This window comes from Rhinatrema bivittatum, chromosome 11 (assembly GCF_901001135.1).
Source record: "Rhinatrema bivittatum chromosome 11, aRhiBiv1.1, whole genome shotgun sequence".
In the NCBI taxonomy this organism is placed as follows: Eukaryota; Metazoa; Chordata; class Amphibia; order Gymnophiona; family Rhinatrematidae; genus Rhinatrema; species Rhinatrema bivittatum.
The window spans coordinates 62,257,261-62,545,618 of NC_042625.1; the positions used below are offsets into that span (position 1 = coordinate 62,257,261).

Consider the following 288,358-nt stretch of genomic DNA (forward strand, 5'->3'; position numbering starts at 1 on the left):
TTAAATAATAATCACAAATTTAAAAATTTCCTTCTCTTCATACCTAGGAACTTTCGATATCCAGTCACCCTGAGATTATCTTGAAATAGTGAGGCAGGAGGGGGGGGTCACAAACTTTTTCCTCTCTCATAAACACACTCTCTAACAAACATGTACATTCATGAATTCACATACTCTTTCTCTCTCATACACTCTCATGCTCAGAGACACACTCCCTCCCTCTCACTCACACACACTCTCTTCCTCTCTCATGCTCTTTCCCTCTCACTCATATGCACACTCCCTCATACATGTTCCCTCCATTTTAATAAAATTTGATATATCTCCCTTCTCAACAAATTTCACATACGCCTTCTTCCTCTGTCTCACATGCACACTCACTCACTCATCTGACCCACCTAATGTGTGGCTCCTGTGCTCCTGGAAATAAATCCCAGTGAGCACTGCAGAATTCATATACACTATAAAAAAAAAAAATCAAACCAGGAACACCAGTAACACCAAGCAGCAAGATTTTATTGCAGGACACAGCCCCTCCCTCTTACCTTGCTGCAGGTCACTGACACTGCCCAAGGCTACTCTCAGCCTCGCTATTGGCTGTGCAGGGGCCGCGCATTGGCGGCAGCAGCAGCAGCAATGCAGAACCAGGAAAAACTCTGTTTCCGAGGTCCAAGTTTGTTCTGAATGTGGGAGCAGCTTATATTTATCGGCTCTCCACTTCAAAAGATGGCATCAGTCCTGCCTCCTTGAGCTGTAGCCCAGTATTCTCTCAATATTCCTATTGCCCACTACTATGATTGGACCGAAGTTGATGCCACTGCCCCCATAGCTGTGCCGCCCTGTGCATTTGCACAGTATGCAGAGCCTGGTAATTGTTTAGGGGAAGGGAGAAGTACTGAAATAAAAGTGAACATAAGAGCACACACTCATGCACATGCATGCATGCACACACATACATACACACACAAGTACATATACACACATGCACAAACATGCATACATACACAGGCACACACACTCATGTACATATATATACATACATGCACACACACAAAGACAAGCACATACATACACACACACACATATACACACAAACAAACATACACACATACACACATAAGCGTGCACATATATACACCCACACTTGCACACACAGAAACACACAAACATGCATACATATACACACATGCTCACACACATACATATACACACATGCTCATACACATACACATATTCACATGCACACACACATACACATGCACACACACACATGTACATATACACTCGCAAACACATGCACACACATGCATACACATACAAACGCATGCACACATGAGATAGGAAGCAAGTGAGGCAAATATAGGCACATACTCACTCTGTCACCCAGTTTTTACCACCCCTTACCTTTTCTATTTGTTTCACCTTCACTCTTTTCTTTTCTCATTCCTTCTTTTTTCTTTTTCCCTTTCTCTTCCCTCCTGTATCTCTCCTTCCCTTCTTCCCTCTTTCTCCTTCCTTCCTTCTTCTCTCTCTCTTTCTCTCTTCTTCCTTCTGTCCCCTTTACGCCTTCTTTTCTTCTCCCTCCCGCCCTCTCTTTCATGCATCGCTGCTGTGACCTAAACGCACCTCCAAAGCCCTGGCTAACTCTGCTGCTTCAGTCAGAAGGAGAGAACAATCAAGTCTTTCTTGAAGCAGACATCAGTTAATCAGGGGAGGGAGGAAGTGCTTGAGTGTGTGTGGCAGGTCTGCTTCCAGCAACAACAGTAACAAAGACAAAAAAACCCCTACAGCCACATAAAACCAATCTGGGGGACTATACTCTGTTTTCCTTCTATGTTTCTAGCGCCAACGCAGTTGTATGGAAAGTGGAAATCTGTAAAGAATGTAGCCTATTACGCAGCTTCCGGGCTTGAGTGGGCCACTTCCAAAAGAATGGAGGTCATCCTAGACAGTCACTTCAGCAAGACCTCAGCGGGCTTAGGAAATTAATTAGGGGAGAAAAAAACCTAAGGATGGAGGACAGAGGGGAGGGGAAAGCGTTTAATAGTGAGCTCAGCCCTTCTTTATGTAAAGAACTCAAATCCTTTTTTATGTCCTTAGAGGAAGCCCCCAATGTTTCGTCTTATATCCCACTCTGCTTGCCCCCTCCCCTTTCACCTGAAAGACTTGTTTTTCTATTTCTCTTTGTTTTCTTTCATTCGAAGACTCTCTCTTCTTCACTCATTCCGCTTTTGCTGATCTTAGCTTCACATATATTCCTATCAGAAGGGTTATGATACCCACGCGGAAATGCATGGAGGAGGCATACAGCACAAACAGGAAGGGACATTTTATACCTACCCACAGACGGTTGAAGTCTGTGGGCACTTTAGCCTGAATTTAAAAATGAGCATATGGACATGCATGCACAAAGTTATACCTGCACCCCAGTAGCTGCAACTTTGTGAATGCAGATTTATACACATACTTTCAGAAATCGAAAGTATGCAAATCCTTTCTCCCCTCCTCAACCCCCCTCCCCCCCGAATGCCTCTTGTGAGTGCAGGCAAAATAAATTGTTTCACATGTACTTTTGCTTGCAGAATCCCCCAGTTATTTTTAAAAGTGCAATGTAACTGCATAAAACGGGATTTTATATGCATTAAGAACGTGCATTAGGGGCGTATATTGTCTGAAATGGCACCAAGCAAAGAGTTCGTTTTTCTCCTTTTCCTCCACAGTTTTCCTGAAAAGCATAGGCAGTGTAACACTGGGACAGACGTGAGAGGGGTTAGATCCCCATAAAGCTTCATCCAGTGCTACTATAAGTCAAAACTCAGCCAACAAGCATTGGCAGAAGATCAGGGTGTAGCTCCATGGTTCTACTAAGGCATCACAGAAGAACTCAATAACTGGACATCCTAAGGCACATGCAGCTGCCTCCCATTTGAAATGCAACATGTAAATAATGGGCCACCAAATTTGATGCCCCTATTTGTGCAGCAATCAAGGAGCCATAATGGTCCTGGATAGAGGTCATTGGTTCTGACAACTTTTATTGGCTCAACATAAGCATTATTCCATGATGGAATTGCACACAAGCTTTCAAGATCACTTGGGGCCCTTCCTCAGATATGGTCTCTTGAAAGCCCATGTAAAACATTCCTCTTTCACTGTTCACAAGAATTATGGAAACTGTCATGAAGAGCTGGAGTTCTAAGCCTAATGCATCCACCTCAGAGTGCTGGGAGAGTGACCTAGGGTCCTGGTTGGGTAGAGAGGCCACTCGTAAGTATAAACAACTACTGTAAGTACACAAAAACAATTTATTAGGTCTTGTAAAGTCTGTAATGGCATCTGATGCATTCCTATAGGACAATGTGGGTTGGCCCCTTGAATTTTACCTCAGTGCTTTCAGTTGGGACAAAAAGCACAATACAATAAGTTCTTTCAAAGGCTGCAAGTGGGAACTCATTGCTGCTCAATGGCACATATTACAGTGACATTCTGCACATTGATAAGCCAGAGCCGTTCCACAGCAGACATATTTAATAACTGTTAGAGCTGCATGAAAAGCACATTTTTCTTTTTGTAAACAGTTTTGTGGAAATCACTTAAGGAAGTAGCTGTAAATCTTTTGTTTAAGCATAAAATTGGCAATTGTTTTTTAACCAAAATACAGAAATTTGAATGTTTCTATGAAATCAGTACAAGATTGATATAGTCTTGTTGATTTTTGCAAAACTAATGCAAAATGAATGTGTTTTTGATAACATGCATTGATGAGTTTGAGGCAAAACAGTTCAGTTGAAAATTGGGGGTCTTTTTTGTTCTATTCTGGGATTTTCTTGCAAATAATTTACAAAAGGGAAAACCCTCAACCCCACTTTTCTCTTTTGAGGCAAAACTGTTTTCATATCTCTACCAAGCATCCCATCTGAGTAAAACTGAAATAAAACATATCCTAGATTTTTAGGGATCTATGCAATAAAGATTCACTAATTGAAGATTTATGAAGGGGGTATTACTCATCATCCCTTAAGATCACTTGTGCCAAAATGGAATCTTCAATTCATTTTAAACCAACTTACTTCCACTCCTTTTGAGCTCTTAAGTGAAATAGCTCTACAACTGTTAACATCGTGAGTGTTTTTTCTCATAGCCGTAACCATGGCAAGAAGAGCTAGTGAGCTCCAAGCACTTGTCACTTACAAGCCATTCCCAACATTTTATGATGACAGGGTGATATTAAGAATCCATCCAAGGTTTATTCCAAAGAGAGTATCTGAGTTCCACCTAAATCAGGCAATTCAGTTACTACTATTTTACCCAAGGCCACATAAAACCAAAAATAAACGGGTATATTATATCCTGGATTGCAGAGAGCTCTTTTCTTCTACCTAAGCATGAACTTGAGTTTCAGGAATTAAATATTTTTTTTTTATCTTATTCCGAATATAGAAAAGGACTCAATGTAATGAAGCAAGCCTTATCTAAATGGCTGAAATAATGCATAAGCCATTGTTATACCATAAGAGGTCTTATGCTTCCACAATCGATAAAACCACATCAAATCCAAGCAATAGCCACAACCTATGATTTCTAGATTCATATACCAATTATGGAGATCCTACAAGCAGCAACTTGGTTAGATAAGAGCATGTTTATCAAGCATTATTGTCTGGAGCAAGAAATGTCATCTGGAACAGACTTTGGAAAATCCATCCTTAACACAATAATGAAATTTAAAAAACCCCAAAAAAACATTAAATAGAAAAATCAATGAGCTTTTCACCATGAACCAAGGCGTGCAAAACGTTATAAAAGAAGTAGCAACCCTAGCTAGGGTGTCCCATTTGTGTGACTGCATTGCATGCTTGTGCATGGAGAGAAGACTAGTATCTTACCGGTAACGGGTGTTCTTCGTGGACAGCAATGCAAACAGAGACACATCTCCTCCCGCTTTGTAAACCGCACTGAACACATTTTTTTGTAAAGATGCTGTATATAAGAATTTTAAATAAGTGCATTTTTAAATAAATAAAATAGTTAACCCAAAGCAAATGGACTGAAACTGAGGAGATGGTGGCCGTGGACATTTGAGTGGAAATATCCATGCATGCTCAAAGAGATTTCCAGAGTCTTCAGAGCATATGAGGAGAGCCTGCCCAAATTCGGTGCTGATGGATAACGCCACCCACTTGCGTGACTGTTTTCATTTCTACCCACGGAGAACACCCGTTACAGGTAAGGAACCAGTCTTTTTCTGTTGCTGGGCCATTGTTTTTAAATTCTCATCTAGACCAAAAAGGATGATTGAATGCAATGGTGCTTTTAAATCGGCTCTAAAATCTTTTTAATGTACTCAGGCATTTAGATAAAATCAGGAATGAGCAGTATCATAAACTTTCAATACATTGAGTATTGTGCTAGTTCTTTATGGCAGCTTTTTTGCAGGTTTTGTCAGTCTGTGTCTATATTATTTTCATTGATTATGTAAGTTATGTTCATATTGTAATCCACCTCAAGTTGTTTTATAATTGCAATGGAACAGACAACAAATTTTAAAAAATTCAAATTCAAACCAGGCCGAGTTCTGTTGATGAAGTTCAAGCCCAGGTTTGACGCCAGGGCCCAGACTGAGGCCAAGTAACATCACCAAGGTCCAGGCCTAGTCCTAGGCCTAGACCCAATGCCGGGTCCTGTTGCCGAGGTCCAGGCCAATGTTTCTACTAAGAAGGTATCATTATATTTTACAGAATTTCACATGCACATTTAAAATGATGTTAGTTGGGTATTTTCTGTCTTGAGTACTCTGGAAATACTGATAAGTTCACAAAGGATACATTTTTCAAATGACATTTAAATCTTAGCATTCAAATAATGTATTGTTGACACATGTTCCGAGAATATTGAAGAAACAACATATTTTGATTTGCCCCTAGATGTCTCCTTCATTCCATTGCAAGATACTCTTAAAATGATGTGTATAGGAGAAACTCTCACCTACATGTGCACAGTAAGAAAAACATGGCTGAAAGTTCCTAGTGTTCAGAATGTCAAAATATCTATGTTCACTGGGATACGATACATCATGGAGTGTGATATTAGGGATCTGCATAGAAAACATGTTTGGGTCAGTTTGTTTCGTTTCATTGAGTGGAGTTGTCTGGGCCAAATTTCTTTTTATTGTGCTGGGGTTTGTTTTTTTTTTTCATTATTTTTTGGGTTTTATTTTAGCTTGGGAAATAATGTACCCTATTTGGAAATCTTGACACTATTTAGAAATAGTGTGTGCTATTTCCTGAAATGAATAACCCAATATTTTGAGGTATTTTTGATGCCCCTAGGGACACAATGGATTCTTGTTGTCCAGATTCCCTATTTGTTTAAAACGAATGCACCTCCCTATGTGATATTACCACTAATGCCGATCCATTAATCAAGGAGTGACAGGGCATGTGTTAGGAGCTAGTGCTTCAATTCCTTCAGCCAGGGCAGGAAGTGTTTGCCAATGCCTAGTTGCTGCCAATGGCACATGTTAAAACCATGGCTCTGTAAATCAAACCCTTAGCCAAAAAGCAACAATTCTTGAAAAAAATGTTTAAAGCAGTGACACAATAATTGTACGAGTATTATTGTCTAGATAGAATCTATCAGTTCTTAAATGAGCATTGCTTTAGGATTTTCAACTTTCTGCAGGGGCATGCCTCTATTACAGGACATTTTTGTGTATTTGGAGTGCTGTGATAAATCTATTGATTGTAATGAAACACATTTTTCAGCTCAAGGATGTTAAAATTCTTAATTCATCTCATGCTGCCATCCTGGGTCCAATTACCATGGTAGGATAATTAACTGAACATGAAATTGCTGAAACAATTTCTCCACTGCACAGACATAGGGACAATATGTTCTATGTCCTAAGCAAACCTGTCTTTTTCAAGTTTCCTGTTGCATAACTGAAGAAAGAAAGTAGCTGCCATACTTTCACTTCAAATCTTAAACCCTTGCCAAGGCCCTGAATACAAATGAATAGCGCTCTCCAAGAGAGCTACTTATCCAGATATATAAGATTGAAGGAAACGTCTGCTACTTATCCAGTTATGAAGCTCTATTTGAGACTTATCTGTTTATCTGATTTATCCAGATAAGTAGGCTGTATTTGAAACTTATCTGTCTATCTTACTTATCTGGATAAGTAGCACTTTTCAGACTTAACTGGCTATTTAACAGGCAGATAAGTAGCATTTATAAGACTTATCCAGCTAAGCAGCAGTTTCACTGGCAAACTTCCAACAGCACAAAAATATCCAAAACTCCAACAGAATTCTTTCCTATAAGGGACAAGAAGCACTAAGGATAAAGACTATCATCCAGATTTTAGGACACTTGATGCTAAATTCAAAAGTTGTAGTACCTTACTCCTCAGAGTTGTGGTCAGAAAAACCATAATCAAGAGAACAAACTCCCTGACTCTTTTCCTTTGGATCAGTAACCAGTTCCTTTAGAGAAAATCCACAGATTCAGCACTGTAGAAATCCCTCCTTCAAATGTATGTAAAGAAGAAGGCAAGAACCGCCTTCTCTCCTTACCCATGTACTCCTCTCTCTCTCCCATTCTGTTGTAGAAAACTCTAGGGGGTCACTATATTATACTGCTGGAATGAACCATGCTTACAGCCTCCCGTGGGCGTTCAGTCCACTCATCAATTTTCTCCAATCACAACATGTGCCCTCTACCAAGGACACACTGCTCTGGTCAGGATCCAATGATTCCTTACATAAGGATCCTTACTTTATTTATTTATTTTATTTTATTTATTTAAGGTTTTTATATACCGGCATTCATGAAGTGATCACATCATGCTGGTTTACAAATAAACAGGGGTGCAATAAATACATCAAAAACAGAAATAACGTGTCGAAGAAAGCAGTTACAATTAACAAGGACTATTGAACTGGGATCAGAGGAAATAAAGATAGTTTAGCAGAGACTAAATTATATACAAGGAGAAGAGGTACAGCTGCTGTGTTGGATATGTTCATGTCCTCGTTACTGAGCTCTTGGCTAACATCTCCTCAGTTTCAGACTTACTGAAACAACTTCACCAAGCAAAAACATTCTTTTATACTGTTATAGAAACATTTTTGTATTTTTGGTTAACAGCTCCTTTGCATCTTATGCTAAATATACTATAATTAGAAATGGAGGGCTCCATATTCAGTGGCATTTAACTGGCTGACTTGAGAGTTATCTACCTAAATGCCGACTTCTTGAATATTTTTGCAACTTCTCTGGCTAAAGTTTAGCCAAATAACGTAGGGGTGTTCTGGGGCAGAGCTAAGTTATCAAGATATCTGGCTAACTCTGATCTTGCTGTGGAGTAGGCTCAACATTAGCTAAAGTTATCTGGCCACCCTTAAGATAGACAGGTATATTCAGGTGCAGCTGTGCTGCTAATTATCCCAAAGTTAGTCACTTTCATGAAGTAAAACAACCAGCAAGTCTAATATCTAACTCAGGAGGGTCTGAGAACCTATCCCTAAATATTTCACATTGAACACGCCATGTAAATAAAGGCACCTTTACTATCTAAAATGCTTTTTTTTCATCAGTGTTCCTTTCCTGTATAGCCTGCTGTTAAGTCTGGCTAAGTATCTCCTGCAATTCCTCCTGTCTTAGGTCATGTCCCTCCTCCGCCTCTTCATCCAGATGATTTTCCTGTCCCTCTGGAGGAGAGACAGGCCTCTGGTTTTGGCCAGGATAGGAAGCATGTGGCAGGTTAGAAAGATCTCACAGACTGTCCAGGCATCAGGAATGCATTTTGAGTAGACCGAAGGCTCTCAATTTCTGCCCTAGTCTGCGGGTGGGCAAGCCTGTGCAGTGGTCTATGGGTTAGCCAGCAGGATCATAAGCCAGGTTTGAGTGGAAATCCTCGATTACCTGTAGGGGAGAAGACAGAAAAGAGCCCAGTTAGATATCCTTTAGTGCTGGACAGTGAGTTAGTTCCCTGGTCAAGGATGGAGCAGTCTTCCTTTGGCAATGCTGTAGGTTCACCTAGATATGAGGGAGACCAAAAGAAGAGGTTAGCTGTTGTGAGGTGGTAATGGTAAGTGAATTCATAACTAGATGCCAGCCTCCCGGTCATGTGCCCTTCCTGGAAGCAGTCATGAATTTCAGACTGCGAGAGAATGTAGGCATCATAGGTCCTGGAAACCAGGGCACAACGTCCGAGATGATTCCCATGGTATCAAAGATCACGTTGAGGGAGTGAAAGCCTTTGCAGTTGTGTCAGGTGGCCTCATCATCCCCTGGTGTCCTTATAGGGACGTGAGTGCAAGTGATAGTCCCCCAAATGGAGGGAAAGCGTGTAATGTGGTAGAAATCAGTCATTATTTGTTGTTGTTGCTGTCTGCTCCGAGAGAATGGTATATATTGGTATGTAATGTATTCCTAAGAAACACAGCCAGGAACCTCTCTAGACAAGTGGAAGTGGCAGAATGGTGTAACCCTTTCTCAGCGGCCCATAAATGAAATTATAACTGGGGCGATCCTCACACTTATCATTCTCCTTTCCTGAATCCCCAGGGTGGGGGTCCTTTCTGTGGGAGTGAAGGCTAACTTTCTTGGCACCTGCAGTAGTATTCTCCCATGTGTGTGTATTACCACAGCTCTTTGGGGCAGGCACACTTACAAACCAGGCAGGACTCACTGGATGGGTGTTCAAATTATAATTTACTGTACTTCCTTGGAAGAGAATCAATAGATGCAAAACATAAAAGGTCCAATTTTAAAAGGCCCGTGCACGTAAAATAACAGGGTTTACGCGTGTGGCTGGGCCTTGCACGTGCCGTGCACATTTTAGAATGGGCCTGATCACGCACGAAACCCCCGTCATGTGCAGAAGTGCCGGGCCAACAAAAAGGGACAGGCCGGAAAGCGGGGTCTGGGTGGGGAGGGGAGGTGGGGGCTGGCCAGGACATCTGCTCTGGAAAAGCAGTAAGTATTAAAATTTAAAAAATGGGGAAAGCTAGGGTAGGTTTATGAGTCAGGGAGGAGAGGGGAAGAGGGAGGAAGGATAGGGTTAGGGTTAGGAAAGTTCCCTCCCAGTCCGCTCCTTAGCTGGAGCTGACTCCAATGCCGCACATGCACACGTGGATGTTAAAATCCAGTGCACATGTGCGTGTGATATCACATTTTAGAACATGCGCACGCCGACACGCACAGTTTTAAAATGATTGTGTCCATGGGCACGCACCGAGAACCGCACGCACGCTCGTTTTAAAATCTACCTTTAAATGTCCAGATGCTTCCAGTGTTCCCAGATTTACATGAGACAGGGATTAACTGCTCTCTAAGTCTGTGGAAATGTCCCTCTAGGCAGGGGTTTGGAACAGGGGTATCCTCCATGGTAAGAAAAGAAGATTATCCCAAGGTGGTTGGGGAATTCTAACAGTGACTGGATCTCTTCCCACAGAACCTGAAGTCCACGTTGAATCCTGAGCTTCACCCGCAGTGTCCTGCGTCCCAGGGTGAAAACTCTGGTTGGGGGTCTCCTGATGTTTGTCCCCTGAATGACTCCTTTTCAAAAGACAGAAGCTGGCTCTCCAGGAGTAAAGGCCTGTGCGGGAAACAGCTATCAAAAGTCTCCAGTGCGAGGGAAAAGGAGGGAGCAGAAAAATGTTCCCGTTCCCCAAAGAAGTAAAAATACAAATTTGCAACAGGATCTCTTCTCCCTCTGGGGACTACAACCTCCTCTTATGCTGGTTGAAAAGGGGTACAGTCCCTCCTGACCACCCTGAGGAGGGGATTAAAAAATGCAGAGAACCTGGAAAGACTAAAACTCACTTAATGTCCTTCTTCCTTCCATCCCTATTACAGGAACTGGCAAGACATGTGCCTCTCTCCTCCTTTGTCAGACTGGGGGGCCTAACTCAGCGAGCACACATAAAGCACAGCCTTCCCTTTCAAAAGCAAACTACACCTGCCCTGCTCTTACCTAATCCAGCCCCCCCTTATGCCTAAGGGACGTCCAGTTCCAGACAGACTCTGGGGGAGATGCTTCATGAACGGTTTGTCCCTCTGCAGCTGACTACCCAAGGGCTGGGGCTAGGGACATCTAGTGGAGACCTCCAAGGGGTGTCTGCACTTGCTGATTGTAGCTCTAATTCCTAGAGGTGTCTGGAAGGTCCTGGTGTCTACAAATGCCAGGGTGGTAGTGTCCTTGATGTGGTACTACCAAGGTGTGGGCCCTGTGTGGGGAAGGTTGGAAACCCTGCTCTAACTACTAGCAAAGGTATAGTTTCCTTGTTGAAGCTAAATCTGTGCATGACTTGCTCCTCTGACAGATCCAAAAGCTGTGCTCTAGTCTGTTATACTACTATATTAAGTGGTACCTCCTCCTCCTCCTCCTCTGTCCCCTCTCCCTCCTCAGCTGTTGTGACACGAGTACCCAGAAGCTCATTTGAGTCATTTTGAAAATGGAATCCCCATCACTGGCTTCCACCCCCCAGTATAACCCAATATGTCTCAGTTACATTCCAGTATAGCCCAGTTTGTCTCAGGAACACTCCCTGTCATCCCCTAGCCTGCTAAAATGTCCACTCACCTGGCAAAGCCAACCCCCACCCCACCCCAAACACCAAGTGGCAAAACAGCATGGCAGTTTGAAAATCCTATGTGTAAATGAGCAGTGGCAAATGTACTTGTATAGTTTTGATGACACTTTTAAAATCGCTCATTTTATGCATACATGGAAACCATGCCCCAACGAGCCCCTAACTCATCCACTTTTTTCACGTACATTTACTCACGAAGGTGCATAACTGCATATACACACATATATGTGACCTTTTCATATAATTTGTACTGTGACCAGATGCTTCACATACATGCCAATAGGTGCATTTTCTTGCATTCATCTTTTGAAAATTCACTCCTTAATTTTTTTCTTTTGTAGATTTTTTTTTTCAGTCACAACTATGGAGTATGTTACCAATTACAGTGTGATTGGAACTGAACTATCAAACATTTCGAAAACATGCTAAGGCTTTCCTCTTCCCTAGTGCTTAAGTGGTGGAGTTGCAGGTTTAAAGGGTTTAGCAATAAAGTGAGTAATTGGTTTTTTGTTTGTGTTTATATTTTTTATGGATGTTTTTATTGTAAACCACTCTGATAGTTTTGCATATGGTGCAGTTTATACATTTTTAAATAATCAATACAGTAAATAAAAATATAGTTAAAAAAATTATTAAAAAAGCATCTGTGGAGAAACTAATGTCCAGACAGTGAAATGAGATAAATGTATCTAAGGATAAACATTTAGAAATCCAAAAATAAGGAGGACCAATTAGTTTACTGGTTGAATAACTTTAGGTTATTGTGTAAAATCTGAGTCTGTCCTGGTTTTTACCTGAGTGTATGCAAGAGCTTGCAATCCTGCTCTTCTTGGAGAACTCAGAATTACAAGCCCTTGCCTGCCGTGGTAAGAATCCAAGTGTGGTTCAGCTTGTCTTGATGACATAAAAGAGAATTTTCTGACCCTCAAGGTCCCCAAGGACCATTCAGCCGGGTTTTTCTTTTTTTTTTTTTTTAGATAGCCACAATGAATATGCATGAGATACTTTTGCATATAATGGAGGTAGTTTGTGCAAATATATCTCATGCATATTCATTATGAATATCCTGAAAACACAACTATCTGGATGGTCTTCAAGGACATTTGTTGAGCAACACACACCTGTGGTCCTCAGGGGCTGTAAACAGGTCTGGTTCTCAAGATATCTGCAATGAATATTCATGAGATATTTTTGCAGGCATTTGATCTAAAAACCATATTTGTTTGCATAGCTTAGTTACCCAGAACAAAGGTCTGTTTATGGCCCTCAGGAGCTGGCCTTATTGCCCTCCCAGCCTTAACCTTTAGCTTGTCTTGGTTGCCATGTGTAATTGTTGGGTTAAACTTCCCATTTCAGGAAGAGTAGCAAGATGGCCACGAGATAGTAGATATGTTCCTGCTGTGCTCTGTACATTATTTTTCCTGTTATTTTTTTCCCCTTGTGAATGGCTCCAAAGAGGAAAGGGAAAGTGAGGGTTTACCCTACTGAACCCTCTCACTCACCCGGTCAGCAGTCGATTATGCCTTTCATGTCTACTCTTCCTGCCTCTCTCGGTGGAGATGACCCCTTGCTGTTTTCGATGAAGGAATGTCGGCTCTGCCAGGGGACAAGATTTCCCTCAGCTTCCGAGATCAGGACTGCCCACTGATAGAGAGATGTGATTCCTCCCGAGACGCTGCAGAAGCGCTGATAGACTCAGTGGCATCAGCGCCTATGCAGGTGGGAGCTGAGGAGGCAGCATTGTCTCCTGAGTCATCCTTGATGGTGTCCAAGGGATCTACCGCTGCCGTTGGAGCCTTGCGAGATTCTGAGCAACCTTCGACATCAGACTCTAGGCTGGTAAGAGGCCAAGAGAGCCGTGTTGTTTCCTCTTCTACTTTTGGTCTGGCTTCTCCCACAGGATCAGTGTTTGGGGAGTTTCCTCATTTACCTGATAAACCAGCAGTGATTACTCTTGAAGCATTATGGGGTTTTATGGAGAATTTTGGTCAGAATGTGACTGCTTCATTTTCTAAGGTGAACTTTATTGTTTCAAGGTTAGACCCTTTGCTTGCTTGTCATGAAAATTTACTTCAAGAACATGCAAGTCAAAGAACTGTTTTCAAACAAGATATTGTTAAGATACAAGGGCTTCAATCGACTTTGGTTCAGGATAGAGGGCATCTATCCCTCAGGCTTTAACTATTGGAAAATGCCTCTCATAGGCTCATCTTAGGGTCTTAAATTTTACTAAAATTCTGGGAGAACTTCCCTTGTTTACTCTTAAAAGATACTTTTCTGAAGTTCTATGTATTCCATCTGAGGATTTTTCTTCTATCAACAAAATATCTTTTCTTCCTTCATCATCTCAAGTATCCTTAAGCGGAGCTGTTTCAGATCCTGGAGTAAATAATTTGCTTATGTTAAATCACACTGAATTCTTGGAGACTTCAGGGCCAGAAATTATTGAAAGGGCAACCTTATAAAGGATCAAAATGGCCGATCTGACTAGCCGACCGTGAGATGCTCGTTGGACCCCCTGCCGTTTCTTTCCTCAAAATGTCCCACTCTGGCAGGAAGAAGAGAGCCAGGGAGAGGGGTTTACCTGCACAGTTGCCATCGGAAGAGGTGCAGGGACCCATGGACCTCCACGTTCACCACAAAGAGCAAAGACCGGGAGTGTGCTCGCTGGAGCAGAACCAGCAAGCAGAGGAAACCGGTTCGCTCCAAGAGCTATCGATCTCGCTTTCCCCGGAGGACCAGCATCCTCCCACCAACCCTGCGATTGCACACACCCTGAGCCGGCCTGAGGGAGAGATGGCGGAGAAAACATCAGGTGATGTGGGTATGCTGCCGGATTTGGCCTCTTTTTCTTTAACGCCAGACCATGGTCCAGGGAAAGAGGTAGCTTCATCTGTTGACTGTGGAAAGAAGCAAGTGGAAAAGTCTCCATTTTCTTATGCCATTTGTCAGCTAGAAGAAATGTTAAGACCTGTCTCCATTACTTTGGATTCCTTATGGGACGCCATGCAGGTCTTAAACGCGAATTTGACTATGCAATTTAAATCTGTTTCAAATTCTCTTTCCTCATTGGACACTCGTATAAATGTAGTAGAAGTCACAGAAGTAAAAAAATCTTGTGAAATAAAATTGAGTCAAGAAAATTATCGAGTTTGCAACACAATTTAATGAAAGAAGATCAAATGCTTGCTTATAGACTGGAAAATCTGGAAAATCAATATAGGGGGAAAAATCTCCATTTTATTAATTTCCCTAAGGACCCAACTGTAACACCAGTAGAAATGTGGAGAAAATATCTGATGGAAAATCTAAAGATTCCGGAGAAAGCAATACCACCCATTTCTTATATATATTATATTCCCTTTTGTAAGAAAAAGAGTATGGAAGGTATGAATGAAACAGATGAAACAGAGGTGATATCACCTATTGCCAGCTCTCCTAGAAATTACCCAAAAAGATCTACAAAAACCTGCTACTCTACTGGTATTATTCTTATTGGAGTCAGATAAAGACTGGGTCCTCAAAATGTTTTTTCGGCATAGAACTGAAGTTTTCATGAATTTGAAAGTTTCTGTGTTTCCAGATTTCTCAAAGCAAACCTAGAAGAGGAGGAAACAATTCCTACTTTTGAAACCTAAAATGTTGGAATTAGGCGCTTTTTTCATACTTAAGTTTCCTTGCAAAATTCCAGAATGTCTTTTTTTCAGTCTTGTCAATTATCTTCTTTTCTAATGAGTAAATCTGTAGCTATCCCTTTGCTAGAGAACCGTTAAAAGCAGAATGAAGGTCCGCTTATTATATAATGCTCTTTATATAGTCAGTATTTCCTAGTATTGTAATTAATTTACTTTTTTCCTGAAAGTTTGATCATGATCCTCTCAAATTGTGGACTTCGAAGTGGTAATTTACCTGTATATTATTATTATTATTATTATTTTAGATGATTATTCTCATTTACCACAAAATTTCAATCCAAGTGTTGGATTGAGATGTAATTGAAAATGCAATAAATAATAAAGAAAAAAAAAAAGAAAAGAAAGGGCAACCTTATTAGTTATGTCCTTGTATTTCTGGAATTGAAATGCTTCTTTCTATAGTCAAAAGGTGAGAGTTTTTGCAGACTTTTCTAGGCTTACTCAGGAGAAAAGAAGGGGTTTTTGGCCCTCAGAAAAGACACCGTAGAGCTGGGCGCTTCATTTACTTTGTGTTATCCTTATACGAGCTTATTCTGATTGCTTTGGGGGATTTTTCTCCTGAGCAGCTTCAATCTTTTTTAAACGCAAAAAGGTTCTGACCTCTTCTCCTGCTCCAAATGTTTTTATAATTGTCTTGCTTAGATAATGGCAGGTATTTTCTCACTCAAGTCTTTCCTTTTCTTTCTTATTTCCTTTTTCTTCATGTATTTCTCTCCTCTCCCTCTTAATGTTTCTCTTCTTTTTTTTTTCAGAGGATTTGTATCCTGATAGATGAATATTGTCTGTTCATCTTATTACCTGATGATTATGTATTGTTATCCTCTGTATTACAAAGACAAAGTTATGTTTTTCGCTTTGTTAAGATATGAAATTCATAAATAAAAAGCTAACTCCCTACCCCCCCCCCCCCCCCCCAGAACTTCCCATGTCAGGATAGCCAGGTTAGATTTTGGTCAGCAGTGTTTTATTCTATAAATATCCATAATAGTAAGGATTATTAACTGTCATATATTAGATTTCTTTTCAGGGTACCAAAGCACAAAGCACATCTGTCTCTGTTCTATGGGAGATGAAGATCAGTTTTTTCCAGTTTGATTCCTTTTCAATTTTTGAATAGATCTATTTTAATTTTCATCCTGAGTTTTTGTTTTCTTTTGTGGATCGATCCAATTCTTTTATATTTTTAAAGTACTTTTTTTGGCAATATGTTTAGGAAATCTGATTTTAACCTGCCAAATATCACCAAATAAATTGACATTTTCCAGCAATGAAATTCAGAGATTGCATTGGTAATAATCAGAAATGGAGCAATTTTCAAACGTCGCACATTGCAGAAAAGTCTGTGGGGACTTTTTTTTACTCACAGGCTTTGCATCAATTTTTAAATTGTCAGCACGCTCGTGCTTTCATTCTGAAAACTGCTGTGGCTGCAAGCTGCTTGTGACCATTTATAACTGCTTTTTCTATAGGTACATTTTCCATGAAGAATAATGTGTGTAGGTTTTGGAAATGCACTCTGTGCATGTTATTGGCTTCTCCTGACTTAAACATGCCGCAGGAAACTGCTTCTTCTCCTGATGGGGGCTCAACTCTATGCAAGCTTTGGAACCCTGAATGCACTTTTAGCTGGGTTTATTTATTTATTTAAAAGAATTTATATACCACTTTATAAAATTTGTTTTTGTCAAAGTGGTTTTGGGTGGTCAATTAAGTATCAGACAACACTTTTACCCAGGTAAGTTAGTGTTTAGTAGTTTAAATGGCTTTAAAATTGCCCTTTCAGTGCTGGGATGATACAGTCACATAGGCATTGCTCCTTGGTTCTGTTTCCCATAGACAATGGGATGATGCTGTAAGATATGTGAGTTTTTCTCACCAATTGCTGAGAATTGCTGGAAGCAAACCAGAGAAATTGGAAACTCTGACTTGGATCCGATAGGTTCCCAGCAATGGTGAGTAGGACATGTCTCTCTTGTGGCCAGTGTGCTGCCTTGGGGACTCTGGAAAATTTACTGTAGGATGGCAAAGCAAAGATAACCTGAATATTTTAACTGCCTTAATATGCACAGCTGCAATAGTTGTTTTTCACATAAAAAATTGAAAGCATGAGAATTAAAGAAGGCCAGTTAATTAGCAGGTTTCATTCACTTTTTATTTTTATTCATTTTGCAATCTTGGAACCATTCTTGCTTATTTCTGTAACTTAACATTTTCAGCACTTCTTACACATGGGCCAGAAGTTTTTTGTTTCCCATAGATACAAAATTGAAAAAAACCCTTTAGTGTATGGGCGCCTGCCCACTTGTTTTAAAGCTATCGCACCTAGCACTAACACACTAAGGGGCGGATTTTCAAAGGGTTACACGTGTATAATATGCGTATAATAAGCGTATAATGGGGGTCATTTTCAAAGGAGTTACGCATGTAAATGTGACATACTATCGTAGCAATTTTCAAAAGCTATTTACTCGAGTAAAGTGCACTTACTTGAGTAAATCCTATGGACAATTCAATGGCATATATTGTAGCAATTTTGAAAAGCCCACTTACTTGAGTAAAGTGTATTTACTCGAGCAAAAACCAGTTTTGCTCGAGTAAATGCTTTTTAAAATCTACCCCAATACGCGTGTAACCCTGAAAACCCACTCCTGCATGCGCCGAGCCTATTTTGCATAGGCTCGGCGATGCGCGCAAGCCCTGGGACGCGCGTATGTCCTGGGGCTTTGAAAAAGGGGCAGGAAGGGGGTGGGGTGCTCTGGGGGTGGGGTGGGGGCAGGGTCGGAGCCTCCAAGCACAGCGGCCATTTGCTGCTGTGCCCGGGATTGCGGGCTGGACGTTGGCTGGCACGTGCAATCTACACTTGCCAGGAGGCAGGCACAACTTATAGGACAAAAGTAAGGGATGGTTTTAGGTAGGACTGAAGGGCGGGTTAGGTAGGGGAAGGGAGGGGAAGGTGGGGGGGGGGGGGGGCGGAAGGAAAGTTCCCTCCGAGGCCGCTCCAAAATCGGAGTAGCCTTGGAGGGAACAGAGGAAGTTGCACAATTGTGCATCCCCTTGTGCACGACGACCCTGGATTTTATAACATGCGCGCGGCTGTGCACGCATGTTATAAAATTGGGCGTAGATTTGTGTGCGCCGGGTTGCACGCACAAATCTATGCCCGCGCATAGTTTTTAAAATCTGGCCCTAAGAGTCTCATTTGCTAAGCATTTTCCCAATAGACACAGAATGGGAGAAAAGCCTTAGTAAATCAGTTCCTAAAACTGATAAAAATAAATGTATAAATTATAATTTTTATGTTGCAAAATATGACACATTGGGCCAGATTTTAAAAACTGCGCCCGATTTTATAACATGCGCACGCAGGAGTCACACAGTTAATAAAATACCACATCTATGTCTCGGTACATATGTAAGTGTGGACAGGATAAGAAAAACATTTTAAAAAACTATTCCATCTTGGTTGACGGTGGGGTACCAATGCCCCTGGCAGTGCCCACAGGCAGGCTGCCTGGAGAAGATCCCAAATTCCCATGTCACAAGAGCAGAACTGCCACGAGGGACGCCTTGCTCCTACCTCCCACGGTCCTCATTGCCTTGGGGAAGCCGGCTGCAATATGTGCTGGAGCTGCCATGGCTCATCCCAGCCACAGCAGATGAGAGAGACCCCTGCTGTTTCTGCAGCAGTACGGGGCCTGTATAGGTAGATGCAGGAAGGCAGCAGGAAGCAGCAGGACTGGCAAGGAGAGAGGCAGCACAAGTGGCTGGGAACCCTGGGAAGTTCCCACCATGGAGATAAGGCTTTGACTAGCCTGCAGACCGAGTCATGATGTCATCATTCTGCAACCTCCTTAAAGGGGCCGGGTCATGCCAGCACTGCAGGGATGGAACACAGGAAAAACAAAAGAAAAAAAGAAAAACTAACGTTAAAAAAATAAGGACTTGGGGGGAGCAGAAAGCTACAGGGGAATTGTGCAAGCCAACCCTCCGACAGTGACACAATCCTCAGTCCCTGGGAGTGATAGCATGCATCGGGGCATAGGAGGATGGGGTTAGTTCCAAGGGGCTCTGGGATAGCCCCTGCTGCTGCTACTACTGTGGATGGAGGATGAAAGGAAAATCCAGGAGGTGAACCAGAGCAGCTCCTGGAGAAAACAATTTAAAAATTATTGTTGAGCCAGGATGCTTGATGGGGTGGCCAGTGCTAACCCCCATCACCTGTGCATGAGTGATTTGGCACATTAGTGTGGCCAAAAAAAGCCCCTGGCCAGGGACTCCAGATCTTGAAGGAATCCAGTCTAGGGTTTTCCTGCAAATCACTGTGGGTTAGATTTTCAAAGGGTTACGCGCGTAGGTTTGTACATTTCGAAAACCTACCCCAAATCCCCTCTGCGCGTGCCGAGCCTATCTTGCATAGGCTCGGCAGCGCGCACAAGCCCCGGGACGCGCGTAAGTCCTGGGGCTTTCCTGGGGGGCGTGTTGGGGGCTTGCCGGGGGTTGTGTCGCGGTGGCGTGTAATTTGGGGGCGGGGCTGTGGGCGTGGTTCTGGCCCGGGGCATTTCGGGGGCATGGCCGAGGCCTCCGAAACAGCTCCTGGGCCGGGGAATCGCTACCCCTGTATGTTTACTGTTTGTAGACCCCAAAGCATGAGGGCTAGCCTTGTGACTTTTGCAAGTGAGTTGCCGAGTGTAGGGCACTAAAGAGTGAAGTGACCAGCCCCTGAGTGCCTTGTTTGGAACATTGCAGCTACTTAAAAAAATTATATAGAGATGGCTGGCACCTGTGCCCTGTTACCAAGAAGGTTGAGAGTGGAAATGCCAGGGGAATTGAGAGGTTTTAAAAGTAGTACTACTTTGGGTATCATTAGAAGACGAGGATCTGCTCTCTGAATCAAAGGGGGTTGGCAAGTGGAAACTTAACTACTCCATCACAATTTCAGCTGAAATTGTGATGGAGTCAGCCTGCATCTGAGGGGAACAGCTGCAGAAACCCATAATACTTCTGTTACTGGGTGACTAAGGAGTTTGGAAGAAGGAAGAAGAGAAAATTGTAAGTTGGATTCCTGGTAAAAATGGGACAGGGTAGTTAACAGTAAAGAGCTGAACAGGAATGTGGTTTTATTGAATCTGTTCTAGTTAGAGGGGAGTAGAAAGATTGGAAAAAAGAATGCTGTTCCCATGAAAAATTAGACTGGGATTTTTTGATTATCTGTTGACTTCTATAGCTAGGTAACCAGTTTTCACCAAACTATTGGACACCCTCACTAGGGAACTCTTAGCTTCAGGAAAATAGTCGATACTAGGGAGGTAGTTTGATGTTGTTGATTTCTTATAGCCAGATAGTAGGTACCCCATGGTGGCCTACTATCTCCATTGAATCCAGCATAAAGTCCTTCAAGAAACAAAATAGAATTGTTAATATTGTTTAGTATTGCTATATGAAAAAAAGTTGAAAGCATTTAACTTTCAGATTGTATGTATAAAAAAGAGAGGTAAAGGGTTTTTTTTAGTATAGTTTCAAAGATAGCCGTTGAAAGAACTTGAATATTTGTTATATTTATTGCCAGCAAATTCCAAATTCTTTTCTTTTTAGTAAAATACAATTTGTTAAAGTTGTTACTTCAAGAATTATTCTTTTCAGAGGTTCTCAGGACATTGTTTCTAAATATATCCATTTCCCCTCCCTATCCCCAGAAGACTTTGCTGGGTGGTTTTCTGCACAGGAGACCCAGTTGGGAAGAGGCATCAAACACAACAGTATACCCTGTGAGGTTCCAACTGTAATAGGGGGTTGGTACCAGGTACCCCAGCCAATTAAATAAAGAAATAAGGGCTAATAACAAAATTAATTAATTAATTACCTGGACTTCAGAGCTGGACTGGAGACAGGATTGAGAGGCCAGTGCAGAAGAGGACCCGGGGCTGGAAGAAAGAGGCTTCTACGATTGCCCTCAATGCCTGTTTCTGCTGCAATGGAGACAAGGGCCATTCTGGAGGAGAGCTGTGGTGAGTTAGCCTGAGAGTGCTACAATTAAAAAAAACCCAAAAAACCAGTGAGGTAGGAGGGGCCCGATGTGGAGGAGTGGCAGCGCCGCATTGCTAACAACCGGGCCTGCTTCTGACTTCCTGTCGCTGGAGCTGCAAACTGGAGATGAGGAGGAGAGCATGGGCGGAATTGGCTAGCCAGCAGCGGTGTAGTGTCAGCGATCACCGTTGCTGCCAACAGTGTCTTCCTCCTACGCCAGGCTACATTGCTGGTTTCTGATGGGCCCGATCTTGATCCTCTCGATGCTTTGACTGGCCTGACTTGCCGTCACCGATGCTGCCTGCGCTACTCCCTCCTCTTCGCTGCAATCGGGTAAGTCCCCTATCCACCACCGCTGCAATAATTAAATTAAAATAATAAAAAGAATGGGAAATCAGTGTTGGAGCCTTAGGGAAGTCCTGACACTGTGGAGAAGATGGCTAGGCCTGCTGTGCTGATGTCAGCGATGACATCAATAGGACACCTATTGCTCCAGGAGAGAAGGCCTGAATTTTATTAAAAAAATAAGGGAAGTTAATGGAAATTTGGGAAAAATGACAGTGGTGACCAGGAAAGGAGACCCTGGCCACCTGAAGGATCCTACATACTGATCTCAGGGATAACTTTTAAAAATGCTGCCAGACCTATTTGGAGCAACTCACTAATTAGAGGATAAAATACCTTAAAATCTCCTAGAAGCCAGGGAATTTTGATTATGTATGTATGTATGTATTTATTTATTTATTTATTTAAAGGTTTTACTATACCGACATTCGTTAGATACATCACATCGGTTTACAATAAAACATAACAATATCAAAATATGCTTTACAGAGAAAACAATGGAATTAAACTGAGAATTGTAGCTACAGGGGGGAGAAACAAGGGGTGAACTATATACACGACACATAGATAATAACAAAAGTTTACAAATATTAGAGGCTTGCAGGGTTTGGATTGGCTATATATGTAACGGGAGTTGGGGTAAGCTATATATAAACAAACATAGCTAATTGGCAACTGGTGGGGGGAGGGGGGTTAAAGAGCGGGTTAAGTGTATGCTAATAAGAAAAGCCATGGATATTGGCAACTGGTGGGGGGAGGGGGGTTAAAGAGCGGGTTAAGTGTATGCTAATAAGAAAAGCCAGGTTTTTAGTTTTTGTTTGAATTTTTGTGGGCTTGTTTCTTGTCGAAGGTCAGGGGGTAGAGTATTCCAAAATATGGGGCCTGCAATGGAGAGGGTTCGCTCTTTGGTGGAGTTATAGTGGGTAAGTCTGGGTGAGGGTGTATTTAAGGTTGCTGAGTATTGGGGATGGGTTGGCCTATTGTTGTTGCGGAAGACTAAGGAGTTATTTAGCCATTTCATATTTTGGTTATGTAGGGTTTTGTGTATGATGTTGAGGGTTTTGTATTGGATGTGTTGTTGTATGGGCAGCCAGTGTAGATGTTTGAGGATCGGGGTGATGTGCTCGTTCCTTCTGGTGTTGGTGAGAATACGAGCGACTGCGTTCTGGAGCATTTGGAGAGGGGCAATGTGGGTTTTGGGGAGGCCAAGTAGGAGTGAGTTACAGTAGTCAACTTTTGAAAATATGGTTGCTTGGAGCACTGTTCTGAAACCATTGAAGTGGAGGAGGGGCTTTAGTTTTTTCAGGGTTTGTAGCTTAAAGTAACAGTCTTTCATGGTAGTGGTGATGAATTTTTTAAGGCTGAGTTGGTCATCAATGATGACACTAAGGTTTCTTACGTGATGTGTGATTGGGATTAATATGGGGGGGAGTGGATTTGGGTGGAGGAGTTGGGATTGTGTTGGGGTGAGATTATCATGAATTCCATTTTTGAGGAGTTGAGTGCAAGATTGAGGCTGGTGAGGAGGTTGTTTATAGTGGTGAGTGCAGTTTCCCGGGTTTTGATTGCATTGGGTATGGAGTCTGTTATAGGGATGACGATTTGTACGTCATCTGCATAGATGAAGTGGGTAAGGCTGAGTTCGGAAAGGAGATGGCAGAGGGGCAGGAGGTATATATTAAACAGAGTCAAGGAAAGTGAAGAGCCTTGGGGGACTCCTTGGGCAAGGTTTATTGCACTGGAGTCATGATTCCTTATTCTGACTTTGAATTGGCGGCCTTTTAGGTATGAGGTGAACCATTGAAGTGGGGTACCTGATATGCCAATTTCAGAGAGGCGGTCTAGTAGGATTTTGTGACTTATGGTATCAAATGCTGCGGATATGTCTAGTAATGCAAGGATGTATGATTGGCCTTTGTCTAGTCCTTTGAGTAGGTGGTCGGTGAGGGAGAGGAGGAGGTTTCTGTGTTGAAATATTTGCGGAAGCCAAATTGAGATTGTTGGAGGATGTTATTATTTTCTAGGTATTCGGTAAGTTGTATGTTGACAACTTTTTCCAGGACTTTTGATATGAAGGGTAGGTTGGAGATAGGACGGTAGTTGGTCAGTTCAGTGGGGTTGAGCTTTGGTTTCTTTAAGATGGGTTTAACTATTGCTTGTTTTAGTGAGGAGGGGACATGTCCCGGGGTGATGGATAAGTTTATGATGTGTGTTAATGGTTGGGCTATGGCGTTGGGAACAGAGAGGATTATGATTATGTGCAGCAGAAGAGATTCTGGAGACCCCAATCCAGGTATTGGATTTCAAATGGAAATGACAAATTTTAAATAATAAAATCAAATCTCTATGCACAACTGAAAAGTGACATTTGAGACTGAAAATGACCTGTGAAATTTTTATTAAGCAGGATGATTTATCTCCGATTGAGAAACGTGCTTTTAAACATACACAGTAAAAATAAAATTAATATTTTACCACCACTGGTAGCGGCTGACCACCCCTAACACCCATGGAATGACCGAAGCATCCCACGAAAAACACAGAAACTCAGAAAATTCCAAAGCTGTATCCTGGGGATAGTTACAGCTTCATTGGCAACAAGCGAAGAGGTCAGCGAAATGCCACCGGAATTGGGAAAAGCACAAAAGTATTTAGAAATATTTAGACATTCTTGAATTAAAATAAAATAGGAAAATTTTAAAAGTGACATCTAAATGACTCAATATTTGATTGGGCTAATCAGTGCAGAATAAGGGAACATCTAATATAAATAAAGAAAAATAGAGCCCAATGACATCACGGCACAAAGATTCAGGAAGTCAGAAAAGAAAAAGTCTGTTGGGAATCTTAGCAGTTGAGAGGCTGAGCTTAATGAGGGCAGAAGCTCTGTTGAAGTGCTCTGCTAAAAAGGACTCTAAACTCTTTAAACAAGGAAAAGAACTGAACATAGATATAATATAAGAGCGCATGAGCTGTATGAATGCTTGATAAAATGCACTGTATCCTGTAAAAGGTAAGGTGATGTCAGGGAACATTAATGATAATACTATGCTGCAATGCGGAGGCTTTTTGGCAGCTTAATGAAGCTAGTGGAGTGACTGAAAGTGCATGCAGGAGAGAAAAGTGAAACTTGTTCAGGAGAACAAACTAGCAGCTAGTATACTGCCACAGTTGGTAGCACACTGCCTTACATTAATACTTCACAGCGTCTCCCATCAGGCTGTCCATTTTAGTTTATTTGTTACAAAAAGGTAACAAATAAAGAAAAAATATACAGTGTTAAAGAAGTGTGAATGAGCAACATAGTTTGGTTGTTTTTTTTTCAGTCCCTCCCTTTATCTGGGGCTATTTAATTATCTTTTTTTTTTTTAAATAAGTTAAACACAGTTTACAACAAGCTGTCAGAGAAACACATTGAGGGGACTCACACACTTTATAGACTGCAGAAGATTTGCTGGTGTAGAGAGACTGAATCTTTCTTTTAGTTATTTAAAGAATAGGTAGTAGGAAGAAGAATCAAGGAAGAAGAAAGAAGAGCAAGCAGGAAAAGGTCATCAAGACAAAAATAAGTATGTGCACTCACCAACACTAGTGGTACCATCAACACAAGTTATAGAGACAGAAAATAAAGAGAGAGAATCTAGCAACAGATATAAAGAAAAGAGAGACATATATATATATATAAACCAAAAAACAGTCCCTATAGAGTGGAGTAAAAGCATAGACTATCAATTTCAAATTACTTTTACATTTTTTATTTATATAAAATTGTATCAAAAATCCAATTTTCTCAATACATTATCCATTCAAAATGTTGTTTATTCACAATTTAAAAAAAACCAAACAACATATCCACTCATTCTCATACATACCCAATCACACAAATTACATTCATAACTCACTTCCAAAATTGTGCAATTCCTAGCAATGTTTTTACCATAACAACTCTCCTTTACCGGGAGCAATAAATACTCAATCTTGTTTTACATGATATTTTCCAAAAAAATTTTTAAACACAAATTCCTTGATGTTTACATTCAGAGCAAAAATCACACACTACGAACATCAATAATTTTTATCAATACTTCAATTTTCTTAAACTTTAACATATGGGGCTTCATTTTCTAAAGTATCGCAGGCCTGCGATACTTTAGGTAATGAGGGGCTGGGGGTCAACCCGGGGGGGCGGTCATGCACTAGCCGGCAGTGATCGCACCGCCGTGGTGCGATCACTGCCGGATTTGCACCCAATAGCACCACCATAGAAGGTGTAGCTATTGTGCGTGAACTCGGACACGAAAAGGCCCTTACCTTTTCGTCGTCCGCGGTGTCTTCGCGGAGTCGGCCCCAGTGACGCCCCGACTCCTCCTCTTCCAGGGCCGACTCCGCCCCCATCCTGGTATTGCACGCGATAAGGGACTTTTCGCATGCGAAACGTCCCTTATCGCGTGCGAGCCACTTGGAAAATGACCCCCATGGTCATACTGTTGATTTCTCGGTCTTCTTATTTATCCCAATCAGGCCCATGTTTCACCTTGCGGCTTCATCAGGGGAATTTATAACCAATGAATTACTAATGTTCCTGTAGAAACACTATATGTGCGATATTCTACCACTATTGAAACACTATTTATATGATATTCTCCCTGCTTACAGATACACCACTGGTTTTCCTTGCTCCAAAAGATGTTTATTGACGCTCAATTCACTCATCTATATTTACAATGTAAACACAAATCAATATCAATTGAATTTGCAATATTTCTTTGAAAAAATATTTTTTTCTTTAACTACTTTGTCCTTCTACAAGACTTATCCAATCTTATAAGAAAACTAACAAGTACCTGCATTCGTGCTTGCAACTCGCTGTCTTGAATCTTTTCATTAAATGTCACCAAGCATAACCCGTCTCTGCTCAATGCTACTAAATACAAATGCATAAATATTATCTTTTCATACACACACCCAAAGAAAGAAAAAATAATACATACCCAGCTGGAGTACTCTGAACATCAACTTTCTGGATACAAAGATCCTAAAAGACATAAAGTAGTCACAAAGGATCCGTCCTTTGAAATATACATCAGAGATAATTTGCTGCATGAGACAAGGATTTCAGTAAACAATTTATACATATCTGACAGTAGTTTTTAGACAGAAGCTAGATCCTTGTCTGTATTCTATCTAAAGTTCTTGAAGTTAAAGTACATAAAAAAAGAAAAAATATATAATTAGTATAAATACATATGGGTGTTGTATTGAGTAAAACAAAGAATAAGTTGTCATTGAGTGTATAGAATAAGAGCTTTATGTTATATATAGATAGATATACAGATAGATATAGATATATAGGCAAAAAAAAAAAACCTATTCTGAGGGATTGAAAGAAAAGAGCACTGGGTATGATGTCAATTCCCCAGGAGGAACACCACATTGTTTCAGCTCCAAATCTAGTTTTCAGATCAATAAAAAGGTTTTTGTGAAAATATATTAGGTATCTGCTCTTGCAAAACTTTTTGTGTACTGTTCTTTGGGGTCAGCTTTAGCAAATACATAAAGGTTTTGTATGTTGTGTACCTTTTTTTTTTATCATAAACAATTTTATAATGCCATGGATAATGCCATAATGCTTAGCAAACCTAATTCAGAGAGATTGTGTTTGTAGACTATTGATGTTCTCTCAGTATGTAAAAATGTATTCTACTTTACAATATTGAGTAGGTAGATTTTGGCAAATAATGTCAATCAATGCAAATTAATGCTGTTTCAGCAAATAAACACTTTTACTACTTTACAATATTGTGTAGGTATGTATTGAACGAGATTTGTATAGGAGGTACTAGTTCATATTTGATTATCCTATGGATTTATGATTATATGCACATATGTAAGGTGTACTTTCTGTGTCACACTTCAGTAACTTAAAGGTGCTCATTTATTTTAATTGTTTCAAAACGTAAGCCAATAAAGATTTGTTTTTAATTAATTAATACCTTGCCTTTTATACTAGTGCTCTTTTCTTTTATTCCCTCGGAATGTTTTTTGGGGGTTTTTTTGCCTATTTGTTGAGCACTTCATATAACTCACAAATTGCCTGAATTTTTGTAGTCTATATATATTGTTGGACAACTTTGATAAAATAAATCTTAAGAAATTGTATTCAGGTGATTCCTTATAATTACTTTCATCTACTAAAAACTTTAGTCCTGGTAAGGTGCCCCGACTGAAAGGAGAGTATTCCTCTTAGCTGCCCCCTTTGGGATAACATCTAGTGACACCCAATTGAAACAAATGAAAACCTTTTATTATTATTACGCCTCAGCCATTGATAGCGGGAGGGTTGATAAGATTACTCCTGAATCTGCCCTCTTTCAACCTCATCTCATGAGCCCTCATTCTAGAGCCTCCTTTCCATTGAAAGGTTCACCTCCTGTGCATGGAAACCATAGAGATATGTGAATGTCTCTATCATATCTCCCCTATCTCACCTTTCCTCTAGGTATAAATGTTTAGATCTTTATATCTGTCCCCATATGCTTTAGAACGAAGACCACTGACCATTTTATTAGCCGCCCCCTGGACCAACTCCATCCTGTTTATATCCTTTTGAAGGTGTAATTTCCAGAATTGTTCTCAGTATTCTAAGTGAGGTCTCACCAGGGACCTATACAGGGGCAATATCACCTCCCTTTTTCTGCTGACCATTCCTTTCCCTATGCAGCCAAGTATCTTTCTGGCTTTTGCTGTCACTTTATCCACCTACTTGGCCACCTTAAGATCATCAGATACAATTACCCCCAGATCCCGCTCGTCCTTTGTGCTTAGAAGAAGTTCACCTCCAATACTGTAGTTTTCCCTTGGGTTTTGCACCCTAAATGCATTACTCTGCATTGTTTAGTATTAAATCTTAGCTGTCAGACCTTAGAGCATTCCTCAAGCTTTGCTAGAGCCCTCCTCGTGTTTTCCACTCCTTCCTGGCTGTGTCCACCCTGTTACAGATTTTGGTATCATCAGCAGAAAGACAAACCTTTCCTGACAAGCCTTCTGTTATTTTGCTCATAAATATTTTGAAAAGAACCGGTCCAAGGACCAATCCCTGAGGCACATCGCTAGTAACAACCTCCTCCTCAGAGAAAACTCCATTTACCACTACCCTTTGTCGTCTCCCAGTCAGCCAGTTTCTAACCCAGTCAGTCACTTTCAAACATACCAAGGACGCACAATTTATTTATGTCTTCTGTGTGGAACCATGTCAAAGGCTTTGCTGAAATCCAAGTACACTACGTCTAGCGCTCTCCCTTGATCCAACTCTGGTCACCCAATCAAAAACATTGATCACATTAGTCTGACAACATATACCTCTGGTAAAACCATGCTGCCTTAGATCTTGCATGTATTTTAAACATAGCCATATAAATTTCGACTTATCCGGCTACATGGCAACAAATATCTGGCTAAATAGCACTGTGGTGACTTATCCGGCTAAGTAGAGCTGCTTAAGCCTTATCTGGCTAAGTAAGTGTAACGCCCCTTACCTCGAGCACTTCTGGCAGAGCTTCCCGCAGCAAGCTGCATCCTAGGGCCTGGTTGAAACCACATGGACTTCATGTAATCCTTTTATAGACCATGCGGCCAGCATTTCCTGTGGGTGCTGATGATGTCATTCCAGCTCTGGTATATAAAGAAGCTCAGTTCCACTAGCTAGTGTCTCAGCAACAGGTCCCCTGCCATGCTTTGCCTGCAGTTTGTGGTGCTTTGTTCCTGCTCCAGCTGTGCTTCATCCTGCTCCTTGCTCTGCCTTGCTCCACTCCTGCTCTTCACTTTGCCTTGTTCCAGTCCTTGTCTTGCCTGTCTGTGCCTTGTCTCTTCCAGCTCTTGCCCCTGCCTCTCGGACTTCCTCTGATTACCCGTCCCCGGTCTAGTTTCTAATTGCCTGATCTCTGCCTGCCCTGACCTCTACCCAGATACTGACGTGCTTGCTCTCCACCTGCCCTGACCTTGGCCTGATTACTGACTCTGCCAAAGGGGGAAAAGGCAGGTATGGGTGAAGCCTAGTCCTTGTCCTTGCATGAGCGTGACTACCTGCTGTCGGTGGTAGGGTTGCCAACTGGCTCCAGATTTTCAGGACAGGTTACTCCAGTCCTGGTTTTATCCTTGAGACATAGAGGAACTTGTAGTTCTGACTTCCTTATCGCATGCTCTAAGAAAAGCAAGACCAAAAGTCCCTGCTTGCAGTGTGGTAAAATCCAGGACTGGCTCAACCTGTCCTGAAAATCTGGAGCCAGTTGATAATCCTAGTTGGAGGGGGCCTAGCTGATCACCAGCCAGACAGTACCAATTTCACCACAGCCCAAAGGATTCACACTAGACTCACACAATAAGATAGCAGAATAAGTAAAAGAAAAGTGATATATAGGCAGCTAAGTAAGGAAATTTCCATTTAAACCAACTAGTCCACCAGTTTTCCCAGTCTATTTCTAGGTCATCAAGACCCCACTGGTTCTTCAGCCTGCATTCCACCCTAGTTTACCCAGACCCCTCACCCAATCAGTATTTGCCTATAAAGAATTATATTCTGACTTACACCTGATAATTAGCAGGTGAAAATATGCACAGGTAAGAGCCATACGTATGTTGCATTCTCAGGTATTAAAATAGCACCTTATACGCATAAATGGTGACCTGCCCTGGAATTCCCCTGGCCTGCCCCTAGCTTATTATTTTATATATGAGCAAATCTATTTATGCACCATTAATTGCACGTGCATATTTGAAGTTTATAAAATAGCAGTTGCGTGTATATGTGCTATTTGTGTATGCATGGGTTCATTTTTATGTGTGCAGCTCTTTTAAATTTAAGCCTTTATATATGTAGAAGAAATATTTTTTTCTCCAATTATGTACTATTAGGGAAAAAAGGAGATGAGAAATAAATCCAGAAGAGGAAGAAACTGAATAGAGAGACAGGAAAGTTGATAGTTAGATTACATCTTTGTAGGTTGTAATGCCTTTCATTGGACCTGCATAAGAATTACGAGTCATTACAGTACATGCATTCTCAAGGTCACGGAGATTGTGACAATATCTTTCTTGTGTTGGTCCACTGAAAGGTTTTCCAGGTGGCCCAGAATCTAGTTTCCTCCAGAAATCAACATTGCAATCTGGATAGAAATGGTGTCCCAGGGAGAAAGTACCATGAAATAGAATTTCAAGACAAGACGGTGTGTACAAAGTGTAAATGGAATTATGTCTACATGCTGCGTGGTTCAAAGTCTTTTTTTTTTCTTTTTCCTGAGGCATCAGTTGCTCTTTGTAGAGAAAAACAAATAGGGTACTATAACAGCCGCTGGAAAGAATTCCAACAGGAGCACTCAGCTTTCTATAAAATCCATTCTACTTCATAGCGGATGTACTGGATTAGCTAATTATCCTTATAAAAATGATTGTACTTCAAAGGCCAGGTTCCACTGTAAATCTTTTCACACAGTGATTGTGCTAAGGGCCTGGTGTGTATTTTGTCTCTATGGGAAAATCCTTCGTAGTGAGCACCTGACCCTTCATTATTCAGTTCAAGCCAGTGAAGCTCAAAATATTTGCTGTGACTTCACATAAAACATTGCTGAATTGTCAAGGGTTCTCAGAGTTTGCCTCTTAACAAATTTTTTTCATATAAATATTTTGCCTTCTTTTGAAGTTTTAGATTTATTAAAATTAAGGGAAAGAAATGGCTATTGGACACATTTTATTAATATGCAACAAAAAATGACCAGATCCATTGAGTTAATATTATTTGAATCTTTCATGTAATTTTATGTTTTGATAATTTTGTAGTTCATCCACAATGAGTGCAGAAATTGTTACATAGTCCATATAGGTGTTCATAAATCAGTTTTTTATTTGTACAAAGATGGCAACTCCACTGTTTTAATCAATATTTTTCAAGTGGGTCCCCCGACACGGACCCGTGTTTCGCCGAGGCTGCGATGGGAGGGACAGATAACTTTTAACAACAAATCTGAAAATTGAACATATAAAAAAGGACTATGTAAATAAACAGACTACGGACCGGCAGAGACTATTACTTCAAACATCATGAAATTTAACATACCGTAATCATATCCTGATAGCATTTGACAGGGAGCGCATACAAGACTAGTACATTGAGGTTTTAAACAATGTCCACGGATCCATGTCGGGGGACCCCTTGAAAAATATTGATTAAAACAGTGGAGTTGACATCTTTGTACAAATAAAAAATTGATTTATGAGCACCTGCATGGACTATGTAACAATTTCTGCACTCATTGTGGATGAACTATCATTTTTGAGTGCAGTCTCTGCTCTTATGTTCTTTTGATAATTTTGTAGGCCATGTTTGGATATATTTGTTAGAAGTTATTATTCTTATTTTAGAGATGTTTATTATACTCTGCACCGAGCAATGCATTGGAGGTAGTTGAATATAAAAACCCTTAAATAAATAAATAAAAACTCCTTTTTACATGTGTCTTCTTCAATATGAATGTATTCTATACTGAGATTTCTATGACACGAGGTATACAACCCATTATTGTAGAGTATATTGAAAGCATTAATTCATTTTTTAAGTTTCATTGAAGAAACCAAAAATACATGATAATTTTCTGGTATTTTTAGACAAATTTGTTTTTGGTTTGTTCCATTCAGAAACAGATTTTTTTTCATTTCAAAAACCAAAAAAAAAAAAGACAAAAGTGCTTCCCTAGTTCTTACAGCCTTCTCTGCAATTGCTGTTTTTGGGTTTTGATGCCAGGGTTCCTGCTGCTTTGTGCCTCTTTGCTGCCTTTGGGTGTTTTTGCCCTTTCTCCTGTTGTCATCAAAGTTCTTTTCATATTCTTTTATGGTAGCTACCAATTACTTCTCTTGTCCATTATTTAGTTTTTCATGGAGCATACCTCCCATTTCAAGTTTGCATTTCCAAAAACCTTCCAGCGTCCGGCATGGAATAAAACCATATTTTCATGTTATGTTCTCTTCCCATGTTTTCAGGCTTGAGATAAAAGCTATAATTAATGTTATTTTTTTAAACAAGAATGTGTTTGTTGAGCAGTAATATCTTTTTAGTGAATTAAATTAAATTAAGAAGAATTTTGGGACTCTATTATTCCTGAAGAATCAGAGTCTTTGGAGGTAGTGTTACTTTTTAAAGTACCAAGCAATGTTGCAGTTTGTGCTACTGCTCCTGATGTCCTGAACCTCTTACAGTGCCTTGGAGGTCACCAAAATTCATTTGGTTCATTCAAATGAAAACAATTTTTTTTTCATTTATTTATTCCATTCATTTATTTTCTATTACAGTCAATGGGGGAAGCAACACAGCCTACTTTGGGGTCCAAAATTGGAGCTTTCTAATGAATTCTAATAAGATACAGGCAGACATCATCAGAAGGTGAAAGAGCACTCCAAGGCACCAAGGACTAACCTGTTTGATATTGCTTCTCCTATCTATTTGACTTTCCTAGTCCTAAAAGTATGAGTGCCTTGTACACCATTTCGTTTTATTTGGGGGGCCCTGAAATGAATCGGGAGCCCATGAATGAAAAGAAACCTTATTTGTTGCATTTGTTTTAAATGAATGCATCGGGCCTAGGCCCGAGGCCAGGAACTCGCCTCGGGGATAGGCTTACACCGAAAGCAGAGACTGAGGTGTAGGCCTGAGAGCAATGCCGGGTTCTCAGCCTAGGCTCGGGCCAATGCTGGGGCCTCAGGAATGAACCCAAAAAAATAAAAATGAACTTATCTGATGTGTTGCATTTGTTTTAAATGAATGGAGCATGCCTAGGCCCAGGCTGAAGACTTGGTATCCTGGGGTCATGTGGCGCATTCACCCCAGTGGATGGCATCAGTTGGCAATAGAAGAGCTGAAGAGAGAAGACACAGGACCTCCGATGCCTGAGCTCTGGACCTGGACCTGACGTGGACTAACGCCCAGGCATCAGGACCTGACTTCCGGGCCGCAGTGTCGGGACTGGGCCCGGGCTCCAGCCTAGGTTGACACCAGGCATCGGGACCTGGCCTCCAGGCCGGGCTGTGGTGTTAGGCCTGAGCCCAGGCTCCAGCCTAGGCTGAAGCCAAAGCCTAGGCCAAAGCCGAGGTCACTGAAACCTATCACAGCCTCGGCCAATGCCTGACCAAAGCTTTGGTCTGGGCCTAAGCCTCAGCTGTGGTGTTGGCTTCAGCCTAGGCTTGTCCTTTCATAGGCTGAGGCTGAAATGGTGATGATCTGCCATGGCATCATCCTATGCAAGGCCTAGGCTTCAGCCTGGGCCTAGGCCTCGCCTGTAGATTCCCACAGGATCAGGTAAGTGCCAGCCAGGGCAGATCCTGGCCCTGGCATTTTTCCGGGTAGGTGGAAGGGAACTGAACTTTGGAACTGAAACAAAATAAGAGAAAATGACAACCTAACTGAAGAATCAACTGAACCAACATATTTTTTTTCTGTACATTTCCCTAGTTATATAAGTGCATAATAGGAAATGTCTCCAGCATTAGAAGCTATTAGTTACTCAATAATCGCTCATGTCTGTATTTTCTGGGTATCAGCCAAAATTTCTTGTGAACCTCACCAGTGATAAGGAAAACAGTTTTTCTCTCACAGTTTCAGAGGTTGACTATAATGTAGTGTTCCATGTTAAACTGCTTACATGTGAGAAGAGCTAGTAAGTAAGTCTCTCGTATGAATGAACTGAGATGTTAAAAGAGAAAATCAGCGATGTGAAGACTTGCCCCCCCCCCCCCACGTCATGACGACCAGCCAGCGGCGACCCGATTAACGGCACAATTACACCAGGCGTCGCGTGCCGGGTGTGCTCCCCTTCATGCTAACCTTTGTGCTCCTTCTAATATAATTATGTTTATGTTAATAATTTAACTTTTATTAATGTTATTTAGCTTTTTGCTTTGTTTAAAATTATTTCATTATTGATGTTTAAATGTATTAGACTAAGGAATTTTACTTCCTGCTCATTCTGTTTCATTGTAAACCGGTTTGATATGCATTTTATGCAGGAAAATCGGTATAAAAAAACTTAAAATAAATAAATAAATAAATAAATGATTAAATGCATTGAATTGACAGGCATTCTGAGCCATCTATTGCTCTTAACACTGAATGCAATAGCTTTTCCTCATGTTTATTTATATTTTTTAAATAAAAACGAAGAGGTCAATATTCAAAAGAAACTATCTATGTAAGTTAGCTTCAGAAGACTTATCCAGCTAACTTACATGGGATATTTAGCAGCTCGGCTATACTGCTGAATATCCCTGGGGTTGGCGCTACTTAGCTGGATAAGTTATATCCAGATAAATTAAACCTGTTCTATGGCAGGTCTAACTTATCCGATTAACTTAACCAGATAAGTCAGAATATCGACACTTAATCCGGTTAAGTTTGCACCATCCTGATCCACCCATTGCCCTTCTACTGGGTAACTTCTTGGCTGGATAAATGGCTTATCCAGCTAAGAGGAACCTGCTGAATGTAGCTAGATATTCAGCAGCTGCCTCTTAGCTGGATAAGTCATTACAAAGTAGTGCTGAATATTGGTCTCTAAGAGTCCAACATAGCAAATCTCTTTTGCTCCACTAGTGGAAAAATATGCTCCAGATTTCCCAATTCAAATCTCCTGGTATGTTTTCAATGAACAAGTCACTGAGGCAAATGCAATATGCATTTTATTTTGTACTGAAGCAATACTGAGGCTAAGGATTAATGCATCTGACACCAAAAGTGATACATTCCTAGGAAGTTGGAGGATTTTCATCATCCCTGTTTTTGGGAGATGAAAGGCAAGTACAGGAGAAGGGAACCCTGGGTGCAGAAGGATTCCAGAAACTGCAAGTTAATACATTAACTCAGACTCATTGCTTTAATTAGTCTGCAGAGTGTTAGTCTGCTTTGTTAAATACTTTTCTTTTGATGTCACTTGATTTATAGATGATCATTAGCTAGGCTGTTTAAAAGGTGCCTTTTGGTAATTAGAATAATTTTAATGTGTAATGCATGAAATATATGCTTATTTGAATGAAGGCGCTGGAAACTGGCACAACCCATGTGGAAAAATAAATCAGAAGTATTTCTCATGCATTGGTTCACATATCTTAATGCACATGAAAAGACATGAGATGTGACAAGCAGACTTGGCCTGGCTTTCTGTGAAATTACATGAGCTTGTTTGGTTGGTCACGGAAGTATTGAAATCCATGGTTTTCTATGCTTACAATACATTTTCCTTAGACAAATTCATAGCATATAATTCTACACATGGCAAAACATGGAAATAAGTTTTTTAAGAAAATCAATTTCATTGATAATATAAATCTTGCAAAATATAATTTTTATGCATTGTAAATAATGAAAAGGGCAATTCAAATACATTGCAATAATTATGCATATCATCAGATCAATTAAAGAACTGTTTTAATTGGTGGTTTACATAAGGAATTGATACTGAACTTAAAATTTAGTTATTAGCGTTCAATGTAAAGGTATGTAGGGAAGGTAATTTTCAGTAACCTTCATAGGGCTAAAGTTTGCATGTACAAAGTACATACAGGTTTTAGGAAGAATTTTCAAAGCAGATTTATGTGCATATGTCCATTTTGAAAATTGCTATGTGTGCTGACATACCTGCCAAGCAGGTGTAAACATGTGCATGTAGATTTAGACAAAAAAAAATCAAAAGTATGCAGATATATGGTTTCCCCGCCAAACTCTGCCAGGAACTTGTCCAAACCCTTTTTTAAACTCAGCTATGCCAGATACCATAACCACATCCTCCTGTAACAAATTCCATAGCTTAATTGTACATTTAGTGAAAATGATTTTCTCCAATTTGTTTTATATCTGCTATCCATTAGTTTTATGGTATGTCCTCTAAGAACATAATAATATAAGAAGTTGCCATACTGGGTCAGACCGAGAGTCCATCAAGCACAGCATCCTGTTTCCAATAATGGCCAATCCAGGTTACTGGTACCTGGCAGGTACTCAAACATTAAATAGATGCCAGTAATAAGCAGTGGCTAGTTTCTAAGTCAACTTGACTAATAGCAGTTTATGAACTTCTCCAGGAAATTGTCAAAACCTTATTAAACCCTAATAAGCTAACTGCCTTAACCACATCCTCTGGCAATGAATTCCAGAGCTTAATTATTGTTGCGTTCGTGCCTGCTTTCGCCCTCGCTCCACCTTCTCTACCTGTGTGGCGACTCCCTCCATGCCTGATGGACGGCTTGATGCCGCGGCGTCTCCATGCCGCTTCTCCCCATGCCGGCTCGACGCTGCGGATCCGCCATATTCCTGATGACGTAGGGCACGCGCGCTCCGAAGTATGTACCAGCAAGGGCTTCCAACATAAAAGGTCTTTACTTTTGCTAACAGATCGAGTTAGCAAGGACTCCGATTGGAAGTCCAAAGACTACTCTGCACCCAAAGGATTGTTTGCAGGATTTCCTTCGGACCCACTTCACGCTTGCAGCATTGCCTCTCCGGACCTACCAGGGGTACCCGCTCCTCGGGGGCCTCATTCTCTTTCTCTATTTCAGATTACAGAAGGGAACCGGTACTTGCTCCTCGAGGGCCCATGTTCCTAAACTCTCTGAAGACTCTCCATTGCCTGGAAGCGATCACAAGAGACGGACATTGTGAGTTATTATTTCAGACTACAGATAGGAACCAGTACTCGCTCCTCACGGACCTATGTTCCTGAACACTCTGAAGATTCTCCTTGTCCAGAAGCTATTGCATGTACAGACATTAGTGAGTTACTATTTCAGATGGTATATAGGAACCGGCACTCGCTCCTCGAGGGCCTATGTTCCTGAACACTCTGAAGATTCTCTATTGACTAGAAGAAGCTATTCCAGATATAGATTATTGTGAATGACAACCACGCTCTCAGAGCTTTCCCTGGAACCAGGTATTCGTTCCTCGAGGGCCTAACCCTTTCCAGCTACTGAGCTATCTCAAGACCTTATAAGAGTTATCATCTAGTACTGACTATGTATATCTGCATACCCTGTCTATTCACTATCTACAGTCTCTTTGCAGCTCAGCAACCTGGGAATTGCAGTTCCAGTATCTGAGGGACTTCAGCCCTGCCGGGCATACCAGCTCACTACTGCCACCTCTGGTGGTTATACTACTTATCTAATAAAAAAACTATCTGTGTCTGTCTCCATACTCCAGCCTAGCTGGTGGTCCCTCTCGGGACTTCCTCCTGGGGGTGCTGTCATCTGCCATCAGCCCAAGGATTCACCTATTTACTTTCTGTCCAGCTGTGCACCATCTCCAGTACTCTGCTGGTACAGATTGTCAACTCTGCAGTCTACATCATAACATATTGCCGTTCCTTGGCAGACCCGTAGGAGGCAGCTCACTACAGATTGCTACTCCTCCCCTTTGGGGAGGGGATTCTATCAGACTGCTATTCTCTCTGCTAGCTCCTCCCATCCGCAACAGATCCTACAACAGATTGCTAACTCCGCCTATGGAGTGCAACAGATTGCTAACTCCTTCCTTTACAGGAGTAACCCGCTAGCAGAATTATAACAATTATGTGTTGAGTGAAAAAGAATTTTCTTAGATTTGTTTTATATGTACTACTTGCTAACTTCATGGCATGCCCCTTGTATTATCTGAAAGAGTAAACAACCGATTTACTTTAACCTGTTCTAGTCCTCTCATGATTTTATAGACCTCATCATATCCCCCTTCAGCTGTTTCTTCTCCAAGCTGTACACAATACTCGTGCAATACACGGACACATTTGTAAAATAAAAGAAATTTGTGTACTTTGAATAAAAAATTGTTGTTGGCATTGAATATTGCCTAGTTTCCTCTTCTCCAAGCTGAACAGCCCTAACCTCTTTAGCTTTTCCTCGTAGGGGAACCATCCCATCCTCTTTATCATTTTGGTCACCCTTCTCTGTACCTTCTCCAGTGCATCAATATCTTTTTTGAGATGCGGTGACCAGAATTGAACATAGTGCTCAAGGGGTGGTCTAACCATGGAGCGATACAGAATTAATAACGGTTCCCTATTTATGTTTTACATACTCATGATTTATAAATATCATATACTGTCTCACTTCCTCTTCTCCAAGTTGAAGAGCCTAACCTGTTTAACCTTTCTTCATAAGGGAGTCAGTCCATTCCTTTTATCACTGAAATAGAAAAAAAACCTAAGAATGCTGCATGACTGAGCAAGGCCCACCCTATAAGAACCTCCCTCATAATTTCTTCAGCTCCTCCTCATTAAGTCTCCTCGGCTCCTTGCTTTGGCCACCCTTGCGCTTATTCTTGTTACTGTGTGACCTTCTTGGCCTTGCCTTGTTTCCTTGTGGCCTTAGTGGGTTTCTTGTCTTGCTCTGTTTCCAGTGTGGCCTTTGCAGCCTTTGTGCTTTGCCTTGCCCTGTTTCCAGTGTGGCCTGCTTAGGCTGGCTCTCTGTTAAAGGTTCTTTCTTGTCCCTGGTTGGTTGTTGCCCTTGTTCTTATTCTTGGACCCTTATCTGTGTATCCTTGCCCTTGCTCCTTGTTCCTGAATCCTTGCTTGTTTAATCTTACCTTCCCTCTGTGTATAGTTCTTCCTTTGTTTAGGCTACTAGCCTACCTGCCCATCTTGTCTAGTCTCTTGTCACTGTTCCTTGTCTTGTCCTTGCCTTGTTTGGGTCTATCCTGTCTGCATGCATTCCATGTCTTGTCCTACCCTATCTAGGCCCACCTGTAACCTCCCTTGTCAGTGTATTCCTTGCTGTGTTCCTGCCCTGTTCCCTGTGGTTCTCCCAGTGACGCTTCTGTTCCCTGTGGGTCTCCAATTGACCCTTCTGTTCCATTTGGGTCTCACAGTGGCCCTTCTGGTCCCTGTGGGCCTCTCTGGCATTTTGTCCCCTGTAGGTCTCTCCATGCCCTTGCCTTATGTCTTGTGTAGGCCTTCCAGTGGCCTAGCTCTCTTGTGTGTTCCTTGCCCTGCACCCTATTCTGGTCTTGCCTGTCTTGTGTCTACTTATCTCCCTGTCTTTTCAGTGTACTTCCTGTTCCAGTGAATACCCTGTTCCTGACTCAGTGCACCACCTCAAAAGGTTCTGCCAGTCACCAGAACCCAGGGATCCAAGGCAAGGGAGAGGTGGCTGGACAGGTGAAGACTGCTACTTACCTGACCAAGTCCTGCAATGCATTATTCCAGGAAAATCTTGCCAGCCACTAGAATCTGCAGGCCCAACCCATGGGAGAAGTGGCTGGTTAGGCGGAAGATCCTGCCCTGCTTTGGCAGATAGCCCTGTATTGTCCTGTAGGGGAAATCCCTTTATCCTGCCAACCAGACCATGACAGATTCGGTCACAAACCTCATCTTCCAACATAATTTCTGAAACTCATCTAACCTTTAAATTGTACAGTTATATTTTACAGCTATTTCAGATAACTTACAGCTCAGTAATGGGATGCACCTAAAGGAATGTATAGAAAATGCCTCCGTTATAAATATACACAATCAGGCTGATATGGTAAAGTATGCTCAGCTGAGCGAGCTGTTTAACCTGCGGTTGGACGCGTGCTTTGGATGCATGTCCACTACCCCTTATACAATAAGGGGTTTAGCATGTCTAAAAGGTGATTCCAAACCCCTCCGAAACTAACAGGCTCATCACATGCAAATGCATGTTGATGAGGCTATTAGCTATTCGCCCCATCCACACATTTTATGCTTAGAAATTAACGCCTGCCTAAGAGCAGGCATTCATTTCTGAGCAGCCCAAAAAAGTGTACAGAAAAGCAGAAAATACTGCTTTTCTGTGCATCCTACGACTTAATATTGTAGCAATATTAAGTGAGAGGAACCAAAAAGTAAAAAAAAAAAGTGTGCCGAAGGTCAGGTTAGGAAAATTGACACTCAAATTTACGAGCATCCATTTTCCAAACCCGCTGACAGCCACCTCTCCTGGGCTTCCACTGCTAAGGAGGCGCTAGGGGTGCGCTATTGCTCCTAGCACCTGCTTTTTAGCGCACCCCTCATTTACATACAGTATCGCTTGCCCAGGAGAGGTGGCTGGGCGCGCGTTAGGAAAGCAGGCACTCAACACCGAGTGCCTGTTTGCCACGCGACCTGAATGTGTGATATTGTTACTTCAGTCTTCTTAAATGCTCCTGAAAATCTTCTTTTTAAATACTACATCAAAAGAACTTTAAAGCTAACTTTGAATAAACAATTTCCCTTGTGAAAGCAGTTGAGTAAGGGTAAAATTCCACCAGAGGGAAAACTTGCTCTCTCTCTCTCTCTTTCAAAATTGCACACAAAGATTGTAGTCTTTTTGCTTCATTTTGTAGGCAGTTTTTGATACAGAGTAATTTTAAGGTGGATCGTTGTTAATCAGTATGATAATTAAAACAGAGGATATTTCTGGCAAGAGTTTGCAGGAGAAGACTTTTAAGCCTTGAGCAAAGAGGCACAGTCTGCTATGTGTTTGGCTTGCCCTATGGGAGAATAATACATTTTTCACTGTGTAGTTATGTTTTCAACATGAAAACATCATTCGAGCAGGAAAGATGATTTATTGCCTATAAATGAGCCATTTTAAAATCCAGATTCTGATATCTTACAGTAGGTGGGTCTGCCTCTGCAGGGGACAGGCCTAGGATCCTGGAGGTTTCAAATCTTACTTCTTCCACTTGCTGTGGCCTTGGCTAAGCTGCTCTTCTTAAGGAATGCATAGGTAAGTGAGAACTAGGGATGTGAATAGTTTTTCTAACGAATTGAAATATCGTACGATATTTCTAAATTCGTTTGAAATCGGTTAAAAGAAAGAAATGATCAATTTTACCCCCAATTTTTCATAAAAATCATTTTTCGGGTTAGTACGCGCTAACTCATGTTAGCGCGCACTAACAAAAAAACATTTATTTTTGTTACTTTTTGTTATTTTTTGCTATTTTTGCTATTTTTGTTATTTTGTTATTTTGTTATTTTTTGCTATTTTTGCTATTTTTGTTAGTGCGCACTAACATGAGTTAGCGCCACTAACCCGAAAAACGATTTTTCATTTAAAAAAAAGCGGGGAAATGCAGGAAAATGATTTTTTCCCGTGGCCAGACGATCCCAAAAGTGGGAATGATTGGACACCCAATTCACATCCCTAGTCAGAACTACAAGTCCCTGCGTGCCATAGGTTAAAACCAGGACTGGATCAACCTGTCCTGAAAATCTGAAGTCCATTGGTAACCCCAAGTCTTTTTCATCTGTGCCACTAGGGATATACACACACAAAAAAAAATTAGTTTTAGTTCATTAGTTAATTTTAGGGAGTTAATTCATTTTTCAGTTCATTTAATATTTTATTTTGGTTTGGTTTGTTTGGTGGACCAAAATAAATATTGAAAAGCCCAAATGAAAACAATAAAATGAACTGAGGCCTCTCCTCTGCCTTAGGTCCCAGGGCCCCCTCCCTCCTTCCCAATAAGCCAGGGCCTCCTCAGGCTCCCCCAACCCCATGCCAATAAGCTGGGACTGGGGTCAGGTCCAAGCAGAACTGGTGCAATTTTGGGCCCCTCCAACTCTTTCCACCCCCTGCAAATAAGCCAGAGCTGGGGACCTCCTTGGGGGACCCTCCTTTCCTGGGGGTCTTTAGCAAAGAATGGAGCAAGAGCAAACCCTAGTCACTTTTGCCTTACCCTGGTCCCTTTAAAAATAGCAGTGACAGCCCTGAGACTAGCGCCAATGTTTGACGTGTACAAAACGGTGCTGCTCTCAGGGCCAGCTGATACCATTTTGTTATATGTGCAGCCCAGTCCCCCGTTTGAGTGATTTAGCCACTTCTAGGGGGTGCTATGGGTCTGGGTCCAAGTCCATATGGGAGAGAAGCTATCTTCCTGGACCCCTATCACGGTCAACCACTACTACAGTCAAGAACTTACACTCAAGCTCCATAATCACAACCAAGTGCAAGAGAGTCCAATATAGGAGCAAGGAAGCCAAAAGTATCAAAATAGGAAAGATTAAAAACTCACAACACTGTTCATCCATTAAACCAGACCACTAGGTATATAAATAAAGAAAAACGAATAAAAACCAAGCAGAGTTCAAAATGGTGTTCCAAATAAAGTCTCTTCTGCAACTGAAAGAAAAGTATCCAGGTCAAATTCACAAAAATCAAAACCAGCATCAAACAATCACCACAATGAAAAATATAGTCTCCTTGTCCATTTTAGATCTTCTCAATACTCTCCTTTCCCTTGCACCGTCATCCGTAGCCAAAATACCCTCTCTATGTAAGGTGGGATAACTCGAGAACAGTTTCAGCCTTAACGTATAATCAGTGACTTCTAGGGAGCAAAAAGGTTTGCCACCTTTTCCTCATATAGCATATGATACAGTAAAAAGACAAAAAAAAAAATCCACTCAGGAATGCCAGTCAAATAACAAAAGTGTAAATGAAAGACTAGACCATCATAACTTCACAAGACGTCAACCCAACACAATATCAACAGGGGTGATACTTGGGTTGTATGCAAACGTATAAAAGGCTGAAACTGTTCTCGAGTTATCCCACCTTACATAGAGAGGGTATTTTGGCTACGGATGACGGTGCAAGGGAAAGGAGAGTATTGAGAAGATCTAAAATGGACAAGGAGACTATATTTTTCATTGTGGTGATTGTAAACTGTTCCATGTAAACTGCCACCCGGCAGTAATTATTACTGTTCTCTGTGAACCGGAGCGATATGTATTGTATACAGGAGCTCCGGTATATAAAAACCATAAATAAATAAATAAATAAATAAATAAATAAATAAATAATCATAGGTCTGCCTAGTATACATATTTTTTCTTTATGCAAGTATATGCATTTTTTTTTTTTATGCAAGTAAAAACTTAAAGGTGAATTATCAAAGCTGAATGCACGTTGAAATTGGGAGATGGGCACGCATCTAATATATCGCATATCCAACCAATTTTATAAAGTGGGCAGAGGTGCACACAGGTGCCAATGAGCGAATATCTCACATCATAGAAAAAAGGGGTGTGACATGGGCGGGACATGGGCATTCCAGGGTGGGAACAAGGGATGTGCATGCAAGTACCTATGCTCCTGTGCATGCACCCAGGTCCAGTGCCGTGTAATTTTGTTTCTGCTATGGAGGAGGTGAAAGTTAAAAAAAAAAAAATGTACAGGCATCCATGAGGAGTTTGAAGGGTCTGGGGTAACTGGAGGGGGGGGGGGGGGATGCAGGCTAAACAACCAGTTTGCCCAGTGTTAGGAGAACACTGGGCAAACTGGTGGATGAACTGGTCAAATCAGTCCTCAGCTGGATGCGCACCTGTTTTAAAATACAGGCAGTTGTATGTCCATTAGCTGACTTGTGCTGCTGAGTGCACACAAGCTTAAAATTAGGCACAGAGATACGCGCACATAGGCTAATTTCTTTCATGCACGCATATGTGCGCGCATGCTATAAAAATGCTGTCTCTGGGTGTACGCCGATGCACACGTGTATATGTGTGCCCACATGCCTGTTTGAAAGTTACTGTCCCTTCTTTTAAGAGATCCCAAATGACTTCTTTAGTGATGGTGAAATTCATTCGTAGGCATCAGCACAGTGTAAATCGGCACTGAGACAAATAGAAAAGCCCAAAACTACATGCAGTGTTTCAAACAACTGCATCTCAAATGAAGCAATGTTTAAGCAAAGTAGTCAATGTCCCTGTGTCAAGCTTACATAAAGAAAAAATGGGAGGTCCATATTCAAAAGCATTTAGCCGGCTAACTCAGAAGTTAGCCGGCTAAATTAGCATTTGGCTACATATTCGGCTAAGGCCGGGATTTTCCATTCTTGCAGAGAATGGTGAATCCCGGCGGAAACGGGAAACTGTGGTGTCATTGCTGCCGGCTTTCGCACCCAATAGCACCACTGTGAAAGGTGGTGCTATTGGGCGTGATACTGGCAGCGAGAATGTGTCTTACCTTATTGCCGCCAGCGAAGATAGCGCCGCGTCCACCTCCTCGCCGCCCCGACTCCTCTTGACTCCGCCCCGACTCTGCCCCAACTCCGCCCCTGGCAAGCTATCCCTTTTCGTGTGCGATAGCCTTAGAAAATAACCCCCTAAGTTAGGAGCATTCCAAAGGTGTAACTGAGAGGAGTTGAGTTAGACAGCGATGTTAAGCTGCTATTTCTAATATTCAGAGTTATCCGGATGACTTAGCTGGCTATGGTCAGGCCAAAGCTGTCCTAAAGTTAGGTGGCTATAGTTAGTCGACTAACTTTAAGATAGCCAGCTATATTCAGTAATGCAGTTTCACTATTGAATATACCTCCAAAGTTAGGAAGATAAGTTTATCTGGCTAAATTTGCTAGCCGGACTGTGTCTAAATATGGACCTCTATTCTATATACTAGACAGACCTATACTTTGGATACAACCCAAGTATCACCCCCCTGTTGATATGATGTTTTGTTAATGTCTTGTGAAGTTATGAAGGTCTAGCCTTTCAATTACGTTTTTTGTTATTTGACTGGCATACCTGAGTGGATTTTTTTGCCTTTTTGCTATATATTGTTCCACTCGCGAGGTTCTTCATTATTTAGCAATGTGATACAGTTAAACATGATGACTTGTTGGAACTAGTTTTGCTGATTTTTGCCATGAAAAGGAAAAACAAATGTGAAGAAATTATTCCTTTGGATTGTAGTGGTGAACATGACAGTAGTTTGTTTTAAATTTCAGAGAAATGTAAGCTAGCTTAGAAATGTAGATCTGTCTGACTTAGCATTCTGGCCCAAGTCCATTGCACCATCTGCTTGACCATTTTTGTGAGTTGAACCCACAGAGAGATGGGTGTCAGGCTCCAAATCAGCTTCTCTTTTATTTTATGTACCCCAACAGAGGGCTACGTAAAAAAACATAAAATCAGTGCTAATTTTCTGAAAAAAAAAAAAGTACCATATTGGGTCCAATGACAACTTTCACATTTTACTTTTTTCCCAATGGGGATAAGAAAGCAAGTTCAGTAAAACTCCAGGTTGGCAACCTTGGTTGACCTAGCAGAAAATCATGACTGCATAAATCCATAAGTCAAATTGTCTTATATTGTAAACGAAGGCGAACAGGAGAAAAGATACTTAAAGAGAGATACAAAGCCAAGATGCAGGGAAATGTGTATTTTGGAAGTCAATAGTTATCCTGAATCAGTAGATATGCAGAGCTGAGAAAGTATAGAAAGATGATCAAATGGACAGAGATTTGTAGACAGAGGCTGAGAAGTAGTGGCATAAATTCTAATTAAGGTTCCTCAAGCAACAATTTTGGAAAGGGCACCCAGAGTGGGAGGATCCGCCTCACAAGAACCAGGAGCAGCTGCAGGTAGGCCCCCCCCTTCTTTTGCGGCTCCCCCACGCTGCATGGAAGGGATTGCTTGGGAGCAATTTATGCTACTGTCAAGAAGGTCAAAGAAAAAGTAAAGAGAAAGAAAATTGTGAGGGAACATTGAGAAAAAGAAAGACCCCCCCCCCATAGGCTATTTATTTAACTTGATTGAAATGAAAGATTGTTGCTTGAAGGGGCAATTCAATGGGGCATCCCACCCGGATTCAGCTTTGCGTCTGCTGAAAGCCGATAACATTGCCATTCATAATAATGGATAGACTTTATTCTGTGGATGCTTCATGAATGTGTTGATAACTTCTTAATAAGACGGATACTGCAAGCAGCAGTTCATGGTGACAAATCTCATTTAAATGACAGAAACGATTACCATTAGAATAAATGATGAATTAGTACTGATTTGACTCAGGTAGGGTGGTAAACAGATACACGGATTATAGTGTAAAATGACACAATATGAATTTGGCAAGTTTCCAAAACATACATTCAGTAGCCCAGTCTGTCACTTGAGTTGCTACCACTTAACAAATGAAAACATAATATTCCCAGAGCTTAGTTGCATTTATAAATCACATTAATGTTTCACAATCAATCATACTGAAGATTTCATTTAGCAGAAGGCAATGGTGTTGAAACAAGTCCATGATATTACAGGAATACTTTTTTGTACCACAGCTCAGTTTACTAGGTTGTTATTGGGTTCAGATACTGTACAGCTAAACTGAGCTAAGATTTCTTTTTCATCCTTGTCCTACAGAGGAAGAAAGATTCCAAGTCATAAATGTTTATTGCTGGCAATGATACATGAAGGACAGAGAAGGCCATCTACCCTTTTATTGGCTAAAGTGGTCAGACAGTAACTGAGCCTGGCAGAAACACAGGGTAAGGAAAGTGTAGATGGGATCTGGATAATGTGCAAAAGGACACAAAGACTCTGATTTCTTGCTTCTTTAATAGGAAATTAAAAAGAACATTTTAATTCTCATGAAATACACACCTGCAATCTGCACAGTGGCTCTGGAATCAGGGCTGGTGCATCCCAATAGGCCAAGAGGAGAAACTTGACGGTCCACGAGCAGAGCCTATCCCACTCGTGGCCGAGAGGAGGAGAGACTCAGCAGGCCGCCAGCAGCACCCATCCTGCTCACAGCCGAGAAATGCAGACACTTGGCGGGCCGTGAGCAGCGCCCATCCTCGCGGCCGTGAGAAGCAGGGTCTTGGGGGGGGGGGGGGGCGGCTATGAGCAGCAACTCTGTGTGTGTGTGTGTGTGTGTGTGTGTGTGTGAGTGAGAGGGTTTGTCTGTGTACAAGAGAGCAATAGTGTTAGTGAGAGAGAGGGAAGGAGCCTGTGTGAATGAGACAAGGAATCTAAATGTGTGCAAGAGAAGGGGGCCTGTCTGAGTGAATGAGGTTGGGGCCGGAACCAGTGCCTGGACCGGGGGCGGTGGGACGGACACAAGGTAGAAGGTTCGCCTAGGGCGCTTAATACCCTTGAACAGGACCTGTCTGGAATTTTGCTAATCCTGTACAAACAGGTTTGAGTTAGTGTAGCCTGACTGATAGACAAGGGGGGCTGTATCTGAGGGCTGCACTTTGCCCCTCCTCCCCCCCCCCCCCGTGGCATCCAATCCCAGCACAGGAAAGGAGGTAGGGGTGGGTGAGGTGCTGGCTCTGTCTTCCTGCCCTCTAACCAGGAACCTGCTGGAGAGAGGATGAATCACTTGTATTAACTGGATTTTCAGTGTCCGGTGAGTTCTTCTGATTGGACACTGCACAGCATGATTAAACACCAGGCTAGCTGGTCCAAAACCAGGCTGTTGGCAAATCTATTACCCCTTGCCTCTCTCACCCTTCATTGCATACCCTCCCTCCTCCTCTCCTGTGCCCTCCCTCTCCTTTCTCTCTCTCTTCTTTCCCTACCTCCGCCTCTCTTTCCTTTCTCCCTCATCATTACATCAAGCGCAACACGTTTCCTCTGCCACCTCAGCCTCTGGTTGTCTGTCCATGTCCGTGCTGTCTTTGTGATCTTCTGTATTACAGCCCACTGCGAGTACAGCCCATGCTACCGCTGGAACCCAGGGATGCAGTACAAGCCAGCTACACATGTCCTAGGCCCCTCAGCTTTCACCACTAGCTGACAACATCATCTCTGTGCTCCGAACCACTGCCTGTACACGTGTGGTCCGACTTCACTGAAAATATTCATCTAGTATTGCCAGCAGCAGTGATCGGAACATAGCAAAATCTACATTTTTGGGGGTGGGGGGGGTCCAAGATTAACATGGGTAAGTAGGCACTGTGGTTATCCCTTTTATTTATTTATTTATATTTAAAATAAATATACTGCATATCAGAATATCTATGTGACTATCTATTGGGACAATAAAAACATAAATAGCTAAAATCATTAAACAAAGACATACATAAAACAATGCCCTGCCCCCACCCCCTCCCCTATGTGGGTCTTCACAGCAGTGGCTACAAAACCTTTTTAATTTCTGGCAACACTCTGTACCTGCTGTCTCTTTATCCTTTCCCTGCCGTCTCTGCTATTTCTCTCTCCCTCTGCAATTAATGCAAGTATGTTATACAAGGGTTAATCTCTCAGCCTGCTGTAAAGCAATTATGTAAATAGTGTGGGGAGACCTCCCAAACTGTGTCCTTTTTCATTCTAGTAGTACAAGGTATTGTGGGTGGGGGGAGGCCCAAACGTTGTTATTGCTTGAAGTATTGTGCAAGAAATTGTACCTGCATTTCTACCAGCTGACCACTGGGTGGCGTTTGGTGTAATGTAGAGGAACAGTTTCTCTTGTGGGGTATGGGGATGTGTTAAGTTGAAGTTACCAAGAGTTTTGTTCTTGCTTTTCTTCTTTAGAGGTTGGGAAGATTTGATTAGAGGCCTAGAAGGGTATAAATTCTGGGTCCCTTGGGTGGGAGTTGCCCTTTCTAGGATGGAGCAGAAGACATAGTGGTGCTGAAGTAGCCAGCCTGTGGGCTGCTGGGTATGGGGACCCCTCCAGTATGAAGTGGGCTTGTAGGGCTTTTCTCTCAAATATGAGTTCACAGAAAGGTTGGCCTGTGGCCTTCAAGCTAGGCTCAGTAAACTTCCACTACAATCCACCTCTGGACACAGACAACCAACTGGGAACTCATATTTACTGTTTTGCACTGTGAAATGCTAAAAAAAAAAAAATTGCTTACGAACAGGTAAGAATCTGAGAACTTTCGTTATTGCCAGCAGTTCCAAAATGGGAAACTAAACCGAACACCAAAGCTATACTTGGAAATGATAAGAATACCCAAAGGGAAGGAGAATCTCTCCCAAGCTTTTGCCAGTTTTTAGTGCAAAAAAATATGAGACTAGCAAGAGGGGGGAACAGATCATTTCCTGGATGTGGCAGCACAGACTGATCCCTTGGAAATGTAAGATTTATATACATGTAAATGGCTATAGATATATATATATATATATATATATATATATATATATATATATATTTAGGTATTTTCTTTAGTAATTGTTATTATTTGCAATTAACTCTTCTGTATTATCTGATTTTATTTATTCTCTGTTCTGTCCTTTTATTGCTCAAATAAACCTACTTTCATAAAGACCTAGAACCGTGATGTACTAAGTCAGAGCGTGCGTGTGAATATTTGCGTAGGGAATAAGTTCCCAGGTATAATCCCAGTAATTGTATGCATGTGTTTGCAGCGGGTAAGCCCCCAAGGCAGCACTGTATGTGTGCTGTTGATAAGCCCCTCAGGTAACTCCCAGTGTAGACCCCAGTGAGAGTAGACTCTGGGTTGAAGCCACCTGGCAGAATGCCAGAGGACACAGCCCGAACCCAGAACAGGGGCCTATCTGCACTGTGTGGGCATCTGTACCAGGCCAGCTTGTTCTGTTTTCTCAGCAGGAGGTGTTTTAGGGCCCCTTGTTATATTTGCGGTTCTGCCTTTTCATAGGAAAGGTTGGTGTTGTGTGAGTTCTGGTTAATAGTGTTGTTATGGTATTGCAGCTTTGCTACAAATGTTCTGAATGTGTTTTGGTAGGATTTTCTGGTGCATCACAATGCGCCTGGTAGTGGAGGGAGTTTGCTGTTGATGAGATCTATAACCTAATTAGTTTAACATAATTTAAAAAATCCTCTATTTCAATAAGTGAGAATAATGCATGCTCGCTAAAGCTAATTCATCCACTGATAAAGGCTATTAGGAACATTTGGTTTGCAATTTAAACGTAAGTTGCCAAAAAAAAAAAAGCAAACAAGTGACTTTTGAAATGGCTAACACTTTACAATGTTCTTATATTTCTACTCATATACTCTAAAATGATAAGTTTTTGTCACATTAAAAAATTCTATAAAATAGTTAATGATAATTTTGATAATTGTGAACTTCACACGACCCATCTTAGGACTCATGCCCTGCGCCCCCCTTCAAACAATTCCTAAGGATAGGCATCCATTTCCCAAAGCTTAACAGTTTCCAAGACGCCAGGGAATTCCCTCTAAATCCACTTTTATTGGCTGTTGAAAGTTATCAGCTTTTTTTTAAATGCGTGTAATTGGTTTGTTTGCCTCTGCTTCTCAGACTTAGTGCCACAAATTTATTTAAGGAACAATATGGTGTTTAGAGACTCAGGAGGACTCCAGTCATTTCCCTGCCCTGAGGCAGCACTTTGAAACATGAATTCATGTCAGGAACTATTTTGTGTGAAGATAAGTATTGCTCATCTATCTCACGTGAAGAAATTTTGAGAGTTTGTTTGGCCATTTAAATAGTTTAATTTAGAGTTAGTGAGCCACTGAAGCACTTTAAAGGAAGATTTTTTTTTTTAACTGGACCAATGATTAAATGGGAAAGACTAAATGAATCCTTTGCTTTGGACTTTAAAGAGGAAGACCTAAGGTAGATACCCATGCCAGAAATGATATTTAAAGGTGAATATTCAGAGGAACTGAAATAAACCTCAGTGAACTTGGAAGATGTAATAAAGCAAATTGACAAACTAAAGAGTAGCAAATTACCTGGATCAGTTGGTATATATCCCAGAATGTTGAAAGTACTGAAAATGAAATTGCAGACCTACTATTATTAATTAGTAAACTATCATTAAAATAATCTATGGTACTTGAAGATTGGAGGGTGGACAACTTAACTCCAGTTTTTAAAAAGGGTTCCAAGGGTGATCCAGGAAACTACAGATTGATGTCAGTGCCAGGCAAATGGGTAGAAACTATAATAAAGAACACTATTACTGAATATACAGATGGTCATAGCCAACATGGATTTATCCAAGGGTGCCTCATCAATCTGCTATATTTTTTTGAAGGCGTAAATAAATGTGGTGAGACAGTGGATATAGTGCATATGATTTTCAGAAAGTATTTGACAAAGTCCCTCATGACAGACATCTGAAGAAATTAAAAAATCATGGGATAGGAGGCAGTTTCCTATTGCAGATTGGGAAGTGGTTAAAGGATAGAAAATAGAATAGGGCTAAATGATCAATTTTCTTAATGCAGAAAGGTGAATAGTGGAATACCTCAGGGATCTCTACTGGGACCACTGCTTTTTAACATATTTACAAATGACCTGGAAATGAAAAGAATGCGTGCAGATGACACAAAATTATTCAAAATTGTTAAATCACAAAAGGATTTTAGAAATTGCAAGAGGACCTAGCACGTTTTGTTCAAATGTAAACCGGCATGATGTCCATACTAATGCCGGTATAAAAAAGTTATTAAATAAATAAATAAATAAATAAATAAATGACTGGGAGACTGAGCATATAGTAGTCCCTTCCAAAGATTATATTGCTGTGACCAGCTATTATATAATTAAACAGGAGCTACTCTATCTTCTTTGATATGCTGGGGATGGATTACTGGAAGCTGGATTTTTTTTTTTCTCATTCTATGCTGAGCCTGAATCAATTTCTTACAGCTCTCATGGTTACCCAAAGCCAGATTCAATGACCCCCTTCTGTCCTTGGGTTGATGGGATTCATTGCAGACAGGTTCTTAGATAAAGTAATTGTCATTTCCTGTTACCAAAATGGGCCCTTTTTAAAATAAAAGGCCCTGGTACCAGTTCCTCTAGGAAAACAGCTAATGGTTAAGGGCTATATCCAAATTAAAGAAATTTAAAAGAAAAATGTCACATCAGACCACAACTTCCCTTTTTCTTATTTTATTGTGAAATATATCAAAAGAGAACCAGCGGCAATCCATAAAGCTGTTTTGAATCTCCAAGCTCTTGCAATCAGTTATATAAATCATATATTTCATTGAATACATATCAAAACTTTTTAACATGTTCCAATGTCCTTATGTATTTCCTTGCATAATATTCTAATGTTCACTTGCTATGCCCTTAACCAAACATAGAAACATACATAGTAACATAGATATGATGGCAAAAAAAGACCAATCGGCCCATCCAGTCTGCCCAGCAAGCTTCCACACTTATTTTCCCATACTTATCTGTATCATCAACCACCAAGTTCAGGGCCCTTGTTAGTAACTGTTTGACTCAAATTTCCTGCCATCCCGTCATTGATGCAGAGAGCAATGTTGGCGTTGCATCAAAGGTGAGCATAAGGCTTAATGGTTAAGGATAGCAACCGCCACATCAAGCAAGTTACCCCGATGCTTGTTTACCCAGACTGCACAGATCAATGCCTTGTTGGATGTTGTCTGAATGTAAATCCTGTTTTTCACATTTCCCCCTGCCGTTGAAGAAGAGAGCAACGCTGTATATGCATTCAAAGTGATGTATCAGGGTTAATTGGTTTAAGGTAATAACCACCGTAATAAGCCCCACGCTAATTTGTTTACCCAGATTGTGAAGTTCTGTCCTTGTTGGTTGTCTGAATGCAAATCCTCTTTTCCACATTTCCCCCTGCTGTTGAAGCAGAGAGCAATGCTGTATATGCATTCAAAGTGATGTATCAGGCTTAATTGGTTTAAGGTAGTAACTGCCGTGATAAGCAAGCTACTCCCACGCTTGTTTACCCAGATTGTGAAGTTCTGTCCTTGTTGATTGTTGTCTGAATGCAAATCCTCTTTTTCACATTTCCCCCTACTGTTGAAGCAGAGAGCAATGTTGGAGTTGCATTAACTGTGCAAAGGCTTATTGAGTAAGGGTAGTATCACCAGGCACAGTAATCCACCCCCATGGCTCTTCTCTTCATTCCCATCCACTAGCCTTTATGGATCCATAGTGTTTATCCCATGACCCTTTGAAATCCTTCACAGTTTTAGTCTTCACCACTTCCTCCAGAAGGGCATTCCAGGCATCCACCACCCTTTCCATGAAGACATACTTCCTTACATTGGTTCTGAGTCTTCCTCCCTGGAGCTTCAAATTGTGGCCCCTAGTTCTACTGATTCTTTTCCAACGTAAAAGGTTTATTGTGGACCATGGAACATTAAAACCTTTCATGTATCTGAAAGTCTGTATCATATCACCCCTGCTCCTCTTCTCCTCCAGGGTGTACATATTTAGGTTCTTCAAGCTCTCCTCATAAGTCATTTTATGTAGACCATCCACCTTTTTGGTCGCCCTTCTCTGGACCGCCTCCATCCTGTCTCTGTCCTTTTGGAGATACGATCTCCAGAACTGAACACAGTACTCCAGGTGAGGCCTCACCAAGGCCCTGTACAAGGGGATCATCATTTCCTTTCGCTTACTAGATATTCCTCTCTCTATGCAGCCCATCATTCTTCTGGCTTTAACTATCGCCTTGTCACATTGTTTCGCCGACTTCAGATCGTTAGACACTATCACCCCAAGGTCTCCCTCCTGCTCTGTGCACATCAACCCTTCACCCCCCCATCAAATACAGTTCTTTCGGATTTCTACACCCTGTATGCATGACTCTGCATGTTTTGGTATTGAATCTCAGCTGCCATATCTTCGACCACTCTTCCAGCTTCCTTAAATCCTGTCTCATTCTCTCCACGCCTTCCTGGGTCTGGCCTACCATTCCCAACTCAATCAATTATTACCCCATATACTTATGCCCTAATACTAAAGCAACACCCTTTTTCCTCCATCTTAGATCTTGTCAGCCATTTCATGATTTAAGGCGACATGTCTTTGGCCCTCCATTTTGAGAGCCATCTCTTACTGGGTGTCTGTAGCAATACTAATGCAATACCTTGTGATGTTTTTCTTTATAGCACACAGCAAGCAGTGCAATATTCACTGTGACTAAGGGTCCAGGTGCAGATACAAAATAAACTTATTTCTTTGATTTCAACACAATTTCACCATCATATCATAAGTCTTTAGCAACTTATAGTAAACAACTGAATTGCTAAGCTTTGCAAAATATATATTCCATAGTATCATTCTCTGTATAACTGACCTAAAACTGGAGACCTCAAAATAAGGGTCTTTCTACTCTAATTCTACATAATGTGGTTGCCAATGCTTGAATGACAGCAATAAATATTAACAAACAAGAAAAATGACACAATTATTGGAGTGATTTAGCACATTTCTTGACTAGTTTTTGAGATCTGCCAATCCTTCCCTCAGGTCTGAATAGAATGAGCAAAGGACGATATTTCTGTGAGTCATAGAATGTGTACAAGGTTCTTGTTAGCCATATTCTATACCTTGTGGTTTAAACAAAACAGACCTTCCCAAGCCAAAGACAAATGTCATGTGTCCCCTGTCATTACTTGTTCAAGCATACTATATTGAGGACTGTTCATATTGGCCTCTTCACAGTCTGTCTCCAAACCAAACAGACGAGGAGAGGTTCCAGCATATATAACAATTTTAATATCTTCTTCAGGTAAACACTCCTGATTAAATATACACAGGCAATAAAAGGAACATTTGAAGTGAAACTGAGCCATGTGTCATTAATATTCCTCTTCTGCACATTATGCTTGCTTCCTTAGGTTTTTCCTTATGATTAGTTGGCGGCAGTACTTGTTACATCTTGACTCTCAGTTTTCAAATGAGTCCAAGTATTTTTCCCTACAGCTAGTTCTGCACTAAAGCAGAATGTCTGCTCTTTGCCTCTTTTTTTTTTTAAGAAAAAAATTACTTATTCTGGGAAGGGTTGGGAAGAGGACAATTACACAATCAGGTCAGATTTAAAAATTGAAGAAAAGTGAGGCCCGGGATCTGATTAACCCTTGATTTCTAGGCAGTGTTCAGTTAAAGGCTAAGCAGCAGGAAGTCATACAGCAGAAAATGCCGAATCAGCCAATCAGATTAGTTGTTTCTGATGTTGATTCATAAATCCATAGGATTATAGTACTATTGCCTTTGTAATATTTTCTTAATATGATTATGTATGTTTTAATTTTGTAAATCGCCACGTTCATTAGAGTGGTGGTTAAAAAATAATTTTAAATAAATAACATAACTATTGCACTATAGGGCGGATTTTCAAAAGGCCACACCCATAAAATCTGGCCTTTACACGCATGGCCGAGCCAGCGCGCACGTTATAAAATGCGTGTCCATTTTGGAAATCTACCCCTATGTCTTTTGGCAGTGGCTGAGCCAGACTTGATGTTCCACTGATTGCATGTATGGATGTATTATTCCTGTTCTTAGCAAATAGGAACTACAAATCCCAGCATGCACCTGGAGGAAAGCCAGGACACAGCTATCTGGTAGCCCTGTCAATAAACTCCCACTATATATTTGCATAAAATTGACCCCTTTTGTCTTTTGTGTCTTTTTGGGTTTCTAGCTCAATAACAACTAGTCTCTGTTGGACTTGATTTGCAAGTACCCAGGGATTTTTCCTGTTTGATATCTCATGCCTGAATCAGCCCAGCCATTGCAGCATGAGTTGGGGGCCGGGAGCCATAGACAGTGATCCTCTCAGGAACCTGGTTAGCACGGACTTTGAGAGGCGCTACTGAGAAATGACCGAGTCTACGAGCCCTGCCTCTGCAGCATCCCTAAGAGGTGTGCAGAGAAAGGATTTTTGTTTCAGGTATTATTCAAATTCATATTTCAGTTTGTTTACTGAACCAAAATAAACATGAAAGAAAAGAAGACCAAAAAGAAACTACCCCAACCTCTAGCACCAAAATCCCAGACCTTATCCATAAGCCTTCTATTACTCAATGTATTTTATTTTTGGTCTATCAGTTTCCTTCTCCTTCTTTTTTGGAACCAGCAAGAACACCATGAGCCTTCAATTGCAGCTATCTGGTGGTCATTTTTTCTCCCCTATTTTATGTCCTTTCCCAACTCGCCTAGCTCAGTCATGGCAGTGAAGATCCTCTAGAATGCAATAATATAGAACCTGATTCTGGCTGCTAAGGGGTTGTTATTGAAAGGCTAGCTGGCCAGCTAAGGGGGTCATTTTCAAAAGGAGTTACACGCGTAAAGTAACTACTATTGTACAATTTTCAAAAGCCATTTACTTCAGTAAAGTGCACTTATGTGAGTAAATCCTATCGACAATTCAATGGCATATATTGTAGCAATTTTCAAAAGCCCACTTACCCAGGTAAGGTGCATTTACTCGAGTAAGTGCTTTTTAAAATCGGGCCCTAAGTTAGCCAGATAAAATTATGTCTGAGTAACTTTAGACCTACTCAATAGCAGGTCTAAAGTTAACATGGGTTGCCAGTGAACCCTTCTTGTACTACCAATAAATAATGCCTTACACTGCACCCGACAATGGATTTCTCAGTAGTCTGCAACAGCTGTCGTGCATTATGAGTGACACGTTAAAATATTTTCTCTCAAATATTTCAAGCACTAACATTAAAAATGCCTTTTATATTTATCACATTTTATAAATACACAAGAAGAATATCATGTAAAAAAGCAAAGAACACACAACAGAAACATCAGATCCAATCGTTTATGTAATAAAACAAATATCAATGTATTTTTTATAAATCCTTTTTCCAGATAGGCAGAGAACATGATAACTACAAAAAAAATAGCATTTCCTAGCACTCAGCCAGATAAATTCAGGACCAGTGGATTATGCACCTCTACCAGCAGATAGAGACGGAGAAAACTGACGTCATAGTACATATACTCCTGCAGTGTCATCAGCCTGTCAGTATTCTTCATTTCCACCAGATGGTGGACGTGCATCTCCCTACTGGGTATTGCTTCACATTTTAGAAGGAGAAGTGAAAGGAAAATTAATTTGTCCCGCTTTTCTGCGGTGATACCAAATGATCCCTCCTCCAGTTGAGAATTCCTGAGGTGATTTCCATTGTCCCTCAGATGAGTGCCTTGGTCCGGTAGCTGATTTTTCATCTGGCGTGGACTTAGCTGTCTGAACAGCTGAAAGGCAATGAGTGCAGGAAGCCGAGCTCGGCAGTGACGGCATATGCCTGCTCCCCTTGCAGCTGGAGACCGTCTCTGTACTTAGCGAGGAAGGGCTGAGCTCAGGTAAGGTCACAAAAACAAATAAATAAATAAATACAGAGACAGATAAGGAGGGTTTTGCTTCCTCCTTCCACGGTCTCCATGCTCGGTGTGCCGTTCCGACGTTCATCCCAACCCGTGGGAGATTAAGGGATGCGGGCAGCCTGGCGGGTTGAGCAGCCTCTTTTTGCTAGGCCCCGCTCTGAGGCTTTTTCCTTGTGTGCCACGTGGTAGGCCGTCACAGTGTTTTCACACAGTTTTTACCTGCGCGTTAGGCTGCCCTCTTCAGGACCGTCAGTATAGTCAGTGAGTCTGACTGTGCATCCAGATTGTGCACCCAGTCTTTGGATGCTTAGGAGGGCATCGGCTTGGGTGCCATGTTATAGCGGCGTCTGGGTTAGACACACGCTTACATGTGTGCATAAATTGGGAACTTTACTTGTGTGTTTAATTTGGGATGTCTAGTCTTGGGATGGCTAAATTTTGGATGGCTAAATTTTGGATCCATAAATTAAAAAAAATAGTGCCTATAGTTAAGAAACCTAAGCGCCTTTCCCTATGCACCGCCTGTCATATTCGGGCATCTCAGCCTGGTATGCCTTCTAACGTGCCAGCGCTGTTTGAAGGCTCAGGGAGAATTATCTTTCTCTGATTTTACTAAGCCTGATTCTTCCCAGCCTGATGAGGGTCTGGGTAAAGATATGTCAGGAGGGGAACCTGATCTTGGAACTTCCTTAACTGGTTCGTCAGCAAGGGAAGGTAGCTCAGTGGGCACTGTACAAGTGACTCCTGGTTTTGGCATGGATACATCTGCCTTTTCTTGGGTAGAATTTTTTTCAAGGATTGCAATCCTTTCTTCAGGCACAGTCCTCAGCCCAGTCCAATCCTGCTAGGGCAGAGTCACAGCCCGGTATTGCTATTAAGCGCCGAAATACGCCTAGATCAACAGTAGGCCTTCCCAATAAGGATCTGGATGGCACGGATGACGAGGCTGATACTAACTGCCTGGAGGATGGGGAAATTCCTCTGGGACTAGAACCATCTAGGACTATGTTTTGGTGCTTTCATACAGGCTGATACAGTACAGTGTGCTCTGGCAAAGCGCACTGTTAACCCACGATTGGACGCACGTTTTCAACGTGCTAGCTTTGCATCAAAAACGTGCGTCCAATCCTCCCGAACCTGATAGCGCCCGCAACATGCAAATGCATGTTGATGGCCCTATTAGTTATTCCCGCGCGATACAGTAAGTAAAATGTGCGGCCAAGCCGCACATTTTACTTTAAGAAATTAGCACCTACCCAAAGGTAGGCGTTAATTTCTGCCAGCGCCGGGGAAGTGTGTGCCAGCGCCGGGGAAGTGTAGCGGCCGGGGAAGGTGTGCGCTACCTTTGTAGCGCCGGGGAAGGTAGCGCCGGCGCCATTTTCTATCAACGCGCCCGACGCCCGAGAGTGGAAGATCACAACGGGACACCCCCCCACTGGACCCCAGGTAATTTAAGACATTTTGGGGGGGTTCGGGAGGGTGGGGGATTTATTTTAAAGGGTCGGGGTGGGTTTTAGGGATGTTTTAGTGTGCCGGTTTTCCCACCCTCCCCCTTCCCCCGATTTACGATTTTTGCCGATAAATCGGGGGAATTCCTATTAAATATCGCCTCTAACGATTTTTGACGATTTAAAATATATCGGACGATATTTTAAATCGTCAAAAAACGATTCACATCCCTAGTAGCAATGACTTTGCAGATAGCTGCTTGTTGTTCCCTGGTGGCCCACTCTTATTTACTTCTCTCTTAGGAGGTTGATAACGCTGGGGTGAATTCCAGGCCAGTTATGGAACCAGTAGCTGCCTTTTTGGTGGATGCAGGCTACGATTTGGTCTGCACTTCAGCCAGAGGGGTGGCTTCGGTAATAGCGACCAGGTGTCAGTTATGGCTGAGAAATTGGTTGGCTGATGTGATCTGTAAGGCTAACCTTACAAAATTGCCCTTTGAAGGCTCGCTCTTGTTTCGAAGTGAGTTGGAGAAACTGGCCAGTAAGTGGGGCGAATTCCCAGTTCCTCAGTTATTGGAGGATAAGATACAGATGCCGCGCTCCTTTAACATAAGAAGTTGTGCTAGGGGATTCAAGCATTTTCGATCCTCTGGAGGAGTGACCTTTCAGAGGACTCAGCTCTTCGGTAGGTCTCAGTCCTTTTGTCTCAGATGGGGCATGGGCTTGGGTAGTGGAACCTCCCAAGTCTCCTGATAGAGGTTTGCTGACCCACCTCCAGGAACAGGAGATCAGGGAATGCCTCTCTCTTTTTTTATCAGAGGTGGGTTAAAATCACAGCAGATCAGTGGGTCCTGGAGGTGATATGAGAATGATGTGCACTGGAGTTTCTTAGTGCTCCTCCGGAAGTGTTCATGGTGTCTCCCTGCCACTCCCCACAGAAAAAGCAGGCAGTGGAGTGTACATTAACAGTGGGTGTGGTTCCAGTGCCCATGTCTCAAGAAAATATGGGTCGATATTCCATCTATTTCATTGTGCCCGAGAAGGAGGGCTCCTTTCATCCCATTCTGGCCATCAAAGGGGTCAACCATCATTTGCGGATGACTCGTGATAATGGCCATGCAGTCAGGAGAATTTCTGACCTCCTGGACCCGTCTGAGGCATATTTACATATTCCCATCAAATTAGAGCACCAACGTTTCTGTGATTTGCGGTTTTGGGATGCCATTATCAATTTTACCGCTGCTTTTTGGTCTGGCCACCACTCCCAGAACTTTCTCCAAGATTATGGTGGTGGTGGCAGCAGAGTTGAGAAAAGATGGGATCCTGGTAAACTCATATTTGGATGACTGGCTGATTTGGAACATGTTTCTGGAAGGGAGCTGCCTGGTGACCCGCAAGGTGATTTCTCTGTTACAGGAGCTAGGCTGGGTGGTGTACCTCGCTAAGAGCAGTCTTCAGCCATCTCAGTCGTTGGAGTATCTTGGTGTTCAGGTCGACACAACAGGACAGGGTTTTCCTGCTGAAAGCTCATACTCAGAAGTTGATGGTGCAAGTACGTCTGTCGATGAACACTATATGCCTGACAGTGTGGTCCTATCTTCAGGTACTTGGTTTGATGGCGGTGACCCTGGAAGTGGTGCTGTGGGCGAGGGAGCATATGTGTCCTCTTCAGTGCTCCCTGCTGTCTCGTTGGAGCCCACAGTCTTAGGACTATTTGATTTGGCTCCATCTGCTGATGGAGGTCTGCTGATGGAGACCTCCATCTGCTGATGGAGGTCTGCTTTAGACTACAGTGGTGGGTACAAGTAGATCATCTAAGAAATGGAGTTTCCCTAAAATCTCTGGACTGGTTAGCACTCATAACAAATGCCTCCAGGAACTGACAGCACAAGGGTGCTGGAGTGCAGAAGAGTCTCTCTGGAACATCAATTGGCTGGAAGCCCGGGCAGACCGGTTGGCATGCTTATTATTCAGCGGCAGGTTTTAGGGTTGAGTGGTCCAGATAATATCGGACAATGCTCACATTTATCGACAGGGAGGAACCAAGAGCCAGCAAATGTCTTTTCCTTGCACATTGTAGGAAAAAACAATCTAAGAGCAGAATTTCTCAGCAGGGAGAGTCTGAACCCAAGAGAATGGGTATTGTCAGATGAAGCATTTCAGCTGATAGTGGATCACTGGGGCCTTCTCTTTCTAGACCTGCTGGTGACTTCTTGCAATGCAAAGGTTCTTCGATTCTTCAGTTGCAAGAGACATCTGAAGTCCTTGGGTATTGATGCTCTCGTGCAGGAACAGCTGGAGGAAAAGCTGCTGTATGCCTTTCCCCTGTGGCCCATGTTGGGCAGAATGGTTCGGAGGATCAAGGGTCACAGAGGGATGGTGCTTTTGGTGGCATCAGATTGGCCCAGGAGACCATGGTATGCAGATATGCATCAGCTCCTGGTAGATTTCTTCCTCCGGTTTCCGGTGCATAGGAATCTGTTGCAGCAGGGACCTGTGATTCACGAAGATCTGACTCAATTTTGTCTTACAGTATGGCCCTTGAGAGGGCTCGCTTGCTGAAGCATGAATATTCCACTGCAGTGATTGCCACCTTGCTTGAGCAAGGAAGTTCTCCACTTCCTTAGCTTATGTGTGGGCTTGTCGAGTGTTTGAGGCTTGGTGTGAGGATCAAGATGTTGTTCAGTTAAGATCCCGCTCATTTTAGAATTTTTGCAGGATGGATTGAATGAAGGGTTGGCCCTTATTTCCTTGAAGGTACAGGTAGCAGCTCTTGCCTGTTTCAGGGGTCAGGTGAATGGTGAACCTTATTGACTCATCCAGATGTGGCCCGTTTCTTGAGAGGAGTGAAACATCTTTGTTCTCCCTTGAGGTTACCGGTACCCCTGTGGAGCCCTAATCTAGTTTTGGATTTTTTGGCAGGCCCTACATTTCATCTAATGCCTAGCCTTTCATTGTGGTTACTGTCCTTGAAATTGGTGTTTCTGGTGGCGATATGTTCTGTGCATCAAATTTCTGAGTTGCTGGCCTTGTCTTGCCAGGAGCCATTCCTTCGGGAGACTTCAGGGGCAATACAACTGCGTACTGTTCCTTCCTTTTTTCCAAAAGTGGTCTCAGATTTTTACTTGAATCAGTCTATTTCCCTGCCATCTCTGGATAAGGAAAGAGATATGGAGGAATGTCGCCTATTGCATCCCTTGGATGTCAAGAGACATGTTATGAGGTATCTGGAGGTTTCTAAACCTTTCCAAAAGATGGATCGCCTGTTTGTCTATCATGGTGAAAGTAAAGAGGGCAAGCCAGCTTCTCTCGCTGGATTAAGGAGGTAGTCATAGCTGCATATGTGGATGCTGAAAAGCCATTGCCTACTCAGGTTAGGGCTCATTCCTTTAAGCCTCAAGCAGTGTCATGGGTGGAGGTTAGATTGTTGTCTCCTGTCGACATTTGCCAAGCTGCGACATGGTCCTCCTCCTTACACACCTTTTCCAGGTATTATCATCTGGATGTGCAGGCCCGGGAGAATGCAGCCTTTGCATGTGCGGTTTTGACTGGACCACGGGCAGCCTCCCACCCTATTTGGGAGTAGCTTGGGTACATTCCACTGGTCCTAATTCCATTTGTCTGGGTGTTAGGAAATAGAGACATAGAAACATAATGGCAGAAAAGGGCCAAATGATCCACCCGGTCTGTCCAGCAAGCTTATGCCAGTATCTGCTGCACTGTGCAGGTTACCCCCATGCTTATCAGTTTCTCAGTGTAAAAGTCAGGGCCCCCAGATGCTGTTTAAAACCAATTTATCTTAACTGTTGCCATAGAAGCAGAGAGCAATGTTGGAGTTGCATAAAAAGTATCAGGCTTAGTGATTAAGGGTAGTAAGTGCCACATCAGCAAGTTACCCCCATGTTTATTTGTTCCCCAAACTGTAAAAGTCAAGGCCCTTATTGGTTGTTGTCTGAATCCAATTCCCCTTTTCCCACTGCCGCTGAAGCAGAGAGCAATGATGGAGTTGTATTAACAGTATCAAGGCTTATTTGTTAAGGGTAGCAACTGTCACACCAGCAAGTTATCTCCAGTTACCCCCATGCACTCTTTTCTTTAATTCCATCCTCTATCATTTAGGGATCCACAGTATTTATCCCTTGCCCCTTTGAATTCCTTCACTGTTTTCATCTTCAGCACCTCTTCTGGAAGGGCATTCCAGGCATTCACCAACCTCTCCATGAAGAAATATTTCCTGACATTGGTTCTGAGTCGTCCTCTCTGGAGTTTCATTTCATGACCCCTAGCTCTATTGATTTCTTTCCAACTCAAAAGGTTTGTCAATTGTGCATTATTAAAACCTTTAGGTATCTGAAGGTCTGTATCATATCTCCCCTGCACCTCCTCTCCTGCAGAGTATACATATTAGGTCCTTCAACTTCTCCTCATACGTCATTGGATGGAGACCCACAACCATTTTGGTTGCTCTTCTCTGGACCGCCTCCATCCTGTCTCTGTCCCTTTTGAGATACGGTCTCCAGAACTGAACACAGTACTCCAGGTGCGGCCTCACCAAGGATCTGTACAAGGAGATCATCTTCACCTCCTTTTTCTTACTAGTTATTCCTCTCTCTATGAAGCCCAGCATTCTTCTGGCTTTAGCTATTGCCTTGTCATATTGCTTCAGCATCTTCAGATCACTAGACACTATCACCCCAATGACCCTCTATTGCTCCATGCACAACAGCCCTTCATCACACCCATCTCTTTTGGTTTGCCACACCCCAGATGCATGACTTTACACTTCTTGGCATTGAATCCCAGCTGCCATACCTTCAACAACTGTTCAAGCTTCCTTAAATCACATCTCATTCTCTCTACTCCTTCCAGCGTGTCCACTCTATTGCAGATCTTAATATCATCACAAATAGACAAACTTTACCTTCTATCCATTCCGCAATGTCACTCACAAAGATAATGAACAGAACCGGTCCCAACACCGATCCTTTTGGCATTCTGCTTAACACTCTTTCTCTCTTCAGAGTAGGCTCCATTTACCATTACACGCTGTCTTCTATCTATCAACCAGTTTGTAATCCATGCCACCACCTTGGTGCTCACTCCCAAGCTTCTCATTTTATTCACAAGGCTCCTATATGGGACCATTTCAAAAGCTTTGCTGAAATCCAAGTAGATCACATTGAGCACTCTTCCTTGATCCAATTCTTTAGACCCCAATCAAAAAAAATCAATAAGATTTGTCTGACAGGACCTTTCCCTGGTGAATCCATACTGCCTCAGGTCCGGCAATCCTCCTGACCGTAGATAGTTCACAATTCTTTCTTTCAGCAAATTCTCCATTAATTTTCCCACCACCAAGGTGAGACTAACCGGCCTGTAGTTTCAAGCCTCCTCTCTGCTCCCACTCTTGTGAAGCGGGACCACCATTGCTCTTCTCCAATCACTTGAATGAGAACCAGTGGGATAGTGCTATACCAGACTACAAATTATATCACAGTGATAGGGATCTATTTAATGTTTGGGTACTTGCCAGGTACTTGTGACTTGGATTGGCTACTGTTGGAGACAGGATACTGGGCTTGATGGACCCTTGGTCTGACCCAGTATGGATATCTTATCATCATAGTTCTCCCCTTGACTGCCCAGGACACTGTTTATTCAGGGAACAATTATGCAGGGGAGCTGGGGTCAATTCCTGTATCAGGTCTTCCATTCCCTATGTCAGCCGGGACTGGGGATGCCACAGAGGCTGCATTAACAGCCTGTGTGTGGAGGAAGTCACAGTTCGGCAACTGTGACACGTAGGATATAAGGACCATGATCATAGGACTCTGAAGAGAGCCCTGATGCATGGACCCTTTGCAAAAACTTTCACAACAAAGACTGGGCTAAATAAGTTGAGAGGGGATATGAAATAGGGGACAAACCCCCAGCTAATGAAAATAAAGAGTCATGATGCTTTTAGCCCAACAATCGGTTGGTTCTAATTGAGTTGGAAGCCCAAAGAAGTAAGAGCAAGTACTCAAATTAAAACAAAAATGGTTTTAATTGGGCTTGCTGTAATTATTAATATTGACCACTAGAGGACACTATAAGCATATGCATTTGTTTGCTGATGATCTTATCAAAGGAACTTTTAAAGCTATCCATTAAATGTTTCCCTTTCCTATTTTTGTGTGTGTGTATTCTAGTATTTTACTGAACTACATTTTAGACAACAAGGGGGAAAGTGCATGAAGGTTTTGACTTTCAGAAAGATTCACACTGAAAAATTCCTATAAGCTGCCCAAATAAAAATGAATCATGAAACTTAACACAGGTAAAAAGCTGAATTTAAAAGAAAACAACATCCTCCCTATACAATACAGTGCTTTAGAAGTCAAAACAGTATACAGTAATACTTTCACTGGGCCAATTTAAAATGTTACCAACTGGATGCTGATTTTGCTTTATTTATTTTGCAAATAATTATTTCCCATCAAATGAATGAATAGCAAGATTTATCATACCACAAAATAAAAAATACACACATCATATAATTCTAGGGTTTTCAATAAGGGGTACATGAAAGGGGTAAAGGGGGCATGAGTGGAATGGCCTTCCCAGCAATTAATTCCCTCTCTCCCTTTTCCAGTGTTGAAACGGGCCTTTCTTCATGCAGCAGGAGCTGGTCCTGGGCTGCACTGTGGCTGTGGCACCAGTGATTGATCCTGAAGAACGTCAGGTGGTAACTGAGTGGGCGCTTGCACTCTGCTCCCAGGTCCTGCTTGCCCATGGAAGCTAGGACAAGGCGGGCCTTGTCCTAGCTTCCATGGGCGGAGGGTGTACGGAGGGTGTACAGAGGGTGTACATGGCGATATTAAGTCGGAGGTCCCAAAAGTAAAAAATAGTTAAAATTTAAAAATTTAAAATCAGCCTGCGGCTCACGGGTTGAAAACCGGACGCTCAATTTTACTGGTGTCCAGTTTCCGAACCCGTGGCTGTCAGCGGGTCTGAGAACCGACGCCGGCAAAATTGAGTGTCGGCTGTCAAACCCGCTGACAGCCGCCACTCCTGTCAAAAAGAAGGCGCTAGGGACGCCTGATTGTTGTGTGCTGCTCAGGACTAAATGAATTTTTATCTTTTGTGGTTTCCAGAACTAGCAGTCTCCTACACTCATGTACGTATGCACAGTCACGGTGCTTACGTGTTGAGCCAGTGGGACTTTTAAAGCCTACCCAAAGAAATATATTTTTCAGTGCAAGATTTAAAAAACAAAACAAAGCATAGTATGTCAAGGGATACTGTTGTTATTATTTGTGATAATTGTGGGTGGATCCTTGGGCCGGTGGCAGATGACCATGCCCACGGGGGAAGATCCCAAGAGGGGCCACCGGTCAGGCTCAGAGTTGGGAGACACTGTATAGTGAACCACCAGAGGTGGCAGTAGTGAGCTGGAAGAGCCCAGCTGGGCTGTAATCTCTCAGGCACTGGAACAGCGATCCCAGGATGGCTGAGCTGTAGAATATAGTGAGGAGGCAGGGTATGCAGAGTTCAGGAACAGAACCTTGATGGTAACACTCACCCAATAGTCTCTTGAAGCAGTCCAGAGGCTGGAATGAAGTAGGCCCTCGAGGGACGAGTAACTGGTTCCAGGGAAAGTTCTGAGAGAGAGATGGCAACTCATTGGTGTTGTAGGCAGCGGTGACTTCCTGGCAGAAGTAGTATTTGGTAGCAGGTCTGGGAACGTGGGCCCTCGAGGAGCGAGTACCGGTTCCAGACTGCGACCTGAAAAGCAAGAGAGAGAGCGAGGCCCCCGAGGAGCGGGTACCCCTGGTAAAGTCCGAGGAGGCAGAGTAGCAAGGTATGCAGACAGCAAACCCCATCCGCAGCGATACCTGGAGGAAGCTCCTTGCTAATTCGAATAGCTAGCAAAATGAAAGACCTTAAGTATCCGGTGAGGATGACGTCATCTCAGGGGGGACGCCCCTGAGGTTCGCGCCACAGCTGGTACTTGAGTTGGGGCTGCGTCGCGCGCGCGCCCTTAGGCTTCAGGAGAACATGGCAGAAGGCAGTGTCTAGCCGGTCCGGGGACTCCAGAGGAGAACGGCAAAATGACGCTGCGGCAGCCAAACTTCCATCAACCAAAGAGGGAGTCGCAAAAGAGGTAAGGTGGGCTGAGTGGAGACGTCGGGCAGCGACGGTCGCAACAATTGTAATGCTACCTATAAATAACAGAGGGCATCTTTGCATGAGTAATTTCCCATCACAGGTTGCATTATTTTATAGTCACATTTGGTTAAATGATTTATACTTGTGAGGTTTTCAACTTTTCATTTATGGTGATGGTTGTATTATGTTATTAGTGATTTCACATGTGCACACATACACGTTATTCTACATTTGTATACACACACATTGGCCATATGCACTTATCACTCAAATTATGTACAGTGGAGATACAAAGCATTCCTGGTGAAGTTGTGTCTGTCCTGCACACACTGCCTCACCTTACATGTATGTTAATCGAAGTAGATTTCCTAAGCAAAGGTCATGTACTACCCATTTAGACTCTAAGCTGCTTAACACTAAAATATTTCCTGTTTCCAACTCCTCTCTCCCCTGGATCCATGTCTTTCTAGTAGCCATAAGTGGCTTTACAAGTGTGTTTATCAGAAATTCTTTACATTTTTACTGACTTGGTGTGCATGAAACCCTTGCTACTGTATGATGTTCTGGAACCATGGCTGAATGTATATCTGGTTGCCAGGAAGTACAGTAGTTATCAATAAGAGACAATGCTGTGAGTGGAAGACAACAAGCATCAGGCCGTCTGGTGATAAACTTCTCAGATAAAGGTTATGATACAGTAATTACATTCTTCCTATGCATATAGACTTCACTAGTTAATCTCTTGGTGTGATTAGTAAAGGTCAGAATGGGTAAAACAATTTTGTATCCCAATTGGCAAATATGTTTTAAACAAGGTATATTATAAGACACCACATAAAGCGGTTATAGCAATTTCATGTGATTCCTTATATCTCTGCTAAGGTATGGCAGCACCCAACACATGGGGCTGCAGTCATATAGGTCCCTGAAGCTGAGCAAAATAGCTGCAAAAAGTTTTTAAAAAGTGACTGGAGATCTGTCTTGACCCTCCAGCCCCATCTCGAGGTCACTAATTGAAGCAGCCCTCTTAACATGGCGAACAAGAGAGAACAATGGGCAGCGCGGTTTGCGAGTCTTTTAAAAGATCGAAGAAAAGTATGAGTGGAGTGTTGTAACGGCTAAGTGGCTTCCCCCTGACGAAGAAGCAATTCGAAACTGGGCCTTGTTGGGGCATTCGTCGCCAATAGTCTTGTGAAATTCCTTGGGATTGAAACATCAAAGTTAAGTTACAATCTGAACATTGTGGTGAACTGAGATCCTCTGGAATGCTTTTCATACATCTATACAATGAGTTTTAAGTAAAAACAAACAATAAAAAGGAAGAAAATAAATTTTTGTTGAAGAAAATAGAAAGGACTATAGGGTGGATGGTGGTGCTCATGATTAAAAAAAATGTTTTAAGGTACACCTGGATGGTGCCCTATAAATTTTATGAAGCATCACTTACACTCTTTAAAATTTATTTAAAAATGTAATTAAAAAAATGTTTCAACATTGCTTAGGTGTGAAAAGCATTTTTTCCTAAAACAAAGTTTTGAAGGAATACGGTTGGGAAAATAATGAATTGAGAAATATCAGTAATATTTAGATTTAATGAGTTTAGTGGTATGGGTTTATGTGATGTGACATTTCTGTGATTACCCCCACAGTGATTGGATTGGTAGTGTTATATGGTTCCAAGCAACAGCAGGCTTCATCACTGTCTGCTCTTGGGCAGTGGGGAATCTCTATCCTCCACAGCTCTGTGACTCATCCACAGCTGGCACACAGCAGCCTCTCTCAGCTTTTCATACAGGCCATTTTCTGGGATGACACGGTCTTCTAGCAGGCTGCAAGTAGACACAGGTGCATAATCATTAGGCTGAGTAGTGGACAAGTGATGTGGCTCCAGTTAACAGCAGAACCTCTCCCTATAATCAGCAGGATAAAAGTGCCACCTAATCTATGCACCCAAAATGTATGCAGCTATGTAAGGTAGATTATCTGTAGGCCTAACCTGTCAGTGTGGACATATGGCAGAATAAGCCTCAACTGATGCGGCCTTGTGTGGCAGGCTCACTGTCTAGTTACCAAGATATCTTCTACAGATAAGTGGGTAAGTAGGGCCTCTGTCTAGAGAAAGAGAACATCAAAAACGGGTCCTGGCAGGCCTCCTACCACCCCCCCACCCCCAGGTATTATCAATCCACTGGCCCAGACCCCTTCCCCAACCCATTAATCTGTTGAACATGAAAGTAACTGGCATGACGGCACCATTTGCCCTCCCCCTTCCTTCCATCCCTTCATCCCTAAAATAAGTTTACATCATCTAACTACCCCCTTCAAACACCACAGCCTCCCCGGCAGCGGAAGTTCTTCCAACCAGGCACATTCCCCAATACCAATACATATAGGCCCATTTCAGGTACTGGGAGGGAGAACCTCAGGTGCTGGGAGGGGGGGGCAGCAGAGGCGGGGGGGGGGGGGGGGGTGAAGCTGTACACTACTACTCATCCGGCAAAGTGGCACAGCATTTCTGAGCTCTGATGCTGAAATTTTCACACTTCTCTCTTGACCGAATGAATAAACAGTGTCGGGCCAAGCTGGAATGTTTGGTTACAGTGCATGAGGCCATTTTCTTCCCACCTACACATTAGCATAGCTGTAGCATCCATCATACAAATTATATCAAAATGATAGGATGGATCAAATTGGTGGAGACGTGGCACTATATGTTAAAAGGAACATTGAGTCAAACAGGATAAAAGTTGTTCAGGAAACAAAATGCAATGTTGAATCTTTATGGATAGAAATTCCAGGTGAAAAAGGGAATAAAATAGTAATGGGGTGTATTACCATCCACCTGGCCAGAATGAACTAACAAACAATGAAATACTGAAAGAAATTAGGGAAGCTAACAAAATCAGCAGCACAGTAATAATGGGTGATTTCAGTTACCCCAGTATTGACTGGGTGAATGATACATCAGGACATTCTAGAGAGGTAAAGTTCCTAGATGAAATAAATGACTGCTTCATGGAGCAGCTGGTACAAAAACCAACAAGAGATGAAACTATTTTAGACCTAGTCCTTAGTGGAAAACAGGATTTGGTGTGAGCGGTAAAAACATTGGAGCCACTTGGCAACAGTGATCACAACATTATCAAATTTGACTTAATAACTGGAGAGAGCGCAAAAAATAAATCTACTACAACAGTATTTAACATTCAAAAAGATGACTATGATAAAATGAGGAAAATGGTTAAGAAAAAACTGAAAGGAACAACTGCAAAGCTAAAGAACTTAGCTCAGGCATGGATGTTGTTTAAAAATACCATCTTGGAAGCCCAGATAAGATGTATTCTAATCATTAGAAAAAGTGAAAAGAAGGCTAAATGACTACTGACCTAGTTGAAAGGTGAGGTAAGAGAGGCTATAATATCTAAAAGAACATATTTCAAGAAATGGAAAGAGGTCCAAATGAAAACAGGAAACAACATAAGCACTGGCAAGTCAGATGCAAAGCATTGATAAGGAAGGCAAAGTGAGAAAGTGAAAAGAAGCTTGCTGTGGAAGCAAAAATTAATAATAAAAACTTTTTCAGGTACATTTGAGGTAAAAAGCCTATAAGGGAGTCAGTTGGACCATTAGATGATCAAGACATAAAAGGAGCACTTAGGGATGACAAAGCCGTAGCAGAGAGACTAAATGAATTCTTTGCTTCAGTATTCACTGAGGAAGATCTAAGAGATATAGCCATGCCAGAAATGTTATTCAAAGGTAATGATTCAGAGGAACTGAAATAAATCTCAGTGAACTTGGAAGATGTACTAGAGCAAATTGACAAACTAAAGAATAGCAAATCACCTGGACCAGATGGTATACATCCCAGAGTGCTAAAAGAACTGAGAAATGAAATTGCGGACCTGCTATTGGAAATTTGTAAACTATCAATAACATCAACTATGGTTCCTGAAGACTGAAGGGTTGCCAATGTAATGCTAATTTTTAAAAAGGGATCAAGGGGTGATCCAGCAAATTACAGACCAGTGAGTCTGATGTCTGTGTCAGGCAAAATGGTAGAAACTATCATAAAGAGCAAAATTGCTGAACATATAGATAAGCATAGTTTAATGGGACAAAGCCAATATGGATTTAGCAAAGGGAAGTCTTGCCTCACAATTTTGCTACATATTTTGAGGGCATAAATAAATATGTGGATAAAGGTGAGCCAGTTGATATAATGTATCTGGATTTCCAAAAAGCATTTGACAAAGTCCCTCATGAGAGACTTCTTAGAAAATTAGAAAGTCATGGAATAGGGGAAAGTGTCCTATTGTGGATTGGGAACTGGTTTAAAGATAGAAACCAGAAAGTAGGGCTAAACAGTAAATTTTCCCAATGGAAAATTTTGTATGGCGGAGTGCCCCAGGGATCTGTTCTGGGACCACTGCTTTTTAATATATTAAATGGAAATGGGAACAACAGGTGAGATGATCAATTTTGCCAATGACACAAAATTATTCAAAGTTCCCAAACACAAGAGGACTCTGAGAAATTGCAAGAGGACATTGCAAAACTGGGAGACTGGGCCTGCAAATGGCAAATGAAATTTAATGTAGACAAGTGCAAAGTGATGCACTTAGGGACGAGTAACCCAAATTATAGCTACACAATGCAAGGTTCCACATTGGGAGTTACCACCCAGGAAAAGGATCTAGATGTCTTCGTTGAAAATACGTTGAAATCTTCTGCTCACGTGCTCAGTGTGCAGCAGTAGCCAAGAAAACAAATAGTATGCTAGGGATTATTAGGAAAGGAATGGATAATAAACAGAGAATATCATGCTTCTGTATTGCTCTATGGTGCAACGGCAACTTGAGTACTGTATTCATTTCTGGTCACCACATCTCAAGAAAGATATAGCAGATTTAGAAAAGGTACAGAGAAGGGCGACCAAGATGATGAAGGGGATGGAACAATTCCCTTATGAATTTATTTTATTTATTTATTTCTTTTGTATACCGACATTCGATCGAGATATCACATCGGTTTCCAGGTAACAGGTTGAATAGGGCGAGATCTGCCCTATTTTACATTTAACAAGATAACAATTGATTAAACTATTGAAGTAAAAAACATTGTAACATATGAATACAAATGAATGGGAGTATAATTTGTAGCATCTAACCTATATACAATATATACAGTTTGAATTGGTTAGAAAGGCTAAAGAGGTTAGGATTCTTCAGTTTGGAGAAGAAACGGCTGAATGGAGATATGCTAGATGTCTATAAAATAATGAGTGGAATGGAATGAATAAATGTTAATCAGTTATTTACTCTTTCGAAAAATACAAAGACCAGGGGACACACAATGAAGTTCCTGGGTAATACATTTAAAACTAATAAGGAAAAATATGTTTTTACTCAATGCATAATTAAGCTCTGAAATTCATTGCCAGAGCAGGAGGTGAAAGCAATTAATATAGCTGAGTTTATTTTTATTTTATTTTTTTTTAATTCTTTATTTATCAACTTTTCAAAACAAAATACAAAGTAATTTGCATAGAATCCAAGAGATTGAGAAATTGTTCTTTACATGAAATTCTTATTTGAAATTTAAAAATTAAATATTGAAACATGACAAAATTTCACAATCTCTACCTTTCGTAGGTAACTGAGGAGGAAAAGAATAAAAGGAGAACATAAGAAACAATTTAGAAGTAAGGCTGGGTTTAAACATCAGATTCATTTACTGGATCCAGCTCTATGGGCTGCGGGGTCTGCTCTCGTGCCTCTAGAAAGGCTTGAAGTTGTTCCGGACTAAAGAACACATAAGTATTCCCCAAAAGTTTGACTATGCACCTACAGGGGTACCTTAAAATATAGGTACCTCCTAGTGCAAGCACTTTTGGGCGCAATGAAATAAACTTTTTCCTTCGCATTTGCGTTGGTTTTGCCAAATCTGGAAAGATACGAACTTGACCGCCCATAAAAGAAACATTTAAATTTTTGAAATAATTCTTCATAATTATTCCAACATCAATTTCTGAATAAAGAGTCACAAACAAGGCAGACCTTTCTGTAATTTCTTCCGTTGTTGTTTCCAGAAAATTGGTTAGATTTTCCATATCTATCCCCATACCAGGCGATATAGCTGAGTTTAAAAAAGGTTCGGACAAGTTACAGGAGGAAAAGCCCATTAACAATTATTAAGGTAGAGTTGTAGAAATGCACTGCTTATTCTTGGGATCAGCAGCTTGGAATCTATCTACCCCTTGGAATCCTGCCATGTATTTGTGACCTGGCTTGGCCACTGTTGGAAACAGGATACGGGGCTTGATGGACCCTTGGTCTGACCCAATATGGCAAGCCTTGTGTTCTTATGTTATAAGTGGAAGCACAGGATTGCTTCTGTCAAAAGCAAGGTTGTGCTCTTGGGTGCACACACAGTACATGCTCTGATGAATGCATTGGTGTGGTATGGAAGATAACTACAAGCCCCACATCAGCCCCAGACACAGATGTACAGAGAGGCTAACACAGCATGTCACTCACCCAGACACTCACAGACACATACCGATTAGGACATTGTTGATTACAGACTATTTCCAGCACTTTGCTTACCTACTGAGGCCCAAATTTGCTGTTCCTGCCCTGTTCATGTTATGGTTAATGGTGTTTGGGTGGATCCTTGGACACTGTGGCAGCTGATCACACCCACGGGGGGCTGTCCCGTGAGGGACCACAGTGTCAGGCTAAACTCCGGACAGACAAACACAGATTTGAATCTATTATTAAACAGTTTATGGAACCACCAGAGGTGGCAGTAGTGAGTAGTGGTTGTAGAGCCCGGCTGGGCGCGTCTCTCACAGAACGCTGGAACAGCGGATCCTCTGTAGAACAGTGCTGTAGTGGAAAGAGACTGAGAGTTATGAGTACACAATAAGATTAGCATTTAGAGTCCCAAATAGAATAGGAGAGCTCCGAGACAGGGAGAGCAGGCCCTCGAGGAGCGAGTACCTGATCCCTTAGAGCAGAGAGACTCAGTGGTGTTGTACTCACTAGCAGTAGCAGAGATTCCACTAGACGAGAAGTCTGGTACCGGAGCAGAGAGCAGGCCCTCGAGGAGTGAGTACCTGATTCCGACGAAGCAGTATTGTGGAGAAAGATGTTTTCTGTACTCACTAATAGTGACTGTAAGTTAGCTCTTCCAAGTAGAAGAGCAGAGGTTGCAAGCAGTGACACAGGGAACATGGGCCCTTGAGGAGCGAGTACCAGTTTCCTGATAGCACCTGAAAGAAGCAGAGAGGGCCCCGAGGAGCGGGTACCCCGTTAGGATAGTAAGAATTCAAGATAGAGCTGGAGTGGCAGAGTAGCTTAGGAACGGAGAGCGAATCCCATCCATACGAATCTTGTTGCTAACTCAACGACCTAGCAAATACTGTAGGCAGATATACCCTGGAGTCGTGACATCAGAACACGGGGACGCCCCTGAGGTTCGCGCCAACGTGAAGTTAAAGATGAGGGTTGCGTGCACGTGCGCACCCTAGAGGTACCTTGAAGGAGAATGGCGGGAGGCAGCACCAAAGCCGGTCCGGGGACGCTGGAGAAAACGGCAAGCAGACGCCGTGGTGGCCATCAGTCCAAGGTGAGCAGGAGGAGCCGCAAGTAGAGAGAGGTAGGCGGGGCGAAGCCGTCGAAGACCAACAGACGCAACAGTTCATCATCAGCCATCAAAGATGTCTGTACCAAGCTTGTCCCTACCTGCTAGTGAGGTAGTCAGAGTCATTACTCCTCACAGAAGTTTATCTACACTTGGAAGCCTGACATACATCTGTCAGAAGCATATATACTGATTTGCCTTTGTTACAGATATGGGCCCCTACAGGCCTCAGGTGCCCCAAAATGCTTGTCTTTCTACATAATAACACCGAAAGTACAGAAGACATCATGCTTACCACATGATACCTCTGGGAGCAGTTGGCCTATACATTTTGCACAGTGGCAGGCTTCAGAAAGAGGCTTGTTGTTGGCTGACAACAGCTTCTCTAGCTTTAATACAGAGCTGATGACTGAGAGTCAGCACATCTGCCTTGGTCTCTGTATCCACAAAGTCTAAAATGCTCTAACACCACAGGTCACCCATCTTATAGGACATGAACTCTGCTATCTTGGCCACAAGATATAACAGCCATGTGGACAAGCAAGAGCCTCAAACAGGAAAAGACCTGAAAAGTCATGATTCTTCTTGGAGAATCACCACTCTGTTAGCTTGTCTCCTCAGAGTCCTCAGCCTATGTGCTTTAAGGGTGGCCACAGACAGGATAAGGCCTGATACTAGCAATCAGTACAAGCAAACTACTCTTCAGATTTTCTATGTACCTACATAGGACAATATGACTAGCCCTGAGCTAGACAGATAAAGGGCTTTGCTGCACTATGACATCTCAATATTTCCCAATGGCTACCTGTGACATGTCAGGCTAGGTTAATAGCTTCTAACACAGATTTATCTTGGGTTCAATAAGGTGAACCTTTTGTTGTGTGACACATGGGTGCTGTTATTTTCATCACTAAATACATTCTCACCTATACATTTCAGAGGTGACTTTCAACAACATGTGAAGGCATGACACCACCCTATTTTCAATCTAACCTTCAGATAGTCAGACCAGCATCCTTGTAAGGCCTCCCCAAGCAGCTAACAGAACCACCATGATAGCCCAAGGGTCAAGGCCCTCACCATCTGTACTTGAGAGTTGATTGCTTATCTAGGTGTAGCAGGGCCCACTGTGCATGGTCATGTGCAACCCCTATGAGATATGCTAACTTGCAATGACCTTTTGAGAAGTTTGGGATTGCCACGATATTTGACATGTGCTTCCCAAAATGCAGTTAGTGAAGGCCTGCTATGTGAGCACGCCGATGTCAGCACTGCCTCAAAAACAGTGTCTTTCAGGCCCATGTGACACTATGCATCCAATGTATATGAGATATATTCAGATGCACACTGTAACATGTTGAGTCTGTGATTGATGATTGTAACTGTCAACTTATAGCTTCATAAGAACATAAGAACATAAGAAATTGCCATGCTGGGACAGACCAAGGGTCCATCAAGCCCAGCATCCTGTTTCCAACAGAGGCCAAAAACCAGGCCACAAGAACCTGGCAATTACCCAAACACTAAGAAGAACCCATGCTACAGATGCAATTAATAGCAGTGGCTATTCCCTAAGTATAATTGATTAATAGCCATTAATGGACTTCTCCTCCAAGAACTTATCCAAACCTTTTTTGAACCCAGCTACACTAACTGCACTAACTACCTTCTCTGGCAACAAATTCCAGAGCTTTATTGTGCGTTGAGTGAAAAAGAATTTTCTCCAATTAGTCTTAAATGTGTTACTTGCTAACTTCATGGAATGCCCCCTAGTCCTTCTAGTATTCGAAAGTGTAAATAACCGAGTCACATCTACTCGTTCAAGACCTGTCATGATCTTAAAGACCTCTATCATATCCCCCCTCAGCCGTCTCTTCTCCAAGCTGAACAGCCCTAACCTCTTCAGCCTTTAAGCAGCTGAGCTTCTTGTGATTTCTATGAATAACAGAGCACTTGGCTCCATGTCCTAAGCCCTGCTGGAGCTTCATCATACCTATTTATTTATTTAAAAACTTTTATATATCGGTATTAGTATGCATACATCATACCGGTTTACAATGTAACTTTAAAGGTAGAAATTACAATGAACAGGGAGGGCGAACAAGGAGGAGTATACAAAGAGCAGGAGGTGGAGGAATTAAAGCAATAAATAAAAACTGCAACGGACTATTTACAGGAATATACAAGGCGTAGGCAAGATACTTGCAGAAGTCGGTGTACTTAATCAGGGTAGGCTTGTCGGAAGAGCCATGTTTTAAGTTTTTTTCTGAACTTGGCGTAACATGGCTCTAGTCTGAGAGTGGTAGGGAGGGCGTTCCATTGTTTAGGGCCTGCAATGGATAGTGCACGGTCCCTAGTAGAGGAGAGGTGGGCTTTTTTCAAAGGGGGAATGGAGAGGGTGCCTTTGTTGACAGTGCGAGTGGGTCGTTCAGTGCGTATAGGACGAAAGGGTTCATCCAACCAATTGGAATTGTGCGAGTGGATGGACTTGTGCACTATGGTTAGAATTTTGAAGAGAATTCGGGATGCGATGGGGAGCCAGTGGAGTTCTTTGAGTATTGGGGTAATGTGATCAGCTTTCCTTGAGTTGGTGATGACCCTGGCGATGGCATTCTGGAGCATTTGTAAGGGCTTGGTGGTGGAGGAGGGTAGGCCAAGGAAGAGGGCATTACAGTAGTCCAGCTTTGAGGAAAGGGTGGCTTGGACAACGGTGCGGAAGTCATGATAGTGGAGGAGGGGTTTGAGTTTCTTCAGGATGTGAAGCTTGAAGAAACCTTCTTTGAGGATGGAGTTGATCTGTTTTTTGAGATTGAGTTGTTGATCTATGATAACCCCAAGGTCTCTTACTGTGGGTTGGGGTGTTATGACGTTGAAAGCTGGATCGTTGGAGATCGGTGGTTTGGGAGGGAGGTGAGGAGAGATAAGGAGCAGCTCTGTTTTGGAGGAGTTTAGAGCGAGGTGGATGTTGGTGAGGAAGTCATTGATGTTGGCAAGACATGTGTTCCAGAAGGCAAGGGCATCTGAGAGAGAGTTGTGAATGGGAATGACGATTTGAACGTCATCTGCATAGAGGTAGAATTTGAGGCCGAGGTCTGTGAGGAGCTGACATAGAGGTGTGAGATAAATGTTGAAAAGGGTGGAGGAGAGGGAGGAGCCTTGTGGGACACCTTGAGACAAGGGATAGAGTGTGGAGTTGGCGTTTCCTATCTTGACGGAGAACTTTCTGTTAGATAAGTAGGATTTAAACCATAGTAGGGCTAGGCCTGAGATGCCTATTTCGGATAGCCGGTTGATGAGGAGGTTGTGGTTGATGGTATCAAAGGCAGCTGAGATGTCGAGTAGGGCGAGGAGGTAACAGTTGCCTCGGTCCATGCCTATGAGTAAGTGGTCCGTGAGGGAGAGCAGGAGGGTTTCTGTATTGAGGTATTTACGGAAGCCGTATTGGGCTGGATGCAGAATGTTGTTGCTTTCTAGATATTCTGTAAGTTGGATGTTTACAATCTTTTCCATAATTTTGGATAGGAAGGGCAGGTTAGAGATAGGGCGGAAGTTAGCGGGGTCTTTAGGGTCTAGTGTTGTTTTTTTTAGGAGGGGCTTGACAATAGCTTGTTTAAGAGCATCTGGGACAGAGCCTGAAGAGAGGGAGGAGTTTATGATGTCTGCGATGGGTTTGGATATAGTGTTCGGGATGGAGAGGAGGGATTTTGTGGGAATGGTGTCTGAAGGGTGGGAAGCTGGTTTGAGTTTTCTGAGAATAGATTCCACTTCTTTAGCGGAAGTCAGGTCAAGGGTTTGGAGGGTGGGTGAAGTGGGGGAAGGTTGGAGGGAGGGGGAAGGGGAGGTGGATGGAGAAGGGTGTTGAAATCTGCGGAGGATGTTGGTGATTTTTGTGAGGAAATACTGGGCGATTTCTTCGCTCTTAGTGGAGGCATCATTCTCAGGGATAGTGGGCTGAGAGGATTTGGTGAGGTTGGCAACATAATTGAAAAGGGCTTTCGGGTTGTACATGTATTGGTGGATCTTAGCTGAAAAGTAGTCTCTTTTTGTTTTGAGGGTGGTTATTCTATATTGGTGAAGGGTAGTTTTGAAACTTGAGGCGAGTTGGGGTGAGGGGGCTTTACGCCAGTTTCTCTCACGCTGCCTGAGGGTATTTTTTAGGGATCTTAGTTCAGTCGTGTACCAGGGTTGATGATTTTTTGTGGGTTGGGTAATGTTACGTCTGGAGATGGGGCATAGTTTGTCAGCAATTTCAAGAGTCATGCTGAGCCAGGATTTGATGGCAGTCTCTGGACTGGAGCAGTCAAGGCTAGTGGATGTGTTGGAAATGGCAAGAGCCAGTTCATCTCCAGAGCAGGGTTTCCTGAAGGTGAAGGTGGTGTTGTTTGAGGGAGTGGGGGTAGTAGGGAAGTTAAGGGGGAGGAGGGCTTTTATGAGGAAGTGGTCGGACCAAGGTACAGGGGAGCAGGTGGGGGGGGGGGGATGGTAGGAAGCAGTGGTTGATGAATATAAGGTCAAGGGAGTGACCAGCTTGGTGCGTGGGGGAGGCAACAATTTGTCTAAGGCCTAGAGCTTGGAGTGCAGTAAGGAATGCCTCACAAGAAGGGGTAAGGGGGGTGGCATCGACATGGAGGTTGAAGTCTCCTAGTATGATGGAAGGGATTTCAATGTTTATGTTGGCAGATAAGAATTCAATTAAGGGGGAGGGGTCCCGTTCGATGGATCCAGGAGGGGCATAAATGAGACAGATTTGCAGTGAGGGGGCTTTGAAGAGGCCAATTTCTAGCTTGGAGGGTGATGTGGTGTGGGAGAGTTTGAGATTAAGGTGTTTCTTGAAGGCTAGGAGGATGCCACCTCCTCTTTTCTTGGGTCTTGGAATGGATAGGAATTCGTAGGATTGTGTAGGTAGCTGGTTCAGGAGGACAATGTCTGTTTCTTTGAGCCAGGTTTCCGTGATGGCACAGATGTCTGGCTTGGTGTCAGTGAGGAGGTCATTTAGGATGGGGCCATCTCTCGAGCATGTGAGGGCTAGGACAGGGTCAAAGGCGTAGCTGAGGCAAGCAAGAATGTGCAAGCTATGGTAAGCTATGTACACTGTGTTGGCAGTCCTACATGAATGCTATGGCGAGATGTGACTCTTTTGGACTGACAACATATATGAATTAATTAGGACAGCCACAGCTCTTTGGTGTTAGGTTTATTTGGTGCCTACTTTGTCCACTATTGTTTATTGCACCTATTGCTGCATTATCACAGTGTTGCTTAACTAGGCCTAAGTAGTTTCTGTTACACACTGACCCAGACAGAGAACCTGTGAATAAAAGAAAGATAGAGATGAGACCAGCTCAAACCACTCTGCTGGGCTCTTTCCCATGGAATGGGAAGGACTAGATGATGACTAAGAGGCAAAGTAGTGTTGTAAGACGCTTTGCTGAAGTTGGCTGCCAATCCATGTGGTCTCTCTGGCTTCTGCAGAGGGACATGGGAAAACCTCAGCTAGATCTGGAATGATGCCTACTGGGATACCATACCATAAAGCCAGATTATGGAATACACAGCAGAAAAGCATTATCTCAGCGACTCTAGGTGGGGCATATATTAATGCTTTCCCCGTTTTGTCCAAACAGTAAAATCTACTTTTGAGAACTCCGAAGGTGCATTCTATGACACAGCAGGTAGAATATAAGGCCTTGTTGCATCTCGTTTCTGCTGGCATGTTCGAAAGAGAGAGAATGGTTGCAACACTCACACCATCATGACTTTGTGATATCGCTGTCAACACACAGCATACTATTAGCGGTAGGAGTCTCTCATTTGCATATTTTTCCTGGTTTTGCATATCATAATTTCATGCTAGCATGCGACGTGATAAATATTGCATGTTTATCATGTATTAGACCCCCTTTTATCGTGCATTAGGACTCTAATGCAATTTGATGAATGATCCTATAAGTTAACTAGATAACTTGCTACATATCCAGATATCTTCAAAGATTTCTGGATAGACAGCAGTGCTATGAACAGCCCAAAATAGTTAAGATATAAAAGGGCCTGAGGCCCGAACTACAATATCCGTAATGAAATATCTTCTGGCCCCTTCGTGCTGTTTCTCTACCACTCCCTAACTGCATCAGAATATTAAAAAAAAGGTGCCAGTCTTGCCAATCCCATTCCCACCTCTTTTTCCCTGTTCATTCATAAAATAACTATTTGCACCCCCCCCCCCCAAATCCACCCACCTGCAGGCTACTTATACAAAACTGCCTGCTCTCCCTGGATGCCACCAGAACCCCTCCCTCCCAAAACCTCATCCAAAAGTGAGATATCCACACTACTGTGCAATTCTTAGCTTGCACCTCACGATCTGTGTCCAGCTCGTCTTGCTTGCCCTTGAACCCATCAGGACTCATAGCTGCTCCTCCTTCAGGGTGATTGGGCAGGGAGCTAGTCCTCCATTCTAATTCTGATATTTCTTTATTTTTGTTATCTTGTCCTTTAGCTGCTTTTTTTTTAGTCCCAGTATTTGTGGCGAAACTAGTTTGATGGTCCATGGATTGCCACTGTATCTGTTGATCTGGTCCCGGATCCTCTAACAGATGACACTTTTAGTGGACTTGGGTGTCTTGGCTGCCAAAATAAGATGCAGAAATTAGCCAACACTCCCTCTATGAGCACTTCATTCTCTCATGCGAGAACTTGCAGGCATGTATCTGCTGCTTGCCCTCAGGTTGGCCTCCTTCTGCTGGGGTTGCCACTTACGGTGTGATTAAGGGGGCTGTCCATCCCTTCCAGGTACTCTCTCCCCTCCCTTCCTGCCTCTCCCCCTGCACCTGCAACTTCTCTGTCCTCTGCCCCTCCCTCTCGCTATGCTCTCTCTGCCTTACCAGCCTTTAACCTCCCTCCTGTCTCTCCTGCCTTCTCCCCTGTACCTCTCTCCTCCCACTACCTCCCCCACCTCTCTCACTCTACTGCCCTGCTTTTCCTATCTGCGAACTCTCTCCTCTCTAGTACTCCAGCACTCCTCATTCCTCCTCTGTTCCTGCCTTCCCTACTTGTCTATCCCACATCTCCTCTCTCCTCCCTATCGTCACTCATCTCACTCACAGGCCTCTTATGCCCACTCACAGCCCTGCCACTCACCATCCTCACTCCTTGCGTGTACACTTTTTCACTTCTTGGACAATCTGAATAAAAACAACAGACCAACAAGACAAACACAACAAACACACTCACACTTCTTTCACACACAGCAAGAGACACCAGAGAATGGGAAGGATAAACACAGGAAAACAGATAAAAAGAAGACAATCCACATGGTTACATTTCTTAATAATAGTTATATTTTCTTTGAACCTAACCATTTGAAAGCTTTTTTGGATAATAAGTTGGAGACTCTTCCATCATCGACTCCTACTCCTAGATGATTACAATATTAGAATACTCTAAGATCAGAGTGCTAGTGATGTCATTTGTATTTTTTATTCTTTACGTAAAGTCTCTTATCTCTTCTTCCTCTTTTTGTGGACTTGATTGAGGTTTGTTGATAACTTAATTTTTCTTGTTTTCTTTTCCTTTTCTGATTTGATTGTTAAGACCTTAATATCTGTCAAGCAAATATTGATTAATTGTTTATATGAAATTTATAAGTAAAAAGTAAAAAAAAAAAAAGACAGTCCACTAAAGTAATCTATTAACAGCTATCTTCTCTCCTTTCTTCTCTGTCACTTCTCTCTCTCTCCTCCTTCTTCTCCAACACCTGATTAACCCTCAAAGAAGCAGCAGCTGCAGGAGACTGGTTTTATTTTCCAAGAAATTAATGCATAACACAATAAAATAATGCACAAAGCAATATTTACTTCATTTGCTTAATCACACCCTCGTTTTTATTGAGCGATATTTAAGGGAAAAAACACACGATATTTAATTTATTGTATCGCAGTTAAGTAAATAAACCTCTTAATTATGTAACCCCCTCTTCACAGGGTGCAACGAATGTAGATGGGTAGAGAGTGCATCAAGCTAGGTCGAGATTACATTGTACAAATCTCATCTTTTTGTACCTTTCATCACTCCAAATCACATAAAATTTTCACTGTCTACTGTGCTGTTCATATGTCTGACTGTGCATGTAAAACTGCCCCCCAAAACCTAGCCCACCACCAAATCCTCACCTTGAGCTCAGAATGACCCTCTTAGTGTGGTATAAAATGTTACCTAATAGGTGTGCTTGCCTAGAGGCTCTCTCTCTCTCCCTCTCGCCCTGCTCACAATAGCATTTGTGATATTTATTGCAAATCCTGTTTCTGCATAACGCACAGCATAACAACAGCACAAAAGGTGTAGTTGTTTTCAACGTTAAATCCCGCGAAAGCACCAGTTTGCAGAAGAGACTTATTTAAAAAAATAGGTTTGGAGTATGCTTTTTTCTGTATGTGAAAGGTGTGCAGAAGAGTCCCACAGTGAGAGTAAAATCTTGAAAAGACTCTCTTCCCACCCCCCCATGCAGGAACTGTGACTCTTCCCATGTGCCCCCATGCCCAAGAGCTTACTGGGATGGGGCTATGTACTACTGTGGAAAATGCACTTGAAGTCATGCTGATCCTACAAGCATTTAGATTTTTTTTTTCCAGAGGTTACATTACTTACTTTATCTTCAGAAAAATGATACTGCTTAATATTATCAGGGTTGGAGTTAAGTATGAGCACAGTAATGGCTATGGATCTCATATCTTGTTAGTTGGTGGTATTAAAAACACTGAAGTCAATCTTCAAAAGATTTGTTTGGACAAAGCCCACATTTGAATATTTCACCAAGTGGATACTCTTTGTGCACACAAAATGTAGCCAGATAAAAAGAAGCAGTACTGGAGGTCTTCTAGGGCAGGGTTAAACCTCACCCTGTGCAGACTTAGCTGTACTGCACGTGAACAACTGAATCAAAGGAAGGAAGAGCAAGGAGATCCCATCCAGATTCCGCTGCCCCCCCCCCCCCCCAGGGAATCAGGACAGGCTGGGTGTCCAATTGCATCCCAGCATGCAATGGGATAAAACCAGGAGTGGATCAACCTGTCCTGAAAATCTGGAGCCGGTTGGCAACCCTACCTGAGCCCCCATCTTTCCTCATCAATAACCTTTAGAACCAAAAGTTGCCCTCAGCCTCATTCAGGTATAATTCCCAGTCCTCCTATAGCAGTCAATAAATCCCTCTGCCAAGGAACTATTAGATAATTTAAAAACAGCCTTTGAAATGGGAGCAGTTTAAGTAAAATATATTTAATAATGGATCTTCTGTTTATTTGCCAGTAGTTTTGTCATGGGCATATCAAACAATTATGTTATACCTGGCAGAATGAACTGGACAAGCAGAGAATAAACACAGAGAGAGGTTAGCAAGTTTGTGACAGTCTTCAAACGATTTAGTTGAGCAAGTGTTCGATAATACAGTTCTTTTTCCTCTTCCCTCATAATCCTTCATCCCTTGTATAAACAGGTTGTAAAGTCAAAGCTTTGCCTTTTGTTTGAAGTGACTACTGTCTCTGAAGCAAAGTGAGATTCATGAGGTGTAAAAGTGAGGGAAAGAAAAGAAAAGGAAAAAAACCACACTAATGGATTTTGAATATGGTGAATCTGGATTATTTGCAGGTTGGGATACTGCTCTCACTAGATAAGCATAAGAAAGCTCCAAAGATGGAGAACAAAACTTCTTGAGACTTTTTTTCAGTTGGGATCAAGTGGCAAATATGAAGAAAGAAAATGTAATGCTGTTGAATATTTATTGTAAGTTAGCATACTGCAGTTTCTTCCTTAGAACATCACTTGTAAACCTGAAAATACTCCTACATGAATTTTAATTACAGTCCATGGTATACAAATGGAAATAATAATAACAAACTATGGGGGTCATTTATCAAAATGCAAAAAGCCCCGTTAATGCATGCGATTGCACCATATTGTATGGTGTGATGCAAATTCAGAAAATAGGAGGAGTTAGGGGTGGAGAGAGAGAGAGAGGGAGAGAGAGAGAGAGAGAGAGCTTGGCCATAATGTCATGGCCCATAGGTAGGTATTTGTATCCCTATGGTAGGCCCACCTAGTAACTCGAGGTGGGGTTTAGGTAAGAGTGTAGGGGGTTAGGGGCCACTTTGACATTCTACGTGACACCTATGAACAGAACAGTGGTCTCTTGTGAAGATTTTCTGGCCTTCGGAGTGAGGAAACTCACTCCAAGATGAGATTTGGGCAATGTTCTCTCAACCTAGCTTGATGTCCTCATGATGTCCTTTTTAGGCATTCTTGCTGCAAGAAAACGCGGTATGTCCTAGTCATGTCTGTCCATCTGTCTGTCTGGCCTCCCTATCTGTGAATCCCCTTTGGTGCAGTATTCTGAGCCAGTGAAGGAGTTTGGGGCAATCGTTCAGACACAGTCATCTGTAAGATTAGAGAAAGCAAGTGCTGTGACAGGGGAGAAATCAGTGCTGGTAGTTGAAAGCATGGAACCACGGAACGCTTGCGAGAACAGAGGCATCGGCATGATCCTATTGAGCAATCACTAGAGGGTGCTGTGGCTGGAGGGAATGCAATGCCAGCAGCGGGAGCCATGGAACTGCTGGTTGACCACAAGTGTCAAACATATGGGGAGAGCTACTGCTAGAGGGTGATGTGATGGGGAAGTGTGGATAGCCAGAGTGGAAGCCGTGGAATCTGGGATTGGCCACATCGAGCTTGGAATGTACAATTGGGAGTCAGGAGAGGGCGAGGACGCTACCAACCTTTCCTGTAAGGTCACAGGAGGAAAAGAATGCAGGTTTAATCTGTACACCCCTTGACTTTTCCAATTTATGCAACTTCATATGTAACTCTCAAATTTGCAAACTAACCTTCAAGTTACACGCTTAACTCTGAAAGTTACGTATGCAAATTCCCACACATGAACAGGTGAAAAATTATATAGATGGACACATCATCAGCATATTCCTACAGTACTTTAGCATAAGGAACACCTACAAAAATCAGTTTTCCCACTGATCTCTAATCAGCACAGCTAAGGCCAATACCACCAGATTATAAATACTTCCAGCAGTAAGGGTTTTACTCTAAAAGGTGAATTTTAAGAGCCGCACTCAGGCACACATGTGCACACGTTTGCCGGCTCACGCGCATGGACACAGTGATTTTATAACATACATGTGTATATTAGGGATGTGCATTCGTCTAAGATGAATTAGACAAATTTCGTTTTTCGGGGTTAGTGCACACTAACGGGGTTGAAATTCAGGGTGGCCGAAAAAAAAAAAAAGGCCTGAACCACGGGAAACCGAAATTTCCCACGGCAGGCTGATAATGAAGGCCGAACCAAAAGGTTCAGCCGAAGCACATCTCTAGTGTATATACTCGTACGTGCATTAGGGATGTGAATCGTTTTTCAACGATTAAAATTATCGTCCGATAATGTTTATATCGTCTTAAATCGTTATAGAACACGATACAATAGAAATTCTAACGATTTATCGTTAAAAATCGTTAAATCGTGTTAGTGCGCACTAACTCCCCGTTAGTGCGCACTAACTCGATTTAGTGCGCACTAACTGAAAATGATACAAATAAACACTTTCCAGGTCACTGAAGGTCAGTTAGGAATGAATATGTGTTCCTATTGGCTGGCTGCCCTCTTATCTATTGATATTACCAAGGTTACCACTGAGGTGATGGTTGGGGGGATGGGAAATGGAACTGGAAACTAACGAACACCAACAGAAAATGAAACAAAGTGTTCACACTTCCCAGGTCAGTAAAGGTCACTTAGGAATGAATATGTATGTATGTATTCCTATTGGCTGGCTGTGCTCTTATCTATTGATGTTACCAATATGGTTGGGGGGATGTGAAATGGAAACAGTTGGAAGCTTGACAAAAAAAGTAATGTAATGATCAGCACTCACGTGACTAGAACTTGTTTGTTTATTATTTTTGTTAGCAGGCACCTGAAATGCTAGTGCATGTTGAATTTGCCAATCACTGTGCATTTTAGAAAGGTGGTCCTGGCTGGAACTGTACACAGTTCAAATATATGTAATTGATTGTTGGTAAGTGTATTTTTTAAGTAGCCACACTGGCACCAGTATGTTTACTTTTCCTCCTACTTAACTCACTAGCTCAGCTTTGAAAGAAGGGCTTCTCTGCTTGTGTGTTGTTTTTGTTTGGTGTGAGGAGAGCAGAAACATCAGATCTTTATTCAATCTACTACAGTCATCTCTTACAGTGCCCTATCCCTATTAATACCAGGAGTGTTGTGATCTTCCTGCACACAGTGCCCTAACCCTGATACCAGTCTGAGACAGCTCCCTCCCTGCATTACTAGTGAGAGGCTGGCTTCACAGACAGGGGGGAGCTGCCTGACCCTCACTCCTGACTTCCCCCATGTCCCAGCTAGTGAATGGTGTGTGGGTGAGGGGGGGGGGGGAGGATGGTGAAGTCTGAGACAGCTCCCTCCCTGCATTACTAGTGAGAGGCTGGCTTCACAGACAGGGGGGAGCTGCCTGACCCTCACTCCTGACTTCCCCCATGTCCCAGCTAGTGAATGGTGTGTGGGTGAGGGGGGGGGGGGAGGATGGTGAAGTCTGAGACAGCTCCCTCCCTGCATTACTAGTGAGAGGCTGGCTTCGCAGACAGGGGGGAGCTGCCTGACCCTCACTCCTGACTTCCCCCATGTCCCAGCTAGTGAATGGTGTGTGGGTGAGGGGGGGGGGGGGAGGATGGTGAAGTCTGAGACAGCTCCCTCCCTGCATTACTAGTGAGAGGCTGGCTTCACAGACAGGGGGGAGCTGCCTGACCCTCACTCCTGACTTCCCCCATGTCCCAGCTAGTGAATGGTGTGTGGGTGAGGGGGGGGGGGGAGGATGGTGAAGTCTGAGACAGCTCCCTCCCTGCATTACTAGTGAGAGGCTGGCTTCACAGACAGGGGGGAGCTGCCTGTCCCTCACTCCTGACTTCCCCCATGTCCCAGCTAGTGAATGGTGTGTGGGTGAGGGGGGGGGGGGGGATGGTGAAGTCTGAGACAGTTCCCTCCCTGCATTACTAGTGAGAGGCTGGCTTCGCAGACAGGGGGGAGCTGCCTGACCCTCACTCCTGACTTCCCCCATGTCCCAGCTAGTGAATGGTGTGTGGGTGAGGGGGGGGGGGGAGGATGGTGAAGTCTGAGACAGCTCCCTCCCTGCATTACTAGTGAGAGGCTGGCTTCACAGACAGGGGGGAGCTGCCTGACCCTCACTCCTGACTTCCCCCATGTCCCAGCTAGTGAATGGTGTGTGGGTGAGGGTGGGGGGGAGGATGGTGAAGTCTGAGACAGCTCCCTCCCTGCATTACTAGTGAGAGGCTGGCTTCACAGACAGGGGGGAGCTGCCTGACCCTCACTCCTGACTTCCCCCATGTCCCAGCTAGTGAATGGTGTGTGGGTGAGGGGGGGGGGTGGATGGTGAAGTCTGAGACAGCTCCCTCCCTGCATTACTAGTGAGAGGCTGGCTTCACAGACAGGGGGGAGCTGCCTGACCCTCACTCCTGACTTCCCCCATGTCCCAGCTAGTGAATGGTGTGTGGGTAAGGGGGGGGGGGGAGGATGGTGAAGTCTGAGACAGCTCCCTCCCTGCATTACTAGTGAGAGGCTGGCTTCACAGACAGGGGGGAGCTGCCTGACCCTCACTCCTCCGGGGTATTGTGATCTTCCTGCACACAGTGCCCTATCCCTGATACCAGGGGTGTTGTGATCTTCCTGCATGCAGTGCCCTATCCCTATTAATACCAGGAGTGTTGTGATCTTCCTGCATGCAGTGCCCTATCCCTATTAATACCAGGAGTGTTGTGATCTTCCTGCACGCAGTGCCCTATCCCTGATATCGGGATGTGTGCAAGAAGATCACAACACCCCCGGTATCAGGAATAGGGCACTGTGTGCAGGAAGATCACAACACCCCCAGTATCAGGAATAGGGCACTGTGTGCAGGAAGATCACAACACCCCTGGTATTAGGGATAGGGCACTGTGTGCAGGAAGATCACAACACTCCTGGTATTAATAGGGATAGGGCACTGTGTGCAGGAAGATCACAATACCCCTGGTATCAGGGTTAGGGCACAAGTTCTAGTCACATTGACTGATCACATTACTTGTTTTGTCAAGCTACCAACTGTTTCCATTTCCCATCCCCCATATACTGTCAGTAGGAAACTTGGTAACATGAATAAATAAGAGGGCAGCCAATAGGAATACATATTCATTCCTAAACTGACCTTAACTGACCTGAAAAGTGTCAAATTGTATCATTTTCAGTTAGTGCGCACTAACTCCCGTTAGTGCGCACTAACTCGAGTTAGTGCGCACTAATCGGAAAAAACGATTTTTAACGATTTTTTAACTAAAAAATCGTGCCTAAGACGATTTTCTTGCCCTGCCACACGATTTCTATCGTTAAGACGATATGGAAAACGATTCACATCCCTAACGTGCATATGTGCACTTATTATAAAATCATATATACGCACGTACATGTGCGCACGATTTTATATTGATGTGCGCATGTGTCCGATGCAATTACCTGTTTCCCCAGTTTGTTCCCAATTTGCCCCAGTAAAGGAAAGGACTTCCTAAACCCCCTAGCTAACTTATTTATTTATTTATTTATTTATTTAACAACTTTTAATATACCGACGTTCGTGAGGCACATCACGCCGGTTTACAAGTAACTCAGTTAAAGGAGGAAATTACAATGAACAGGGGGCCGGGGGATGGGAGCAGGCAAGAAAAAGGGGGGGGGGGGGGTAAGGGAGACAGGAAGGAGAGAGGGAAAGATAGGTAGCATGAGTGAGAGTATAAAAAACAACCGTTAACATAAGAAATAAAAGGAACTTATTTACAGAAAAAGGAATATTTACATTAGTGACAATTAGCATAGGATTGATTATATCGGACTAAAATGAACAATTTTGTAAAATTGTAGGAAGATAAAAGGGGAAGGGCGGGCAAGGAGAGGCGAAAGGGAAAGCCTTGGGAGGGGGGGGAAAAGCCTAAGGAGGGGGGAGAAAAAGGCCTAAGGAGGGGGAAGAAAGGGAAAAAAAGGGAAAGCCTTAGGAGGGGGGGGGGAAAGGGCGGGTGGGGTGGGGGGGATGGAGGCTGGGAATCTGGGTGGGGGGGGGGATTATGTGGGAATGTATAGGTTTGGTTGGTTTCGGGGTAGATTATGTGGAAATGTTTAGGTTTGGTTGGTTATAACTTGCCTCCCTTTTACCCTATTAGCTCCGACCCCTAAAACTCTGCTGACTAGCCTAGTTTATTTTATTTTAATACTTACATGCCGCCATAGCAGAAGCAAAGTTACGCAGTAGGGGACCCGGCGTGTGCTTGTCTGCGTAAATACTTACGTGCACACTTCATATTACAGACTCGGCCTGCCCATGCCCTGCCCCTTTTTTGAACTTTACGATTTGTGCACCTACTGGGAGATATGCACGTACTTGGGCGCTTTTTATAATCCATGCAGTGCACGCTGGGCCGAGTCATGAGCATAACTCCTGGCTTTGACGCACTTAGGGCATTTAAAGTCGACCAGTAAAGCTGTCCATTCTGCATTCTGTAAATGAAGTGTCTTGTCAGTCTCAATCTCCCTCCTCCCTCCCCCCTCCCACCAACTCCTCTGTAGCAATCGCTTTATCTGCAAAAGTTCCAATTTCTCTTACCAGGTAGATCTCACTGAACATTAAATAACCATTGAATGCAAGGTTATCCTTGGGTGGAGAGGGTGAGGGAGAATAGAGTTGCTTGCCATAAGACCTGTACTTTGGGGGAACACCATGCAGCTATGGAAGACCCTCCTCATTTGCTTTCAGCGAGGGAGGTGGAGCCACTAACGTCAACGATCCTGGGTCCCTCTTCAGCTGATTCTTCTAAGCTCAGCCCTAGTTGAACTGGTCATTGTTTCCTGCCTCTCACTGAGACTATAAGAAATATTTTCAGCGACCTCTTCACCGGTTTGAACAAAACAAAATCATTAAAATACCCCTTCATGGTTCTATTTCATTCCAGATGTGAAGCAAGTATTTACAATTTTTTAAAGCATCTTTTATTAAAAAAAAAAAAAAAAAGTGGTAGAATCAGAGCTGGTTTGGCGACTTTTAAAGAAGTTCTCTTTCTAATTAATACTGATCCTGAGTGCTTCCATCACTGCTCTGCTTTCTTCAGCAAAGGGCACCACATAAAACAGATACTTAAAGAGTCTTATTCAACAATAAGCATCTGGTTGCTTAAAGCAACAGTGCGAGAAAATCTTATTTAGATAATGCAATTGGTAGTTGAAACAAATAAATCTATGTATTTATTTATAAGCATTTGATATTCAGCCTTTTCATAAAGATCCACCCTTTTAATTCAAACTTTTTAGTTGTGAAGGAAATATTAGTGTTTAAATACTTTCTGTCCTATCCAATACTGTATGCTGGCTGCAGCACATGGCTCAACATGCGATTGGATGTGCATTTTGGATGCACATCCATAACCCCCATGCAAAATGCAGCTTAACACGTCCAAAATGCACATCCAGTAGAGCGCACAGATAATAGCGCTCATCACGTAAATTCATGTTGATTAGGCTATTAGCTGTTTCCCCACAATGCAAAAAAAATGTGCGCCCAAATGCACACATTTTTAATCTCCAAAATTAACGCCTGCTCCGCAGCAGGCGTTAATTTTGGAGGAGCCCAAAAAAGTGTACAGAAAAGCAGAAAATACTGCTTTTCTGTATTTCCTCCGACTTAATATTGTGGCGATACTAAGTTGGAAGGAATGAAAAAGTAGAACTGTCCAAAATAAAATTAAAAAAAAAAAAAGTGTGCCAGCGGACAGGTTAGAAAAAGGGACACAATTAATGAGTATCCATTTTCCTAACCCTCCAACAGCTACTTCTCCTGGGTGCCTGCTGTCGAGGAGGTGCTAGGGGCGTACAATTCCTCCCCCCCCAGCACCTCCTTTTTACCATGGCAGCCCATTTGCATATTGCATTGGTCGCCCCGGAGAGGTCGATCAGCCTGCCTGTTTTCCGTGCGCCGATATTGCATCGGCCTGTTTGAATGTATTAGCTCTGTGGATGCTTACCAATTCCCTACAAAAAAATTAATTAAACAAATCCAACACCAGGCAACAGCTGGAAAGTGAAATTAGAGGGGGAGATTTTTAAAATCAGATGTGCACCTTTTATTCCAAATAATGCAAAACCATACAAAATGAAACATAACCGATTAAACTAGGAGGCTTGGGGATAAGACACAAAGAGGCAATAATGGAACCTAAAACGATAGGTGAGATCAAGCTAGTTCTGCCCCAAAATATTGAGTTAACTGATCAATATGCCCTGAGATTATGGGATCTATTTATAGAGCTTAGGAAATGTTTGCCAATAATGTTAAATTTCACTGCTGTACTCTTTTGGTTCATCTGTTGCAGTTTAAGTGCTTCATGATATCAATGGCCACTGTGAACATTGCAAGTCACCTCTGACTAGTGAAACTGTGTGGAGTGGCCCAGAGACAATTATTCTATCTACCCTCTGGGGCCATGCTTGAGTTTGAAAACCCTCTACTGTGAGCCATATTATTCTTTTCTCTCTTAAATCTTTCTCTTACAAAGCTCTGAAATGCTGGTGTGCATGTAGTGTGTGCTCAGCCAGTAGCTCTCCCACTAGCAGCAGACAATGATCTCTGACCCTGCTAATAAAGATCCAGACTGCACCACTAAGGCACTATGAGTCATGTTTGTCCCAGATGTATCCAGGTCAAGTTGGACGGCATCCAAAAGCTATCCTGATCCGTCAATCAGATCCTAGTGAGTGTCTGTAGATTCCAGCCCTGCCAGTTAAGGGAAGTAAATAACAGCAAGGGGTTTGATACCATTTTTTTGGTTTTGTCATACAAATACATCAACCTGGAAAAAAATATTATTAGGTCTGATTTCCTGTTTTATGAATTATAGTATTTGAGAAGCTTTCTGATGATCTAAATCTCCTACAAGAGAGTTCACTCTATATCTTTGTAAACTTTGAAAATAATCTCCATGTGTGTGTGCAGTAACCTGATGTTCTCATATGTGAATACCACAAATATATTAACATCATGTTCCACTGACATTTTAGTCTAAATGGCTGAGCATTACAGTAAAAGTGTGTTAAAGTTAACTTTCAGTCTACAGTCTCTCTTGGAAATAATTTTTTTTATTAATATTTTGATATGCATCCAAGACATTTATAAATGCACAAGGGAAGGTCTCAGGAGAAATCCTTTGATAGAATCCTTCAGTGGCCATCCTATTATTTCTCATGTAAAACATTAAGGTATATTACATTTCTATACATGCCCAGGTTTTTTTTTCCTTGTCTAGTACCCCAGTATGCTGAGGTTGACCCTGTCTCTCTGGATGATTTAAGTCTTAGGGTAGAAATGGCTAAGGATTTGCTTTGACATTTAAAGGCAATCCAAGTAATTAATAGCACTGGCAGCGTCCTTCTCTTCCCCCATATATCTGCAAAACAGTATCTATTTTTGATGTAGCTGACACGCCATTTCCTTTGGCAATCCAAGCGCGGTTCATCTTTAAATTAAACCCGTCTCCGACCCCTCCAACCTGTGAGGCGCACAGAGGCAGAATCTGGTGGGGCACATGACCTGGAGACTGTGCAGGCGTACTGGAGCTGGGTGATGTATTATCACTAAGATCCTGCCTTACAGCTGGCTGGAACCTAAGCAAGCTCATCAAGCATTAACTAATGACATGGGAAGGCCTTTAAATATCTAATCACCTTTAATGTTGAGGTTTAAAAGACAATTACAAAAAAAAAAAAAAAAAGCGGGAGGTAAGTAGTTCAGGTCATAGCACCAAAAGGAAAAAATAACCAGTTGGATGAAGTTTTGTTAGTGTATTTAGGACTAGGCTTTCAGAAGTCCTTTCAAAATATTTTTTATCATTTTTGAGAATTAAAAGTGAGATTGAAAGTCTAGGGAAAAATCCCCATAGTGATTTTTACATATCTAAAGGCTTATTTAAGCAGGCATTTGACAACTAGTCACTGTCCAGTTTTTGACATGCTAATAGTTTATAAGTTTTCAAAGATGCCTTAGGAATATCCTGTTTTGAAGCTATTTTGATTTTATGTAAAGTAAGCAGTTTTCCACCTTTTCTAAAGATGTTATGTTAGACATTTTTAAATTTTTTTTATTCTTTTAATTTATTTTAATTTAATATATTTTTAGTTTTTGTTCTTTTTATATTGACTTTTTTAGTTTGGATTGATTTTGTTTTAACTATTTTGTCTTAGATTATTATTTTTTGTATTATTTATGATATTCATGATGTATACTTTTATGACTGTTTTGTTGTAACCCACCTAGTATTTTAAAAAAGGGAGATATACAGTTTATAAATAAATAAATAAATATGTTACCATGTGCAATTAGAGGGTAATTTTAAAAGCAATTTCTGCAGGTAAAACTGTGTTTTACCCAGGAAATGAGTTTCTTAAAAATTGCTCAACCTATATGTGGGTAAATGTACAAGTGTAGGGCACATGCTTTTACCTGGAGTGACAAGAGAAGTTCCCAAGGGCAGGACTGGGGAAGAATTTGAAACTATGGGTATGCTTTTGGATTTTCAAAAGTATACATGTAGTTTTTCTTCAGAAAACTATGCACACAGGTTACCAGGTGTAAATGGGCATGAGTAGTTTTTCTGGGATAATTTTCAAAGTGAAATTATGGGGCAGATTTTAAAAAAGTACGCCCACGCATACTTTAGTTTGTGCGACCGGCGCAAAAAACAGTATGCCAGATTTTAATAGATATGCGCGTAGCCGCACGTATCTTTTAAAATCTGGGGTCAGCACGCACAAGGCTGCGCAAAAACGGCAGCCTTCGTGCGCCGAGCCGCACAGCCTGCCTCCGCTCCCTCCGAGGCCGCTCCGAAATCAGAGCGGCCTCGGAAGGAATGTTCCTTCCACCCCCCCCCCCCTGCACCTTCCCCTCCCTTTCCCTACCTAACCCACCCCCAAGCCCTATCTAAACCCCCCCACCTTTGTTTGAAAAGTTATGCCTGCTGAGCCGCACAGCCTACCTCCACTCCCTCCGAGGCCACTCTGAAATCGGAGTGGCCTCGGAGGGAACTTTCCTTCCACCCCCGCACCTTCACCTCCCTTCCCCTACCTAACCCACCCCCAGCCCTATCTAAACCCCCGCCCCCCCCACCTTTGTTTGAAAAGTTATACCTGCCCAAGGCAGGAGTAACTCGTGTGCACCGACCCAGCCGCTGGCACGTGATTCCCCTGCCCAGGAGCAGTTTCGGAGGCCTCGGCCACGCCCCCGAAATGCCCCCAGGCCAGAACCATGCCTGCAGCCCCGCCCCCCGGATGACACGCTGCCACGACACGCCCCCGACACGCCCCCCAGGAAAGCCCTGGGACTTACGTGCGACCCGGGGCTTGCACGCGCCGCCGAGCCTATTCAACATAGGCTCGGTGCGCGCAGGGGGAGCTTGGGGCAGGATTTCGGGGGGTACGCGCGTATCTTACGCACGTACGTCTTTGAAAATCTGTCCCTATGTGTATTCTTTCATTTTGAAAATTGGTGCAAACATTTGTGGGTAAAATTTACCCAAGAATGTTTCCCCGTTTAAGGTGAATTTGAAAAGACCAGCGCACACCAAAATTGGGGGATGTGCACACAAGTTGGGCTCACGCGCCCACTGAATTTTATCATGTTCTTGTTGCAGTACACAGTCAAGCTAAAGCTTACGTATAAAGGATCTCAACGTATCATTGAAAACATCCTGAAGGCAAAAGAATTGGATAAAGACTGACATACACCTTGTCTGGGAAAGGAAATGTTCCTCTGAAAGGGAGACGACACCTGAGTTTGTACAATTAAGCTGTGTTCTCTATATCTCTTTTTTCTTTTGTAGTTATCTAATGGCCACCACGACTGTTATGAGATAGATGCTGCAAGAGGCTGGGCCAGAGGGGCACTTACTTGTGACTAGAATGATCTTTATTATTCTCTGTATAAAGTTGGGAGAGGTTGTTTTTGGAAGGGTGGGAAGGGAGGGGGTGGAGAGGGAGGGAAGATCTGGGGGAAGAACACTATACTCTTGTTACTGTGCAAATGGCAGTTCTGCAGCAACATGTCCACAGGGATGAGAGGAGCTGAAAGCCTAGGCTGGAGGGCTGTTATCTCTCCTCTTTGATTACAAGGGCCAAGATATGTTGGATTAAATCTGGGTGATAACACACATTTTGTTTCATGGAACACAGATGGTCTGGGTTGTTGCAGAGATGCAGATTTCTCATTATGGTGGGTAAATTGTTTGAGAAGGAAATAACATTATGCAATATATATGCAACCAATAATTATAGCACTGGGTTTTTTGTTAAATTAGTGCACACACTATTGATAAATCTTAAAGGCCCCCCTGATACTGGTTGGGGACTTTATTTGTGTCAGGGATCCCACATATGATAGGTCCTCAGGAATTTCACATCCAGCAATGGGGAAAAGTAAAGGTTTACCTTATTTATGTAAGTCCCTGAAGCCGATAGATTCTTGGCGTGTGAAAAAAGGGCTATACGCACATTTCCCGTGCACACTAGACTATGGCCTGGATTTTCTAAGGTCACAGACCTTAGAAAATCCGGTGATAATGGGGGGAGGGGTGGCGAAGCAGGAGGCGGGCCTGCGAAAGCTGGCAGCGATCACACCTCCGCGGTGCGATCGCTGCCGGCTTTCGCACCCAATAGCACCATCGTAAAAGGTGGTGATATTAGGCGCGAAACTGGCGGCAAAAAGGGCCCTTACCTTTTTGCAGTCAGTGACGTCTTCGTGGCATCCACCCCGGTGCCGCCCCAACTCCTCCCTTTCCAGTGCTGATGCTGCCCAGAACCCACCCTGATCTAGGTATCGCACGCAAAAAGTCCCTTTTCGCATGCAAACCCTTTTGAAAATGACCCCCATGTCATTTATATGCTACTAACTGAAGGACTATTTTCAAAAGTTACTAAGGCAGAGTTTTGTTCAGAGAAAATCTCAGATCATTCATTTATTTTGACAGACATTACAGTTCAGGGAGAAGTCTAAGGGAAAAGGCTATGGAAATTTCCAGAGCATCTAGTTGAAGACAAGGATTTTGCACAATACATATAAAACAAATGATGGGACAAACAATGAGTAGCATAAAGGGGATTCAGTATTGGGAGACCAGCTAAGCTGTAATATGGGGTGAAATGGCATCTTTTTTAATCAGGAAAGGGAAGCAGTTTAATAGGGATATCTTGAGGTTGGAGGAGGACTTGATAAAGGCTAAATTAAAACTCTTTAAAAAGCCTTCAGTTAAAATAAGGAATGACAGTAGAGTTATTCTTTGTGCCCTCAATACTTGTCTACACCAAAGAGCACAAAATATGATAAAGGCTTCAAGCCATAGGTTTTTCCAATTCGGCAATATGGCCGAATTGGAAATGCTAATTTAGTACATTTTAAGAGACAGAGAATTTACATGGAGTTGCTCTTAAATAAGGAAGGTCATAAATGTTCTTTGGTAATGACATTTGCAAACTATTCAAAGAATTTTATGAAACTCTATATGCAGAAGATCATGAGAGGGGTGAACACCAATAAACTGAATTTTGGTTTTATCCAAACTAACAGAAGAGCAGCTGGAATATTTAAATAGGCGGCTGCAGATTCAGGAAATTTTGGATGGGATTAAAATTAGTCTTAATACTGACTTGTGATCTCTCCTTTTTTTTTTTATGTCAAAACGATTTTATTGAGCATGAAAGAAACACAGGTAACAACAATGATGCCGCGATTAAAGCGAGATATCCTATACCAAAAGATAAACAACAGCAATGGAGGCACTACATCATATGATCATCACAAGCACTCATATTTGTACACATTATCCCTCCCAGTCCCCCCTCCCCCCCCTTTTGTCCCCCCCCCTTCCCCCCTCACCCCCCCCCCCCCAAACCTCCTACAGCTTAGTGCTAGACTTCCACACAACAATTGGCATGATAATGGATATAGGGTACTATTAACTGTCCCATCAGCCATTAATTATTTAGTATCAGACTCCGGGCCCTGTGCGGCAAAGTTTGGATGTAAGGTTCCCAATTTAGCAAAAATTTCCAACGCTGTTGACAGGAGGTCTTGACCAATTCCTTGCCCATGGTAACCACGCCGTGCAATTGGTTACGCCATGTCCAAAATGAAGGAGCCGCTGCTTGCTGCCAATGCAAGAGAATGACCTTCTTCCCCACACATAAGGCCTTCCGAAGGAACACTCGGGGTCCCCAGACACGCACCAGCGCAGCTAGGATATCCCGAAGAGGACCAGCTGCGGAGTAGGCAACAGAGTAAGTTCCAAATTTTGAGACAAAAATTTGAGAATGTGAATTTAAAATGGTTTAACCAGGAGGCAACTCCAAAACACATGCATCAAAGTCCCCACTTCCCTTTGAAACTTCCCACAAAGAGCCGACACCACCAGTTGGTAGTGGACCGCTACCTTGGGTGGTACATAGGCTCTCCATAAAAATTTAAATTGTAGTTCATGATAATAGACATTAGTTGATATTCCCCGAAACGAACGGAAACAGAGCTTCAGCTGCTCCTCAGTAATGAGATTAGCAACTTCCCCATTCCATCGGGAAGCCAATAAGGTAAACACCTCATTCCCCCGAACACCAGCCAATGTTTTATAATAGTAAGACAGGGAGGGGCTTCGCTTTAAGGATCCACCATATGGGTATATGTGTCACTTGTGCATATCTAAAAGTGAGCAGCTTAGAACAGTCAGAGTAGCAAAGAGAAGTCTTTGCTAACTCAAGGTGGTAGCGGAGGCAGAGGTTAGATATACCCAGAGGTACTGACGTCATGCGGTAGGGCGCCCCCAACGTTCCCGCCATGATGTGTATTTGAGCGTAGGAGATGTGCGCACTCGCGCCCTAGGAGACCATGGGAGTGAGCATGGCGGATGGGGATGCCCATACTAGTTTGAGAACGCTGAGGCCCTTGGCATCAGAGGCAGCCATCTTGCCCAAAGAGAGAGAAAGGGGAGAAAAAGAGGTAAGGCAGAGTGGTCGCAGCCATCTGCGACCAACAGATGCAACACCTGTGAGTGGCTGCTCGCACCCCCAAAGCCAGCAGACCTCACCGGGCAGGAAGCTGCTGAACAATACAATGTGGCAGAACACTGCCAGGATCGCCACCTTTGGACCTCCCTCATAGGCATGTGCACGCCCGAAGTCAGCTCTCTTGAAGGGCCCGCGGAGGGAAAAGCCTGCAGTACCCTTAAATTATGTCACGACTCTTCACCCTATAAAAGGGCGTCCCTGATGTCCTCTCTCTGCCTCAGCAAAAAGGTCATCTTGTCTTGTCCTCATTCTCAGTTTTGCCTTGCCTTCATCCACAGGCTTCAGCCTCAGTCTTGCTTCAGCCTTATCCTTGCTTTGTCTTCAGCTCCAGCCTTGCCTCATCTTCAGCCTCAGCCTTTAGCTTCATCCTTGCCTTGTCTGCAGCTTCGTTCTTGGCTTCAGCTTCAGTCTGGTCTTCAACCTTAGCCTGCTCTTCAAATCTGACCTTAGTTATAGACTCCTGGACCTTATCTTAGACTGGCAATTCAGACTCATTCTCCCACTGTCAGCACAGACCTTGGAGGCTCATACTCATGCTGTTCACAAAGCAGGAAAAACAATTAAGTTTCTCAGGCGAATGTACATGCCACAGACTTGGGCATGTAAAGCACGACTTCTCTCTTCCGATCAATGTATCAAATGTGCAGAGTCCAGAGGGGCATATTCTCATAACTTCTGGAGCTGCTCTCGAGTGCAAGAATATTGCAATACTTAGCAAAAAAATTCTCTCTGTATTGCTTCCACATTCTTTGAAAGTATGTCTTTTTGAGAATTTAGATGAGATAACACCTATCATAACAAAGCAGAAACAATTATTTTTTAGAAAAGCATTTCTGGTAGCAAAGACGTCAATATTAACCTACTGGTTGCAAGGAGAAGCACTAACAGTTTTTCATTGGATGGTGATAATATTTGAACATAAGCCTGTCAAGCAATTATCTGATAAGAGATATTACTTTTTGAATGTATGGCATTATTATATATACTGGTGAATCTATAACAGAGAAAAACAAAAAGAAGTTTTCATACATCAAAGAATAAAATAGAAATATGTATGGTACAAAAATTATGCTCACATTAATTAATATCAATTTTTATTATTTTACAATCATTTATATTATTTACAAAATATCAAAAAAATTGCAAAATGTAAACATATCGTTTACCATAAATTTTAGCTAGCCAAATTCTTATATTCATAAATCATAGAATATAAACATATCCCTAAATATCTGGTACACTACACAGGGCCCACCATCATACCAACACATTCAATCATACATACATCCATACCAATTATCCATACACATTTGATGAGAAAACAAAAAAAAGTATTATATACAGTTGGATTTAGTCAATGGTGAAAATATTTTTTTATTATCAATAATATCAAAAGGAATGTTATATATCCATAACACCAAAGCATACCAGGGTGATTATTTTATCGAGTTTTATATATACCGTCATTCGGTTTCGCCATCATAATGGTTTGCTCCCAAAGCATCACTGTTGGTATGGTAACTTCCATCGGCAGTCACATAAAGATCTTTAGATGCCAAATAATTGTACAGATGCAGTTATTTATGAGACAGTTTAAAAAGTCTCATAATCGGGTGCAGATCATCACATGCAAAATATGTTTAATAAACACCACTAGCCCAATAGGTTTCACTGGTACAGCTTCTTCAGGGGCTCCTTCATCTAACCAAAACGCCCTGCAGTATTATCACTAAAAAATAAAACATAATTAAAAACAATCAAATTAACAAAATATAATCATGTGAAACAATCACATAAAATACCCCATGGTACATATTCAAAAACTATGCAAGCCATTAAAATAAGGATTTCAGAGCACTGTAACTCTAGTTGCTGTAGTCGTTATGAGATGCCATTAAGTTCCCATTGGACAGAATATGGACATACAATCAGTGATTTGAGATTTCTAGTTTTACATTAGGTGATATTTGGACATGGAGGTAATGTGGTTCATTTTTTGTTACAAGAATGAAGATGGATTTTTGAATTAGAGGTTTGATTGTTACTTGCTGTTCTTCAACTTAGTATGTTTTTGCATGGGCCAGCTTTAGCTTATCTAAGGCCTGGATTTTCTAAGGTCGCAGACCTTAGAGAATCCGGCGGAAACGGGGGGTGAAGCGGGGGGTGGGCCTGCGAAAGCCAGCAGCGATCGCACCACCGCGGTGCGATCGCTGCCAGCTTTCGCAAACCAATAGCGCCACCGTGAAAGGTGGTGCTATTGGGTGCATTACTGATGGCGATAAGGGTCCTTACCTTTTCACCGTCAGCGATGTCTTCGCGGCATCCGCCCCGGTGCCGCCCCAACTCCTCCCCTTCCGGTGCGGATGCCGCCCAGAACCCACCCCGATCTAGGTATCGCACGCGAAAAGTCCCTTTTCGCATGCAATCCCTTTAGAAAATGACCCCCTAAGTGCCCTCAGTATTACAGAGGTCTCACTAGACCTTGCCAGTCTGCTATCAGAATAGTGTCAAGATGCAATGGAGATGCAGCAGGCCTCCATTGGGCAAGGTTTCTTTGCTGAGCAGCAGCATGGGACCGATATCTCCACAGAAGCGGCTAGGAGGAGAGTTGAGGAGAAGGATTCTAGGTAAGGATTTCTGAGAGACCTTCCAGAAGATGAAAGAGAGAAAGAGGGCCCAACAGGCTGACGACTAGGCTACAGGGAGGTGCTAGAGGTAAGGCATCACTACAGTTGGCATCAGATTCCACTGCAAGCAGCCCAAGAATGTAAGGAGAGTAAACATATTCTAGGAGGTAAAGATTTGAGCTAACATCTATCTATTTCTAGGTCATCAAGACCCTCCCAATTCTTCAGCCTGAACTCCCCCTCCCCAGTTTACCCAGACCCTTCATCCAGTCATTGATTGGCTATAAAGAATTTTATTCTGACTTAATACCAGATAATTAACAGAGGTAAATATATGCAGGTAACAGCCTCATGCAGCGGCGGATTCCCGAGGAAGACCGGCCCGGGGATTCGCCGCCCAGGCCGGCCCAGGACACATCACGTGGTCTGCCGAGCGCGGCTCCATCACGGCCTCGCATGGCAGACCATGTGACTGGAGCGACCGGCCCACCGGGGGATGCCCGATCCCCCGATAGGCCAATCCACCCCGGCCGCATGTGCATCACATTGGCAGGTTTTAAAATAATACGTTATGGGGCGGATTTTAAAACCCCTGCGCGCGTAAATCCAGCAGGATTTACGCACGCAGGGCCCTCGCGCGTAACAAAAGTACCTGTGGCGCGAACAAAAGTACCGGCGCGCGTATTGTTTTAAAATCCGCCCATATATGCGTAAATGTTGACGCCCCCCTCACCCTGGAATTCCCCTGGCCCACCCCTTTTTTTTAAGAGCAAATGTATTTATGCACCATTACTTGTGCATGTATGTTTGAGATTTATAAAATCGTGAATATGCACTATTTGTGCATGCATGTGCTCATTTTTTTGCAGGCATCTCTTTTAAAGTTCACCTTTAAATGTTTCATTGCCTTTGCTAACTTCTACTGGAGATTCATATGAGACTGTTCCACTTAAGAAACCTGCTACCTTCAGATGAACCCTGAATGAATACTAAGCCTTTGATCAGTTAAAATGGGCATTTACAACCATCTTCTTTCATGGTTAATCCTGACCTTTTGCAGCCATTTATCATAGAAATGGATGCTTCAGATGTGGCCATAAATGCAATGTTGTCCCAACAACACGGGCCTAACCGGGAGCTGCACCCCTGCTTCTGCTTTTCAAAAAAGCTGTCACTCACAGTGCCATTATGTGACCATAGACTGAGAACTACTAGCAAAACCACTTACAATGAATGAAGACATTCCTTCAAGGGGAGCAACCCATCCACTACAGTAATTTATGGATCACAGAAACCTAAATTATCTCCATTCAACTAAGACCCTCAACACTTGAAAGTTATGCTGAACATAACTCGCCACTCGTTTCAACTTTCAGTTTACATATCACCTTGGATGACAAAATGGAACTGCCAATGCTCTGTCAGGGAAAGGAGAACACTACTCCAGCACTCCAGAACAGAAAATCCCACCGCCTTGCATCTTTGACCCCCATAAGGTGGTGGGGGTCACCCATCCATCAAACTTGTTATCTCTGATCTTAGTCACAGGATCATAGGAACAATTAATACAGGTGGAGTTGGGAGAACTTATGTTCCCCAACACTGCTTGGTCATTGTAAATATGTCAACAATTGCTCTTCATCTGGAAACAATTGTGCATACCACCTGGACCGACCAGAAACTTGGAAGCACTATGGACATTTCTAGCCTGACACTTTTGATGGTCCAATATGATGGCCAAAGTTATTAAATATTGCTGGTCAATTGAAAAACAGACAATTAACTTTTTTTTTTTCTGTACCATTCTACAGCTAGCTACATTAAAAATCTAAATGCAGGCTTTGGGGAACAACCTGGTTTCTGGAGTGCATTGGTATTACAACTCCTTGTTCCCCACCATCAAGATATGTACCTTGGGGCAGATTTTCAAAGGGTTACACGCGTAACATATGCGCGTAAACCCAGAAAAGCTGCCCCAAGCTGCCCCTGCGCACGCTGAGCCTATCTTGCATAGGCTCGGCGGCGCGCACAAGCCCCGGGACGCGCGTATGTCCCGGGGCTTCGAAGAAGAGGCATTCCGGGGGCGGCTGTGGGCGGGGCGCAGGCCTGGGGGCATTCCAGGGGTGGGAGCAAGGCCTCCGGAACAGCCGCCGTGCCGGGGGATGGCGCGCCGACAGCCAGGTGGCACACGCAAGTTACGCCTGACCGGAGGCAGGTGTAACTTTCCCGATAAAGGTAAGGAGGGGGTTTTAGATAGGGCTGGGGGGCGGGTTAGATAGAGGAAGGGAGGGGAAGGTGCAGGGGGGTGGAAGAAAAATTCCCTCCGAGGCGGCTCTGATTTCGGAGCAGCCTCGGAGGGAATGGAGGAAGGCTGCGCAGCTCGGTGCACGCAAGTTGTACAATTGTGCACCCCCTTGCGCGCGCCAACCCTGGATTTTATAACATGCACGCTGCAGCGCGCGCATGTTATAAAATCGGGCATAAATTTGTTCGCACCATGTTGTGCGAACAAATCTACGCCCGCGCGCAAGTTTAAAGATCTGCCCCCAAGTGTTTAATGAGAATGTTATATGTTTGGTCTTGTAATCTGCCTAGAATGTCTTGTATCAGCTGAGGTGGGATATAAACATTTTTAAATACATAAATGAATCTCACCATCTGTAAGATTTCCTGAGCAAGATTTTTCCCTCTTCACCCCTGTATCCAGGACAGAGTCAATTTACACCTCTCTGGGTCCACTTTTTTTTTTTCCAAAACTGGGCCACTAGTATGGCAGGAGTTGAGTTGCCAGATCTGATATATCCATGCAGCAGAATTCAGGCCACAGGAGCAATGTAAGATCAAGACTACTAGTGCAGCATTGCTGAAGTGGCAGGAATAAGATCATGGAGCAGAGCCATGGGACCTTAGAGGGAGATCACCAGAGGAGGGAATGAGATTTGAGAAGTGATTCGCCTTGTCCTAATTTCTAAAATCCTCTCTTTCCATAACTGTTTAAGTTGCTGCCACTCTTTATATTGGTCCCAACCTCCAAGATCCTAAAAAATACAGTGCCCCAGAGCACAGCAGAATCTGTGTAGTATCAAACAAAGAAAGCCACAATGAGCCACAGACATTATAAACCGCAAATAAGAATGTAAACTGACCACTGGTGTACCTAACGTATTTGGCACCTGGGGCAGATGCTTCCTTTTTCACCCCTCTGCCCCCCCAGCGAACCCTGGGTCACTGCCTCCCTGCCCCCCTGGATCCCTTCAGTCACTAGCTCCTGTCACTTTGAAACACGAGGAAGAGGACAGCAGCCTTGTAGCTCCTCTGGCAAGTCCTCCCTCCTCCCTTGCTGGTCTAATATATCAGATATACCAGGGTTCAACCATTCAGGCCCCAGGCAGGAGAGAAGTGAAGAGGGAAGATGCACCGGAGGAGCTGCAAGGCTGAGCTGTCCTCTTCTTGTATCGAAGTGAGAAGAGCCAGTAGGTTAGTGGATATGAGTGGGGTGCAGGGAAGGTAGATTGTACCGCCCATTGCCACCAATGCTGCTCTTCCTGGGAGGGTGGGAGGGAGAAGGGGAATGCACCTTCCACTACCACCAATGCTTGCTGTCGAGAATTTGGAGGGGGGGGGGGGGGGGCGGCCCTGCACCTGCCCCTATTCTGACACCTATATGTCCACAAAGTACAACCATTAAATCTTTGTAAAGTTGGTCAAACCTATCAGCCTGAGATAATTATGGGGCATCGGGATTTTCCGGGTCCTGGCCGTCACATATTTCATCCAAAGGCAGCTTAAGGCAATTTGTTGTCTGAGGCGAGGGATGAGATGGTACTCCCCCTGCCAGGCATGGCATAGGTCAAATAATCTAGAGAGCCAAGGGGGAGATTCCCTTTACAGCTTTGTGCTCCCATCTTCCCAGCCCTAACCACAATTAAAACAATGTATTCATAACAACAGGTTTTACAAGAAGAAAAAGATATTCATAGCCTTCTGAGGCGAAAATATCACAGCATGTATTATTATTTTTACACTGCTGTGGTGCCAACCTCAGCGCCCGATATTGCATTGGCCTGATTGTAAGCTCTCTGAGGCATGGAAAAACGTGCAGTACCCTGAACTGTAACTTGCCTTAGAAAGACAAGTAATTAAATCCAAATTCTGAGCAGCAACCCCTGCTGGCTGAGAAGCAGACGTCTAGACATGGGAATCAAATCCAGGTTCTCTACAAACCAGTACACAGTACACCACTTGTCTTGAGCTACCAGTATGGCCTAACTTTGCTCATATTATAACTAAAGAATGGACATACCATTTTAAATATTGCCCATTGCTCCAAATACATTGGTTTGTCGTTTACATAGGTGTAATTTGCAGTTGAGGTTAGGCTCTTGTTCTCTTTTAGCACATGTAAGTCTTGTAACTGGAAATGAATACCACCAAGCCTCATTAAGTCAATGTCAAGAGATACATTCTTCAGGCACTAACTTATTCATGAAGTCACTGCCCTAGGATAAGGATTCCTTTACTTATCCATCAGTTAGGGGTGGATTTTGGCATAGGACATGCATAGGATGCCAAATTCTGAAGGTGCCCAAAAACTGAGACCCCCACAGTTTTCTTATTTCTGGGGGCAAAATCATGCCATCCCAGGTCCTTGCCAAGTGAAGCAAAAATGTTAAATAAGGCCCTGGCATTAGGGCCCTAAATTATCTAAATATTTCATACTAGTTCTGCTGTTTATGGTGGACTTGAAAGTGATCCATAAATACATCATTTCTGTTTTATGCAATCATCTTTTCTTAATTCTGTCTTTATGGCATGGACTAATTAAAAAGGAAACAATTAAAGGTAGCAAGTTCATTCTGTGTGTGAAATCTGTTCCCCTTATTGCTTGAGGACTGTTAGGTGGGAAAGTGACAACACCCTTACCATATACACCAGCCATACATATAATTACTTATACACAAAAATGTAAGCCTGAATCTCTTCCCTCCGGATGCACATAAAGCCTTCTGTAAAAATACTGCTAATAATTAGCTTGAAAAATGTTTGCAGATTACCTTTAACATCGCTTAAACCTGAGGCGTTCAGTCCCCTTGACTGTTTGGGACCTTAGTGCTTAAGCAAGCAATGAAAGATAATCTGCACAGTGTCCTGGTAAAGGAGAGACAACAGAGTACAAGGGCAACTCTAAAAATAACAGCAAGATGGCAAACTGCGCGGACCATTTATCTGGCATTCCTTAAAAGGTTTTCTCAATTATTGTCTTTGGGGGCGTGGATCTCTCTCTTTTTTTTTTTTTTTTTCCAAACGGCAAGTCTTAATGACTTGTTCAAATGTTATTGGAAAATCAGTTTCCATGATATCAAAACGAAATGGAGTCCAAACGTTTTATTTGAAAAGAGATTCCCTTCTAATCTACATCTGGAAAAGCAGGAACAGTGCATAACTTCATTTGATTTGGGGAAAGGGGCCGAGTGAACATTTGAACCATCTGCATTTTCCAAACTCCACAAATTCTGAGGCAAATCTAATTTTAATGGATTGGACTTTTTTTGTAAATCCTGGGGAAAGAGGTGGTGTCTGCGTTGTTATCAGAGCGCTAAAGATTCTGGCTCTCACAGGCATTCACCATCCTTGGCTACAAACTCCACACTCATTCATTTAATAATAAGGGTTCAATACATACTGTCATATTCTGCTGTACTTGTGCTCAGAGCTGGGTTTAGGTACTCATATTGCTAGATTCAGCATTTATTATGGACTAAAACGTTTAGCTTGTAGGCATTTTAAAATGATATATTGTCAATAAACCCACTATAGGAAGACCTCCTGTAGTGCAGTCAAACGCTAGATTATTCGAGAAAGTGGATGTAAAGGAAGAGAAAACATTAGAGGTGTATACAGAGATAATATTCTCTAAATACTATTAACAAATTACTTTACATTTCCAAGGCGCCGGTTCCCTACCTCTCATTTCCTGGAATTTGGAAATTCTCACATTAGAGCTTTTCCCCTTCTTTAAGGCTTATAGTTTGGAAAAAGATTTGGAGTCCAGTTGAAAGCGTACGATCTGTCATCCAAAACGTACCTCGTTTATCTGCTGGCGTCATGGCAAAATAAATGAAGCCCCCCTTACCCTTTCGCCGGCCTCACTAGCACTCCCATCCCCCAAAAAAGAAAACCTGTGGAAAGTTCAGGAATGCAGATAGATCATAGGAGCCAGAGCTTTTGCTTAAAATAAACTAAATGAGGGCTAAATCAGGGGAGAGTAAAGATTCCCGGAATTATCTCTTATTAGCACAGTTTTCTCCGATAAGGCCGAGTCTGTGCTATCCGCAGATACAGTTTAGCACCTGATAGGGTGGCCGAGCTGCCCTGGGAGGCACCTTACCCGCTTTCCAGCTCTGCTTTCCTGCTCCCGTCTTTCCCAGCGCGGGGGAAACCCCAGAGATAAGGCCCTCCCCCAGCAAAGCAAACAAATCCGGCAAGTAAAACTCGTTTTTTTCCCCCATTTATTGGGTAGCATTTGGGACAAATGACTTGTAGTCCTTCAGATTTTCAACAGAGAAAGAAGCCTCGGTCACTATAAAAGAGAACTATGCAAATCAGCGATTTCCTAAAAGGCCTTTGTTCAATTAAATGTCCAGATTGTAAGCGTCAGGAAATGGCTAAGAACCCTGGCCCGGTTGTTTCTCTCCAGGTTTCATGCCTCTTGTCTGTTTGAAAAATAATAATGATAATTCTGAATGTAAAAGAGTCGGTGATATACTCTCCGCATCGCTTCCCGTCTGCCGAAGCCTATGGGGAACCCCCAAAGCTTCGATAAATAGCCCTTGCGTCTTGTCGTGTGTAAGGCGGGGAAAGCATCCGGGTGAGAAGCTGCCCAATCCATGTATTTAAGAACATTTCTCTCCCGCATGGTCCCCACCACCACGTCTTTTCCTAGGGTTGCGATGAGGTCTGCACCAGGCAGGCAGTCATTGAAGCCAGTATGGCAAAAGGCCTTGGAAATGAAACGCTCCCCTGCGCTGTCCCCCCCTTGTGGGTTGCACACTTTTGGAGCTCTAGAAATTCATGTCTGCTGCAATTAGTTCTTAAATGATGAGACACATTATCCTAAAGCATGCTTCTTCTTTAGCTTGTCATAGCTGAGGAAAACTGACCGATTCCACCCAACAAGCTTGAGGATTTCAATCTGTATCTAAAAATACAAATAAATGAAATCTAACAGTTATAGAGACTCCATCTTCAGAAATGCACGTGCAAATCGAGTTTTCTGCAATATGTTCAATTTTGTTCTAATGGAACCTCTGTCTCGATCGTTATGAAACTTGATATTCAGAAGTGTACAGTTTTCCACCACAGGTTTTTTATTCAAACTCAACGTTCTTGGTGAGGTTCCTTCTTGCCAAATTTATATTTCATCTATAACACACACAAAAAAATGACAGAAAGAAAGGACTTGGTATCCGCTTTCATAAATCCAAGTGAAAACCTGATTTCAGATCTTTACTGCCTGTGTAGAGCAGGCAGAGGCTCTTCAAACTCAAATGTACTTCATTTCTTCCTTGATAGTTCTCAGGAAAGAAAAGACATTAGCTAGATTTTATTCCAATATAGCATTCTCTGATTAAATTAAAGCAAGCAAGAGATTTACAAATCTCTTCTTGATAACTCTATATACAGTTAAACTGATGAGTTATTTTAAAAATACATAGATATAAACGCCATAAAATAATACACGAAATTCATGATCACCACACAACTGATTAGATCAAGGAAAAAAAAATAGAATTCTTGTCAAGTAGATTTGTGGCACTAATTTTTCTCTTTCAGGAGATGAATAAACTATTGCAGTTATTAGAAATTCAATCTGTAGGCAGCGGCAGCGGCAGTGCTCCAATAATAAAATGTTACTATGATTTAGCTATAATCTGAACTATGCAGTTTCGGATATAACTCGCTGTATAGCATGCATGCATATATTTCACATTAACATACATTGATATATATATATATATATATATATATATATACACACACACAGAGACATAGATATATAGATATAACTCTGTTCTGTAATAGTATAAACATCTTAATGCTTAAATGCACAGAAACTACACTTTTACATTTATATGTATCATGTTAATGTATTTAATTGTATACAAGTATAGTATACAAGTATAGTAATACTCCAGTTTAATATGTATATTTATAATATTTATATTTGCATGCATCATATATATTGTATATAAGACACGGGTTTTAGATAAATATAGATGACACGTGTAGACATTTTGTCATTATGCTGTACAAGTGTACAAATTTCCAAGTGTATTAGCTATTATTATTGCATTATAGTTTATTATTGCATTATAGTTTAAAATATAAATAATATAAGTGCAGTACTTTTTAAATTCAGCAGGAAAATGTGTAGCACCAAGAGAATGTAAGATATTCCTGGGGGTTGGCTCTGTATAGATTTTTCCCATAAACACAATAAGGCAGTTGTTTCCTGCGGCTCTATTCAGCAGTTCTTGGAAAGACTTGAAGGAACTTAAGCTCTGAATCACCAATCAGATTGACTGATTCAGGTTTTAAGTTTTGTTTAGTCTACTTAACCAGTCAGATGTTTATTGCTGAAGAAAGTCCTTATAAAGCCCTAAATGTTTAGAACTCTATTGCACATGTATAAATGTACATATGAATTCCTAAGTATATAATAATGAAAGAACACTTTTATTATGGTAAAAACACGTTACCGTTCTGTATCAAGTATGCACATTAGGTTATAACTATGGTTATTATTACTGCATTATTTCACATTTGGAAACGTCTTTACATTAATGAGTTGATCTGAAAGTATAGCAATCTATTATTGAAAAAGTTTGTGGTATATCTTTTCTTGTTTCGGCAAGGTAGAATTTTCCACATAAATATCAGCCTTCTGGGACGAAAAGAACCTGAGCTCCCATGTCGCTATGCAATTCTTGGGAAGTTTTAATTTTTCCACATGGAGTCAACACTTGCAAGACTAAAATGACTAAGTGGATAGGTTTGTTTTCTTGAGATAGGGAACATAAACTGTAATTAAAACGGAATGCAGGCAATTGTATATGAACGCATAAAAGGGGAGGGACGGGGGCGCGTGAGGAAGGGGAGAAGGGGGGGCAGCGATTGAGTTAATTTTTTGCTTAGCTTTGGACTCCGATTTAATGAACATTCAAAATCCTTCATCTATAGGAAATGATAAAGACCTTAGCATGACCTGCCTGATCAGTAGCCTCTTTGAATATCAGAGGTTACTTACCCGGCCTGTTAGTCCTCATTGCTTGTTCGGAAAGGTTTGCAGCACGCGCTAAAGAAAGGTGTGAACCTTTAATGGCAATGGTCAATCGTGCCCCTTAAAACCAAATGCTCGGTTCTCTCATCTGCAAAACATTTTTCAACACATAAGTCTTTTTTTTTGAACAGATTATTTAATGATTTTCTCGTCAGAGTTCAGATATTCTGGGTATTCAAATGAAGTCGTCTCATTTTGAGAAAAGCAGAATAAGGTCAACATTATATTAAAAAAGATAGGTTACAAAAGCTGTCATGTTACCAGAAAAAAAAAAAAAAGCATCAACCCAGCATGAAATAGAAGCATATCCAAAACTACTCACGCAAGGGAACATATCAAATGGATGGCGTTGTGATTTTGTATTTTATTTGCTCTGAAGTATAACTTTGTATCATTTTAAGAGATACGTTGTCACCAGATATATGCAAGCATTAATTCCCCTACCTCTGCCACAGGCAAGGAAATGGAGAAAGGGATTTTCGGGACTTTAATCTTAATATACCCGCGTGACATAAATAATACCTCTGCTGGCCAGTCGTACTTTACTAAGTTTAGAGCATTTGAAAGATGTTTTTAGTAGCTAAGCAATCTTCATCGGCAAGGAGTAAACACTGAAGTCCAGTGTTTACTGTGCCTAAAAAATAAAAAAAAGTAAAATTTCACTCTAAGGAATTCAGTTCATGTTCTTATTTCATTTGTTAGCAATGTCTAAACCATTGACTAATGTCTTTGCCACCCATACGTGGTAGTTATTCATATGCCAAAAGGTATAAAACACGTTTATATTTCTTTGAGAGTATGTACTGTTCCCATATAAACATCGCTTCAGCTAACTGGGTGAGTTTTGAGTGGTTACCAGTCACTAGAGGTGGAGATAATTTCATTTAATCATTTAAGCACATAATTGGGGTGGGGGATATCACCGCGTGCAATTCTTTGACGTGAGGATTTGCCTTTAATATACACGTTGCAGAGTGCTTTCTGACAACATTTGCTCTTAAGAAGGCTGATACTCTCTCTGATACTTTGCTGCAGCTTCCCACAACCCCCTCCCTTCTTATTTGGGTAGAGAAAGGCCACAAATGTGTCTCACACTTTTAACCAGCCTATACAATATGTCTCATTGAATGACCATTTTAAAATTAGTTTTGATCATTTGATCCTTCATTGATTTAAAATGGTAAAGTGAATTAAGTTTAATAATGCATTAAACTCTTGCAGTTTATTTTAGCCTAGCTGTTACAGTTTGTGCTTGACAGAGAGTAGCTGCTTGGTGATGTCATCAGCCAGTGCCAAAGATATGCAAATGACTTCACTAGGGAGAGGTGATGCTGATCATTCTAATAGCTGCTCTATGATATGTGCTAAAGTAAGTATTTCAAATGATAGATGTGTGTGTGAGAGAGAGAGAGAGAGACTATGTAACTGGAAGAAATCAATCAATGATGGATAAATGATCATATACTTATGAACAGAAAGATCTTGGCCTTCTCATTTGTGGCTCTGGCTAACCAGCCATTTTTTTTTACCAATCATTATGATGTAATATTTATGTATTTGATATACTGCTCTTCCATTACCTAAAACCATCAGAGCAGTTTACAATTGAAATGATTAAAAATAAAAATACATATAACAAATCAAGTAAAATAATTTACAATTATAATGATTGAAAATTAAAATATACATAAAACAATTTTCAGCCAGTGGGTTTACAAGTTGCATACCAAAGGTGTTATTGAGATCATACTAGTTTTCCATTAAAGCTCATCATAAGTAAACTGGAAGACTATAAATATTATTTCTTGATTGCAAAGCCATCAGAAATTTGTTAGAAAAGTTCCCTCATGAACAACTAGCAAAAATAAACCCTAGAAGAAGAAAATCATTTTGCATTTTGTTTATGCCACATATGAATACTATTTTGCAAGCAATGTTTACCTATATCAATCAGATTTGGTTTGATTCTCATTATTAGGCTGGTTTTATGAGGTCCTTTGCTGCTGTTACCATAGAAATAGATATGTGCCACAACTAGTTGTAAAGGCTTTATCATTCTAATTCTATGGCAAATGCCTGGTTATTGGCATTGTATGTAATGCTTTTATGAATGTTCACTTAATGTTTCTTGAAATGATTAAGCAAATAAAGATTTTGTTATGACTTTTACAATTATCAAAAAGATCACAGAAAAATATGTGAATGCTACCTTGTAGGGATGTGCAGAGCAAAATTTTATGTTCATATTTTTTATGTCCGAAAGGGGGTCCCACTTGCGGCCAATATGGACATAAAAAAAATCCAATGAGTTGGGTATATGTACATATGTGCAAAAAAAAAATATTAAACCCCCTCACCCTCCTTAATCCCCCCCCCCAGACTTACCACAACTCCCTGGTGATCGAGCGAGGAGTGAGGACGTCATTTCTGCAATCCTTGGCGAGAAGCATGTGACGTCGGTGGCACGTCGAGTGACGCGGCGTCACGTGATTCCCGGCTCGTTCGCGCCGGACGGCTCGTTCGGCCCAAAAAGAACTTTTGGCCAGCTTGGGGGGGCCTCCTGACCCCCCCAAGCTGGCCAAAAGTTCTTTTTGGGCCGAACGAGCCGTCCGGCGCGAACGAGCCGGGAATCACGTGGCGCCGCGTCACTCAGACGCGACGTCACGTGATTCCCAGCAAGTTCGCGCCGGACGGCTCGTTCGGCCCAAAAAGAACTTTTGGCCAGCTTGGGGGGGCCTCCTGACCCCCTCAAGCTGGCCAAAAGTTCTTTTTGGGCCGAACGAGCCGTCCGGCGCGAACTTGCCGGGAATCACGTGACGTCGCGTCTGAGTGACGCGGCGCCACGTGATTCCCGGCTCGTTCGCGCCGGACGGCTCGTTCGGCCCAAAAAGAACTTTTGGCCAGCTTGGGGGGGTCAGGAGGCCCCCCCAAGCTGGCCAAAAGTTCTTTTTGGGCCGAACGAGCCGTCCGGCGCGAACGAGCCGGGAATCACGTGACGCCGGCGTCACTCGACGTGCCGCCGACGTCACATGCTTCTCGCCAAGGATTGCAGAAATGGCGTCCTCACTCGCTCCATCACCAGGGAGTTGTGGTAAGTCGGGGGGGGGGGGATTAAGGAGGGTGAGGGGGTTTATATTTTTATTTTGGCTCAACAATCGCGATTTCCCACATATCGAACATATCTATGTTCGATATGTGGGAAATCCGATCGTTTATGTCGAATCAATTTTTTAAGTAAAAAAAAAATATGAGTTGCGTTTTACTAATGCGGTCAATCCGAATGCACACCCCTACTACCTTGTATATAGTTCATTCATAATCAAGCTCATGTAGCTTTTGTATTCAATAACCCATAACTTTGCCTGTTTTGAAAATGAAATTGTCCAGTTAAGGCCTGGTATCAAGTCTAAATTTAGGTGTTGACTTTTGCAGTCCTCTGCTGTAATTGAAAATGTCTGTTCAAAGGTACGCATATGATATCTTATCTATGATCTATTGAATTTTAGGCCAATGAGCTTCCTGCCACAAAATGAGTCATCTTTTGAGATTGGACACATCATACACAAAAGTCACTCATTTACAGGCAAGAGCATTCTCAGATGTATAGATCCGGATAGCTGTAGCTTTAGCAATCATAGGCCTGGATTCACTATTCTCTCAGAGAATAGTAAATCATGCAACACCAGGGGCGGGGGGCGGGCCTACGAAAGCCGGCAGCCATCGCACCACTGCGGTGTGCTGACTGCCGGCTTTCGCACCGAATAACTAAAAGGTGTAGTTATTCGGCACGAAACTGGCAGCGATAAGGGTCCTTACCTTTTGCCACCAGCGATATCTTCACAGAGTCGGCCCTGGTGCTGCCCCGACTCCTCCTTTTCCGGGGCTGACTCCGCCCCGATCACCTTATTACACGCGAAAAGTCCCTTTTTGCATGCAAAAGCTATTGAAAATGATCCCCTTAGGCACTTTTTCAGTAATGTTAGAGGAAATCACTGTTTTTTCTTTTTATTGCCTTATTTTTCCTAGGGGAGTATAAATTGGTGAGTCAATAATTTTGAAAACTAATGGCAAATATTTTCTGTTCTGGCATGTTACTTTTATCCTAAAGAAAAAGAGTGTCTTGAGAATTACATATAATAAGGAAGGGAAAATGTAGCAATTCTGGTTTTAAGAACTACTGATACTAATAAAGTTTTTCTCAGTAATCTAGGCTACCATTAAACACCAGAGGCCTGATTTTCAAATGCATTTACATGCTTAAAACTGGGTTTTACATGTGTAAATGCACTTTACCCATGTAAATGAGATTTTGAATATTGCTACAGTATATGCCATTGAATGGTCAATAGGTTTAAACCTTAAGTGCTCTTAACCCAGTTAAATGGCTTTTGAAAATTGCTATGATAAAATGTTTCATTTACATGTGTAGCTCCTTTGAAAATTCGCCTGTGTGCTTGTTTCCCCGCATAGCATATCCCCTCTTCTTTTCTGCTAAGGCAACTGGAGATGAAAGTGTCTCAACTATAGGAAATGTCTTTTTAATTCCCTTTAGATTGGGGTTTACGTTTATTTTAAAACTATTCAAAACCTGGCTATGGCTATGGCTTCTAGGACGTCACACAAATTCTTGAAAGCATTCATTGGATATGAATAAATTCTATTTAATATAAGGAAACCATAGAATCTAATTGTCAATTACTGCTAAAAAGTGACTAAAACAATATGAGACAATAACCTTAAAAGTTTGTCCTTTTTTTTCCATTTTAATTTGACAACATATATATAGTCAAGACGCTTTGATGGAAAGCTGAATCGACATTTCAATACAATCTGGTGCTAAACTTTTGCACTGTTGATTTTGAGGGTCAATTATTTAAGCTTAGTTCAAAGTTCCTCCCGCTTTAATCCTATTTATGTCATGCCCCTATTGTCTCTACTAAGGAGACTTTGTAATTTTCATAGTTGAACTGTCTCCGGGGACCTAATTTCCTGATAGATTTAATTTCTGAATGCAATATATTTCTATAAAATGAATTTGCTGTCTAGTTATTAGACACGTTCTGAGCGTTTTCCCTTTTTGCCTTGTAGGTAATATTCGGTCATCAATTAGAATTGTTTTCAAATCTCCTCTCTTAAATAGAATGTTCAAATGCATAACTCACTAATTGATGTTCAAATGTATAATACACTAATTCAGGAGGGGCATTTTACCGTCTAATAGAGGCAACGTTTGAGACTTCTGTGAACTTTCTCTATCCCAGATTAGCTTTCGGTCAGTTTATTTCACAAAAATAACTTTTATGGTAGCAAAAAAATATATATATTGAATGTGGAATCAGCAGGAATGATGACTGATGAAAGTATGAAGGTTAGGTTCTCCTCTTTTATTCTCCGTCACGCTGAGCTAGCCTTAAATGTAAAACAGAAGGTAAATTATCTTCAAGTTTTTCGATTAATCGTTTGTATTACCAAGTCGATATCTGTTCCTAACTGTTCTTTATAGAAATATATTACCATGTCAAGAAAAAACATTTTTTTTCTAAAAGTAAAATGTCACGCAACAAGTTAGGCTCCCTCGTCAAACTTGTGTGACAGGCTGAGCGTTTGACTCTGGTATGAGGTACAATAGACCAGGCTGAGCGTCTGACTGTATTGTCTCTTTCTAGTGCCCTTCATAGTTATTTCAAAGTTTTAAAACTATTCTATTAGCTGCAGACTATAATAAAATGAACAAAAAAACCCACAATTTATTTCTTTACACGCTAACGGAGCCCCAAAGCTTTGCATAGCAGAATTCAGACCGGTTTAAAGCTCAGTTAATAAAGATAAATCGTATTTGGGAAGGTGCAGATGTTCAAAGCATTCCATTTATTTTGAAGAAAAAGTACAGAGCTGAAAGTAAGCAAAGGACCTACTAGCGGTGCAAGATGTTTGACTGGAAATGAACTTGTATGCCAGATATTAGATGAAAACATATCTCTTCTATGTCTTGGAAACAAATACTGCCAACGTTATAGGCAGTAAAATAATAAATTGGATTTAAAGTGATATCTTCTGCAGTGCATAATACAGTGAAAGAACACATAATTTTGTTAGAAACATCTCATTCATAATCAAATTACCTTGAGGTGCTGTATTCAAAATCGACTTTATGCATTAAATTATGTAAAGTATTTTAGCTAAGAGTTTTCCCGGAGAAACGTTAAGTATGAAGATCTTTTTTTCACCTTTTCTTTTCTGACTTTATTCTTGCTGTTCTGCAGGTGATTAGAATTTTGGTAAAGACATCTTTTCAAAGGATTACCACATATTGTTCAAACATTGCTTAAGGAGTTTTTAAAAATTCAAAAAACCTCCTTGATAGCAGCAATTTGTTTATCTGTTTGTACACATGCTTGCCCTCCCTGTTGAATTTATAAAAGGCAATTTGGAGGTATTTAAGCAGGAAAACCTTTCCGTATCTAACTCTCTTCAGTATTCTTTTCTTGTATAGGACCGTCCCATTACCGTGATTAGCCTGTCAGTGAAGCTGCTATATTGGCTCCACTTGTTTATAATAGCAACCAAATGTGTTTTAAATACTAAAGAACCCTGATCCTATCCATTCACCTTTCAGATTATCTTTAGCCTCTCTGAGGACATGTTCTTTTAAAAAAGCAGGTCAACTGATTTTTTTCAGTGCTTTGACCGTTTCTCTTCCTTTAGAGAACAACATTATTCTAGATGGACGTTTGTAAACTAGATCCCCTACCTCCTTCTGTTTATGCATATTAAGAGGTAATAATCCATAGTGATCACGTCACACATTAATTACTCTGAGAAATTAGAAAGAAATAGACTATTGAAAGGGAAGTATGTGTTAAGCAAACATTATAGTACCCAATCTGAAAAAGATCTGAAAGTTCGTGCCTGTGTCTGCATTTGCTGAGAGACGGTTGTTCTCTCTTCGGCTTCAGAAAAAGAAGATTGGAGATTATAAATTAGGTGAGAAGTTACAAGATGTTTATATGAATGTGTGAGTACACCTGAAGAGTCATATCTGTATTTTGTGATATTTCAGAAAAAGGACACCAATAGTCAAAGCAAAAGTGGAATAAGGATATCACAATATACAAAACTGATAATATCTTGTACTTTTTTTTTTTTATAGAGAATTTATTGTTATATCGAGAGATAAATTAAACTGTTCCATTGTCTTTTAGCTTCAGGACTCATTAAAGATTGCCTTAACTATGTCTTGTTCCTTCTGAAAATCCCATGGTAACTGAATCTATCTCTTTTCCAGAAAACCGTCTGCAAAATTATATGACATTTGAAGACTCAATTAATTCTTTTGTTGCAATTTTGGGTTTTTTCCCCCCAGCCATTTTATATGATTGTAATAAGTGGGAAACAACTCAAGGTGTGCACGCAGTCACTAGCGAGATTTACCAATATCAAGAAAAAAAGTATTCTCAGGGCAGGGAACTTTCAAACTGGTGTGCAAGTGCACATTGGCGCATATATGCCGGCCTGCGCCCAGGTATGTCCATTTTATAACCTACACATGCATATGCCCACATGTTATAAAATAGCCTGTCCGGGCACGTGTGCCACATTATAAGTGAGCACATGCATGTGCATGCAAATCCCACTTCTACCACATAAATCAGGGGATTTGAAAAGAGGTGCATGCCAACACTATTCCCAGTTTTACCAGTTTGCCCAGTTAAGCGATAGGTCCTCCAACCCCCCCCCCCCCTTCCCCCCTGGTTTGATAGCCTTCATTCCCCCCAGTTAGACATGGCCATTAAAACCCCACAGATCTGCCTAGTTTTCTTTAAATTTTAACTTTCACAGCATCCATAGCAGAGGTTAGGTGGCAGGGAGCCTCTGCCAGCATTGGATGATGCCAGTATTTAGGTGCACCTCTTAGGTTCATGCCCAGCCAATCATCACAACCAGCCCCTTTTTGAAAACTTCCCTGAAGTGCTATCTCAGCGGCTTTCAAAATGTGAGCCCAACTCCTTAGCCCATCCCCTAATTAATGCCTGTCAGACTTAAAATTCATTTTCTAGGTTTTCCGCAAGTTCTTAAATAAGGTGGTCACACAGAGGAAAGCTGATTTTAAATTTATCATAATAGCCAATATACAGAATTTTCTTTATTCTAACTTATTAGACTGAGTGATGTTTACAAAACATTTTCTTCGAAAGGTTTTAGTGCCAAAACGCAGTTCTCATTCCTCACTGCTCTGTTTTGCCATTGATAGAGCCTCAATAAACAGTAGTTAGTTTTTCTAAAACGGTGTAAAATAATAACATAATTGTCAATGTTATGTAAAATATGGAATTCTGAACAATAATTGAGCCTGAGAATATTTTAAACATCCAGGTAATAACATCCTGGCAAAATACACCATCATGAACAAGTTTATATTGTTGATAGAAAGTTTAACTATTTTCCTAAGCACACATTTGACATTTATGCTTTTCATAAGGATTTGGAGCCGAAGAATTGTGTAACAAGTGAGTATAGAAACCAAGGCTAAATTGACTCCAACTCAACCATTCAGATAGTATTTTATTATACAAAGCGTTTAAGCTATAAAACATAATTTATAAACAAGCATCACTTTTTTTTTTTTTTACTGCTTTGTTTTCGTGACAAAGAAAGAAATTATTGCACGTCTTCACCCCGAGTTTGCTGCACATGTTGGTTGCTATTAAAATTTAAAAATTTCCGTCTAGTGTATTTAGATATTATTGCATCGTATCCTAATTTGATTTCAGTATATTAGCCATTTTGTAATCTTACATTTCAGTATTGCTCATTAACAGTTCATAGCCTTAAAGTCCCTTAGTCCTACTATGTATATTAACATTTTGAACTGCGTACAATGGTACCTTCTTACCGGGAAAAGTTATTTAGAGTACATACAACTAGGACTTGGAAAGGCTGATGCTATGAACAGAATGTTCTTATCGCAGGAATTACTTCCAGAGGAAGGGACACCTTGGGACTTTGAAACGATGCTCTTATAAGTGGAATGATCTTCTAAGTGGATTCCACTTTCGATTCAATACCCTTCATGTCTTAATCTGTTTACATGATGATGTTGGATATATAAGCAATTTTAAGGATGGGAATGCATGTCTCTGTGACCTGAGGACGACCTGAGGACAACCTGAGAGAGAAAGAGAGAGAGAGAGAAAATTTACTATATAATAGTCATGAGCGCTTCCTATCAAAAAAGAAGCTTCTCATAGCTCCTCTTAAAACACATTTTGAATTATGCAAACTCAGACAGACTTCATTAAATAAAACAAAGTGTAAATCTTGAACGGTTTTACATTTTTTTAAATTACATTTTCTTGCAACTGTTGAATAATTCCTTTTTTTTTTTTTTTTTAGCCTGGTGGAACTGTCTATAGATTAACCATCATTGGCCCTCACTACCCTCTCTCCTTTCCTGGATCTAAAAACCCAGCAAAGGAAGGACTTCAAACTCGGTGGCACGGCAAGACAGGGGAAGCCGGAATGTGGTCATGTTGTGTGATGTGATTGTTAACAGAATACCTCGACATATTCCTGTTGTATGCCTGCGAGAGGCTGCCAGTTGATCCTGTTGAATTTAAAGCTTGCTGACACACTTTTGTAATGAACACGGACTTAGTGAACCACTGTGATTGCCTTATCATCAGAAAAAATGGCTAGCTTCCCCTTGGAGTATAACCCGAAACGCGGCACTTAGCCAAATGCTAGCTCATAACCAGAAAATACAACCTTTATCATTTATGATTATCTTTGGGGCATGCCGCTCCACAGGCTCTTGTTCCACATGAATACCATTAGGTTAATGATTCCTCCAAAGATAAACAGGTCACGGGGCATGTGTTGGTCCTACTGAATTGTCCTGCTGCTGTTGCCCTAATGATAATAACGATAAACGAACGGTCACTAGGAATGGAAAAATTAGGAATACGTCATGTGAAATGGATCATCCCTCTGCCAAGTCAGGCTGCCTGCTTTTCATTGTGGTTCAGGAGTTTCTGACCCACAGCAGGTATAAACTCATTCCAAATTTCTTACATAGGATTCTTGAATTCTTCACGATATTTTTTAGCTCTCTCCCCACTTCATATATCACAGAAGACACAAACACCTATTTTCTTCTTTCAGTACAAGAGGGGAAAATGTATAACTTCTAACAGGTGTTTGCTTTTTATTCTGTTATTCAGCATAAGCCAGGTGAACAAGGCACTTTATTATATTGTGTTCCCGTTGTCATAGCTCTGGGGCATTTCTCTTGAAAATATTGTGAAAAATCAAGTGTTAAATCTAAACTTTTCCTTGGTACAGTGACAGCGAGATTGCCTTAGGAAAGTGACCCATTTTTCACGTTCTTTTTGCTTTTCTATAAGTAATCATTCTGTGTAACAAAAGCAAATTAATTCCAGAAGATAACATTTACTGGGTCATCGCCAATGGATGATATGATGTTGTACAAAATTAAATAAACTTGTGGTCTTTTTTCCATCTGAGTTTTGAAGCAAAACACATTAAAAATGTTCTAAAAAGGGAGTAAGGGACAAATAGGAATTTTCAAAGAGAATTTCAGAACTTTTGACAGTAAAAATGGATCTGCTGTTTTCTAGGATTAATGAACTACAGGGTTTAGGCCTATGTGGAGACATTTGCATTACCCACCAGACCTTCATATGCTCCTGACACTCTCTCTTTTGTAAGGTCAGCTAGCTTGTAAGGTTGGAGTGGTGAAACATATTGTAGAGCCACTGATGCAGCTAGAAATTGTTGCGATCGGCAGCATGTTTTCAGAGGGGCGCGTGCATGGCTATGCTCCATTTCTGTCTTTGTATTTTATGCATTTTTTTTACAATCTGTATTGAGATTTTATTGCACGCTATTTACCGACACGCCTTTCTGCATAGGTTTTCGTGAAGTGACAAGCAGAAGCAGGTGCAAATAATTTACCATAGAAAGAACTAAAGCTAAATCATAGAGGTAGCTGCATTAGAAATAACCAAATTACAGACCCCTGCCCCTTAGTAGAGCCATTGAAATCTCGCGTTTCTGTTTAGATCAGCACTAGTGTGAGTATGTTTGAGGTAAAGAATTAGCGTTTAAAGTTGACTGTTAAAATCTTAACCTCACTACTTGGCAGATATTAAGAGAAGTTATGGGTTTCCTTCTGTATGCATACTGCCTATGTACAGTTGTGCTCATAAGTTTACATACCCCTGGCAGAATTTGTAAGATGTGTAGTATTAAAAAAAAACAAAACATGAGTGATCAGACAAAACACGTCTGTTATTTTAAATGTATTCAAAAACTGATATGGGTCACAGAATAGCACAATAATTAAACAAGCCATAGCAATAAGGGAAATAATAAAATGGTCCTGTTCAAAAGTTTACATGCCCTTGAATGTTTGGGCTGATAATATACAGCTCAAGTTGACACTCACAGGTTGAGATGGCAGTGAAGGGTAGGTATCCACACCCCTGCCTTGTCTGATTGTAATTAGTGTCTGTGTATAGTCAATGAGTTTCTTAGCTCTTGAAAAACCCTTATATATTTCATCCAGGGTTGCACTGACTTTGGTGGATACTGAAGTATGGGAAAAGCAAAAGAACTGTCAAAGGATCTGCGCAAAAGTAGTTCAACTTTATAAATCAGGAAAAGGATATAGAAGATATCCAAATATTTGAAAATTCCAATCAGTATTGTTCAAACTCTCATCAAGAAGGGGAAAATTATGGGTTCTGTTAATACTAAGCCGTGGTCAGGTAGACAAAGAAAGAATCTGCTAGGAAAATTTGTCGGGATACAAAGAAAAACCCACAAGCAACTTCCATTGACATACAGGCTTCTCTGAACAAAGTGGTGCACGATAAGGAGATACTTGAACAAAAATGGGCTGCATGGAGATTAAAGATGGTGCCCTAGAGGCAGGATGCACCAACTCTGAGCTCTGGGCAAAAACTTTTCATGGGGAAGAAAAGGAAATGGGGAGTTCCTCTCCCTCCAACTTTACCTCTGCTGGCTTCTTCACAGCAATCCATCCTACCCTTTTTCATCTCAGCTTTCTCTCCGAGGTCAGGGCTTCTTGTTATTGGGGTCAAGAGAGAAACCTCTCCCCAGTCTGAGGCTGAGGTTTCCTCAGCCCAGTGCAGTGATTGATTCCCCCCCTCCATGGCTGGAGCTGTTGGCTCTTTCTAGAGCAGGTTCCCCCATCAAGGTGGCAAATTCTGATATTGGAACGCTGCTAGGGGGTGCATCAGCTGGTTTGGACACAGGAGTGTCAGATCCAACAGCCATTACCTCTTCGGATGGTTTGGGGCATGAGGAGCAGTTTTTGGCGTCGCCTACAGTCCCTGGTGCCCCTAGGTCTATGGGAGACTCCGGGTCTGCGAGGACTTCTCAGTCTGCCTTTCTGCCCTTGACCTCACAGAGAGAGAAGAACGAGCATAGGATAGAAGGTGAGATCTCCTTAGAATCTAGTTGGACAGCCTTAAGTACCCTTAATTTTAATATTTCTAAGGAACTCGATGGCATCAAGGCTCTTATGAAAGATAATAAGGTTAAAATTGCAAGTGTGAAGCAGTCTATCTATTGTTTCCTTCTCTGAGAAAGTTTTGGACTGTGAAAGGAAAGTAATTGCAAACCAAGCTCATAATTAAAGCTTGCAAAAAAATAATCTAAAACTCCACTATAAGTTGGAAGCAATGGAAAATAAGATAAGATCTTCTAATATCAGAATTTTGAATTTTCCCTTTACTTCTCTGATCAGTCCTAGAGAGCTGTTTACAAATATCTGTTGGAGACTCCAAAGTTTACCTCAGAGACATTGCCACCTTTGAATAAGATATTGTATCTTCCTCAAAAGAAGGGATGCCTACAGCACAAGAAGATTCTGTGCAACTGCAACTGAATATGGACACCTTAGAACTGTGCTTTTCTGGAGACCGGGAAGAACGAAGTTACCCCACGGGCTACTTTGTTGATAACTTTTGTCTTTGAGTCAGATAAAAACTCCTTCATGCAGTTTTTCTTCAAACATGAATCTCTGTTTATGGGAGAAAAAAAATCTTGTGTTTCCCTAATGATGAGATGAGGCAGGATGTGGTGGAGATATTCGTGGTGAATTTTTCCTTCATTTTCCATGCAAATGTCTTGTAAATTATAAAGATGATCATTATATATATTTTTGACCACAGTTAAAATTATTTCTCGATGCTAAGATTGCTGCTAGTACTAGTGCTGAATCCATCTAGATCTATGTATAAGATCCGATCGCTTTTTAGTTGATGCCTCTAGATGTCATCTTTACTTACATATGCTTACAAGAGTTATTTGTGCTTCTCATTATTTCTTCTACCCCTCCCCCCCCCCCCCTCATATATGGTGGGCTTGTAAGGTTACAATCGTTTTGATTGTTTTTCCTTAAACATGATTTCTATATAAAAATTCCTTCATTTTGTACCTATTTGCTGCAAATATAAATGTAACCTTATATTTGTTTAAAAAAAAAAAAAAAAAAAAAAAAAAAAGGGCTGCATGGGAGAGTTGCCAGAAAAAAAAGCCATTGCTGCACCAACACCACAAAACAGCCTCAGCACCTAGAAGAGCCTCAAAACTTCTGGAACAAAATAATTTGGAGTGATGAGACCAAAATTGAACTTTATGGTCACAAAACCTTGTGTTTCACATTAAGTACCAATAAATAGTACTCAGAAGGCTGAGGTGCTCTAACTTCTGTGCAAAAAAGTAACATAATTTAAATTCTGCTATGAATGACTCAACCTTTATTCCTTTTGAGGTAGATTGCACCTATGGAATAAAAATGCACATTTTTCCTGTAAAGGTTATGTCTATGAAGTAAGATTATTATGGGGTCCATCTTGCTTTCTCTGACCCGAGAGATAAAATTACAGATTGCAGAAATCTGCTTTTTTGCAATATTCAGATAACAAATTGCTTGCCCAGTTTATGCCAAAGAAACCAGTCACCATTCAGATTTTTAAAGTCTTTTTTTATGGGAGAAACAAGTCTCATGATTTTACCAGCATCCAAAGGGTTTTGGTGTCCTCAATAGGGTTGGATGGATTGGTGTTAAGCCCCCCCCCCCCCTTCATATTACCCAAATTCTCCATCCCAGCCAAAAGGCTAAAAAGATACCATCCTGGGTTCATGGCTCAGACCTTACAATTGATCTTAGCTGGAAAGAGCTCGAGAAGCAATCTAAACAAGAACAAATCAGGTCTATGCAGGGATTTGCTGAGTTTTTCAACCAGACATTCTTAAAAATGACCTCAATCTCATTATTTTCATTAGGATTACTTGCCAGACTGGAGGTGACCTTCATTCCAAGTTTGAAGCTGGTCTCCGCAGATGGAGGCAGATCTTTAAAAAATCTGGGGTTGGCGCGCGCAAGGCCGTGCAAAATTGGCAGCCTGCGCATGTCGAGCCACGCAGCCTGCCTCCATTCCCTCCGCATCCCCCCACCTTCCCCTCCTTTCCCCTACCTAACCCACCCCCCGGCCTTACCTAAATCCCCCCACCCTACCTTTGTTGGGCAAGTTACGCCTGCTTGAAGCAGGCGTAACTTGCGCGCACCACCTTGCATCTCCCGGCACAGGCCGCAGTGCCGGGGGACTCGGGACCGCCCTCCTGGCCCGCTCCCGAACCATCGCCATGCCCCCTGACCCTGACCCGCCCCCTCCCGCCTCTTTTATGAAGCCCCGGGACTTACGCGCGTTCTGGGGCTTTGTGCGCGCCGGCGGCCTATGCAAAATAGGCGCGCCGGCACGCAAGTGCCCTGCGCGCGTAAATCCGGGAGGATTTACGCACGCAGGGCTTTTAAAATCTAGCCCTTTGTGAATAAGTTATACAGCTAGGTAGATGAAGAGCTGAACTGATTGAATAAATCCCCAATAACTTGGGAATGGAAAGGAAAGAGTAGAACTAGAGGTCACAAAATGAAACTCCAGGGAGGATGACTCAGAGCCAGCATCAGGAAATATTTCCTCTCGGAGAGGGTGGTGGAAGCCTTGTTCATCTGTGGGGAAGGTGTCTCCAGCTAAAAGTCCTTCACAGGGGACTTTTTCTCTCTGTGCTTACCTCCCGAGGACCATTCCTCTCGGGTTTGTATAACTGGTAAAGAAATTTCTCAGCCTTGTAACTAAGCAATTATCTTTTTATTATTTATTTTATTTATTTATTTATTTATTTTATATACCGACATTCGATCGAAATATCACATCGGTTTACAGGAAACTGAGAGATAGGGCGGAGTCTGCCCTATTTTACATTGTAACATGGAAGAATATAACTATATTACATTATAACACGGTAACAGTATAACAAGGTAGATTATAACTATATTACAATATAACATGGTACTATTATATCATGGAAGCAATGTTTACAATAACATGGTAATCATTCAGTTATGACTTAAATAACAGGAGGGATTAAAAGATTGGGGCGGTGGGGTGCGGGTTAGGGGGGGGATTGGGGGGGGATTAGGGTGTGAGAGTGGATGGGGGAGGGTCAGTAGGGAGTGAGATGCGTATGGGAGGGTACAGTATTAAGTAACAGTAGGAAATAAGAGACAGTTTAAGAATGCGAGAAATACAGTCGATTCTCGGGAGTAGTTTGAGACAGTTCCAATAATGACTTGTCCCAGAATCTACTCAAATTATACATGGCATACAACTTTCTTATATACAATCCTTGATGACAAAGTGCTTTACTATTTTTTTCTTTTCCGGGACTTCCATATAAAAGATGGAAAAATACTGAACCCTCTCTAAAACTATGGCTAATGTTACAGGTTGCCAAGTGTCTTATCTGAGAGATACTTTTTCTGTTCACTGGCTTCTTGGCCTTGGGCTGCTCATGTTTCTCACAGCAATGCCTGTTTTTCACTTGTGCTCCATTTTTGCTGAATTAGTCTTTTTATTATTTTTTTTTTTTATCCATTCTATCTTCAGCCTAGAATGCCCTTCTGGAGAAGGTAGTGAAGACCAAAAACGGGAAGAATTTCATAGGGGCATGGGATAAACACCGTAGATCCCTAAAGGCTAGAGGAAAAGAGTGCATGGGGGTAACTTGGTGGTGCAGCGGTTACTACCCTTAATCAATAAGCCTTGATTCTTTTGATGCAACCGCAACATTGATCTCCTCTTCAATGGCAGGGGGAAAAGTGAAATTGAATTTACACAACAACCAATGAGGGTCCTGACTTTTACAGTCCAGGGAACTAATAAGCATGGGGGTAACCTACATGGAGCAGCAATTACTACCCTTAGTAGAAAGCATGGGATTTCTACCCTTAACCAATAAGCTTTGATGCTTTTGATGCAACATTGCTCTCTGCTTTGATGGCAGGGGTGGGAGGGTGGGAAAGATGAATTGGATTCAAATGACAACCAACATGGGCCCTGACTTTTACAGTCTGGGATACAGATACATGGACATAAAGGAAAAAGCACAGGACTGCTTCTACAGTCAAGTTCATAAGCAAAGCACGTCAAGCAGCGCTGTCTGAATTTTCAAGAAAGCTCATCACCCAGTAAAAATATTGCTAGCAGTACATTTTTTATGGGTTATCATAAGGCTTGGGGATAACTGCACAGAATGCCAGTTACTACACTTAAGAGAAGCATGGGGGTAACCTGCATGGCATGGCAGATACTACCATAAAAAGCTTGCTGGGCAGACTGGATGGACCATTTGGTCCTTTTCTGCCATCATTATTATGTTACTAACGGGTGAATTTTCAAAGCCTGGCTTGCGCAAATACCAGGAGATACACGTGTGGCCGGGCTCTGCGTGCGCTGAGCGCATTTTAGAAATGGCCTGGCCATGCATAAATCTCCCGGTACGTGCAGACGTGGGCCGGGGGGGGCCGGCCGGCACAGCGCCATTTTGCACTGTCCTGGAGAAGCATGCGCTGGCAGCCGGTCGGCACGCACAACTTACTTCTGCTCCTCATGGCACGTAAGTTGTAAAACAAAAAAATTTAAAGGAGTAAGGGTGGGTTTAGGGGTCGGGGAGAAGAGGGAAGGAGAGGAAAGGAGAGGGGAAAAGGTAGGAAGGGTAGTTAGGGGGATAGGGAGGTTCTCTCCCAGTCCGCTCCCAGTTCCCTCCCAGTCCGCTCCAATTAAGGAGCGGACTGGGAGGGAACTGGGAAAGGCCTTCTCGTGTCGCCGCACGTTGGTTTTTAAAATCCCCCCTTTGCGCACGCGAAAGGCCACCCACCCGCACATGCGCATGTGGTTATTAATATCTGGCGCATGTTATAAAATCACTGCGTCCATGTGCACTCGCCGGGAACCGCACGCACTTGGCCGCATGTGCAGGCCTTTTAAAATCTACCCCCATGTTACTAAATGTTACTTATCTACCACATGTTGAAAAGTACTAAAATTAATTTGCAAGTGTAGGTCACTGATAAAAAAGTAGAATAAATTTACAACAGTATAAGGGAAATTTTAAGAACCGCGTGCGGCGTCCATGTGCACGCGCACCCGGACGTGCCGATTTTATAACATGCTCCTGCCGACGTGTGCATGTTATAAAATCTGCTACCCGCGCACATGCGTGCCCAATTTTATATCGGCGGTGCACGTGCGCGTGAATTTTACAAAATGCGCCCGGCGACACGATGGGCCCTAATCATTGTTCCCTCCCAGTCTGCTCCAGTAAAGGAGCGGACTGAAAAGGATCTTCCTAAACCCTTAACTAATCTACCTCCCTTTTCCCCTATCTGCCCTGACCCCTGAAACCCCTCTAACTACCCTACATTATTTTGTTTTATTACTTACCTGTGGCCTGGAGCAGCAGCAAGTTGCACAGATCCGGTGTTCCCGGTGTGAACGGCAATGGGACCATACCTAAATGGCATTGTCCCAGCCCACCCGTGCCCTGTCCATGCCCCACCAGACCCCGCCTCCGGCCTGCCCCTTTTTCGGCAGGTCTTTCTTCTGCATGTACGGGGAGATACGTGCGCGGCCCGGCCACACTCATATCTCCCGTTATAGGCGCACATAGGCCTTTTAAAATTAGGCCTTTTGTGTCTCAGGCTAAGAATGAGCAAACTAACAAACACTTTAATATATATCTGATATACTTTGATAAAATTTGTGATTAACGAAATCAGAGAGGCATACAATATGATTTATGCATTCATTTTCCAAAAGAAGTTCAAGATTTGGGTGTCAGGTTATTTCATTCCATTTTGAGAATGAAGGAAACATTAATAGGTTGGTAGTGTGTGTGTGAGGGATATCTAAAGATTTATCAACTACTGTATCTTTCTTCCTGGCAGAGTAGTGTAACTAGGGCAGGGTGAGTGGGCAACTTCCCAGGGCACAGTCCAGATGAGGGTGCAGAGCAGGGTGTACAGCTTCAACAAAGTCAGAATGAAATTAGTATGGTACTTGCTTCAAGACATTTTTCATAGATGGCAGCACTAGATTTAGCTTAGAGTTAGTGGAAGTTATTTAGTCCACAGCTGTTATATAAAGTAGAGAGAACTCCCTCATGAATCTCAGTGAACAATACAATAATGGGACACAATTTGTGAAGTATGCCCTGCTTGCAAACAGATCATGTTACACTACTGTCTTAGCATTTTTCATGTCTAAAATGTCTATAATGCATTAATGCTAGTGTGAACATTCATGTGCATTAACCGTGCTTGAAACATGTGCAATCTAGTTTATGCATGTTAACAGTACTAACATGCATAAATTAGCTTCAAAGAGGACAGAGAGAAAGAGAAAATGAATCAGTATATTTGTTCTGGAGTTCATCCTGATAGTTTTTGAGAATTCATTTATTGTTTTGAAATCAATGTGAAAAACACAAATCCAAGCTATGAACTCAAACAATGCTCTCTGAGATTAACTAATGAAAGGTGGAATCCAGTAATGCAGCAATTTTGTTAGGGTTGTTACTCAGAGACCGATGTGCATTAATATCAGTCATTAAAAGGTGGAAATGTGGTGTTTATCATGTATATTAATGCACAAATTAATGAGATGCAAGTGAGTCATGTGTTACCGCAGACAGTAAAGTGTGCTTGTACTTGCGAGTAGTATCAGAAAAACTTAACTACACTTCCCTGAAGTATAAAAAATATTGTGTTAATGCATTCTTTTTTAGAAAAGCTTTTTATTGAACTGTTGCGCACAAACCACACAAAGCTGAATACCAAAATAAAACAACTTACAAGCTGTGAAACCATTAACAAAAGTGAGTTTGTCCCAATACATAGAAAATCATAAATGGCAAGCTTTTACACTGTGGGACCCACTTCCCTTGTATATAAATCCTATTCCCACCATACTGCTATTAACTGAAAGAACTAAATTCCAGAAATCTTTGCCTGACTGGCTGACTTTGGTCCAGTCAGGCTACTATATGCTCATAGAAACCCAATATGGAACTCTAAACACTGCCCCCACCAATCCCTAGATGTGTATTTTAAGAAACCAACCAAAACATACGGATTAAAGATAATCGTAATCAGTCAATTCAAATAGCCAGAAGGCTAGCTTTAAATTATTTAAAAGTAAATTCCTAGCACTATCTGAAAGACTCTGAATATATTTATCCCAAATGATCAAGAACGTTTTTTTATCATTAGAGGAAACCTCGGAGGCCACTGATTCCATAAACACCATGTTGTGTAATACATTCCTCCATTGCCAAAATGAGGGCGTGGTAATATAGAGCATTTACCCTGATCCAGTGCTTTTTGTACCAGGAGTCTATCTTCTCTTTGCAGTGTTAATGCATTTTTTGCATTTTAATGCAGGTACTTTATCACTGCACTAATAGGTAATGAGCTATTTAGTATACTGTTGCATCTCATAACCTCAATTTAGCCCAGACTTTGTGTTAACAGATTCAGGAAACTTTATTGGCATGACAATTTGTACATGTTGCCAAAGAGTTCACAACATGCATGAAATAAAAGAGACAAAAAATATACATAACAGTGAAAATAACAGTAAAAAAAATTACAGAATGTGGAAAGGGCAATTAACAAGAACACTTCCCAGGTTTTGGAGGTTGCCCCTATTGTCCCTGGTTAGATTATTGGTTCTGGCCTAATGGCAGGCTACCACATATTTTGCTGCTATAACTGTTGTTTCTCCTGTTTTCTTCAGGATTATGCGGAGTTTTTCCTGCTCATTCTTAACATAGAAAATCAAAGACGTACGACAAATGAATGAGCAGGAAAAATTCTGTACAATCCTAGGAGAATCAGCAGCTATAGCTGGAAAACATGTGTTATCTGCCAGCAGAGGCTAATCAAAGCCAGTGCAACTTACCAAAGTTAAATCCAAAAACATCACTCCTTATTGTTATAGTTTAATTCTGCCCTATCTTCCATCTTCCATGTTTACGCTCCCTGTTTTAATGTAACTTTTCATTTCTACCTAGATGTTAATTGGTTTCCCCCTGTTCTATTGTAAACCGGTACGATAAGACCTGGTCTTGAGTATCGGTATAGTAAAAGAAGTTAAATAAATAAATAAATAAATAAAATAAAACATAAGGTTATAAACCCTGCAAAATCAATAGTATATCTTGTGAATTTTGTAGTTAAATATAATTTAAAAAACATTTAAATCCATTTATAAACAAGTCCCAAATTGTTATTTAGAAAAGAAATTAAAGCAAATGAAGAGGAAAGAAAAATATGAGTGAAAAAGACCCAATCATTCAAAAAATGTGTTCTGGCTATAAATGACAACCTTTTATAGTGTAATTATTTTTGGACAAAAATCACTCCAAACAGTACCAGACATGCTTACAATAGTAAAAGTACATCTCTTTCATCTCATATTTTCCCTCGTAATTTATAATGCAAGCCTTGGACAAAGGTCCTCTGTTTTGCAAATACAATGGCTTTTTAAATGTTTTTACAATAATGAACTATTTTAAATTTGTAGTCCACACTTATCTGGCACAATAGTATATTCTCTTTCACTTCCGAGATAGTCACATTGTCTCTTGTAAGAGGATTTTTCAAAGCTTTCAAGTTCATTCAACCGTTTCCATGTTCTCTAAAACAAAACACAAACAGGTGAGTTTTCAAAGGAGTTACGCATGTAAATGTGACATACTATTGTAGCAATTTTCAAAAGCCATTTACTCACATAAAGTGCAGTTACATGAGAAAATCCTATGGACAATTCAAAGGCATATATTATAGCAATTTTCAAAAGCTCACTTATCTGGGTAAAGTGCATTTACACAGGTGAAACCCAGTTTTATGCTTGCAAATGCTTTTGAAAAATCAGGCCCAATACCATCACCATGAATTTGCACTGTTGTGAAAAATTCCAAATATACTTCTAATCTATCATCTAACTAGAGAGTCTTTCTTTTTTCATTTTTCATGAAACTTGTACTGACAAACCGCCAGCCTCACTTGGAGGTTTAAATAGCCTCACATCTATCCATGTGCTCCCTCCAGAAATTCAAATGACCTAATCATCCCTTAGATCCCTTTATCGATGTAAACTCCTCCTACTATTATAAAAAAAAAGCTTGCCATTCTATACCCCGATTTAATCTTCGCATTTGAAGAGTTTGCCAGTAGGAATATATCACTATTTGCAGCATTGTAGACATTGAAAGATGTTTCCTCCACTTTTGAGATGTATTGCTTGGCGCCCAAAAATGTTTAGATCTTCCAGTGAATGGTCTTCTGATATCCAATGAGTTACTAATAGTGCTTCTTCTTTTTCATTCCTGATTCAGCTTTTATGCTCCACAATCCAGGACATTATCTGGCATTTCATTGAGTAATAGCTTTCAGCATGAGCATGGGATGGTTTAAAATGCTTGTGAGGTATTAGAACCAAAATATCCTGTTAACACGGACCAAAAGTGCAATTTGGACTGATGAAAAATTTTAATTTGTATAAAATGTTTACATACAGAGCATGAACCATATTGATATTACCCCTTGTGTTCACCGATTGGTATTTCATATGGTAAGAAAGAAGCCAAATTTATTAACTGATCATTCAAATTTCTGCCCTTTTTAAAAACAAAGACTGGAAGATCTTTATGAACTGGGTGCGTCATTATTATAGCCAATGATGGATCATAATTGTTTTAATAGAATATGTTCGTGAAGAGTATGGTACGGTTCTTACTAGGCATTGTATAGAAGTCTTTCCACATTCTGCAACAAATAGCCTGGATTTGTGATTTTTGTATTGATTTTAAAACAATAAATGAGTTTTCAAAAACTGTCAGGATGAAGCCCAGAGCAAGTATATTGATTGATTCTTTCTTCCCTCTCTCTCTGTTTCCTCCAAATTCCCCCATGCCCCTTTCTCAGCACAGCAAGCAATGTGGAATCCCTTAAATGCCAGAACTGCAAACATCTTACCTTGGCCCACCCTTCCCTATCATCCAAAAGGAAGGGGAAGAAAAATATGAGCTGAAAACACAATTTAAAATGACTTACATTTTCAACAAGCTGGCAGAAAAAACTGCTAATGTTGTAAACTGGCGGGCACATTTTTCTTTCTCTGGTGCTTCAAAATGTGTCGTGAATCAGGCTGGTCTGTCTTTCCGGTTCAGTCAAATCCTCATTTTTTCAATCAGTCTGCAGATGATACATATATATATTAAAAAAGAAAACCACTTATGAGTTCTATATGTCTGTTATTTTTGTCAGATCTAATGTATTATTCAAAAACCAGCTGGAATGCATAAAATGGTAGAACTTATTGAATGAGTCATTTTAAAACATTTTAAGAGAAGTGATTAATATCTTGATTGGCATTAGTCTTTCAGTCTACCTGGAAAGTGGATGTGCTGAGGGACTAGGAAATAGAGCCAAGCAAACACTTGACAGTGACCATACCATTATAATTTTTTCCTAAAAATTTCTGATCAGTTTCCTTTGGCATGTGAAATCAGGTTTGAATTTTGAAAATCAAATAGCATTTACTGCCAAACCCTAATTCCAAGAAACAGATACAGATACTATTGTTCCATAAAAAAGAAGAATCCCAGTGCAGGATGAATACTGATAGGGAGGGTACTGTTATAACTACCCATGTAACTTATGCATTTCAAAAACATGTCAATTTTCAAAGTGAACTTATGCACACAAGTACACTTAGAAAATCCTCCAAAATAACATGCACAAACTTTGCAGGGCGTAACTTGTGCAAGTTAATTTACACACATGCTCTCTCTCACACACCCCCATGCTCTCTCTCTCACACATACACTCTCTCACACCCTCACACACCCCCTCTCTCTCTCTCTCATATCCCCTGCTCTATCTCACACCCCCCACCCCCACCCCTGCTCTCTCTCTCACACACACACCTCTCTACACACACTCACTCTCTCCGGGGCCTTCATCTCTGCTGTGAGCGGTTTGCGCTCCGCTTGCGGCACGTGCTCCACTTGGGGCGAAGATGAAGGCCCCAGCGTGCCGCTAGTGGGATGCGCTCCACTCATGGTGAAGATGAAGGCCCTGGCATGCCACAAGCAGAGCGCATCCCACTTGTGGCATGCCGAGGCCTTCATCTTTGCCGAGAGCAGGACACGTTCCACTCACAGCACGTTGGCGCCTTCATCTTCGCCATTTTCTGCACAGAATTTGGCAAGGGGGGGGGGGGGGGAATTCTGTGCAAATTCTGCGATCCATAGTAGCGCAGAATTCTCACAGGACTAAAGATTAAATTTGGTAGGAGAAGATCAAGAAGAAAGAAAGTTTTTCTTATCAGCATGTTTTGGGAGCCTTATAAGTCTCTCTGTCTCTCACTTTCTTTTTGTTTTGAGGCATGGGAGTAAGGATGGAAGGAAGTTTTTTTAGGCCTGTCTGCAATGCCATAGCTAGAGAATTTAGTGCCCTGTGCTGAAACAATGAGAAGTGCTCCCTCTTTGCCAAGTAGGTAGTAATAACAGTGCTACGAAGACATACCAAATTTTTGGAGATATACCTCTTCTCTATCCAATAGCTTTTAGCACATATGAAACTCTCCTTAAGTCAACAAAAGACTGAAATACTGTTAATACGCAATAAAATTCAGCATGGGATGATAATGAATTACAAAATTAATCAATACAATTTTACCATAGCTAATTGGCCAGATATTTAGGGGTTATTCTTGACAGTGAGCTTAATTTGAAGCAATGTATTCATAATTTGATTAAAGATGATTTTTTCAAATTACAAATTTTAAAGAAGCTAAAACCTTACTTGCATTTTGATGACTTCAGAACAGTGTTACAAACTCTGATTTTTTTCTAAACTGGACTACTGTAATGCTCTTTTGTTGGGCCTACCGTCAAACACCATCAGACCATTACAGCTTCTTCAGAATGCAGCGGTGAGAGTTTTAAATGGTACTAGGAAGTATGATCACATCACTCCTGTGCTGAAAAATCTGCACTGGATACCTATTTTTTTTATAGAATCCAATACAAAGTTTTATAAATAATTCATAAATCACTATCCAATGATAACATCGAATGGTTTAGTACTTCACTTCATATTCATACCCCACAATATAATTTGCGGTCTGCTAATAAAGGTTTGCTGACTATTCTATCTCCCAGGTTAGCCCATTTAAACAGAGTTAGAAAGAGGGCACTGTTACTCGCTAGACCTAAATTATGGAATGCACTTCCAACTGAGCTAAGGCTTGAGGCTAATTTGCAGACTTTCAAGAAGAATTTGAAAACTTGGTTATTTAAGCAAGCCTCTGGAGAGCCAATGTGAAATTTTTGAAATCTCATCAGGAGTATTGACGTTCTCAGGGTTAACAAGAGGTCTCTCTCTCCCCTTTTCTCCTTTTTTGTTTTATTCTCTTCTCTTTGTCTCAATGTTATTTATTCTATTTTATGATTCTGTTTTATTTTATGGTATATGTTTTAGCTGTGATGACTATATATTATTTTATTATGATATATGTTTTAGCGGTGATTATGATTAATGTATATTGGAACCTTTTTGTGAACCGGTATGATTGTTTCAGAATATCAGTATATAAAAATAAATAAATAAATACTATTTCTGGCAAGTTATGCTTTATCCATTTCAAAGAGTTATGGGGGCCTATCTCAAAATTCTGTTGTGACTCCTCTATCCCTGTTGTTGATTAATGCTCAAGCCATTCACAGAAAGATTCCTATTTTGATTGACTTGCTTATAGATGAAACCCCAGCTGTTATTTGTATAACCAAATCATGGCTGTGGTCATCTGACTCTGTTCTTCTGAATCAACTATGTATCCTTAACTATGTTACTTTTTCTAAACACCACACTAGAAAAACCAAGGGAAGATTGTTAATCATTGACAATTTTCATCTATAACTACCTTTATTGTCCCTGGACAACATTGAACTGATTGACTGTCTCTTTGTATCCTCCCCCTCAAATTGGTGTATTGGACTGATCTATGCACCCTTATGATGTTTTACAGGGAAATTGTCATCGTTCATTGTCACTCTACTTAACTTTAAAGTAGATACTAGAAAAGCAATCATTCTAGGAGACTTCAACATACATGTTGATTGCTCTCCTCTTTCAAATCCTTCTGCATTCTATTAGTGCCCTGGAATTTTCCCAGATCATTCATCACCCTACTCACAAGATGGGGCATATGTTAGATCTAATCTATAATTGTAAAACTTGGGTTGTTAATCCTTTATCCATCTCCTCCATTGCGGTTCTCTGGTCAGATCATTATTTAATACATTGTCTCTTAGAGTTTTGTGCAAGCCCTCTCTAGGGAAAGCCTACCCCTCGCATGCTAGTTAAAAGTCCTCCTATAGATGTTGATAACCTACATAACAACTTGGTACCTGAGCTTTTGGAGACCAATGCTCAAAATGTTATGAGTTTAATGGACCATTGGAAAAAAATCATTGCATTCCTCCTTAAATGCGATTGCCCCTTTGAAATCATTCACTTTTGTTTGAAACAACACTGCCTCTTAGTTCTCAGTTTCCTTGCATAGTCACAAAAGGGAGCTTTGAAGAATCAAATGTCAGTGGTGGCAAATTAAGTTTGACACCAAATTTTCCCTTTACCGTGCTCCAATAAGACAGCAATAAACCAAGTCAGACAGAATTGGTACTTTGGACGAATTTTTAGTGCAATCTCCCAACCTTGAGAGTTATTTCTCTAATCACTGCTACCAGCCCATCTAGCTTATCAATTACTACCTCTCTCTGTGATTCACCTGTATTTTTCATTCCAAAGAGGTTCAAATCAGCACCTCTCTCAATAGTAGCCAATTTATTTTATCTTCACCATCTTCACAGCAACCTCTGACTTCATATCTATCTGCACCTCTGAAGAAATTGAGGTACAATATAAAATAAAGAATGGGTTTTACCCATTCAATTCCTGTTCTACCAACCCCATCAAAGTACTTCACTAGGATGTTGGGAATGTAATAGTGAAAGTCATTAATTTTTCTTTCTCTGAGGGTCAGATTCTCACAACACTAATATCAGCAATTGTTCGTCACCTTCTCAAGAAACCCAATGAGGATGTCACTGATCTAGCCAACTACTGCCCTATCTCTATCCTCCCCGAACTGTTTAGAATCATGGAAAAGGTTGCATTTTCCCACTTACAGGAGTTTGTTGACTTACCCGGCTTCCTGGATAACTCACAATTTGGCTTTTGTGCCTACAATACAGAGTCCTTGCTTGTATCGAGCCTTGATACGATCCATATTGGATTTGATACAGGAAAACAGCTTATTCTGGTTTTGTTAGGTATCTCAGGGGCATTTAACACTCTTAGCCATAAAATTCTGATTAATAGATTGAAAACACTGGGTATTTCTTCCACTGTCTTGGCCTGGTTTTCCTCCTTCCTAACTGATCATTCTTACATAGTAAACATGGTTGGTATATCTTTTGCACCATTTCTTTTGACAACAGGTGTTCCACAAGGTTCCTCTCTCTCACCATTGCTTTTCAATTTGTACCTTGCCCTACTATGTTCATTACTCCGGAACTTAGGAGTGTCATTCAAAATTTTTGCAGATGACATCCAATTCTTTTTCCCTATCACTTCAACATTAGACCAGGCCTTTTGTCATCTATCTTTATGACTGGCTCAAATCAAGATTTGGCTATATGACAACAAACCTGCTTTGAACCTACAGAAGACAGAAATTAAAGTCCTGTCACATACAGAATTAGCTGGTCTTCCCTCAGGTTTCTCATTTGATGGACTTTCTATCCCCCTTAAACCTCAGGTCCACAATTTAGGGGTTATTCTTGATCCCTCTCTGTCTATGCACCCCCATATTAATACACTTATAAAATCTTCATACCGCAAGTTCCACTTGCTGAGACTTTTAAAACCTATTCTTTCTTCTGCCAACTTCGGTACAGTAACCCAATCCATTATCCTTGCATTAGATCACTATTACTTATCCAGAACTCAGCAGCTTGGTTAATTACAAGCACTCCCTCTTGTGCACACATCTCCCCAGTTTTGGCTAGTCTTCACTGACTACCCATTGACTGGCAGATACACTTTAAAATTCAGTCCTTAATTTTCAAGGCCCATCATGGCAAATCTGTCCCTTGCTTGACAGAGTTAGTGCAGTAAAATCACCTTTCCTGTGCTCTCCAATCAACCCAACAGCATCTCCTGGACATCCTTTCCCCTACAGTGGCCCATTTCTCTGAGATAAGAGCACAATTGTTTCAAATTGCTGGACCTGAACTCTGGAACTCCCTTCCCTTAGAGATTAGAGCTGAGGGAGACTTTGCCCGCTTCAGAAAGTCCCTAGAAACGTAGTTCTTTCCGCGCGCCTTTGCAGATTGAATTTCCCTACTGATGTTATGCTATTATTGCTTTTGTGTTGTTTGCATTGTCATGTTTTATTGTATTTCACTATGTAAAGCAGTAGTATTGTTGTATAATTATGAACGTGAGAATGTAATCTCCTGAGATTTCTAGATCAGCGGAATAGTAATTGGTTAAATAAATAAATAAATAAATAAATAAATAGGTTGCACCAATTTTCATAATGAACTTCCAAATGTAAATTTGCTTTGAAAATTATCCCAGCAAAAATACTTGCATACAATTATGCCTGCTATTTGGTGTGGGTAATTTTGCTGTGAAAATGTACACTTACAGGTGAATTTTCAAAGAAGTTACACATGTAAATGTAATGTACATTCATAGCAATTTTCAAAAGCAATTTACCCACTTTAAGTGCACTTAACATGGGTAAAACCTATTGACAAGTCAATGGCATATATTGTAGCAATTTTCAAAAGCCCACTTAGATGGGTAAAGTGCATGTATACATGTACAACCCAGATTTAAGATGGTTACTTTCAAACCGGCATGTGGGTGCACTTTGGTGCATGTGCATCAGTGCATGCCCAGATAAACAGCCATTTTAGAACTTGCACACACATTATAAAATAGCCTGGCCGCATGCACATGTGCGCCCAGTTTTAAGTGGATGGCATGCCTAAGGGATAGATTTTCAAAGGGTTACGCGCGTAAGTTATGTGCGTAACCCCAAAAACCTGCTCTTGCGCACGCCAAGCCTAATTTGCAAGCCCCGGGACGCGCGTATGTCCCGGGGCTTTGAAAAAGGGGCGGGAAGAGAGCGGGGCCGGGGGGGGCGGGCAGTCGTCCGGGGGCTGTCCCGAGTCATCCGGCACAGTGGCTGTGCTGGGGGATGGCACACCGGCAGCTGGCCGGTGCGCGCAAGTTACGCCTGCCTGAAATAAAGGTGGGGGGGATTTAGGTAGGGCTGGGGGTGGGTTAGATAGGGGAAGGGAGGGGAAGGTGGAGGGGAGTGGAAGGAAAGTACCCTCCGAGGCCGCTCCGAGGGCTCGGCGCGCACAAGGTGCACAAGTGTGCACCCCCTTGCGTGCGCTGACCCCGGATTTTATAACATGTGCGCGGCTGCGCGCACATGTTATAAAATCGGGCGTACATCTGTGCGCGCCAGGTAGCGCGCACAAATGTAGGCCGCACGCGCAGGTTATAAAATCTGCCCCTAAGCGCGCAAATCCCAATTCTACCACATAAGTCAGGGTAGTTTATAACAGGTGGGCATCCATGCCACTGTGTTTCACTGGTTCATCCACCAGTTTGCCAGTTAAATGCTAGGTCCTCCAAACCCCCCTGGTTTGATAGCCTGCACTACCCCCTGTTACCCCAGACCCTTTAACCCCTTAGAAATGACTCCATAGCAGAAGTAAAGTTATGCAGCAGTGGAGCTGGGTGCACATTGGAGTGCGTAAGTACTTGTGCGCATACCTCTTGGCCCACCCCACCCAGAACATGCCCACCCCACGCCCCTTTTTTAAATCAAGTGAGATGCGCACACAGCGGGAGATACACGCGCCTCTGGGTGGTTTTTTAAAATTCAGTGGTCACGTGCAAGCCTGACTTGCGCACTCATCTGCAAATTTTAGTGCATGCTGGGCTTTTAAAATTTACCTTTAAGTATGCAGATGCTTTTGAAAATCAGGCCCATACTTTCTGAAATCAAAAAAAAGTATGGGCATAAATGAAAACCCCATCCAGAACCAAGCTGCTGGAATGCCGCTCCCATGTCTTGTGCAGTTAACATGTCTTATGTGCACTCTTTAACCCGCACACCTACAGTTCCTGAATGTAATCCGCTTTGAAAGTGCTGAAAAGTGGAATATAAATCAAATAAATAAATATTGGGTGGGCAATTTTTGAAAAGGTGATTACCTTGGGTGATGCCGTTTGAAATTATCCTCCCTGATGTCATTTTGAAAATCACTAGTCCACTAACTTTGGCTCATTTGGATAGGTTTTAAGTAAATACAAGAAATACAAGAAAACAGAAGAATTTTTCCAGCACTATGCTAATTACAACTTAGGGTATGACAACCCTCCTTTAACCAAGAGTTCCTACCAAATTTATCATTAAAAATGTAACTTACGGCCCTTTTGCCTTCCTCTCTGGGCAGATGAGTGTTGCTGTTCTTAGGTTCTTCTTCCAAAACAGACATTTCCCATTTTTGCATAGCAAAAAGACCCTTGAGACTGGAAAAAAAACTTTGTAGAGAAGCCTTAAGAGCATAGAAATCTTTCCACAGAGGAAACCTTAGGAACAGGCTCTTCTATCAGAACCCAGGGCTTTCCTTATATTCCACCATTATATTCACTTTTTAAGATTTTTTTGCAAGTAATTTTCTGCATTATTAAATTCTAATTTTAAAGAGATTTTATAGACGTCAACATAAAGTTAAATCATTGAATTTTATGACAGTTCCAAGTCATAAATCAATCTCTGTCTGTTTCTCCCTTCCTGTCTCCTTTTCTTTCCCCCAATGGAAAAAAAAGTGATTAACGGATTGTTAGAGAAAAATTATATATATTATATTTCCTCAGCTCTTGTTTCAACTTTCTTTCAAACTAAGCCACTTAAAACTGCCATCAAGTATAAGCATAGTTATCCTTTGTAGTATTTAAGAAAATAATTTACATTGAACAACAGGTTTTGAAACGACTTCAATCATAATTTATGTCTGTCCACTCTGTGTTTAGTATTCCCAATTAGAATTTATTTAATTTGCTACATTAGCCCCTTTATAAGACCTGGTTTGCCTGCATATTAATCATAGTCACTTACGTAATATTTTCTTTGGGAGGGATTCACTCAGTGTATTACATATCAATAATTTCCTTACAAGTTAGTTCCACACAGCTGGCTGGTTATCTAACCTTCCTGAAAGCTTGTGATGTTAGAAAGTGTTTGTTTTTTCTATAGTTAAAAGGCATTTAGAGTTGAAAAAGAAAGCCCTCAGTCGTTTGAACTGTCCCTTGGAACTGGTTTCCATGAGTGTCATTGAGAGTTGGGTTTGATTAAAGTGTTTGGTAGTATTCTAAAGAAAGTCCCTCCATACTTGGGCAGTCAGTAAGTCGGTATACAAAACTTTAATCTCAAATGGGGTAGGGTAAAGCGTTGTGTGTAGGCAGATCAATCTGGAACAATATAGTCAAGACTTTCTTTCTTTTCATTAGACCCCTGTCTTTGTTAACAGGGGCCTTCAAACTTTCGCACCATCCATGCAAAGTCATTTTATGATGTATAGCTAATATTTGCTCAAGTTACTGGTTAAAAATCACTGTTATACATTCATAGGGGCAATTTTTAAAAGCATCCATAGTGATGCAAAGCTCGCAGGTACCGCTCGGCACTACCCACAGCCTTTGCACTAGTTTTCAAAGGGGACGTATGAGCACACTTTCCCTTTGGGTTTATAATTCAGATTTGGGACAAGACTTAATTGATGGCAGAGAAGATTCCTGTGATAACAGGGTAGGGCTATTGTTCTGATCTTCCTTTTTGATACTCTATCATTCCACCTCATCCATGAGATCTTCTCTTGTGCTGATTTAATTTAATTGGCAATAAGTCTCAGTCAGCCTTTTCTAATTCCAGATTAGATGTCATTTTAATTAATGGACAAGCTATTCAGAAGAAATTCATGTACTCTTTAACTTGAAAAAATACAGGCAACCTGGCTTATTTTGTATTACTGAAACTTGGCTGACATCAGCAGACACTGTGGTTCTGAACCAATTGTGCCAACCACACTATGCTGCTTTTTCTCAACCATGCCCCATGAAGTGGAGCGAATGGTTGCTTATTCAAGCAAAAGAAAGTTTACAGCTCAGACAGTTTCAGGTTCAAGAAATAGCATATGAAGAGTTATTGTTGCTCTCCTCCACACTGAACAGGGGAGAATGTTTGGTATATAAACCCAGGGCTTCTTGAATAGCTACCACTCCATGTTAACAGAGGCGCTACTTAACTTTTAATCTTCATGTGGACGTCACCCCACTTCCCAGCTTTTGTGAGGACTTTTTAGCCTCTATTGCTGCCCAGATTTGGACCCAGATTGTATGTTCCCCAACACACTGGATCACTAGACCTAGAATTCATTCAGGAAAACTGGCCAACCCCAGAAAGTTTAGCTAAATCATCTTATGAAGTTCCATGGTCAGACCATTTCATTATTTCTCTGATTGTTGAGATTCCAGTCGCTTTCATTTGTTCCACTCCTACTCCTCAGGTATACTGCAAAAGGCCACATATTGGCTGCTTTAGCTCAGTTTAACCTCTTACTAGTTGGAATGATTTCTTTTGTTCAGCTTTAGATACCTTGGCTCCTGTGAAATCATTAGTTGTGAGCAGAAGCCTTTGAGCATCCTGGTTCTCCCCAATAGCTGCAACAGCCAAGTGTGAGATGAGATGTGTTGAGTGCCATGGGCGCAAAACAAAGTCGTCGGAAGACCTTAAACTATATAGAACTAAATTAAAATCCTATAGATCTTTTCTGATAATGCAAAATAGATTGCTTTAGTACCAATGTACTTTGAGGAGGAGCTACAAGGATGGAAGGAGATGGTTGAAGTGGAACAACAGTGGGAGAAATTAAAAGGAACTATAACAAAAGTGACAAATCTTTACATTAAAAAAAAGTAAATAAAAGTAAGAGAAAAAGGAAACAGAAATGGTTTTTCCAAAGAGGTGGCTGAGAAAATAAAGGCAAAAAGATCAGCATTCAAAAAGTATAAAGGAACTCAAAAAGAGAAATATAAAGAAGAATATCTGGTGAAGTGAAAGTAAGAGAGGAGAAAAGATCACCAAAGAGGTAAAGCATGATGACAAAGCATTTTTCAGATATATCAGAGAAAGGAGGAAGGCCAGATGTGGCTTTGTAAGACTGAAAGGAGTCAAGAGCAAGGTATAGAGAAATATGAAATATTAAAAACTATTTCAGGTTTCATTAAGGAAGACATTGGAGAATAACCATTGCTGGTTGGCAAGAGTATGGATTAGAGTGGGATAGATACACTCCCATTTATAAAAGAGAGTGTTTGGGTGGATCTAGCAAAATTGAAAGTGGACAAAGCCATGGGGCTGAAGCAGATACATCCCAGGATATTAAGGGAGCTGGAAGCTAGAATAGTGCTGCAGTATTGCAGAAAGCAGTTGTGGTCCCACTTCACAAAAGTGGTAGCATAGAGGAGGCTGGAAACTACAGGCCAGTTAGCCTTACCTCAGTGATGGGAAAATTAATGGAGAAACTGCTAAAGGAAAGAATAATGAACTACCTACAGTCCAATGGATTGCAAGATCTGAGTCTACATGGTTTTACCAATGGAAGGTCCTTTCAAATAAATCTGATTTTTTTGACTGGATGATTAGAGAATTGGATCAAGGAAGAGCACTTGATGTGGTTTACCTGGATTTCAGCAAGGCTTTTGATACCATCCCACATAGGAAACTTGTGAATAAAATGAGTCCTAATGTGATGGAATGGATTACAAATTGGCTGACAGATATCAGAGATAAAGAACTTGGGAAAGAAGAGTGATAAGTGAAGTTCCTGAAGGATAGTTTAATATCTTTTTGAGTGATATTGAGGAGGCATTATAAGGTAAAGTTTGTCTTTTGTAGATGACATTAAGATCTGCAACAGAATGGATACACCTGAAGGGGTAGAGAGAATGAGAAGTGGCCTAGGAAAGCTCAAGGAATGGTCAAAGGTTTGGCAGCTGGGATTCAATGCCAAGAGACATGTATTTGGGGTATTACAATCCAAAGGATTTATACGTGATGGGGGGGGGGGGGGGGGACACTGATGTCCACAGACTGGGAGAGAGAACTTGGGTGATATCATCTGATGATGTGAAGATGGAGAAGCAATGTGGCAAGGCAGTGGCAAAGGCCAGAGGGATACTGGGCTGCATAGAGAGAGAGACATAATCAGCAGGAAAAAGCAGGTGATAATGCTCCCCTACAGGTCTTTGGTGAGGCCTCACCTGGAGTACTGTGTTCAGTTCTAGAGATCATATCTCGAAAAAGATAAGAACAGAATGAAAGCGGTTCAAAGAAAGGCAACCAAAATGGTGTGGGGTCTGCACAGAAAGGCATAAGATGAGACTGAAAGATCTAAATATGTATACCCTGGAGGACAGGAGAGACAGAGGAGATATGATTCAGACTTTTAGTAATTAGTGATGCACAAAACGCAAATCTTTTCAGATGGAAAAAAGTTGTAAAACAAAAAAGGAAACAAAATTGAAAAACAAAACAAAAAGGAAAAAAATATCTGTGCACACCTATAAAAATTCCCATATGGATATCAATATCAATTCCCTCCTTCCATGACTTCCACTCAACCCCTAATCCCCCTCCTATCACTGGTCTCCACATATTACTCAAGGATGTCTAACTACCCCAGAAGTGACCAGGAAACTAGAAAATGGTTTATCGGTTGAAGAGGCCTGTGTGGCTAACCATTGGGGGAGGAGTACTGGTAGTCCAAGTGCCACAGGTATCATCGGATGCAAGAACCCTACCCAATGGTTGTTCAGTGTGCATACTACAAGGAGGTCTTATATGAGCAACAGGCCTATACTCCATAAGGCCCTTCAGTTATGCTGGGAGACATGACGACCAGGAGAGCGAAGTACAGGAGGAAACCTGTGTGGTACCAGATAGTGAAATGGCTGGAGCAGCACTGGGACCTTCTAAATCACCACCATTTTCAAGAGCAGCAGCTGAGTAAAAACCACATTCCATCAGTTGGCTGGGACCCAGAGCAGTAGCAGTGGCAAGGCACAGGGCACTCGGGTGAATACCACGGAAACACCCAACTAATCTCCCTAAAAAGCCGGAGGTGGACCAGAGTGAGACAACAGTAGACGGAGAGGCAGAAGGACCTCTACGGCAGTTCCAGAGAGTCATTGGTCAGGCCCAGAGTGCAGGCCATATACCAGATGCTGGGAGAAAGACTCCATCAAGAACTCTGATGAGCAGAAGAGGGCAGGGCCAGCTAGTACAACACTTGCATGAGGAAGCTTTAGGTTCCAAGCTGATTCCTATGCCCGAGTTACCATCGCTATCCAGTGCCAGCAAGTAGGCTGTGTCGTAGGCTGACTAGGTGGAACATTGAGATGCCAAGAACATGGGAGAGATGGAATTGTTATCCATCACCAACGGGTGCATCTGGACCCTGAAGCTGGACCCAAGGAATGGACTTCCCAAGATGAAGACCATTTGGACTTTGTCATCCTGGCCATAGTGCCTTTGGTAGAGGAGTTCACTACATCTGAGGTGTCCCCAGGCTGCAACTTATCATGTTTAAGTGCCAATTTTAGGCGGATGACATACTATTTTTCTTCCCGTTCTCTACTTTTTTATCCAAAACTATGAACTTAGTCTCCCTTAGTATACATTCAGTTAAACAATGGTTAACATACCACAGACTCCAACTGAATCTTGCAAAAACGGAAATAATCCTACTTTCATCTATAAAAGACCCGGCTCTCCCACTTCAAATTTCGCTTACACTCCCAGGTCAACAACTTCCTATAAAACAGGTGGTTAGAAATTTGGGAGTTATAATTGATTGTACACTATCTATGGAAAAACACATTACTAATATAGTTATGATCATTGTCTTATAAACTGCATCTTCTAAAGAATTTAAAACCTTTCTTTAGAAGAGCAGGATTTTCATTCATTATTGCAAGTTCTAATTCTTAATTCTCTGGATTACTGTAGTTATCTCTATTTAGGCCTTTCTCTCTCAGCTATATGTCCCCTTCACATTGTTCAAAATGCTGCAGCTAGGCTCTTAACAGGATGCAAACAAAAAGAACACATAACCCCTGCTTTTATGAAATTGCACTGGCTGCCCATCATTTGGAGGTCAAGCTACAAAGTCTAGAGTATGATTTACAATCTGTTAACCAATGAATCTTCACTCTCGCTTGCGTCAATTCTTAGATTATACAAACCTACACATCAATTGCGTTACATGGATAAAACTTTTCTTGAAATACCTACTGTCAAAATTGCTAGGCTTATAATCACGAGAAACAGAGCTTTCTCAGTGGCAGGTCTCCAACTATGGAACTCTTTGCCTGAACAAGCATTTCAGTCTTGGGGGTCCTTTTCTCTTTTAAGGTTTTTTTTCTCTCTTTCTCTGAGTACCTGATTCACTAAGAGTTTTTCCCATAGACACAAAATGGGAGAAAAGCCTCAATGAATCTGGCCATGAATTTGTAATTGTTTTTAGTTTGTTTTTAATCTATTATGTATGTATGTTGTAAGCCATTGTGAACCAACTCATGGAATATGTGAGTTAGAAGATTTTTATAAATACAAATCAAATAAATACAATAAATATTAGGAAAACAGAACAGGCCAGGCTGCTATAGACCCCTAAGCAGAAACTACAAGCTATCAGAATACCTCACCTCCGTCACATATGCAGAACACAGACAGATCATCACCAGATACAGAATAAAGAGACCATAAGTATAAATATAAATGTACAGACAAAAACTGAACTAGAAACCGCAAAAGGCAGATGGTTTATGCAGTACAAAAATCCAAAAACAGAAACATTAACATTCCTCATAAAATATCAAACAATAAAATCAAGAAATGTAAAACATCAATCATAATAGTAAAACCATACAAATAATGAAATAAGCAATTCAAAACAGTTGATGATTAAAACATCCAATAAATAAAAACTTATACACATTTTTTTAAATTTCTTAACACCAATTAAATGTTTCAAAATATAAACAGGGGTTAAAATATAAAATAAGGTGGTAAAGAAAATATTTTTTTACTGACCTGAGTCCTGGGGCTGTAAGAAAACATTGCTAGGAGATGGCATGTTTTTCTTTCTTCTCACTGAGTATGTGGCTACCTGAGGAGGGAAGAAGACTATTGTGGTTCAAACTGGAGCTTTGTGCCAAGTTTCTTTAAGTGCAGGCAGTGACAGGCTGCAGGGAATAAAAAACAACAGCATCATGTTATCAGTGCTGGCAGGAACAGAGAAAGTCCATGAAACTTAGAAGCCTCCCAGGAGGTGAGGAATCAGCTGTGAGTTGTTTTTTATCTTCCTCTCCCCCATCCAATTACAAGGTATGGGCAGGTCTGAAGTAGAGTGAGCAGAGAAGGAGGAGCAGGGCTGCAGATTTTGATTGTCAGTTTGCTATGTCAGTCCAGCTAAAGGTAGATCTGAGAGGAATTCCATGCTAAAGCGTATGCAAATTACATTTCCCCATTATCTGGTAAGAGCTTTAGCTCATGGAGAGAGAGACTGGACACAGAAGAGAGCAAGCTCTGCTCCTTTCATAGGGCCTGTTTTTGTGTTCAATATTGTGAAATACAGAGGGAATTGAGCAAACTTGTTAATGTCTCATGTTTAAGAGTGAATTAAGTTGTTTTGAGAGTATTTTACCCTAGGAACTCCAGGTAAGTTGCAGGACAGACAGATACTTGCAAATACAACTGGGCCATGTACTTCTTTTCCTTGATTTAATTGAGATAGAACTGCTGAAAGAAGATATTGTGTGAAAGAAAAATAATTTTAAAATCACACTTTGATTTAATTGTGTGCTCTTTATGAGTTTTTTGCCATAAACTTTCTGAGTTCATTCAGGTGGTTGTTTTAAGTGCCCGCTTAACCCTGAGTTTCAGCAGAAGGAGGAGTAAGCTGAGAGATGACACAAAATTGCAGCCAGGTGGCTGGAGTTAATATTCATGTTATCAGAGTGGTTACGTTAAATGACAGCAAAATTCTGCACAGAAGGAAAGTGCTGGAGGGGATCCTGTGTCTAACTCCAATGAAAATCTTCCTAAATTGTGAAAACACCTGAAGAAAAGTATAGGACAGTTTGAGAAACCGACATCAATGGCATTTGCCTTGGAGAGAGACATTAACTGCTATCTGCTTATTTATGGCCAGGATAGCTACTATTAAGAATAATTAAAACTGCATCAGCTCTGACAATCTGAAGAGCAGAGACAAGAACAGAAAGGTGTGAGTGAGGAAAGAAAGGCAAGGAGAGTGGACTATTTTCATCTTCTATTTCTGAATAAAATATATCTGTCCTGGAACTCACTTCCCTTCTGAACCACAGAAATAAAGTGCAGAAAGAGTGTGGAAGGGTGTAATAGAGAATGTAAGAAACCACAAGAGTGTACAAGACATTGCTAATTCCCTCTTTTAGCCAGAGTAGGGTCCCTTAGTTATATTTTTATTTCTTCACTAAGCTAGGACAAGTTCAATTAGATGGCAAAGCCACCAAATGTAGCCACACCAGCAGTACATCTTCGGAGGAGGGGGGGGGGGACCCGATAGAGTAATTAGGGAACACGTTTTATGTTATTTAAAGATTGTCAGGAAACCTGCAACAGACAAGGAGATGGCTGGGAGAACCAAACTACAGATAGCACCCACAAAGATCCAGAAGCCAGAGGCAAAATTTATCAAGGCTCTACAGCGTGAGGAGACTGAGTAACAATGGACTGGATTTGAAGAGCTAAGTGTACACACGCAACACAAACCCTAAAGCAGTAACTTTCAAAGCGATGTACATGTGAACATGTGTGCACGTTTGCCGGTGCACGCACATGGATGCGCCAATTTCATAACATGTGCGTGTTTATGGGTGCATGTTATAAAATAAACTACCCAAATGTACATGCGCGCACGATTTTATATTGATGTGTGCGCAAATGCCGTCTCAAGCGCATAAGTGGAGGGGATTTTAGGAGATGCGTGCGGCGATGCCAATACCCGTTTCTTCAGGCCGTTCACAGTTTATCCAGTTAAACTATCAGACTTCCATACTCCCCTAGCTAGCCTGCCTTTCTTTACTTCTACCTGCCCCACCCTTAAATCCCTGCTGACTAGGCAAGATTTTTTTTATTTTTCTACTTACATACCATTCACAGCTGAAGTAAAGCTACGTGGATAGGGACCCAAGGTGAGCGCTTTTGCACATAAGAGTTATGCGCTCTCAAACACATGCTCTCAGATACACACATACTTGTGTTCCCTCTCTCACTCACATGCTCACACTCAGACATGCACACACACACACACACGTGCTCCCTCTCTCATATACAGGTTCATACACCCACACTCTCACAGAAATACAAACATGTGCTCCATCTCTCATTCACATGCTCAGACACACACACACATGCATGCATGCATGCACACCCTCTTTCTCAAACTCAGAAACATACACACACACATACACTTCTCTTCTTCTTCAGCTTGCAGCAGGTTGGGCCCCACCAGTGGCCCTGCAGCCTCTCATCTTCTTCATCCACCAGTGGGTTGGGCTCTGCCAACAGCTTGTGGCCTTCTTCTTAAGCTTTGACCCCTGTTTGCCAGGCCACCGCTCCTTGTGAGCTTCCGCCCTGGGCAACTGCACAGTTTGCACAGTGGGTTCCACCAGCTCTGTAAACTTTAATCTATTGGGATCACCCAAGCTTTTCTAGATTGGCTCCAATCTTTCCTTAAAAATAGGAAACAAGTACTTGTTGGGTCTTCATTATCACCCCTCATAAAATTCCATTTGGAATTCCACAAGTGTCACTTTGACTCTAACCCTTTTCAATATTTTCCTGCTTCCCTGGCAAAGATCATTTGAGTTCATGTTCCGGAGGCTTTTATTTATGCCAATGGCACTCAGGGGTTTTTTTGGCCATTGGCTAGCTTGAGTCAAGGACTGGAGATTATTGTTATCTGGTTGCAGTTGAATAAACTTAAAATGAATCCTTCAAAATCTGAGCTATTGTTGTTGAAAAGGCCATTTTTATGTTCCTTCATTCAAAACAAGCTTGTTTCCCAAGAACCATGCAGATATCTCCTGAATAGCTTCCATGAGTTGGGTTAAAGCAAATGATCTATCTCTCCCCAAAGGACAGATGATTTCACTTCACTCGTCAATCCTGCCACTGTGCTCACCTAGATGGAAAATGCAAGGAATGGCTAAGTAGGGCAAGTAACTCTAATGAAAAGAAGATTAGACTCACTTGCCTTACCCAGCCATTTCTTGCATTTTCCGCTTAGTCACAAACATGGAGTCTAGAGTGGAAAGACCACTGGCAGGATTGGAAAGTGAAGAGAGCAGGGATAAAGCCTTAGCACCAACCCTAACGTACTGACTTTATCTACAAAGCCTGCATTCAGGCAAAGAGTGCTGGAAAAAAGGAATTATTTATAAAAAAAATCACTAATAGAAATTTGTGTATCTTATTGGTGCATCCTGATTTTAATATTAAAATTAAGGTGTACCAGGCAGGCAGGCTGCATAACAGTATATGCAAGAATAATTACCCTGATCTGAACAACAAGAGCAAACTTGCTTGCAAAACTTATGTCTTTTTTTTTTTCAAAGTGTCAGGTTTATCCCTCAAAAATGTTCACATAAGGAAGTTTTGTAGACTTTCATTCATTTTAGAAACTGGTGAGAAAAAACAAACAGATTTTTCCACCAATCTCAGGTCTACAGGACTGAGGTTGATGCTGGTCTGGTGATATTTATAGTGCTGGCATTGGACCCAGCTAGTCTATAGTGCCTTAATAGTGCTAAATATTTATTAATCCACTGAGGTCAGATGTATCAAAGGGGTTTTTTTTCCACGTTGGTCCTGAGTCACAGGGATGATAACTTTCAAAGTGGTGCGTGAGCACACATGTGTGAGCATTCATCAGCCCGTGCCCAGTGACATGGCTATTTTATAACATACATGTGTGTATGCATGCATGTTATAAAATAGCCTGATTACATGCACATGTACATTCAATGTTAAGTGGGTGCACACCTGTGCATGCAAACGCCAATTCTACTGTGTAAGTGGGGGGATTTTAAAATGTATGTGCACCGATGCCATTGCCAGTTTTACCAATTCACCCAGTTAAGTGAGAGACTTCCATACCCACTTAGTTTAATAGCCTCCCTTCCCCACTGTTAGCCCTGACCTTTAAAACCCCTGTGATCTGCCTAGCAGAAATAAAGTTACGTGGCTGGGGACCCTGGGGTGCGCCAGTGCTCATAAGTATTTATGGTGCACATTTCCTGGTAAAATCCTGGAACACCCGTGCCCCACCCAGACCATGCCCAGCCCTGCCCCTTTTTGGAAACTTTCCATTTGTGCATGCAGCAGCAAGAATGCAGGTATCCGGGCAGCTTTTAAAATCCACTTAGCATGCACCAGCCTGACATATTCACACATCCCCTGATTGATGCACACGTTGGGCTTTTCAAATTCACCTTTAAGTTTTTTCTCCCATTCTTCCTCCATGGGGAAAAATGCTTAGTACATCTAACCTTTGATCTGGTGATCAATTTATACAAACCAGTACTATATAGCACAGCTCACCTTTGCTTTAGCAATCAGCTTTGGAAAGGAGCCCTAAAATGTCCATTTTTTTAAGGAAAGTCAAATTACAGTCATTGGGTCAATATGTATTACTCATAGATTCTAGATAATTTAATGAATTGGAATAGAAAAAAGTTAAAAAAATAACCAAAATACTGCGAGTTTGGCTGCCCCATCTGACTTACAGTGTATTTATCAAATCATGGGCGTTAGGGCCCTAACGCCCACGATGACACCATAATGTCCACGATAAATAACACAATGCGAGACGCGTATGCAAATTTTAAAATTTTCCCCAAATGGGAGGAGTTTGGGAAGAGTTAGGGTGAAGTAAATTAAAATGAGGGGTGCTTAGCGTTGCAATATCATAACACACGTTATCGTGGGTTTTAACACCAGAAATAACTACACCTTTTTTTTCCTGGCATTATGCACGAAACAGGATTTGTGATAAAAATCACAAATCCCATTTCGAGATGGAGAGGGAGAGAGAGAGAGACTCTGGGAAGGAACACCTATTACTCAACTTTTTATATCACTGTAGGAGGGGCAACTAGTAACTCGGGGTGAGGTTTTGATGGTGGCCTAGATTTTGGGGGGCATTTTTACATGCACAGTCAGAGGTAGGAACAGCACATTACACATCAGTGAAGATCTGATGTGATTTGGGGTGAGGAAAGATACACAAAGATGATCTTTGTACACTGAACTCTCAACCTGTGGTAAAAGCCTGTGTGGGCACTTCTCAAACACAGTTTATGGTATCTTGGAAATTACCTTAATCATGCCCCCCCCCCCTTTTTTTTTTATGGTGGGCACTATTTTTGCTATATTTATAGCAAAATGACAAATCTAGGTCTTAGGTGGAGAATGTCACACAACTGAGACTTTTTGAAAACCTAAAAATACTTGAAATATTGTGAGGGATGTACCACCTAAACACTATAAATGTCCTCAGATGATGCTGTCTGAAATGTTTTTGCCTGTGGTAGAGTTTGTTAGTGCTAACATCATAGCTTCCCCATGGTGTTCTCTGGTTTTTGTTTGCTTTTTTTGTTATTAAATCTTACTAAACGGCGCCAAAGTCATAAATACGCTCTTTGAGCCTTGATATGATGAAAGTGCTATGAGATATTGCATTTTTGGGAGACATGTTTTAGATATGCTGCTTTTCTTTAACCAAATAAAGAGAAAATTAGAAAAAATCTGCCAAAATATAATTGCTGTAGACAGGAAATGAAAATATGGCGCATGATATAGTTAAATGATGTTGACCCCCTCAAAAAAGAATTAAGGAGATAGTGAGAGAGCTGGCTTTTGAAAACAATAAATAGTTTCGATTCAGCAATCACATACATTACAATAAGAGTCAGCATTGGTGTCCTGTTCGGTCTTTAAACAAAACCCACTAAGGCAGGAAGGGGCAAGGGACAAGAACAGAGACTGACAATGCGGTGCAAAAAGGCAGGGTATGAGAAAAGTCCCACAAATCACGTTTTTAATAAGTCTACTGTGGATCCGGTTCACTAGAGAAACCCAGCTCCCAGACTCTGCATTACTTTTGTGCTTATGGGAAAAATGTTTGGAAAACTAGGACCTTACGTATTTGCTCGGTGGCACGGAATGGCATTAATTCTTTAGGACCATTCTCAGCCTATGAGAAATATCCTTAGTGAATCAAGACCAGAGTGAGTGTAAAACGTTTTCAGGGCTTTGAGAATGTTTCCAGAGTTAAAAAAAAAAAAAAAGCCTTAAAGACACATCCCTCTTTTTAATAAGCTTGAGGTCCAACTCGCCTTGATATGGCTTCTTTGAATTTGTCTGACTCCTGCCCATACAACAGTTACAGGTCATATAATCCACCAATCTCCCTTCCTAACGCGGAAAATGGAAAGGAAATGGCCAACAAAAGGCACAATTAAAAAAAAAACAACCAACAACGCTTGTATAAATATAGATAAATGCCGGGGATGCGACTTTCAGGTACCCCGGTACCTATAGTTTCAAATAAAAATGTAACTTCATAGAGATGTCTGCAGACTAAGCCGGATAGCGACTTTTTCAAGCCCGTTTCCAGTTTTTGCTACAACGTGCACCTAGAACCAGGGATGAATAGAAAAGTGGACACGGGATAAACACTATTCAAGATTCGTTTTCTTATTTTCTTTCAGCTGGAATTGGGAATTTAGGAAATAAGGAAAGGAAGCAGGTCAGCTTCAAAAGCAAAAGTGCAGGCAAAGATATCAACAGAAGCCCTTATGTGAAAATTACCTTGGGACCTTCATATTCAACAGGATATTATTTCAGAGAGTAGAACATTTAAAGAAAGAGGTATTGCCTAATGTTTTAATGAAATCAAACGTTAGCCTTATCATCTGGGATTAAAAAGCCACAGGTATCACTAATGAAGATTTGGAGATAAGAAGTTAGCATGGCCAGAGATACAACATATGGAAAAATAACAATTCTGTCTTCACAGACTGATTGTGAAATAAATAGATTGGGAGACAGAGGAAAAGCGGAAGGCAAAGGAGGACAGAAGAGATGGATGGAGAAGCAAAGATGTGAAATATCTGTGGGGCAGGGGGAAGGGAAAGATGAGAGAAATGGAAGTTTTAAGAACATCTTACACGTTGCATCTCACTGGTCATTCAGCGAACATGTTAACCCCCATTTTATTATTTAAATGTTAATAGCTACTTCCAAATGGTGGTAAATGGGTTTAAAAGATTGGGAACAGATATAATTTTAATGCGGTCGACATTATTAAATAGTCTACGGAACTGTCGGCTAGAGTTTCCAAAAAGCAAATTCAGGCAGAAAATGTTTCCTTGTGCGAATTGCCTTTTTGTAAACCAGCCGGCAACGGAATCTCTTCTGCAGCTCGGTACGGAGAGGGATGCCAGACTCTGGTGACCTGGGAGGTGGCGGCGTGAGCACGTCTAATACAATATGGAAAACGTAGATAAGTGCGCTTTTAATCAGCCTATGCAAATACCACTTTCCTTTGCTATCTTACATTATACCCTCACCTTCTGCAGAACGGATTCCACTACTGCTCTGTCAGATAAGAGGAGCTTTCACCAGTAAGTGGGACACCAAACTTTATGCAATTCAATTATTATGCTAAAAGGGAGAGAGCGAACTAGAATTCTAGCTAACAGGAGTGTCATCCCTCCCCCCCTTAAATGTGTTTTTTTCTCCTGGTTGTGCTGTTGAGTCCATATACAAACATGCGCGGGGGGGGGGGGGGGGGGGTCCGTTAGTCTCAGTATTGGAAACACTTTCATCCTCTCCCCGTTCTCTCAATCAAAATACCGGAGAAGAAATCAATCAGCTAAACTAGAAGCCGGTTCCTCTTTCCTTTGAAAACAAGACTGCATGTGGACCCATCCCACTGCGAAGCAAGGTGTGAAGAAAAAAAAATGTGCAGATATTAATCTTCGTGAAAATGTATTCTTCCTTTACGCTTGCAAACGATACGGGATTCTTAGATATTGTAGCACCTCAGTACGCATATTGAGCAAGAGGGCGAGTCCACAGTGGACTCACTGTTGTGAGCTGGGATCAGATATGAATTAGGATCCCATATACCGACTTGCTAATCTGTAGTCCATGGAAGATGTAATGAGAAGGAAAAGGCTGCGATATGTTTCCAATTGCTTTAATTTCCAGAGGAGGAAATGCTTTCCATTCCTATAATCAATGGATTCCTGTATTAAGTCACCTTTTCAAACTTTGCTTTTAACCTGTGTGTTCTCCCCCTAACAGTAGAACTGGCGGAAAGTGCAACATTTAAAATGCTATTGGGAACGAGAAAAATGAAAGATCATTTTCTCAATCTGAATATAAGTTATCTTTTTTTCCCCCCGGATCAATAACGTGTTAAAAGAGCGCAATGTAACAAACAGAAAATCAATAAATAGATGTAAAAACTATTTGCGCAAGGTTATTTATTATTACTAACTTCCTTTTTAGGGAGTTGTTGAAGGCATTGCACGGACTTCTTGCCCTAGATTTTATATTTTTTTTAACGTTTGGTATTATTACCTCTTTGCAGCTCTCCTACTTACCCTTACAGTATTATTACAGCTAATCCACTTTTTTTTAATCTTCTTGTCCAATGCAAACTAATGTCAGCAAGGTTGTTGTTCCCTAACAGCATTGTAATATAATTCTGATAAGATAGAAAAAGCAAAAGTCACAAGTAACATCTTCCAAGTTAGAAAGGCAGCTGATGAATTTGTAATCGTCCCTTTACCGTTGATTTTTTTTTTTTTTTTTTTTTTTTAATAAATGGGCCTTATTTACTAAATGGGAGTACCTCTTGCTGCATTAAGTTACCTGTAAACCGAGGTGATGTTCCCAACGAAACTCGGTATATAAGAATGCTTACATAAATAAATAAATAAAAATAAATAAATAATTCACTTCAGTTCTAACACTAAATCGCCCTAATCTTTGAAGCTGCTTTGCGTCATTTTTGCGCCAGAGCAAAAATTGCACCAGTTTTAGTCTAGTATTTTCCAATGGGATTTTTTTGTTGATAAATCTGGCATAATTTTTGCACTGTAGCAAAACCAGTGTAAATCTTGAATAAGTCAATCGCCAAGTAGGTAGTATGGTCAAGGGAAGAGGATCAAAGGCTCTGCAAATTATAATAGTCCATAATCTCATCGGAGGAATTCTGAACCAGTATATATCTGATGGACCAGTACATTGTTCTTTAGCTCTCCCTCCCTGCACAAACTGCATGCGTCTTTGTTCACTTTGTGGAAGACATTAAAATTATTTTCCAAATATAGAAGCATAAAGTGATCATCCCTTCTCTGCACTTCATATCTCTACTGTTTGGACGGCGTTGCCTTGAGCAATTCTTGTGGTGAGACGTTGTGACTAGTGAAAATAGTGAAGCATTCTATTGCTGTTATATTTACCTCCTTATTACATATCATCTTCCTACACTTTTTGATAAGCAGAAAATAGCGATTATTTCTGTAGTATTATTTGTGTGTCTGTGTGTACACTTTCCGATTTTTAAAACATAAAACGTTGTTGGTAATGGGTGAACAGTCACCATCTCAGTTTTTCAACTACAAAGCAGGGCATCTGGTCTAGCGCTTATTTTGACAACAATTTTTGTTAGCTAACATAAAAGAAAACAGAGATATGAAGAAATGACTAAGGAAACACAGTTTAGAGTGAATTAAAGATAAGACTGTATAGCCAGATTCTACACCGCTCACAGTCAGGCACATCATTATGCTGGCTTGGTCAGCCCAGAGTGGAGAAAACCTTTAGATGGTAGAATCTGTAGAACATTATTTTCAAAGGCGTTCTCTGCTTTCCAGTCTAATGTCAAAATATTTGGAAAACGGGAACTTTGCAATAAAGCTTTCATTTTAACCTCAGACGCTCTCCTGTTTAATCTTCAGTTATTTATACCTTAAAAGAGAGACGTTCCGCCATTTGTTTCTCTTTTCTAAACCAATGAGTTTAAAATGCAAGAAAACCAACACAAATTAAGTTATAAACATGCACAATAGTAATTTAAAAAATAGCTCGCTTTTACTTTACAGATAAAACAAAATTAAGATGAAGAGATAAATGTTCTTAAATTTCAACTGAAATGATTGACCGATACATTATTTCTACACTCTTCCCAAAAGATTGTTTTTCCCTTTACCGTGATATATACTTGGTTAACCAATTATCATCCTTTTTGAAAAAGAAAGCAGCACTTATAGCAGCTATTATCTGTATCAGAAAAATGAAACTTGCCCTATTGTTTGAACTTACAAAATATGTATGAATTTGAAAGCAAAAAAGTAGGTACTCGGATTTGTCTATTAAACCCTTTTAAATCAAATTAACTTCCATTTGTTCGTTTTTTGGGGGGGAGGGTTATTCTTTTTTTCTATTCATGGCAAGATAAATCTTTATCTAACAGTAAATGATTATAAACTTTGAGTTATTCCCCAGAAAAAAAAGGCAATGTAGAGAAACAAACAATAGAAATCACTGAAAATAATAACTGACCTGACAGCAAATACCTTTTAAACAGAGGTATAGACAAACACACACACTACAAATTATATTAGAATAATACAGTGGACTTGAAAAATGGCGAGAAAGGGACTGAATATAACTGAGATAGGTGTGACAAAAATAGTGTAATTTGCATTCTCACTAACACAGAGAAACCAGTAACTGAAGGGAAGGGATCAAGTTTTCTGTCCTCTTTTTCCATAGGAAAGAAATACAATACTGAAAAAATGTAATACATTTTGAAACATTTATTTTATCAAAGGACAAAAAAGTTGAGTTTGGGTCCCTGTAATCATAACTGTTTCTATAGGGCAAACATCTTTTGTGAAGAGAGTCAAATTTTAGTTTTCATGCCTTTGCCTTTACACCAAACATTTGTTTCCATATTTTTAAATAACAGACAAAAAATCATTTTAAGAGATCAGAATCACAAGCGTTGATGTTATATTAAAAGAGTGGAGAGGTATTTGAATGGGCAAGCTTTGTAGGGAAACTGAATCCATGCACAATCTATTACTTAGATTACAAATAGTGCAATGTTTTGAAAGCATCCTTCTAACCTATCCCAGTTGATAAATGTATTGGGAAATCTTGTCTAACTACCGCAACAAACAAAACATATGATGGTCACGGTTTTATGAACTTTTATTAAGCGCTTTCAAAATTTTAGAGCTAAGATGAGCTGTCTTCTGTGTTCTCATTTTTGTTATATAGCAAAATAAAAAGCCAACTAGAATGAAGCATACTTCAATATTGGTTCATACAGCACAAAAACGATCTGCATAAGAAACTGATCTTGCTTTTTCTACGGAGCAGTTTCCTTAAGTGCAGAAGGCGAGGTTAAAAGTCACCTGAAGTCCTGATAGGTTTGCATATTATGAATGTATTCAATTTAATTTTTTTAAAGTGTATGTGTGAGTGTGTATGTGACTGTGTGTGTGTGTGTGTAATGGCCATGGTTGGTGCAAGATGAAAATATGATTTCAGATTAAGATTAAAACTGTATCCGGTTTCTAGTGATTAAATTCTGCCCCTTGAGAAGTATATTGAACATCTGATTAATAACCTGCCTCATGGCGCCGGTACAGAGGCTCAAACAAGGTACATGGTCTTTAATCCAAGAGGTTAGAGAAAGCAGGGAAAAGATACAGAGCGGGACAAACCCCTGGTGTCTATAGTTTAGAGGACTTTTCCCTCCACACACAAATTTCTACTATACTTGGAAATTGTTATTTTATAATAATAATAATAATAATAATAATATTATTGCTTTAACTGCTAATCCATGAACTTGCTTGAGTAAACATGTGTAGCATCTTGTGGACATGAACCACAATGCCATACTGCTTGAATCTGGAACTACTGGATGGGAGGAAATGATTTTATGTTTAGGTAATGGAATAAAAAAAAAGCTTTGCTATGCCTTTACACTTGGTAACCTGAAATATCATCCTTTAAATGCTGAGCTTGCAGATCTGGAAGAGGATTTGAAATGCATAATGAGGAATCCTTTCAGTCGTTTCAAAGTTATGTACCTTGCCTGAGGGCAGATATGCCATCGGAGCTGTTTGTTATTCTTCTAGATAGAGAAAATGGTAAGTGTAAGTTCCGAGTTTTGATATTTCCATTGATTATTATTGTTTTGTGCATGCATGTCTTGTGCATATGTAGGAATGTGTATATATATACCTGTGTGAGAGAGTGATTGGACCAGCACAGCTAGCTAGATGCAGAGGCATATGAGAGAGATGCAGACAGAAAGCCCATCCCAAGATTGTAGAACGACGAGCATAGGTAGAGATGAAGGTAGGAAGGCATATGCTTCGCGAAATAAACATCCCATAGCGGGTCGCCAGTTTTGTCTCTCTTTTTTTTTTTTCCAGTTTGAATCCGATTTTGCATGAGTGTTGCTCTGAGGTTGCATTCAAGCACGAAATGGTTGATTTGGCTAATTTGCCTTTAAGACGACAATTCTAAAGAATTGCTAAAGAATACTGCCTTCTCCAGCAGCTGTAGCACAGGGTGAAAAAATAAAAAAAGAGAGACGTTCTATTTTTATTATTTCTTTGGAGAGGATAGAGAGTCGAGAAATCTCAAGGTTGAGACTGAGTAGGCAGCTTCCAGGCACTGTTTCAGTGGAATAGATCAGTGGTTCCCAATCCTGTCCTGGGGACTCCCCAGCCAGTCGGGTTTTCAGGATATCCACAATGAATATGCATGAGAGAAAATTTGCATGTTATGGAGGCAGTGCATGCAAATTTTCTTTCATGCATATTCATTGTGGATATCCTGAAAACCCGACTGGCTGGGGGGGGGGGTCCCCAGGACAGGGTTAGGAACTCCTGGAATAGATTAAAAAAAAAAAGAGTTTAATTCGTCGGGCCTAAGAAACCTCTTTATAAACTACTTTAAAAGGAAAGAGGAAAACACCCTTTATATTGGAGATGCTTCTTAAGCATCCAAGAAGATTGACAAAAATAGTGAACACCCATCTTTTCTCCATTTACTTCTTTTCATACCATATATACATCTAGAAATACATTTTGGTTTTTGAGACTTTAAGCAGTATCTGATCTAATTTAAAGGAAGCGCTATTATATATGGATGAAATATCTCCCATATAATGCGGTTATTCGTATTATACATGTCTCTTGTACTATGTGCTAGTGTACATTGACACATATATTATATATAGTAAACGAGGAGATCCAGATAAGCATATTCAGTATACAGCTATATGTAACCTATTCTCTCTCTATATATAATTTTTTTGTTTTTGATATTCATTATTTTTATCGTGTGTGTGTGTGCGTGGGTGTGTGAAAAAGATACATTTTTTAAAAAAACTATTTCATCCAAGGATGAAAAGCAGACACAACTTCAGAAGTGATGTATTATTTTAAGGATTTTAGGCTTTCTCCCCAATTTCTCCCCCATACTCCACCTCAACACCGCCCCTCCCCCCACTTCTTTTCTCTTTTCCTCCTGTCTTCTAGGAATAGTTTTTCAGAAAGTGGAAGGGAGACAATCTGGCAACCTGTTAGGGGGAGTAAAAGGATGTCAGTAATTGCAGACCTGTTTAAGGCAATGTATTGTTCATGGGTTCCCCTCCTTTCCCCCGATGTCATTTTCACAGAATTTTCTCAAATTCCAGTGAAGGAATTAGTTGAAATAAACACGTCTGAAACTATCTATACTCCTGAATAATGATAGTTTGGGAAATGAAGGCCAGCGTTATTGCTCTAGAATCAATTAAACGTCTTTATTATTTTATGTTTCTATGTTTATTTGAAACATTGATGAAGTATAGGAGCTACCCCTCCAAAAGAAAAACGTATCCTTAGAGCTGAGAAAGGTTTATCAGCGGGTCAGAATAATGTAAAACGTCGAGTAGATGAGTCTGTACAGGCAACATTTTGGAAATAATTCGGAAGAAAGAAAGAACACACTTCAAAATATCAATTCAGGTAATTATTTTTCTTTCCGAAAAAAAAAAAATTTGGAACAATTTTGTATTTGTTCAACAGCCTATTTTAAAGCAATCTCTAATTCCAAAGAGTCTCATCCATAGAGAACTACTGTTAAAACGTGAAGCTGCTCAAAAAAAGGAGACGAAACCATACAATTTATCTTTGCAATGAAAATAGCGGGATATTGAGTTGTCATCCAGTAAGTACCAAGTGCTTAAGTAGACGAGACAAAGGCAGTGAAAAATAATCTTGTATATTATTACTATTGGCGGGAAAATGCAGTATGCATTGTGCAAATAAACACTCTCTCTTCTCCTCCTCCATTTCTCACTTGATTAAATATTTTCTTCCGTGCTTCGGATGCTTTATTATTCCTTTTTAAAGCCAATCACTGAATTGCTTTTCTGTCTCAGCTGGAGGGGCAGAAACTCTGGCAGTCCCTACAGTCTAGGCTCGGGGTCAGTCACAGGCAAAAATATCTCAGTAGTGTGAATGTATATAATGAAGGGGAAATGAAGGCAAGAAAACTTGGAAGATGGCAAAGACCATCCATAACTTCTTAATAAATCAGGGGGAAAATAAGGACAGAAGGAGAGGAGAATTTCTTTTATATTCTTGCAATTAAACACGAGGGAAGGTCGCACAAGAACGCCAATTTTTAAAACGTAAAGGACTTGACAAACATTAAACGGCAGCAGTGAAATGGATTTTTAAAGTGGCAATAATTCACATCTGAATGCATTCCCTGCTGAAAATCACCATCAAATATCTGATCAAGTGGCTGTCTTCGCAACATTTAAAGCAGTCCCTTCTATCTCATGGCACAGAATATTTTAGATTGACAAAACTATCATTCATGGAGATGCGTTTTTGCAAGTTTCCAATCTGATTATTTTTTACAGGCCTCACTCAGAGGAAAGCATCTAAAGCATTGTCTTTATTAATCCAGACTGGAGTGTATGCTTTCAGAGAAAAGCTAAACCAGCTGATGCAAAAATGCATTTTTATGGAAAGTTAAATCATTGACTTTCCCTTGCACAACAAGGATGGGAGAAAGTGTTAGAGGTAGGCGACCAAGAAGTAGCGGAATGAGCCACAGTCCAATCCTTCTAATCAGACTGTGGAACACAACAACAGACCTTGCAGTGCAGTCTGAAGGGCATCCACTTTCCAGGCTTCTCTTTCCACAGATCCGGCTTCAGCTTCGATTTTTCTTCCATAACCAATGTAATCTCTTTCTTTCATCTCTTTCTCTATTTAAAGAGAGATGTTCCTTTTTAGTTTATTAGAAACCGTCCTCAAGCAGACGCAACAATAACAAAAAAGAAGAAAAAAAAAACAAAAAACAGGGGAAAAAGCACCAGACTGAGATCAAATTCCAATCTTCTATTTTGCAAGCTCTTTGTTAGCAAGTTTGGGGAAACATCCAGGAGGATTAAGAAATGAAATTTATCTTGGCAGAAGACTCTTGGGTGACTTTATTATCATGGCAAATAATTGCTTCTCAAACTCCAATGTGAAACCAGCCAGGTTATCATTTACTATATATAGCTCGGGGCTCTTGCTTTAGAGGTGTCTGAGTATTCATTTGACAAGTTTTCCTGCTAATAATAAAACAAAAATCAGCAGCAGAATACCATGCCATTGGATTGCAGAGCTGTGACTGGTCAAAGCTGCTGACTTGTCTTTCTTGCTTCCCTTTTTAATCCACTCCGTGGATTTCCCCCGTCTTTAATAAGCATTTTATTTATCATTTGGTATTGTGCTCTCTGTGTAATTTGTATTGAATGCTAAACGTTTCTTGCAAACAGAGTAATCTAAGTGATAGATCTTTAAAAGAAAAGAAGTCAAATTAACCTTCCATTAATGTCCCATGACAGTTGCGTGACTGGTGACGTCTTTAAGCCTTATAGGTTGCAGGGCTTGGTGAGATAGCAGATACCACTCCAGAGCGCTCTTTATTTTATTGGAGTATAGCTGGTAATAAACAGTGAGATTTAATTTGTCTGGGACCACAGACCTGGCCCTAGCCAGCAACTGTTTGTTTTGATACAATATAACCTAGATTTTTATCTTTCTGCACTCTCCAACGTATTTACAGGAGGGAATAAGAGTGATTTTGCTACGGGTCTGATACGCACTGAGAGAAGAGTGGGAATATTTTTAAAGGTAAGTGCTATCCTTAACATGTGCTTAAATAAGCTTTTGTTTTATAATGTGGTAGGACTATCCCACTTTTGTCTATTTTCTGCAGCTGCTGAGGAATTTCTCAGATCAATTTGGCTATATTTGGAGGTTAGAGGCCTTGAAAATAACAATATTAGTACTTTTTTTTTTATATTCCTAAGGATGGCACAAAGTTTAGACTTATCGTCTATGTAATAAAGATGCGGCCTATTTATTTCAACTGGAATTCTGGCTCTATTTGTGCCTGCTGACTAGCATTGACTTGGAGTAGGGACCTAGTTATTATAGGCATTGTAATTGAAATTTAAAATTATTAATCTAAGGAAACCTTTCAGAACAATAGGATTTCTGTTTTATTGAATGCTATATACTCTTTTTCCTAGCATACACAGCTGTAACAATAAAATTTAATTTTTCGAAGGAAACATTAGACTTCGCCAATAAAATACAGCAAAACAAACAAATACTTCCCCCTCCCACCCACACACACTTCATCATTGCACGTTAATTTGGAAGCTGGGCATTATGCTCCTGTTTAGTCAGTTTTGGATTATTTATAATTGTAATCCAACTGTAATCCAAACAAACTCAAATGTTTCTTGAAGCTACTCAACCGGAGTGTTAATGGAAAGATAAATATTATAATATATATATATATCTTTAAAATCGCGATATATCTGGCAATGAATATTAGTCAGAAGACTTTCTGGGAAGCTGTCAAATTCCCAGAGTCTATACAATTTCCCCCCCTAAATACTCAGCACTCGAGTGCAAATGTTGCTGTTCAAGGAACACATTGATTTAGCTTTCTATTTTTATGTCACCGTTCTCATACTTTTTTTTTTTTTTAATGAGTCTATTGATATTCGAGCACGTGAATTGAGCTAAATCTAGAAAGGTTTCCATTCCATCTACTTTCCTTGCAGAAAATCAAACTGTGGAAAGGAAAAAGAAAGAGGAACGGAGGAGGAGGCAGGCAAAGATGATCTAAACTATGGCGTTTATTCTAAGCCTTATCAAAAACTCATCCCCCCAATCTGGTTCTTTTCAGACAGTAGAATGAGACGGCGTAGCTGTTTACCCTGCTCTGACCTATTCAACTTTACCCTCAAAATAATACATTTCAGAAAAAAAAGAAGAAAGAGAGAGGCAGAGAGAGAGAAGAGGGAGAGAAGAGAAATCAAGATAAAAACAAACCACAGTCCTCAATGACGGCTTGATTATTTTAATATAGCAGGGCTGTCCAGCTTTTGTATATAGTGCACCTTCAACACAAATCGTTAGAGCATTCCAGCGGCCAAGGAAGATCTATTTTTAAATCTTTGATCTTTTTTTTTTTTTGTAGACCCAAAATGCCAAGGGTATCATCTTCACTTGTATTTTATTTTAAATAGTTTTCCCACAGAAAAAGATAAGAAAGGGATTAAAATGGAGCTTGCGACTTCCCTGCCACACTTCAATAACTACATCACATTAAAAATTCAGCGAGAGAACCAGAAAAAGGGAGTTTGTGAATTTATGTGACATATTATTAATTCTATTGAAAAAAAAGGGGAAAGGACAAGATAATCTCTGTTATGAAAGTTGTGTGTGTGTGTGTGTGTGTGTGTGTGTGTTTGTGTAAACGGGAGAGAGGTTCTATCAATAAATTTATTGTAATAATTGACAAGGAGGGGTGAAATGTGGGATTTTGATGAGGTATTTGGTTTTGTTTGCTTGGTGACGATTCTGGAAAAAGGTGGATGGGGAGAAGAAGAAGAGAAAGAAAGGGAGAGAAAAGCAAATGTGACAAAGAGAAAGAAGGTGGAAACAAGGACAGAAGGAGAGCAGGAAGAGAAAGAAAAATAATGAGAAGGAGAACTAGAGAGAAACAGAAAAAAAGAGAAAGAAACAGAGAAGAGGGGCATGAGGGGGGAGTGACGAGAGGGAGAGAGAGAGACACACACACACGTTGAAGCAGGAGTAGCTCTGGTTGGGCAACCTTTTTCACAGCCCTTTGAGAGCAACTCAGATTCCCCCCACGTCATGACACTCAGCGTTCTGCTCTGGAGCTGCTTGTATTTCCTATTATATCCAGCTCACACAGAGAGAGAGAGAGAGAGAGAGAGAGAGAAAGAGAGAGAGACCCGAGGAAAAAGGGGGGTGAGAAGCGACTGAAAGTAAGAGTGAAAACGCCATAGCTCACAAACCTGACTTGCTGCGTCCAGCGCCTCCACTCTCCCTAAAGCTAGGAAGCGGAATCTTCCCAATCAGGGCGATAAGGGTTTTTTTTTTTGTTTTGTTTTTTTTTAAATCTCGGTCTGGTGCGTCTGGCAACCTGGAAGTATTTGCAGAGGGAGGGAGAGAGAGACAGAGAGAGGGAAGGAAAAAAAAAAGCGTTTTTGAATTGGATACATTCCTGTGCGTTCTTTCAATCACAATTGCTGGCGAGAAGAAGAGGAAAAGAAGAAACCTGATTTTGATTTCCTTTGCTATTGTTGTTTCTCAAACCAAGAAGGATATGCATTCACTGCACATCGTTCAGCAGACAAAGTATAACGGTCCCTAGTGTGCACCAATTACCCGTCCGGCTGGGGGTCATTGTTTTTCTCACAGCTTTGCTGAAGGATTGCACGGGCCTAGCGAATCCAGCAAGGCAAGGGACTCGTTCTCCACTATCTTCAGGTATTAGAGAAGAACAGCCTCGATCTTACAAATAAAATGAAGGTGGGGGAAAAAATAGGGCCTCTGACGTGAGCAAAACGAGAGAAGACTGTGTTGGTGCAAGATCTTTTCCTTATCCCCAGGATTTGGCCGGGTTATGCTAGCATTGATTAAAAACTACATCTAGGAAAGCGGTTTAGTGTTTAGCAAGAGAAATGCTTTAGTGTTCTCCCCATTATTTACAGAAATACAGACAGAGAACTTGGGATATTTGACTGTCAGTTGATATAAATACGCACATTATAGATTATGCATGTGTGAATGTATTTAAGACAAGTATAATAACTGTGACTATAACAGTGAATGTGTGTGTATATATCTATATATTTAGAACTATTGCTGAGGCATCTTCACCTAATGAGGAATAGATTTTAATTTTAACTTTTATATATATTTATCGTTTCCTGGCTATTATATTATGCAAAAATAATGTAACACCTAAAAATTTGATATATTTTACATATTTGTTTAGGCTACATGGCTTCTATTTGTTTTTGTACTTATTTGCTTATTCTAAAATTACTTAAACAGACAGCCAATAATCAATTAACTTTGTTGCCATTGCCTATTTAAGTACGTCTTTCCCCCAACTTATCTTAAGTAAATTTAAGTGAGCATAAGCAGAGCAAGCTACTTCATTCCAGATGAAGTACCAGTCAGTACTCTAGGAAAACACTGAACATCACGTCACTAAATACAAATGCTATTTTATAATTGATTGGTGTCCTCGCATTGTAATTTTGGTTCACCATTGACATTTCTTTTTGTTTACAACAGAATCTATTTATTTATCTTCCTGTTGATCTTGTGTTTCCATGGTTCAATCTGTCAGCTAATATCTATCCATCTATCCATTATATAGCCTATATAGTCAGATCCTTATGATAATATTTGCATTTTAATTCCTGTAAGAATTACTGTTTAGCATTAACTTATATTTATTTTCTCACATCATAACCAGTATTTTAAAAGAAACTGCAGCTGTGAAAGTATTCCTTAAAATTATAATATTGAGAAAATTGTCCTAACAGGTACTCAATTACTTTATTGCTCTTATTCCAAATATAGTGTCCTCGAGACACATAATAATGTTAGTACATGTTATTTACCTAAATTGTAAATGCTTTACTAATATTACATATACATCATATAGAAGTATATATTATGATATAAGATTAAGGAAGTACAGATATAATGCACACACACACATTTTAAATGGCTAAATACATTTATGGCTAAATGGGTATAAAGTTATACATTTTAAGTGCTATATAAATATGATACACATATGAATGGCATATGCTTTACTCATATGAATAGATTATATATTTACTTAGTATTACATACACTGTGTTGCAAAGTACTAGATTACTGACAGTCTAGAGTTAATTTCTAAACAGTTTACCTGTAAAAAGAAAATGCCAGACAGACCGGTAAATAGGACCTATTCAAGTCATTCCAAGAAACATTCATAAGATACCTTTTATATTTCTATCTGCTGTATAATTTTTATTTAAAAAAATAGATGTCTGCTGTAATTCAGAAAAATGTAGCTAACATTTTCTTCCTTCTCTTCTGCATTCTGTTTAGAACTCAGATTCGCACTAATATATTTGACCACTAAACCTGCAATGCGGTACTAGGTGTTTATTTTGGAATATTTTAAGCAGCATAAGTGAGGTTTTCTAAAACAGTGTAACTGTATTTTCAAGGACAGCAGTATCAAGTTTATTAGGTGTGGCCTGTTCAAAAGTGAAAGCTTGACGACCTTATTCCACTGAAAGAATGCACGAAACTTAAAGAGCCATTTTAAACAATATCAGCTGTAAATAGAGAGGAAGAAAGGCCTATAGCAGAAAGGAGTCCGGGAATGTTTTGGTTTTTTGTTTGTTTGTTGGGTTTTTTTTTTACCAGAATGGTAAAAGGAGAAAAACTGCAACAGGGTATTAGTTTCAGCATAACGTTTCCAGAAATACTGAAATCCTATCTTTATTGGCCTTTCCAGGAGTCCAGACAAATTTGACAATCTTATTCTTCTGCTGGAGTCAACTAGGGGACTTGTTATGCTGTAGTGAGCGCCTGTGTGTGTCTGTGTGTGTAATGTATGTTGAATTTTCTCTATTTGCGAACTGTACAAAAATGCATCTAAGAGACAAGATGGTTTCGTTGAATGCATATCTTAGGTATTGTTCTGCAATGCATGTTTTGAATCTGGATTATTATTTTTTTAATGTTTTTACTACAAAATTACTTTACAGTGGAGGACTCAGTCAAGGGGAGCCCATAACATGGCGGACGCCGAAGAAGCATTTGGACTGTCGGACGCTCCAATTGATTCAGAGTGTAAAGAGCATCTGTCAGACACCAAGCAGGAAAACCAGCTGGGGGCAAGCAGCAAAGCTCCCTCCTCACCCCAGGCAGCTTTCACCCAGCAGGTAGGACGCTCTGTGCCTCCCCCTTTCATTATTCCGAGTTTCTGCGGAATAATATTATACTTCCAGCAACTTGGGGCAGAACCATGAGAATGAAGTGAGGTCGTGTCACCTTTTATTTAACAAAATATCACAATCCAGATTATTCCCATAGCCTTCTGTCTCTTTCTTTCGTTTTCTAGCTTTGTCATGGAAATTATTTATCCCAACCCCTTTTACTTTTAATATGCAGGCTTTCTTTGTGCTCAGTGTTAACATACTGGAAGGGATGACTGTAGTTTCTTTATAGTTCGCTGGAGTACAAACACCGATTCAACAGTGTGATATTTATGTGGAGCTATCATAGAAAGATAACACAGAGAATCGTGCTATTTACCCAGCAGTGCATTTCTTTTAATGACAATTAAAAAAAACAACAAAATTAAGTATTATGACATGATATGCAAAACCGTTACAGAACTAAACAAAAAAATAAAACAAACCCTTACATTTAGATCAGAAAACTATAGTCATTGGTAAAGTTTTTAATGCTCTAAAGACAGCATTTATCTCTATCTCTTCTTTAATAAAGGTATCAAGAGAAACATAATCTACAATTTAAAGTAGCAAGAAAAATTGTCATCTTGTATGTGTTCTGTAACCAGTTTTTAAACATTTCCAGAAAGGATGTTAATTTCCTCTGATTGAACTGGGCATATAAATAAAGAACGAATTAATATTCACCGCTAAAGGTGATTTAAAAAATATGCAGCTGGATTTTCAAAGGATGATTTAGCGTGCCTCAGACATACAGATTCTTCCTATCCTACTTAAATTAGTATTCTATAAATATATTAAAGTTTATCAACCAGTACAACATAGTCTTCACAATGAAGCTAAGACCCTGCTACAATCATTGCCTGCTATAAGCCCGGTGATAAAGCAGATACATTTTTAATAATATTCCAAATGATGGTGTGAATACATTTTTATTACAAAAAGTATTTCCATGAAATTTAAGTACAAAGGAATTTTACTTGAGTAGATGCTGCAACTATTTTTGGTGCCGGATTAAATTCCAATATTCTCTTGTTTTCTGTTGTCAGATTAATGGGAGTCAGGTCAGGCCTATTCAATTGTGTTCTAAAAGCACGGGTGTTTTCGGGTATGATCATAGAACGTCTTGCTGTTTTTCAGGGAATGGAAGGTATTAAAGTGTTTTTACACGAGCGAGAATTGTGGTTAAAGTTCCATGAAGTGGGGACTGAGATGATTATAACAAAAGCTGGAAGGTACGCATTCGATGAGATTTTGTGCTAGTCATATCTAAGATGGTGAAACTAAATTACATGATCCTTGGAAGGTGGAAAAGGGTTGGATTCTCCATGGCTCAGTAATTTGGTCACATTTGGTCATCATAAAAAATGTTTTCACTTATTAAAAATATTTAGGAATGTGCCTGTATGTAGATTGATATCTATTTATCTATCTGTCTATGAATGGAGGGATACCATCTAGAAAAAAAAAATCCCTGAATAGTTTATATGGTTTGATTTCCCTTGGCCCTTAGTACTATCTGCTAGAGCGGTGGAAGCCCTACTGTTTATGATGCTATTTTCATTCTGATATAACAACACAACGCTCTGTTTCAGAGAATGAAAAAGATTACGTTTTCACCATGAGTCTTACTCTTTTTACCAGTTCTCTTTATGTCCAAGTAGGGTTCATGAATTCTAATTTCATGGCACTGGAGAGTGTCCCAAAATACTGGTTCTAATTAGGTTGGCCTTCAGAAATTTCTTGCATGCCATCATGATATTTAATTTTAGAATTAGTTCGAAGAAGATCTTTTTTATATTTTGAAACATAACCTTTTCCTTGTTTTCACTTTTTCTGTTATATCTAGGCGTCCCTTATATAAGAAAATATATCAATATATCATTATAATGATACAATATTCATGCTTTTCTTCACAGCAATAAATAAAACTGTCTTAATTAGGATTGCTCTCTTGGTGACCATTGATTTGTGAAGTGTTATTTTTAAAATAAATGTATGAAATTTCAATGGATTTTTATTGGAGATTAATCACATTGATTACTTCCCTTAAACTAAATGTTTTATTTTTTTGTGGGGGGGGGGGGGGGGTGGAGGATTAAGTGAAATTGTGAGCTGTGGTACCAAAGGGAAAATAAAAGGGTCTGTAGTAGACTCCTCATTCTTGCCTCATTAAAGTACAATGATTAATAAGAAACACAATTAAAAGACAAAAATAATTAAAATGGAGGAGTCTGAATATATTTGACCACTATAATCGCTTTCATGCTAGAGTCGTGCACGTTTCTTTTTCCAGTTTATCAAAAATATGGCCAGAAATCCACAGATGAAGTCCCCATTTGAGCTAAAATGGCAAGACAATATAAACTTCCACTATAATTGTGTAAAATATCTGGAACGTTCCAACGTTGATACGTTGTTCTTAAAGAAAAATTAAGTATATAAGGTGTGCATCACTCAGTTTTCTGATGATAGCTTGAACTTTATAAACAATGCTGGCTATGCCTATGATTACCTTTAAAACACCCTCTTAAGAAAATAATTGCTGTAAAGATGACTTTATAATCTTTCCATCCCATTTCCTTCAAAATAAAATTGATGCTGTATAAACCTGCTATTGGAAAGTAATGTAAACATTTGGAAGTATAACTGAAAGCGTTCAAAGATTTTTGTGGGTAATAGTACTAAAAGTACAATTAAAACTTGCAAAATTCTAGCTCCGCTTTTGCCTCCCACGCTGGGGCCTCATTTGCTAATGATTTTTTTTCCCGTAAGCACACTGTAGTAGGTTTTGTTAAAAAAAAAAAAGTACAATCCATGGCCACATCCAGTTAAAGGACAAGGTTGTGTGTGAGACTGGGATGCAGGACCGAATCCTTATTAAGAAAAACATTAATTTAAAATCCATTTCTAGGACATGGATAAATAAGAATTACTATAAAGATGCAGAAGCCCTTAAATAAGCATATCGACACATACAATATGTATGGATGGTGAGAAGAGATTAGTAGTACTACAGAGCTTGTCCAATGAACATCTGAGCAGCAAAGCAATTGTTTATTAGGTGCATAATTGTTGGACTTCCAATTACTTTCCCCCACATTTTTCTTCCTAATTTAAGGACACTTTGGCATTAATGATAAAAGAGCAAGCTCATACCAGTCCTCGAGTTATATGTTGAATGGAATATGCATAACATAGAAACCCTATCTCTGCTAGTTGTGTATAGAGAATGTACTTGAAGATCACCGTTCATAAAAGATATGATCATGTTCAATTCAAACAGGAGAGACGTTGCTGCTTGCAGTGTACCTGATGCAATTAATTCATGTCACAATGCTCACGTTTAGCTGCTATTCTTGTCTGTAAATTATGGTACCTTATGAAATGTACACCGGAAATAAAACTGAAGTGTTAGGTACAAACTATGCTGGCAATGGAAAACTACATTGCGGGGGTTCCTGTCTGTGCGTGCATTGCAATAAAAGAATGCGCTCAGCTGGAAAATCGATGCGTATTGCAGTCTAGTTAGCATGTATGCCGCTTCACGGTGATCAGTGCACTCTCCCCTTGCTTTGTTTTCATTTTAGACGTATGTTTCCCAGTTACAAAGTGAAGGTTACTGGACTTAATCCAAAAACTAAGTACATACTGCTGATGGATATTGTACCAGCTGATGATCACAGATACAAATTCGCTGATAATAAATGGTAGGTATCTTGGCTTCTAGAGAGCAGAGGGGGAAGGGCGCTTGCGTTTCTTGAGGGCTTTAGTAGAGTTAAAACCTAGTTCAGCATAGGGAAAAATTCAGCCTTTAACCGACTGGGTCTTCTGTTTTATCTAATAATGCAAAAAATGTGTGTGTATTGGGCTGGAGGGGGTGAGACAGAAAGAAAGGGACACAGATGAATAACTTCACATCACAATACTATACAGGCAGAATCTAATTATAAATGTTGACCTACATTTCTTTAGAAGCCCTGACTTAGATTAAGTAAAAGTGAAGGCGCTTTGTTTTCTTCTTAAAATTCGGATAACTACATGAGCGGCTCTGGCGAACAAATACTGGGAAGCTGCTTGGCTTCATTAAGGGAACCGCTGAAAGGAAGCTGTTGTGAATTGGGTAGCGGCGATCTGTGGCCTGCTGCTGCTCATAATTAAAACAAGGGCTCAAAGGCTGTTTGCACTGCAGAAGCAGATGCAGTATCGTGAGAGTGACTTCGGCTTGCAACTTTTCCTTTAGGTCTGTCACCGGAAAAGCAGAACCGGCCATGCCAGGCAGACTTTATGTCCACCCGGATTCCCCAGCCACGGGGGCTCATTGGATGAGGCAGTTAGTTTCTTTCCAAAAGCTTAAACTCACCAACAACCACCTTGACCCATTTGGACACGTAAGTACCTCTGATGAGCCTAACTAATCTGGACCGTCTCAATGGATTGTTCTTGGGGCCAAGGAAAGTGAATGCTGCATTGAGATGGTTTTACAGGGCCTTGGTCTATCCATGTTCTCTCCGTGTGTTCCTTTGTAAAAAAAAATCGCTGGAGCCTGTTGTCATCAGCGATTTCCACCGTAAACCATTCTAAGCCCCAATGTAAAGTACTTATTTGGGGCTTAGTAGCGTTCAGGGCATGCTGACCCCAAATACTGGATAAGGTCCGTAAGTAAATAGGTTCCCAGTGAGGCTATAAATAAAGGAAGAGAACTGCAAATCTAAGTGCAGTCTCCAACCCTATCCCTTTTTTGGGGGACTGCCGATACTATTCCAACAAGTATCTAGGGAAGAAAAAAAAACTTGGTAAATCAGATCTGAGATATTCTGATTCCTATACAATAGTTTAGCATTTTGAATTTTGCAAAGTTATGGGTGTGCATGTGCTGTCGGGGCAAGGAATAGTCTCTGTTTTAAACAGACTGAGCACATTTTATTTCAATAAAATACTGCCAGTTCTGAGTCCCTACTGGCCTTCCTTGCTGGCACGTCTAATACATGAGTATTATTTATTTTATTTATTTAATTAATTACCCTTATATTAATGTATCCACGTTGGGGTAATTTCTTGCTTGCTGTTTTATGGCATTTTAGTTTCAAAACATTGATTTTAAGTGCTCGAATTATGCTCCAGGAAGTAATGTAAGACTATACAGCATATTATCATTTTGGTCAATTTATATTCATATGAATGCATCAGCTTTCTTAAATTAGATGGATGCTGCTTACACAAACATTAACAAGAAACCTTGGACCAGATATTTGCATTTATATAACATTTCATGTTACATAATTATTATCATGTTATCACGTGAAATTCCTATAATGCTAGATTCATTAAAAATATGGTCAGGGAAAGAAGGGACCCCTGCTTTCTGCTGCATTTCAGTTGCTTTCCGAAAAATGTGATTAATTTCTAGAACCAATTGGTTTGTGTTTTGTTTATAGTTTTTTTTTTATTGGAAATCTGATAAGGGAACAAATGTATGCATGTGTCTGACAGATCTTGGTATTGTTTTTCCAAACTCAGACTTCTTAGACCAGTATGTGATTAGAAACTTGCGTCCCACAGTAATATACAATATTGAACAATTACCATTACATACAAACCAGCACTTTTTGCAGAATATTGCATACTTACATCCTTTTGCACATATTGCAGATCCAATGTAAGTATGCCTACCAGGTTATCTAATGTCAGATATGCATCTTGTGCCACACTGACAAATCGTATGATAAATAGCAACATATACAGATTACCCGATATTTTGTAACGTTACATTAAACACATATATACACTCATATAGGTAGTCACTTACTTTATGTCTCCAAGACTTGAGAGAATTTATCTACTAATCTGACTCAAGAAAATATTTCCTATTATATACCTATTGAACATATGTCAATAGATTATGTGGATGAATGTCCATTGGGAAGTAAATAACTAGGGAGGTAGCTGGAGATCTCTTAAAGAGCCAGCACCCTATGTAAATGTTTCCATTCTGAAGAGGAGAAATACAATTTCTCAAAAGTGTTTTCAAAGGTAGTATAGGACAGGTGCCTGTTTTATCCATAATTTAGAGTTGAAGTGCAGTAGCACCACAGGTCCATGCAAACCAACTCTTAATTTGAGGCATACACTAATTTGCATACTTCCACCTAGTTATTTTCTTCCAAATTGATATGCAGTATGGCAGTTTTAAAGCTATATTTTTTGGCTGCTGCAAGTCACCAGACCATCCAGTACTGTATATATGTGTCATGGAAATTTTGTACATCTTAATACCTTAAAGTGGCCACAAGAAGGAAGAAGATCTTAATTTGTCACCCGTTTTCTCACATTCTTTGCTATTAGAAAAGTTTTTCATATGGCAGACCCCAGGCATGACGGTAAAAGATGACTGAGAATTCCAAAACATCCTAAAATTTGTGTAGGATATGTAGACAGTTCTTGGCTACGTTGTTCTCACAAAACACAATACTTCACATTATTTTAGTGTGGGCCCCAAGATGGTTAAGTGGGTTAGAAACTGATAGAATGATCGTCAAGAGAGGATAATGGTTAATTGAGTTTACTCCGAGGAAAACAGGGTTATCGGTGGAGTGTCTCAGGGATCAGTCCTGGGGATGGTTCTGGTCAGCGTCTTTGTGAGTGATTCTGTGCAGGGATCTGTAGGAAAGGTCTGTCTTTTTACAGCTGACACTAAGATCTGCAACAGAGTAAATACTCTGACGGAGGAGACACAATGAGAAGTGATCTAAGAAAACTCAAGGAGTGATCAAACGTTTGGTAGTTGATTTAATGAAAAAAATGCAGAGTCATGAATTTTGGGTACATAATCTAATAGGAAGTAGTATATAATGGAAGTGAAAGAGAGAGATATTGAAGTTCACCAATCAGCAGAGAGACCGTGGGATGATCTTTTCTTATGATTTCAAAGTAGTGAAACATTGTAACAAAGCAGTGTCAAGAGCCAGAAGAATGTTAGGGTGTATAAACATAAGCACAAGTAATAGGAAAAAAAGAAAGTGGTAATTCCTCTGAATATGTCATTGATGAGGCTTCAGCTGGAGTGATATGTTCAGTTCTGGAGATTGTACCTCTGCAAACATAGAATATAGACAGTCAACCAAAATGGTCCAGGGTCTGCATTCCAAAGCCTCTGAAATAAGACTAAAGAGCTTGCATACCCTACAGAAGAGGAGAGACAGATAGTTCGGAATATGATAGAGATATTAAAATACTTCAAAAGTAGAAATCAACACATGAAGCAAAAAAATTTTTTAGAGGAAAGAATGTTCTAAAACAAAAAATCATAGAGGTGTGGACTCAGGAGGAATATCAGAAAACATTTCTTTACAAGAAATAGTGAAGACTGCAAGGGACAGCTTCTTAGTTGAAGTGAAAACAGAGAATTCATAAAAGCATGGTATAAACATGAAAGATCCTTAATTGTGAAGAAGTGAAGGCAGAACTAAGGTGATATCTTTTTCTTGGACTAACTCCATGCACCTGTGATTAACTTTTGAAAGCTCTGTTCTTCTATCAGGTCTGTGAAGATGTAGCACCGGTCACACTGGGTTTAAGCAGTACAGTCAGTAAAACAATATTGTTTGTATATGCCAGGAAGTTGCAGGTTACATTGCAATTACAGCTCAGTAAAGAGGTGAGCTTGACAGAGGTGACAGATAGTAAATCTTTACAGTTCAAGGGAGTGAAGACGTGAAGGGTAGGCCAGAGATCAACAGGAGTCTATGGCATTGCAATAGGAAGTTAATTGGGCAGACTAACTGGGTTTTACTGTCTTTATCTGCCATTATTTCTATGTTTTTTCTGTTTTATTTGATGATAACTGGTCTTTCTCAGGATGTTGTACAAACACTGTATCTCCAATTCCTGTGTATTTTTCAAAGGATACTCAAATTGCTGATATTGCTCTTATGATGTAGAAAGGATGTTTATATTGAAAACAACGAGTAAATTGTTTTTCTACCATGTCACTACTCACTAACCTTTATGAATGTAAAAGAAAAGAAAATCCACACCACAAGGAGCTAGGTACTCATTATTTGACTCACTGTGAATCACTCAGGGTTCCACCACTAATGGAAGCCATTCACAGTTTATGGAAAAAGACTTGGAAGTATTTCATTCTGCATGTTTGAGTGGTTAGGCTATCTGGCCATCATGCTTTCTGTTATAGTCTGATGTTTGGTTAGGGTCCAAAACGTTCAAGGTCAAGTCATTGTTGCATCTGATGTTTGCCTTTAAAATTATATTTTTAAGGACAAAATAACATGGACAAAAATGAAAAGAAGCCTGCATGGAATCTCTAACCCTTTGGGTGCATCACAAAAATGAAATTCTGATTGGATAAATTAAATTACTTCTTTGGACATGAGTATTTCATGGATCCCTATTCCCTAGCATGCTAAACTTGTCCTTCTGAATAAATTAAACATTTTATTATCTGGTTTTAACCCCCTGTAGAGTCTTCAGCCTTATAACACCTACTGACATGATTTGCCTTAAAAGAGAAAACAACTATCTGAAATATTATAATGGTACAAATTTGAAACCCTTCCACATGGGGACACGCCTTCCTCAAACGTATTGATACTAGAGATGTTAAGTATTCCTTCTGAATAAGATACAAAATAATAAAAAAAAAAACCCTACTATATATTTTTAAATAATAGTGCTATTATTGTCTATGCCAAGGTTCCTCAAACTTTTCAAGGGAAGAATCACATAGGAAATTTCAAATCAACAAGAGAGCCAAAAGGGATTGGTCCCCCTTGAAGTGTCCTGAGTGGGGGGTGGGGCGGGGGTGAGCCAGCTCAGTGTTTGCTCTATAAGTTCCCTATCTATGCTAAATTATATTATTCCATTTAGGAACTCTGTTGGTAATTTGGATAATTTATTTGACAGTAGGCTAACATTTAGACAGTACTTCCAAAATAACCTGAAAACAGGTTATTATAAACTTTGCCTCTTAAGACATCTAAAATACATTCTGAATTCCATTGATTTCAGAATTATTGTTCAAGGCTTTGTCTTAAGTACCCTGGATTATTGTAACTCTTTATTTATTGGGCTTCCAGGTAGTCAGTTGCAAGTCATTCAGGTTTTGCAAAACTCTGCAGCTCAACATTGGGAACATATAATGCCATTATTGAAAGAGCTCCATTAGTTACCAGTAGAATTTAGGATTAGATTTAAAATTCAATCCTAGTATATAAATCTATGAAGTCTATTGTTAAGGTTTTTTATCAAATCAGTTACAAGCTCATGTCCCTTCAAGGAAGTTGAGGTCTGCAGATAAAAATCTCCTTTCTGTTCCCAGAATAAAAATGACATGGCTGAGTGAGACATCTTTTTTTGTCTCAGGACCCATACTGTGGAAATCGCTGCCACCTGCTTTGCATTTGCTTGATGACTTATGTCAGTTTAGAAAACACTTGAAGTCAGTACCTTTTAGGCAGGTTTATGAATTGAAATAACTGATTTTGGTTTTGTGCTAGGGCAGCTCGAGCAGGTTTACAGACATACTGGGTTTTTATTTTATATATTGTGTTTGTTATTTTATTGATTATATTGTTTTATATTGTTTTATTAATGTATAATTATGTACTGTAATCCATTTAGACATACTATTGTTATAAGTGGAATATAAACATTTTTTAAATAAATAAATAAGAAGGCTGGGCATATCTGGCCCTTTGGATGATTTGAAATACTGGGAAATGGAGAAAGCAGAGTTCCCAGGGATGTGGAAGATAACATGCCAGTAATAATATTTCTAGATTTTTTCAAAATTGGCAACCCTGCAACCCTCAAGAACCCTGCTCCCTGGCTTCCCACTTCTTCTGCATCTGCTCCCTCTGAGGTACATATGTGAGGAGATGGAGAGGAGGACTGCACCCCTACTCCCCCTTCACTTTTACTCTAACCCTTCCCCCTGTCATCACTCCTTTCCCCCTCCTCTCTTCTTTTCCCTCTCACTAATGCCTCACCCCTCTCTCTCCTCTCAACCCATCCCTCTCAACCTACTGCCTTCCCTCTCTCCCATCTCATCCTACACCATTCCTTTCCTTTTCATTCCCTCCCCTAATTTTCCCTTTCCTTTCTCACCTACTTCCCTCACTTCCCTTACCCACTCTGATCCTACTCCCCTCCCTCTGTAACTATTCCTTCCCCTCATTCACCCCATTCTCCTCTCACTCTATTCCCCTCTTCCTTCCCCTCCCCATGTCCCTTCTTTTCACCCCTTTTCTTCACTCCCCCTACTTGCTCTCATTCTAGTCCTGCTGGAAACAGGATGCTGGGCCTTGATGGACCCTTAGTCTGACCCAGTATGGCAATTCTTATGTTCCTTATGTCCTTCTTTTCCCTTGCTTCTCTTCCCTATCACACCTACTGCCTTCTCACACTGTCAGAACCTGGGCTCCCCCCCAGTTGTGTTCAGTATTGCAAGTCCAGGAGTCTTCTGCAATAGGAAGGCCTGGCCCCAGGCTGCAATTTTCAAAAAGCATTTTACCTGGGTATAAAAACCTTTGAAAACTGTCCTGATAGTTAACATGCTTGCCATAACATAAGGGTGACTTTGTAGAAACATTTTTACTTATCACATTTTCTACCAAAGTAACTGTACAGCAGAGCTTGGGGTTTCAAAAAGTGCTGCATGGCATAGCAGTGACTTTTTTTTAAAGGTATGCGCCCACCTAAAACTCAGTTGCCATCGCAGCAAGAGTAAGATCGGGGCTCATTTATAATGGTGTGCATGTAGCATTTTTTTTTAGATGTAAAGCTGGAACTGGACTGGCAGGAATAATGTAGGAGAGGACGAATTTATCGTCCAGCGCTGAATGAATGAGGCACAGGGCAATTCTAACCTAAATGCCAAATTAAAAGCATTGCAACCAGAGGCACAACATCCTGATCTCATTTGCAAATTCCGGGGCTAAAGGGATTTGAGTTGTCTGCCGTGCCCCGCTACTTGGCCTACATTTATCGCCCAACCAATTTCCAAGGGGCAATGGAGGGGAACATCGCCAGGAGCCGGGGCTAATGCTGACTTCAGCCTCAGGCCGACGTCCCCGCACTGATTTCTAAAATGAGAGCTTGGCCTACAAAACCTTCCCAGGTGCACGGCAGAGCTCAAACTTTGGGGGGGGGGGGGGGGGGAAAGTTTACAAAGTGGAGGACATTTTTTAAACTTTGGTAAGAAAGTTTGCCCCTGCTTTTCCACAGCCGTGGGCTGACAGTACAATATTAAGATCAAGCGGAAAGAGGCAAGAAAGCAGCCTCAGCTGATCCTGTACAGAAAGGAGAGGTTAAAGGATAGAACAGGAATGGAGGAAGAGAAGGACTCCGGGTTATCGGAGCCTCCTTTTCCACGAATTTCCAGGATCAGTTTCCTCTTCAGTCAACATATTTTATCAAGCGGTAAAGAGGTTATTTCTCAAGTGCCTCCCCTGCACTGGAGAGGGTGGATTCCGAAAAAAGTTCACACCGTGGTCCTCGCCCATCCCAAAGAAGCACGGCTTCGGGGTGTAAGCTGTCATGAAATCCCTTGACAGGACTGACAGGCCACCAGCGGCACCGTGGGATGCATTTCGTTTCCCAGAAAGCCATCAAAAAAAGCTCCCCAACTGAGCAAGGAAATCATATTTCTGTTTTCTGAGCACCTGCACGTTCTTTAGCAGAATAAATTAAGCAAACAGCTTTTTCAAGTATTATTCCCCCAAACCTGCAATGTCCTGTTTCCTATACATCATTGAATTTGCACAGACTGTAACTTTCTTAATGAAAAAATAATATTATTAAAACCGTTCAGATGCACAGTGTTAAAAATGCAAAATCCAAAGGGTGGAACCTTTATTCGCTTTAGAAGGTTGCAAACAGAGAATCCAAGGCGAAGGTTCTCATCTCTTCCTCTCAATCTGCCCAAGGATCTGCTGGCTAACTTCAATGAGTTCTATTCATACTATACTGTAGCTGATAATACGGACCCTGAAAGGAAAGTGCCTTCTTCTGTACAGTGCTATAATCTTTCCTCCCGACCAGAGGATGTACAGGTAGCATGAAGTAAAGAGAAAGTTGAATTAGTTTGGTAATTTAATGGTTAACATGGACGTAGGAGAGACACCTTCCCACAGTCCCACCTTCATTTCTCAGTCATCATGTGTCACCTACTCTTTTCTTCTCTCAGGTTTCTCTATTTGGAGTAGGAATCTTGTAAACTTGAAATGGGCTGCCTTAAATTGTGTTCTTCTTCCATTCGATATAAATAATAAGCGCATTAATTGGTTGGAAACAGAGCGAGCAGGAGAGGACGGGAGTTACTGTTTGGCTTGGAATTTAAGGACATCGTTCCTGAAACACTTCCATGGAGGAGCAGTCAGCCAGACCCTTAGTATGAAGTCAAGTGCTGAAAAGTCCCTTGAAATGAAAACGCGAGGCCTTGTCTCAGTCATGGGGCATTCAGAGAACAAAACAGCACTGGAATTAAGAGCCATTAGATCGTTCACTGCTGACGTCTACGACTTATCAGGATGTCAGTACAATTTGGCTAAAACCCTGATGAGAGGACCCACATAAAAAGATGACTTCTTAAGGACAAGGTCAGTGAAGGGGCTGGCGGGCAGACTGTCGCCAGGTTCTCCAATAATATTCATGATCATCCCCAGGATCTAGCCAGAAACAAAATAACTGCAAAAAAAAAAGGCTTGCAGAGGAAGCCCGACGTCTACATTTGGGGAAAAAAGAACGATTTTTAAATTAAGGGCACATAGCCACTCAACTGACCTTTTTCCGTGGCCAAGGAAGATAGAAGACCAAACCATACTGTAAAACACCCTATCATGCCCTTCCCTATCTCATGAAAAAATGCTGTGCATTTCTGTGAGCCTTCAGTTGCTACAAGAAAATAATTAAGCAAGATTTTTTTCCCTGAAAGAGAAATCAGGAAGGATAAGTAATAAAAACTACTCGAAATTACAGAGAGCTAAAGAGGGATACATCTTCAATAGCATAAATAATTAGCCCATGGATGGTAGGAACCTATGACAGCAATATATATATATAACATTAGGATTTCACATGTTCTGTATATCTGTGCGTGTACGAACGTTTGCCTGCCTGCCTGTAGTATCTGTTTTCCCCCCTTTTCTCAAATGCCAAAGCCATTCCATAAATACATTTGCTAGTTTCTAAAGTGTCATTTTCCGTCCTAGCCCTCCCCCCAAAATTATTTTTACTAAAGATAATTAATTTCTCATTTTTCTTGGGGTTCTAGAAGGCATCTTCTCGTCATTTCATTAGAGTTTTACCGATAGTTTCACTATAAGTTTAAACAGCTGTAAATGATAAAGCACATGACTACAGGCTCCTAAATCCTAAAAGGTGATAAATTCGAGCAAAAGGACGTTGAATGATGGATAGGCATAATCTTGATCGTCTTCAAAAAGTAACAAAATATATCATTTCCATTTATTAATATTTGAGGGTGAGGGGGGGGGGGAGTAAGAGGGGGAGAGTTGACCCTTGTCTTTTTGTTCTTGCCTTCTCTAACTTGCATGAGTGTTTTTGCACTATTAAACATTTATAAGTCTAAATAATATGATGAATTAATATATGAAATTATTTAAACGTCATAAAGTGTCAGAAATATTGTCGTAATTTAAACCAGAAACAGATATCCATCTTCGAATAAATTTGATGCTGCTGTACAGTGAAATGTCACCAGATTGCATCTTGTTGATTTGAACTTGTGCTATTTGTAAGGGTCGCATTGTTTAGAAATTGACTTTTTTAGACAAAGGTTCCAAATGTGGGTCCCTATTAAACTTTACATTTCTGTTGGAAAATCAAAGTAAAAATTCCAAACGTTTTTCATATACCTTTTTTTCCATTTTGCTGTTTAAATGTCAAAACTATTTTAGAATTTCCCCAATAATGACCAATTGTATTTCTGGTTTTCTTTGCGACCTCCTGCCCCACGCCTAAAAAATAAAAAAAATCCAAAAGACATAGTGGTGAGGGCTTCTGTCTATAATTCATCGAAACATCAGAGCGTGTTTTTGACTATTTTTGTCTCTTTCTTTTTATTACTATTAAAGATTATTTTAAATTCCATGCACAAATACCAACCAAGGCTTCATATTGTGAAAGCAGATGAAAATAACGGATTTGGCTCCAAAAACACCGCGTTTTGCACCCACGTTTTCCCGGAGACTGCATTCATCGCTGTGACCTCTTATCAAAACCACAAGGTAAGACAAAGAATACAAAGTTCACAAATCAGGATATCAAGCTCCAGGGTTCACAAATAAGGATATTAAAAATAGCAACTCACAATTCAACATAGCAAGGTTTCCCTTTGAAATACGCTCTGTCACGGTAGAGGACGATCAGTGGATGAGGACGGTATATGCACAAGCACACAAGACTAAGGCGTGCCTTGTATAGTACAATCCAAGAAAAAATGGCCAAGTTATGCGTTTGTTCCTTAGTTTCGATTGGTGTTGCAGTCACCAAATGGTAATCATCGGTGACCTGCGTAGACGAATCCTTTAACCTGAGCCAACAAAACAGTAACCAGCGCGGACCAAAGGCACACAATGCAAACAATTCTTGTGAAGTATTCTTGGGAAGGGTAGATGGCGTATGTGCCCGTGAGTGGGTCTTTGTCGTAAACGTTTATTTCTCAATTATTTTGTAAACTCTTCCAAAAAAATCAGGGTCATGCAATAAGGGCCGTGGATGTGATTGCGTTTCTGCTGAATGCTTGCTTGCATTGTGCCTGAAAAGTGACGTCGTCGTGTGCTTAATTTTCGAACCAGGAACTGGCACTACAATAAGTTAACTCTGGATGAGTTTTGAACGTTTTCCTATAAGAAATGCTTCTGCGCTTAAAGGGCTAACATTTGTGAACAAAACCTCGAAACTAAATTATTAGACCAAAAACCTTCCCCCTCCCCCCCCCTGCACTTTGGCTTCCTTTGAAAAGAGCCCCTCCACAACGACATTAAAATATTGTAATCAACAGAAAATGAATTAAATGTACTTTAAAGAGAAATATGTCAGCAGTTACATCACATTGTTGCAGCAACTTGAAACATTGCCAGCCATTTTCTGGCTTGAATGATGTCTCCGTTGTGAATGCCGTGAAAGAGTGTTTAACTTCTGGACTGAGGGCTTGAGCACACACAAAAACCATATTTATAAACAAGGGAAAGAGCAAGCAATCTTAAATGAGTCTTATGCTGCGGGTTAGGCCAATCGAAGTGGGTTCAAGGGTGCGGGATTAGTTCAGCAATCTTTTGAGACCATTTTCCTCTTCTTGGAACAAAAAAACAAAACAAAAAAGAAAAGAAAAAAAGGAATTCAGAGAGCCATAAACTTCAAACTGGGGCTTGCACGAGGTTACTGGTCAGCTTGAGTTTAGGGGTGTGTCACACACACAGACAGGAAGAGATATAGACATGCCACAGCTGACGTCTGCAGTGTTTACTTGTCATTCAGCACGAATCTAAGCACAAATGAGAGCTTTCTTCATGACTTATTGATTGGTCAGCCTGGGTTTCTGGCTCTTGCATGCATGCATGCGACGCAAGCGCACAATAGACAGCGCCTACGCTTTATATGCGAGAGATTGCTTCCCAGCATTTCACTTATTGATCGGCTCCTCTACACTGTGTACAGTGACTGCATATCGAGCCTATAGTAAATCTCACGGAATGGAGACACGATGGAGAAGGAAGCTTGAATGACTCATTTTGCGCATGCGTGCCTAAATCCCTGCTACACCACCGTCTGTACAAATACTGTGTGATATTAAAGAGGGATCCAGATATTTCCTCTCTTTCCGAAGAGGTCACTGGCCAGTGGAGCTATCAGAGCAGGGACCCGCCGGATCGGCTGCCGCAAGCTTAGCTGCAACCTGCAAATGTACTCGACGGGGTTTTATTGTTAGGTATACTATCCATGCACTTCCGCATAAACCCCTTAAAGTGAAACGGGAAAACTATAATGCAATGTCCGTGTTTTAAATATAGTTTACTTTTCAAGATATATTTATTAAGTAAACTGACAGTTGTAGATGTCTCCCTTGTAAGCCGTTAAGCTTCTCTACACATTTACTGTAATTATTACTGTTTGTGTTTTACAGACAAACTAGAGAGCATTTATCTCACCCTCCTGGAGCAAGTCAGATAAATCTCATGTAATTTTCAAAGGATGATGTAGTTTTAAAATATATAGAAGCTTTCTTCAACGAAATGCATTCATCTTTTCTATCATAACAAACCTCACATGAGGAATGTGCTGTACCAGGAAGCAATATCATTCAGTTTATATATCCATAAATCCACATAGTGTATAGCAATATATGTTTGTCATGCTTATATATAGTGTGAGCATATTATATACCATGCACTGAGTGCTTGTGTGTATGTATTGCCTGAAATATGTATGTTTATAATCATATATATGCAGGAACTGGTTTTCAAAAGCATTTACAGGCTTAAAATTTGTTTTACAAGTGTAAATGCACTTTATTTATTTACTTATTTATTTAATAACTTTTTATATACCATCATTCAAAAACCATCACAAGGGTTCACAGAGATTTAAAATGATAAACAATAAGATAAGACAGTACAAAAGCAATAAAAAAAAACTAAAAGATAAATACGACAACAATAAAACAGGATAAAAGGTAACATAATTAAAGAAAATAGAACACTAGCAGCAATAGCATCAAAGTTGGGAAAAAATAGCATAATCATTATAAAAAATATCAGGATTCTAACACAAGGAGAATAAATCATCAGGTGGATATCATAAAAGTTCATGAAACACTCTAGGGGAAAAAATCATGATGGATTCTGATAAGCCTTCATAAATAGCCATGACTTTACCTTCTTTCTAAATGTCTTTAATTCTTTCTAAATGTTACTCAAGTAAGTGGGCTTTTCAAAATTGCCACAATATATGCCATTGGATTTACCAACATAAACAGAGGCATAAAAAAGGTCCCTGGCACTGAGGGCCAATGCATTTGTGTTGCCTCCCCTGCATCCCCCCCGCCCCCCCCCCAAAAAAAAAATCCTCCTTGTAGAAATGCTTAAGGGCAAGAAAGTCACAGAAATAGAAACCCCAGAAAAGAGATGAACTGTTGTGAACAGTCTATGGGGCAAAAGCTCCCCTGCCTACAGACAGGCCTCCATCATCCCTTCCCATCTGTGACAGTGCAAGCAAACAAAAAACATTCTTTGAGAAAGAATAAGACCAAGAGTCAAGGACTGTGATGTAAAATTGATAAATTTTCAAAATTTCCAATTTTTTCACTTCTGACCATTAGGAGAAAAAAAAGGAAAGTGCACAGAAAAGCAGTAAAAACTGCTTTTCTGTGCCCCCTCCAACTTAATATCATGGCGATATTAAGTCGGAGGTCCCGAAAGTTAAGTAAAAAAAAAAAATAAATTTGAATTGGGCCTGCGGCTCGCAGGTTGAAAACCGGATGCTCAATTTTGCCGGCGTCCGGTTTCCGAGCCCATGGCTGTCAGCGGGCTCGAGAACCGACGCTGGCAAAATTGAGCGTCGGCTGTCAAACCTGCTGACAGCCGCCGCTCCTGTCAAAAAGGAGGCGCTAGGGACGCGCTAGTGTCCCTAGCGCCTCCTTTTGCCCGGATCTACTGCCGGGCCTCATTTAAACACTGCATTGCGCGCACTGGCGAGTGGCCGGTGTGCGCGCCGGGAACCGCTCTCCCACGGACTTTACTGTATCGGCCTGATACTTTGCAAAGAGGGTGTGGGTTCAGAAATCACAGCCACATGGTTGGGGAGAGGAAATGGGACAGAGGGCAGCAAGGAAGAGGAGGGCCACAGTTGCAGAAGTAGGAAGAGGAAAAGGGGAAGAGTATTGTGGTTGTGCTGGGGGAGTGCAGGGGATGAGTGTTGGAGTCAGGCTGGGGAGACAGGGGACCAAATATCTTCTGTTGAATTTTCATTGGATCACCGATAATCTATAATCTGTCTATAAATATATCTCTCTATCTACAATATTGCACAGGATTTACCCAATGAAACCTGTCACTTTTCCTTTCAAAAAAGAATCAAAACCTGGCTATTCAGCCAAGTCTTTCCACCCATCTATGAAACAGGATTCTGCTTTTATGTGCTATGTTTATCTTATTCCCAAGTATCCCTAGCCTTGATATACTATAGTATACATTGTGTACTGCTAGCTGTATAATTTTGCATTGTTCATTTCTCAGTTTTATGTTCTTTTGTCCCCTCCCCCCACTTTCAGAAATATGTACTGCAGTTCACATCTTTCTTTGTAATCCACCTTGTGCCTTTCCTAGGAAAAGGTGGAATATCACATGAAAATAAATAAAGAAGATCTAGAATGATCAATCTGTATCAATATACGCATCGATACACAGATGTGAAACATATATGCATATATATGACATCCAGTTTTTAGAGGTAACACACAAGCTTTTTTCATGAGCGATACATATTGTTCATTCATCAGCAATACAGTCCTGCTTGATGACTGAAATAAAATAATAAAATCATCTTTGTAATATCATGATGTTCTTATTTCCTTTTATTTCCCATACATAGAGCGTAGAAGAAATGGGGGACTTGGTGTGATATATATATGTTTGCTTGCTGACACAGAAAAGAAGACAGGCTTTATTTAAAAAAATGCAGATCAATTAAAAATATATTTTTATATAAGTTTTGTAGCTCTGACAGATGGAGATATAATTCTCGTGTTTCAATGAGAGGTTAAATCCTGTAAGGCAGGAGTGGCCAACTCCAGTCCTCAAAAACCACAAACAGGTCTGGTATTCTGGGTATCCACAATGAATATGCATGAGGTAGATTTGCATACAATGGAGGCAGTGCATGCAAATCGATCTCATGCATATTCATTATGGATATCCTGAAACCCAGGCCTGCTTGTGGCATTTGCAGAGTGGAGCTGGCCAACCCTGCTCTAAGTAGCTGATATAATAAGCTGTGCGTTAAAAGTGTGCACTGAAATTCAGCTCAGTTTCTTAACATAATGGAACAGCTCCCCTATGAGGAAAGACTAAAGAGGTTAGGACTTTTCAGCCTGGAGAAGAGCCGGCTGAGGGGGGATATGATAGAGGTGTTTAAAATCATGAGAGGTCTAGAACGGGTTAATGTGAATCAGTTATTTACTCTTTCGGATAATAGAAAGTAGGGATGTGAATTGAGCTTCGGACGATTGAAAATATCGTCGATATTTTCAAAAATGTCAGAATCGGGGGCTCCCCCAAAACGTTAGGAAAACCCCATGATATTGATCGTGGGGGTTCCCTTATCATTTTGGGGGAGGGCGGGAAAAACGGCACACAAAAATAACCCCTAAATCCACCCGACCCTTTAAAACTAACCCCTTAGCTTCCCCCACCCTCCCGACCCCCCCAAAAAACTTTTTACAGGTACCTGGTGGTCCAGTGGGGGTCCTGGGAGCGATCTCCCGCTCCCAGGAGCGATCTCCCGCTCCGGGCCATCATCCCGCTCCCGGGCTGTCGGCTGCCACTAATCAAAATGGCGCCGATGGCCCTTTGCCCTTACCATGTGACAGGGTATCCGTGCCATTGGCCGGACCTTGTCATATGGTAGGAGCACTGGATGGCCAGCGCCATCTTGTGCTCCTACCATGTGACAGGGGCTGACCAATGGCACCGTCGGCTGCCAGTATTCAAAATGGCCGCCGGCTGCCAGTATTCAAAATGGCGCCGATAGCCTTTGCCCTTACTATGTCACAGGGGCTACCGGTGCCATTGGTCAGTCCCTGTCACATGGTAGGAGCACAAGATGATGCCGGTCATCAGTGCTCCTACCATGTGACAGGGTCCGGCCAATGGCACGGATACCCTGTCACATGGTAAGGGCAAAGGGCCATCGGCACCATTTTGATTAGTGGCAGCCGACGGCCCAGGAGCGGGAGTCTGGCCCAGAGCAGGAGATCACTCCCGGGACCCCCACTGGACCACCAGGTACCTGTAAAAAGTTTTTTGGGGGGGGGGTCGGGAGGGTGGGGAAGCTAAGGGGTTAGTTTTAAAGGGTCGGGGTGGGCTTTTTGTTTATTGGCTCGGGCGCAGCCGATAAACAAAACAGCGATCGGGCCCGATGCAAAAAAACCCACATGTGAATTGGAACCGGAATCCGAACCGATTCCGATTCACATCTCTAATAGAAAGACTAGGGGGCACTCCATGAAGTTAGCATGTGGCACATTTAAAACTAATCGGAGAAAGTTCTTTTTCACTCAACGCACAATTAAACTCTGGAATTTGTTGCCAGAGGATGTGGTTAGTGTAGTTAGTGTAGCTGTGTTTAAAAAAGGATTGGATAAGTTCTTGGAGGAGAAGTCCATTACCTGCTATTAATTAAGTTGACTTAGAAAATAGCCACTACTATTACTAGCAACAGTAGCATGGAATAGACCTAGTTTTTGGGTTCTTGCCAGGTATTTATTGCCTGGATTGACCACTGTTGGAAACAGGATGCTGGGCTTGAGGACCCTTGGTCTGACCCAGTATGGAAATTTCTTATGTTCATAATTCATCCCCTAACTCCCTAACCACCACTTTGCATGCAGACAGACTCTTCTTCCCTGCTCACCCAAGCTTCACCAAATGCATGTTGAAGGCAAATCCTGCAATATTTATAAACCCCACAGATAAAGTACTCAGAACTGATAGTCCAGCATATTGTTACTTAACAAAATATATTCTAAAAACAAAACATCATGCAAACTAAATGGAATGGGCTTAAATACAAAATAATAGTAGATATCTTTGCTTGTGAATTATGAGCTGAGCTTTTCCCTCCAGTTCTAAGAGTTTATGGAGAAGGTCTCTTTATGCAACAGAATGCTCCCAAGCCACGCCCTCTCCCTTTACATTTAGATTGTGTGGCATTCTACCAATGCATCAATTTATCAGTTTGCAGTATTTTGCTATTTTCATGCCATTTTGGATGCCATTTAATGGAAAAATGGTACTATCCTTCACTGAAAATATTTTAGCACAGAGAAAAAATGTGAGAGCATTTTTAGAGTATATAACCCACATCATTTAATATGCAAGGTGATTTTCTGAGCATAATAAATGTTATGGGTGCCATGAACAGAGAAGAAGTTCTTAATCTTCTCCACATCAAGATCAAAAGCACTTTAAAATATTAAGAGAGATATACAGGGAGGCTTTTAAATAAAAAAAAATCTTTATGGTGACTATATGACACTTTGTTTAGTCCTTTAGAAGTCTTTCAGTACATTCCCAGGAGGAAGAGCGATCATAAAATGATCCAAGGGGTAGCTTGCTGAGGTTTTACGCTGGACATTTTCTCTTTACCCTGCAATTATTGTGAATATTACAAAAAAAACAAACATATCCTTGCTTGGATTGTAATTCCTGGATGTGGATGGAAAATAAGATTTGACTTAGAAGGCCCGCATGATATGATACAGTGGATCTCTGGAATAAAAAATGTTTTTCTCATATTTTGAATTCTGAAGCAGCTTTCAAATGAAAATATCCTGATTCAAACATTTCATTTGTGCACGAAGGCACAACAGTGTCTTTCTTTACATATCAGACACATTTGAATCGGTCACTTTGATTGCTCGATTGAGTCTTTTGCAGTGAGAAAGCCCTCTTACCCACTTGACATTTGATAATATGTGAAGCTGAAATAGTGCTGCTAAAGTTTCACATGGGAGACTAACTGGCCTAATGGGGAAGGATGCAGTGTACGATGTCACAACCTCTGCTGGAGAGGAGTTATGATTCCATGGCTTTGACCAACCATCGGTGGAGAGCCCGCTTAAAGAAACAGGCCTAAAGAGTTCTTGATTGATATCTGATGTATTAGCAAGGGGCGGATTGTAATCATATTAGTTTTGCTTCCTTTCTCTAGATTACCCAGCTCAAAATTGAAAACAACCCTTTTGCTAAAGGGTTTCGAGGCAGTGATGATATGGAACTACACAGAATGTCAAGGATGCAAAGGTAACTTTTAGCTAAAATAATAAATCATGTCACCCACCCTTATAATTTTCTATGTCTTCACTGATTCACCTGTTCAGTTTATAGTCACCAAAAATGTTTTTTGTTTTTTTTTTGATAGGCCAATGCCAAAAATGTAAAACGTACCCCGAGGTCACAGGGCACCACTTTGGAGTAGCTATTTTTGATTAGCTGTGCTGTGAGGCACCTGGCTTTCTTTTTGAGCTAATGGTATATTTCCTTGGAATTTCTAAATCAAAGACACAGAACAAAGACCTGTTTACAGTGTGTGCTATATATCTTGTTTGCACACTGACATTTCTCCACTCTTTTGTAGTATGCACTTATTTTCCCAAGCTTCTGTAATAGTGATGCTACTCTTCATTTTTTAATAAATGCATGCTTGGTAATTTGGTTATATGAATTGAATGATTGCAGAAGTGCTGTGTCAAATAGGGCAGAGACAGCAGTAGCAGCTTATGGTTCCTCTCACTTTGCTCTGGTAAAATGACTGCCATTCTGGAGGGGTCACTTTTAGAGAGCACAGGTCCATTCCATCCTTGGTTTCTCCATCAAGGCTACCAATGAGTACCAAATGTGATTATAGGTTTAGTTACGTGGATGCCAGCATACTGGGAAATAAATTGAGAACACCAATTCATTTCACGCTTAGGCCGCTGAAACAGACCTCTCCAAAGATCTGAAATAGCCACTGTGGAGGTAATTTTGTAACACTACACATAAAAAATGTTGGCAAATGCTCACATAGGGGCAGATTTTCAAAATCTACGTGCGTAAATCCAGGTGGATTTACACGTGTAGGGGGGGGGGGGGGTTACGTGCGCCGGGCCTATTTTCAAAAGGCCTGACGGCGTGCATAAAGCGCCGGGACGCGCGTATGTCCCGGGGCTCGAAAAAAGGGGCGGGGCCGGAGCCTTCAGACACAGCAGCCATTTGCCGCTGTGCCCGGGATCGCGAGCTGGCCGTTGGCCGGCAGGTGCAACTTATAAAATAAAGGTGGGGGGATTTTAGGTAGGGCTGGGGGGGCCGAAGGAACGTTCCCTCCGATTTCGGAGCGGCCTCGGAGGGAACGGGGAAAGCCATCGGGACTCCCCTAAGGCTCGGCGCGCGCAAGGTACACTAGTGTGCACCCCCTTGCGCGTGCCGACCCCGGGTTTTATAACATGCGTGCGGCTGTGCACACATGTTATAAAATCGTCTGTAGATTTGTGCGTGCCAGGTTGCACGCACAAATCTACGCCTGCACGTAGCTATTAAAATCCGGCCCATAAGTTACACCAATTATTAAAGGTACTTTTATGCATAAGTCTGCTTTGGTCATTATCCCACCAAAACTACTCACACCTGCTAAAATGTCCACATAAATGTTCTGTGATAACTTAGGCGCATACATTTTAATATCAGAATGTATACAAGTCCAAGCTCCTCCTCATCTTTGCCCCAGGAATGCCTCAGCTCGGACTTACGCAGAAACATGACCTACATCCATAAGTTCACCTGCACATCAGCTGGGCAATTTTGTAAAAGGCCATTTTTTGCATGTAAAACACTGTTTTGCCCACAGAAGTCTCTTTGAAAAATGTCTTCCCTATGACTTCTGATAAAAGTTGACTCAGTCAGGCTTGACTTTAGGCATGAGTAAAATAAGCAACCGCCTCCGGTACCCAGTTTTCACAGGTGCCAGAGCATGAGGGCTGCTCTGCTGTCATCTGGGCCTCACGCCATGTCACTGACCCCCACAGCAGGAGCAATACCAACCAGAAAATTAAGTGCAGGGCCAGCCAGCCATGGAAAACCCTGCAGCTGGTGGGGGCCGCCACAGGACCTGTCTGCGCACAAGGACTCACAGGCCTCCTCACTGAATTTTCTTGCTGGAGTTGCCTCTGTTGTGGGGTCAGCACTACTCTGTGCTGCTGCAGTTCTGAGGTGTGGGTGAGGCACTGGGAGAGGAAAAGATTTAACCAGGTTGGGGGAGGGTAGGCTTTGAGTCTCTGGCACCTCCAATAACTTCGGGGTTGTTGGGGGGGGGGGGGGCAGGGGGAATTCCCATCCTTTGCCTATGGGCGCCCCCATCTTAAATCCAGCCCTGGCCTCAATCTATAATGACATTTAATTTTGCTGAATATAAACAGGCTTCTCAAGTCAAATATAGAATTTCAGTATGTTTTATAGTTATGATGGAAACTTCACGTAAAATGGATGTCTTGGGTGGTTTGTTTTTTTTTTTACAAATGTCTAGATCTGTAAAGGGGGAAAGGAACAGTTTGAGAAGATTCTTGGCAGGAAAACAAAACTGAGAAATGGCAATAAAGTTTTAATTTCCTACTAAATAATTCTCAAGCTGTATAAACTTCTTAAGTTAATTAAATACTCTCAAGAAAAAAACAGATTTTACATTTCATTGAAATACTGACTTAACAATAACTTGTACTATCTCTTTGAGAGGCAGTCAGCTGATTGATGCCTTCTATATTATCTTACTCAGTCTGTAAATGTCATTTAAATAGGCTCATGTCCCATGGCTGCAAAATTAATTTAACAAGTGACTTAAATATATTAAAAAAAACCTCAGGGTCCAGCCCAACAGCTCAGTGGAAGGGCTGCGTAACTCCCATGAAGAAAGTGTCCACTCTCTGGGTCAGCTGGAGCTGAGAATCCTGTAGTGACAGCACTATCAGCCCCCAGAGGAGAGGGCGTTATGGTCATTGCTCAGGAGTGACACCTAGTGGTTAGATTCGGGGTCCATGATTGTAGGGTCATAGAAGGATCACTGGTGGATGGCCCCCCGCCAAGAACTATCACTGCAATGACCAGAGTAGATACATTAAGGGGGGAAATCCCCAGGTACTTGAAAATGAAGGCTACCAGCACTCGGATTTCTACCCTGGTTCCAACAGAGCTGGAAGCCAATAAGAACAGAAGGGAAACTGACAAGTCAAAAAAAACAAAACAAAACAGATTTCCCAAGGCGGAGTTCAGTAATGTTTAATTTGCATCTTAGTATGAGTACGAGGGCTCAAGCAAGATGATTGGTTTACGTAGTCATCATGGGATCTTATATGCGCAAGTAGCTCTCTTCTTCTAATCTCAGCTTTGCCTTTCTGGTGTCTCAATGTAATGCACAATGATGGATACAAGGCTTTTGGTGCCCTGGGTCCCATCTCCTAAGCAGATAGTGGTGCCTGTTCCAAATGCTGTGACGGGGAATGGCATTATTTATAACAAGACTAGGATGGAGGTACTGAAGGGAATAAAAATATTTCTAACGCTAAGCAGTCTGCTTGTTTTTGGAAAGTTACCATATGGATAAAGTGGTGTAATATGGGGTTGATAATTCCTTGCACTCTTTACCTTTTGAAAAATGTGTCTGACTTCAATTTCAAAGCATAGACTGGGTTTGCTTCTACCACTTCCTTTCACAAACTATTCTGCAGGCTCAGCACGCTCTTTGCAAAATAATATTTTGTAATATTCCTGCTCTTAAGCCAGTGGTTCTTAATTCTGGACTACAGGACTCTTACACAAAAGTGATTTTCAGCGTAAGCAAAATATGCAAATTAACCTATGAGTCCCAAAGCATTTTTTTCTTAACTATCAGCAATGTGCACAATCAGCAACTGTATGGCTTATTTATGGTGATGATGTTTTTGATTTATATTACAATATTATTGTATGCAACACTATACCAGACAACTCACATAGTTAAAATATTCCTGCCCATGAAGACAGAGAGAGGATTGCCAATCCATTTAATTTTGTTGATTTTAAAGGATCATTGCCAAGGGTTGGTAACCTGAGACTGTGAAAACTCTTGACATTTGTTTATATCTGTATATAGTAGGGATGTGCATTTGGAAGAACTGAATGTGAAATTTGTTCTTATTGATTTTTGGATTTGTTCAGGTCATCCTGACCAAATGGGTTCAGTCCCCTGAAAAATTTGAATCTTTTTTGGCTCATTCGATTCTGTCCTATTAAATTCTATGGGGGAAACAAAGCCAGACAGAGCAGAGCCAGTTGAGAATGAGACAAGGAAGGGGTAGGACCAATCATCTGAGATGGCGGCTGCATGGATGATTTCTTTTTCTTTTCTTTTTTTTTACGTGAAAGTGAAACTAAAAGCAGTTTGAGCAGCAGTGACCATTTTGTTCTTGGTCATTCCTTTGTTGGATCTTAGGGAGAGAAGGCAGAGATTCTGAAACTCCTTTCTTCAAAGTTCCAGAGTTAAATAAAAGATTAGGAAAAAAAACTTTCAATTTAGAAAGGTGTGTTCTTACACTCACTGTCTCTGTGGCCCAGCTGTGCTCCTAGAAGCAGGACAAACTATAATCTATCTTCAGAGGGTTACAATGTAACAGAATATCAGAAAGGTTCTACAGCAGGCAATGTGTATCAGTGTCTGTAAGAAACATACAGAGAGAGATTGATTTTCTTTGCGGCATGTGTAGAGTGGCCTATGACTGACTGTGACTGTGCTTTCTTTATGTTAAATGTCTGTGGCACTGTGACACTATACTAATTGTTCAGTATATGACACTTGCACTAAGATCTTAAAGGTGAATTTTCAAAAAATTAGACACATAAAAATAAGCATATACATGTGTAAGTAGCCTCCACTCGCATACTCTATATTTTATAAAAGTAAAACATCGCGCACATTTTCACTTTTTCACACACATACACGCTTTTTAAAAAAAAAAAAAGGGGTGATCTAGGGGCATTCCAGGACAGTTATGCACATACATTTTCCAATTTACTCACAGATGTTCACACTTGCTAATTATCTGGCTTAAGTGATATTAAATGTGTTTATTGTGTAGTACTGATTGGGTAGGAGGTCTGGGTAAACTGAAGAGAGTTCAAGCTGAAAAACTGGGAAATTATCGATGACTTGGAGAAGGATTGAGTGGACTAATTGGTAAAACTGGTAATTTCCTTGGTGTGTGCATGGTTTAAAACTGGCCGACGTGCGTAAATCAGGATTTACACAAGAAAGTCCTACTTTATTTCATGCATAAAATATACGCATGCATATTTCCAAAAATAGGTAGGAAAAGTACACGTGTTCAATGCACGTATTCGAGTGTAAACATACATACGCACTTAGAGGTAGATTTTAAAAGCCTTGCGCGCACAAAAACAACCACATGTGTGTGCAAGTGGGCTGGGAGGGAGCTAGAAGAAATTTTAAATAGCCGGGACTCTGATGTACGTGTGCCCAGGAAAAGTAGGTGGAAAAGAGACAGGGTATGGGTGCTCCCAGCACTGTGTGTAACCCCTAATTTTCCTCAGCTGGTGTGTGTATATGTGCCAGTTTTCTAAAGCTCCTCAGTAGGTGTGTGTGTGTGTGTGTGAGAGAGAGAGAGAACCTCTTTATAGAGGTCTGATACTGTATATATGGACCATTGTAAGGGGGCACTTTGATTCAGGGTGAGTTTTTGGGAACTGGGTTGGCATTAGGGAGGTGTTGTATGATGTTCTAGGTCAACAAATTATTCTAATTATAACCAATACAGTTGGCCCCATCCTGTTCTCTCAGTTCCTGTTGTGCTACTGCACCATGATGGAAAATAAACGGCAGCTCGTGCAGTGGGCTTACTGTGATCACCTGACACACACCTGCATTAAAAAGAGTTACAAAATCTCAAGGGCAAAAGAACCATAATGTGCATTTATCGAAAAATGACAGAAGGATAATGGAAGTTCTTTTTTAGAGATTTTAAAATTCTCATTTTATCAGCTTGGATATTTTTCCTTTAATTTAATTTTTTACTCTAGAAACTTAAAATTAAATGTCTGTTGAAAGATTGTTAATTCATGCAAAAATTTTACGGAGTAGAGATTAAATAAAGAGGGTAATTTTCAAAATTGCCCACATTGATGCAAAGTCTGTGGTACTTTTACTTGCAGGCTTTGCACCATTTTTCTGAAAATTGCCTTTCCCATATACACATTCTTAAAATTAATATATTTAGGAATAATGCATTTAGGGGTAATTTTCAAAAGCATTTATTCACATAAATTGTCATTTTATGAGCATAAATGGGCAATCTTTTGCATACTTGTATGTGGACTGCAAAGGGGTGATCCCCAGGGGCAGAGTTGGGGGGAGGGGGAATAATCATTTACATTTCTACTTTTGATTTTCAAAAGTATGCATGGAAATGATTGGGTGGACATTTACACCTGGTCTCTAGCGGATATAGTTGTGGCTGTCTATGCTGCACAGTCCCGCTAATTATCAGTTCAGGCTTATTTTCGTAAACACGCTTTGAGAATTAGAGCTGAAGTAAGAGGAGTGTTATAAAATTACCCTCCAGATGAAGTGTCTGACTGGCAGTTTAGGTTCACTTAATTTTACTTGGCTCCATGTGTGGGAGAAAAGGTCGATAAACGGTGATTTAAGTTTTATTGGACTGGCTTAATACATTTAGATGCTAATACTGAAACACTACTTAGCCGGATAAGTGATGGCACTGAATTATTGGTTATGCTTAGTGGCTGCCATTTAGCCGGATAGTCCATGGGTGGGGAATGGGCAGATTGGGGTGGTGCTACTTATCCAATTAACTGGATAAGTGCCGATATTCAGACTTAATCCGCTCAAGTTAACCAGATAAGTTAGATCTGCCACAGAGCAGGTCTAACTTAGCCAGATTTAACTTATCTAGCTAAGTAGAGGCTTATACACTGATATCTGGCAGCATAGCCGACCTGCCACAACATCGCATTTAAGTTAACTGGATAAGTCTTATCCAGTTAATAAACATTTCATTTTGAATATTGGGCCCTTCGTGATTAGTTTTGGGAGTTAACATTCCCTTCTTCAGGTAAAAACAGAATGAGGAAAGGAATGTTATTTCCGAAAAGCTAGTCAAGAAATGCAGTAAGTCCAATAGAAAGGGATCACCTTAGAGAAATGGTTTGTTGATTGGCTTTTATTCCCATGCCTATAAATCAGTTCATGGGGGGTGGGGAGGGGGTGGCGATTCATACTGTTTCTGCAGCCATATGGAAAAAATGGTTTAGTTTGGTTTTCATTTCATTTTCAGTATTTCATCGCTTTAGGAGGCACTAAAACAATTTAGCATGCATTAGAATGATTTAACACATCCTAAATCATTCTAACTCATGCTCAATTATTTTAACACATGCTGAAATGACAAAATTAAAGAAGACAAAGTTTTGCTGTTTTTTTGTGGCGTTTCATATTGGAAATGACACACAATGAAACAACAAAATCCCTGTCAAGTTCCCCGTGATACTTGTCAGAAAGGGCTGAATCAGTCAATCTGACAAACATTGAAATTGTTCACAGATACTGTACGGCATAAGCTTTGCCCACCACCTAAGTGGTCTCAAAACCTCATGTGCCATATCGTCTTTGGACAATTCTTCTATAGGTCTATTAAAAGCTGTCACAGCATGCAAAGAGGCCAAGTTTCTCCAGAAGACTACACATTGCACCAGGGGCGGCTCAAGGCAATCTGCTGCCTGAGGTGAAGGATGAGAAGGTGAACCCCTCCCCTCTCCCCCTCCCCCTGCCCCCCTTCCCCTCTGCCCCATCTTTCCCCTCATAGGCTCCTTCTCTCTGGCACCCACATGAAAGCACCCTCACACATGCTCTCTCACCTCCCCACCAGGCTTGCAATCTCTCTCTCTCTCTCACACACACATGCACACACACAATCTGCCACTCATACACACACACACAAGCAAGCTGCCTCACATATGCACACATACACACAAGCTGCCTCTCACCTAAACACACACATACACACAAGCTGCCTCTCACCCAAGCACACATACACAAACAAGCTGCCTCATACAAGCACACACAAACACACACATAGGCAAGCTTCCCCTCTCTCACGTGGGGCCTCTCTCTGTACTTCAGCCGCCACCAGCCTGAACTCCGGCGGTGGCCCCAGCCCAGCCTTTCTCTGCTCTTCTTCAGCCACTGCCAGCCTGAGGTCTGGCGGTGGCCCCAGCCTCTCTCTGTTCTTCTTCAGTCGCCGCCGGCATGAGCTGAGGCAGCCATGGCAGGGGCAGGCAGGGTTCTGAGAGGAGCATTCTTTGCCACCTCAAACTTCTGCCACCTGAAGTGGCCACCTCACCACGCTTCATTATAGAACTGCCCCTGCATTGTACAACAAAGCAACAAAGTTGGCTGATGGCATCAAAAGGCCAGTTGAAGACATGAGACCATGAAAGAAGGAAAAGTAAAGAAAAAACTAATAATGAAAATCAAACCCAGACTTTCACCATGGTCTTGATGTTATATTTAGGACAAAACAGATCATGGACCTGACAGAGCAAAGCAGTATCACTTCAACAGTCCAATGAAAATGGTTGCAAGCCAGGGTGCTGTTATTTCAGAAACAGGACATGTTGCGAGCGTGTTAGTCCTTGCTTGATTCACTGGCTTGTTAGTGCTAGGGCATGCTCCAAGATTTGTGGGTTACCTTGCACGAAAGGGTTCAGGAAGCTTCATAGCCCCACTGAGAGGCATATGGTGGTGGTTATTATAGTTTAGGACACATCCTATTTAGTCTCAGTCATGAAACTGGAAACTGCAAAATGTTTCCACCACAAAGTTGTCCCTCAGGATTCAGCCATCACATGGATTTAATCCCTCTTTCTACCTTATTTCTGGTAAACTAATGCCTTTTCAAGCTTGCAAGAATTATTATTTTAGGAGGTGAGAGTAAGAAAAGGAAGTAGGGTGTGCAGAGAAATTTGTAAGTCTGTTAAAGGCATATCATGCCAGCTGCTATCCGTGGCACGTAACTGCCCCATGCTAGTATTACCAACTTAGAATTTTTATACAGCCCTGAGGTCATAGATGGCGGGAGGAATAAAACTGAACAAAATCTAGTGACACGAATACATATTGTGGGAAGGTGTGTGTAAAAAAGAGTCATATTCATTCAGAGACCAACAACTACTACATAGTTCATGATGTTTGATTGACTTTTAAAAACCATGGCCATATGGAAAGCAATTTATAAATATCCCTTTTATTCTTTAGTAAGCAGAAAGGATTTTTGGGGAGATGGGTGCTCAAAAGGAGGAAAGCATAGTTAATTATTAATACAAGAGCGTTTATTATTAGATAATTCAGTTGATTTGTAACTAATAGAATAATATACTTCTGTTTAATTTGATTGTTATGTAATTCCCAGGAGATTTTAATTTTATGGTTATTGAAAACTGTTCTTTCTTAGCCATGCTCACCATTGTAAATCTCCCTAAATCAGGGTTTCTGCTGTGCTGATCCTGAAACCTCAAAGTGTAGGTTTCAGTACTGGAATTATAGAAGATGTTGGCATAGTATCTGCCAACTTGTTTAAAAGAGGTTTGCAAACTAGTTTATTCTGTTTTGTTTTTTAAGAAATAGGGAGATCCATATTCACAGGAATTGAGCTGGATAATTCACTAGTTATCCAGCTAAATAATTATCTGGGCACTTATGTAGCCAGATAAAGTAGGGACGTTCCAGGCACATTTTGGGGAGGAGTTACATTAGCCAGATACGTTATTCAACTAACTTCATTATTCAGAGTTAGCCAGATAACTTATCCAGCTAAATCTGGTCATGCTGTAGAGCTAGTTTCAATGCATTGCATATATTTGAACATAAGCCTACATACACATATATGTTATGGGATAAAGATACGCATATTTTATAAAATGTGTGCAATATGTGGGTTATTTATTTAGTTAATAGCATTTATGGATTGCTTTCCAAATTAAAAGTCTCCCAAAGTGATGTACAAAAGAATGCTATGGTAAAACTACACGCAGCCATATACAATGCATTTATGCTGCCATGCACAGTTGTTTGAATGTGATCCCAGTATTCTTTAATTATCATGTTTCAAGAGTGGCTAGAGTTAAAGTATCATGCATTAAAGGGAACCACTGTTTTGCTCTTTATCTATCCAAAATAGCTATGGTTTGTTTGTGATTTTGAACTGATCAGCTATGGATATCAGAGAGGGAAGGATTTTGGGAGCAAGGTCAAGTTCAGCCCTTTAAAACTTTTAAACAAGGAAGTATATTGTTAGCCAAGGAGAATCCAGTAATATCTGAACACAGCACACTCTGCTAATCAGTACAAGGATAAGCCTGGGAATAGGCAGCATTGCTCAGAGAGGAAGTTATTTCTAGCTGAACTGGGGTATGGTGAATTCATTACAGCAGCCAAATACTTACAAAGGACGACAACACAGAGGACTAAAGAACTGGCAAGAATACATTTTTTTCTACATCCATGCTTTTCCCATCATGTGATCTCTTTTATCCAATCAGCATGCTTCACGTGTGTCATTTTCTCATCAGAATTTGACTACAGGGTCTTCATAAATCTGTAACCACAATATGTACTCATGCCTTAAAAGAACTCAGCAATCTGTAAGATTTTATTTAATAGATTTTGATTTAAAAAATTATGATTTGTAGACTGAGTTCTGTTACTCACAAAATGTGATGAGTGATTCAAAATGACTCATGCCAGTTCTTGTGCAATTAGTTTTTGCCATGGCAGGTCTGTTGGATTTATTTAATGTAGAGATGGGGTTAGCACAAAGTAGGTGGTTTCAGAATAACTTACTCTGAATGACAGTTTGACCATTCAGGAAATGTAAAACTAAGGGGCTGATGCTATAAAAAACGCAGAAAGCGGGCGCTGAAAAGTCAGCACCCGCTTTCTTAATGTGCGCATGGCGCTGGCAAGGGGGGTGCCATGCTATAAGCAAATTAGAGGGGTCGCGCTAGCAAGGAGGCGCTAGGGTCGAAACCCATGGCGGCTGCCGGTTACAAAAACCGACGCCGGTAAACTCGGCATCGGTTTTCATAACCGGCCGTCTGTGTCCGTTTTCATTACTGGCAAACGGCCGGTTATGAAACCGATGCCGAGTTTACTGGTGTTGGTCTTCATAACTTGGCGGTCTCCGAGGTATTTTTTTTCTTTTTTTTTACTTAAGAAGTACAGAAAAGCATTTTTTTATGCTTTTCTGTACTTCTTTTCCATGCGCTCAGCTATTAATGCCTGCTCCAGGCAGGTGTTAATATCTGAGAGCTAAATGTGCGTCTGAGACGCACACTTTTTTTTTTGAATCCGGAGTGAATGAGTTAATAGCCTCATTCACATGCATTTGCATGTGATGAGCGCTATCGCATTCACTCCGCGTCGGACGCACGTTAAATAGGCGCTAATCCCCCTATTGCATTAGGGGGTGGATTAGCGCCTATTTAACCCGTGTCCGACTGTGGGTTATACAGTGCGCTCGGCTGAGTGCACTGTATTGCATCGGCTCCTAAATTTGTGACTTCTAAATTTGCAGTCGGTGAATTTCCCCTGGTGATTTGTTTTGTTTTTTACAATCTTACTCAGTGATTCACCAATCTCATTTCATGTTTTAAAGATCAGGGTTTATGGTGAAATTCTGAGTAATATATATATTTTTTTTTAAGAAAAAGTAATAATTTAACATGGGAAAAACCTATGACAATTCAATAGCATATATTGTAGCAATATTTTGCAAAATCCTGAAGTGCATGTGTATTAGCAGTGTCACATGTAAATGTTAAAAAGGAAAAAAAAACAGGTGGTTTAAGAGCGTTCCAGGGTGGGGTTTGGACGTTCACTCACAGTTTGCTAATTTGTAAGAGGCACCCATACACATCTTATCAAACTTGTCTGCATGCTTTTACACCTGCTGATTTACTTATGTAATTAAAATTGCACTTGTCTTTTTGTCTGTAATTTTTGAGTGGGAGATTGGAGTGAACTGGTAGGGTTTCAGGGTAAAGTGCTGAGGGGTCTAGGTAAACTGAAGGTCTTGGTGGAGCTGTCGGGAACTGGAGATTCCATGCATGTGCAGATGTAGGTATTTTTGTAAACAAAGCATGCATATCCTTTTTAAAATCCCTGCTTCCACATTTAACTCTGGGTTATTATGTGTGCATTGTTACAGCTAGTTCATGCGTAAAATATATGTGATCGATTTTATAAAATGGGTGGGGAAAGTATGAGTGTTCCTGCATTACAAATAAATGCATGTACTGAAACGTATTGTTGGGGCAGAAATACATAGCATTTTGTAAACTGCGCGGCTTCTACCACACAATTTATAAAATACTAGTTTAACTCTCCGCCAGCCCGCTTAGGTGCTCGTTTGGTGATTCCCCATTCCCAAATGGCTTTGAAAATTCACCCCATAATAAGTACTGATGGGATCAAAGAGCAGGTCAGCAGGTTCCACCTGCCTGTATTCTAACCAATAAACTATGCTAGAAGGCAACATATTGTCACTCACCTAAACCAGTTCATAGGAAATGAGGTAACTATAATTTAATGAAATTAATATTTGAAAGCTAAAACTGAAAAACATGGAAAGGAGAATTTTGAAACTTCTGTATCTGGGTAAATAAATGTTTACTCGGGTAAACTGGCCTGCCTGAAAATTGCCCTCCTCGATGCAGCTAAAAAGTATGCATGAACTGTCACAACATGTGTACTAATAGGCAAGTTAAAAAGAGGCTGAGAGGAAGAGGGTGTTTAGATCAGGGGAAGAAAACAACACGTGTACATTGGATTTTCAAATATGCTCACTTTATTTGCCCTGGATGAGCTGCCTGTACAAATGGAAGGTGCAAAGTATACATACAATAAGGATTACTTGCAAAACTGCTCGTGTGTGCCCATTTATGCATATATATGGGTGCAGCAAAGTTGCTACTATATTTAATAACGTGCATGGATATGATATGCACAGATTATAAAACATGAGTACATATGCATACTCAAATGATCTCGCATGCAAAAACCATGAGTTGCATAAGTTCAGACTTATCTGGAAAGGCAGCAACACTTATCCGGACAAGTTCTGATTTATGTGGCTAGGTAACAGCACTTAGCTGGATAAGTCTCAAAAGCATTACTTGTCTGTCTAAATAGCACTTTTTGGACTTATCTGGGTATGTAAGATAGCCAGATAAGTCTATAAAAAAGAGTTACTCATCCAGATAAGTTCAAATTTGTCTGTTTACATAGTGGCAAAGGCACTACTTAGCCAGATAAGTTGAAATTTAACCAGATAAGGGTGTGCAAATGGTATACCTGTGTATTTGTATTTCAAATTTTACAGGGATACATGAACAGATTTTAGATGGATTACTTAGATGCATTTACCTCCCTGTAAGTTGATTTTTACATGCGAAAATCAGGGTATTTTATAACATGTGCATGGCAATGAAATAACTAGCTTCATCAATTAGTCAACCAGTTCATTCAGTCTATCTACATCTCCTGAAGACCCTCTTGGCTTTTCAGCCTGAAGTTTCCCCATTTCACCCACACCCCCTTAACCCAATCATTTTTTCACTTTTAAGATGTTTATGATCACTTATGCTGGATAACGACCAGGTGTAAATATATGCAAGTAAATGGCTTATGTGCGTCACTTTGGCAGATTGTAAAATAGCAACTTGCGCGTGTAAATGCTGGCCCCCTTCCCAAAACATCCCTGGCCTGTCTCTTTTTTACACATGCAAATTTACTTGCAGGCTGTGATTTAGAAAAAAAAGCACACAGGTAAAAATACTCAATATGAACCACAAGATATTGTAACTAATAACTGATCTGAGATCATCATAAATATAAAGAGCTTGTAATATCTCTCGTAACAGCAGATACAATGTGTTAGCCACCCAAATGTTGTATCGCTCAAATACTTATAGTCATAGGTCTCATCAAAAAATGTTTTCAACAATGTTTTTCTTTTCTGCATGTAAAAGAGTTTCTAAAGGGAAAAACACTTATCTGTATGTATTAGAGGCTGGAAGAGTATTAGAGTCAAAAACGCCAATCCAATATGAATCCTATTTAGGTACTTCATCCTGGATTGTGTCTGACCAAAAATGAATTCCATTCTCCATTGAAAACAAAAGAATCTTATGTCAAACATTTGAAATATCAATAAAATCACATTGTATTTATATCCAGGCACATATTGCTTAAACGCTTAATCGCGGCTCAGTAAATTCTTGAGCATGTGTCTCTTGAATCTACCATCTTGTATCTGTATAAATGGTCTAAAAAGCTGTGCTCAAGAAGCAATCAACCATCTGATACAGGCCTATGTTTTGGTGTGTTAACGCCTGCCTCAGGGAATGGAATTACCTTACAAAACTGCATAATACATTCATTTCAAAATGGCAGTGAGCTGCAAATGATTGTCATGTGAATGCATATGAAATAATGAATGCATATGAATGTCATGTGCAGTTTTGTAAGGTAATTCTATTCCCTGAGGCAGGCGTTAACACCTGAAACATAGGCCTACGTTGGATGGGCGAATGTTTCTTGAGCACAGAATTTTTGATCGTTTTTACGGCGACACAGCCATTCTCCAAAGCTAAGAATTAATGGATTTTGTAGTCTATCTGATCTTTGGGGTTAAGTCGTTTGGGGTTTTATTGATTTTTGTTGAACATGCAGATGAATGAAAACTTTGCTGCTTGACTCTGACACTGTTTTGCAGCCCATTATGTGGCAAGAGATGGTAGATTGTACTGTTGCACCTATGTAATGCTGATTCTGGGGTAGATTTTCAAAGGGTTATGCACGTAAGATACGAAAACCTACCCCTGAGCGCGCCGAGCCTATATTGTATAGGCTCGGCGGCGCACGCAAGCCCCGGGACGCACGTATGTCCCAGGGCTTTCAAAAATGGGCGGGCTGGGGGCGGGGCGGCGTTTCAGGGGTGGGCCTGTGCCGGGGGATGGCGAGCCGGCAGCTGGCCGGCACTGGCAAGTTACGCCTGCCTCAGGCAGGCGTAACTTTTGTAGCAAGGGTAGGGGGGGATTTAGTTAGGGCTGGGGGGTAGGTTAGATAGGGGAAGGGAGAGAAAGGTGGGGGGGCTGAAAAAAAGTTCCCTCCAAGACCGCTAGCTTTACCCCTTATTCAGTAAGGGGTAATAGCGCGTCAAAAACGTGCGTCCAACCCCCCCGAAACTAATAGCGCCCACAACATGCAAATGCAATTAGTTATTACCGCATGATTCAGTAAGCAAAATGTGCAGCCAAGCCGCACATTTTACTTTCAGAAATTACCGCCTACCCAAAGGTAGGCGTTAATTTCTGCCGGCACTGGGAAAGTGCACAGAAAAGCAGTAAAAACTGCTTTTCTGTGCACCCTCTGACTTAATATCATGGCGATATTAAGTCGGAGGTCCCAAAAATTAAAAATAATTAAAAAAAAATGTTTTAATCGTCCCGCGGCTTGAAAACCGGACCCTGAATTTTGCCAGCGTCTGGTTTCCGAACCCGTGGCTGTCAGCGGGTTTGAGAACCGACGCCGGCAAAATTGAACATTGGCTGTCAAACCCGCTGACAGCCACCACTCCTGTCAAAAAAGAGGCGCTAGGGATGCGCTAGTGTCCCTAGCGCCTCTTTTTACCGTGGGCCCTAATTTGAATATTTTTTTTACTGAATCGCGCTCGCCTGCTCTCCCGCGACTTTTACTGTATCAGCCGAATAGTAAATTAGCTCCTAAACGCTTTACACTGTGTGATGTCACCAGCTCCCTCCTCTTCCACCCCTAAAGAATGGATAGGTATTGATGCAAAATATATACTAGCATATTCAGCCCTACAATAGCACAGCCTCCTACACTCTAAAATAAAGAAAAATGTGTATGTATGTGTGTTTGCATGTATGTGCCTGAGCTACAGTTGACCTGGGCCAGAGTACTGCTTACCACTGGAAATCTGCAGTGATGCTACACAACATATCCAAAATATAAAGAAAGGGAGCAGCCTGGTAGCTCAGTGGTAGTGCTGTGCCCTGCCATACTGACAACCTGGGTTTGGTTCTCAGTTCAGGTCTGCGTCCTGGGTTGACTACGAATGCAGCACTCACAGCCTCTTGAGTGAGGGATTTCAGTCATTGTGAAATGGTGACACCTAGTGGCCAGATTTAGAGTCCATGCTGCAAGATTCTGGAGGGAGCCATAGTGCAAGGCTTCCCAAACTGTGAGTTTGGACCCCAAATGGGGGTCACATAACCTTCAGCTGGGGTCTCAAGTGCCTCAAAAGGCAGCACTCTTCAGGTGCCAGCAACAGCAATATTAGTAGTGAAAGTCAGCATGGGATCTGTTAGCCAACACGTGCTCGCAGGCCTTGAAGTGGCACTGCCTTGCATGAGTTTCTGAGGTAACAAGAAGCCCTGCATGAGAAGGGCTCGATGCCACTCTATAGGGCACATGAGCTCGCATTAGCCTAAAGACCCTGTGCTGACTTTCAATAAGAATGCTGCTGCCACTTGCAGATCACTTCCGGGCCTGGGACCAGACATGAAGGGAGGGGAAGGATGCATGGGTGATTGGAGATTACCACTGCTCCTCTTCTTACTCACCACTAAGCCTACCCCAGAAAAAATGTCGCCCTTGTCATTAGCCTTCCCTGTCTTCCCAATATTTGTCATCCAAAGGAAAACGTTGCTCCTAACCCTAGCTAGGGGGATTTTTGGAGGAGGGGCTATTTGCAGAGAGGGATTTGAGGGTTGGATAAGGGATTGGCAATGGAGGGTGAACATGGGAAGTATGACAGAAGATCAACTGGGGATGAGAAAGGATCAGCTGGGGGCGGGAATATGAGAGGAGGAGGTGAGGCTGGAAAGTAAAACAGAGGATGGGGTGAGAAGGAGATAAATGATGGTGGACCAACTGGGAGTTAGAAGAAGGGTTGGGGGGGGGGGGGAATGAGAGAGAATCCGCTGAGGGGCTGTGAAAAGGACGAGAGAGAGGGTATGGTCTGGGGAGGTGATAGACGCAATCTGTGACTCATTACAAACAGACTGAATTGAGGCAGATGTTGCACTGTGCATCTCATATTTAGGGAGACAAATTCTCCAAAAAGTCATTTCTGCAGGTAGAACACACTTCTTTTCCTGCAAGAAAGAGCTTTGTAAAAATTGCCTTCCCTGTGTACAGATAAATGTATGCGCATAACTACACATGTATCTTTATCCGCACTGAGAAGAGGCATTCCTGGGGGCAAGAGTTGCACTTACATGCGTACCTTTGGAAATCCAAAAGTACGCGGGTAATTATTCTCTGAAAATCTACCTGCACATATTAGCAAGTACAAATATGTGCCGGTAGTTTTTTTGAGATAGCTTTGAAAGGGGAGTATACCTCTACTTTCCCTTGGAAAAGTCATGCAAAGTCCGTGGGTAAAAGGATATCCGCAGATTTTGCACCACTGTGGACAGTTATAAAATTAACCCACAAAAAAACAATGGTTGCTTTGGATAGCATCAGTTTTAAATGAGCTTTCCCCCCAAAACTTTTCCAGAATATACACTGCAGAGTGATCATTAATCACTACCATTTTTGTAACTGTTGCATAGAAGGAATGGGGTGCTTTTTTGTATACTGGTGTCCACTATTTTATAGTTGAATGCACTGTGTTTCCTGTTTACAGAGCAGAATGAATGAGCTGCAGCAATACCTGAGTTAATATGAGGTTTTTGGGTCAATAAAAATGTTGTCCTGTGACCGGAGCAAGAGTAGATCACATTAATGTGTCATTATAGTGTTTGTTGCTCATTTTCAGCAAGGAATACCCTGTGGTCCCCAGAAGCACAGTGAGACAGAAAGTTGCCTCTAATCAGAGCCCTTTCAGTGGAGAGACCAGGGGCTTGTCATCCTCTGCTAACCTAAGCTCTCAGTATCCATGTGAAAATGGCGTGTCAAGCACCTCCCAAGACCTTCTGCCTCCTACCAACCCATATCCTGCTCCTGCTCAGGAGCACAGCCAGATCTACCACTGCACCAAAAGGAAAGGTCAAACTCTAGGTAACAGCAGAGAGGGGCTCTCATCATTCTGTCCATCTGCCTTTCCGTATGCATGCGTGTCTGTTTCTCTCTCTGTTTATTGCTGTTCGTTTTTATCTGACTCAATTATTCTCTCTTCATATTGTCTTTAGTGTCTTTTTTCTTCTCTCAGTTGTGTGTCTGTGTGTATGCATGAGTGCACACTCCTAAGGGTGGATCCATCTGTATCTCTCCCTTTCTTTGGCCTATTGTTTTCACTTCATTTGTGTATGTATCTCTAAAGCTCTTTTTTCTGTCTCCTTTTAATCACTCCGTTTCTTTTGTTGATATCCACTCTTTTCTGCATTTTTGAAAAAAAAAACTTGACTCCATGCTTGGAGGATGTTTTGGAATTCCAGGGCTAATTTTGCAGCTGTCAGTCTAAGCCAAATATTATGCATTATATATTAGACATGTTGGGGTCCATATTTAGCAGCATTTAGACAAATAACTTGTACATTATCTGGATAAATTCCAACTTTTGAATATTTTGGGCATTTAACCAGCTAAACTTTAGCTGGAAATCTCATAATTTGGCTAAAATTTAGCTAGATAATGTAGGGATGTTCCAGGGCATTTCCAAGTGGAGTTAAGTTAGCCGGCTAATCTTGGACGTGCAGTAGAGCAGTCCTAAAGTTAGCCAGATAAACGTATCTGGCTATCTTTAAGATTCAGTAGTAAAACTGCACCACTGAATATCCCTCCAAAGTTAGCCGGATACGTTTGTCTGGCAATCCAGCCAGTGACTGAATATTATTCCCATTACTTTGGAATGAATATTGGACATTCAAAGTTGATACACGCAGTTCCCTTATTTAGAGGCATAAGATTTTAGATGCCCCAAAAAATGTTAAAATTAAACATTTAAGAGTGAATTTTCAAAATGTTATATGTGCAAAAATTAACATATATGCATGTAAATAGCCTCTACTCACATAGTCCATATTTTATAAAAGTCCAAAATATGTGCTAATTTTCACATTTGCGCCCACATATACTGTATGCATATAAAAAAGGGGCAGTCTAGGGACATTCCTATGTGGGGCCAACAGATACGCATGGAAGTTGCTATTTTAAAAGACACTCGAGTACCTTTTCCAACTTACTTGCATATTTTTACATGTTAATTATTTGGTATAAGTGATATTAAACATGTTTATTGTGTAGCACTTACTGGGTGGAAGTTCTGGGTGAACTGGGAGCAGGCTCGGTGCTATTGGGTGTGTGCAAACCATGCAATTGCACGGGACGGCACACCCAGAAGGGTGGCGGCTGCGATGGAAAGGGAGCCCAGCAAAGGGAGCAGCAAGAGGCCCATGCAGCTGCCCATCCCACCGGTGGCAGAAGAATGCAAAGGCCCATGTGGCAACTGGTGGATCCCATCCTACCAGTGGCGGTAGAATGGAAAGGCCCGTGTGGCCACCAGAAGCACAAGAAGGAAATGTGATTTCTCCTCATGTGCCTGCCAGTTTCGTGGTACTCAGCACCCATGGTGCTAGCACTTCCTGTGTGTGTGTGTGTGTGTGTGTGTGTAAAAGGGAGCCTGCCAGGGAGTGATGGATGTGAGTCTGTATGCCTGGGAACTTGCCTGGGGAGGATGGGGGTATGTGCGTATGTGTGTGAATGGGAGCTTTCCTGGAATGAGTGGGTGGGCTGGTCGTGAATGAGAGCGTGCCTGAGATGGATGGATGGGTGGCTGGATGGGTGGCTGGGTAGATTAGTTGGTTGGTTGTGAATGGGAGCCTGCCTGGAATGGATGAGTGAATTGGAGCTTGCCTGAGGTGGGAGGGTGGTTGGGTGTGAATAGGAGCCTGCCTTGAAGGGGTGTGAACAATTTTTGCCACCCCCACTAATCCATGACAAGCTCAAGGTGAATGGAAATTAAATGTTTTCAGGTATGGGAAGCAGCATATTTTTCCCTTCTTGTTTTAATTATTGGGTGTTTGATGTTTCTTCTATTTTGAAATATTTTATTGCCGTTTGGAAATTTTTAAAACTTTTTAGATGAGTTCTTAATTATTGGATGTTATTCTATTTGTCATCTTTTTGGCAAAATTCTTTTTATTAGTATGATTTATATTTCTTGATTTTATTGCTTGATTTATGAGAATTGGAGATGTTTCTGTTTTTCCATTGCTTCATAATAAACAGGGTGTAGCTTGTTGGAGTTTTCAGTTCAGTTTCTATCTACCCCTTTCTATTTATATTTTATGGTCTCTTTATTCTGTACTTGGTGAAAGACTATGTTCTGCATTTGTAAACGAGGTGAAATATTCTGCTAGCATGTTTAGTTTCTATGTAGGAATTTAGAGCAGACTGGTTTGTTCTACTTTCCTAATAGGAGGTGTTTCAGGGCATAGTATAATATTTGCAATTTCCTAGACAGGGTTGTTCCTGTTTGAGTGCTTGCAATTAATACTGATTTGGTATGGGATTTTTATTATATTGCTGTCATTTAGTTTACTGAAGGCTGTCCAAAGGTCAAACCCACATCTAACATGCGTTACAATAGGCCTACGACTATATGGGTTCCGAGTGTCTTTTTTTTTTTTGAAGGGTTTTCTGGGTGGTGCCATGTTTTTCTGTACAACAAACTGGTGCTGGCTACAGGACCCAGCTGCCATCAATTTTATGTACCGGTAGGTGGGGAAGGAGCACCAGGGGATCATTCCTGCAGAATTTAGCAGTTTTGGACCGGTGAATGGGGTAAAATAGGTTTGGGGGGAGTGTGTTAATTTTCATCGTTTCGACTGCCAGAGGGAGCAGGGCTTTTTTTTCGGCAGCAAAAGAGGGCTTGGGACAGAGAGTGAGACTGACAGTTTCTATTGTAGGCTGATTATTGGAAAAATTTTGTGTTAAAAAAGCAGAACCTGGGGTGGGGGGAGGGGGTGGAGCACAGCAAGTTTTTGAACAAGGCAAGCAAAAATTAAAGCACCGGCCCTGACTGGGGGTAGTTCAGGCTGAAGAACCAGGAGGGTCTCGATGACTTGGAGGAGGAAGGGTAAACTGGTGGACTAATTGGCACAACTGGTAATTTCATTGATGTGCGCATGTTATAAAATACACCAACTTACACGGGTAAGTCCTGTTTCACTTTCACACGTAAAATATAAGCACATATATTTTTGAATAGGCGAGTAAAGTATGCATGTTCAATGCATTGATATTCTTGGTTTCAATCCATTGCATTTATTGGCGCATAAGCCTACATGTGTGTATGTTGCAGGTTAAAGATACGCATATTTTTTAACACATGCATATATCATTCACATGTGGTATAAAATACTATAGTAAATCTATGTGTGGCTGTATACACGTGTATATATTGCCAAGCACAGTTCTTCATCTGTTGTTTTGAAATATTATTTTTATTAATATGATTTCACTATTATGATTGATGCTTTATATAATCTTGATTTTATTGTTTGATGTTTTCTGAGGAAGGATGATGCTTTTGTTTTTCCATACATGCACTACATACCAAGTCTGACTTGTTACGGTTTCCAGTTCAGTTTATGTCTATACTTTTCCATTTATACTTTATGGTCACTTTATTCTATATTTGGCGAGGGTTTGTCTGTGTTCTGTATTTATGATTGAGGTTAAGTATTCTGCTAATGTGTCATTTCTATGTAGGGATCTATAGAAGCTTGGTTTGTTCTGTTTTCCTAATAGGAGGTATATTGGTGTTTTAGGGCCTGGTGTAATGTTTGCTGTGCCACCTATTCATAGAGTGGTAACTGTGAGTGCTGGCAGCTGGTGCTGTTTTGGAATGGGAGGTTTATGATATTGTAATTGTAATTTAGCTTGCTCATGGCTTTCTGAGGACCAAGCCCACACCCAAGATGGGTTACAATAGTCCTAATATCATATGTGTTTCAAGGGTCTTTTTGGCTTTTATATAGGGTTTTCTGGTTGACATCACAGCAGTGCATGTAAACATAATACACATGCTGTTGTGATATTTTTATTTCAAATTACTGTACTTTGGTTTTTTTTTTTCATGTAAAATCTTTTATTATAAATGCATAATTTGAAATGGTGTGTGGAGAGGGCTATGGTGGAGGGGTGAAGGCTGGGCACAAAGCTGTAAGATTCACTTAGGATGCCTTAATACCCTTGCACTGACCCTGATTAGAAAAAGAATACAAATAAAATGTGAAACAAAAAAGCAGAATGAGAAAGGGCCAGCAATGTAACTGTTCTCACAGGGCTGCAAAAAGGTTAGCACTGGCCCTGCACGGTGGCGTCCTGTGAGGTCGTGCTGGCTGGGTTCCCGCCTTTCCCCAGTGAAAAGAGATCCCATACAGTTCCGCCATGCAATGATGCGATGGTGGGGGAGAAGGTGTGTGTGTGTGTGGGGGGGGGGGGGGGTACACAGGAGACAACACAAAAGCATTGGCCCCCGGGGCATCTGCAGAAAATAAAACCAGGGAACTAATGTTATTTGCTGAAAGCGAATATTAACCGATGTAAAGAAACTTGTGACCCAATCCAAAAGTATTCTGGTCTGCGTGCTTGTCCTGCAAACTACCAGGTGAATTTTCAAACATGTACGTTTGTAAAAACAAGCATGTATGCGCGTTGAGTAGCCTCTGCTCGCATATTCCATATTTTATAAAAGCAGTAAATATGCGCGTACATTCATTTTCATGCACGCATGTATGCGTCTAAAAAAAAGGGCGGTTTAGGTGCATTTCAGGGGAGGCAACAATTATATGCAGAGGGTACGATTTTAAAAGACATGCACTGGCGTACTTTTACACCTGCTAATTATCTTGCTTACGTGATATTAAATGTGTTTATGGTGTACTATTAAGTGGGTGGGAAATCTGGGTAAAATGGGGAGAGTTCAGGCTAGAGAGCCAGGAGGATCTCGATAACCTGGAAAAGGACCAAGCAAACTAGCAGAGTAATTGGCAAAACTGGTAATTTCCTTGACACACGCACGTTTTAAAATTGGCTGACTTTTGCATGTAAATCCCGATATATGCAAGTAAGTCCTACTTTACTTTTGCGCATGAAATATACACATGTATATTTTTAAAATAGGTAGGTAAAGTACACGTGTTCAGTGCATTGAAAAAAAAATGCATATACATCATAATGCGTGGGTTATAAAATACTATGGTAAAACTATGTGTGGCCATATACACACATATATGCCACCACACACATTTGTTTAAAAGTTATCCTCACTGGATGCAACAGGATGCTTCTGTCCATCCCATGGCAGCGGTCTGTGTCCCAGACTGTCCGCCTAGAAGTGATATTGCTACCACAGGTGAAGGGCACTGATTCTCTGCAACTCCAAGGGTCCTCTTCTCCACGCTCCTATGCCTCTGTCATGGAATTTCCTAATGGGTGAATCTCCAAGTTCTCTGATTTGCCCACTAAAATTCTAGTAACCTTTACTGGGGATGAGGATGGGGTGGGGTGGGGAGAGAGAGACTGGTGGGAGAAAACTGGAAGGGACTAAGGCTGAGAGGCTGGAAAGAGAGATGGTGGGGTTAGGAGCGGAGGGAAGAAAGACTAGTGATGATATGGTGGAACAAGAAAGAGAACTGAGTGGGAAAGCAGGGAGAGGGGCTGGAGAAAGTTGGGTCATGAGAAAGAGACTTCTGAGGAGATGCTGATGTAGAGGGACTGTGGGGAGAGGCTGGCAAGAGAGAGAGATAAAGGTGGGTGAAGAGTGGTTTGGGAGGGGGAGAGAAGGATACTAACGGGGAAGGGCCGGGTGGGGAGGAAAGATACTGGTGGAGGAGAGACTGGGCAGAAGAGAGAGAGAGAGATAGAGGGGAGAAGCTGGGGGATTAGAAGTGAGATTGGTGGGGGCTGGATGGGAGTCCCTAAAACTATTCATGTTGAAAAGGGATCCCCTCATCCAAAAAGGAAGAGATCCCTTAGTTTACTAAATTGCCGCTCTATAAAATAATCAAAGCAATGTATAATAAAAGAAGAACTCTGAAAGTACAGTCTTCTGAGGTAAAAATATCCCTTACAACATGCATATTATATTTCCATGCACTGCTATGGTGCTAACCAGAACACCCTGAAAAAACACATTTGGAACCCATATGGTATAAGGTTTATTGTAATGTATGTTGGATATGGGCTTGGTCCTAGAAACCCAAGAGTAAACTGAATTACACTTACAATATAGTAAGTCTCCCATTTCAAAACAGCAGTAACTGCCAGCACTCCAATAAAACAAAATTACCTATGAAAAGGCAGCATTGCTGCCCTAAAACACCAATACACCTCCTATTAGCAAAACAGACCAACTCAAGCTGCTATAGATAACTACACAAAAACTACACGCTGTATTAAAAAAAATGAAGGAGTTAAGAGATCAAAGGTATTTTAAAGAGAAAGACAAGAATTAAACTGTGGGCACTTAAGTGATTCAGGTGCATTCAACACAAATAATGAGCACACAGCCCTGTGAAGATTTTACATACAGCGCTGTGAAATTCTTGAGAGCAGAATTTGGGGAGAGACCTGTGCACTGTCCTGGCTGGATAATTCCAACACTGCTCCACCAAAAAGTGGAGCAAAGAATTACTGGATTGAAAAAAAGATTTTTCTATGTGGACATCAAGCAGGGGAAAATCATCCAAGACTGCCAAAGCCTTCTAATCTTCCGGCATAATTCCCTGTGATAAGAAGCTTGAGTAGGAATGCATAGTATAATCTTAACAGGAATTTATTGGAAACTGAAATTCCCCGCCCCCATTTTTTTCATATAGACAGTGACATCTGACTTTGGCAGTGAGGGTTGGAATGTGTCTTTATAAATTAAAAAATGTAAATTTTCAGCTTTGTTGAATTAATATTACACAAAGGAAAGATAACAATTTGCTGAAGAGTCTGTCACGTGCCTGCAAAGTTTAAAGATGATTAGTACAAGTCATCTAGATTTATACATTTGCGCCTAAATCTTGGCTAAGGCAGTGGTGCTGAGCTTAGAGACTGCTGAGGGAAGATTGTGAACATACTGCTTTCTGAGCTGAGTTGGGGGGGGGGGGGGTGGTGGTGGTGGTAATGATGATGTCAATTCAAGAAAAAAATCTTTTCACCCTGGAGAAAATGAAGGTGTAAGTTACGATTTTATTTAGTTATTTGAATAAGCAGCTACACAATGTGAACGTCAACAACAAATCTGCACATCTTGCTTTCTCATTGTGACTCTAATCAGCAACAGATGCCATTTGCTGAGGACGTTCACCAAGGTTCTTTTTAGGTTGCACCAGTGGTTCCCAAACCTGTACTTGGGTTCCCTGTAACCAGTTGGGTTTTTAAGATGTCCACCATGAAAGGCAGATAATACAATATGAGAGACGTTCTGGCAGCTGTGCTTTTCAATGCTTCTTTGCAGTCGGGAGGTTTTCAAAGAACTGGGGACAAGCAGATACGTTGTAACAATCTGCTGACCATGGGCCGCTGTTCTGCATTCGGTGTCCTGTACCTATTGGTCCCGGGCCTGGCGCAGTATCCCGAGATCTTCTGGGGTCAGCTGGCTTGGCTCCCAGTGTCCTGCCCCTCCATGTTATCTGGCTGCTCTGAGCAGGACCCGCAGGAACTCACCAGTTTTCTAGACCCAATAATCCTGGGCTGATGATGTCATCACTGTTGCAACATAAAGGGAAGCCCAAGCCCAAGCACCTGAGCAATAGGTTCTCTCCCCTTGTTCCTGTGCTAGTAGTTGTTCCAGTTGCTGTTTCCTGGTTTTGATCTCTGCCTGACCACAACTCTTGCCACCTACCCCGATCTCTGCCTGATCAAAACTCTCCTTCTGTTTGCTGCCTGCCCTGACTCTTGCCTGCCCAACCATGTTTATGCTTCATGATTCAGTACAGTTTCTTGCCCTGTCAGTCAGCAACCCCAGGGTCCACCACCCCAAGCCCATGACAAAAGTAAGGAGGAATCTTGAGGTCCATATTCAAAAGCCATAACATAATAGCTATTTGTCTAAACATCTTGCCCGGCTATATTCTAGCCAGGTTCTAGTTATTCAGCTAGAATTTAGTCAAATAAAAAAGGGGCATTTTATGGACGTTCTGAGAAGGGATTGAGTTCTCTGGCTAAGCTAGCCAAATATCCAGCTGTTAGCCGGATAACATTAGACCTGCTTCTGAGCAGATCTAAAGTTATCTGGCCTTGTGTAGCCGGGATACCACGCTACTTAACCGGATATCTTTAAAATATATCCAGCTGTCACCCTATAAAATAACAGGTTCAGATTAGAGGGGCAGCCAAGCCCCCCCCCCCCCCCCCCCACCAAAGTGTGATGCTAAAGCCTTTAGCAGGTCATACACTCTTACCCCTACTCACCCCCCTCTCCCTCAAACCTATTTAAAACTGAAGTGCCAGGTATAAAGTCCCTGATCCCCAGTAAACACACTGTTCAGCTGCCTCCCTGTCTTCCCCCTTACCCACTCACCACAAAGAGAAAAATTATGGTACCTGCCACCCCCTCGCCCAACCCTCTCCACCCTGGTCAATACCATTTTTATCTGTGCTGGGAGTGAGGGACATTCTGCCCCACTCCCAGCGCTTCCAGCTTAGGGTTCCAGGGCTACTGCTGTCAGAGCAGTGCTGGAAGCACCAGGAATGGGGCAGAGGGTCTCTTGCTCCCAGCCCAGATTTTAAAAGGTATTAACTGGGATGGCGAGGGTCGGGCGAGGGGGCAGGCTTCTGTTGGAAACAGGATGCTGGGCTTGATGGACCCTTGGTCTGACCCAGCATGGCAATTTCTTATGTTCTTATGAATCCCTTTTGCAGAGGGATTTTCAGTGGTTTGACTCCTTCAAGCATTGTCTGAACATCGCCTTTCCCCTTCTCGCTCTTCCCCAGCCTTGTTTTCTTTACGAACGTTTCACTGAGAACAAACGCTATCTCCTATCTGACTGCTGTGCGTCCCCAAAATGGCAAGCAATTCATCATCACCCCCCCTTCACATTGTACGGTGATAAGGAATCAGCAGGTTTCCTTCCAGTTTTGGGATTCTCACTAAATGTCTCCATGGGTGGTTTCCCCCCAATAGCCCCCCTCCCCTATAGGCCCTATCTCACTTCCTCATATTGTCATCAAAAAGACTATTGTCTCCTGGGCAGCAAATACAGAAACCTGACTGGGCTCACCAAATTAAGAAAGAGACCAGTGGCTTCATTGCGACTGTCTCCTTCATATCTTTCCCGGGCACTGCAACTTCATATGCATCTAAAACCAGTCTTTTTTTTTAATTTAGAAAGAAGAAGCTGCCAAATGTTTAACCAAAGCTGAGTTTCAAATGATATAAGGTTGCTTTATTTTCAGAGCTGTTCACTGCAAAATTCCCAAGTCTAGTCCATTAATGGTCACTGAGATTTAAATAAGAGATCAGAAATGGAACAATTTAGAGGCATGCAGCAATTAAGGGCAAAGAAAAGCAAAACAAGCAAGAAATTAAAAAAAAAAAAAAGGAAGTGAACTTCATGCCAAAACTTTATTTTTTTCAGCTAGCTCCAGTAATACTACCAATTCTCAAAAGATTTACCATACTGGGTCAGACCAAATATCCTGTTTCTAACACTAGGCAATCCAGGTCACAGGTACCTGGCAGGATCCCAAAAAGTTGATAGATTCCATGCTGCTTATACCAGAGATACGCAGTGGATTTTCCTAACTTAGTAATGGTTATGGACTTTTTAACCAGTATCTTGTCCAAATTTTTTTAAACCCAGCTACACTAACAGCTTTTTCCACATCCTCTGGCAATGTATTCCAGAGTTTATGTGTTGAGTAAAAAAAAAAAATTCTCTTATTGTCTTAAATGTATTACCTAGTAACTCTATTGCATGTCCCCTAGTCTTCATACTTTTTGAAAGAGTAAACAACTGATTTGCGTTTATCTGTTCCACTCCACTCATGATTTTATAGACCTCTACTATATATCTCATCAGCCATCTTTTCTCCAAACTGAAGAGGCCTGACCTCTTTAGTCTTTCCTCTTCGGAGAATCATTCTATCCTCTATATCATTTTGGTCACACCTCTCTGTACTTTTTCTAATTCTGCTATATCTTTTTTGAGCTGCAGTGACCAGAACTGCACACATTACTCAAGGTGCAATTGCACCATGCAGTGAACGCGAGGCATTATGATATTCTGTTTTATTCTCCATTCTTTTTCTAAATTCCTGGCATTCTATTTACTTTCTTGGCTGCCACCGTACACTGAATAGAGAATTTTAACATATTATCCACAATGATGTCTAGATGCTTTTCCTGAGTGGTGACTCCCAACAGTACTGTAAGTACTGGCAGTTCATGCTGTTTTCGTATGGGAGATTTACTATATTGTAATTCAGTTTATGCAAAGCTTTCTCAAGGCCAACATGCTTTACAATAGTCCTAATACCATACGGTTGTAGGTGTCATTTTTGCAAAGTTTTCTGGCTGGTACCATAGCAGTGCATGCAAAAAAATATACATATTGTAAGTGATATTTTTAACTTAAAACACTGAATGTTCTTTTTCATGTAAAATCTGTTACTATAAATGCATAATTTTTAATTGCTTGTGGGAAGGTGGGGGCCAGGAGTGAGTGCAAGGCTGTAAATTTCACCTGACACCTAATACCCTTGCACCAGCCCTGGCTGCACTGGCTCCACAAGAAAAAGCAGGATTCTATATGGAGCTGTGCTACTTTGGGTTAGTGGCTCTCCCCAGTCTTGGCCAGGGCTTAATTTTCTCTTTTTATAAGCCCAGGGAACAGTAGAGATCACTTCTTGTCCCTTCTCCCCTGGAGTAGGTAGGCAGAGCACAGCTGGGGGAACCATGAAAGCAGCAGACTGTGTAGCCTGCAGTCAATGGGAATGCACTGGAGTGGTGGGAGGGTTTTGGAGAAGTGGAGACAAGCTACAGGCACAGGTAGGAAGGAGGTAAATCAGAAGGATGTTCCTGTGGTGTTGAAGAGGCTTCAGTCTGATGTGACTGTACTGAGATCTGAGAGAAGCAGCTGACTGTGGAACCAGCGAGTCTCCTAGAGAATGGGATTGGGAAAGGGAGGAGGCTGCTGCAGAATGGGGAACGGTTGGCAGCAAGCAAGAACTTTATACCATGATGCAGCAGTGCTGGACTGGGGCCACTCACTGTGTGAGCACATACGCAGCAGCACAACAGTAGCATGTTTGTGTGTGTGTGTGTGTGTGTGTGTGTGAGAGAGTGAGAAAGACACACCCATACATACTTTGTCTGTGAGAGAGAATGTGTGTGTGTGTGTCTCTCTCTCTGACACAGACACGTGTGGATGTGTCTTTGAGTCTGAGAGTATGTGCCTTTGTGTGCCTCAGAGTGTATGTGTCGATAAAGTTTCTGCAATCTAAAAATCTGTTTGTGACTGAGCGTGTGTGCATCTGACACTGGCTGGCAATGTCACTACTTGCAACTGGTTCAAGAGCCAGACTGGAAATCCAGGATATATCTCTATAAGCAATATAAGCAGATGCATAGGGGGGCCCAACCAATTTGAATGGATGGAACGGGGGCTGCAGCTCTGCTCACCATTGGTCTAGAATGTGCTCAACTTCTTAGTTAATTAGGAAAGATTATTTTGGAGATACTTTGGCTCAATTCTGCCAGATTCCAGGGATGACTTGACATGCTTTTGGGAGCTGCTGACACATGTTCTGCAGGGAAAGTGCATGAGGGCATCAGATACCCCGTAGATTGGTTTTGAAAAAATCCAGTGGGCTGATATTTTCCTACAATCCGTCCCTGACTCCCAATGTGGAACCTTGCATTGCGTAGCTATAATTTGGGTTGCTCTTCCCTATGTGCATCACTTTGCACTTGTCCATATTAAATGCCATTTGCCATTTGGATGCCCAGTCTCCCAGTCTTGCAAGGTCCTCTTGCAATTTCTCACAATCCTCTTGTGATGTCACAACTTTGAATAATTTTGTATCAGCAGCAAGTTTGATCACCTCACTCATTGTTCCCATCTCTAGGTCATTTATAAATATGTTAAAAAGCAGTGGTTCCAGTACAGATCTCTGAGGCACACTGTCTATTTCAGTTCATTTTGTTGGAACCACGAAACAAAAAACAAAAAGACCGAAATTTCAGGTTGTTTAGTTTCATGTTAGTGCACTAAGCTCCATTAGTGCATACTACCTGGACTTTGCACTGACTGGATTTAGTGCACAATAACTGAAAATATTACAAATTGGTTTTAAAAGCCTCAGATGGGGGAGCAGTTCGTGAGCTAGACTTATGGTTTTGCATTCCCATTGGCTGTCTCTTTAGTTACTTGTTCGTGTTGCCAAGGTTGCAAGGTAGAGAGTGGGGGGAAAGTGCCACCTGGCTGGTTACAAGTGTAAACAAACAGGTAATAATAGCATCAAGTTCTAGTCAGCATAAGCATGCAATGCAAGTGCATATTTTGAATTTTCCAATTCATGTTCATTTTGGGATATGGATACTTTGAATCACCCAATCCTGCTTCATTTATTTAGAAGTACATGGTAATTGGTAAAAGTGTATTTTGATTCTGCCAATTATGTGATTGTGTTTATTTTTTGCTAATTTGACTCTTGAGTACAGATATATTAAAGGGTGTTGTGATTGTTGTCTGCTGCTTTGCTCTGTGTAGATTGATGAGATAGTATAGCTTTTTGATCTTTTGAGAGAGACATTAGTTAATACTTTTTTGAGATTTCAAATTAATCATTTTATTATTAATTGGTGGTTGATTTAATTAGTTAGTGTCAGTCTTGGGAGGCACTGGTCCTGTAAGATAGGGCATTAGTGCATAGGCTCTGTAATATGCAATGTGGTCTTACACTAACTGCTGCAGTGCTTTCTTATTAATCTGACAAAGTTTCACTGTCTGCTTTGCCCTTAGTGTGAGATTTTAATATTCTAGGTTTCTTTTCATCTTCCGTCTTTTGAACTGGTCTCTGCCCTCTGATCTGTGGCCACTGGCCTGTCATCCACTGACCTCAGTGAGTGCTCCGGTTTATATTAATATCTGATGGTGGGTACACACAGTCTGTCACTGCACACAGTGCTAGTTCTCATTTCTAAATTATAAATTTAAGTGCAGCACTCCTTCTACATACACCAGATAGTGTAGCAATGGTGTATCGAATAACATTCCCATGAAAACTGGTGTTCCACAGCGGTCTTCACTAACGGCAATATTATTTAACATATTTCTACTTCCACTATGCAGATTACTTGCAGGCTTGGGCATAAACTTTTATGTTTATGCTAATGACATTCAATTTTTTATTCAGTTGATACCTCAACTGGGCATACTCTCAATACATTAAATATTTATCTTGCAACCATATAAAAAACTCCTATACAAACACAGAATATTAAGATTGTTGAATTTACTCGATTTGGGAATACTAATTGAATCCAACTTAACAATGAAAAAACATATTAACAACATGATCAGAGCAGGTTACAATAAACTATGGCTGTTAAAACGCTTAAAACATTTATTATCCCAAGAAGACTTTTGTACAATTTTACAAACACTAATATTTTCAAATCTCGATTACTGTAATGCTGTCTTGCTCAGACTTCCAACATCCACTATCAGATCTCTACAGATGTTACAAAACACTACGGCAAGGATGCTTACAGGAAGTAAGAAATGCAATCACATAACTCCATTTTTTAAATCTTTACATTGGAGATCCATGAAATTTTGAATTCGCTGTAAAACATTATATAATTCATAAAATCATAAACCAAAAAGGTACAGAGTGGCTGAGTGCTTCAATGCACTTACGTACCCCACAACGTAAGCTGAGATCTGCTAACAAAGGTTTATTGAGCATACCCTCCCTTCAGAGCGCTCATTTAAGTAAGGGAAGAGACAGGGCACTATCGGTAGGAGGTCCAAAACTGTGGAACACCATGCCAACAGAGTTGGGGACACAAAAAGAATTTTAAACTTTCACAAATGATCCAAAAACATGGCTTTTTACACAAGCATTTGAGAGTGAAGTAATTAATCTAAAGAGAAAGAGAATATGCAAATCTCATTCTTTTTGACATACATTTTGTCTTTTATTGCTCTGATTGTATTTTATATTTTTTCTGAGTTAAATATATAATAATTGAAGGTGTTGTTACCTATTGTTTGCTATGAACCGCCGTGAATCAAATAAATAAATGGATGAGAATCATCATCATCATAATATTCTGAATAGATTTTTCTTCTCTATTTTCAACAGATGAAGACACAGAACACGCGTATAAAAAGGCTTATATGGATACCTCTCCCACAGAGGAGGATCCATTCTATAGATCCAGTTACTCTCAGCAGCAAGGACTGAACTCCTCCTACAGGACAGAATCCGCTCAGCGCCAGGCCTGCATGTATGCCACCTCCACTTCTGCCACAGAGCCTGTACCTAGCCTGGAAGACATCAGTTGCAACACTTGGCCTAGTGTTCCCTCCTATAGCAGCTGCACAGTGACTGCCATGCAACCCATAGACAGGTTGCCCTACCAGCATTTTTCTGCTCACTTCGCGTCAGGCTCCCTGATGCCACGGCTCACTGGCGTGGCTAACCATACTTCACCACAGATAGGTGACACTCATAGCATGTTCCAGCACCAGACCTCCATTTCCCACCCATCCATTGTTCGGCAATGTGGACCTCAGACGGGCATCCAGTCCCCCAGCACATTACAACCAACAGAATTTCTCTACTCCCACAGCATGCCCAGAACCCTCTCCCCACACCAGTACCACCCAGTCCATGGGGTGAGCTTGGTCCCAGAATGGAGTGAGAGCAGCTAATGTGACCAGCAAGAAATTGCCAGAATCTCAAATATACAATGTGCAGAGAGGGTGGAAGGTAGCACTACAAGGTGATTTATATTTTTTAAATGAATGTTCACGTGCAACATCAAACTCTGATATAATCAGCGATTTGAAAAACCCACATGATTTTTTTATTTCATTATTTTTGTTTCAAAAGAATAAAAAAAAAAAAAGACTTTAAACAGAAGAAATGTTTTCTGTAAATGACCTCCCTCGTGTGGATGTGGACATGGACATCCTCTGTGGTACAGCTTTTCCTTTTCCCTTCACAGTTGTTCAGACATCATTTGTGTTACTGCTATGTCAACCGTGCTCTTGTAGCACTACCACACAAACCATCACGGTACCTAATTCCTTTGCTCCCTCAGACTGTTGCTTCTTGGTTACTGATGGTTTGCCCTTCCTGTTTGACATGAGCAGAGTATGATGATGCCTTTGATGTTGATGTTAACATTGTTATATAATAAATAATAATATATTTTTCTTTTGTTTTCTTAAAGGAATACTAATGGTTTTGCTGGAAGCCTGCAAAGAATCCAAGCTACATGTTATATACATTGTTCATAATTTCATGACAATGCTCCCTCTGTAGAATGACTTAACTCTGGCTCCCATTTTTATATACACAACAGGCTGAGTCAGTCCTGGTTTTATTCACATTCATTTATTTTGGCATTAAGAGAGTGCTGAACAATAAATTATACAACAGGTACAAGTCCCTGCCCCTCAATGCTGACTATTTAAGGGGCAAATGCACTAAAAATGCATTAAACAGTTTTGCAAGCAATCTGCATTATCAATCACAAGCTGTTAATGTGCATATCTAGCCTCAATGTTAAAGCAAAATCTATGCTAATAAGGTAATAACATGCAAAACAAGAACAGCAAAAAAGTACATTTGTTAAAATGTGCAAAATGTAACACAGACACATTAATGCAGAAAGCTGAATTATACTTCCGGGAAGTGCAGTTAAGTTTTTGCATTACCACATGCACTTTTACGTGCATACTTTGCTATCTGCAGTAAAGCATGCTTTATTTGCATCTCAATAATACATGAGCTAATAGCCGATATAAATGTAGTTTAGTGCATTGGCCTGCAAGTGGGTATATGAGACAAGAGGGGATGGGAGGATAATTTAGAAAGTCATTTGGCAAATTGGCTTAGCTGAAAATGACCCCCTGCCTGGCTAAAAGTATGTACAGATTTCCCTAGCATGTACTTTAAGCCGGATTAAAAAAAAAAAAAGACTTTCCTTTGGGCATGTTTAAGTCAGGGGACTGTATGCGCTCTTTTGCCCTCTTTTGGCTATCTGCACAAATAGCAGGTTCAGCGCACATGGGTGCTTTGGGGGTAATTTTCAGTTTTATGTGTGTAAACAGCTCTTCTAAAATTGACCTGGGCTCAGCACATATAAAAGGGGCTGGAGTTCGAGCAGAGCTTCCACTTATGCGCATAGGGGTGGATTTTAAAAGCCCTATGCGTGTGGGGGGGTTACGTGTGCCAGGCCTATTGAGAAAAGGCCTGGCGATGCGCATAAAGCCCCGGGACGCGTGTAAGTCCCGGGGCTTGCATAAAGGGGTGGTCCGGGGGCGGGGAGGTCCGGGGGAGGCCTCCGACACAGCGGCCATTGCGTGCCAGTAGGCTGCAGGGTAGCGCGCGCATACGTACACCCTTGCGCACCCTTTTAAAATCTACCCCATACTTTTTGATGTAAAACAGGATGTGTGTAAGTACACACATGTTAAGTTACACTGTCCAACGGGGAGGTGTAATTTTATGCAAGTGATTGTGTGTGTGCCCTTGGCCAAATATCTAAAGTATTTTCACAGCGAACTTGCACATATAAATTCGCTCTGAAAATATTCGGTAAAGTCTGTGGGGTAGATTTTTAAAAAATGCGCGTTCGCGTACTTTTGTTGGCGCATCAGTCGCAAACAAAAGTACGCTGGATTTTAGTAGATACGCGCGTAGCCGCACGTATCTGCTAAAATCCAGGATCGGCGCGCGCAAGGCTGACGATTTTGGGCAGCCGGCGCGCGCCGAGCCGCGCAGCCTGCCTCCGTTCCCTCCGAGGCCGCTCCGAAATCGGAGCGGCCTCGGAGGGAACTCTCTTTCGCCCTCCCCTCACCTTCCCCTCCCTTCCTCTACCTAACCCACCCCCCTGGCCCTATCTAAATCCCCCCCCTACCTTTGTCCACGGATTTACGCCTCCCAGAGGGAGACGTAAATCCACGCGCGCCGAGACGCAACCCGGGGGTGGTTCCGGAGGGCACGACCACGCCCCCAGACCGCCCCGGGCCGAAACCACGCCCCCGGGCCCGCCCCCGAAACGCCGCGTCAATCGGCCCCGCCCCCGATACGCCCCTGACAAAAAACCCAGGGACTTACGCGAGTCCCGGGGCTCTGCGCGCGCCGGCAGGCCTATGGAAAATAGGCGCGCCGGCGCGCAAGACCCTGCTTGCGTAAATCCGGGCAGATTTACGCGAGCAGGGCTTTTAAAATCCGCCCGTGTGTGTACATTGAACAAACAGACTATGCCACTATGCAGAGTGTTTGAAAGAGTTTTGAAAATGTTACACGCATAAAAATTAGCATCTACGTACATAAGTAACCTCTACTCACGTAACGGTAATTTGTATTTTATAAAAGTTGAAAATATTTTCACTTTTGCACACACGTATACATGTGCAAAAATGGGGTAATCTAGAGAACTTCCAGGGCGGTGGCTCCAACACTTAGAAGTGTAAGTTGCTTATTTAAAAGACACTTGTGCACATACATTTGATAATTTACTTGTGAAGTGATATTAAACATGTTTATTGTGTAGTACTAACTGGGTGGGAGGCCTGGGTGAACTGGAGGATGTTCAGGATGAAGAACCAGGAAGTTCTCAATGACTTGGAGAAAGACTGGGTGAACTGGTGGACTAATGGGTAAATCTGGTAATTTCTTTGACGTGCACATATTTTAAAATTGCCTGACTTACACACGTAAATCAGAACTTAGATGAGTAAATCCTACTTTATTTTCACATGTGAAATATATGTGCGTATATTTAAAAAAATAGGTAGGAAAAGTATATACTTTCAATGTATTGATATACATGTTTCAATGCATCGCATGTGTTCGCTTATAAGCCTACATACACACGCATTTTGCAAGGCAGAGTTATGAGTATTTTATAAAACATGTATACATCATACACGTGAGTTATAAAATACTATAGTACAACTATGTGCAGCCATACTGTATATGCTGCCACAGCCAGTTGTTTGAAAGTTATCCTCCCTGTGCATATATTTCCCACTTGCTAATTTTCAAAGGGAAACAATGTATGCTATTTTTCTTTGAAAATTGACTGTAAGGTATATGGACTAAAAGTGCCCCTGTGCATTGCAAATAATGCAGGCAATTCATACTGGGGAAGATTTTCAAAGGCTACACGCGTAACCCGAGCATAGGCTCGGTGGCACGCGCAAGCCCCAGGATGCACGTATATCCCGGGGCTTCGAAAAAGGGGCAGGGCGGGAGTCCGGGGGTGGGTCCAGGGCCAGTCTCGAGTCCTCCGGCACAGTGGCCTGTGCCGGGGGATGGTGCGCCGGCGCACACAAGGCAGGCGTAACTTCTGAAGCAAATGTAGGGGGGTATCTAGTTAGGGCTGGGGAGTGGGTTAGATGGGGAAGGGAGGGGAAGGTGGGGGGGAGCGGTAGAAAAGTTCCCTCCGAGGCTGCTCCGATTTCAGAGTGGCCTCAGAGGGAACGGAGGCAGCCTGCGTGGCTCGGCGCGCGCAAGTTGCACAATTGGGCACCCCCTAGCGTGCGCTGATCCTGGATTTTATAACATGCACACGGTAGCGCTCGCATGTTATAAAATTGGGCGTAGATTTGTTTGCGCGCAGGTTTTAAAATCTGCCCCACTCTTTCCCAAGCTGGTTTGCCAGGGCCACAAGGAACAGTAAAAGAAGTACTTAGATTTGAACCCTGGACTTTTGGCTGTTAGTCTATTATACTAACCACAAGGTTATTCCATCCCCTTCATGCTCATTGACTTTTTATCTCACTAAGAAAAGCATAGCCATCTATATTTACATTCCTCCCCTTCCAGGCTGGATCTGCTGTCCCTGAAAAAGTGGAGTCGTTTGATATTCCCATACCTTACTGACATCTGGGATGCCCTTTGCAAAAAACAAATTATTATTACAGGCAGGTGCAGTTTCAAACCTTGATCGACTAGCATATGGTTACCATAAACAAGTGTTTTTCTTCTGGCACACTGCTATCTAGTTTCCTTCACTCTTTTGATGTGATCTGAAATTGCCCTGTAGTTTTTACCCTAAATTATTTTATTCCTTATAGTTTGATACTTCTTGGAATAATAGGTGTGACTTTAATTATTGTTGCTCCTGGAATGTTCGAATATCTCCTCTGAGCACACTGTTGGGATAGTTATTCCATAGCTACATGTGGGCTGTGATGAAAGTCAGCATCCTGATTTACTAAGCATCATAATTCTGGGAGTGCTTAAAGGAGAGCAACTTTCAAAAACGTTAAGCATCTATTTCTTCTCAGAAATTAAATACAAATCAGGTCATTTGAGGAAAATAGTAAAGATTATGTGAGTTTTAATAGCCAACTGAATTATCTGTGCAAAATTATAGTTAGTACAATTGCTCTACGTCCAAAGTATAATCTGTCAGGGTCCGTGAGAGCTGTGGCACACAAAAGATGCAAACCCTTAAAATAGTCCAAGATGCTCATCCCTTTCGACCCCAGTCATTTTTTTAGATATTGGGAGATCTGCTAGGATTGATCCTGCTACACCATTTCTCCTCCCCTCCCTGTTTCAGGTAGCTTACATTTTTTCAGGTACAGTTTGTTTACTGAGGAGGGCCATATTAGTTGCAATCTGGCTGAACAAGTTAGCCAAATAAATATGTCTGGCTAACTTGTCCAGGTTATTCAGCAGCGCAGCTGTACCTCTGAATATACCCAGATAACTAATAGCCGAATAAGTTTATCCTGCTAAATTTAAACCTGCTCAATAGCAGCTAATTATCTGGCTAATTTAACTGGATAAATCTGAAGTTGAGTTAGCTGGATAAGTAGCCATGCCCAGAATGCCCACCACTTAGCCTACTAAATGGTTATCCAGCTAAATAGTGGCCCGCAACGCAGTTAGTAATGACGGCAGAAAAAGACTAAATGGTCCATCCTATCTGCCCCGCAAGTTTGTTATGGTAGTAACTGGTGCTCCATGCCGGATACCCCATGCCTTATGTTAAGGGTAGCAATATTTACCATTCAAACCAAGCAACTGTCAAACCCATTACAAAATTATTGCTAGCAACGTTTATACAGGGTGAGTAGCTTTCATGAAAATTCAGACAATGCTGCTTAAATGTGCTTTGCATTTGGACTTGGCCATAGAAGCAGTCCTGTGCTTTGCCCCTAATATCTGTATTTCAGTACCCCAGACTGTAAAACTTGGGGCCCAGTGTTGGCCTTCGTCTGAATCCAATTCCCCTTTTCCCCCTGCCGTCAGAAGCATCAAGGCTATTGATTGAGAGTAGTAATCCCCATGCCTTCTGTTAAACGTAGTAACTGCCTCTCCATGCAGGTTACCCCCATGCACTCTTTTCTTCATTTCTAAACCCTCTAGTCTTTAGGGAACCAGTGTTTAGAATTCATTTACTGTTTTTGTACTCTCGCGTGGAAGGGCATTACAGGCATAAACCACCCTACCCTCTCTGTGAAAAAGTGTTTCCTAATGTTGGTTCTGAGTTGCCCCTCTGTAGTTTCATTTAATGACTCCTAGTTATACAGTTTCCTTTTCAATGGAAAAGGTTCAAAGATCATAAACTTATCCAGCTAAGTGATGCTCAATATCGACCTCCAGCTGTTTATCTCTGGAATTTTTTTGGCTTGCAAATATCCCATTATACCTTTACCAATCCTTGTAAGAGCTTTCATTTTGGAGACAAAAGATTATTATTGTTTGAAGTTTTGTAGGACTTTTGAAGGATAACAGTTTCTTGTACCTTGCAGCCAAAAGTTGTTTTCCCCATCTTTCTATGACTGGCACCCCTGAATTTGAGAAATAGAAGGAGGCCTCCCATTCCATACAGCCTTTTTTTATGCAAATATGCCATTTGCATTTATTTCATAATGTTCTATTCCGCCACAGAAGCATCATGAGTTAGAAATTTCAAACAGGCATCTAGGTTGAACTGCTTTCTGTGGGTGAAATAATCATAAAGTATGCACAGGTACATAATTTGAGGTCTTCTGGGAGCTGTCCAGATCCCATAGGCTTATCAGGGACTTGCTATAGGAGCATGAAACTTCCTAATAACTTCTGCAAAGTGCTGGAATGACATAAGGATATAATTTAGAGTTCATAGGCCATACTAGGCCCCAAAATATGAAGGCATTAAGCAATAACTTATTATTAAAAATATTTTCCACTTCTAAGAGTTTGAAATATTTTACAGCTAAAACTCTCTGAAGACCATTTTAACCTGACTTTTAGAATCAGCTAACTAGATGGACTCATTTAATATTTATTTATTTATTTATTTATTTAACACTTTTCTATACCGACCTTCATGGTAGAGACCATATCAGATCGGTTTACATCGAATTGGGGAACTGAACCAAGAACAGTAACCAAAAACAATAGGTTGAACATGAAAAAACAAAGTTACATTTAACAGGGAAATTAAACTTGGAAGCATAGACTGCTGGAAGGAAGGAAAGGCTTGAGATAGCGGAGAAATTATTAGTATAAACAAAGCAGAGTCCGGGCTCTTATTCTGGACTTAGGGGTAATATGGAGATCCATTGCTCCTGAAGGAAGTTCTGTCGACTATTGTGTGTCATGGGTATCTGAGAAGGCTTGGCGGAAAAGCCAGGTCTTAAGTTTTTTCTTAAATGTTAGTAGGCAGGGTTCCATTCCATTTAAATACATATTTAAATACATTAAATATGTATTTAATTCAAGGTCATCAGGTGACTCCAGGTTATCAGAGACAGGAAAGTGTCCTATTTCCTTTTTAGCTTTCATTCTTTGAATTTAGGGACCTGAACTAGTAATAATAATATAATCATCCGACATTAGCACTACCAGTAGAAAATTAATTGCTCCAAGAGATGAGTGAGTTTTCAGTTCCTGCGTATCAGCCAGATTGGGCTTAATGAAACACCAATTTCTTCTCATGAATTTGTACCAGTTCTGGCTTGATTCTAATATTTTCTTAAATGAATAGTTAAAATTGATCCTTTCAGCCCTGGACACATCAATGTTTTCAAAAGAAACTGCACAATTTTAATTCAGCAAATTGAGGGTTCTGAAAAGACCCCAAACTTGAGTTGGAAATAGCTTCTTCTTGTGGGGGGATTGAATGAGGCTTGAAGGGACATGGAATCCTCCAACTTGTTGACTATCACCGCTCATTACACAATTCTGGTTTGTAGTTGTATAAGCCTAAGGCAGGGCTTCCCAAACCTGTCCTGGGGACCCTACAGCCAGTCGGGTTTCCAGGATATCCACAATGAATATGCATAAGATAAATTTGCATATAATGGAGCCTCTGTATATGCAAATTTAATTCATGCATATTCATTGTGGATATCCTGAAAACCCGACTGGCTGTGGGGTCCCCAGGACAGGTTTGGGAAGCTCTGGCCTAAGGAAAACTGAACGCTACAGCAGGTGGCCAGAAGACTAATCCAGCAGAGGGGTTGCCTTGCCTTCAACTGAGATGAGCTGCTAGATGCTTCCCCATCGCTTCAAATCCTCAGACAGACTGAGCGAGACTCCCATCCCTTGCGATGAGCTTACTTTTTATGGAGAAATCAAAGCTGCAAGTCCCTAAAAAGAAATAGGGAAAACAGAATTGACTCAGCATAGCCATGATGATGTGAAGTCACCTCAAGATTATCCGAGTGTAAGCAGAAAAAAAAAAAGAATGTGTGAAAACACCATAACATAGAGAAATAAAACATGACAATTATTCAAATACATATTGAGCAACAGATAAAACACACCTCAGGACAGAGATGTAGTCACTGTTTACTTTCAGCACACTAAAATATTTTTAAGATGTACCCTTAATAAATGTAATTAGATATTTCACTAAAGTTTGGGTTTCTTCCTTGTATCCTATTTCTACTTTTACTGTGCAAACATAACACGTCTGATGTCAGACAGTTATGGAGTTGGTATTTCGTGGTGTTTGGTTTAAAATTTCAACCAATGACTATTAGATCTCACACCTTCTCTGCTACTTCCATTCTTCACCCCCCCCCCCCCGAACTTCACTCCACACCGCACATGGGTAGGAAATAAATATGTAACCCCCAATTTAGGGTGTGCGCTGAACATTGCTGGGGCCACAGTAAACCCTGGGACTAAATCCCAATTGTAAGGTCAGCAGCCCTTTGGCTCCGGGGCGTGGATTCTAGAAGGCCCAAAGCGGGTCAGTGGAATCCCTTCCCAGGGTGTTACTGTTCCTTCTCCCAGGGGATGGTGCTGAATGGAATAGATAGGGCGCTTGTGCGGGTATTCCAAAATTAAACTCTACTGTGATTTCTTCAGGAAACAAATGTTCAATTACCCTGAATAAACTATTCTCAATTACATCTGCCTCCTCGGGTCTCTCTTCCCACATAAACTCTTCTTTTTCTGTGCATGTGCCCCTTGGCACCGGCTCCTGAGCTGTGACTTGCCATCCAAAGAGTGGGTGAATAAGTGTCCTGGGAGGGTGGGGGTGCTGTTGGTACAATGGGATTCATTTCCTTACACAGTACCTGAGGTCCAAGAGAGTCCAGGTGTCCAAAACCCCAATCAGTGTCCTGTGTCCCACTGGGAGGAGCTTCCAGCGGGACTCTCTCAGATAGCCCTGGTTTCCTGCCTCTCAGTCTGCTCTCCCTATGCTCCCAAGGAAAAGACCTTCTGCTGGTCACACTAGTCGCCTGGCCCCCAGCCTCTGGATGAGGAAGGGTCGCTTCCAAAACATCCTCTCCAACTCACAGGAAAAATGCCGAAGTCCAACAAATAAAAACTTCCAGAAAGCCTCTCTACCAAACGGGAGGCAGATACCTGTGCATGCCATACCTGTAGGGAAGAATCTTCTTCTAAACCAGCAGTCTGGCAGGAGGCCTCAACTTAAACCCAGGACGGTAAAACAGCGCCTCATTCCTGGAACTCCAGCTCAGCATGATCTCACCCGTCTCTCCTCTCACCATTCCAGCAAGCCTACTCACTCTCTAACCCCAGGCCTTGAACTAGGCCGTCTAGTGGAGACCTGCAGGGCATCTGCAAATAGAAGACTCTTTTGCTGTCCTAAAGAGAAAGCCTTTCTATATATATAACTGCTGTATCTCATAGCCTTGAGACAGCTGCAATAATTTCCCACTTCCAGGGTTGCCAAATCAAGTAATCCTTAATAAGCTAAATCTGTTCCGTTTTAGAACTGTCTCTTCTACAGAATCCCGGGACTTATCTTTCTTCATCCATAATAAAAACAAAAAGACAAGTCTCAGAATGCAGAGGGATGTAAACTGAATCAGTCGGCAAGTATATTTGTGGTGAGGAAAAATCGGTCCCAAAATAACAGAAACAATGATAGAAAAACTGGGCTGCAAGGGCCTTCAAGAGGTCACCTAACTGAGTGGATTGTGAAGTTGGCCCTCGGAATCACCTAGTGAGTCTGGTTTTCAGGCAAGCCACAATGAACACGCATGAGATAAATTTACATTCGCGCCAAAGAACACGGCCATTTTATAACATAGGTGCGTACATGCGCGCACGTTATAAAATAGGCTGAACACGCATACATGTGCGCACAATTTTCAATGGATGTGTGCATGTACACGCAAACCCCACATCTACCATGTACATTGGGGAAATTTTACAAGGGACACTTGCAGACACCATAGGTAGTTTTCCCATTTCATACCCAGTTCACCCAATGTAGGGATAGGACTTACAAACCCCCCCCTAATTTTATAGCCACTCTTTCTCCCTATTAGCCCCAAACATTAAAACCCCACTGCCTGGCCTAAATTGCTTTATTTTACTACCTCCACGTCCTCCATAGCAGAAGTAAATTTACGCAGCAGGGGACCCTGATGTGTGCATAAGTATTTACATGCACGTTTTTTGGACAGCCCCAACATGTCCATGCACTGCCCAGACTATGTCTAAACCCTGCCCCTTTTTAGAGACTTTTCACTTGTGCCCATGGGTGGCTTATAAAATCTGTTCGGCGCATGCTGGCCCAACTCCTGTTCATATCTTCTGCTTTTGACGTACGCAAGGCTTTTAATATCTACCTTTAAGGATTTTTCCCAGAGACACAAAATGGGAGAAAGCCTTAATGAATCTGGCCCTAAGCTACTTACACGGCCAACTTTGACTATCTACCCCTAGGAGCACACAGACACATGGAAGGTGTATTTTATATTATTACGTGTGCACTTGCCCGCACACGATTTAAAATTCCAGCATATGCAAGCTCACACCCGCAGACGCGTGCCCACTCATTTTAAAGTTACTGTCTTACAGGTGAATTTTAAAAGCCCAATGTGAGCATTAAGTAGGGGATGCACAAAGAAGTGGGGCTCGTGTGCAGCGAGCAGACTTTAAAACCCGAGTTATGCGCATATCTGCCGCAGCACGTGCATCTTGAAAGTTTTCAAAAAAAGGCCACGGTGTGGGTGGAGCATGGGCATTTCAGGGCATGAACTATCGCAACCCGGTGTGCGCCAAGCTCCCCTGCCGTGTAACGTTCCTTCTGCCATGCATACCATGTAAGTAAAGATTTAAAGAAAACTAAGCCGATCTGCAGGGTTTTAAGGGACGGTGCTAACTGGGGAGAGTGAAGGCTTTCAAACTGGTGGTGGTGGAGGGGGGGTTGCAGGACCTCTCTCTTAACTGGGAGAACTGGAGATGAACTGAGAAAACTGAGAATTGTGTTGTCACGCGCCCCTTTTAAAATCCCCCACTTTATGCATTAGAAGCAGGATTTGTATGTGCATGAAAAATTTGTGTACTTAAAATTCGGTGCACATGTGCACGCAGCCAGGCTGTTTTAAAACATGCATGCATATGTGCACGCATGTTATAAAATGGCCACGCACCTGAGTGCAGGCCGATATCTGTGCACATGCGCACCAGTTTGAAAGTTATCATCCCTGATTGTAATCCCTTTAGAGATGGAATCCCTCCAATACTTGAATGTAATCTGCTTTGAAGTGCCTGAAAAAGCGGAATATAAAATAGATCCAATTCTTTTTCTCCTCCGTCTTTGTCATTTCTTCCCCTACATCTCTCTCTCTCTCTGACATTGATGCTTCTCTTTCATCTCATTTTTCTCCATATCTCTATTTCTGCCTCTCTGATTTCCACTCACAGCTAGATCTCATCTCTTTCTCTCTTTCCCAACCCTATATGACCCTAAAATCCCCCTCTATTTCCTCTTCTTAGCCCTCTGGCTCCCCTATCCTCTCAACAGCAGCCACCTCCTTTCTGGCTCTCTCAAATCCCACTCTTAAATCAACCCCATATTCAGGCCCCGATTGCCTGCAGCTAAATAAGGACCTGACAGTAAGTTTTTCTAGTTACTTTGTTACATTGACTGGCTACATTAAGGTCATCTGAGATAATTACTCCTAGATCGCTTGGTGTTTAATAATTTCCAGTTCTTGTCCTTCTAACTGATATGTTGTTAATGGTGTTTTGTGAACTAATATATTTTACAAAATCTGGATTATTCTTCCACTTTTTTTAAAGTGTCCTTTCAAAGTTTTCACCCCCTTCCTGTGCATCTACTCTGTTACACAAGTTTGTATCACTTGAAACAAGGATATTTTCCACCATCAGCAATGTCACTAATGAAGATATTGAAAAGTTCTGGTGCTAGCACTGAGTCCTGGCTCACCACACTGCTCATATTACTTTCACCAGCGTGGGCTAGACCAACCACCACTCTCTCTTTTGTGTTGCCATTCAACCAGCTTCTCACCAAGTTTATGTATTTGTAGCCCACTCTTGCTTGCCAGTGTTCAGTGGAGAACAGTGTCAAAGCCTTCCCGAAGTTCAGATAGGCAATGTCTACTGCACCTCCCTGATCCATCACTTTTGTCACCTCATTTAAGGCTTCTATATTTTAGTATCTCACGCTCCTGCGGACGCATTTCAACCTTTTGGGTCAGTAAGGATGATGTGCTGTTCTTTTTGAGAAAATTTCCTGGGAAACTAAAGGAGAATGCCGGGCTTGATTCTGTGTATGCTTCACAAGGGAGGATAAAGCAGAAAATGAAATGCAGGCAAGACGTTAGTATTCTGCTGAAGAGTTATGATTACTAGGGATGGATAGACAGGCTTGGATAAAATCAGAATCCCTATCAAATAAAATAAAGGTCCCCTACCCTACCAGGGGGGCTACAGGAAGAAAGGGGTAAGGGAGAGGGAACAGAGGGTAGGAGAAGTGAACAACACTGAGTATCAGAGCTGAAGTAGGGCCAGCCAGAAATTAATCAGATAGAGAAGGGACATTTCATTTACACATCTTAAATCTCCATTTTAGCCAGCATGGATCTTTATGATCTGATCTACATGTGAACAATTCTAGGCTGACTTTGCATTTCGGGAATCTGCAAATATTCACATAAATTTGAACCAAGCTGAATAAATCCAGAGTTTTCAGAAAAATAAGACTGAATTGAACCATGTCAAGACTCAAAGCTGACTCTGTTCATTCAAGGAATCTGCAATCAAATACCGTATTAGCAGATCTGAAACTGGATCCAACCTGGGTCATAGAAAATTCACCCATCTCCAGGTCTGATGTAATTTTAAAGTAGACATATGACATTCTAAAAGATAATAGTCACCCTTTGTTGTTGAAAAGGGAATGCAAACTATGGTGCAAATGGCAGAGAGCAGGGCTAAGACACTAACAGGATCTCAGAAGAAGAAAGCACATGTGTGTGCATGTTTAGCAGGAGGCATGTGTGCTACTGTGTATAATATCTATTTTGATAACCCAAAACCAAAACCTTTCATTTTCTTTAAATAACTTTTTGCGTCAGTTTATGCCTAATAAATTCCATGTGTTTCACATACAAGGTTCTCAAGGCCTGCCTTTTCTTTTAAGTGCCCTGAGGTCGAGCTAAAACATTTAAGAGTTTAAAATCTGTTGCGGGGTTTCAGGTCCTGTTAATATTATGAATGATAATGGCAGAGTCTCAGGTGGTTCCCTAACTGCAGCAATGAAACATTCAGGGCTGGCCTGGTGATGTCCCAGTGCGCACCATTTAATATAAAGCGATTGTTACTGCAAACGCCAAAGTCTGGCCCAAAAGAATTAACCGGATCACTGTGACGCTAACAGAAGAACCCCATGCCCCGATGCAGGTTTCCGAAACACGGCTCCGTGTCGGGGTCCTTTCCCTCATTATTTGAACTATTGAGATAAGAATTTTGTTTTGCAAATTTTCACAAAAAAAAGTGGAAAAAAAGGAACTTTGTCCGATGATTAATTATAAGGCAAATGAAGGTCTGAATTCCTGCCAGAAGGGTCTATTATGACTGAAGATTGTGTGATTTATTGCTTTTTATCTTCATTAATGTGTTGCCACTTGGTGATTTATTGATGACATTTTTTATTTGGACAGATGCAATGGAAACATCCATGCACTTTTACACAATGATTAAACACATTGGATCTCAATTTGCAATTCCCTGCCTAGACAGACATGCTGTGCTCACCCTTCCTTTCTTTATATATTAGTGTTCAGATCATGGGAGGAATTTCACACATCTCTCCCAAGTGACTAAAAGACAATATCCCTGTGGGTCAGTTCCTATGATTGAGACGACTATGTATGATGATATAGGAATATAAAACTCGAGCTTAGGATATAGTAAACTGCTTCCTTCAAAAAAGAAATCTGAATTCTTGTATCAGAAAGGCTCTGAAACAAGCTATGTGCACTAATACAAATAATTTGTTTTAGAGATCATTGAGAAGCTCATTATCTAGTCAGGTATGCACTTTTCTACATTTTTGTGGATCAGGTTGAATCAGGAAAATTGTCTTGTAGGAATGGAAAATATTGTCTACATATGAGTCATGGACTGGCAGGCTGGACTCAGGGAGCTCCCCCACAGAGGCAGTATAAGGCTGCAGGGCAGGCCTGGAGGCTGGAGCTAGTCCCCCATAAGCAAGCCCGAAACCCTTCCCATCTGGTTCCCTAGTCCCCTAAAATCTATGAAATTTCCAATTAGGAGTCAACCCCCCCTCCCCAACCTATCCTGCCCCCAAAAGCTTACCATATCATAGAGGTGGTCTTCCATATGCAGGAGGGATTTCCATTCACTTCTGTGCTGCCAGCGCCCAATTCAAAATTGCACCGGTGGACTTCAGGCGCAATTTTTTGGTACATGCAAAGTCACAGAATGGGACAAAAGCCTCAATGTCTCAGACCCAAAGAGTTATCACTCACACATCTATAATGCAATAACATGGACAAGAACCATTGTTTTAGGGTAAGGAGCCAGGCTCATTTTGTTCTCTATTTGGAATGAAGCATGGGTTGTTTTTTTTTTTTTCAATTAAAACCATACTCCAGTTCACTTAGATAATGCATGTTCTTTCTTTTCCGAACCTAGAATTGTGATTAGTTAAAGACCAGGCTAATAGTGATTGATGAGGGCATGAAACTTATCTCATGAGAAAGGAACAACTCTCTCTCGCAATATGACCTTTAATTGACATGACAAGATGGGCAACAAAGTTAGTACTTCAGATTTACTGGATGAAATAAAACTCACAGTAAAAAGAAATGTGCCTTGTGAGATGGCAAATATTTAACATACACAGTAAAAAGTACCACTTAACACAATATGCAATAAGTTGTATCCTATGCATATTACACTTTATGATAATGGTGTTCAAAGAAACCAAAACATCTATGCTGTGTATACATTTTCTAAGCTAACCAGCCCACAGTGAAAGAGCCAGTTAGCATGGGGAATTTGTACAGAGAGAAAGGCACTTGTATGAAAAAAAATAATGTAGTGCTTAGTCTGAAGCAGGTCACTTTTATCACTTACACATCAATGTATTATTATTATTTATTTGATTTAAATTCCACCTTTCAGCCACTTCAAAGTGGATTACATTCAGGTACTGTAGATATTTCCTATGGAGGAATCATCTTAACATTCACATTAATGTCTTTTGTTTAGCACATTAAAGTTTATTGATTAAGTCCTTAAACATCAAAAATATCAAGGAGGAGTCAAGATGGCGGCATGAACTAGGCACAGACTCTGCTGTACTGTTTTGTTATGTTACCTTTATTCAAGATGCCTTCAAAGAGGAAAGGGAAGGTGAGGGTTTCTCCTTCCAGGACTTCACCCTCCCTTTGTCAATGTTCCGTTTCCGAGTTCGTGACCCCTACACCGTTTGGAAGAGCTATGGAAGTCCCCACTATACTGAGAGGAAATGGACTGCTTGAGGGGTAATCACAAATCCCTACTCCAATCCCAAATACTCATGGAACTAGACAACCTTGGCATTCCCTCCTATATGACTCCTGGGAATGTGTATGCCTACTTGTCTTAACCCCTGAATAAAGCAGAGTTGCTTACCTGTAACAGATTTTCTCCTAGGACAGCAGGATGTTAGTCCTCACACATGGGTGACATCATCAGATGGAGCCCGGCACGGAACTTTGATCTCAAAGATTCTAGAACATGCCCTACTGAGCATGTGCTGGAGTAGTCATCACCCTGCCGCCTAGGCAGAGTTCCTCAGTCCATGATATAGCTAATACCTGGAGAAACCAACTTCCAGGGGAGGCGGGAGGGTTTCATGAGGACTAACATCCTGCTGTCCTAGGAGAACACCTGTTACAGGTAAGCAACTCTGCTTTCTCCTAGAACAAGCAGGATGGTAGTCCTCACTCATGGGTGAATCCCAAGCTATAGGCTGACCGAGCAGGACAAAGTAGGAACTGCACAGTGCTGAAGCACTACCTCCCTTCTTTGCCTGAGAGGAAGCCGACTCACGAGGGGTCCAGGCTGGAGAAGAGTTGGGTTCTACCAAAAAAAGCCATAGAAGACTGTGACACAAACCCTGATGCGCAGCAGGGGTGCCTAAAGCAAAGGAGTGATACGAGTGCAAGCAGAAGTAAACTCTGCATCAAGGAAAACAGTACAAGCAGGGTTCCTGAAAAGTAAACCCTGACTATAGTAGACATAGAACTTCCTGGATATAGGAAGAACCCAGAGAGGCGGATTTTAAAAGGGCCCTCGTGTGCCGGCGCGCCTATTTTGCATAGGCTGCCGGCGCGCGTAAAGCCCCGGGACGCGCGTAAGTCCCGGGGCTTTCGAAAAGGGGAGGGACAGGGCGTGTCCGGGGGCGTGCCCCGGCATTTCAGGGGCGGGCCCGGGGGCGTGGTCGAGGCCTCTGGATCAGCCCCCGGGACCGGAGGACGGAGCGGGGCTGCCGGCGACGCGCGCAAAGGTAAGGGGGGGGGTTTAGATAGGGCCGGGGGGGGGGGGGGTTAGGTAGAGGAGGGGAGGGGAAGGTGGGGGGAGGGCGAAGAAAAGTTCCCTCCGAGGCCGCTCCGAAATCGGAGCGGCCTCGGAGGGAACAGGCAGCGCGCACTGGGCTCGGCGCGCGCAGGTTGCACAAATGTGCACTCCCTTGCGCGCCGACCCCGGATTTTATAGGCTACGCGCGTATCTTATAAAATCCAGCGTACTTTTTTAAAATCTGCCCCAGAGTGTAAACAAGAGAAAGACTCTAGGACAAAGATCACACAGTTTCCTTCAGTGTTAAAGACAACTGAAAAAAAGCTGGGGCCAAGAGCCCACCAGAAGAAATTGCGGTCCACTGACCTACTGCCCAGCAATGCAGGGTTTCTCCCTGTAATACAGTCAAGCAGACTTAATTAATGACCAGATACTGACTTTAAAGATTCTGCTCCCACCTGCATTTCTACATTCACGAGATTTATATTAGGTTTATGTTGCATAATACTCTGGTTTAAACATAGGGGACGGCATATTCAAAGCACATTCAGCGCTCAACAGCCAGATATCTAGACTTACGCAGCTATCTTTTAGTCGCATAAAAAGTGAGCAGGTAACAGGCGGATCAAGGCGGCACTACTTATCTGGTTAACTTAACTATATAATATCAATATTCACTCTTATCCGGTTAAGTTAATTGTATAAGTTAGATCACCCATAGAGTTGGTCTAACTTAGCCAGATATAATTTATCCAGCTAAGTAGCAATTTGTACGCAGACAATCTCTCTCTCTCTCCAGGAAACTATAATCCTTTACGTTTCTTTTGGCACAGGGACATAAGCAAACACCTCGTGATCATCACACTGGGTCAGACCAGGATCCCAACATCCTGTTTCTAACAATCTAGGAAGTAACCAGCAGATCCCAAAGAGTAGATCCATTTCTTGTTTCCCGCTATAAAGGATAGGCATTGGCTTTTTCCAAGTCTACCCAGCTAATATTTGTTTATGGCTTTTTTTCCAGGAACTTTTCAAAACCCATTTTAAATTCAGCTATGCTAAATGCCTTGACTACCTTGACTCCAACCCAGCATCAGTCATTTTCTAAATTTTCATAGCTGACCCATATAGGCTTTTATAGCTTTCCAAGAAAAATGGTTCCAGGAAATCTGGGTAGCTGCAAGAATAATAATTTTGGTTAGGAGTACCTTACTTGCTTCTGCCAATACTTCAGACTAGAAAATTTGGGAGAATTTTAGGAAAGATGGTTAAAAGAAAAGGGAAGATAGAAAGAAGAACTTTGTACATTTCTTTAACTCTTACCATTTCATTCTCTTCCCTTCCCTATGTATCTACATATCTCTATCCCCTGTGCCAGCACTGGAGGTCCTCAGGAAGAGGACTTAGTTTACTGCTGGAAGTCTATCATGGCTTTTCTTCAGATTCTGCCATGCCAATTGAGGCAAGAAGTCCAGATGAACACTATTAAGTTGAAGTAGGTGATACGGCTTGTCTGGTGCAATACCAGTGAATAACACAGGAAACTGAGTTGTTGACAGCGGTGTAGGCCTTGAGAAAAAGCACAAGGAGGAGGCAACACTGAGTTATTGGTAGTGTTGGAGCTGAAATATACAGAGAAAAATGGGCAAGCAATGAAACTGAGGAGTCTCTAACCAAAAAGCAACTTTTTTCTATTTATTAAGCATTTCTTGTTTGTGATACATGAAATGAAGAAACAAATTAGAGCTTTTTAAGCTTCTCTCTTTGCACGTTTGCCCCCCTTCAATCCCTTCTCTCTCCTCTTCATCAGGGCTTCTCAGTTTCTTTCACACAACTCAGGATTCCTTCTGCCACTTCTTGATCATATCAATTTTCAAGAGTATAAAAGCAGCTTGTAACAATTCAGTTCCTGTTGTGATACTGAAACACTGTTCTCTAAGGTAAACTTTCCCAGTTACTGCACAATTAATGGTCTTGGACATCTCTGGGGGATTCTCTGAGACGGGAATCACATCTGGTATTCCTTCCCCTTCTGGCTGCCTAAAAATTCTAGTAAATCCTACCTCAGAAGTCTTTATACCTTTTGCTCTAAGGAAAGTAATAAGTGTAAGCCCAGTGCTGTTCCTGGAAGGAAGATCAACTTGAAACACAATCTTTCCACAAAGTGCGTTTGGCCATCTCATCGTGTTTCAAGTCCAAAAATGACTGTAAAGACTGTGTTAGTTGACGTTCTGGATGTAGGCATTGTATGTATTGGAAAGTAACTACAAAAAAAATAGAAGATTAAAGAGTGTAAGGAACAGCAGTTATTTATTTTTAAAATTTTCTGGGTGAAATTTAGTGCTCAAGAAAGTGCCGAATGAACAGGACACTGACTAGTGATAATGTCAGCAATTCATATGCTTGTCTTTCAACACCAGTCTGCCAAAACAATTCAGCCCTGAGCAATAGAACTTCCTATCCTGATCCTGGATGTCCTGAACCACCTTCCACCCCTTTCTCCCATCATGCACACATACACACAGAGCTCAACTAATTAGGGACGTGCATGTTCAATATTTTCTGTTTGCTTTGTTCAGTTTGTTGTAATGGAGGCCCAATTGATTTTGGTTTATTTTTTTAAGGGAGGAATCCTGGTTGTTTCAGTTAGTTTCATTTGTTTTATTCACTGTCAGTAAATAATGGACCTATTTGCTAATAGTGCACCCAATTAGCATATAAGTGCACTATTTACCCAGTATTTAAAGAAAGAGCACAGCCCAAGCAAACCCCCATCTACTCCCGCTCCCACTCGTACCTTCAGGTAAACTCCTCCTTGAGGTCTAGTGCCCTCCAACCAGTACAAAAAGCCCTGGGGTCTAGTGCCCACCCCCGAACTTCACTACCATAATATCCCAGGGGTCTAGTAGAGGCAGAAGAGCCTCCAGCTCTGCCCTTGCTATTTTTCAAAATGGTGCGGGCTGATGTCGTATGCTACTTTCTCGCAAATCAAAATATAGTAGTAACAGGTGAAGATGTGTGAACGACAAAGAAACAAGAGAAGGAAAACGCCAAAGATTTTTTTTAAAACATGCAAAGAGCAATTTCTCTGTGGAGGAAAATACCTCAGGTGCTAATGGTATATCAGTGATTATTTACAGAGCACCTGCGTTTCCTGCTACAGATTTTTCAAGGTTCTGCGGCAATTATGAGGAAGATTTGCATGCTTTTGCATAAAGTTTCACACCTCGGACTATCCAGAAAAGTCAATGTATTAATTGAAAACCATTCATATTGTTTGATTTTAAACAATATATAAATTATATACAAATAAAAAATGTACCATGTACAAAACCCAACCATTTATCAAGTTAAAAGATTACACATTTTTATCTGTGAAATGCCACTTTTGACTTGAAAAAGTGCAACCATCCTTTTTGTATTTTCTTCAGCAAGTCCTTGTCTTTCCCAGTACATGAGTTTATGTAAGCTTAAAATGCCTTCAGTATCAGCATTTTGTCATGCTATTAATTACGCAGAAAGATATGTGCACATTTATTAGATACATGGTAACAGATACAAAAAGGGGATGAATTAGCACACACATCTGAAACTTGTCTCAAGACTACTAAAAATTAAATTAATGCCCTCTCTGCCAGAAGTGAGACCCTAGCAGGTGCAGACTTCCAGGTCTTTGTGAATGATGCCTGAATGGCCACATATGCAGGTGCAAGATCCTTTGTACAAAGATGAAATTCTTCAATAGGGCCTTCACTCCATCCTGGCATTATATCAAAATCCTTCTTGGTTTGATAAGAATTTAAGTAATCTCTGAGGGACTGCGTTCTCTGTCCACTCCAATTCACCTCCTCCACCCCATTCACTGCAGGACAGGAGGAAAGGGGGCGAGGTGATCAACTCAAGAAGGTTCCCTGCAGGCTGTCTGTGAGGGGAGGGCCTGGAGCAGGAGCAGAGAGAGAGCTGAAAGGAATGGTGGGCAGGGTCCCTGCAGCTTTGTTCAAAGGATTGAATTAAAACGATGTTAAAGCTTTCAGGAATGTTGATTCTGTGGCAGATTGTAAAATTTGCCACAACAAGCTCAGTATGCGGTTCCACCCACCCCACCTCCATCGCACAGAAGCTAGTGGCACTGATTATATAGCAAAGGTTATCATCATTGGTCACAAAAACCCCCCAAATCGCATTTTGAGACCAATTTTATAACAGTGCGTACACGCAGACTTCAGCCCAAATTTTCAAAGCGGACATACGCACATAAATCCACTTTGAAAATTAGTAGGACAGCGTGTACCTTCGCGCAGCATGAAGGTAACTTTCAAACCAGTGCAAGGGCCCACGTGTGTGCATATTCGTTGGCCCGCGCCCAACGGCACGGCTATTTTATAACTTGCCTGCGTATGTGCACGCAAGTTATGAAATAGCCTGACTGTGCGCACATTGCACCAAATTGTAATCAGGAGATTTTAAAAGGGGTGCGTGCTGACCCCATTTCCAGTTTTACCAGTTCGTTCCCAGTTTGTCCAATTAAGAGGTCTTTCAAACCCTCCCGGTTTATTAGCCTTCACTCCCCCCCCCAGTTATCTCCGACCCTTAAAACCCCACAGATCTGCCGATTTATCTTTATTTTATAACTTACACGGCATCCATAGCAGAAGTAAAGTTAGGTTGCAGGGGGCCTCAGTACACGCGCCGGATTGCGTAATTATTTAGGCACGCATCTCAGCTTCACGTCCCGAAATGCCCAAGCCCCGCCCAGACCATGCCCACGCCCCTTTTCTAAATCTTCCAAGATGTGCGTCCTCTGGTAGATACGCATGTGTCTTGGCAACTTTTTAAATCCGTTTGGCACATGCAAGTCCAACATATTTGCACATCCTCTAATGCACACATCAGGCTTTTAAAATTCACCTTCATAGGCGTGCACATTTACGTCTGCAAGCGAGTGGGTGGAAATATTCATGCAAACATTTATGTTCCTACTTTTGAAAATCAAAAGTACACACGTAAATGAATTCCTCGCCCCCAAGTACACCCTCAGGAATCCCTCTTTCAAGTATCCATAAAAAGTACATGTGACATTGCTTCTGCTTGTGCTTTTGCACATGTAACTCCTCGTGTAATGTTCAGAAAGCCAAATCAAACACCAAGGATGGTCAAAACAATTCCAGTCCACAAAGTAATTTTTGGAAAATATCACATAGTTTAATAGCAACTGGAAAGTGTATTTCAGTTTTAGCAGTGCGTTTATAATCCGTTTTACACGGTCCCCCAACACGGAGCTGTGTTTCGAGTGACTGCGTCGGGAGGGACCTTGAAGCGGAGAAGACCAGTTTCACAATTAAACCTGAATGGCACATATACGTGCAGCCGAAGCAGAGGCACAACCACCCAAAGACACCCTAGGAGGCTCTGAAAAGCAGGAACTCTTCTGTTTAAAACCACAAACCATAGGTGCAAAGCAACACATCAAGAAAAGTGGCATTAATGTCCCAAGGCTTACAATGAGGGGCATGGTAGTAAGCTAGAAGTTTCTAGTCTCACAGTAATACATTGTCACTTAGTAGCGTGGGCACACACATGCTCACAAAGAGCAGACAGCAATGACTGATAGGAAAAAAGTACACAGTGGTACTATCAACACCTCCAAACACGGAAAAAGGGCCTTGGCAGGAAGAAGAGTGGCATGAAAACCCCAGAGCACAGGGACAGTAACTTTCAAACTGGTGCGCAGGCACACATTGGCGCAAGTATGTTAGTGCATGCCCACATACAAGGCCAATTTATAACTTGTGCGCGTATATGCAAGAATGCTATAAAATAGCCTGACCGCACACTCATGTGCACCCAATTTTAAGTGAGCACACGCCAAGGCATGTAAGTCGGGAAATTTTAAAAGCAGCGCACGTCCACGCCACTGCCAGTTTCACCAGTTCATCTATCTGTTCGCCCAGTTAATAGCCAGGTTCTCCCTACCTCCCTGGTTGAATAGCTTATACTCCCCCCCCCCCCCTCCAGAACCTTAAAAACCCTCAGGTATGACTAGTTTTTTATTTTTTTAAACTTATACCTCATCCCTAGCAGAGATAAACTTACGGGGCAGGGGATCTGGGTGCATGCCCAAGTGCCTAAGTGTTTTATACACATATCTCTTGGTCATGCCCTGAAACAGCCATATCCCGCAGAGACAATGCTCACGCCTTTTTGGAAACTTTTTGTGATGTTCATGCAACAGGAGACACGCGGTCATCTGTGCAGCTTTCAAAATTCAGTAGATATGCACGAGCCCGACTTGTGCGCATATCTCCCAATTTTGGTCCACGCCAGGCTTTTAAAATCTACCTCTAAATGAGTAGCAAAGCAGCATGAACAGTGGCATAAACACTCCAAGGGATGATGAGTGGTACAACAAGTGTGTAAAGCATCAAATTGGTATCTTTATCTTTATTGCAATTTCTTAATCACCTATGAGGGTAAAACCAGGCAATTTACAAAAATAATATTCATAATAAAACATTCATTACATAAAACAATAAAGCATAAATAATTACAATAAAGAAAAAGAATAAAGCATAGATAATAAAACAACTTAATAAGTGAATGGGATGGACTTTAAAAAGAGGCTTGAAAACAGAGGAAGGAATAAGAGCAGCATCAATGTCCAAAGCTCTATAAGGGGGGAGGGTAACATAATGCAAACAGAGGCATGAATATACCAAGGCACCAAAAGAGGAGAAAATGGCACCAACAAAATTGGCATTAACAGTCCAAGGCACCATAAGGGGAGCAAAGAGCACTACACTGGCCTGAACAGCATAAGGCATTTAAATCGGGGCAAAGGGCATGCACAATATTGGCATGAAGAGGAATAAAGCAGCAGCAACAGTGGCATGAACACCCCAAGGTGCAGTAAAAGGGGTGAAGCAGCAGTGAAAATAGAACAGAAATCCCAAGGCTTAGAGTGAGATGGATGGCAACAAGCACAGTTGCACCAAAACCTCCAAGAGATAGTGAGGGATACAGAAAACAGATTAGTGGCATCAAAAAAACAAGACATAAAATGGTAAAAACTCCTAACTCCTAAACTCATGTTTTGTGCACACAACTTTTAGGTACACAACCTTTATGCACAGAAATCATGTTCTGCACACAAAAATGTGCACAAATCTAGTTTAATGCACATAAATGCCAAGTACAGGACTCCCACACTACAAACTCTCAGTTTAGCCCCAAAGACTAACACTAGCCCCAGTAACTTCACTCCACCTCTGACCAGGAGTTAAATTTCCAGCTTTAAGAAAACATGAGTTAAGCCTATGCACGTCTTTGCATTGGAGAGTAATAGGTAAAGCCTTGGCACCCAATATTCAAAGGTACTTAGCCAGATAAATAGCGACTTATTCAGCTAAGTGGTGGCTGCTACATATCCAGCTATGCTCAGTGGTCACTACTTAAGCCAGATAATTCACTGATCTGGCCAAGTAGATTGCCAGATATGTCAGGGGCGGGCAATGGGCGTAACTTAACTGGATAACTTAGCCCGATATGTGTCGATATTCGGATTTATGCAGTTAAGTTAACTGAGGGGCAGATTTTCAAAGGCTACGCGCGTAACCTGAGAAAATCTGCCCCTGTGCATGCCAAGCCTATTTTGCATAGGCTCGGCGGCGCGCACAAGCCCCGGGATGCACGTAAATCCCGGGGCTTTCAAAAGTGGGCGGTCCGGGGGCATGACGGCAGTATGTCTGGGGTCAGGGGGCAGTCCGGGGGCGGGTCTGGGGGGGGCGTAACGGCAGTCTGGGGGGGTGTCCCGAGCCCTCCTCCATTCCGGCCGTGTTGGGGGTTTGTATGCTGGCAGCCTGCCGGCAGGCATAAGAAATAAAATAAGGTAGGGGGGGATTTAGGTAGGGCTGGGGGTGGGTTAGATAGGGAAAGGGAGGGGAAGGCCGGAAAAAAGTTCCCTCCAAGGCCGCTCTGATTTCAGAGCGGCCTTGGAGGGAACGGGGACAGCTATCGGGGCTCCCCTTGGGCTCGGCACGTGCAAGGTGCACATGTGCACCCCCTTGCACGCGCTGAGCCTGGATTTTATGACGTGCGCATGTTATAAAATCGAGTGTAGATTTGTTCGTGCCGGGTTGCGTGAACAAATCTATGCCCGTGCATAAGTTTTAAAATCTGCCCCTGTGTGCACAAATGTATGCGTTTGGTGGAGGAAAATATTCAAAATTTGTTTTTTGTGTATGTAGCTCGAAAAGTTATGTATATGAAGGTTTTGAATACTGGCCTCTTGATTTTGATGTGATTTTGGGTTGCTGGGGAGAAGAAGGTATCCTGGCTTCTTCCTTTCCTTTAGGGTTTTTTTGTTTTTTCTTTATTTTTGCTTGCTTTGATGTTTGTTTTGGTTGAAATAAACAAAACAAAGAAAATTAAACAAAATAAAAAATGAATAGACAAAAAAAAAATGAAAAAAAACAAATGAAACAAAAAATTTTACATACACAAGCCTACTCTTTAACTGTAGCTTTCTGGCAAAGAAGATTTGGTTTTGAGCTTCCTGTCTGATGAAAAAGTGGGGTTTGGACATGCACTGTGGTCTCCTAGTGGGATTGTGAGATGGTTGCTCCTATATGGAGAGAAGAACAATGTTGAAGGTTTCAGCATGGGAACCTAAGTCTCACTAGCTCGACTGTCTGGGTAGGGAGAGAAGACATTGGGGAGGTGATGGAAATCCTGATCATATCCAGAATATTATTTTTCCCCACATACATTTTTTGGGATCTTTTTACGCTGATCTCGGATCCAATGAATCCTTCTCAAAAGTATATACCAGGATTTGAGCAAGATTTAAAATTGTATACAGTGATTCATTTCTGGTACTGTGCATATTGTGCATCTCAAATTATAATAAGTTGAACAAAAATATGTGTCATACTTTGGTACTGTAAAACCTTAAAATACATATATATAAATTTCATTTATTATATCTTGATTGTTCTGTCATGCCTGCAGTATCTTTCTCTAGTAAATTTTGTATGATTAAACAGTCTATGAAGCAAGTTGTGTCTTATTATTTCTTTATTAACGTCTTCCCTCCATTCCCAGAGGTAAAGAGTTAATCCTCCACTGAACATACAGATTCACTGAAACCCCGATAAGTAGCAGGGATATATTTCCATCTTTTCCTCTGATAAGGAGTGAAATATCTGCAACTAGTTCCATATGCCAAGTGAAAAACTCAAGCCAAGAGCTGCTGCCAGGATGTAAGAGCCTGAAATCCTGATAAATTATTACACAGCTCAAACAAATTTAAAAAGAGCAGATAAAAAATTTGAGCAAAAAAAAAAAAATTAGTCAATTTTTCTCATTATGGGGCAGCAAGAATTTTTGTAAATATCTGTATTTCTAGAGATTTTATTTTAGTTTACGTGCCACCTCCCCTCTCCAGTCTGTTTGAGGGCAAGCTGCTCTGCGCAATTGCATCACACTCACTGCACGCGCTCTGCAGCGTAGCTGTGAACGAGACCTGAAGGTCATGTACAAGAATTAAAAAGCAAACAAGCCAGGCACTGGCAATGAGTGTTGATCGCTCAACAGGAGAAAGGATGCACCTTTCAACGATTTGATGAACTGGGCAGAAAGTCGCTTTGCTAAATTTAGAATGTACTGGTCCAGTGTGGGTTTAAAGAACCCCTCTGCTGTTCAGTCAAACACAGGAAAATGTGAAGCTATAAGTGTGCAGCTGGTAAGTAATGATTTTAGGTTCTTATATTCTTGAAGTCTTTTCTTTGCTCATTTACGGGCCGATACAGTAAACCGCGCGGGAGAGCCAGGGAGCGCCCGCTCTCCCAACGCACACCCAGGCCACTCTCCTGGGCGCGCGATTCACTAAGGAAAGGTATGCAAATTAGGGCCCGCGGTAAAAAGGAGGTGCTAGGGACACTTATGTGTTTAAGGGTAATTTTCAAAAGGAGTTTTGCACTTAAAACTGGGTTTTATATGCATAAATGCACTTTATGCTCGTGAGTGGGCTTTTAAACATTGCTGTGGTATATGCTATTGAACTGACAATAGGTTTTATGTGCATTTTAAGCATATAAATGGGATTTTGAAAATTGCCACAATATTTACTACCTTTACACATGCATGTTATTTTGAAAATTACCCCCTAGATTTGCCAGTTTATGCAATCTTAATTATCTTGTGTAAGTGATATTAAACGTGTTTATTGTGTACTATTGGTCAGGTGGGAGTTCTGGGTGGAGTTCAGGCTGAAGAACCAGGAGAGCCTCGACGACCTGGAGATGGAATGGGGGAACTGGTAATTTCAATTACATGTACATATTTTAAAATATACTGACTTGCACACAAAAAATACCGATTTATGCGAGTAAGTTGTACTTTATTTTTGCATGTAAAATATGCACTCATATTTTTAAAATAGGAAAAGTAGGCAGATTCAATGCATTGACATACTTGCTTTCAATGCATTGCATGTATTCATGCATAAGCATGCAACACTCGCGTGTAGTGCAGGGTAAAGATACACATATTTTATAATTCTTGCGTATATGACATGCGCAGATTATGAAATATTAGTGTAGATCTCTGTGTGGCCATATACACATGTATATACACCGCCATGAGCAATATTTGAATGTTATCGTCCAAATGCACATGAAAACTGTTTAGCGCACGCTAAAACCATTTAGCACAGGATAATCAAGCTACCTGCAGTCTGGCAAGCCCCACAGGTAATTTTAACTCATTGAATTTGCCTCAAAAAGCAAGCATCTGCATATGCTTTTGCTTTCATTGTTGTCTCTTGAAATATTACCCATAAACAATTGCGGCTGCTTTCTCTGCAGGTAATCTTTCTGTCAGAAACAACACATGTTGTATTGGTTAAACAAAACTACGCACATTGTTCCATGCCCTGCCCTCTTCCTGCCCCCAGGAATGCTTCTTTCCAATGCAGCCAATATTATGCAACATGCAGACTTTTAGCCGCATTGAAGTGAGGCATTCCCAGGCGGCATTTGGGTCAAGGTAGGAAAAATATGTACGTAGATGGCATTTTCAAATCTTCATATACTTTTCCAGCAAAAATCTATCCCCTTATGAAAGCAAGTGCACATGGCAGCACATACGTTTCTACCCCTCGGTAAGTTTCAAAGTGAAAGTAGATGTGCATTTTCACTTCAAGTATTGGTGCAAAGCCTGCGGCTAAATAATACACGAGGACTTTGTTACCTGTCAGACAGTTTGAAAATTGCCCCTTTCCATGACTATGATTGATTAATGGTCTGATTATCCTAACTGGACTTGGTTATATGGTTATACCAGCATCAGTAACCAAGGTCAAGGATTGTTAGGACTATGAGAAACTTCTGAGGAAATTAAAAGTCATGGAATAGGAGGCAGTGTCCTATTCCCAATGGAGAAAGGTGAATAGTGGAGTTACCCAGGGATCTGTATGGGGCCACTGCTTTTTAACGTATTTATAAATGACCTGGAAATTGGAACAACGCGTGAAGGGGATCAAATTTGAGAATGACACAAAATTATTCAAAGCTGTTAAATCACAAAAGGACAGTGAGAGATTGCAAGAGGACCTTGTATGTCTGGGAGACTGAGCATTCAAATGACAGCTAAACAATACGAGGTTCCACATTAGGAATCATCACCCAGGAAAAAGATCTAGGTGTCCTTGTTGATATTGCATTGAAATCTTCTGCTCAGTGTGCAGTAGCAGCAGCCAAGAAAGTAAATAGAATGCTAGGGATTATTAGGAAAGGAAAGGAGAATAAAACAGAGAATATCATAATGCCTCTGTATTGCTCCATTGTGAGACCACACCTTGAGTTTTGTTTGAAATTCTGGTCATCGCATCTCAAAAGAGATATAGCAGAATTAGAAAAGATACAGAGAAGGGCGACCAAAATGATAAATGGGATGGAACAATTCCTCTATGAGGAAAGGCTAAGGAGGTTAGGGCTCTTCAACTTAGAGCAGAGATGACTGAAGGGAGATATGATAGAGGTCTATAAAATAATGAGTGGAGGGTAAACCCAAATTGGTTGTTTACTCTTTCAAAATGTACAAAGTCGAGGGGACATGCAATGAAGTTACTAGGTAGTACACGTAAAATAGGAGCAAATATTTTTTTACTCAACTTTTAATTAAGCTCTGGAACTCATTGCTGTTAGTGTAGTTTGGTTTAAAAAAGGTTTGGACAAGTTCCTGGAGGAAAGGTCCATAAACCATTATTAAGGTGGACTTGGGGAAATCCACTGCTTATCCCTGGGATAAGCAGCATGGAATCTATTGATCTTTTGGGATCCTGCCAGGTACTTGTGACATGGATTGGCCACTGCTGGAAACAGGATTCTGGGCTCGATGGACCTTTGGTCTGAGCCAGTATGGTAAATCTTACGTTCTTATGCCCAGGGCTGGAGGAACCACTGGGCGAGCGCCCCTACCATGTGACAGGGGCCAACCAATGGCACTGGTAGCCCCTGTCACATGGTAGGGGGCTAAAGGCCACCGGCGCCATTTTGGTTAGTGGCAGCCGAGGCCCCGAGAGCGGCAGATCGCTCCCGGGCCCCCACCTGGTCCACCAGATATTTTGTAAATTTTCTTTTGGGGGGGGGGGGAGGAGGAGTCAGGGCTGCGGCTGGGGGCAGCGCAAGGCTGAAGGTGCCTAGGGCGCCCAATCCCCTTGCACTGGCCCTGTTTATGCCCAGGCTTGTACAACCATTGTGTCATGAGACACAGTTCTCTACTGAAACCACTAAGATCCCTTCCCAGCCTCGGTCCTGGAATTCCTCAGCTCCCAAAGGTTTGCTCTGCTTTGCTTCACAACTTGAGCCTAGTCAATCTCCTTTAGGCTTTTGGTTTGCTTTGGTCCTTCGGGTTAACCGAAGTCAGCTGTTCTACTGGATGCTCAGGAAGATGTACACAGCTATGCGCTTGTCAGGCCAGGATATTAAATTAAGCAATTTTCATCAGACAGCACGTCTTCTGGTTCATGTAAACGTCTGACAAATCACTAAACTCATAATTCATAGTGACTGAAATACAGCTGCTAATCCATGTTACTTGTAAGTATGCAATCTAATCATGGAGAGGCTTCAGGCTTTGCAAGAATATTATAAGTGCCTCCACAGCCTTCGCTATCTGTTGGGGAGAGACAGAAGGAACCAAAGGCCTGTCTTATCTTTCCAGCTTCTTTTCTACTACAGTCCCTGTCACAAGGCAGTAAACTGCTCAAGTTAGAGGAGGAGGTATACTTCGGACGGATGGGGTTAATTTTTAACAGACTGCCTAGCTGCAGAGTCTGCATGCACATCCTATGAACATGCACACATTAGAACTCATTTTCAATGAGAAACTCCCCAGGTAGTTTCACTTTGCTAGTTAAAGTTATGTGCGTACAAAGGGCACCTGTTATTTATGTGGGCAACCAAGTGAGGCAACATAGTGCATGTACATTTGAAAATGGAAAGCACATACACTGTTTTCCTTCCTTGACCTAAATATACCCCTGGGGACACCTCTTTTTAACCCAGCTATAAGTGCATCTGCCATGGAAGCTCACGCCTTCTTCTAGCTGGGCTTCCTTAGCAGAGAAGGGAAATAATAATTTTGCATTTTGAGCCTACCTCTCCACTTGATGCTCAAGGCGACTTAACAGCATTTTTAGAATCTGGGTACAATAAGTCCCGGCCTAGGAGCTTACAATCTAATTGGACATCTTCGCACTAGAAAATGAAGTGAATTTCCCAAGGTCACAAGGAGTACCAGAGGGATAATTCGAACCCTGATTTCCCTGGTTCTCAGCTCATTGCTGTAACCAATAAGCCACTCCTTCCCTTTTTTTCAGGCAGGTCTTACTCCCCACAAGATTATCCATTTGTCCATTGCTTACAAGACTGTGATTGTGGCACTGAAGGGAGGAAATGCTATCTCCAGGTTGCCACAACTCCAACCACTTTACTGCCAGAAAGTGGTTATTGGCTAGAAAGTGGTAAATAAAAGCATCAGAGCTACCAAGGTCTTTCAAAATAACAATTGTATGTAGCAAAAAGTACTACAAAAGTGAAAGAAAGCCATAAAATATGAAAAAGAATGACATTTTGCCCATTTCTTGATCTTTTTTGCTACCTTATTATATTTTCACATTTTGAAAACATGAGGGTCATACTGTGTAAGCCAGGGAGCGGGAAAGATATTTGGGTAAGGTTACTTGCCAGAAGTTGCAAGAAAGTATATCTTAGTGCTTAAGAAGTGCTATTTCAGAATTGTGCAGCAATCTACAGATGTTTTGCCCTTTTGTTATGCCCCACTGTTGTCTGAAACTGAATTCTGACCCTTGGTGTGTATCAGTGTGCTGCTTGTATAGGGCAGCATCGTCTGGCTATTTGCATCCCCAGTGCTTAGAGTGGCAAACACAAGGCACACAAATAAATTATAGCAGTCGCTTGTCTTGCCAATAACTTAAAAATGACAAACAAAAATGGCAAGGCCTTATAATTTTGCTTGCGTAGATTGAAAATGAAGCAAATATCTTTGCCAGAATTGCTGCTTGAGGCACAAGAATATGTTCTCAGACGTTTCCCCTTTGAGACTGAACTCACATCTGGATTATTTTGTACGTTATGGGGGCAATAATGAAGGCCCTTGCCACATGTTAAATAGCATTTTATCCAAGGAAATTAGGGCTTTGATTTCTTGCCCAAACTGCCTGTGGGTAAAAGCAGGCGTTGCTGAAAATTAGCTATGAAGTATGCATGTTAAACGTGTGTATTCTTTGCAATTAGGCAATCTACTGAAAATTGCCCTGTTTGCGACAATGGGAAAAATACGTAGTAAATCTGGCCCTGAAAAGATGCAGGTAATTAGAAAACCTACGGGCCTATGCACTAAATACGTACTATTTTAGCATGCACGGCAGCTCATTTACAACATACGGTAAAAATGACACTATGTGCACAAGCCCTACTGCAGGCCCCAGCATCTTTTAGTATATACAACATGTAAATTAAAAGTTAGCATGTCTGCATATGCTAAACAGCTACACAGCATAGTAATAACCTTATTAGTCAGTACCATACTGTGTACTAAGTCTATAGTGCCAGAAATTAAATTTCATGCATGGAAGGAATGACACATTAAGAGGATAACTTTCAAATAAATGTGCACGACAGCATATGTGTGTGTATATGGCCGCAAGGTGATAAGAACATAAGAAATTGCCATGCTGGGTCAGACCAAGGGTCCATCAAGCCCAGCATCCTGTTTCCAACAGATCTATGCAATTATTCTATATCACACCCATATGATATATGCACGTTTTATAAAATACATGGATCTCTACTATGCAACATACTCGCATATGAAAGCTTACTCGTGAATAGATTCAGTGCATTGAAACTACTTACATTTTACCTTATTTGTCCAAAATTCTTGAATCCGCTGTTCTCTCTTAATTGACTGAACACTTGGAAAAATTTGAACACTTAGATCTACATCAGTTTGACTTTCGTCATTCTCTTAATACCAAAATTCTCCTCCTATCTCTCACAGTTTTTTTGAGAAGAGGTCTGGACTCTGGCCAACAGTTTTTACTCATTTCCCTTGATATTTCTTCAGCTTTTGACACCATTGATCACAATATTTTACTTTATCGACTACAAGAATTTGGCCTTTCTGGTACAGTTCTCAAATGGTTTAAAATATATTAATCTAACAGGACTGATTCTATTACATTCAATAATAATGTTCTGCACTCTCTGAGATTAAAACAGGCATCCCCCAGGGCTCCGCTTTATCGGCTTCACTCTTTAACATATATCTTTCTCCTATATGTAAAATTCTTTCGACTTTGACAGACTGTTATAAACTATATGCTAATGACATCCAGTTTGTCATCCGAATCCATCCATCCTGGGACGATACCTTAAAACATCTTAATATTTGCTTTTCAACAATTTTAAAATGGCTGCAACACAATAAACTTTCACTCAACATGTCTAAGACAGAATTTCTAACAATACACAACCCTTACCGTATCCTTAATGAAAAAACTATTACCATTAATAACCTCTCATTCTCTATTAAGAATCACATTAAAAGTCTCGGTGTGATCTTAGATGACACACTGTCCTGTCGCCCGCAAATTAAACAAATTAAACAAATTAAACAATTATTTAACATTTACCTCATCCCACTATGCAAATACCTTTCAGAGGCAAACCTCACCTACTTCATCTATGCAGACGACATACAAATATTACTCCCCATAAACAAGTCCATTCAACTAACCATGGAAAAATGGAACAAACTCAGCTCAAATCTATCCCACTTGCTATCTCAATTATCTCTATGCCTCAACCAAGCCAAAACAGAAATCATTCACATCCACGATGACCGACCCTCTCTTCCACTCAAGTGCACCCCCTCCGACCACCCAGGAAGCTCAACCAACCCGGGAGTGCCCCAAATCTCACCCACGCCGTCCACAAGAAACCTAGGCGTAACAATCGACAGCCATCTCAACTTTAAACGACACATCTCCAATACAATCAAGGATGGATTCTTCAAACTCCAGACTCTAAAAAAACTCAAACCCCTTCTCCAAGAGCACGATTTCCGAACAGTCCTTCAATCAATTATCTTCGCAAAACTTGATTACTGCAACTCCCTCCTCCTTGGCCTACCAGAAATTCACATCAAACCCCTCCAAGTGCTACAGAACGCTGCCGCCAGAATCATCACTAACAACAAAAAATCCTCACACATCACACCCACTCTCAAAGAACTCCACTGGCTACCCATTACCCAAAGAATCCAGTATAAAACCCTCACCCTCATGCACAAAAAAATAAACAACAACAACATGAACTGGCTAAACAACGGAATACAACCTTACCCTACTCAAAGAACTCTCAGATCCACCAACACTGGCCTCCTAGCCGTACCCAATCTCAAATCTGCACACCTCAACGTCACCCGCAAACGAGCCATAACAATTGCGGGCCCCTCCTTATGGAACTCCCTCCCCACCTGTCTCAGAAATGAACCTTCATTGCAAGTCTTCAAAAAACACCTCAAAACATGGCTGTTCCTAAAAGCATTCCCACCTGACACGTAACCTACCCAAATTCAACTGCAACACACCACGCCCCCCTACACAAGCATCTCGCATCACCATCTTCCCTCCCTTGCACCACCTTCCCCCCTCCTATCCCCCCCATTCCCCCCTTCAACCCTCCCTGCCAACCAAACCTTAATATATCCTCATCAACAAGTCATTTATGTACATATGTTATATACTACATCAAATGTTCAACGTAATCCTGTTATTCCTGTTATAATTTGTATAATTTGTTATATTTATTACAATGTTACAATTTATTATTTTTATTACAATGTTATAATGTAAAATAGGGCTGTTACTACCCTATTCTTTGAGTTATCTGGAAACCGATGTGATATCTCGATCGAACGTCGGTATATAAAAGAAATAAATAAATAAAAATAAATAAATAAGTCATCTCCCAAGGTTTTTATAGGCTTGGTGTTTTAGCTAGCCTAAAAAAATTGCTCCATGATTCATATTTTCGTATAGTATTACAAGCATCCATCTTTCTGATTATCTATTACTGTAACAGTTTATATCTCGGAATTCCATATTCTTCCTTGCACCCCTTATATTTGCTATTAAATTCCACCAACACGATTACTATCAGGTTTAAAAAGGACTGAACACATTACACCTACATTAATCGAACTACATTGTTGTCAGTACAGGAAAGAATCAAATACAAAGTTGCAATGTTGATTTTTAAGTCAATGTTAAAATTTTATCAACCTACAAGAGCCCTACTTTCTTCTCAACACGACATACTCAAGATTCCCTCACCAAGGATAGCACGCTTACATACGACCTGCGAATGTGCTTTATCTGTTGCCAGACCCATTTTATGGAATTCTATCCTGACTGACTTGAGGCAATCAGACTCAGTTAAACATTTTAGGAAACAAATTCAAACTTTTTTATTTAATTTAGCTTATTTTTAATAAATTATTTTTGTAAAATATCACTTTGTTTTAATTTTTATAGATTTCATTTCTCTTTTATGTTATTTTAATTATGTTTTATTTTGTTTTAGGATGAAAATTCTTGTCATTATTACAATTGTCTCTCTGTTTTACTTTGCACTATTATGTTAATTTTATGATTATGTACATTTTCTTATGTTCATTGCCCAGGTCTATTTGTATTGGGTGATTCATAAATCTAATAAATGTAAAATGTATAGAATATAAATACTTTTCCTACCTATTTTTAAAAGATATATGTGAAAGTAAAGTAGGACTTACTTGTGTAAGTCAGCCAATTTAAAAACATGCGTGAATAAGTGTAATTAACCAGTTTACCAATTAATTCACCAGTTCACTTTCTCCAAGTCATCGAGACCTTCCTGGTTCTTCACCTAGTTCATCCAGACCTCAAATCCAGTCAATATTATACAAGAAATATGTTTAATATCACTTACACTAGATAATGAACAGGTGTAAAAATACACAAGAAAGTTGGTAAATGTGCGGCCATGACTTCTACAATAGCAACTTACGCTCACAAATGTTGGCCCCACCAGAAACACCCCTTAACAACTCCTTTTTTTATGCACGTCTATGTGCACACTAAAGTGAAAATATGCACGTATTATCGACATTTATAAAATCCGGAATATGCAAGTAGATGCTACTTATGCATGTATACACTCCTTTTTACATATGTGGCATTTTGAAAATTCACCCCTAAGCGTTTATGAAAGGGATTGAGTCTACCACTCTTAAACATCCCCAGCCAACATATCTCCTTTTAAAGCCCCTATTTTTTGAACAAGCTTATTGCTATAATGCAAGACAGACTTTTGACTGTTTCAAAAGTTCTTATGATTTTATTCAGTTGTTTTAATCTTTGGTGCTGATTTCATCTGTTATATTTTATCTGTGCATTATTTTCCTTTGTGTATGTTGATCTGTAAGCCATCTAGGGCTGTTGTATAGGTGGGTTATAAATAAATCAGTCATACCCATAAACATATCTGGGCCCTCTCATGCAGCCAACATATCTGATGACCCATCCAAGAAATCCCCAGCCAACATCGCCAGACCCCCACCCCCATGCATCTCCCAGTCTGGCTAGCAGGAGGAGAGTGTCTTTCCTCCTATTGGCTTGGCCTCCAGTGTCTTTCTGCCATCACCTTAGTTGCAAGTAAAACTTTGAACCAAATATCCTCTATCCAACAGGTCTGTGTGTAAAGAGAGTTTGGAAGGGGGTATGAGTTGGCTGCAGGCAGGGTATTTGTTGGGAGGGGGCGGGATAATGTGTGTTAGTTTAAGTGCACAGGAAAAGGCCTGGATAGGAAATAAGGAGCATATTTGAGAGGGCTCCCCCAGACTAATTGCCCCTTTACATTTTGGGCTAGTTAGTGCAGGGAAAACCAAAGGATATGCAAAAGGCATTCTTGCTCAAAAGGTTCTGCAGGATTTAGCATGCTGTTTACTCATTGGCACCCAATTGAATAGTCAGTGTAATTATGCATCTGCTTAGGTAATAAATTATAGCAACAATTGGCTCACTGTATGATTGAAACCATCCTCACAGATTATGCCCAATGTAGCAATAAAGGCTTCCCAGTTACAGGTGCTTTATTAAATTCAATAAATAATAATAATAATACTCTTCAAAACTAATTACTGCTATTTACTGTGTACAGCAAATCTGAGCAAGTGCATAAATACTGGCAGCCAAGTCTCAGATCTTACTTATGCAGTTATGAGCAATATTGCCAGTAAGGTGTGCAGGGAACCATTAACACATTTCTCTCTTTCAAATGTGTTGCAGTAATTTCATGGTTAGAAGAACTGGAGTACAGCTCCATCTTCAAACCTCGTAACATCTTGAGCATGCCTGGTGGGGAGAAAGGGGTTATGTTCCCTGTAATGTACCCTAACAACAGAAGGAACATGGGTAATGGCTGAATTCATTCTGCATTGCAGGCTGGGTGCCATGTAACACTATTACTGAAATGTTAATTAGAAGTGCTCCAGAAGTTTACTCGTGTGCTTCTGAGCAGTGTGACTGCAAGTGCCAGAGAGAGCAAGAGTCACGAAAGAAGCAGACCCTCCTCCCCAGGGCTTCAGCAACAACTGTTTCCAAAGTGGCTTCATTCTCAAATCTGGAAATAATATGGTAGCCCTATCTGAGCCATTATCAGCCAATTCCAAGTTTCTAGGAGGAGGTACCCAATTCAAAGGATTCCAGACTAGACATGATGAGGAACTGCACAGGTGGGAGCATGACCATTCACGTCAGGATGGGCCGGCCTGCCCTTGAATAACGTTCTGCACGATTCAAAACTGTAGATTGCTGTATATGTGCGGCTGTAATTCTTTGCACCAATTAACATTGCAGCTTTCTCTCCTGCACTTGATGTTGTTATTGTCTCTGGGATAGAGAGGGAGGATCTTGTTGCTGCTTGCATTCTCTGCTAAATTTCTTCCAGCTGTGAAGCAAGGGAAAGCTGTGATAAGGATTTCCCTAGTGTGGGAAAAAAACATTTACCAGAGGTAGCTGGACACACCAGCCTGCCTCTCCTACGGTTTCCAAGCATATGGAATATATTGTGGTCTAAGGAAATATATTTTAAGAATTTCTCCTGCATCTTTTCAATAGCATTCCACACTGGGTAAGTGTCATGATATATGGAGAATAACTGATAGGCAGTCTTTACTGTACACGCAGGACTAGGAAGGGTTCTGGTGAGTGCTGGTATCAGGGTAAACCATAAAGTTGAAGTAACCCAAAGTCTCACAAGTCCTTGCTAATCAACTATACTATGCAAATAGCTGGCTTGATTCTTGTTTTTCAGCTGTTACACACTGGTAATACACCGGCCTTATCAGTATCTTATCTTTCCTCTCTTTAAAGCATTGTGCATGCCTGCTTCTACAAAGTCAATGCTATTTTATGATTAGTACTGTACGTGGTAATTCTCGACCCTTCTGCAAAGTCATAAGATACGTTATATAAACACTTCCAAGGAAAATATACTATCATAAATTGCATTGGTTCCAAAAGAGCAAATGGCAAGTAGTACAGACTATTCTTACAGATTAAAATGTGTGCTTTTTAGGTGTCTGAACTGAAATTCATTCAGAAGTGCCTCTGAAATTCCTAGAAGCCATGCTTCACACTTTATCTTTGTCCTCAAAAATTCTCACCTCTCTCCTCTATCCAATTTTACAAAGGGTGTGAGATCTTTATCATCAGAGTAATCAAACCTACATGTAAAGAAGGAAGAGTACCTTTTATTGGTCAAAACACAATTTGGCTTTCCAAAAACTTCCCTAACTACCAGAGACTGAAGTCTGAGGTTATAAGAGAAGGGGTTGGTTTTTTTTTCTACTGTGTTTCAGAATTACCTATAGATCATGGCAGGGGGCAAGAGGTCACAAAAATTATTCTTGGCTACTTCTAGCCTATACTGAGCCTGACTTACTAAGGCTTTTCTCTTATTTTGTGTCTATGGAAAAAAAGCTTTATAAATCAGGCCCACTGTTAGGCAATTCTAAGGGCTATATTCAGCTCCCCATTCCCTCCCCCTCCCTCCCAGCATACTTTGTATCTGCTGGCTTGCAATTTTTAAAGGGAAACTCCCCAGGAAAGGGGGTTCCCTTTGAAAATCCGTGAAGACCAGTGCCACATGGATTTTTTTTTCAACCTGCCTTCTTTGCAGGTGCAAAATATTTAGGTTAAACAATGTGCAGGGATTTCAAATTGAGTGTGCCTCAGCCATCTGCCCCACCTCTGCCTCTTTTACCCGATTTTCAAAAGGGGGGGGGGTTTCTATGGGTAAATGTTTACCCATGGAAATCCCTTTGAAAATTGTTCCCTAGAGGAAGACACTGTTTAATGTTCCTCTAGTCTTCCTTCAAGTTATATAATAACTAGCTTTCATGCACACAGTCACCTCACAAGAAATGGTATTCCAGAGTGCAGGCTCAAACTTTATAAACAGTGCAAAGCATCAAGTCTATGGTAAGGGTATTCCCAAGAAATATAACATTAAAGACATTAATGCTGTTCTCATTCAGTTAAAACTGCCAAACTGGATCCTCCTGGCAGAGGAGATGAAACTGTGCAGGGGGATTTTATTTAGTTTATTCTCCATTGTTCCTTATCTTTCTTCTACTGACTATGCATTTACCCAGTGCAACCTACCATTTCATGGCTTTGTTCTTTGCAAAATGCACGTCTTTGAAATCTGCTCTTAATCGCTCTTACTGCTATATATTGAACTAAAAAAATACATCTTCAAACTCTGACAACTTCTCAGGCTGCTTTATAACTAGAGTAAGACGACAGGAGCTGAAATTTATCTCTGTAACATAAACCTGGATATGAAAAAAAGGTTGAAAGGGAGAAGAGGAGAGAGACAGAAATTCTGTGCTGGAAGTACATTTTAAGTGTACACTGGAACAGACCTCACATTCTTCTGTCTCCCATTTTCCTGCCAGATCAAACTTTTTTGCCCGTGTCCTTTTACCCTGGCAGCAGCTCATTCAAAAGCTACTCAATACCTGTCACTGCTTCAGCATGTCACGCTCAGATCTTCCTGCTTGTTTAAATCCCCAGCCTCTATTTTGAAAGGTGTTGATTGGTTATTCCCCTATCCTAGGGAATAGAGGAAGGTAAGCTGAGCAATGCAGGAAAGCTCAAGTTTAATGTTTTGCCACCATGCCAGTGAGCTGCACATAATAGGTCAGGCAGAATTAGGTGCCATGAAATCAATAGATTACTCCTAGCAATCTTCTTTTTTCAAAGCTTGAAGAAACTCTTTAGAATACAAGTTTTGCCATGAGTACTTTCTCATATGTACTGTCCAGCAGGGGCGGCTCGAGGCAATCTGCTGCCTGAGGCAAGGGACGAGATGGCGCCCCCTCGCCTCGCTCCCTCTCGCTCTGTCCCCCCGCTTGATCTGCCCCCTGTCCCTCTCCCTTCAACCGCTGCCGGCCTGGCCTCCAGTGGTGGTGGCGGCGGCAGCCCTCCTCCACGCCACCGGCCCTGGCCTCCTCCGGTGGCGGCGCCGGCCCTCCTCCCTCCTCCATTCCGCCAGCCTGGCCTCCAGCAGCGGCGGCAGCAACCCTCCTCCATGCCAACGGCCCTGGCCTCCTCCGGTGGTGGCAGCGGCCCTCCTCCCTCCTCCACGCTGCCGACCTGCCCTCCCATTGGCGGAGGTGGCGGCCTTCTACCACCTTCACCCTGCTGGCCTTATCTCCAGCAGCAGCGGCCCGTGGCAGCAGCCCTCCTCTTTTCTGCCGCTGTCGGCCTGGGTTGGCAGCCATGGCAGGGGCAGGCAGTGTGAGGCAGAGACCATAGTGGTATTCTGAGAGGGGTATTTTTTGCCGCCTTAAAATTCTGCTGCCTGAAGCGGCCGCCTCACCTTGCCTCATTATAGAACCAGCCCTGCTCTCCAGAGATTTGCAGAAATGGTTGGAGGATCTGATCTTCTAAATGCATAAAGGTAACCATAAAGATGGAATGCTACATAACAATACAATACAACCAGGGCCAAATTTAAGACTGTGGTGCCCATAGGCAGGAGCCGTTTCATTGCCCCGAGGTAGCTCTGTAGAGAGGTACAGATATACACCATACAATCTAATGGTGGCAGCCTCAGGGCCTAATTTGCAGAGAGACCCAGGGGGAGCAGGAGCGACTGAGATTGGATTAGATCCACAGAGGAAGTAAATGGTTGGGGGCAGGGTTACCACTCCACTTAAAAATGAAACAAAATGAAAACCAACTAAATCTCAGTTTCCATGTGGGGACAGGGCCCAAGAGTGCAGACTTAGTCCCTGTACTCACTGCGCTTTGAGGATCGCTGCTGGAATTGAGGTTCAGAGGCACCATGCATATCTTAGACATTTGCCAGGAGAAAGTGTGTGTGTGGGGGGGGGGGCAGGTTGACACCAGCATTGAATCAGGGCCCAGCGGCACGTTCTGACCAATTCCATCCCTGGTGATTTAGCATAAAATAAATTGAAATAAATAACCATTTTGGGGGTACAGGGAACTATTGATTTCCCTTACTAAGAGGAGTGTATCATTTTGATGGGGAGGTTTAGGCTGAAATTAGTGAAAAGAGGTATGGGTTGACTCCCCCATGTGGGAGCTGCAGATAAGAACATAAGAACATGCCATACTGGGTCAGACCAAGGGTCCATCAAGCCCAGCATCCTGTTTCCAACAGTGGCCAATCCAAGACACAAGTACCTGGCAAGTAGCCAAACATTAAATAGATCCCATGCTATTAATGCCAACAACAAGCAGTGGCTATTCCCCATTGATTAATAGCAGTTTATGGACTTCTGCTCCATGAACTTATCCAAACCTTTTTAAAACCCAATTACACTAAGGAGGTAATTTTCAAAGAAGTTGCACGCGTAAATATAGCATATTATCATAGCAACTTTCAAAAGCCATTTATGCAAGTAATTTTACTTGAGTAAATGCTGTTTAAAATCAGGCCTAATCTGCCTTAACCACATCAGCTGGCAATGAATTCCAGAGTTTAATTGGGCGTTGAGTGAAAACGAATTTTCTCCAATTTGTTTAAATGTGCTACTTGCTAACTTCAAAGAGTACCCCCTAGTGCTTGTATTATCTGAAAGAATAAATAGCAGATTGTGTGATCTAGCTGTTTATCATCCTCAAGCAACATCTATTCTCATGGATTTTGAGTTAGCTTTTCAAGAGGTTGCTGTCAGCTGTCCCTTTATTTTTCTCTTATTTATTGAAAAGGAGTTGAGTATTTTCCCTTTTGCGGTCAGCCTCCCATCTGACCTGTTTCAGGCTTGTTTTGGACACTTTAATCCAGTTTTGGAGAATTCCCTGTGAGAGTCTGTTCCCCCCTTGTTGCACTGGATTGGGGCATCCCTGTGTTCAAGACTGGATCATGGGGTAGGGAAGATCTGCAGTGCGTTCTCTCTCCCTCAGAGGATAGACCTGACAGTGACCCGAGGCAGAATAGTTGCAATTTTAAATTATCTGTTTTGGACTGTCTCCTCAGTTTATGAGTCAAGGATGTTTTTCCACCCTTCCTGCCTTTGTTTTGATTTTCCCCTTTTTGAGTTCAGAGGCTATTTGCGTTCCACTGAGAGCTGATGGCCCTTGGTCCCTGGGACTCAGTAACCAAATGAAAGGGAGCATGGTATCTTTTATCCTGAAAGAAACTGAGGTGTGGAGGAACTCATCTGAAGGAAAGGATCCCGGCCTGTGGCAGAAAGAGAAGGAACTAGAGGATACAAAGTGGAAAGAAGCTGAAGGTAACAAGAACTTTGTTGCCGCTAACTAGGGTAGAACGCAAGTGAGAGTAAGGTGCCCGTCAGGTTCTGCTTAGGGAATTAATGGATCCAGGAAATCTACGAGAGCAGGGACTAAGTTCTGATAAAGTATTGGGACTATATTCTAACCACCGACAGTGGGAAGAAGCGAGGAAATAAACTGAGAAGAGTAAAGGAGGATTGAACTCTCTTCAATCTGAACAATAAGAGTAATTTGAGTACATGGGAAGAGAAGGAATTGAAGTGTTGAAAATGGTGCTTCCAGAGAAATTGAGAGACTTTACTAAAGAAGTGAGGTCACAAGTTTATTATGCTTTCTGCTCTTATTATTTATTGACTTTAATTGAAATCCGAATCGAAGCTGTAAATATTGTTCAGTCATCTAATCAACTATCAGTAAAAGAAGTTGGAAACCACTCTGCTTCTCAGTGTGTTCATTAGATGAAAAGACGGTGGTAATTATTAGTGCTGTGTACAGAGGACGGAGAAGGGCTTGTATTGCAAGAAACAGGTATTAGAGCTATTGTTCTTTCCCAACTGGGAATCCTGGAACTCAAGAGAGTTAATGGTATCCATAGAGAAACAAGACAGAGTTCAGAAGTGTTGTATGCATAAAGGGTCCATCTGCCCCTGGTTGCCAGCTGAAGGATCCGTTCCATTCAGGGGTTACAGGGACTAAGAAGATACTCCAGGCTGAGATTAGTTGAAGCCCTGAGCATGGCTTACTTATCCATCTTTAATGCAGGGATCTTATTTATAGGAAACTTCTTAAGAACAAACCTTTTTTTAACAAGCTAAAATCTTGGCCTCTATAGGAACTGCATAGTGTATGTTATAGTAGTCCGATTCTGCTATGACAAACCCTAACAAATCCTCTTTATAGCAAACAAACTAATTGGCTCTCAGCCTGGATGCTATAAAGATCAACCACATGTGCATAATTCCTAACTGACTTTATTCGAACCCAAATCATAAACCCGTGGGTATGATCTACATCAAGATCGGTCATCACAACTGTATATCCAACTTTGTTAAAGGTGTTTAAAAATTTACAAAACTTAATTCTGTGTTTAAAACAGTTTTAATTTAAACTATCTGTCAAACACCAAGTACCCGGAGGTTTAGAAGGCATGCATTTATGATGGAAATTGATCTGAATGGAACCAGGAATGGAGTAGTCCAGTGGTTAGAACAATGGACTGAGAACCAGTGAAACCAGCGTTTAAATCCCACTGACTTTTCTTGTGATCATGAGTAAGTCACTCCATCCTCCATTACCTCAGGTACAAACTTGCCCCGGGATTCACCATTCTGCTATAATTATAGCGGAACGATGAGTGGCGGAAAAAAAAAAGGAGCAGGGGGGCGATAGTGTGCACCCGGCCACATCGCGGAGGTGCATTTTCGCCCGCCGTGGTTGTGGCCACAGCGCACACTATTGCCCCTGTATTGCCAGTGGGAAAGGTGGTGTTATTTCCGATGCTAATGCCGGCGATAATGTCCAAAACATTATCGCCCGCGGCGGTACCGAAATCAACATTTTTCTAACCCCGCCCTAAGCCTGCCCCTTTCCCTAATTTAAATCTCACCATCGCAATGCGGTAGTTATCGCATGAGCTGGGGCCAGGTTTCGGAGCTCCCATCAGCACGCTGCTGAACACGGCATTAGAAAAAGGGAAGAGCTTGCTGCTTATGTTGGTTAAAATGTGTTTGAAAAGTGATGGATTGGAACTACACTGTGGCCCCTGAGGAAGGAGGTTCTCCGAAACTTGGTCAGGTTGGGAACAATGAGCAGCAGTGAGAACATCGAGCAGCTGTTTTATTTGAGAGAATCACAGGACTGAGAGTGTGGAGCAGCAGTTAAAGGAATAAAGGACATCAGTGGTTGGAGTAACAGCTAAGTACTGAGTATTTTAAGAACAGTACATCTGGCAAGTTTTGATTATAATGAATGAAATGATTCAGAAATAAACTTAAAAAAAAAAAAGTTCCAACATGTTTTTCACATAAATTCACATTTATTGTTGGTGGCACTGCTATATACAAAGAATACAAGGTGGTAGGTGATGTGTTTATGATTATAATAATTTAACTATTGGTAACCGGGATGGTACCTTAAACACCACCTTATGAAACCACCACTATTCACTTTTAAAACTTTTTCATTGTGTTGAGCAGTTTTGATCCATTACAATAAAATTACATGAAAGGGTGGGTTTAATATTTAGAATATATTGTGTTTGAGATTAACCTATTTGGAGTGGGAGCTTTTTGTTTTGGTTTGTTAAGAAATTAGCAGAGCATGTACTATACCAGAGTTTCTCAACTCTTTCCTGGAGGCACACCTACCCAAATCAGATGGATTTACAGGACAGTCGCAATGAAAATGCATGAGCTAGATTTGTATATACTGGGGACCCAATGTTTGCAAATCTAGCTCATGCATATTAATTCTGGCAGTGCAGAAAACCTGACAGGATAAGTGTATCTACAGGAGAGGTTTTGGAAATACCATACTATACATTCTGCATGCTTTAGATATGAGCAATATCACAGCTGCTAAGCACCTCAGTTCCTGGACTTCTGACAACCCTCATTCTAAATACATTCTGGTACCTGCAGAACTGATGCCTCGGGGATCAGTTCTGGAGCCTATCCTGTTCATAATCTTCGTGAATGATATTGCAGAGTAATTAAAAGGAGAACACTGCGATTGACTCTGCATATGACACTGTGTAACCCCTTTTTTGGAAATAGTAACTCTCTTCAGGGCACACAACTAATTTATATCTTCAGGGGCTTCTCCTGCTAGCAAATTACTTCCATGCTGGACCATTAATCTCTGGGGGGGGGGGGGGCGGGATTTGTTTTACGGGGGTAAGCTCTTGCTTGTAGCCCAAACGTTGTGCTGCTCCCACTATGTGTGTATACTGTAGGTGCTTCTCATGAGGTGATAGGCTGTAATGAATAGACAGGACTAGCTCTGGATGTTAAATAAAAGTTTACTGATTGGTAATCATAAATTAAAGTCCATTGTCCAGAAGCGTGAATTTACGTCTGACTGATGGTACATTAATGATTTTCCTTTATTCAGACCTCTGGGTAGAGCCCATGGTGATGGTTAATGTGCAAACTCTTCCTGCAGCTATCCGGGAATCTTAGTGGAGAGGTCCCTAACGTTACTGCAAAATTCCTACCTTAGTTCATCTTCTTCCTCGGACCCAGCCCATCTTGTTCACTTGGTGTTTGTGTGGAGATCCGGTTGGGGTCTCCCCATCTTGTTCTTCCATCCTCAGTTTATTGATATTTCTGGGGGACTTCTCTTGGGGAAAAGGCAGTGAGATCGGGCTAATTCTCAGCACTGCAATCCCAGTGGGGAAGGGGGATCAAAAAACCTCCCCACTCTGTTCAAGTCCAAAAAATACTTCCTAAGGTTAAACTGGATGTATCTTCTGCCCTCACTGTCTCTCGCAGCAGGATCCATCAGCTAGGGTTTAGAGTAGGCTTAACAATCTATCTCTCTGCAAATTAGTAGAAGAAGGTCCCTCTGGCAGGGAGTGCATGATGAGGTGTCATTTCTAACAGAAACTCCATTTGGGTAAAGCTGGGAGGCTTCACCAGAACATGAAAATCAGCCATCCTTACTCAACTGCTTCTTCAAACTGATCCCAATGTGTCTTAAAATGGCTGGGCGAAATGGTGTTCAAGCAATCAATCCAGACCCTCCAGGTGGGAGGGACTGAGGGGAATGGATGGCTTCTATACCCGGACAGTAACATCTGGTGGCCAGACCGGGAGGGTCTGCTACATCTACAACAGAGTGAACTCCCCCTGAAGGAGTAAAGAGAATGACAAATGATCTAATCAAGCTTAAGGAATGATTGAAGGTTTGGCAGCTATGATTCAATGCCAAGAAGTGCAGAGTCATGCATTTGGGGTGAGGTAATCCAAAGGAGCTGACCGTGTTGGGGCACATAGGCGCCAGTTCTGTGAGTGCTGTGGATGCACGACTACCCCCAATATTGTCTCCTGCACTCCTGCATATTAGGAGCTGAGACATCCATGCTGCAGGGCTGCCAGGGAAGGCAGGATGGAGGTGTTTCTGTCTTCTAGTTACTGCGCCCACTTCCTCCTGCAGTCTATTGGGCTTACTGTGTGGCATGTCTGACCAATAAAGGACCAGAGAGCAACATTAGTCTAGGACAGACAGGCTTCCTGAGGTGCAGTGGAGAGGGGAAAGGCTGCTGATAGAAGGGCTAGAAAGTAAAAGAGGGACAGAAGAGTTATAAGCAGGGTGACAGAGGGGCTGGGAGTTGGTTGTAAAGGGGAGACACTATGGGAGAGGAAATGAAAGAAGGAATTCTGGCTGAGAGAGGAGGAGCTGTGAGGGGTAGAGGGACTGGGAGAAGAGTGGCAGAGGGAGAGGAGTAGACAGACTGTGAAGGTGAGAGAGGCAGGGAGAATTGCAGAGCAGGTTGACAGAGAGGGGACATGGGCTGTGAGAAGGGGTCAGTAGCTGAGAGAAGAGAAATGGAGATACATGCTAGGAGAGAGGGCATGAGCTGTAATAAGGAAAGGAGCAGGGGTGAGTGGTTAGGTGACGGGAGCTTCAAAAGGAAGAGAGAGGTGAAGAGATCTGGAAAAGGAGCTGTGTAGAGTGAGATGGGGACTGGTAGAGGAGGTAAATCAAGAGAAGGAGTGTGAGAAGAGAAGGGATCATGATGGAGGGAAGAGGCAAGAAGAGGTGAGGAGGGAGATGAGGTAAGGGAAGAATATGAGCTGCTGTGGAGAGACAACTGGTGGATAGAAAGAGTTATAAACATGGAGGAAAAATAAAAATGAAAAGAAATATCAGGAAGACTAGAAAATAAGCTTTCAAAGAAAAAGGAAGGTGTAAGGCAGAAAGGAAACTGAGAAAAAAGAAAGCTAAGAGCCAGCAGAGACAGAGGATAGATTCAAATTACAGACACAAAGGTGGGAAAATTGTTTATTTGAAGTTTGGTGAAGATTTCTGTGCTGGCTGAGCAGGGTTAAAGGTGGGGGCAGATGGTATCTGCCCTTGATAACAGCCCTGTGTCACCTGGAGATTTAAATACAGGCTGGTCAGTCATATTAATAACCCACTGTGCTCCTTTTTTTGCTGGGGCCCCCCCCCCCCCTATCATTTCCAAAAGTTGGCTCTTATGTTGGGGGAGGGGGAAGGAGCGAGCGACGGATGTGCAAGGACCGGGAGGAGAGACCTCAGGAGTGACAGAGTCTGATCTGCAGGTAGCAAAGCAATCTGACAAGGCGGGGCCTCAGACCAGAGGAATGCTGGGCTGCCTAGAGAGAGCAATAACCAGTAAGAAAGAGGAGGTGCTAGCGCCCTGGTACAGGTCATTGGCGAGGCCTCACCTGGAGCACTGTGTTCAAAAAGCGGAGAACTAGGAGAAAAGCAGTTCAGAGAAAGCATCCAAAATGGTGGGGGCCCTGCATTGAAAGACAGGTAAAAGAAGCTTGAAGGACCTAAATTTGCTTGCCCTGGGGGAGAAGAGAAACGGGGGGGGGGGGGGGGGGGTATTATACAGACTTAAATACCAGAAAGGTATTAATAATCCACAAGAAATAAACCTTTTCTAATAGAAAGGAAGTTGCAGAAGTGTGTGTGTGTGTGAGTGTGTGTGTGTGGGGGGGGGGGGTCTTGATTTGAAATGCCAAGGGTGCAGACAAAGGAACAACATCAGGAAATATATTTGCACAAAAAGGGTGGTGGATGCAAGAATAATAATGGAATGCAAAAGAGCATGGGCTCGGCCCAGAGGCTTCCTAACGACTTGAGGATGGAAACGAAGGACTGGAGTAACCCGTCACAAGGTTTCTGTATGGGGAAAGCCTGGAAAGAGCTGCAGTTACAGCCAGAAAGTGAAAGCAGGGGGGTAACCTGCACGGAGCGGCAGTTACAACCCTAGACACCTTGCTGGGCAGGCAGGCTGGACCATTTTGGTCTTTATCTGCCGTCATTTACTGCGTTACTATAGGTTACTAAAGTCTAAAGTCTCTCCCTCCCTCCCTCCAGACACTGAGCTGCTTGGCAGCTTTGCAGTCACTAAGCATGAAATGTCTGTGAAGAGTGAGCTGCCTCCAACATTTTGCTTTGTTTTTGTTCACATTTCTGGACCCACCCCCCAGGTATCACTATCATTTCATGTTGTGTTTATTTTGTTTCTGCTCCTTTGCAGAAAAAAAAAAAATCCCCCCAAACAACCAAAAAAGCAAAACAGGGCCTTCCCCCTCTTATCCACCCCCAAAAAGTGTTGGGCTGGCCCTCAAGTACCTTTGGAGGGGGTGATTTGGAGCTCCTGAGTGGGCCTCAAGCAGGCACCCCTGCGGAAGCCTCAGGTCAGCATCGTAGGGGGTTTCCCCCCTTTTTATTTCCAAAACATTTTGCAAACATCATGAAAGGAATGCACAGCCCTAGTGCAATAGGGTGAGCGTGAAGGGACAAGCTGAACCAGTCTTGGTTCTACCCCCATTGCATGCATGGAGGTGTAGTCCTGTCTTCCATACTGAGTTCCCTAAGAAACGAAGGACTACACCTCCATGCATGCAATGGGGTAACAGCAGCACTGGCTCAAGCTTGACATGGAGCTAGCTGGCCCCACCCTACGCCGACCAGAACAGTGTGCATGAGGCAGGCAACACGCAGCACTGCCCCAGCTGCAGTGCATTAATTCCTGAAAGGACATCTTCCCGTCAAACAAATGTAACTGGTTACAGCCCGGCTTTACTCATAAATCATGGTAACCAGTTCCAGTGACTCTTTGGTTAATAGTTATTCATAAATCAAAGTAACTTGCTACATTTTAGTTATTTTGAACCCACTAGAAACTGAGATCTATTACCTAAACATACTTTTAACCAAGATATAAACATTCGTGTTTTATAAAAAAAAAAAAAAAAAAGTAAAAGAATAAAAATTCAGATGAATCTATTGTGTTTATTAGTACTCCTTAGGATTGCTGGACACTACCCTGGACTTCAAATAGCTCTTAATGGATTAAAATTCAACTTTTTGCAACAAAAATAACCCAGCCAAAGGAAACTGCTATTTTGTGCAAATGATGGTGGAAATTTGTGTCCTCATGGGAGGGAAGCTCAATGTGAGAAGAATCAATGAGCACGGTTTTGGCAATTCCAGAGCTTTGAAGTGCACATGCAAAAGCCCAGTTTTCAAACACAAGGTACCTGTATAAAAAATGTGTTGTAATACTGAGGAGTTATGCATGCATTTATGCAAGTTACCGCTGTTATCGGCATGCTGATTACACACACAGTTTTTAAAATAAACTACATGCACAGATGAATTAACAAGCTCCCCAAATGATCCCCCAAATGCTTCTTTTTTCATGTGGCCAAATTTCTGCACGGCCTGAACATAAATGCATAGTTTCAAGTGGCTGAAAATGGACTTAATTGTATTCTTTCAATCCACACTCCTAACTCCTTTTTTTATATGCATGTAGAAGCTAACTAAGCATTTGAAAATTTACTCCAAAATGCATGTTTGCAACTAAAATGACTTATGTGCTAATTACATTAACAATCATTTATAATTCCCATTTCCATAGTCACTAACAGCAAGAAAGGACAGCATTACAGTAGTGGCCCAGCTGTTAATGCAACTCTCCATTTCTTTTTGCTTGATTTCCTTACAACAGTGGCACAGAGGACTCTGCAGGGTCCATTAGAGCCCATATTACTCATGCCTCTTTGCGTAGTGCACTGAAAAGCCACCAGTCGCACAGTGTGCTTCCACTGATGCTACCCCTTCCCATGAGGACATTCACACCTTGTGTGTTTTGACAGGGGATGGGGGGGTTTGCTGCTAACAGTCTGTTGGACATCATGTTCACAGCATTTTGCATTAAGGCTAGAGTGGGCCTGTACAGAATCCAGGCACAGCTGAAGGTTAAGGCTCTCTTAACAGGCACGTCTAGTCACCATGACAAGTGTCGGGATCAATACTCCAATCCATTACTGTGTCTTAGTGGTGAAAGGTTAGGTTTCTTTGTCTAGCCATTCTACTGAATACACAGAGGGGAACCCTACGGAGCTCAAGGACACTGTTTTAAAAACTTTGAATCAGGATGTGGTTAATGCAATGGCTAGTGTTGAGCGGAATTTCTTTTTCACTTACAGACTATCAGCCTTTGTTATAGTTCTACCAACTAACTCCATTCACAAATAAACACTCAGAAGGAGCACAGGGAATGATTCTATGGACAGAAATAACAACCAATGTGGCTATAATTTGTGATCTGCAATGGTACTCCTAAATCAAATTGGGTATGTTTACTCCAATTCAACATTAGAACTTTTGGTTAAATTTAAGCTCAAAAACATGCTTTCTGAATGTACAACAATATCCCAGGAGGCAACATCTCTGTAATACTTCCCAGCATTCCCCAGGGAATCCACCCACAATTATGACATGTAATGGACATCCACTGAGACAAGGGCCGATGGTGTTTATAAGCAAGAATAATAGAATAGCCCAATTAGAGAAATAAATTCATTTGAAAATTATCTATTCCACAACTTCATACAAAATGAGTACTTGGAGCCCTTGGAAGAAGACTAGATTGTAGAGCAATTGCCTCTGTTTAATGTAACGTTGAAAAGCATTGGTTGGTCCTCCTCATGCTTTTGTGAAAAATCAACAACCATGTACACAGCAGGATCCACAGATCTGTAGGAATCTGACAGGGGCTGCAACGTGAGTGCTCCAGCTGTGGCCCTTGGAACTGGACTGAGACCATCACGACATTTCACGCAAGCCACCTTTTAAAGTTCCTACCAACCGGAGCTGAATTTGAGCTGGTGATCTAGAGAAGAAAGATCCTATCATGTTGTGCCAATTCCCTGGAGTCTTCCAGTTCCCTAGTTGGCTGGTTATCTCAAGGAAAGAGTAGATGGAGCACTGGAGGTTACAACAGAAGCTTTCCTATATGGAAGTTGTAGTGAGGAAGTGTGGCAGTGTAGCTGAGTAGCAGCAGCCATTAGGATACCATGTACTGACACTATGGGCTGCAGAGAGCAAGCATTGCAACTGCAGAAAAACAGTCCAATAAAATCAGAAGAAACTTCAGTAAAAGAGCAGCTGCCCCATAAAAATCAAAGTCCATTAATCCATTTACATTTACAGCAGTTGAATGTTTATCTGTACTGACTTTCAAGGTTTGGAGATTGTTCTCTGCTTAAGTGCTCAGTTATTTTCTTTTCCCATGTAACATAAAACTTATTTTTCATGCAGTATGCAATGTGTCATAGTCCTTAGCTGACCTCATTGTTCTGATGTCATGGCATCACTTCAGATATGCAACATTTACAAAATAAAAAGTTTGACAACTAATCCGATGACCCTGCAAAGATTTTAATGGGTTCACCAAATTAGTTTGTCAGCTTTTTTTAAACATCAATTCAGATTTCCACAAATTAACAAATCTGCCATCAGATTTTGAGTCAGTTCAATGATTTATGAAAGTCTGAAGGTTTTTGGCAAATTGTTGAAGCATATAGAATTTTAGCAAATATGCTCAGATATTCCCCAGATTTCCCAGGAAAAGTTTGACAAACCTTTCCAGGTGAATCATTGGAAAATCTGAAAATTCTATCAAACTCGAAACCAGGCTGAAATTTATGTTGCTTGAGTTTGGCCTGGAATTATTCACACATCTACAGTCATCACAGTCAATTGCGATACACGAGGAAATATCAGAAAATGTTATCAGCTCCCATTTAGATTAAGAGAATGAAACCTAAAGACCTAAACATTGCTTTTTCTGGTTATCTTCAGATTTATTTTGGAAACTGGTTGTAATGGTACTGGCTATTCATATTACACTATTATACCACCATAATAGAAAGTAAAAGCAGTGGGCCTTCTCGCTAAGTAGGTAAAATGCCACTGATTACAAGGAATCAAGTTAAACTTGACCTCTCCAATGAGTTTGGTGGTTCTCAGCTTAGTTATTGTTTATGAATGGAAGTCCATGCTATCAACCTGGAGCAACCAGATGACTGCTTATATATTAATTATAAAAGGAGATGTATTCTAGTGGTTAGATGACAGAGCGATAAGTCAGAAGAAACTCTGAACCTTCATTAACGGGTACATTTTTATTGGCAGCATGCACAAATCCCAGCAGATATGCACGTGGCCAGGCCATGCATGTGTTGCGTCCGTCGCTGCTCAACGCCCTCACTCCGCCCTCTTTACCTCTGTGGCGACTTCCTCCAGATCTGATGGATGGCTACAGCCGCGGCGTCTCCATGCCGTCTCCTTCCAGCGTCCCTGGACCGGCTTGACGCTGCGGATCCACCATATTGCCTGATGACGTAGGGTGTGCGCTCCGATTGATGTACCAGCAAGGGCGTGAACCTTGGGGGCCTCCCCCTGAGATGACATCATCCGCTTCCAATATAAAAGGTCTCAGTATTCGCTAACGAATCGAGTTAGCAAGGGGATTGCTTCGGCTTTTCTCCCAAGCTACTCTGCCTCCTCGGACTTACCAGGGGTACCCGCTCCTCGGGGGCCTCGCTCTCTTTTCTTTATTTCAGATTGCAGATAGGAAACGATACTCGCTCCTCAAGGGCCCATGTTCCTGAATACTCTGAAGATTCTCTACTGCCTGGAAGCTATCGCAGATACAGACGTTTGTGAGTTACCATCGCTGTCTCAGAGCTTTCCCTGGAACCAGGTACTCGCTCCTTGAGGGCCTAACCCTTTCCAGCTACTGAGCTTCCTTAAGAACTTATGTAAGTTTTGTCATCTAGTTCTGGCTATGAACACAGCATACCCTGCCTACTCACTATCTATAGTTTCTCTACAGCTCAGCAACCATGGGATCACTGTTCCAGTACCTGAAGGACTTCAGCCCTGCCGGGCAAATCAGCTCACTACTGCCACCCCTGGTGGTTCTACTAACCTGTCTAATAAAAGAATTATCTGTGTCTGTCTCCATACCCAAGCCTAGCCGGTGGTCCCTCTCAGGATATCCTCCTGGGGGTGCAGTCATCTGCCATCGGCCCAAGGATCCACCTATCTACATTCCTCTACAGCTGAGTGCCCTCTCCAAGAACTCCGCTGGTAACAGATTGCTACTCCTTCCCATCAGGAGTCTTCAGCAACAGATTCATAACAGATTGCTACTCCATAGTCTACAACCTAACAGATTGTTTACTACTCCCTCTACGGGAGCTGATCATAACAGATTGCTAACTCCTCCCTTCTTGAGGAGTAGAGCATAATAGATTGCTAACTCCTCCCTCCACAGGAGCCAATTCATAACAGCATGCACCGAGCACATTTTAGAAACGGCCCGGCCAAGTGCATATCTGCCGGTACGCGCAGAAGTGCCAGCAGAGCTAAAAGGGGATGGCCGGGGTGGGGTCTGGACTGGCCAGGAGGTAGGGTGGGCCTGCCGGGACAGTGCCATTAGATGCTGTCCCGGGGAAGCGCGCGTCGGCAGCCAGCCGGCACACAGAACTTACTTCTACTCCAAAGAGGAAGTAAGTACTGCAACAAAAAAAAAGAATAGGTAGGTTAGATTTACGTGTTAAGGGGGGAGAGGAGAGGGGTAAAGGAAGACAGAGTAGCTAGGGTGATACCGTAGGGAACTGAAAACGAGCTGATCGCGTCACATTGCGTATTTTTTTAAATCACCCCCCACGTGTACGAGTTGTGACCTGCATGCACATGCGCATGCCGATACAAAATTGGTCGCGCAACCGGTGTGAACAAAAGTACGCCGTATCTTTTAAAATCCGGGGTTGGCGAGCCGTGCAGCCTGCCTCTGTTCCCTCCGAGGCCGCACCAAAATCGGAGTGGCCTCGGAGGGAACTTTTTTTTTGTCCCCCCCCACCTTTCCCTCCCTTCTCCTAACTAACCCACTCCCCCGGCCCTACCTAAACTCCCCCTACCTTGTTCGATGGAGTTATGCCTGCCGCAGGCGTAACTTGCGCGTGCCGGCTGGCCAGGCCCCGACACAGCAGCCTGTGTCGGGGCACTCGGCCACGCCCCTGGACTGCCCTGAACCGCAGACACGCCCCCGGACACGCCCCCTGGACCTCAGACACACCCCCTGCGCCCATTTTAGCAAGCCCCGGGACTTACGCATGTCCCGGGGCTTTGCGCGCACCGGCACGCGAGTGCCCTGCGTGTGTAAATCCGGCAGGACTTACGCAAGCAGGGCTTTTAAAATCTACCCCAATGTGGATTAGAAATTTGCTGAGATTTTTCACAATTTTTAATAGAAAATTTGCCTAATTTTTTGGTAGAACCTAAGCATGACAAGAATCAATTATTTTACAGTCTCTTTTACCCTGTTAAAGCAATTCTGATCTTCTGTCCTGGAACACTGAATATGGGATAAATTGCAGAAAATGTCCACTCTTTTCCACAAAATCCATGGTACATTTTCACTTCTGTAATCTCCTTCTGTATCCGGGTTTTAATATTTAAACTCATTCAGCAACTCCACATCCTTACTGAGAACAGCTGCTGCCCCATACAAGGAAAGAAGACTGCAAAATATACGCTTGAGATGGATTTGTGACAGACTTTTCAAAGGGGGCCCAGCATCACGGCAAAGTTCTCTGGAAAGGGTTCTGGGTGGGGGGAGTCCACTTAACCTCTACCTAGGGTTTTGTAAATAGCTTTAACAATGGTTTGAGTGTTGTGATTAGGAAATACAGACAACAGATGGGATTGTGAATGATAAATTTGCGCCATGCATGTGGCGCCTTAGGAAAAAATATGAAAAGAGTGGTCATTGAATTCTTTTTAGTGTATCTTCTTTAAGATGTCTGAAGAGGGCGATCCTCTAGGGCAGAGCTTTCCAAACTTTTCATGTTGGTGACACACTTTTTAGACAAACATAATTTCACGACACGGTAATTCAGTCTACTAGTAAACCAGAGGTTAAAGGTTAAACGAACGAAACATATTTCGACAATTTATGTATGTTTCCTTAAATATATACATAAATAAAATGTTTCACGACACAACCTATCTCATGAAAACCTTAAATTTATATTAAAAATATATATTCCAAGATTCATGTTATTGTTATAATTTATGAGAAACAATAATAAAACAAATTGTCTGTCCCCCACACCCTCATCTCTCTCCTCCCCCCAGCACATGTCTGGCCCCCACACACTCATATCTCTCCCCCTCAAGCACATGTCTGTCCCCCCAGCACGTTTGCCCCCCACTCACTCATCTCTCTCCCCCCCAGCACATGTCTGGCCCCCACACTCATGTACCTCGTCTTTTTGATTGTTGCCAGTTAAGTGCTTCACTCCCTTCCATGATCACCAGACACTGCTGCTTGCAGTCAGTACTCCTCATGGCCAGGCCTCATCGGCAGCAGCAGCAGCCAATGCAAGGATGGCTGGGCTCATTCCACCCACCAAGCCCCCCAAAAAAACACGATTGACAGCAAAAATCACCCAATAATAAGCAACCCATAAACTGAAAAAAAAAGTGAATCTCTAGAAAAAAAAAGCCCAAACTCGCATCAGAGTTGACTGGGCTTGCGCGACACACCTGCACACTGCAGGCGACACACTAACGTGTCCCGACACACAGTTTGGAAAGCTCTGCTCTAGGGGGTGTTGTATTAGGATTGTATCATCCTGAGTTTAAAGTTTGGCAGGAGGAGCGGGGAAGATTGCAGAGACCAACAAGGGGTGTGGGGGGTGCCTGGGGCACCTCTTTTCAAGGAGAGCGCTCAGCAGGGTCTTTCTCCCTCAAGGAGAAAGGCCAGAGGTTTGTTTCTTCCCACCAGGTCAGTGATATTCAAGTGGAGTAGCATCGTGATTACCATAGTTGTCTGATAAAAGTTTCAAATGTGTGATAGCGGATGTCATCATCAAATTGTGTGGAAACTCCACTTTAAGGAATCTGCTAAAAATAAATGGAAAACCTCCCTCTTGCCTTGGCCGGGGAGTCACGTTTCCAGCCCAGGAGAGCACTGGATTCACTCAGCCTCTGGATGCCATGGTTTGGGGGAAGTCTCTCTTGCACAGTGCAGACTTCTTTCACTCAGCTTCCAAACTTGCTCTTAAAAACTCCTGGTTTACTCAACAGTTGCAGTAAGGTTTACCCCTTACTTACTACTACTTAACATTTCTATAGCACTACATGACATACACATCACTATACAGACACAAAAATGACAGTCCCTGCTCAATCGAGCTTACAATTTAATAAGACAAGCTATACAGGACAAGAGACCTGGGGCACTTCACAAAGTAAGACAATGGTTAAAAAGAAAAGAAAATGAAAGTTGGTTAATGAGGCTAAAAGCAGCCAATCAGACCTAAAAGTTAAAAGCAGCCTCAAAGGTCCTCAGATGGGCTTTAAACACGGCAGGAGAGGGAGCAGGACGCACCCCTTACTTCAGGCAGTTGAAGTTTCTCAGTCCCTGCACTGGAGTTACAAGACAGGAAACAGCCTCTTGCTCTCCTCCTGGCCCCAGCACAGCTCCTGCTCTTTCCCTAGCGCCTCTTTTTTGTCGGAAGCGGCGGCTGTCAGTGAGTTTGACAGCCGACGCTCAATTTTGCCGGCAGTGACATTTTTTGTTTGGAGTTTGAGGTGGAAGGAGCTGTTTCTGTTGCAGTCTTATGTTTTGGGCTTCACAGCCTTTGGAGAAGAAGTGAGGTTCTCCCCTTACCAGTGCACTCCATACCTGGAAGGATTTACCTCAGGGCAATTGAATTCAGTGAACTGTTTTGAAGACTTTTTTTTTTTTTTTAGAAGTTCTAGGGTTTTTCTCTTCTTCTGAAGCCCTAGTCCTGGTTGGAGAAGGGAAAGACCCAGCCTCAGGAGGATAGGAGTAGAGAAGACCTACTGTGCCCATCTTACAACCCACGGAGGGCCAGTGGTGACTCGACACAAGTAGGGTTTTGTGAGGATTCTAATTTTTATTTTTTTCCTGAGTTGGGGAAGGAAGTTAGAAGCGATCTTTCCTTACCCTAAGGCTAAGAAGATCCCCATTCTAGGGGAAAGGTTTTAGGCTACGAAAAATCAGATCAAGTAGTTGGTGTTAGATGTTGCATTGAAGTTCTCGTCAACTCACATTCTGAAGTGTGCTGCTGTGAATTTTAACCACCAGGGAGACTAAGCTAAGTTTTCAAACCTTGATTCTTCAAGCAAGATTGCATCATTTTGAAATTAATAAGACTGTAATATTTGATTTTAATTAGGTTTATTTCTGGAGACTTCAAATAAGAAAACACACATTTACTATTCACACGGAATTGGAGGTGTAAATGCCTAAGAAGGATAATACGGACACAGTTTTTATAAAAAGCTTTTGGGTTTAAAATCATTGAAAAAAATGATTAATAAAAATCATTTGGAGGTTTTTAAACTAATGATGGTGCCCTAGTCACTTGATCACAAGCAATTCATTGCCAAGATCAGGCATCTGAAGGTTTTCCTCCTATGTGAGCAATTACGGTGCGGTTGAGTAATGAGTCAGTGAGGGCTTTTTTCTATTTATCATTTCAAAAGTCACTCAGTTTTAACCTCTTTTCATTTTGAATTATTTTATAACATGCACACATATTAGCTCGCAAGTTATAAAACAGCTGCGTCCCTGGGCACGTGTGCCCGCACGCTGGTTTGGAAGTTACCTTCTTCATGAGTGTTACACAGATTCTTCAAGGGAATTAATAGTTGAGGGCAGGGGAAGGAAAGTCCCACTTATGAAAAAGCTGGAAGGAAGGTGAAATGCATTTGAATTTCCCAACTTCTTAATAGTGTAGAATCCAGTAACTGTATCGATTCTGGAAAAATTTATCATGCCTGAATTGTTGCCACAACTGAAGAAGGACCTAGGTCATCCCTAAAAGTCATGCACCCCCCTTTGGAGAATTCTTATGTTGGTCTAAAAAAAAAAAAAACCCCAACTTGAAAACCATCTAGTTTTCTTAAAAAGTCATCTTTATCGATTCTTTAGTGAACAGAGCTCCACAGCAGTATAGATCTGGGATTATGGGTTCATCATGTCCAGCCTACTGATTGCTTCATGGAACTGGGTTCAAAGACAGGTCAGCTTCTTTTGCCCAACGGAGATATGTGTTTGGGCGAAAAACAATAGAAAGAGAGAGCTTGTTCATAAATGTACTAATGAAAACTAATTTTAGGCACTATGAAATCACATGCTGTGCCTATATTTGTATATGCTTGTTTAGCAAGTTTATTTAATCAAACTCCAGCTCTTCTCTTCTCCAGGCAATTTTCAAGGTTTTGACTCATCACCTCCAAGCAAGCATGGCAAAAATAAGAAAGGCAGAAGAACAGAGAGAAGACAGACGAAATCTATCAGAAATGAAGATAAAGGATACAAAAAGGTGAAAACAATGAACTTGGAAATTCATTGCAAATAATAAAACACATTTCATTTGGCATCCCTCTTCAGACTTCAGGCATCCTCATATCAAAGAGGAAGGGCAGTTACCAAGAGAAATGCCATGACATTAGCCTAATCCCAAGCTGTCCACATGACACCTCACCCCTCTCTTTCTCTACCTGTGCCTTAAAAAAGCAGAGATAAATTTGTTTGATTTCCCTACATTCCTTCCTCATCCGGTTTACATACCTTAATCAAAAAGAAATAATGAGCTCACATCCTCAGGTACACAGGGAAATTCAGACATACACATCAAAGATACAAAAATCAAGTATTATTTTATAACATGTGCGCACATACATGCGTAAGTTTTAAAATGGGCACATCCCTGGGCACAGGCCGACGAAAGTGCACACATGTTAAAAGATGCCGACATAGACATTACTGAACTTCTTCATACACTTTTACCCCTGCTAATTGACTGGCACAAGCAAAATCAGATTTACCTGTTGCTTGCATTGTTTGGGTAGGAGGTTTGAGTGGACTGGTGGGGATTCAGGATGAAGTATTAGAGGGTCTAAATGAACCGGAGAAGGACTGGGTGACTTGGTGGAGGTATCAGAAAACTGGTCAGCCCAGTATGCATGCAAGCAAACGGTACACATGCACACTTTATAAATCACCTGCCTGCATTTTTAATTCTTATTTATTTCTGCAGTATCATAATTGTTTTGCGCATAAAATATACACACGTAGGTTTATAAAATGGGTTGAAAGAGCATGCGTTTTTGTCTATTCAAAATATACGCAGGTACTTTCAGAGCAGAAATGCGCAGCTTATAAACTGTGCAGCTCCCACTAACATTAATCCCTGCGCATTCACTTATGTGCGCAAATGCCGTACCATGGAAAGGTTTGAAAGTTAGGTTCTACAAGCGCAAGTATTTTTTGCATAAGAAAAAAGATATAAATTAACCCCTTTTCTCACTAGTTAGGAAACACTCCCTTCATCAGACCAATAGCAACTGAGCAAGATTTTGCATTACACATGTCTTATATTTTTATGTTCATTTAATTTATAACAGGTAAACTGACCTGAACATGGCATGGAAGTCCTAGAACAGAACTTTGCACCAAGAAAGCATCCTAGTAAAATAGTGACCTGTCTAAAATTTGGATACATTAGCTGCTATCTGTTGCACTTTCCCTTCCTTGCCTACCTAACTGCCTAATTTCATTTCATCTGACTCATCACCCTTGAAAACCATCTCCGGAACAGGTATCTCTTCAACATCCTCATTAGTATCACTGAAGCAAAGAATTAATTTAGTCTTTTCGCAATGGCCTTTTCTTCCCTAAGTGCCCCTTTAACCTCTCATCATCTGGTTCAACCAACTCCCTCATAGGCTTCCTACTTTGGATATATTTTTAAAAGTTTTTATTATGAGTTTTTGGCTCTATGGCCAACTTCTTTTCAAATTAGCCTGTCTTATCAGTGTTTTACATTTAACTTGCCAATGCTTATGCTGTTTCCTATTTTCTTCAGATGGATCCTTCTTGCAATTTGTGAAGGAAGTCCTTTTGTATAAAATAGCCTCTTTCTCCTTTCCTTTTAACCATACTACAATTGTTTGGTCTTCCTGCCACCTTTCTTAATGTGTGGAATACATCTAGACTGCGCTTCTAAAATCATATTTTTAAATAATGCCCACACCTGTTATGTACTCTTAAGCTTTATAGCTGCACCTTTCACTTTTTTTCTAACTATTTTCCTCATTTTATCAAAGTCTCCCTTATGAAAGTTTAGTGCTAGAGCTGTAGATTTACTTATTCTCCCCCTTATAGTCATTAATTCAAATTTGATCATGTTATGATCAGTATTGCCAAGTGACTCTACCACTGTTACATTTCACCAAATCCTTTGTTCCTCTATGAATTAGATCTAAAATAGCTTCCTCTCTCATCAGTTCCCTAACCAATTGCTCCATGAAGCAGAAATGTATTCCATCCAGGAACTTTACCTCTCTAGCATGTCCTGATGTTACATTTCCCCAGTCAATATTGGGTTAATTGATTAGACTTTTCCTCCAGGAATTTGTCCAAACCTCATTTAAACCCTGCTATGCTAAGAAGGAATTAGATCTAAAATAGCCTCCTCTCTCATCAGTTCCCTAACCAATTGTTACATTCCTTCCTCATCCGGTTTACATTACCTTAATCAAAAAGAAATAATGAGCTCACATCCTCAGGTACACAGGGAAATTCAGACATACACATCAAAGTCACCTTGATCACATCCTATGGCAACAGATTTCACGGTTTGATAGTACACTGAGTGAAAAAGTACTTGCTATGATTTGTTTTGAATCTGCTGATTGTTAGTATCATGGAGTGTCCTCTTGTTTTAGTATTATTCGAAAGGATAAATAACCATCCTTTATTTACCCATTCCACCTCAGTCATGATTTTATAAACTTCTATCATGACCCTCTCAGCTGTCTCTTTTCCAAACTGAAGAGCCCTAGCCTGCATAGACTTTCGTCATAGATGTAATGAACTTGGTTGGTAGACAGTGCCCACCCCTCCGCCAGCAGAGGCCCTCACTGGGCCATGCTCGGACTCGTTCTGGCTACTGCTTTGAAGGCTGCATGATGCAACAAGGCCAGCTCTATAAGAATATCTCCCTCAAAGGATACTCCCCTCCTCAGCATGGAGTCTCCTCTCTGCCTTTGGCCTCTTGTCTATGTATATGTACTCTAAGCTTCTCCCTAGCCGGCCCCTCTATATGGAACTCCCTGCATCCTGATATACGCCTGGAATCATACACACCCACTTTCAAAAAAAAACTGAAAACATGGCTCTTCCAGCAAGCTTACCACACATCACCTCCCATTACATAAATCCTTACTGATTAAATAAGTGATTCTCCTAGAATCTGATACGCGACTTATGATTTATTTCTCGGATTACGTTGTATGCCTATCGATTTTGTACTTTGACTCGGCTATTTATGTACTTATCTTTTGTATATAGTTTTGGTGATATGTATATAGTGATTTTGCTGTTCTCAATTTTATGTAAGGGCCCTGCCCAAAAGTTAACCTGTTTGCAATGTTATATGTAAGGGTTCTGCCCAATGGTTCCTGTTTAACTGTAAACCGATATGATGTGTGAACGGTTATCGGTATAAAAAAGACATTAAATAAATAAATAAATAAATATATTTGCCTGTATAACCTTGCCTTTGTTCTTTTTTCTTATACTCTTGCCTGTATAACCTTGCCTTTGTTCTTTTTTCTTATACTCTTGCCTGTATAACCTTGCCTTTGTTCTTTTTTCTTATACTCTTGCCTGTATAACTTTGCCTTGTTCTGTGCCTAGGTCCTTCTCTGTTTAGACATTCTTAGCCTGTCTGCCCTGCCTTTGACTTATCTCTTTGCCTGTGTTCCTTGTCTTGTCCTTGCCTTGTTTTGGGCCTTTCTTATCTGCATGTATTCCGAATCTTGTCCTGTCCTGTCTAGGCCAGTTGTGGCCTAGACAGGACAGGACAGTTCCCGTCCCCCAACTTGGCTGTGTGTTTACTAGCTGTGCTCCTGTCCTTCTGGGTCTCCCAATGGCACCTGTGGGTCTCCCAGTAGCCCTCCTGTGTCTTGCCTAGGTCTCCAGGTGGCCTAGCTCTTCTGCATGCTCCATGTTCTGCACTCTGTTTTGGTCTTGCCCTCCCTTGCTTTCCGGGGCACTCCTTGTTCATGTAAGTACCCTGTTCCTGACCCAGTGCATTGCCCTCCAGTACACCTGCCAGCCACCAGCATCAGAAAGCTCAAACTGGAGGGAAGGTGGCTGGTCAGGCAGAAGATCTATGCCAATCCTCAGAAGACTGCATGCCTGACTTGTTTGTTTCTGACTCCTGCTCCTTCCCTGCTTGGGGGCATCCCCAAATCAGCCCATGCAACTGTGACAATAGGACAGATGTTCCAACCGCTTTATCATTTTTTGCCATCCTCCTCGGTACCTTTTCTAGCTCAGCTATGTCTGTCTTGAGATGGGGCAACCAGAATGGCATACAATAAAAGTCGCCGGACCATGGGGCAAATCAGAGGCAATATAATATTTTCATTTTATTCTTCATTCCTTTTCAGATCATTCCTAACATTGTTTGCTTTTTTTTGACTGACACCATGCATTGAGCTGAGGTTTTCAACGAATTCTACACAAGGACTCCAAGGTCCTTTTCCTGAGTAGTGACTCCTAATACAGAATCCAGGATTGTGCACTTGTAGCTGTGATTATTTTTCCCTATGTGCATCACTTTTGCACTTTTCCACATTAAATTTCATGTGCCATTCAGATGCCCAGTCTCCTGGTCTCACAAGGTCCTTCTGTAGTTCCTCACAATCCGCTGCTGTTTTAACATATTTGAATAGTTTTGTGTCATCTTCAGATTTGATTGTCTCACTCGCCCTTCCCTTTTCCAGATCATTTATGAACATGTTAAACAGCACAGGTCCCAGTACCAATCCCTGTGGTACTCCTCTAATGACATGTATTTATTTTTTTATTTATAGCCAGCCTATCTACAACACTAGGTGGGTTACAATTTCTTCATTTGAAAAATGACCATTTAGTCCTACAATATGTTGCTGGTCTTTTTACCAGTTTCCAGTCCACAATAGGACGCTGCCTCCTATCCCACGACTTTGTAATTTCCTGAGGAAATTAGTTCTGCTCTGAAAAAGTGTGCATGTTTCACTAGGTGTGAATATTTCCAATGCAAGAAAAGGGTTAACTTTCTATATTTATTTTACAAACATATGCATGTATATGTTAGATGTGAAAAAACATATACACCTAATAACTAATTTATTCACAGAGGTAGGTATTTTATAAAGTATGTGCATATGTGGTTTTGAAATACTTTTGTGCATACTTGAAATCACCAGTTCGCCAATGCCTCTACCAGTTCACCCAGTCCATCTCCAAATTCATCTAGACTCTGTAGCATTTAATCCTGAACCACCACCAGTTCACCCAGACCTCCCTTCCAAAACTTTAAGACAGCAGACAAGTCCAATTTCACTTGCACTAATTAGAAGGTGTAAAAATGTCCGAATAAATTTGGTAATGTGTACACATATCTGTCTTACATAATAGCAACTACCGTGCCCAGAAACATCCCTAGCCCATCCCTTTTTTCCATCGGTAAAATGTATGCACAAACTGGAAAATACAGGCATACTCAGGATGTTTTAAAATAGCAAATCCACTAGTACTTGCCACTTATGTATGTATAAACCCCTTTGAAAATGTACTCCTATGAGCAGAAATTCTCTTGGCAAAATGACTGACACCAATTATAGGTGTAATTGTGTGCGTGTAATTTTGCTGGAATAATTTTCAAAGTGGACTAATGTGCAAAAGTCCACTTTGAAAATTGGTACAATTTAAGCACATATTTGCTGGCTAACTTATGTACAATGTTACAAAATGACACCCATTATTTCCCTGGGCCAGAAAACTTTCAGGCCAATGGCCTTATTTACTAAGCATTTTTCCCCATAGACGCAGAATGAGCACAGGGTGGAATTTATTCAGGAATAAATGGGCACACTGGATAGGCCAATTGATCTTTTTCATCTTTCATTTATTAAATATTACCGACAACCCCAAGAGCCACATGAAGCAAGAGCATTTATGAACAAAACAAATTCAGAATTATTGCAAAAATAAATCATGGTTTATTAACATTCAGAGTTAGCCGAATAACTTATCTGGCTAACTCTGGTCGATCCATAGGGTTGTCCTAAAGTTAGCTGGATAAATTTAAAGGTAGCCAGATAAGACAGCTGGATGTATTCAGCAGCGCAGCCCTGCACACGTGAATTACGGGGGTTATGAGCGTGGTTGGGCCCTGCGTCCACTGTGCACATTTTCGGAACGGCCCGGCCATGCGTGTAACCCCCATTACACGCCAACGTGACAGGCCATTCAAAAAGGGTGGTGTCTGGGCTGGGAGGGGTGAGGGCGGGCTGGGACAGCACCATTAGACGCTGTCCAGGAGAAGTGCGTGCCAGGTTTACTTCTGCTCGCGAGGAGCACCAAGTATGAAAATAAAAAAAATTGGGGCTA

The 288,358-nt window shown here is 41.5% G+C and overlaps 1 protein-coding gene and 2 long non-coding RNA genes across 12 annotated transcripts; 1 reads left to right on the top strand and 2 right to left on the bottom strand.

The window, feature by feature from the left end:
- Window positions 1-97,810: 97,810 nt before the first annotated feature.
- LOC115100642 lies at window positions 97,811-122,257 on the bottom strand. 5 transcript variants are annotated; one of them, XR_003859155.1, is made up of 5 exons: window positions 119,821-122,257; window positions 110,895-111,015; window positions 107,552-109,009; window positions 100,422-100,689; window positions 97,811-99,749 (listed from the first exon to the last, which is right to left on the bottom strand). It is a non-coding gene; the product is annotated as an uncharacterized LOC115100642 (long non-coding RNA). The 5 variants fall into 5 exon arrangements; XR_003859157.1 differs by lacking the exon at window positions 97,811-99,749 and having other exon boundaries at window positions 100,053-100,689; window positions 108,970-109,009; XR_003859153.1 differs by lacking the exon at window positions 97,811-99,749 and having other exon boundaries at window positions 100,053-100,689.
- A 5,937-nt stretch (window positions 122,258-128,194) lies between these two features.
- LOC115100641 lies at window positions 128,195-163,468 on the bottom strand. Its single transcript, XR_003859152.1, has 4 exons — window positions 162,846-163,468; window positions 147,635-147,786; window positions 133,435-133,575; window positions 128,195-132,016 (listed from the first exon to the last, which is right to left on the bottom strand). It is a non-coding gene; the product is annotated as an uncharacterized LOC115100641 (long non-coding RNA).
- TBX5 (T-box transcription factor 5) lies at window positions 161,685-224,339 on the top strand. Of its 6 annotated transcripts, none has more exons than XM_029619279.1 (10): window positions 161,685-161,703; window positions 163,808-163,875; window positions 168,855-169,031; window positions 170,205-170,299; window positions 172,655-172,774; window positions 173,308-173,455; window positions 183,179-183,331; window positions 191,034-191,125; window positions 208,768-209,009; window positions 223,263-224,339. In XM_029619279.1, the coding sequence occupies exons 3-10, from the start codon at window positions 168,885-168,887 to the stop codon at window positions 223,832-223,834; spliced, it is 1,569 nt and encodes a 522-aa protein (XP_029475139.1). In that variant the 5' UTR covers window positions 161,685-161,703; window positions 163,808-163,875; window positions 168,855-168,884; the 3' UTR covers window positions 223,835-224,339. The 6 variants fall into 6 exon arrangements, with proteins under 6 accessions (XP_029475139.1, XP_029475141.1, XP_029475142.1 ...); XM_029619281.1 differs by having other exon boundaries at window positions 172,670-172,774; XM_029619282.1 differs by lacking the exon at window positions 172,655-172,774.
- Window positions 224,340-288,358: the final 64,019 nt, after the last annotated feature.

What these genes read in the sequence shown, in the direction of transcription:
- TBX5 (XM_029619283.1), top strand. An exon ending in AGGCAGCTTTCACCCAGCAG is followed by an intron (nt 169,032 to 170,204) that starts GTAGGACGCTCT and finishes GCTGTTTTTCAG; the next exon opens with GGAATGGAAGGTATTAAAGT. An exon ending in AAGGAAAGGTCAAACTCTAG is followed by an intron (nt 209,010 to 223,262) that starts GTAACAGCAGAG and finishes TATTTTCAACAG; the next exon opens with ATGAAGACACAGAACACGCG.